At 42.7% G+C, this 288,358-nt stretch overlaps 3 protein-coding genes and 6 long non-coding RNA genes across 24 annotated transcripts; 2 read left to right on the top strand and 7 right to left on the bottom strand.

Annotated features, from left to right (window-relative positions):
• Positions 1 to 115,716: 115,716 nt before the first annotated feature.
• On the bottom strand, positions 115,717 to 118,612 carry LOC127050699 (uncharacterized). Its single transcript, XR_007774266.1, has 2 exons — positions 117,992 to 118,612; positions 115,717 to 116,552 (listed from the first exon to the last, which is right to left on the bottom strand). It is a non-coding gene; the product is annotated as an uncharacterized LOC127050699 (long non-coding RNA).
• A 610-nt stretch (positions 118,613 to 119,222) lies between these two features.
• On the bottom strand, positions 119,223 to 120,781 carry LOC127050620 (uncharacterized). The gene is made up of 2 exons (XR_007774259.1): positions 120,183 to 120,781; positions 119,223 to 119,875 (listed from the first exon to the last, which is right to left on the bottom strand). It is a non-coding gene; the product is annotated as an uncharacterized LOC127050620 (long non-coding RNA).
• Positions 120,782 to 121,159: 378 nt separating this feature from the next.
• LOC127050499 (uncharacterized) lies at positions 121,160 to 272,508 on the top strand. Of its 11 annotated transcripts, XR_007774244.1 has the most exons (10): positions 121,160 to 121,258; positions 155,359 to 155,403; positions 170,927 to 171,000; positions 178,533 to 178,625; positions 216,950 to 217,052; positions 218,011 to 218,099; positions 218,384 to 218,503; positions 219,202 to 219,311; positions 223,759 to 223,843; positions 272,401 to 272,508. It is a non-coding gene; the product is annotated as an uncharacterized LOC127050499 (long non-coding RNA). The 11 variants fall into 11 exon arrangements; XR_007774251.1 differs by lacking the exons at positions 216,950 to 217,052; positions 218,011 to 218,099; positions 218,384 to 218,503; ... (1 more) ...; positions 223,759 to 223,843; positions 272,401 to 272,508 and adding exons at positions 150,457 to 150,547; positions 168,318 to 169,047; positions 196,869 to 198,744 and having other exon boundaries at positions 121,167 to 121,258; XR_007774249.1 differs by lacking the exons at positions 216,950 to 217,052; positions 218,011 to 218,099; positions 218,384 to 218,503; ... (1 more) ...; positions 223,759 to 223,843; positions 272,401 to 272,508 and adding exons at positions 168,318 to 168,812; positions 196,869 to 198,744.
• On the bottom strand, positions 125,896 to 151,801 carry LOC127050726 (uncharacterized). Of its 2 annotated transcripts, none has more exons than XR_007774270.1 (4): positions 151,168 to 151,801; positions 129,685 to 129,777; positions 128,546 to 128,633; positions 125,896 to 125,992 (listed from the first exon to the last, which is right to left on the bottom strand). It is a non-coding gene; the product is annotated as an uncharacterized LOC127050726 (long non-coding RNA). The 2 variants fall into 2 exon arrangements; XR_007774269.1 differs by having other exon boundaries at positions 129,696 to 129,777.
• Positions 160,666 to 171,985, bottom strand: LOC127050710 (uncharacterized). Of its 2 annotated transcripts, none has more exons than XR_007774267.1 (3): positions 171,550 to 171,985; positions 161,205 to 163,337; positions 160,666 to 160,891 (listed from the first exon to the last, which is right to left on the bottom strand). It is a non-coding gene; the product is annotated as an uncharacterized LOC127050710 (long non-coding RNA). The 2 variants fall into 2 exon arrangements; XR_007774268.1 differs by having other exon boundaries at positions 160,666 to 161,333; positions 163,215 to 163,337.
• LOC127050653 (uncharacterized) lies at positions 206,069 to 215,296 on the bottom strand. Its single transcript, XR_007774262.1, has 3 exons — positions 215,143 to 215,296; positions 209,693 to 209,772; positions 206,069 to 208,365 (listed from the first exon to the last, which is right to left on the bottom strand). It is a non-coding gene; the product is annotated as an uncharacterized LOC127050653 (long non-coding RNA).
• On the bottom strand, positions 227,088 to 235,391 carry KCNRG (potassium channel regulator). 3 transcript variants are annotated; one of them, XM_050951195.1, is made up of 3 exons: positions 232,928 to 235,391; positions 232,752 to 232,849; positions 227,088 to 227,877 (listed from the first exon to the last, which is right to left on the bottom strand). In XM_050951195.1, the coding sequence occupies exons 1-3, from the start codon at positions 233,330 to 233,332 to the stop codon at positions 227,625 to 227,627; spliced, it is 756 nt and encodes a 251-aa protein (XP_050807152.1). In that variant the 5' UTR covers positions 233,333 to 235,391; the 3' UTR covers positions 227,088 to 227,624. The 3 variants fall into 3 exon arrangements, with proteins under 3 accessions (XP_050807152.1, XP_050807161.1, XP_050807142.1); XM_050951204.1 differs by having other exon boundaries at positions 232,752 to 232,846; XM_050951185.1 differs by having other exon boundaries at positions 232,752 to 235,391.
• On the bottom strand, positions 235,478 to 242,517 carry TRIM13 (tripartite motif containing 13). Its single transcript, XM_050951510.1, has 2 exons — positions 242,406 to 242,517; positions 235,478 to 236,796 (listed from the first exon to the last, which is right to left on the bottom strand). The coding sequence occupies exon 2, from the start codon at positions 236,788 to 236,790 to the stop codon at positions 235,561 to 235,563; it is 1,230 nt and encodes a 409-aa protein (XP_050807467.1). The 5' UTR covers positions 236,791 to 236,796; positions 242,406 to 242,517; the 3' UTR covers positions 235,478 to 235,560.
• Positions 272,509 to 276,966: 4,458 nt separating the features above from the next.
• SPRYD7 (SPRY domain containing 7) lies at positions 276,967 to 287,407 on the top strand. 2 transcript variants are annotated; one of them, XM_050951762.1, is made up of 5 exons: positions 276,967 to 277,115; positions 279,265 to 279,381; positions 280,474 to 280,640; positions 283,131 to 283,233; positions 286,151 to 287,407. In XM_050951762.1, exons 1-5 carry the CDS (start codon positions 277,010 to 277,012, stop codon positions 286,246 to 286,248), a joined length of 591 nt encoding a protein of 196 aa, XP_050807719.1. In that variant the 5' UTR covers positions 276,967 to 277,009; the 3' UTR covers positions 286,249 to 287,407. The 2 variants fall into 2 exon arrangements, with proteins under 2 accessions (XP_050807719.1, XP_050807730.1); XM_050951773.1 differs by lacking the exon at positions 276,967 to 277,115 and adding an exon at positions 277,339 to 277,485.
• The last annotated feature ends 951 nt before the right edge of the window (positions 287,408 to 288,358 follow it).

Here is a 288,358-nt window from a genome sequence, read left to right as displayed (position 1 = left end):
TACCTGTGTCCTGAGGGAAACCCCATGAAGATGTGTGGTGACAAGCTCCAGAGGAGGGGGGAAGGGTGGGATACAGAATGAGAACATACAATGTCTTTCTAAAAATGCAGTATATTCAACAAAGGTTCTACTTTCCACCCACACCATCATCTCTTGCTAACCTAGCCCCAGATTTCATCATCTGATCAGGTTCTCTGCTAGCTAAAAGAATATGCTGCATATGAATGTTTGAGAAAGACAATAGTTTTGTGCAATTAGGAAAGAGAGTACGTCAAAGGATAACAGATTAAAGTGTGGCACCTTCTTACTCAACCGATCTGCTTCTTGTGTGTATTCTGAGTTTTATTAGCTTACCACCATCTTGTGACAAAAGCAGCTCTCCCGGGAACTGCAGCAGGGAAAGGAGCAGAACATGGGGCCACCAGGCAGCCCTACGCCAGCAGCTCCTCTGGCATGGCTGCTGCCCCCAGCTGCACACTGCCCCCTCATTCCTGTCCTCTGGTGGGGCTGCTGTAGAGACCCCAGACAGAACTCAGGGGACACAGCTGCTGTGTGTGGAAGGGTTGGGGGCAGGACCCTCCTGTCCTATGTCTTTCTGGTACACTATACCAGCTATAAATATCTTAGTGGTATGGCCGACCGGACCGGACCTACACCACTGCCTTCAGGATAAATACAGCTAAGATTTATAGGGATTTATACTAGAGAGGAGGTAAAATGCATTACTAAAATATAGTATAAGTAACTCCAACCCAGCTATTTAAAGACCTGTGGGCAGTACGTATTCTGTTATTCATGCAGAATTTACACATTAATTTGCAAAATGAACAGATTTGAAAATGGGAGTCTCCCAGGTCCTGACACATTTTTAGTAGCTTTAGAAATATGAGCATGAGAAGTACTTTTAAGTTCTAATCATTCATTTCAGTGGGGTTTTTTTGTTTTTGTTTTTTGGCATGTAGTATGTTGGAGTGCCAACACGCAACCCACGTTTTTCCAAGAAGTGGATGTTGTCTGGGAGTATTTTCTCAGGAAGTCAAGCACTGTGGACCCAGTACGTGATAGAAATCGCCTGTATTTTAGCACCCCAGTGAAGCATCATGCCTTCCATCCTCTGCTGTTGTTTTTCTTTGTAGTTCCTTATATTTTTTTGCTTTTATCTTATTAGCCAACTTATTCTATCTGCCCACGGAATTCTCAGTTTGATGAAAACCTCCTGCATACTGCTCTTTCTGTTCCCAACGCTTGTCTAGTCTCAGACATGTAGACATAATATGATCTGAGAAGACCAATTTCTTCTTTGAGGTCCAGCCTTATCTCCCAGACTGTGGTTTACACAACCGATTCCCTAGGGAATTTTCTTCTTCACACATGGAGCCATTCCCTCAGCCAAAAGCTAATGAACATGGAATGTCTCCAAAGTGCACCATAAAGGCAGACAAGAAGAGTGCACTGTCTGATTCCTCCTGCCTTGGAAAACCTACTTCAGAAGTGGAAATTTTAATGCTGATCAAGGTTTTTCTCATGAGGATGAAATTCCTTTATATATATACACACACACACACACACACACACACACACACACACACACTCTACAAGGACAATTTTGCCTTATTTATTTATTTATTTTTAAATGTTTCAAAGATGAACTGGCATGTTTTGTATCTTCCCAGACCTGAAGTTCATGGTTCTGTGCTTCTCCTGCAACAGTGAATACTATCTCATTATCACCTAAACCGCTGCACAAGGATTTACACTCCCTATTTTGCTTCCACTGTTTTAGATGCCCTCAATCACAGAGGTGCAAACACAAATCCAGCATTTAGATCTTGGCCTGTAAGGAAACAGAAAGTGATTTTCATGTATTTTATTTTAGAGAGAGAGTGTTTATCTGTAGATTCTGGTTTCTGACTGTATGCGCAAAAGGCACCGTAGTGTGCACACAAACACACTGTTTGGCACATCCACAGCAATAAGAACCCTGACGTTCTGGGGGCTTGGCCAAACTTGCAGCAAGATGCTTGTTACTCCAGTCATTCACTGAAGCTGTTCGCTCTCTGTTGGAGTCATGTGCTTTTGAAGGCTGCAGATGTGCCTGTCAAGTTTCTAGCTGACCACACCCTTTTTTTCAGGAATGAAGCACTTCATAGTCGATATGCTCCATCCGCTGCAAAACTCAAATTCAGATGCAAACTTCTCCAAATTTGGATGGTATTCAGATCAGGGATTGGGGTTTAGGCTCATCTCTTGTCATTAGCCTTTCATATCTGTATCCCAATATCTGTCTAGAGGTGTGCACTGTGCTGTGATATATTTCCACACTCTGCCCAAGGGCTTAGACGAAAACTCTCTTTGCTTACTCTGCACATTTACACCCCCTTGTTAACCACTTTTCCTGCAATACCCTCCCCTTCTGCATGCCAGTGTGTAAGAAATACCCCACCTCTACCTACTTACAACCATTTACTGACAGGTAACTTATACTATTGACCTCACCTCTGAATTTGACCCACATTCCATAAGTGGATACATCCCGATGAATAATTGGTACAATCCTCCAAATACTAAATCAACAAGACAGCTATTTTAATTTCTTTTTCTTCCTTCCTTCCCATACACCCAAAAATGCAACTTCAGATAAACTGTTCTCCACATTCTCCCTCAAATCATTTGTGCTATCCTCCAAGCCAGATGAACTGATTCTCTTTCCCAAGTGTTCACTTGCAAAGACAATCTTCATATCTTTCCTCTAGAGGGACCCTTAGTTATTCCAACTAAAATCAAGGTGATTAACACACATTTTGATGTAGCTAAATCTTAATAAAAAACAAATTGCTATCCCTCCAGTGGTAACTGTGTAATAATAAGCCATACTGTGGGCCCAATGCTGTATTTCTTGGCAACCAAAAACTCCCATTTAAAATCAATGGAAATTCTGAATGTGCAAGGAATGCAAGATTGGGCCCATTACTGTAACGGGTAAGTCATGCACAAAATAAATACACTAATATGTTTGTCCTAAATGTAATTAAATATTTCAGTAGCAAACTAAGTGAAGAGGAAAAACAAATAGCCATTTTTTTTAAATATGGCGACTACATAAAAATTAAATTATAAAAGGCATATGAAGAGGAAAATGCAAATATATGCAGATTTTTTTAATTTCCTCAATTATTCCTAATTCCCCCACAGCCCTACATTCATTCCTACTGACCACAGACAGACTAAACAGTCAAGGCAGGACACTGTTCAATAATACACAGCAGTTTAAATACACAGTTTGTTGCTGGTCCCATGTCACAGTAGACAGGAGTGGAAGTCTCATTTATAGATCAAATTCCTTTACTACAGAATCCTGTATACATGTACCATAGATGAGATGCTCTTTACACCACCCTGAAGCAGAGTTGAAAAGATCCATCCACCCATATCTGTGCTCTAAAGTCTACAGAGGTCTATTTATGCAACTCTCTCCATGGAGGAAAGGTGCTGGGAGAGCAGCCAACAATAAATCGAGTGGGTGTGGGAAAATGAAAAATAAAAAGAGAAGAAATACTACATAAAAGAATTACCATATGGTTTAATACTACACACTGCATACGTTGTAGCTATAAAGTGATATCAGATAACTGATCCAGTGGACTAGGTACATAGGGCCAGAAGTTAAAACAAGAGTTCATTGGTCAGGTTTCAGCGGGTGTGAGCTGTGCCTGTGCTGCAAGCAAACAAATTATTGCTATCTTAAAAGCAGTCATGCTGTTTTCAAGTTTGCCACAGATCTGATTCACCCACCTACAGCCAACTTAATCTAACTAAAAGGAACGTCTGCAATTTCATGAAGATGTAGTGTCAGAGGAGGCAAGAGGCTGTCGCCTAGAAGGAATATATAACATGGCTGGGTACATCAATGTACTTGTCTTCCCCATCTTAAAAGGCCAAATACCATTATCTATATCTAATACATTGGTATTGAGTAGCTAGAAGATATTGCATCTGGATTACAGAAACCCTTCACATTATCAACCCCGTTCTAACCAATATGTACTTAGGGCTCCATCCAGCTGTCAGCAAAGTGGCATTGCAAGTGAATGGAAGGAGAAACTAATTTAGAATCTCTCTTATGTATCCCTAATGTTCCTCTAACTCATGTATCTAACTAATGGCACAACCTAGTACAAAATTTAGGGGATCACTACTGCAGTTCCAAATAGCAATAACAATATATTGTCCTTCTCTAGCATCTAACATATGAGGACCTCAAAGCACTTTGCAGACAATAACTGATAAGCCTCAAAAGTGCTGTGAGGTAAGTCATGGCTACATCAGATCATTCCATCCTCCACTGCAAGGCAGCCTAGGGGTAGAACACAATTCCAAGTTCATGAAAAGTTTGAAATTTTAAAGAAGTCTCTTAACATTTTTCAAACCTGTTTTCAAACAAAATTTTAACAAGCTCACTTCAAAAATTCTCACTATGGCTAAAAATTCTCAGACTTAATTATCAGGTTAAAGATGAAATTTTGAGGTACGTTTAGTAAGATTAATTTTTGGAGATGTTTTAAATAGTGTTCTGAAAAATGTTTAGATGTCTTCATATGCGTCTGACAGTAGATACTTATAATGAAAGCGTATTTTAAGCCCTAACTATAGTAATGTTAAAAGTGACACTATAACCAAAGTGTAAACAAGAATTAGATATTTATAAACGTAGTTATATAGACAAAACTGAATCTCGACTCCTAACTGCACTTGTAAATGTGATAATTCTCTAGAACAGGGGTAGGCAGATTTTCAGTGCCACTCACACTGCCCGGGTCCTGGCCATCGGTCTGGAGGGCTCTGCATTTTAATTTAATTTTAAATTAAGCTTCTTAAACATTTTAAAAACCTTATTTACTTTGCATACAACAATAGTTTAGTTATATATTATAGACTTATAGAAAGAGACCTTCTAAAAACATTAAAATGTATTACTGGCACACGAAACCTTAAATTAGAGTGAATAAATGAAGACTCGGCACACCACTTCTGAAAGGTTGCCGACCCCTGCTCTAGAAAATCTTCCATAAGGGAAAGTCTAGTAATAATTGGAGGTATGAAATAACTCTGATGTTATTGCCTTTCTTAATTCTTGCAACTCTTAAGAGTATTTGTCATACACATTCCATTAATTCCTTGAGTACTGACAGACTTATTAGAAGTAATGTTTTAATGCTTTTTCAGATCTGCAGTGAGAATGAGTATGTCATTAGATTCCTTAGCTACTATGTTTAAAATGGACTGGAAAGGTATGTATTGATCAGTCAGGTTAAGTAGCCTCTCAACTACAGTTGCAATAAACTGACATCGTCAACTGATACCCTGGACATTCACACTTATTTAAACTTTTATTCATTCCAAATAGCTACCATAAGTGTAGGCGGACAATGGTCTATCTGTAACTTCCAGGTTTTCCTGAGCTGTCTACTTCAGCATGACATGAAGTTGCATCACCATGAGGCAACACAGTACCATACTATACATTTAGATAACAGTGTTTCCAATTTATGTTTCCTGGGCCAAACTAATTCTGAAATCAAAGACCAAGGATGTTTATTAGCCTGAGATGTAGTCACTAAGTTAACAAGAAGCATCCTCAAGTTATTATTGTTCTCATGCTTAAATTTCTCTTTTGTTTAGATGTTGAAGTTTTTCTTTTATCTGCCAGTAGAGATGAGAAAGTAAGGAAGACATATTTGTTGTTAGCATACGGATGACAGAAGCCAAAGAGAGTGCAGCTATTTGAATTCTGTATGGCTGCAGGAAACTACACTACATTTGTGACCCAAAAACTCATACATAAAGCAACTCTGCAATCCCGTTGGCTGAGACTATTCTATTTCAATAGAACACAATGTAAATGGAAGACTGGGTGAAACACTGAAAAAATGAGGCCAAGTTAAATAAGCTTAAATGACAGCGTGAATTCTTTATGTTTTTTCCAAGAAATCATACTGTCAAAGGACAGGCTTTCCAGACTAGTTTTTCCCCTTGATTTATTAGGGGTGGGGGGTTCTGCCTTCTGAGAATAAAAACTAACTGAAATTTATTTGATTTTGGGAATAAGAGTAAATTTTTAAATAGCTGCCCCAGAGGGAAAGCTAGGCTAGCTAAGGTTCCTGTATGAGCTGTTTATTTTGAATGGTGTTAAGAGGACTTAAATTCTGCATGTCTAAAATTTATTGTGGGGATTGAATGTAAAAATTAAAAGGGCAAAAACTCCCTTAATGACTGGTCATAGTTATGAGCTGGGAATTTAGACTCCAAACAGCAGGGGAGGAGGTCTGCTGGTGATGTAATGCCCTAAATCCATGAGTGCAATCAGTTACTGACTGTCAGATAAACTTGTATGTGCTAAAAGGGGTGATACATCTTTAAATAAACCCATGGGATGGCTTGACACATACAGCTGTATTTCCTTTCAGGAATTGAGGACATTCGATATTTTGGTGCCAGATAAGGGCTCAAACCTGGAAAGTACTGAAAACGGCTGGGAGGTGCTGAGTACCCTCAACTCTTACTGAAGCCTGGCAAGTCTTTTAAAAGAGGGCATAATTCTAAATTCAATTGTCCTGTGTAACATGATTTCTCTTCAGCTATTTTTCACCAACCTGTTGTGACAGTCTCCTTCATATAGATTGGGGTAGTTATCAAGATCTTTAATCTTATAATGGTACAAGAGAAAAGAAAGACCCATGAGGCAGATGGTGATTGCAGAAACATTTTTGGAATTCCAGTTGTGCTTTAGGACTGTGTTAACATTAGGGGATGACACTTTTTAAAAAAATAAATTTGAAATAGGACTGGATACCCACATGTAAGGAGGCGGTATGGCTTCCCTCCTCCTCAGGGAGGGTAGAGCCCCGCAAGATGCCGGAAGGGGCGGGGCCACAGGGCTCTGGACCCGCCCCTCAGAGGGTCCGGAGGCGACCCGGAAGTATAAAAGCCGACTGGCGGTGCTCAGTTGAGGCGAGCCGCTGTCAGGAGCAGACCTGCCCGAGGGTGCTCGCAACTGGGAGGCTGCTGAGACCCCGGGTGGTTGCCCAGACTGGCCGGAGCTTCCCCGCGCCTGCTATGACGAGGAGTTGCCGGAGCTTCCCCACGCCCGCTACTATGAGGAGGGACCACCGGAGCCACCCCGTCCCTGCTGTTACTCCAAGGAACCCCCCGGAACAGGCCTGGCCGGACTTCCCAGAGGTACTGCCGGATCTACCACCCAGCCCCAGCTGGGAGGGGCCCATGCTACTGGACTTCCCAGAGGCTGACGCCACCGATCAGGTAGGCCCAGAGGGGGAGACTGGAACTGGCCCAGGGGCAGCCGACCTTAGTCGGGCCGCAAGTGTACTGGAACCCATGTCAGTGTGTTTCGGTCAGGATCCCCACTGACCGTCAGCAGTGTTAGCCGCTACTAGGGCCCCGGGCTGGAATGCAGTGGAGTGGGAGGGCCTGCGTTCCCCCCTGCCACCCTCTCAAGGGTGGCAGACTCCCCCTCCCCCTGGCCTGAGGAGGCCACTCTACAACTGTGTGTTTGGTGCCCCGCTCGACCCAAGGGCTGGGCCCCCGTAAATTGTACCCCAAAGGACCTGAGCAGCTTGAACTATTGCTTGCTCAGCCCTGAACCAAGAGGGCCTGAGCCTCTCTACAACTGTGTGTTTGGGGCAGGCGGGGCACCAAAGGCTGGGCCCCCTTTAACTGTACCGCTGCTCGGTCCTGCCCCAAAGGACCTGAGCAGCCTGAACTATTGCTTGCTCAGCCCTGAACCAAGAGGGCCTGAGCCTCTCTACAACTGTGTGTTTGGTGCCCCACCCGACCCAAGGGTGGGCCCCCGTAAACTGTACCACTGCTCGGTCCTGCCCCAAAGGATCTGAGCAGCCTGAACTATTGTTTACTCAGCCCCAAGCTGACTTTCTGTTCACTCCGCTCCATACAGAAGGCCGGAGTCCCCGGGCGACTGGGCAGAGTCGCTTAGCCCTGACGAGAGGGGCAGACTCGGACAGCGTAGCAAGACCGGTGTGGCTCCTCTCCTCCTCAGGGAGGGTCAAGCCCTGGCCGGGCACCTTTACACCACATATCAGAAACTTAAGATGATTGTACCTGTAAATACCTCCAATTTCTCCCTTCCCCTCCTCATTTTATTTGTATTGTCTGGGCAAACCTCCTAGCCATACTTTCCTTTCAGCAACTTCAGCCACTAGTGTCAGATACAGACACCTGACATAGTACACAATGTAAACTTTTGTAACCATTACCCATGTCATGAGATGACCAGGAAATTAAAAATATAGTCTCTTACCAGCACTCCTATGTGACCAACCTTTATTACATCTGCCTTCCAGAACTTTCTAGATTCTGTCAAATCACTCTCAACCACCACCACTTCATAATTCCACCCTTTCCCCTCCCTTAAGTATCCAATGACAGTTGATTCTACCCACTAGCAATGCCCCTCTACTCTATGCAGGCTCTTGCCTTGTGTCCACCCTGTTTCTAGTATTTACAAAAAATCTTTCAAATACAGTAAGCTCATGTAAATACTTCAGAACCTGCAAAGAACAAAATGCACATGCACACACACAAAATGAACTCTGAAAAATCCCTGGGTTTATCACAACTCTGCTTCAATGGGAGTTTTGACAGAACCAGGGACTTTAGTGTTTAATGAAACATTTATTGGCTACAAAAACAAGGTAACTGCTTGATTTCAGTAAATCAGACCGTTTTCGTACCATATTAATAGGAAGTAGGATACATGTCCCTGAAATACCCTTTTCAGCAATATTTTGATATCGGATTAGAAGTCTGTCAATTTGAGACATTCCCAGATGACATGAAGATTGCTCCCGATATCATGCTATTTCCACCAACACTTTAATGAGCGTGCGCTCATTTTGTTTCATAAGACTGGTGTGTGAAAATATCCAACCACAGTTTTCCATTGTTTGGTATTCTCTCTGTGCAGGGGAACTTTTTACTCTTTACAATAACGAGCATTATCTCCTTTCCCTAGACTTGCATTGTCAATGCTGCATCATACATAAAAGCTACATCTTCTCAAAGCATGTCCCTCAGGCAATACCCTAAAGAGAAGATGTCCAGGACTTGCTTTGAGCTAGGCAGACAGGAGAACATTTGAAATATAACCCCAAAGCATAAGACTGTTCACAAGCTGGGGGAAGTTGTTTTTGCTGGGGCACATCTTGGAGTTCATCAGCTTGTGTCACATAGGCTCATGCTAAACCTACACAGTGTCAAGGTGTTTTGGAATGTACTGTGTGATACACTTTTACATCATACCTGGGTAGTACAAGTGTGTGTGTGTGTGTATATATATATTTACACAGCAATTAAATATTAGCTGTCATTTCCTCCACCATTTAATTTTACTGAATAGCAGAGTGAAGCAGAGAAAAGTGCATAGCAAATAACTTCCAAAGCAGCCTTGCAATTAACTTATTACGACACTTTCTGAGCTGCGTGGCAGTTTCCATGTTTATATACCTGCCAGTTATGAGGGTTTCAGAATCATTTTATGGAATATGAAGTAATTCCAGTGTAACAGTGTTGCACTCACCTCTCGCGAGCACCCCCTGGCCGAGCACATGTGCCTGCTCTCTCTCTCTCTACCTGTTTATGGTGGTTCTTCGCTGACTCAGTCCTCTGGCCAAGTCATATACAGTCTGTCTGGGAGATAAAAGCAACGCAAACCCCTTTTAGGATACAAGTTCAACTGGGGGGCCTATTTCAGCACCCTCCGTAGGGTCCTTTGATCTGCTGCCCTATCCTGGGGCTCACTTTCAGTTTGTTCTGGCTCCAGAATAAAGCAGGGCCCTAAGGCTCCTTCCCTGGAGGCAATGTCTTCTACATCTCAGGGTCTTTCTGGCCCCAGCTCTTCAACTGGGTCACTACAGTTGAGTCCCCATCCCAGGGTGCCTCAAAGTCCAGGCCACTTTTCCCATGGCTGGTGAGGAGGGGGCCCAAGCCCAGGCCTGCCCTCTGCTCCAGGTCCCAACCTAAGGACCCTATAAATAAGCATCATCTGCAAACATCCCTTTAAGAAAACTGCATTGCTGCTGTAATTTCCTCAGCCACTTCCCCATGGCTCCCATACATTCTTCACCCTTATCTCAGGGCCTTGTCCTCATGGAGTCCCAGCAGCCAGCCTGGAACATCACCCACTGCTCTCCAGCTCTAGCAAGGAACTGACCTGACTCTGGCCCTGCAACTCTTCTTATACTAGCTGCTGGGCCCCGATTGGCAGCTTCTCACACAGCCGCTCTAGGGAGCTCAGAGGACCTCTCTACTGCCCTTTTCTGGGGCGGGGTATGGCAATGCCACAAGTCCTCCAGCAGGGAGCCTCCAGACCAAGTCCACCCATCACATCCAAGTTAACCAGGAAAATAGATTTGTAAGAGGCTGAGTTACCAAGAATTTATAAAGTAATCTGCTAAGGACAGCCAAAGACAAATCCTGAAATCCTTACTCAGTTGTTACTCAGTCAAAATTTATTGCAGTAAAAAATGAAAAGAGGCTTCATGATGTGATCCTGGGATTGCAAGTTCTTAGAACTACACAGCCTACAACATGGGCCTGATCCTGCAGTTCTTACTCAACTAAAAGTCTCCCTGACATCAATTACAGCTTGCACAAATGCCTATAAATCAGGGCTTAGGGTCAAAGGAAACTGTGGGAGGAGAAGGCACAGAGTTCTTGCTAAAATGAAGCAATTAGATTAATAGACAGTCCTGGGAAAGACTGAATGACAGAAAGATTCCTCTTGTTACATGTTTACCATTTGAATATTGCTACAAGTAAACATTTAATAGCATAGCAAAGGAGCCATTCTACTCCTTAGCTGACTAATAAACTCAGGCTGACTCCTCTCAGTCTCAACAGCGACTTCCTCCTGCTGTGAGGAACTTTCCTCCCACTTTGCTGAAAAAAAACTTTAAATAATCTCAAGTATCAGAGGGGTAGCTGTGTTAGTCTGGATCTGTAAAAGCAGCAAAGAATCCTGTGGCACCTTATAGACTAACAGACGTTTTGGATCATGAGCTTTCGTGGGTGAATACCCACTTCGTCAGATGCGTGTAGTGGAAATTTCCAGGGGCAGATATATATATGCAGGCAAGCTAGAGATAATGAGGTAGTTCAGTCAGGGAGGATGAGGCCCTGTTCTAGCAGTTGAGGTGTGAAAACCAAGGGAGGAGAAACTGGTTTTGTAATTGGCAAGCCATTCACAGTCTTTGTTTAATCCTGAGCTGATGGTGTCAAAATTGCAGATGAACTGAAGCTCAGCCGTTTCTCTTTGAGGTCTGGTCCTGAAGTTTTTTTGCTGCAGGATGGCCACCTTAAGGTCTGCTATAGTGTGGCCAGGGAGGTTGAAGTGTTCTCCTACAGGTTTTTGTATATTGCTATTCCTAATATCTGATTTGCATCCGTTTATCCTTTTCCGTAGCGACTGTCCAGTTTGGCCAATGTACATAGCAGAGGGGTATTGCTGGCATATGATGGTGTGTATTACATTGGTGGACGTGCAGGTGGACGTGCAGGTGAATGAGATTTTGTAGGTGTTGGTCTCTGTCTCTGAAGGACTGTCTGGATATGTTGACTCTCTACTCAGACCCGATGCCACCAGCACTCCCAGCTATCTCCGTGACACCACTGATTTCCTGAGGAAACTACAATGCATTGGTGACCTTCCAGAAAACACCATCCTAGCCACCATGGATGTAGAGGCTCTCTACACGAACATCCCACACACAGATGAAATACAAGCTGTCAGGAACAGTATCCCTGATGATGCCACAGCACAACTGGCTGCTGAGCTCTGTGCCTTTATCCTCACACACAACTATTTCAAATTTGATAACAATATATATCTCCAGATCAATGGCAACGCTATGGGCACCCGCATGGCCCCACAATATGACAATATTTTTATGGCCGACCTGGAACAATGCTTCCTCAGCTCTCGTCCACTCACGCCCCTTCTCTACCTATGCTAGATTGAGGACATCTTCATCATCTGGACCCATGGGAAGGAGACTCTGGAAAAATTCCACCACAATTTCAACAGCTTCCACCTCACCATCAACCTCAGCCTGGATCAATCTACATGGGAGGTCCACTTCCTAGACACCACGGTGCAAATAAGTGATGGTCACATTACCACCACCCTATACCGAAAACCTACCGACCGCTAAGCTTACCTTCATGCCTCCAGCTTCCATCCTGGGCACACCACACGATCCATTGTCTACAGCCAAGCACTGAGGTACAACCGCATCTGCTCTAACCCCTCAGACAGAGACCAATACCTACAAAATCTCCACCAAGCATTCTCAAAACTACAATACCCGCATGAGGAAATATGGAAACAGATCAACAGAGCCAGACGTGTACCCAGAAGCTTCCTACTGCAAGACAAACCCAAGAAAGAAACCAACAGGACTCCACTGGCCATCACATACAGTCCCAAGCTAAAACCTCTCCAACGCATCATCAGGGATCTACAACCCATCCTGGACAATGATCCCACACTTTCACAGGCCTTCGGTGGCAGGCCATTCCTCGCCCACAGGCAACCTGCCAACCTGAAACACATTCTCACCAGTAACTGCACACCGCACCATAGTAACTCTAGCTCAGGAACCAATCCATGCAACAAACCTCGATGCCAACTCTGCCCACATACCTACACCAGCGACACCATCACAGGACCTAACCAGATCAGCCACACCATCACCGGTTCATTCACCTGCACGTCCACCAATGTAATATACGCCATCATATGCCAGCAATGCCCCTCTGCTATGTACATCAGCCAAACTGGACAGTCGCTACAGAAAAGGATAAATGGACACAAATCAGACATTAGGAATGGCAATATACAAAAACCTGTAGGAGAACACTTCAACCTCCCTGGCCACACTATAGCAGACCTTAAGGTGGCCATCCTGCAGCAAAAAAACTTCAGGACCAGACCTCAAAGAGAAACTGCTGAGCTTCAGTTCATCTGCAAATTTGACCCCATCAGCTCAGGATTGAACAAAGACTGTGAATGGCTTGCCAACTACAGAACCAGTTTCTCCTCCCTTGGTTTTCACACCTCAGCTGCTAGAACAGGGCCTCATCCTCCCTGACTGAACTGAACTCGTTATCTCTAGCTTGCCTGCATATATATACCTGCCCCTGGAAATTTCCACTACATGCATCTGACAAATTGGGTATTCACCCAAAGCTCATGCTCCAAAACGTCTGTTAGTCTATAAGGCGCCACAGGATTCTTTGCTGCTTAAATAATCTCAGACAGTAAACTGAGCCACACAATCAACACATCTGTGAGAGAATCACACATCAACTTCCTTATTAGAAACTGAGCCCCATCTTGCAGGCAGAAGTGCTAAGAAATCAATGATGCCACCTCTGAGCTGGACCCGTGTCCTGCCCGAATGACCTAAGCCAGTAGGAAATGCCTGTGGGCTCTTCTGTGACTGACATAGCCAATGGTATCACCTCTCAGAGAGGCTAACACCATGAAACAGGTAATAGCCCTCTTAGACTAAAATCCTTCCTGGATTATTAGGAGGTAGTGGCGAACTGACTTCAAAAGAACCTAACCTCTGTAGATAAACTGGAGCTGTCCAAATCCAGCTTCAAACCAGGATGTGGAATTAAACAGCAGTCGTATCATGGATAAATGACCTCAGGACAATGAAGAGAGGCAGAAGAGAAACTGATCTTGACCCATCAACTGACTTTGACCACAGGGTACTAATATGCCCTGGGAGGATCAGATAGAATCACCTAAAATAGCTTCATTCAGCCTTTTCTAGCAAATCCCAGAAATTCATGGACAACTGCCTGAGCTTGCCTTCACCCTCTAGCTCAGTGGTTTGAGCATTGGCCTGCTAAACCCAGGCTTGTAAGCTCAATTCTTGAGGGGGGCCACCTAGAGATGAGGCAAAATCAGTACTTGGTCCTGCTAGTGAAGGCAGGGGGCTGGACTCAATGACCTTTCAGGGTCCCTTCTAGTTCTAGGAGATAGGTATATCTCCTATTATTATTATATGTAGTCCTCAGAGTCCAATCTGATCATCATTCCTATTTGTCACTTACATTCAGCCCTCAGCAAATACACTCGGGCAGTATGGGATGGGATGTCAACACTATGCTCAAGACACTGTATTTTTTTCACCTAGCACTGACATCACAGTCTCTCAGATCACAGTGTCTGGGGAAGATTTCAGCCTGGAGAAGGACCAAATGTCTGAAATTAAATCCAGGAAAGACTACAGCTATGCTAATTGCAAGAGGAAATTATTTGAGGAACAGCTATGCACCACTACTACTGCCTTAGTAAGAGCATATGATCTCTGGCAGTTAAGAGAGCACACAGATTTGTGGCCCATGATGGCCTTCTCTCTGATCCTGGAGAATCAAATAGGAGAATCAAACAACAGCAAGCCCAGAAATACCTTCAAAAATTTATCTTTAGCTAGCAAGAAGATACTGCCCATTCATCCCAGATGAGCTCCTGGGTCAGGAGCGAAAGAGACTGAGGTGCTGGACTGAGACCAAGGTTAGAGGGGGAGGCTATAATAGGAAGGGAGCCCAGAGTCAGAGGGAAACCCAGACAAGGAGTAGGAAAGGATGGAGGTCTCTGGTGCTAAGGTATGGGACAGAAGGAATGAACGGAACTTCTGTCTTCTGAATGGTAGACTATTAATATTAGGATTCTGATTACATTGGTTTCCCCACATTTTTAATTTAGCTAAGTATTTGTATAAATTATTTGCCCTTTCTTAATTATTGTAAATACTAGGGCAAAATCTTTCATGATTTATTGCTTGAAAATAAAGATAAGTTCAAAGGCCCCAGATTTCCAGGCAGATACTCAGCTGTATAAGCTAGTCAAAATGACCAAGTGCCATGAATGGTACTAGGGCCACTATGGGACCCTCCCCCATGGCTACCTGGCCTCAAGTCTGTGATAGCTTTTCAGATCAATTCAGATGAGCACACTCTGGCTATGTCTACAGTGGCACTTTTATTGTTAAAACTTTTGTCGCTCAGGAGTGTGGAAAAAAAAAAACACACCCCTGAACGACAAGTAGTTTTAATGATGAAAAGCACCAGTGAGGACAGCACTTCATCAGCAGGAGATAAAGCTACCGCCCTTTGTTGGAGGTAGTTTTATTTTGTCATCAGGAGAGCTCTCTCCCAGCGACAAAGAGTGGCTACACTGCATTGTAAGATGTGTAGTGTAGACATAGCCTCTGCTGTTAGTTCAGCTCCTGGACCCAACCACATTTGGGAGCAATTTGAAAATGCTGGGAGAATGGGAAGCAAGGATGTGGTGAATGTCTGGCCTTTATTCTCTAAAAGTTTCCCTTGGTTCTAGTACTAGAGTAGTTCAATTGATAATAACTACCAGAGCACTGTGTAGACAGGACTTAAGGCAGCTGTGACCATTTTAAATACTGGGTCGTTTAACCCTGCTTAGCGGAGGTAGGCCTACAGAGCTCAGTGCCAGCACCCTGTCTGCCTTAGTACTCCCATCACCGCTGCTACTGACAAAGCTGAACTGATGGAGTTGAGCTGGAGCTAGTGTAGACCAGGCCTGTGGGGGAAGGGCCTGTTTGTGGCCTAGTTCAATGCTGTCTAAGCTGGGATCCTATATTCAATTGGAATGAAGAAACAGAAAAGATAGTTCATTGAAATGAGAAAAGAAGTGACTGACAGTAAAATCTCTCCCCATGCAAAGATCACTTGTCACACTTCCCTCCTAACACATATAAGAACACTGGCTCAAGCAATAGCAGCTATTTTTAGAAATGAGGCATCTACAATTTGGTGCCAAGAAGAATTAGAGAATTAAAATCTGGGACTGCCCCAATCATCATGCCCAAGAGTCAAACCAATATTTCCCAGTCTATTTGGTGCAAGCAGTCTCTGCTCATCACTTATAATTCTCATCAGCAAAATATGGATTTTTGCAGGGATCCGAGGTGTAATTGAAACTGTTTTTCAATGGTAAATTGGATTTTCAGCTAAATTAAGTTTTTCGTTAAAAGAATCTGCGTTCCATGGAAAATTTAAACTTTTCATCAAAAACGCAAACATGCAAAATCCAATATGTTTTCACATTTCTGTCTGAAAACTGAAAATTTCAAAATCGAAATGCCACCACAGTGCCTCATGGATGTTGTAGTTCCGGTGCCTCAAGTCCCCATTCTCCTCTATGGGCTTGGCTATCCAGCCGTACTACATCTCCCATGATGCACTGTGGCAAGGGACTCCATAGGCACTGTGACTTCAGCAAGAGGGTAGCCCCATGTCATCATGGGAGATATACTCCGCTGAGGAGCCCAGCCCATGGAGGAGAATGGGTACATGATACACCCAAATGACAATTCCCATGGGGCACTGCAGCAGCATTCTGAATCAAAACTTTCAGTTGCTGGCAGAAAATTTTCAGGTTTTGATTGTTCACTGAAAAGTCAAAACATTTTCTGTGAGAAAAAAAATTGTTTTTCCAGCCAGCTCTAGAGATTATGGTAAAGTCACCATGTAAATGATGAGCTGTTTGCCATTCCCATCTTCCCCATATTTCTGCATTCCTTCAACTCCCCCCTTGCCCTCTGTAGCTCAGTTCAGATTTACATCTCCAGCTGAACCATTCCTGAGATCTCATTATGAGGTTCAGCTTGAAAGTGAAATGAATTGCTTCACAGCCAGCATCTTGCTGCACTGCTAGCTTCTCCTTAGAAACCCTGAGTCAGCAGGCCCAATCCTAGGATTAATTCTAGATCTGGGTCTTACATATTGTAGCACAGTTCTTTGCCTTTCCACCACAGGACTTTGCTTCCTATGCCAATTGTAATGTCACAAATAATCCAATGTAGTTTAACTAGCCTTTTAAGTTTCCCTCAGAGATTATTTAGATTTCATGTGAATTTTAAAGATGTAATAAGCAAAAATCTTTGGTCCGTCTGGTTTTATGTATGTACTGTATATTTTAAAATGAAAATGTCCAGCATGGTTACAGGGTAACAGTATGTAGGCCTGAGGCATCAGATGGTTAGAAAGCCATATTCATGTGTGTACAGTTGTAATTCACTATCACCACACAGCAGTTCAAAGTAGCAGGCTGGTACTAATTACTGTGCTCTTAATGACTTCAACCATCAAACCATAACATGTTCTATAATTATACAGCGCAGCCATATGACAACCAAATGCCAGCCACTATGTCACAGGAGACAGTTACACAGCAAAATTCCCCATTAACTGCAAGCAGAAAACTTATTACTTAGATTCTGTTACTTTCTATAAGACAAAGTGGAGCCAAGACATTTAGTTTTTAAAAAGGGAGTGGACTATTACAGTAACTTTTGCATCTGAAAGTCAGAGGCTTTTTTCACTGAATAATCAACACTTTTTATACTGAGTTGGATGGAGCAGCACTTCAAAATTTGAAAGCCAACATTCAAGCCCCTTCAGAAGAAATATATTGAAGGCCTGATGGGATCTTCATTCTCAGCCAATACATGCAAGCAGTGCTGAGAAGCGCTTTTTCAGTGAGGGCCCCTGTAGGAATTCAGTCTCAGGCAGATCAAATGGCTTCAGCAGCTCTTGGATACACAAGAGGGGCATGATACCTGCACCATTCTGGAAAGAAGAGGGTGCAGCACCTGCTTCCCTCTGCACTCTCAAATTCAGCTTGTGCAGAGCAGGGTGTGGCCCCCGGATCCCCCAAAGCTTTCTGCAACCCCTTGGGAGAGGCCAGTACTTACAGCAGCTCTAATCCTGAGCTGCTCTTTCACTTCTTGAACAACCTGCAGTATTACTTTAAACAACATTTTAAGAGAATCTGGAAAATAGTGGACCCCAACAGCACTGACTTTTAAAACTAGGGATGAGATCTAACACATCAGGAAGCAATGCATGTCCCCAAACAAACAAGCCGTGGGGTTCAGGTTGAGTGGATGTACTACAGCAATCACCTGCAAGAACTGTAGCAAAGTTGGTTGACAGTTCAAGCATTTTTATCAATTAATTACCAGTATATTTTACCAGGAAACTAGTGAAATGTAAGTCACTTGACCAGGATAGCTAACTCTTCCCCCCACACAGACTTCTGATCCAGAGGTGCAGATTATTCTCTTGATTAAGTTTTAAAAGCAACTGTTCAGAAAGGACCAAATCACACACAGTTTTAACTGTGCTAAGTGACTATTTACTTTGGGAAACAACAGGCTTTATTTTCTTTTAGCAAAATTTTAATAGTTTATAATTCTTGTTCCCATGAGCACTTCTTATTTCTTAAGCATTTCAGTAGTCATCTGTCAAAGTAAAATCTGCAATTATTAAACAACAAAAGAAATGGTTACTTATTCCCACTGTAGTTCTTTGAGATGTGATGCAGATGTGTATTTGTGTAGCTGTGTGCGCGCACAGCGCACCAGAGCTGAAGAACTTTGTCTAGCAATACCCGTAGAGGGGCAGTGCTCGTGCGTGGCCCCACCCCGTCTATATAAGGCAGTGCCATCCTAACCTCCCCAGTTCCTTCACACTGAACACCCACAATAGACTTCGATGCAAAAGGAACAGAGGGTGGGTCATGGAATACACGTCTGCATCTCATCTCAAAGAACCACAGTTTCAGTAAATAACCGTTTCTTTTTTGAGTAGACGCAGCTGTGTATTCTACTTAGGTGACTCACAAGCAATACTCCCAGGGGGTGAAGCTCAGAGTCTATTAAGGATTGCAGGACCACCCTACCAAAACCTGCATCCACTCTAGAAGATGCAGTAATGATATAATGGGTCATAAATGTATGTATGAACAACTATGTAGCAGCCCTGCAAATTGTCCAGTACTGAGATGTCACTATTGATGTTGCTTGTGCTCTTGTAGAATGAGCTCGCACCCGCTGAGGTGTAGACAAAGCTATTTCATATGCAGTCTTGATAAAGGATGTTATCCACTGAGAGATCATCTGTGAAGAGACCGCTTGACCTTCATATGATCTGCATATGACACAAACAGAAGAGGCAAAGCATGAAATGGTTTAGTCCTGTCTAAAAGGCTAGACATCACGTGACATTTAATGTATGGAGACGCTGCTCCTGCGGAGACGAATGTGGCTTAGGAAACAACACAGGTAAATGAATGAAACTGAGAAACCACTTCAGAGAAAAATTTGGGGTGTGGTCATAAAGTCACTTTGTATTTGTAGAACTGTGTATAAGGAGATTCTGCCATCAGAGTGTGCAACTCACATGCTTATCACTACCAGGAACTCAGTCTTCCAACACAAAAGCAGAAAGGGACAAGATACGAGGGGCTCAAATGGGTGTCCCAGTAAAGACACTAGGACCATATAAAGGTCCCAAGGAGGAACCAGCTCTCAGACTTGAGGATGGAGACAAAGAAGCCCTTTTAAGAATCTTGCTACCATGGTATTGGAGAAGACTGAACTTCCCTGAATGGGGGCATGAAACGCTGACATTGCTGCCAGTGCACTCTCAATGAGCTAAATGCAAGTCCCAATGACTGAAGGTGCAGCAAATACACCAAGATATCCTGGATAGAAGCCAGCCTCAGCTGAATTCTGTGGGCCAATGACAACACTGAAAGCTGCTTCCATTTAACTGAATTGGCCATTCTGGTAGAAGGCTTTCTACTGTTGAGTCGGACCTGGTGAACAGCCACCGAAGAGTGCTCTTCCTCTTTATTTAGCCATGAAGCAGCCATGCTGTGAGATGCAAGGAACTTAGCATGGTATGCAAGATGCAGCCATGATTCTGAGTGAGTAGGTTAGAATGGAGAGAAAGTGGTATGACAGGCTGAACTGACAGTGTTAGATGGTTGGAGAACCAGAACTGCCTCAGCCATGCTGGGGCAGTGAGAATGAGCATGGTCCAATCTGTCTTCAGCTTAAGGATGACCTGTGGGATGATTGTGGGGAAAACAACCATGCATTTAGTAAAAACCCAAGGGGCAGAAGAGAGGCTGAATAGAAGCACCGTATACTAAAAATGGTGCTCCGCTACAATGAATCAAAGGAATTTTCTATGGTCTGGCAGAATTGCCACAGAAAGTAGGCGTCCTGAAGGTCCAGAGCAGCAAACCAGTCTTTCTGAGACAACATGGGAGGACAGTCGATAGAGTGATGTAGAAGGGTTCAGCCGGAGCTTGTCCCTCTCCGGGGCAGCAGGGAACCACACCACCTTGCTACGTCTGTCTGGTTATTTCGGGGAACTAGTCTGGCTGCGTGGTTTCATGCCATGGCAACAACAGAGGCAAACAAACAGTTCTATTCCGCAGGCCCAGGTCCTGGTTCGGGGGAGGGGGGGAAGGCAAGAGAGAGTCAGTGGCTCAGGCCCTCAGGCAGGGGCTGGGCAGACAAATAAGTTTAGGAGGCCCAGGCCCCGAAGGACCAGGGAGAGCGGGAGACTGCCACCCACACGTTGGGTGACAGGGGGGACGCAGGCCCACCCACTCTACTGCGTCCCAGCCCGGGGCCCTAGCAGCAGCAGACGGCCCGCTGCTGTGTCAGTGGGGATCCTGGCTGCAACACACTGACATCAGCTCTGAGTGTGCTGCAGACAGACTAGGGTGGGCTGCCCCCGGGCTACTTCCTACCTCCCCCTCTAGAGGTACCTGCGTCTGGAGGGCTCTTCCAAGGAATCAAGCAGCATGGGCTCTTTAGGGTACTCAGCAAGTGGTAGGCTTGGCAGCTCCTCTGGGTAACTTGCCACATGCAGGCTTAACAGCTTCTCCAGGGTTTGGTTGGCATCAGGCCTTGGCTGGTCTGGCCAGTCCTCGGGTCGGTCGCAAACTGCAGGAGTCTTTCAATGGGAGCTAGGCCACAAGCATCTGGCTTCTCCGGCGGCTGGGCCTCTAGTGAGCTTTGGGGTTGAGCTTTTGTACTTCCTGTCCTGCGCCTTGACCTCTGGGGGGCGGGTGCAAGCTCCACTGGCTCCGCCCCCTTTGGCATCCAGAGGGGCTCGTCCCTCTCTGGAGCGGCAGGGAACCACACCGCTTCGCTACAAGTGACCATTCATAACCTCATGTATATGATATATTTGCTGAAGCTGTAAAGGTCGAGAATGAGTCTTACACCTCCCTAGGATCTGCGCACCAGAAAGTGCTGAGAATAGAAGCCATGACCAATGGGTTCTGGCAGAACTTCCTCCATTGCTCCCAAAGCTAGTAGAGAGCAAACCTGCTCAAGGAGAAGTATTTCATGAGAAGGATCCCTGAAGAAGGACAGGGAGGGAGGATGGTGGGGAGGGATGGAGTGGAACTGAATGGCATAATGCTTAGGACTCAGCTGTCAGTGGCAATTGAACCCCAAACATTGTAAAAGCAGGCCAACCTGTCCCCAAATGGAGGGGATGGGAAAAAAGTAGGGACAACTGAAACATTATTCTGGACTAAGTTGTCAAAATGGGCACCTGGGAAGGGGGGGGACCAGGGGAAGGCATGTGGACTGGCCAAACCCCAGACCTGACTGCATCCTCCTATGGAATCTATGCCCTTTTCTGGGGTAGGTACAGCTGTCTCAGAGGAGGGAAAGGCTGCCCAAATGTGTGTACAGACAATACTGCTGCTGTCGACCATAGTAGTGGTGCCTCTGCACTGCCAGCGTATACATACCTTAAGGACCATAGAGTAGCTCTAGAATCCTTGAAGGAGTGCAGAGTCTCATCTGTCCTCTCTGAAAACAGCTCTTTGCCAATGAACAGCAAATCCTTGATGGCCTGCTGCACATCTGGAGCAATGCCTGAATTCTGAAGCCAGGAAGCCCTTGTCATGGTCAACGCCAAGACCATTACTCTGACCGAAGTATTCACTGTCAAGGCCAGGTCATGCGCAATCAGACCTCATGGTCAGAGCCAGAGTCCACAGTCAGGAGTCAACTGGGATCAGCTTGGTCAAGATACTGGGAGATCAGAAGCATGAGATCAGTGTGACGGTGCGCTCCATATGACGTTATGAAAATATGCTAATAAGTGTGAATATAATGTAACTGGAATATGCTTCATGCAAAAGTTCTCTTGTAAGGTATCATTACAAAGCTTATAATCTACTGACTGTGTTTATCCTATTTGTATAAAGGTATCATTCTGTATCTGAAACTAGAAATATGAAACATAATTCTGAGGTCCTATTGTAATTATGCAAAGTGTGAGCCATTAATGGTGGCTTGGAATCTTGATGGCTCCCATTAACCAAGACAATTGGCTGTAAATAGCTCTGTTTACCTGAAAGTCTTGCTGTATACCTGTGTGCTGGCAAGCAGGTAATAAAGTCTTATAGTGACATGTGATCATGTCACCTGGTACTGGAATCCATCTTTAACCTGGTGCTTTTCCATTTAGAAGAAGGGGTGGGAACCCAGAGATGGACAAAGGATCCCCGCCTTGTGCAAAAGATATATAAGGGGGTGGAACAGAACAAAGGGAGCTGCAATCATGAGAAATCCCCTAGCTATCACCTGAGTGGAACAAGGACTGTACCAGGGGAAAGGATTGGGCCCAGACTAGAAGGAGGCTAGTCTGTCAAAGAAGCTTATGGGAACATCTCTGAGGGTGAGATTTACCTGCATTTAGTTTCCTACTGTACTAGACTTAGACTTGTGTGTTTTATTTTATTTTGTTTGGTAATTTACTTTGTTCTGTCTGTTATTACTTGGAACCACTTAAATCCTATTTTTTGTATTTAATAAAATCACTTTTTACTTATTAATTAACCCAGAGTATGTATTAATACCTGGGGGGGGCGGAGCAAACAGCTGTGCATCTCTCTATCAGTGTTACAGAGGGCGAACAATTTATGAGTTTACCCTATATAAGCTTTATACAGGGTAAAATGGATTTATTTGGGGTTTGGACCCCATTGGGAGCTGGGTATCTGAGTGCTGGAGACAGGAGCACTTCTTACGCTGTTTTCAGTTAAGCCTGCAGCTTGTGGGGGATGTGGTTCAGACTTGGATCTGTGTTTGCAGCAGGCAAGCGTGTCAGGCTCAAACAAGGCAAGGTACTGGAGTCCCAAGCTGGCAGGGAAAACAGGCTCAGAGGTAGTCCCAGCACATCAGGTGGCAGTCCCAAGGGGGTTTCTGTGACCCAACCCATCACAATTAGAACCACAGGTCAGAGGTCAGGAGCCAAGCCAGGACGCTGTGAAGTCAATCCAGAGAGCAAAAGCAGGAAGCACAGCACACATATTCCAGAGCAGTGTGGAGTTCAGTTGTTCAGACAGCTTCCTGTTTCTGTTGCTGTCTTAAGTAGGGCCAGCGGGCCAATCAGCTGCTCTGACACTCAACCAATAGGAAGTCAGGGGTGAAGCCTCAAACTCGGGCAGGGCTTCATGGGTCCTGGATCAGCAGACTGCCAAGTGGAGAGTTGAAGTGTGGCTGCTCCTGTGGACCCAGATTTGAGGCCCGTGAATCACGACAGTCGCTATGACCAGCACTGGCTACAGCGAAGTCTTAGCCATGAAGCAGCCTGCGGTGACAAATGCCTGAAATTCCTCTCTCAAGGCTTCAGGCAACTGGTCTGCAAACGTAAACATAGCCGTCCAGTTCACATAGTCATACTTGGGCAGCAATGCCTACTGCTTAGTAATATGCATCTGTGAGGAAGAGGTAGTATAAATCTTCCCGCTTACCACATCCATTTGTTGAGAGCCTTTATTCCTGGGAGTATTCTTAAACCTGCCCTGTTGGGCATGTACATTCACCACAGTTACAACCAGGGAATTTGGGGCTGGATGGGAGTATAAACCCTCAAATCCCTGCACTAAAACAAAGTAGTGCTTCTCCATGCACTATGTTGCGGGTGGTACCATAGTCAGTGTGCTCCAGAGGACCTTAGCAGGCTCAAGGAGCACATCATTAATAGGGAAGGCGACTCTCCCAGGGGCAGATGGCTGCAGGATACCTGCTAACTTGTGGATTTTCTTCTGCAAGAACTCCACTTGAATACCATGGGAAGCACCCATGTGCTGCAAAAGGTCCTAGTAAGCCTTGAAATTCTCCAGTATCAAAGGAGAGGAAAAGTCAAGCATCGCAGAATCGTCCAGGAATGAAGAAGCAGTTAATATTGCCAGAGCCACATCCTGCTCCAGGACAGGACAACTGCAGAGGCTCTGCAAGGGGAAGGCTCACTGGTGCCTGGGCCTGTGGCTGATTGACGGTCACCACCACAGACCTGGTCAGTGATCATGCCTTCAAGCGAGACAAGGAGTGGAACATCCACAACTGAGGAGCGTCCCACTGATTCCATGGAGGCCACTAATATGGGTAGGGCATTGGTGGCCAGTAGGTGCCAGGCCAGGGGCCTCCAATCCAACCACTGGATGAGCACCAATCCTGGTACCCACGGCACTCCATGAACAGCCACCAATGCAGGTCAGGTGATGGAAAGTGAGAGGAGAAAGATCCCGACTCAGACACTGAAAAATCCTTGGCTTCAGGGGATAAAAGTGCAGCCATCCCTGAGGGTCTGAGCAATCAATCCAACTTGTCCACAGCCCAGAATGATGAGGGAGCTGGTGCCAACAGTGGAAACAGTACCAATGGCACTATGCACGTCTCTGTTGTTTCCATTGCCAGAAGTAGTGTTGATCCCAAAGTTGGCAGCAGTACAAAGGTAACCGTGGTGAATAGATCTAAGTATGTCAACTTCAGCTACGTTATTCACGTAGCTGAAGTTGCGTAACTTAGCTCGATCCCCCATCTAGTGTAGACAAGGCCTTAGCCAATTTCTAATCCAGCACAGAACTTCACCTCCTCTCACCCTATGGCTACTTAGTTTTCTTAAATAGTCTCTTTTGAAGGATTTTGTCAAAGGGTTAAATTAATTATGTTAGCTGGTCTTATCTACTGTTTTGTTGACATCACAGTATATGTTAAGTTGAGACACAAGGTAAAAAGGAATTTTCTCCTTCGAAAGGAGTCAGGATGGTTGAGTGGACACAAGGAGCTGCACTTTAAGGCTGTAGAGACCTGCTCAGTCACCATAATGTAGGAACACTCTAGGCTTCAAATCTACACAGTGCAGGTGCAGTCTGTTGTATCTACAAGAGCATGGCTACAAGTGATTTTTGCAGGACAGAGAAGGCAGAGGAACCTGACCAGAACATTGTTGTATGACTGCCAGTTTGCTCTTGTCTATTAGCAGGAATAATGCCTAGGTACCCCTTTAGCATGACAAAGATCCGACTTAAAACCATGTTTTCTCAGAAAATGCTCATTCTCTGTTCTCATCCTGCCCCTTTTCATACTCCACATTTAAAAGTCAAAGAGTAAATGCAGAGGGGGGTTGAGACCAACTATATCCTCCGTGCAGAGGCTTCCACTTGGCCCTTAACTTTACTTGACCTATGCATAGCTGGCACTTATTTGCAGCAGCCTTGCATACCCAAATGAACATTGTCCAAGTACTCACAGGATTAAGACCTTCAGCATGAAAGATGACCATCAAGGTCAATCCATATATTAGTAATGGTTTGTACTTTGTATTATGTAATGTTTTTTCTTGTAATTCCTTGTCCCGTTATTTAAAAATGTATTTCATTGCCACTTCTTTTGCCAACCTTGACAACTGGTTTTAGATGTGAATTACCTTCTTTGTAAAAGAATTTCTTCTGAATACCCTCAGAGACCAGTCCTTTCTCAGCTCCTTTTTGTTTGTGCTTTCTTGATGTGGAGCCCCTTCACCTATTGAACAGTTATGTGCCATACACCTTTTGCTCTCAGAATTCTATGTACTTCGTTCACATCCTCTATGAATCTCTTGTTTTCTAATGAATAGTTGCATAGTACCAGCAGAAAAGGAAAACTGTTCAAATAGGGTCCATATAGATAAACAGCCATTACTGCCGTTTATCAGAAATAATAGACTCAAATTACAAGGGTAGCAGGGTTCTGAGTTTTTTTGTGTGGACCAGCCCATATTCACCAACAAAGCCACACGCTGCACTCCTTAGGGCATCTGCCCTTAAACACAGTTTTGCATCTGAGTGTGGGAGGCAAACATATTCAAAGACTAGACAATGGCTTAAAAACAATTGAGACAGAATACGAGAAGGGACAACTGGAAAAAATTACCTCAGCACGGAATCCTGGATGTGTCACATTCTGAGATCACTGTGGCATTTGCCAGGTCCATGTAATCACAGCAGTGTAAGGGTAGTACTCAAAGGCGGGTGGGAGGAAAGCTGGAATGTAAGAGAAAAATGACAAAGTCATTATTATCCACATCACCCTCAAACAGGAGGGAGTGCCCAATGTCTGTAACGGTGGCCACAAAATAGCTACAGTGCCTCAAAAATCTGGATCTCCTTCCCCAGGAGCTCTCTCACTTCCATCTAGCCTCCAGATAAAGTATATTAAAGCAAGCACTCCCAAGCAAGCAAGCTCTTCCCTGTTTTTCAGGAAGAATCTCACAACAGTCAGAGAGAGATACTGCAGTAACACACGGCCCTGATTCTCACTTACACACTCTGGCAGGGGAAAGGGCACTTAAAATGGATTAAAAAGTTATGAACCCCACTTTAAGGCCACTTTATATTGCTAAAAAAACAATGAGGAGTTCGGTGGCATCTTAGAGACTAACAGATTTATTTGGGCATAAGCTTTCATGGGTAAAAAAACCCACTTCTTCAGATGCATAGAGTGAAAATTACAGATGCAGGCATTATTATACATGAAAAGAAGGGGTTCATGTATAATAAGGTCTACATCTGTAATTTTCACTCCATGCATCTGAAGAAGTGGGTTTTTTACCCATGAAAGCTTATGCCCAAATAAATCTGTTAGTCTTTAAGGTGCCACCGGACTCCTTGTTATTTTTGTGGATACAGACTAACACGGCTACCCCCTGATACTTTATATTGCTAGAGTGTGTAAGTGGGCCTTAATGTAAAGGAGAATCAGGCCATACCATTTCCCTATCTTTATAGGATCTTCATCTCACCATTCTGATCTCATTTTAATTGGGAAGGTTGCATGGAAAGATGCAGCATCACAGCTGGGTAGCATGGACTGACAGCACTTTTAAAGACAGACACATATAAAACAGTCACATGTGTGTGTTTTGTATAGTGAATAGGGGCAGGAAAAGCTTGGAGCAGTGCAGCTTTTGCTATACATTTTGCACACTTGCAGCACCAGAACCTGAACCCACCTGCCTTTCTGTGGCCCATCCCAAAGGGGTCCCAGAGCCAAGATCTACTCAGTGGCATATGAGGCAGTGTCAGCCTCACGCTCCTCTGTGCTCCAAGGATAGACTACCAGAATCAGCAATTTTTCAGCCATTTCACTGACTGCCTTTTATAGGATTTTAGCAGACTCCAATGTGCCTGGCTTTGGCAAGTTCTTGTTTCATCCTAACTGGCTTCCTAGGGGGAAATTTCACCCTGTACAGTGGGCTAGTTCAAGGCCCCAAGGGCTTAAGTGGGACTTACCTGGGGCACGGGCCTTGTATTCTTCTGCACAGGAGCAAATTTCATCATGTGAGAGGGGCCGGGCATCTGCAACTGCCACTAAATTAAAAAAAGTTGCAGGTGTTCAGCACATCTTAGGGTCTGACCCATTATAAATAATGTTAAAAGAGATTAAGTAAAACTGACAGCACCAAAAGATTTTGCAGCCTTGCAAGCTCATTTCTTGGAGGTGGCCTGGATCATTCTGTCAGTGACTGAGTGATTGTTTCCTTTGGGGGAGCATGGGGGGAGGGAAATGAGTTTTAAAACACCAGATTCCAGCTTCTTTTTCCTCTCTATCTTTCATTCCCTTATCTACTCTGTCTGCTAGCCTCCTGCTGCCAGTGCCAGGGTTAGTGCATTGTTCATGCCACTCAGTACCATGTTGGACAGAAAACTATGGGATATTGTAGCATCATCATGTGATTTCTTCTGCTTCCAACAACCTTTATCAGATGAACAGCCAAATATACATGGGAAGACTGTGCCATGGAACAATTCATCTTCTATAAAAAGGCTGCTTCACAGTTAGACAATACACAGAATTCATATTTCTTACGTTGAAAAAAAAAATGGAAAAGCATCCAAGGCCATACCTTCTCTAACCCGACAGGTCAAAGAGCAGATGAGACATCAGTGAGGCTAGTAGGAAAGGTTTGTGACCAGGTCTAACATAGCAGAAAATGAAAACATTTTAGAGACAAGTCATGTGAAGCTGGCAGTGATGCTCACAAATTTGAAAGAGGGACAATTTTATCTCCCAGTGTTTAAAAATTGAACATAGTGGTCAGGTAGTGCACTTTAACCAAAGCAGGCCTTCTGCATCAGGATACATATATACCAAGATAAAGATTATTAGACTGCATGTAGCATTACATAGATATCAGGTAGTAAGACTAGACATATTAAAGTCTATATTAATGTCTTGAATAAAACCATAATAATAGTAATAATACCTAGCACTTTTCATCAGTAGATCTCATAGTGTTTTAAAAGAACCCAACTCTCTACAATGATTGCATTCAGCAGGTTTTGAGGTATCATTTTAATTTGTGGCTTATTTAAAATTTTACCAGACAGTTGTGTCAATAAACAATGTGTTGCAACTGAAAAGGATTGGCTATACAATGAACGCACACCCACACACACAATGCTGGGTGGGCTGCCTAAATTAGATCAGTCATCATTCAACTTCCTGCATAACTAACTGAAATGCTAAGTTTATATGGAAGGCAACATGTACTGATATTCATATTCATGTCATGGTAAGCAAAATTCTTGTATTAAACTATGAAATTTTAACAATCCAGGAAGAACATCAAAAGAAGCAACAGGTTTCTAGTCATTAGAAATCTGCATTTAGGAAACTCCTGGGACAGAAGCAACATGTACATAGATCTATAGATAAAGAGATAATAGGCTATACAAGTTTTGCATGAACATCTGTTTATCTATATCTGTTTTACTGAACTTCTTCAGTCATTTTGTGGTCAGTCTTATTAATACACTTTCATCTAAATACTGCTACATATCTCTTGTCCACCTATTTTACTCCATTAACTTACACCCATTCTAAAAGTTAAAGGAGACTAATGCATACCAGAATCCATCAGTGTGGCTCTCAAGCTACCAATGTGCTGGAGAATTATTTAAATGATTAAGAAAAAGAAGCATTGTAAGCCATTGGGCAGATTCACTAGTCAGGGGCCCAGGGTTGCCAACTTTCTAATTGCCAAAAACCAAACACCCTTGCCCAGTACCTAGCCCTGCCCCTGCCCTGAGGCCCCACCCTTTCTCCGAGGCCCCGTCCCCCACTCCCTCCATGCCCCCTCCCTCCATCACCCACCCTCATTCACTTTCACCAGGCTGGGGAAAGGGGTTGGGGTATGGGAGGGGGTGAGGGCTCTGGCTGGGGATGCAGGCTCTGGCTGGGCCATACATGAGGGATTCAGGGTATGGGAGTTCTGGACTGGGGGGTGGGGCTGAGGAGTTCGGTGTGTGGAAGGGGGCTCAAGGCTGAGGCAGGGGGTTGGAGTATGGGAGGAGGTACAAGCTCTGGGCTGAGGGTGCAGGCTCCAGTGCAGGGCCAGAAATCAGGGGTTTGGAGTGTAGGAGGGGGCTCTGAGCTGGAGCAGGGGGTTGGGGTCTGGGTGGGGGCACGAGTTCTGGGAGGGAGTTTGGGTGTGGGAGGGGGGCTCAGGGCTGGGACAGGGGGTTTGGGCACAGAAGGGGAGGCAGGGAGGGATGCCGGCTCTTGGTGGCGCTTACCTTCTGGGAAGTGGCCGGCATGTCCCTCCGGTTCCTAGGCAGAGGTACAACCAGGGGCCTCTGCACAGCATGCACTGCCCCTGCCTACAGGCGCCGCCCCTACAGCTCCCATTTGCTGAAATTCCTGACCAATGTGGGCTGCAGAGCTGCCATTGGGGCAGCACACAGAGCCCCCATGGCCACCTCTACACCTATGAGCCAGAGAGACATGTTGCCACTTCCCAGGACCCACACAGAGCCAGGTAGGGAGCCTGTCTGCACTGCCAACCAGACTTTTAATGGCCCAGTCAGCAGTGCTGACTGGAGCCGCCAGGATCCCTTTTCAACCATGTGTTCTGGTCAAACACCAGACATCTGGCAACCCAAGTCAGAAAGCCCAATACATTTCACCTGCTGAGTCCACAATGCTTAATCAACAGAAGATACAAAGGCTCTAAATAATACAAAACACTTAGGAACTTTCCTACGTTCCACAACTGGGAAGGGGACCCATATAGACTTCCCCTTTCATAGCCCTTCTTGGTTACTGAGCTGGGCCCCACGCTGGGTCTTTCCATGACCTTAGATTTCTCCTATTTTCTCCCTTTGCCTACAAGGCAAAAAGCTTTATATCCATTTTCCAGTGGGTCACATGACCTGTAACTACTGCTCCGAGTTTTTAAAGGCCCAAGGGCCATAACAGGCATATTGGAGAGAAGACAGTAATGGATATACATTAGAAAATAATTCTTTGTGGAGATACAGACCATGGGAAAGAGTATAGTGCAGTGGATAGAGCACCAAACTGAGAATCACAAGTCCTGGACTCCACCTTTAACTTAAAGAGTGATCTTTACAACATAATTAAAACCTTTTTTAAATGCTTTTTTTAATGCTTCAAGATTAAAAGTGATATAAGTGATCATTCTCATTTTTATTTCCAAATCAACCTGTGTCTTTTCTCTGCATGGTCCATTTAAAATTAACACATTCAATAGACAATGTTTTAGTGAGTCACTAGGGAAGTAGGCACATAACCCCACTATATTATAATACTTCAGAAAAAAAGAGGGGATTTTTTTTCTGACTCAGATTCTTTTGAAAGAGCACCAACAGGGACTGGAGGGGAGGGGAACTGAGACAGAAAGTGATCACAGCATGAAAATGTCCTTTTTAATAAAAAGAGAAAGTAGCACGAGGACATTTAGGTAATTCAAAGCTCTCAACAAATGCAAAGTTTGAAGCAACGTAAATAAGAGGGTCAATCTGCTTTAATAATATTAAAATAACTAAGCACAACAGCAAACCTTTTTTCATATTTATTAGCATTGACCTGATGTCATATTAAGAGCCCAGATGGAATTTGTTGCTGATGGATCTTAATTCTGACTCTTTGTGGTTTCCATGCATAGCACCTAAGTGAGATATTGTATATTCTGATTAAAGACTATTGCATGCCAACTGACTTCAGAAATGGCAACTTGGAATCTTTCAAGTTCATTCTCTCTCTTTTTATTCTTCTGCTCTCATCTCCTCCCCTTAGCATATTTCCTGTTTCCTCATCCTGTAATAGTTATGTACACTTGAGTGGTGGATCAAACACCTTCAGAGCTGTTGTTGTCAAGTTTTATTAACATTTCCCACATTGTTTCCTGTTTTCATGCTGATGCCTCAGTCAAAAAATAAAGTCCAAATCAGTGAGCAATCCACCAGCTCAATACTTACTCCAAATTGCTAGGAGATAATTATTTGTACATAGCACTATTCAACCCAAAGGAGCTTAAAGACTGTACAGAAATAATTTAATTGACTAATGGGGGGAGGGATAGCTCAGTGGTTTGAGCATTAGCCTGCAAACCCACCATTATGAGTTCAATCTTCAAGGGGGCCACTTAGGGATCTGGGGCAAAAAATCAGTACTTGGTCCTGCTAGTTAAGGCAAGGGGCTGGCCTCCATGACCTTTCAAGGTCCCTTCCAGTTCTAGGAGATAGGTATATCTCCAATTATTATTATTTTTGAAGTGCAGCTACTACTGAGGTGAGATGCAGCAGATTTTAAAGACAGCAATATTGTGCAAGGGACAGGGAGTGAAGAAGAATGCTTTATCTATTCAAAAATGTAGGGGGAATTTGAGTCAGCAGAATGGAATTGCCTAGGGTGACCAGATGTCACGATTTTATAGGGACAGTCCCGATATTTGGGGCCTTGTCTTACATAGGTGCCAATTACCCCCCACCCTCTGTCCCGATTTTTCACCCTTGCTCTCTGATCACCCTAGAATTACCTGACCTGGAATTTGAACAAAGGGGCAACATCCCTGACTCTTGGAAAAGTGCCACATTATTTCTTATGACCACAGGACCTCCATTTTATATCTCATCCAAAGGACAACAATTCCAGCTGTGGCCCCTCCTGTGCATGGGTTTCAGACACAGAAATGTAAGTTGCTCAGGAGAAGGGTATGGAGAGGCTGACATCAGTGCTGGAAGAGAGACGTCTCCAGGAGCCAACCCAAAGAGGAGGAGGAGATGAGGAGCAAGAAGCAAGATGGAATACAGCCACACTAAGCGGAAGGCGAGAGAAGAGCCAGATGGAATGGTATCTAGAGCAGGAAAACTGCAGGAAGAAGGAATTGTGACAGTTTAGAAGCGAACACTGCCACCACAGCTACAGGGTCAAATGAAAAGAGAGGTCACAACATGAGAGAGCAGTGACAAAAGCTGTACCAGATTGTGAGGGAGACTGCCTGTCAGAGCCTAAATCTAGTGACATTCAGGGCCTACTGCAAAAACTGGTTCATTTTGTTTACCATTTATTAACTGGTTTTGATGTATTTTAATCTGTGTAACAAAAGCACGTTGCTTCCATGACAATAGGCACTAAAGAAACCAGTAAAATGTAACAATTGCAGGAATTGACCCACTATCATGAATAGTCATGATAGAAAAGGTTTATTAATATAATTAGCATTCAGAGTGCCTTACAAAAGGTAGGTAAGTATCCTTAGCCCCAGAATGCCATACGGGAAACTGAGGCAGAGACAGAGTTAAGTGACTAATCCAAGGTCACAGAATTAGTCAGGGGAAGAGCTGGAAATAGAGACCTAGTGTCCTGACTCCCTTTCTACTGGACCACGCTGCTTCCCCCCTTTTATCTCTCTCATTAAAATATTTCTTTACTGCAAAATGAATTGTGTGGCAGTGGGAGGGAGAACAAAATGCTTTGAGTCAGCCTGCAGTGTTAGAACCAGATGCACCATTGATACATATTTAGAACATGCCAGTGACTGAAAGCTGTTTCAAGCCCACACTCTCCCACAAAACACCATTGCAGGGACTGAGGGAAAGGAGTAGCTTTTAAATGGTTTGAGACTTAAAAAGAAAAAAGAAAAACACAAGATAATCTGATTTCATTTTAAATGTTTCTATGTCACTACCCAAAAGTCTGTGTAAAAAAGGGAACTGAGAACCTTGTTTTTTACTATTCTGTTATCTTGTGGTGTTTGCTAGCTCCGTTGCTTTACAGGATACAGTATGTTCTGCTGTATTCAATGTCACAATGCTCACAGCAGCATATAAACCACTGTGTGCTGCAACACAGTTCTTGGTGACATGAAACAAATGTTTTCATTTTAAAGATTAGCAGATTAAAGATCGGTATCAGAGAGGTAAGAAAACACTACCTGGCAGATAATCTCACCCTTTTAATAAATTTAAAAAATGTTTGTGAATCCCACCAGTCTCAGGACTGTTGTTTGTTTGTACTTTAAAATACTCCTGCTCCTACTTGGACACAAATTCTTCATGGAGCTGAAAAGCAGTCAGCGGGGCAGCAGTGTTATGAAAGCAAGGACTTTGTTTCCTTTGCTTTCCTGTTCCTGTCCAAAAAATATCATTCGGGCTTCCATTAAGGGCCTCTGATCTCTCAGTGCATAAAATTCTTGTTGATGTTACAGCATTGCCAGAACCAAGCATTAAAAATTCATGGATCAGGCACCAAAAAATCATGAAAATACAAATTAATTGGAGGAGGGGGTATTTACTTCCTGGTTTTTGAGCGTGTAGGGGTCATGTCATCAAGTTCCACTGTTCAACCATGAGGGCTGGAAGCTTGCTGTTTTTCAAAAAATGAAAGATTCCTACGTAATCATTAGCTGGGGCTTTAAGAAAACCTCAAATATCACTAGACGCATGATAAAATTGGGAGAGTTGCCAACACTGATCTGGAATTCTGTGAAGAGCCGTAAGAGCCAAATCTTAACAATGTGACACAAAATTAAGGCTTAGATTGTGAGTGGCTCCTGAGCAGCCCTGCTGGTTCAGAAAAGGTGAGCAAGAATCTTTTTACCCCTTGTGCCATTCACAAGACCTGCCCCTGCATTCCCTACCAGCTGAGACTCCTCATCTCCTCCTCTCCCTCCAGGAAACAGGTCCCTGAAACAGTGGTAGCACAAGATGGAAGAGAAAGAATGTTATGATGACCATCCCTCCTCTCTTCCATACCAGCCTGCTGAGCAGGGTCAGCACACTGGTAGGAGCAAATGACGGAGCAGATTGTGGCCCTTCAATGGGTAGTGAGCAGCAGGGGAGATTGTGTCTCCCTGATTCCAAATCTGTATTGCAGAGAGCTGCTCTCACCAGCTAACCAGAGCCCCAGATCTAACTCCATAAACATGCTGAAAATTCTTCCAGATGGGAAAAATCTTGAAATTTCCAAGAAGGTCAAACTATCATGGTAGTCAATAACACACAAGTCTAAGAGCAGAAGCAGTTATATCGGCTGAACCCTCCCCAACACACTCAGATTTCCAGAAAAGCAATTATTCTAGAAAGATAACACATCACATATGTATTTTTAAAGCAACAGAATCACAACCTAATTCCCTGTTTTCCAACTCCAGTCTACAGAAATATTTTTAAATGAAAACTTTCTTAGGGTCCTGACCCAGTGTGAGTCTAAGAATCACTTGGGAGGTTCTGAGCATCCTTAGCTCACCATGAAACCTATAGGAGTTGGGGTGACTCAGCACTTCTCAGGATCAGGCCCATAGTGCTTTCTCAGTGCAGACTGCCATTCTTTGAGGTCATTTTCAAAGAAGTGGTTAGGCTCAGAATATTTATGCTGCAGTTCGTTGGCTGGATGATTATCCTAAAGGGTGTGTGGCAGTCAGCTCACAATGAGCTCAGCAGGACTTTTGATCCCAAGAACTTGAAACTGATGCACAGTTCACTGCAGGTCTAGACTGTTTTCTACTCAAAATGTTTTGCAAATAACTAGTTGTGCATATCCCGATCTAGCTGTGTGCTCACCGATTTTATGGTCAGTGTTCAAATGTGCTGCCATCTGGTAGATTTCAGGACAAAAATCAATATCAAAATTGCAGTCAAAACAGGCAATCCAAACCAAAATCTCTCTTGCACTTTAGCAAGCCTGTGTTCACCCGCACTACATTTTGAGAGGGGAATTAGAGGTAAACTTTCTAGCATGTGGCATAAACTGTCAGCAAGCTCAAAAACTTAAGAAAAAAAAGTGACAACATGTCTTTTTTTTACACCCACACAGTGATGTAGGTTTTGCTTTTGGGTGCCCCAAAAATTCCCCTGAACACTTTTATCACTACACATCACTTTACAGTTTAGTCAGCCAAACCATAGCTTTTTCCAGAGCATCTTGACAAACTGCACATGCACACACACAAATATCACACAGTCTCAAAACTGAGGCCCTGGTAAAAATCTCTACCTTGCTTTTCTACAGAAATGAGTAAGATTTTCCTATATAGTTAAAAATATTATGTGTGTGCTTGTGTGTAGATATAGAGATAGAAAATATCATTGTAAGGATGAATATTTATAAGAAGACCTTTTGTATTTTTTTCAAACATGGTTTGCTGCATTTTACTTATATTTCTACTTTTGAAGACTTTGCACTAAAAGTACAATACTTAACAACAAAATCATATATAAAATTAGTTATTACTATTATTATTAACTTTGTGCCTCATTTTACAACATTTGCTCACACTGATGAGCACATACTCAGATGAGTAACCCTACTGAGGTCAATAGGACTGCTCATGTGAGTATGTACTACTCCAGTGGTTTCAACCTTTTTTCATTTGCAGACCCCTAAAAAATTTCGAATGACAATGTGGACCCTTTGGAAATTAGCAGCAGAGAATTTGGCCCTGATACTTAGATTGTAAACTCTTTTGAACTGGACTTTGTTTTATATATTTAAGTACCCTTCATGCTGACATTACTATATATGTGTCAGATTCTGCAACCCTTATTCATATTGAATAGTATGGTGGTTTTCAACCTCTGGTCTGTGGCCCGTGGGGGTCCGCAGACTATGTCTAAGATTTCTGATCTCTTGCAATAACAACAGTTTTTAAAGCATCATTAGAAGAGTAAAGATCAGTGGAAAACTGTTCCATCGCTCTACAAACCTTAAACAGATTCAAACAATTACATTCTAACTGAACTCCTTTGAGAGAGTTTTGCACAGGCCTCCCTCCTCTTCCTTCCTCCTTTTAGTAAAACATTCTGCCTCCCTGCTTGAAGTTTTCATATTCAAAATAAGCCTGCTTGAAATTGCAGCTGCAGCTGCAGGCACAGTGACACCTGCTTAGAGCAGCACTAACTCCTAACTTTCTCTGCCTCTGGTGGCCTTCCATGAACCCACGCAACCTATTAATTACTGCAAGTTTAAATCTTCACTCTACACCTACTGTAAGGCATGATAAAATACTGCAATGATTCCCTAAATGTTGCAACTAATATGCTTTAAAACCTAAGCAATTAGATAAACCAAACAGCTGAGTACTATACCAGAGCCTTGTTTCTCATCCTCATCTCTAGCTCGTTAATAATTCATTTAATTCTTCATTAACTCTCGCAGGCATGAAACAATATACGTACAGTATTTATGCAGTACGAGCAGCATGATGCTGTCAGATCTGCACCACAGAGCTCTGAAATTTGCTATGCTCCAATAAGGAGCTTTCCAAAAAGGGCAGATTTTTTTTATGTGGGTGTCTTATGTGTTTGTGTTCAAAGAACTCTGGAAGTGGTGTAGTTAAATATAAAGTGGGTGAAATCCACCCTAAACAATACAATGCCAGAAGCAAAGAGCAAACCTTGGGGGATGTTTCTGAGTACAAATTAATGCTAAAATAATTAGCTAGAATAATTTGCACTCTTCAGTATTGGAAGCTGTGTGGTCAGTAGGGAGTTGTCTGGCTACATGCGTTGGGGTTTTTTCCACATCTGTCAGCTAATTGTGAGATCCCAGTGTAAAATGTAGCACTCATGAACATTCTGTGGCTTCGTGACCCTCCCTGGAAGACATCAGACCGAATGCTGCACTCAGTTACACTGCTGTAAAATCAGAGTAACAATGCTGAACTCAGACTGAACACCACAACAGTACTTGGCCCACTGAGTCTGTCAAGCATATAAAAATAAACAATCATTACGCTATTTTGCAGATCTGTATTTATAAAACACATGGTCAGCGTTTAGCTAATAACTGGGATCATATCTTGGGGCTTGAGCTGAATGTTTATAATTAATCCTCAAAATGTCTCTTGCTGGCTTCACTGCATACAATAGCCTCCCTGGTAATTTTCACTGATCATCTACCTAAAAGGGAATAAAATTATCTGAAGCATATTCATGTTTGTGCTGAAAGAAGAGGGTCCCAATGGATAATCTGAGAGATTGTTTCATAATGAATCTAGCTGTACACAACCAAAATGTCTCATATCACATAAAAGCTCTAACTGAATGTAATGGGAACAGAGTCTATGCCAGCATAATACTGGGGCACCATCACAGCTAGATCCTCAGAGCGCACGCGAGAGAGAGAGAGAGACTGAGATGTATGTTGGTGAAAGGGGATAATCTGGGGAAGGTTCTGTTTTGCTCATAATGCACTGACGTTACCAATATTTTCAATGTATTTATCTTCTGACTGGCTATATCTGGCCTATTATAAATTATGTGCTATAATAGCACTTTCTAGACAGTCAGAATATGCTCATGTCATACAGAAACTAAGTTAAATTAAAATAGTTCAGCCCTACAATGCTTTATTCATCAAAGTTCAGTTTTATACATACTGGGCCAACTGATGAAATCTTTGGTCAGATCTGTCTCAGACAAAAGTTAAATATCCTAATCTGTAGGAGGTCGCTCTGAATAAGAACTAAGGTAGAGCTATGGGATTTGAACCTTTGAACCACTGTGGAGGAAAGAAGCATGATCACAGAACATCATCTACATAGCAGTTTTCATCTGAATTTGTTTTATTGTGTCTCTAATAAGTACACATCAAAACATCTCTTCATGAAATAATGTTAAGTGTTTTAAACACTGCAAGTTGAAATTACTTATGTTCAGGGTGGGTCAACATCCAGGCTGGCATTTTTCATTCCTGTGTGAGATTTTAACAAATCCACCCTAGACCAGTGGAAAATTGGTCTCGCCTCACCTACTCTGTTAGGATCGCTGCATTTGGAATTCTGAGACCATCCTCCCACAAAGTCACATTTAGCATAGCCCAGGAGCACCGCTCACTGCACTTTGACATTAAAAATATTGTTTGATAAAAAATGTGGAAGATCTGCAAGCAACATGAACTGTCACAATGGGTGTGTTATTACTGATTAACTCCTACGTGGGCTAGATCTTAGTCAGCAGACACATGGCTGGGGCCTACACTTAGTTTCATAAACATTTTTAACCCAGGCACTGTGAGACTGAGTATTTCTGTGACAACAAAAGAGTAAGAGGTTTTATCATCTCTCATGATATTGTAACTGCCATGGTTTAGGTAAAGAAAAGGGGTGTGTGTGTGTGTGTGTGGGCTGCATAGGTATAAATGAGGGGAAAAATTGCTCTCTTGTTTTCCATATATGCTACTGAAGCACATTAGAGAGACAAGATGGATGAGGTAATATCTTGTCTTAATGAAAGAGAAAAGCTTTCTAGCTTACACAGAGCTCTTTTTCAGTTCCTCTTCTTTAACTCCTTCTAATTTAAGCCCAGACTTGAAGAAACACTCTGTGTAAAAAGTTTGTCTCTTGGACCAACAGAAGTTGGCTCAATATTACTACACCCACCTTGCCTCTTTAATATCCTGGGAACAACAGGTTGTTGTATATAATCAAGTTACTTGAATACAGTCATTATGTTTAAAAATAGCTTATCTGTTGTATATGTCTACAACATTCTTAAGAAGCTGATCCTGTTAAAATATTAGCTTCTCATACATATCCATACTGCAACTGCTGGGGTTAAGTGAACAATTTTTGTCTGGCATGAACTGGTTTACAGCTTTGAATTGGCTACACTCCACATTTGTTTATATTAGTGGACAGTTAAAGTTCATCAAGTGCTATTCCTTTTGCCATCAGATTTAATATATTCTACCACCTCTTTGTCCCACCCTTCTTCCTCTCAATCTTCTGAGAGCATACTGGCTAAAGAGAACTTAATTTCTTTTAGGGAAAGGGAGAAAATTAACATTTGTAATTCTAGTTTGGATTTCCACTGCCTACGGAAAAAAAGCCCTGTGATATTAAAAGTGCTGTTTACAATGTGATAACAACATTTTTCCAGTGTGAATGGTACTAGTAGTCATAAAAGCAAACACCTTAGGCCATCTCTTTTGAGTACAGTTTACAGTATTGGTCCCCAAGGGATAAAAGTACTTCAGTGCTCAGTGAAGGAACTCTAGTATAACATATCCATTGACCTGTAGTTGAACCTACCACTTGCTGTTTTCCTCTTATAATCTAAATCTGGAAATGTGCTGTCTGGTCAGTAGTGTACTACCAAATCATTCAGCAAAATGCTCTAGATGCCATAGAAGCATGCCTGTGCTTGCAGTACATTAGAAAACTAACTTGTAAAATATAGCCTGCTCAAAGACAGTATTTCAGACAGCTCATATGCTTCTGCTGAGGCACCTTTGTAATGCAGCCAGGCAGCAGCTGTGTGCATTGCAGACATTGTGGGTGTGTGTCTGTGAGCTCAACAGCTGTCCCTGCCACTGGACTGAGTTATTGTCCTGTACAGAGCATACTATTCGGGATAGTAGTCAAAAAAGTACCTACTTTTGTTCAGGACCAAGCAGACAAGGGCTACTTTCAAAGGATTATTTAAAAACTGCATTATTATTTAAACACGCTCTCTTCAGTTGAATTTTATTAGACATACATACTTTCACCAAATCTTGTTAAAGTGAAGAGTGTAGATATAAGAACATGTGTAAGTTCATGTAGGGGTAACTTGACAGGATACCACAGCCAAGTTCTTGAAAAATGACTATAGAGACCAACTATTTTGTGGGAATATTTGTGTTAAAAAATACCAGGCAGTCAATTGCTGTTTTGGAGCTCTGCCTTCTCCCCACCCCACCCCCGACTTAGGTCTCAGTTGTATTCTATATATGTTGATGTAATTTCCATTAAGGCTGCTTGTACGTTTATGCCTTCTGCATTTGTAAATGACACTATTAATCCCTCCATAAACTTTCTTGTAAATGCCATTGAAAGGAAGAAAACCTTTAGACTATATTACAGAAGTTCAAAGAGACAGCTATTAACTTTCAGGTTTATCAAATGCTATTTGTCTGAGGGCTAGTCTACACTACTGCTTAAGTCGATGTAATTTTCATCACTCAGGGGTGTGAAAATGACCCCCCCACCCCAAGCAACGTAAGTTACATTGACCTAAGCACTGTCCACACCAGCACTATGTTGGCTAGAAACGCTCTCCTGCTAACATAGCTTCTGCCTCTCAAGGAGGTGCAGTAATTAAGCCGATGGGAGAGTGCTCTCCCGTCAGCAAAGCACATCTTCACCAGACACACTACAGCAGCGCAGCTGCACTGATGTAGCGCTGTAGTGTACACTTGTCCTGGGAAAACCTTTTAGCGGAATTTATGGACATTAACAATCCTTGATATAGAGGTGCTGGAGTGGACCTGCCCCAACCAATAAGACTACAGTGCTATTGTGCTATTACTGTGGGTCAGAAACACAGCCACTCTCACTATGGTTCAGAAACTGCTGCACCAGCTCTAGTGACAACACTAGTAGGTAGATGTCAAGGAACTTGGCTCTTAGATGCTATGATCAGGGGCTCTCTACAAGGGCCTGATCCAAAATCCATTAAAGTTAAAGGGGGGTTATTGCTGGGGACCAGGACGTAAGCAGTCATGCCTAGTGGTCAGAGTAGGAGTCAGGTCTAGTGGAGGGGCAGGTATCCAGATCAGGGAATGAAGTTGAGAGTCAGCACCAGAGTCAACTGCCAATTACCAGAGCCAGGGATTGAACCAGAATCAAAGCAGAGGGTCAGAGCCAGGGTCAGATAAAAAAAATCAGAACTAAAGGTCAAACCAAAGTGAGAAGTTGGAACCAGGGGTCACAGCCAGGACTGGTAACTGATGATTGGAAATGAGGTGTAAGAGCAGGAACCAGAGGAAAGGCAAGGAGCAGGAACACAGTGGGAGCCAGGAGCAAATGCAGGGGTAAGGCAGGAACCAGGAGCGGAGCAGGAATAAGAAACGGTGCAGGGTGCACTGCAGGTACAAGCAGGGTCCTGCAGCAGGAGCAGGGAATCATCTAGGTGCTCAGACAACTTCCTGTGCCACCTTCAGGCAGAAATAGCATGGTTGGACCAAATCGGTGGAGGGCAATCCTCCAATCAGGGAGCCCATGAGTGGGGCCTTGGCTCAGGCTGTAGTCCTACCAACTCCTCAGCCCAGCAGATTTCAGCAGATACTGGGTGAAGGCCAAGATGCAACGAGTGCCTGGGACCTCACTGGCCTAGGTTTGAGACTTAGGACATCACATCTATTTACTTCAGAGGACTTTGGATCAGTTCCCATCTGAGCACCAGAGAGACTATACATATAGGGTAGGTTAGACAGATACAGTAAACATCTGCAATAGACTAAGGAAGTGCTTTCATCTCCAAGTACTTGTAACTTTCTAGGGAAAAGTTCATAGGCTGAAATAGTCCAAAAGTGAGTTGTGGTTTTTTGTTTAGTAAAATTCTGGTTGGCCATTTTTAAGTGTCCGGGAAGGGGGAAAATGTCTTTTTCATATTCCACATTGGTACTCCGATAGCTTAAAAATTGTGTCTTTTTTAAAGCTGTAACATGGCACGTACAAAGTTCTAAGTGAGGAATACACAGTTTGATAAGTTTGAGAAAATGGTTGAATAAAAAAAGGTTATCCAAATGACTGGAAACAGCATACTTTGCGAGCACTGTAAAGTACAGTACATTGTTTTCCATCGTAATGTAAAAGTCACAACTCTTGCCCTCTTCTCCATGTCTGTGGTGGTTCTCTGGCTGACGGACAACTGCTGTGATTCCAATGGGCAGAGAAAGTGACAGGATTTGGCACATTAAATATAATTTTCAGAAAGAAATGAGGAAAGGTGCTAAACAAAATCCCCAGAACTGGAGAACCCCTAACTTTGCAGGTATTCAAAACTTGAATCGCAATCCAGGTTTTGCAAATGGCCTCATCTCTATAACCAGCAAAAACAAAACCCTGCATCGTACCACCCCAGCGCTTGTTTAAAATCTTGCCTAGAGCTGGGTGGGAAACAGTTTTCCCAGCCTGTTAAATTTTTTGAGATTTCTAAAATTTTCCCATTCCACATCTGGATAAATCTGAGACTGTTCAAAAAAATTTCATGAAAAACCAGAGAGAGCTCAGAATAGCCAAGAGCCCAGGTTCAAGTTCCCACTCTGAATGAGGGTGTTTGTTCATGTTTCTCTCTCTCTCTCCAGAAAGTCCATCTTGAATTTAAGTAACCCTTCCCAACAAGAATTTCATCACAACCAACCCTGTCCCACAGAAGGTTTCACTTTCAATGAATCAATATTTTCTGAGGGAAAAGTCATTTCACTGAAAAATTCCCAGCCAGCTCTCATTCTGATTTAGATTTTCTGACTTGAGCCCATCTTTAGTAGGAACAAATTTCCCTTCCTTCTTGATTCTCCCCAACTCTGGATTGAGCCTCCCACAGTCTTTGTCTAGCAGCGCAAAAGCCTCTGCTCAGGCAGGACAATAAAAATTGATTAAGGTCTAGATTGGAATACCTCAGTTGACTGCACTTAATACACACAACCCAATGCAATATCCTAGGAGCGCTTACTTCCACTCTACATCACTAGGTGAGTTGGTGCACAAATTGCCAACTGTCTGCCTAGCAGTTTCCATCAAGTGATGCAGATTCTCTCTCAGTAATGAAGCTGCCATATGTCATGTAAACGCTTTAAAAGAAAACTGCAAAGCCAAATTGAGTTAGCACATAGATTTCCATGCTGAATGTTCCCACTAAATAAGCTGCTTCAGCAGTTCGGGTGGGATTCCGAGCGGCTTTTTTTTTGTTTGTTTGTTTTTGGTTTTTTTGCGCTTCAGCACATGTTCAAAAAAAATTTATTGATGGGGTGCATGGTCAAAAAAGTTTGGAGACCACTGATTTAAATAATAAAAGCTATCTCTCAGAAAGATCTGCCATCTCCCCAATACTCCTGGCTTGTGTGATGGTGGCCAAAACAATTACTCTCCTGGACCATTAAAGACAGCCAGACATGATAAATGAATCTAGACAGCTTCAATGACTCTTCCCAAATGAGAAGGGATTGCTGACAGACTTTGAAAGGCTCAAAGTGTTGTGCACATGTCCTCTTTTTGGGTCCCACTGTATTTATTTAAATTTATAAAAGCCCTTTCTAGGCACCCAGCCAATGACTTAAGCACTAAAAATACTATATAATAGAAAGGTCTTTCTCATCCCACCCTCTCAGATAAATAAATACTTGCCATCAACTATAGAGCTGATAGAAGCAGAGAGGTGGTCTGGAGTATTTCCAAGCCCAAGATATTAGCTCCAAAGAAGACACCTGAGGACATGAAGTACCCATCTGGCCACCAGATTCACAGACAGCCTGAGGCCTCTGAGCAATGCATTCTTTCCTCAAATCTGCCCCTGAGGGGAAAACAGTGTGAACGAAGGAATCTCAGCAACTTGCAGGATTATGCCCTTTTAAGATCTTCAGTGCAATAGCTCAACCAGACATTAAGCTGCCTAAGAAATAGTGGGTCTGTGGAATGAGTGACTAAAAATCTGCATGAATTAGTAATTTTGTACTACAGATCTATCCGTGGGAGTGAGCTCTCAGTTAAATATTCTGTACATAACAAATGGCAGCATTAAGACAAAGGTTGTGAGGAGCATCAATGCAAGTATGTTTGCAACAAAAACAAACATGGAGCCGATCACCAAATTAAAGTCCATGCAAAGATTCTAGTGTGAAATTCTACAGGAACTTAAGGTTCATTTAAAAGAAAAAACTACACTTCAGACCTACTCTACTTTTCTCTATCAGACACCACCACATCCCCTACTGAAATCATTTCCTGTTTTATTATTTCAAATGTTGCTTTAATAAGCTACTGCATGTACTGAAGGTGGGAAGGAGCTCTCTGTCTAGCACAATGCCAGATTGGATGTGGGACTCAGTTCATCAGCAGGCTGTGTTCTGAAAGGATTGTGGCAGAAAAAAATTAGCAACACTGCGTAGGAGCAATTATCCCACTCTCCTTGGCACAGATGAGACCTCAGCTGGAGTACCATGTACTGTTCTGAGTGCTATACTTCAAGAAAATATGTGGACAAAGTGGAAAGAGTAGAGGAGAGCAACAACATGATAAAAACTTCAGAAAACCTGACCTATGAGGAAAGGTTAAAAATACTGGGCATGTTTAGTCTTGAAAAAAGAAGACTGAGGGGGACCTGATAATCTTCAAATATGTTAAGGGCTGTTATAAAGAAGACAGGGATATATTGTTCTCCATGTCCACTGAAGATAGGACAAGAAGTAATTGGCTTACTATGCAGCAAGGGAGATTTAGGTTACATATTAGGAAAAAACTATAAAGATAGTTAAGGTCTAGAATAGGCCTTGTAGTGGAATCTCTGTCACTGGAGGTTTTTCAGAACAGATTGGACAAACATCTGTCAGAGATGGTCTGATTTAGTTGGTCCTGCCTCAGTGCAAGGGCTGGACTAGATGCTCTCTCAAAGTCCTTTTCAGTCCTTCATTTCTATGCAATGGGCCTTTTAAAAAATAACATGCCAACTTGAGGAAATAAAGGGCCCAGTCCTGCAAGGTATACAGTGCTACTGGTGAGGCAGTAAGGGATTGAATGAATGCAAGGAGATATGGATCAGGCCCAATGTGTCCTCAATCCTCATTGACTTCAAAGGTCATTGAAGAAAACTAAGACTCGCACTGAATCAGACTCTACATGATGGGCCTTCCAGCACTGCTGAACTTCCCTGTAAGCTCTGTGGGGTTTTTACTCTTTTGCAAGATGCCTGGTGCCCTTAGTGCCCATGCACTTCAGGAGAAGTTGAGAGCCCCTCAGCACCTCACAGAAGGTGTTCTCCAGTTTGCAGCATCAGGGATACAAGTCCCTAGGCACAGTGAGTCCTCGTGTATATTGCCACTCTTTGACAGCACTCCAGCTTTTAATTTTTCAAATATGCATTCCAAAGAACAGACATAAACATACCATATCTTCTTTACTTGCATACTAGAGAATTCTTCAAGGTATGATACTAATCCTAAAAGCAGATGAGTTTTGTTTTTAAAATGTATATATTGTCACTATTAACTAAGAAAAGTTTGAACTTTTGTTCTCAATACATAAAAATGCAGTAGGAGTGCAATAAGCAAATTGTATGGGGCTTCTGCTACATTAAAGATAATATATTGTAGTGCAAAATCAGCTGTGGTGGGGCAAATGTGTTTATTCAACATTTAGGGAAGACCACAAAACCCACAAATATGACAGGACCATGCTTGGTGATAGTATCTCACTATAGGTTCTTATTTGCAGAACTGCAACCACAGTAATTGCAAAAAGGATGAAGTCCATAATTACTAATAATGATCATCTGTATTCAGATGTATGCTACACAGAGGACCAAAGAAGCAGAAATCCTGATTTCATTGCTTGATTCAAGGAAGGCAGATTTCCTTGAAAATCTTAGGTCTCTAAATGAGAGGTGTTCAAACTTTGCAACACCAACTTGCTGGGACCAGGGGATCACACCTGATTATATAAAAGTGTACATAAACTGTGTAATAAAATGCACATAACCATAGTATTTGCTTTTACATAACAGATTAATAGAAATTGATTGTAATTTGAAACAACCACTAATAAAAACTTGCTGTTGATCAGCTTGATCCTTGCATATACAGGGAAAGAGCAACTGAAGGCCACATTATATAACTCAGTAACTTACATTTGGATCACATCTCTTCAAACATGGCAGCTAGGGTTTGAGTTTGTAATTACCAATGAAGGCTCAGAGGCCTGATCATCCAAGATGCTGAGAACTCTAAATTCTGAGGTTAAGGCACACACTACCTCACAAGCCACCCCTTGTTAGCCGCTACAACATTTATTCTTTCAAATTCAACTTACCTTGCATCTATATTGGCATATTTTTAATATAGTGCTGTGTGAATGATATAAAGCTATGAATACTACAGTCAATAGCAGATTCCAACTACAACTAAAATTGTCAACATTTATTTCAGAGGTGAAGTAAATGTGAGGAAAAAATAAAGTGCATGATTATTTTAGCATTAAAAGATCCCAATTAGGCTTTGAAGTTCTCCATTTTGGCGGCTCCTATTATTTGTCTGGAGAAAGTGTTCTACAAAACAAGTTTAATAGTGCACCAGTTTACATTGTGACAGCTACATTTTTACATCAGAAAAGAGAAGACTGTATTAAACTTTGAATCAAGGTGTGAAAATGTACTATTTCCTCAGCAATAAAAAAAGTGAGCACTGGGACTAACAGGCAGATACTCACCAGCTAGGGGAGAAGAGAGGACTAGAGAAAGAGAGGTGCAGTCTCTGCAGTCAGTTGCAAAATAGCCTCTTTAGGGTTGCTACTTTTTTTGGCTCTGCCAAATGTAAAGGTTCATGCCTAGACAGGTGTGCAAAATCTACAGACTATTGTAGACTGCACAAAAAATTACAGTGAAACACAGAAATTATGGGATGCACAATTTTTAAAAATATTTGCATCAAGGCTTTGTTTTTTCCTTGATGTATAGACAAAGTTTAGAGGATTTTGCACTGTTTCAGTGAGTCACTTAAAATCTCCCTCATTCTAATTATCCTCTCAACAGCCTGAGCAGCAGTGTCATTCCCGCTTCAGTTCAGCCTCCCTTTACAAGCTAGACTGGAAGAATACACAGTGATGCTATAGAAGGGCAAGGTTTCATTGAACTCTGCTGAAAATCTTAGCAGATGCCCACTGTCCAAGCACTAAAGTGATTTTTCAGTCATTTATAACTCTTGTATTTTTAATGTTAAGCATTCACTAATTTTTAGCTATGGGATCAGCTTTGATGAAGTTGGAGTCAAATCCACAAGTTAAAAATCAATGGGAGTTTTGCTGTTGTCTTCTGCGGAGTCAGGATTTCACTGCTGCCAAACTGCTGGTGCCATACTGCCTCCCCAACCTTCTGGTACCCACATTGCCCTTTAAAGTCTCAAGGCATGAGGAATGAATGAGGTGAAGGGAGAGACTCACGAAGAGAAGAGGCAAAGGGGACAATGAAAAATCTGGAAGGGAAAAGTGGGGGAGAGACAAGTAACACAGAAGAGAAAATGAAGGAGTAGTGGCAAACCTCTTTTTTTGGTCCCTTTTTTTCAAAATCTGCAAAAGCTTTGGGGACCTTGAGTCAGAGGAATGAAAAGTGGGCGGCTTTGGAGAGATGAGTCAAAATGAAATTAACTCACCTACCAAATTCTCAGTCAGACTCCACTTACAACCACTACCAGAAAGTCTGATTAAACAATCTATATTTAAACAACAGAATCAAACTGAAAATACTGTATGGTCTGACTAGCCTGTGTGTAAATTATGAATTTGCTCTTTCATTTTAATAATTAAGGGTGACTTAGCATGACTCATGGAGTAATCATCTTTTATTCATGGAATCAAAGTATATCTTCACTGCCTATATATGTGGAGTATTGCCCCATGATCCACCCAGATAATCACACTATCCTATCAACGCAAAAGAAATTTAATTTCACAAGAGAGTGATACTCATTTCCTGTTTGTTGTTATTCCATATTCCTAGAAAGTGATGTATCAAAATCATTCCATGCATGGAAGAATGTAACTATCCATTTTTTAATCCATTTTTAACTATCCATTGGGCAACATTTGGTAGATTAACCGTGCAGAAAGACTCATAGGCCCAGTTCCCCAAAGGCACTTTAGGGGCCTAGAAAATCACTGTGATCCACAAAGCCTGAGTTAAGTGCCTAGGTTCCCTATACAATGAATAGGGGGAGAGAGGCACCTAAGAATGTGATCTACAAAAGCCAGCATGTTAGAGGAGGAGAGTGCTGCGCCATAAGCCCGGCCTCTCCTGCTGCGGCAGGCACCTAAATGTAGGCTGCAGGGAAGTGCCTGTCTCTATTAGCACTCCACAACCCCTCTCTTGGAGGCAGGCAGATTAGGTAAACTAAGTTATTTCTTGTGAAAATAAGTGAGGCATCTACCTCACTCTACACAAAACAGATGGAAGAGGAGGAGGCACCAGACTTAAAACTTCTAGCCTAGTGATTAGATCACTCACCCAAGTTCAATTCCCCATTCTGCCTAAGAGTGAGAAAAGATTTTGAACAGTGGTCTCCTACATCTCTCAGGAGAGTGTCCTAACTACGGGGCTCTGGAATATTCTGATGTGGGTCTTTCACAATCGCTCCTCTTGAAGCTGTTCCACTTGGATAAATACTTGGTGCAAATCTACACTACAAAATTAAGTCGACCTAAGTTACATCAATGTACAGCCACTGCAGTAATTGAATCGGTTTTACATGTCCACCCTATGTTCCTTGTGTCAGCGATATGCATCCTCACCAGGAGCACTTGCACCAATTTAACTGCCAGTGTGGGGCATCATGGGATGGTTTCTGAAAGGCAGTAACAGTCAATGTAAGCAATGCAGCATCTACACTGACACTGTCAACCTGACTACACTGACTTAAGCGTTATGCCTTTCACAGAGGTGGAGTTACTAAATCGGTATAATGAGCAAGTTACGTCGATGGGAGCTACATTTTAGTGTAGTGTAGATGCTTACAGAGTTAGGGCAATGTAATTTGCCTTATGTTGACCTAACTCTGCAGTGTAGCCCAGGCCTTCAATAGTCATTGAGACAGAACAAGATTGAGAATTACTCTGTAATCTGATGGTTAGAGCACTCATGTGGGAGGCCTAGGGTCCAGTACCCCTGCTCCAACCACTTGCTTATTATTTGTCCAAAATGCAACAGTTTCAGTAGGAGAGATTGCAGGATTCCTCATGTGAGAATATCTCACAGTTCAGTGGTTAGAGCACTCTGAGAGGTGTGGGAGACCCCTATTCAAATCCTGTCTCCCTGTCAGGCAAAGAAAGGAATTGAACCTAGGTCTCCCACATCCCAGGTGAGTGCTCTAAGCACAGCGCTACTCCTCTGGCCAGATTTTGAATGGAGTCAGTAGATGGCCTCCATGCACATCTATTGGATCAAGCCACACAAGTGAGTTAGGCATAGAAACACCTATCTTCCTCCAGTTCACAGATCACACTGGGTTTTAGGTAAGAGATAGGTGTTTGGACACATATAGACAGAAATGTTGTCACCTAGTGAATTTTCACCCTGAAAACTTAGACACTGAGTGAGTTTAGGTACCTACAGGGTTCAACAGCAGCTAAGTAGGAGTTTTATGGATCACAATGCTGCCTAAAACTGGGACTTAGGTGCCTAAGTATCTATGTAGATCTTGGTTTTATTGGTGTCAACATAAGTTGCTGTTTTAGTGCACTACCACTATAGAAATAGGAAGGAAACAGAGCTGAAGAGGATTCTGAGATATGTAACAAACCAATTAGCTTGACAGAAATTGAACAACATGTGAAGTGATATGGAAAGAGGCTGGTTTCCCTAGATATAATATGTATGGAGTGTACTTTAATGGTCCAGTAAACTGAATCATATATAAGGATTATGTTACTGTACTGGGGAAAAAAATACTCTAATATTGGACTGTAATCAAAGGCACATTTTTTCTAAAACACTACTATGATTTTTCACACAAATTACTTAGTGTGTTTTATACAGTCTTAGCAAGTCCAATATCATGTTCAAAATCATTAGCCTGCTCACTTTGTCAAATAAAGAAAAAGGAAATTATTGGTCTCTTTTTCATGTTTCAGAACAAAGATGCTAGCTTTGAAGTTATGTATTTGTGAAAGAAACAGTTGTGGCCTGTCGAAAAAAGCTTTTGGTACTGAAAAGGTTAACTAATCTGGTTTCACAGATAAGTTTATCTATGATCAGAACTGAGTCATATAGAAAATACTCCTACAAGAGTTGACCTTTTACTTGTATCCCACACTGAGATAATATTATACTTAAAATGGAAATCAATAAGAACTTTGTTTTAAAAAGTATATTTAAAATAAATTACTTTTAAATAACAGAAACTGTTTTCAATTAGCCTTGTTAAAGGAAATCAACTAGAAAGTTATGTATGCTTTTTTATTTTCTTTTTATATAAATTATACCCAGGAGTACTATGATAACAACACTACACAAACTGTGCACTACCTTTATATTTATTTCTTATCCAAATAAACTTTACAAATTAGATTTGTTTTTACAGCACTTTATATCCAATAATGACAATGTTATATTGGTCCCAGGATAAAAACAATGAAAGTAGAAGCTGAATGGCATTTTTTATTAAGAGTTAACAAAAATGTCTTATGCAAACATACTCTATGAAGAAAATTAATTCCATAATTCCTTGTAATGAAGGGGTCTGTCTCAATTTTTTTTTCTCACAGTATCAATCTATTTGGAAAGATCATTGGGAGTGGAGGGAAATCCTAAGTTTTAGCATGAGTTATTCAAAGTGATATTGCTGAACTTAAACACTGCTGACTGCTAGGATTTAATATTAGAGGTGGGCCCTTCTTAATGTTTTGAAAACTTAATACTAGAGAAATCTTGTTTGTTACTGGAGTTTTTGGGAGACCAGTAGAAATATAATCTAAAGAATAATAGAGTTAAACATTTAAAAAAAATTTCTTCTTTTTTTCCTCATTTCTCCTGCCCCATTTTCTCTACCTTTAATTGAATCCTCCACCCTAGCATTTTTAGAGATACTTTTTATTAGTGGCAAATTCAAATATCCTTGAAAGATTCAACACAGAACTCAAAAAAAACCTCACTTCTGATCTAACGATGGAAAAAGTGGAAGGAAAAACAGTCTTGAATTTGTTACTAAAAATGAATCCTCCTTCTAAGAAAAAAAATTGTTTAAAACATGTGGTTCACGGCTATTAAATTAGCAACTGAAAAATCTTATTCCTTTTTAAAGTTAATTTTATGTTGTGGTAGGATTGTTCTCTGGGCTGAAGCAGATTTTCTGTTGAACAGTGCCACTAATTCTACCTTAAAGATCTATGTGTGGCAAGTGACTCTTTGCATAACAAATCGCTAGATGTACATTTGAAGTCAAAATGCTGAAAAAATAAATTAAAACAACAGAGAAAGACTTTTCTCCCACCTACGTCCTCTGGCACTAATGACAGGCATTTAACTGCCATCTTCTCAGCTGTTGCTATGTCTAGGAGAGTTTTCCAAGTGAGGCCTTGGATCAAGAATGCTCTTAGAGAAATACAGCATAAGCTTCTGGCTTGCATTGGAATATTCAAAGCCTCTGGGACCTCTGATGAGGGCAAGTTGAGGCTAAGGGCCAACTTCCGATCTCAGTGCTACCCAGACAATTTTATGGAGTAGTACAAGTGTCAGTGAGAGAGAACTGAACCCTATTTTTCACAAATGAATAACAGGTGGATGGATTCAGGGTTCCGAAAATCAGAATGATCAAACACAGGAGAAAGTGAAGGACTTTGAAGTTTTTGACGTCTCTTCCTTTGCAAAAGATTTGGATACATCTAATCTGATTGACTTCAATGAAGCTACAAAGGTTTACACCAACAAAAAAGAGTCTAGACTGGAGGTTCTCAAACTGTGGCCATGGACAATCAGTAGTCCACGAGCTCCATTCAGGTGGTCCGTGGATAGTTCCCTCTAAGGGGTGCACCTGGGTGGCCTCACACCAGAGAATGAAGGGACACCCACTTAATTAGTGGAGCTGTGCAGGTGTGGCTCCACTAATTAGGTGCCTGGACCCTGGAGAAGATGCACATGTAAGATGAAGTGGTGGCCTTGGAGGGAACAGGAGGTAGGTGGGAGGGGCAGTGGGGTGAGAAGAGGGAGTGGGGGAATTTGGGACATGCAGGGCTGCAGCAGCCAGAGAAAGAGGTGACTTTCTGCCAGAGACAGACAGCCCTCCTTCCCAGCCCCAGCTCAGGGGCTGCTGCCGTGGGGGACAGAGGGCACATCCATCGCATTAGAAAGGTAAGACTATTGATATTAAAATACGAGTTGTGTGCTTTTATTTGTAGAACAAAAAAATATTGTTTTTTTTATATGGCACTTTTATCTAAAGTGCTTTACAATAGTTAGCTAACAGTACAAACAACATTTGGAAAGATCATTAAGTTGGTCCGCCAAGACCCTCAGCAATTTTCAAGTGGTCCATGAAAAAAAAAGTTTGGTCTAGACCAGTGGTTCTCAATTCAGGGTGAAAAGTACCCCTGTGCATAGGGCCAGAATAAAGCCTGTGCACTATTTAAATCCTACTTATGCCTTATTACATTGACTTAAGTCTTAAGACTTTGATGGCTCTAAATAAGAGCCCAGCTCACTAATGTTTAGACCATAGGCGCCAACTTCCCCTCTGCCTGGTGGATGCTCAACCCTGCCTGCCTCTGGCCCCGCCCCTGCACCGCCCTTGCTCCACCCCCATCCCCACCCCACCCCTTCTCCAAAGTCCCCACCCCACCTTTTCCCACCCCAGCCCTGCCCCTTTCCCCCTCCCATTCCACCCTCTTTTCCCAAATCCCCACTCCACCTCTTCTCCGCCTCCTCCCCCGGAGCTCACCACGTTCCTGCTCCTTCCCGGAAAGTCCTAAGCGCTGCCAAGCAGCTGTTAGGTGGTGGCAGGGCAGGAAGCACTGGGAGGGGGGAGGAGCACGTATATACCACGCTCGGGGCAGGAGGCGGAGCACGCACAGAGTTGGCGCCTATAGTTTAAACCCATGTAGTATTTGTTTTCCCCAATAAATCATATTATTGAATCTTACTAGCACAAATACTCAGAGTGAAATTCACCCCTGCGCACCATAAGTTCCACTCCAAATATGTCTTATGTAATTCAGACTTAAAGCTGTATTTCAGAGACCCTTAAAACTCCAAGCTCTGCCCTTCCCCTGTACTTTAAGTGCTGTTTCCTCCCTGAATCTATAATGTACCTTTCAGCAATGTCATGAAAGACTAATGTGTACACACATGAGATTGCAGATTACTTGCAATCTAATTTAATATTGAACATTTCTATGGTCTTGTTTAATAAAGTTTCAAAAGTGTTAGAACTATATCTAGAAGCCGAATTAATCAGCTTGAAGGCTCTTTGGGCCTCTCCTTTTCTCCTACCCCCACCAATAATAATTATGGCATTTCAACCTATGAAAATATTTTGGGAATTGGAAAAAGGAAATGGATCAGCTAGTAGGTAAACTGTTAGGAACTGATCAATTATATGGAGATTTGAACCCTGAAGTCCTAAGCACTGAGGAACATTCTGCTAAAATTAATACCTTCTGAGTGTGGTTGATGCGGAGATGAAGAATAATACATCACTTCATAGGGAATAAGGGTTTGATTTTCCACAAATGCTGAGCACATGCAGCTCCCATTGAAGTCACCGGGAGCTCCAGGTGTTCAATACCTCTGAAAATGAGGCCCTTAAAATTAAAATAAAAAGTATGAGACTTCTTGGATGACTTGCTGGAGGGGCTGATTCAAGGAGCTTTGAAAAGGGATGGGAATGTAATTTATACTATTACTAGAGATTTTGGAACTGAGTTCAGAAATGGAGGTCAGCATGGAAATATATCTTTAAGGTTTCAACCAAAATCCCTTGTTTTATAGTTAAGCAAGAGTTAAATGCGGCTAGGCTGGGACAGAGACAATTTCATTGCCTGACAGATGTCTACAGTCTGGTTTCCATTCACACAGAAATCTTATTCTGACTGTGGTTAAACAAGAAAAGAAAGTGATGTTTCAAAGCTACAGCATTTATTCTTTTCCCTGAGGTAGCAAAACTTGCTCATCTTATGACGACTCCCATTTATACAGTTGAAAAGTGAATTTATAGACAGGGGAATTATTACTAGAGCTGAGTGCAACTTGGTGGTTTGAGTTTGCAGGAGTTTTGTGTTAACTTTATGTAGATTTGTTTTGCTTTGAGTTTTAGGTTCAAACAAAGCTCATCTGAACCTAAACCACTGAATTTTGCCTGGTTTCAGGTTTTAATTAGGTAAGAGTCAGTTTCAGAATCCAGGAGTATTTGAATCTAGGATTTTACTTCAGCCCATTTTAGATATGTCCAGCTGCCAAAATCAGGTCCAGACCCAAACTTTCCTGAAACATATCTGGGTTTTCTGTTCAAGCCATCTCTAGTTGAAACTACATGAAGCCAATGAACTTCTTATAATTTCTTCTAGAAAAAAATACATGAAACCCTCCCAGATACCCCAACCTCTGCCAAAGTTAATTAGAAAGTCAGTCAAACGTCACTCAAAAGTTAGCATAACCTCACTTAAAACTCAGCTCAGGTTTGTGGTAAGTCTGGCTCATGTTTGGCCCAAGGTATGCACAGCTCTAGCTATAGGGCCAAATCCATAGGGGAATGTGTAAGGTGGTGTATCTAGCATACCCTCACACTTATCACTAAATATATCTAAAAGAGTCAAGCTATGTGAAAGTAAAGGAGGCTAAAAGTACAACACGCCAAAAAGCAAGGAGACTGTGTAAAAAATTGCAATTTAAATCACTGAGAGTCCCTTCTTTAACTAATACCGTCTGATAGTGATTGTTCCTGTCAGTTGCTTTTCTTGCCTTTCTCACCTCTTGATATCCTAGAATGTAAATGATAGCAACTTAGATTCAGTGAGCCAAATTCGGAGTTGATGTGTAAGAGCAGCCAGTAAATAATAGGCTGGAACTGAATGCAGGTCCAAGGGAATCTAAGTAAATACTGAAGGAGTAATTTACAACATCTTAGATTCCCATAGGTTATCATCAGTTAACTTACGTTAGTTTCTGAATTTGGCCCAGTAAGTCTGTCTATATCTTAACAGTTTTTCTACCAATTGCATTGAAAACACCTGTGCATTATGCAGTTACCATTGGGATTACCTTTCAGGAATAGAATTTGATGATGATTTGTGGTGCATTTTCTTCTTTTTGCAAGATTTTTTTTCTGGCTGAAAAATATAGCTCTGCCATAAATTTTGTAAACAAAAGTCTCTCTCTCTCTCTGTGTATATATATATATATATATATATAAACACACACACACAGAGAGAGAAAGAGAGAGAGAGAGAAAAATTAGAAAGGGATTGGGAAACAGGAATCTAGTATTAATAAATTAAATAAATAGCAGCCTTGCCATTAACTCAGTGACAGGCCTTGGACAAGTCCCACCATCATCATCTTGGTCTTAGTTTCATTATAACTAAGCCAGGGATAATGATATTTACTGACCTCCCAAGATGTTAGTTAATGTTTGTACAGTACTTTGTAGATGTAAAGTGCTATACAAGTATTAATAATATATTATTGACACACATTTTAAAAAAAAACAATTACCTTCTCATAGTTGTTGTTCTTTGAGCTCTGTTCATTACACAAGGTGTGTGCATGCATTTCATGTACTATAGGGCAACGACACCACACCTGCACCCTGGTGTTCCTCATGCTCCAAACTGAGGGTATAAAGAGTGAAGTTGCCTCACCCCTCCTTCAGTTCCTTCATACCAGATTATTAGATTATAGACTCTGATGCATTGTGGAAGGAGAGTGGGTCATGTAATGGATATATACAACACCTCTTGAAGAACAACAGTTATGAGAAGGTAGTAACTGTTCTTTCTTCAAGTGACTGCATATGTCCATTACATCAAGTGATTCCCAAGCAGTTTCCAGTGGAGGTGGGGCTAGGAGTTTCATCAGAAGAGGGGCTGCAGGACTGCTTTCCCCAGATTTGCATCTATTCTTGATACAGTAGTAATCAGATAACGTCAAGCAAAGGTGTGAACTGAAGACCATATAGCTGTTCTGCAGATGTCCATGACAGGAATATTACCCACTAATGCCATATAGTCGGAGAGTGAGCTGGTTGAATTTCCAGATAAAAAAGTAATGCTGGTGAACATCCACACTGAAGAGCTTTTGTTCATCTTTATGAGCATGTTGCTTTTGAAAGAAGATCAGTAAATATATGGATTGGTTGAGGTAGTAATCAGAAACTACCTTTGAAGAGAACCTTAGGGTGTGGCCTATGCTATATCTCATCCTTATTTAAAAAAAAACCACTGTATGGAGGATCCATCACCAGAGTTTGTCTACTTTTTCATGGAGGTGAAGGCTATTAGAAAGACCACTTTCACTAAAAGGCGTTACAATGAATAGGTGCCTAAGGGTTCAAAAGGGGAACCCATAAGTATTGATAAAAAAAGTTCAAATCCCATTGTGGAGGGTCCCAGATAGGTAGGAACAATCTTTCTAGGCCTTTAAGGATCCTGGTAGTCATAGGAGAACAGTGTGACATTCCACTCTGGTGTTATGTGGACCGGTGATCTGCTAGGTCACTCTAATCCTTGACTCTGGGAGCCAGTCTTACCCTGCTCCGCTGTGAGAACCCCCAACTCCTGGGCTGTTCACACACAGCCTCTGGCATGTAAGCTGCTCCTTGGATTGTGCAACACTAGCCAATATCTCCGGTCCCAGACACAATCCTAGGAACCTCTGTATTGCAGTGCCAAGTTATGCCCACTGAACGCTGCAAGCTTATAGAAGTTCATCAATTTAACAAAGAAATTGATATGTACCAGGCTTGTTATCCCAAGAGGAGTCTCTGACACACTTCAAACCAAATGCACTACTTCAGGTAGAACAAATAAATTTATTAACTATAAAAATATGTTTTGACTTACAATCACTTAAAATCTAACAAGTCAGATGTGGTCAAGTGAAATAAAAGCAAAATGTATTCTAAGCTGATCTTAACACTTTCAATGCCCTTACAAACTTAGATACTTCTCACCACAGGCTGGCTGGTTGCTCTTCAGCCAGGCTCTCCCCTTTGATCAGTGCTTCAGTTACTTGGTGTGGTGTCTGTAGATGTAGGTGGACGAGAAGGAAGAACATGGCAAACGTCTCTCCCTTTTATCATGTTCTTTCTTCCCTCTTGACTTTGCCTTTCCCCCCCTTCCGAGTCAGGTGAGCATTACCTCATCACAGCCCCAAACTGATCAAAGGAAAGGAAGTGACTCCCTTGAGAGTCTTTTGTTGCTGCCTAGGCCAGCATCCTTTGTTCCTGAGAGGCTAGGCTGGGTTTGTCTCATACCTGCCCTGATAAGGTATAAACTCTCTGCTCTTGGAGAGTTTTGTCTAGGCTTATTTTAAGCCATGAGGATACATTTTTAGCCTCATAACTATATACATGAAATTATAACCTAAAGCCTTACTATAACATTACTGTAACAATTACCATAACATCACTATAACAACCATGCTCAGTGTATCATGAGCCTTCCAAGGACACCTGACATGACAAACTTTGTACTGGATAACATACAATCATTTTATAAAGATGAACATAGGGATGTAGGGTCTTTTCACAAGGTACAGAGTGTCACAGACAGTGCTACCCATAATACAAGTGTGAAACACCTAAATTGCAGCCAGGTGCACTTTGATGGAGCTGATTGCAAAACCTGACTCCTTTAACTGTAACAAGTAATCCAAAACCTTTTGAATCATAGAGTTCAGAGGACCTGCCCAGATAGTAAGTGGAAGCATTTCTCTAAGGCAAGCAGACCTTGTGGATGGTCTCCTACTCTTCAGTAAGACTTCCTGGACTGCTTCCAAACAATAAGCTTCCCCTGGGTTTAGTCACTTAGTAATCCATCTAAGTAGTAACAACTGACGGTTACAGTGCAATACCTGCCCTTGATTCTGGGATATCAGGTCCTTAACTAAAGACAAGGGTAAGGAATCCCTGACAGACAACCTGCACAGGTCCGAGAACCATGGCTGCCTTGCCCAGGCTGGCACAATGAACATCATTTTGCTTCACTCTTGCTTCAGCTTACAAATGCACTTGAGAATCTATGGCACTGGATGGTAGGCACAGAGCAGGCCTTTGTCCCAGGGAAGGAGAAACATATTCAGAAAGGACCCAGGGCTGTGGCCTGCCCTTGGACATAAAAGGGAGAATATGCTGTTCTGATGGATTGTAAATAAGTCCATTGATCAGAAGACTCCTATTTGAAATATTGATCTTAAAGTGGACATGTTGCAACACAGGGGAGTGATAGCTCAGTAGTTTGAGCACTGGCCTGCTAAACACAGGGTTGTGAGTTCAATCCCTGAGGGGGCCACTTAGGGATCTGGGGCAAAAATCAGTACTTGATCCTGCTAGTGAAGGCAGGGGGCTGGACTCAATGACCTTTCAAAGTCCCTTCCAGTTTTAGGAGGTAGGTATATCTCCATAATTATTTATTTATAATTCATTGTTTGAGCTGAACAACCTGCTCATTTGGTCCACTAAGCCCTTCTGAACCCCCGGTAAGTGTGATGCTATAAAAGTCAGTGAATTCCACATTTAAAAGTTCCAGAGTCCAACTGCCTCCTGATAGGTTGTTTGATAGGACATCACTGTGATGTTGTTGGTGAGAACTTGGATCGTTCTGTCCCTTGTATGAGACAGAAACCAGTGGCAGGTTCTGGCAATTGCCTGTAACTTTAAAATGTTTACATGAGGCCTAGTCACCTGGGTGGACCACAAGCCTTGAGCTTACAGGTTTCCCCAGCTACACTCCGCACCCCATGGCTGAAGTATCCATTACCAGAGCCATCGAGGGAAAAGATGGGGAGTATGGGATCTCCCTGCAAATTTTGTCTTGGCTCATACACCAATCCAGGGACGATAGGACCTTGTCTGGGATGCACATAAGTGTGTCCACGTGATGAACACAGAGTGGTAGACGGACTTGAGCCATGTCTATAAACTTCTGAGATGCCACTTGGCATGGCAGGGGAAAGGGAGTCACGTAAGTACATGCTGCCATATGCCCCAGGAGCCTGAGGCAATTCCTCACTGAGGTTCAGGGATAAACCTTGAAGGATGCGCTGAGATTCCATAAAACTAGAAACCTCAGCTCTGGCTAGGGTTGAGTCCAGAACTGTCCTGATAAATTCTATTCTCTGGAGGATGTGAAGATCAATTTCTCTTAGGTCTGGAAGTGAACAAAGCATGAAAATAGGTGGAGCTTAGCGAACAGGAGCTGCTAACAGGGAGTTTTGCAAGGGAGTTTGGAAGGGGAGTAGGAAGGGAGTGGGGGTCCCTTGTCGGTCTCCTCTGTGACCCATTGGTCCCCTGAACCTATAAACTGAGCCACATCCAAAACCTTTCTGTTTACAGCAGAGCAGAGCGGACAGGGAGCTGCAGACAGGAATTTGAGAGAGTTCGACAGAGGGAGGCTTACAATGGTGAGGAGGACCCGCAACACCTGTGCCAGCACTGCTTCTGTCTCCTCCACCTGCGCCTGTAGCCAGACAGAGCACCAAAGCATGGATGCTTTTACCCAGATTCTGGTGTGGGCTTGCAAAGACTGTAATTTGCAATTTCCAGTTACTGATATCCAGGCTGGGGGTGGCATCCAATGTGAAAGGTGCCTACTGGTGGAATCTCTCAGGCAGCAGGTGGGAGAGCTACAGGAGGAGCTGGTTAGGCTGAGGAACATCCATATCCATGAGCAATTCCTGGACAGTATCCATGTGGAGACAGCTGACATAGCTGTCCCAGTTCACAGGATTACCGACACACCAGTGGAGGAGGAGATGCCTCAGGGTGTATCTGACACACCAGCGGAGGAGGAGGCTCAGGGTGGACACAGCCAGCTGGTTACTTCTAGCAGCAGGCAGTGCTCCACCCCTGCTGCGAACCCTCCTGCTGTGGTAAAAAATAACTGTTATGCTCTTCTTGATACAGGAGAGAAGGAATCACCCCCAACAGTTAAAGAGGTGAAGCCTCGTACCCCTAAGGCTGGGAGGTCTGCTGCCACCACTGATAAGAAACGTAGGGTAGCGGTGGTTGGAGACTCTCTGCTGAGGGGGACGGAGACACCCATCTGTCACCCTGACCGTTCATCCCGGGAGGTATGCTGCCTGCCAGGGGCCCGTATCCAAGATGTTACAGAGGCATTGTCGAGGATTATCCGGCCTTCTGACTACTACCCCATGCTACTCATCCATGTGGGCACAAATGATACTGCGAGGTGTGACACTGAGCAGATCAAGAGTGACTACAGGGCTCTGGGAGTACGGGTTAAGGAGTTTGGAGCGCAGGTGGTATTCTCTTCGATTCTTCCTGTTGAAGGTAGGGGTCCGGGCAGAGACAGATGCATCGTGGAGGTGAATGCCTGGCTGCGAAGATGGTGTCGCCAGGAGGGCTTTGGCTTCCTCGACCACGGGATGCTATTCGAGGAAGGACTGCTAGGCACAGATGGCGTTCACCTTTCGAAGAGGGGAAAGGCCTTATTTGCGCACAGACTGGCTAACCTAGTAAGGAGGGCTTTAAACTAGGTTCGACGGGGACAGGTGAGCAAACCCCACAGGTAAGTGGGGAACAAGACCTGGGAGATGGGTTGGAAACAGGAGGGAGCACGGGCTATAATGGCAGAGAGGAAGGAGGGTCAGGGCAAAGCTGGGAGGCAAGATCAAACCAGTATCTTAGATGCCTATATACAAATGCAAGAAGTATGGGTAATAAGCAGGAAGAACTGGAAGTGCTAATAAATAAATACAACTATGACATTGTTGGCATTACTGAAACTTGGTGGGATAATACACATGACTGGAATGTTGGTGTGGATGGGTATAGTTTGCTCAGGAAGGATAGACAGGGGAAAAAGGGAGGAGGTATTGCCTTATATATTAAAAATGTACACACTTGGACTGAGGTGGAGATGGACATAGGAGACAGAAGTGTTGAGAGTCTCTGGGTTAGGCTAAAAGGGGTAAAAAACACGGGTGATGTCATGCTGGGAGTCTACTACAGGCCACCTAATCAGGTGGAAGAGGTGGATGAGGCTTTTTTCAAACAACTAACAAAATCATCCAAAGCCCAAGACTTGGTGGTGATGGGGGACTTCAACTATCCAGATATATGTTGGGGAAATAACACCGCGGGGCACAGGCTATCCAATAAGTTCCTGGACTGCATTGCAGACAACTTTTTATTTCAGAAAGTTGAAAAAGCTACTGGGGGGAAGCTGTTCTAGACTTGATTTTAACAAATAGGGAGGAACTTGTTGAGAATTTGAAAGTAGAAGGAAGCTTGGGTGAAAGTGATCATGAAATCATAGAATTTGCAATTCTAAGGAAGGGTAGAAGGGAGTACAGCAAAATAGAGACAATGGATTTCAGGAAAGCAGATTTTGGTAAGCTCAGAGAGCTGATAGGTAAGGTCCCACGGGAATCAAGACTGAGGGGAAAAACAACTGAGGAAAGTTGGCAGTTTTTCAAAGGGACACTATTAAGGGCCCAAAAGCAAGTTATTCCGATGGTTAGGAAAGATAGAAAATGTGGCAAAAGACCACCTTGGCTTAACCACGAGATCTTGTGTGACCTACAAAATAAAAAGGCGTCATATAAAAAATGGAAACTAGGTCAGATTACAAAGGATGAATATAGGCAAATAACACAGGAATGCAGAGGCAAGATTAGAAAGGCAAAGGCACAAAATGAACTCAAACTAGCTATGGGAATAAAGGGAAACAAGAAGACTTTTTATCAATACATTAGAAGCAAGAGGAAGACCAAGGACAGGGTAGGCCCACTGCTCAGTGAGGAGGGGGAAACAGTAATGGGAGACTTGGAAATGGCAGAGATGCTTAATGACTTCTTTGTTTCGGTCTTCACTGAGAAGTCTGAAGGAATGTCTAGTATAGTGAATGCTTACGGGAAGAGGGTAGGTTTAGAAGAGAAAATAAAAAAAGAGCAAGTAAAAAATCACTTAGAAAAGTTAGATGCCTGCAAGTCACCAGGGCCTGATGAAATGCATCCTAGAATATTCAAGGAGTTAATAGAGGAGGTATCTGAGCCTCTAGCTATTATCTTTGGGAAATCATGGGAGACGGGGGAGATTCCAGAAGACTGGAAGGGGGCAAATATAGTGCCCATCTATAAAAAGGAAAATAAAAACAACCCAGGAAACTACAGACCAGTTAGTTTAACTTCTGTGCCAGGGAAGATAATGGAGCAGGTAATTAAAGAAATCATCTGCAAACACTTGGAAGGTGGTAAGGTGATAGGGAATAGCCAGCATGGATTTGTAAAGAACAAATCGTGTCAAACTAATCTGATAGCGTTCTTTGATAGGATAACGAGCCTTGTGGATAAGGGAGAAGCGGTGGATGTGATATACCTAGACTTTAGTAAGGCATTTGATACAGTCTCGCATGATATTCTTATAGATAAACTAGGAAAGTACAATTTAGATGGGGCTACTATAAGGTGGGTGCATAACTGGCTGGATAACCGTACTCAGATAATAGTTGTTAATGGCTCCCAATCCTGCTGGAAAGGTATAACAAGTGGGGTTCCGCAGGGGTCTGTTTTGGGACCGGTTCTGTTCAATATCTTCATCAACGATTTAGATGTTGGCATAGAAAGTACGCTTATTAAGTTTGCAGACGATACCAAACTGGGAGGGATTGCAACTGCTTTGGAGGACAGGGTCAAAATTCAAAATGATCTGGACAAATTGGAGATATGGTCTGAGGTAAACAGGATGAAGTTCAATAAAGATAAATGCAAAGTGCTCCACTTAGGAAGGAACAATCAGTTTCACACATACAGAATGGGAAGAGACTGTCTAGGAAGGAGTATGGCAGAAAGAGATCTAGGGGTCATAGTAGACCACAAGCTTAATATGAGTCAACAGTGTGATACTGTTGCAAAAAAAGCAAACATGATTCTGGGATGCATTAACAGGTGTGGTGTAAACAAGACACGAGAAGTCTTTCTTCCGCTTTACTCTGCGCTGGTCAGGCCTCAGCTGGAGTATTGTGTCCAGTTCTGGGCACCGCATTTCAAGAAAGATGTGGAGAAATTGGAGAGGGTCCAGAGAAGAGCAACAAGGATGATTAAAGGTCTTGAGAACATGACCTATGAAGGAAGGCTGAAGGACTTGGGTTTGTTTAGTTTGGAAAAGAGAAGTCTGAGAGGGGACATGATAGCAGCTTTCAGGTATCTAAAAGGGTGTCATAAGGAGGAGGGAGAAAACTTGTTCACCTTAGCCTCCAATGATAGAACAAGAAGCAATGGGCTTAAACTGCAGCAAGGGAGATTTAGGTTGGACATTAGGAAAAAGTTCCTAACTGTCAGGGTAGTTAAACACTGGAATAGATTGCCTAGGGAAGTTGTGGAATCTCCATCTCTGGAGATATTTAAGAGTAGGTTAGATAAATGTCTATTAGGGATGGTCTAGACAATATTTGGTCCTGCCATGAGGGCAGGGGACTGGACTCGATGACCTCTCGAGGTCCCTTCCGGTCCTGGAGTCTATGAGTCTGAGTCTATGGAACATTTGAGGGACACTTCTATCTATAGGCTGATGCGAGCAACCCCACACCAGCCAGTTGGGTGTACGGATGTATCTGGACATCCCAATGGCAGAAAGAGGCTGTTACCATTGCCATGCCTTTGGTGAAAACCCTCAGCACAGATGACAGGCTGAAGGGAAGAACTGCAACCTGGAAGCGGTTTCCTATCACTGCGGACCTCGGAAACTGCTATGGCCAAAGTGGATTTTCAGATGGTAAGATGCATCCCTGAAGTTGAAGGCAGCATACCAATCTCCCAGATCTAGCGAAAGGATAATAGTTGCAAGGGAAAGCAAATGGAACTGTAACTTCTTGATGTATTTGTTCAAGCTCTGAAGGTCCAAAATGGGCCTGAGATCCCCCTCTTACTTTGGGTATCAGGAAGAAGCAGGAGTGGAACCCCAATCCAAAACTGAAGGGGCACTTTTTACACCCAAAGAATGTAGTCTGCACTTCTTGCTTTAGTACAGACTCGTCAGAGGGGTCTCTGAAGGGGGACAGGAAAGGTGGATGAGAGGAGTGCTGGGAGAAAACAGGAACTGCAGAATATATCCTGTTTCCACCATGCTTAGCATCCACTGAGGGCGAAACTTTGTTCTTTTGGGGGCTGTTTACACAGAGCCGGGTATTTCAGCACACCCCTTGAATATTTCAGTGTATGCAGAGCTTCATCTGTCATAGAGGAAAATAAGGAACAACCCTCCAAGGGGATATCTGCAGTGGTCTGTGATACTTCTACAAGAATCCCCAACATCTGGATCCATGATGAGCAGAACATGGTTACTACTGTTGCCAGGACCCTGGCAGCTGTATCTGCTGCATCCAAGGAAACCTATAGAGCAGACATTGCAACCTGCCGACCTTCCACCAGGAGAAACTAGAACTCGCTCTTGGAGTTGTCTGGCAGTTTGTTCATTAATTTGGCCAACTCATCCCAATTAGAATAATCATAATGGGCCAAAAGGGCCTGATGATTTATTATGTGTAGTTGTAACCCTGCAGTTGGAATAAATTTTTCTGCCAAAAAGGTCCAATTTTTTGCATCTTTGTCTTTGAGAGTCACATTGTTCTACCTTGGCAGTGTCTTTCCCTCACTGCCACCATTTCCAGGGAGCCTGGTGTGACGTGCTGGTAAAACTTGGTACTTGCATTCCATATGCTTTGCCACTGACCTGAGGGATGACAGGGTTTGCCATAAAATTTATATAGGCTACATAACTGCTTTGTTAATAGGAAGAGCAACTTACCCTGATGTAGCCAGGTGTAAAGTTTCCCAGTACAAACTTCAGATCATCTTTCAGTAGTTGGCAGGGGGACTTCCCTTCTCGGGGACCAATTAGTGCAGCAGAGACAAGGATCTAAACTGCAGAGCTATCCCCAATGGTACGTAGTAGGGCCAATGATGGGGCTGGTATGATCCTGGAGGCCAGTTGGGTTTAAGCCAGGCACTCTGGTCTCTCGATCTAGTCTTGTCAGGATGACTCCTATGAGAGGAGCAGGGCCAGCTCCAGGCACCAGCAGAGAAAGCATGTGCCTGGGGTGGCACATGCTAAGGGGCGGCATTCCATCCATTCTTGGGGCGACACAGTCCGGGTGGCTTTTTTTTTTTTTTTGCACTTCAGCACTTCGGGTGGCAGTCTTGGCGGGGTTTTGTTTTTTTTTTCTCTTGGGGCAGCAAAAATGGTAGAACCAGCCCTGGAGGGGAGTCCCTGGGTTCTCTGAAGTGGAATATATAGGAACCCATTTCAACCTCTTTGGAGGAGTACGAGTATTCCAAAGGCCAGTGTGGAGTGGTACCAGGTGGCATTACTGGAGATCAGGACAGAGATCTACAATGAGCCTATGGTATCAGGAGCTTCCTGTCTGTCAGTACCATGCACTGCAGCAGAGCAATTACCATTGGTCTCAGAGCTGGCATCAAACCAGTTGGAAGCAGTACCAGACCTGAAGTCACTGGCACTGTAGCAAGTCCTGCCATAGCAACCAACATTGGCACTCTGGGTAACAAGCCTGGCAAGGCACTGTCGGCCTGCATAATCAGTGAGAGTGGCAGCAAGAGGCTCAGCAGATCCCATCCATCAGCATATGCCTCTTAGATGGTGGGTACCAAAATGAGCTTTTGCCCAGCTATGAACAGAGGTAATGGCTCCAGCGTCTGCACCACAAAAGTAGCCAGCCTCAATGATCCCAGCATGGAAACCAGTGTCAAGGGTTCTGGCCTGTTCAAGCCACTCGGATGAGGGTACTAAAGAGTGACAGGCTGAAGGGCATGGCTCTAGCTTTGGTACCAGAGTAGCAGGGGTGGCTCTATGTTTTTTGCTGCCCCAAGCACAGCAGTCAGGCAGCCTTCAGCGGCATTTCTGCAGGAGGTCCACCGGTCACATGGATTCGGCGGCATTTCTGCGGGTGATCTGCTGGCCCCGCACCTTAAGTGTACTTGCTGCTGAATTGCCGCCGAAATCGCGGGACCAGTGGACCTTCTGCAGAAATGCCACCGAAGGCGGCCTGACTGCCACGCCCAGAGCGACCGGCAGGCCGCCCCCCACAGCTAGCCGCCCCAGGCACGCGCTTGCTGCGCTGGTGCCTGGAGCTGCCCCTTTGATTTAGAAATCCTCATCTTTGGTTTGGAGGCCAAGAGTGGTCCAAGCGCTTGTTCTTCTTTGAGGACCAGCCTGGTGAAAGAACTCTCCTTCTGTCTCTATCCCCAGGTAAGACCAGGAGAGCACTCCTGGATGGAGAAGAGCTCCATCTAGCTGACCAAGGTGATATCGATGCCTGACCAAGAACAGCCTCCATGAGGATGTTCTTAGATGTTCTTCTCTCTGCTTCTTAATTCTTGTCTTGAAGCCCAGACAAATTGGACACCTGTCCCTGGCATGAGCCTCATCCAAGCACTTCAGGCAGTGAGTTGCTCACAGGCATCAGTTTATGACACCCGGAACAGGGTTTGAAGCCAAAGGACTTTGGCATCAGTTCCCCTGGTACTGGACAGAGCCTGAAGTTAACTGACTACTAACGGTGGACAGTCAAAAAACAAAGGAAAGAGATGTTAATCCAAGTACCACTAGCTAACTAATAACAAGAACTAGATCAGAATATTCACTGAAGGAAGGAACAGACAGCATGCTTCAACCACTGATCATGGACAATAAAAAGGAACTGAAGGATAGGCAAGTGGTTCCACCCCTTTAAAGAACACCACAGCAGAGCGTGGCTGTCCCTACAGGTACAGCTAGGTAAGACTCTCCAGTACCAGGGCACAAGTCATGCATGCACACAATGTAATGGACATACACAATTACCTGAAGGACAACCATATACACATATGCATTACAATATGTTAAGAGACCATTACAGTTACAAAGTTAAATATTCAAAAGTCATGAAATGCCTAAGTTAAGTCTCCACAAACAACCATGACTCTGCCTCCTTCTGTATTAGCATATAGTTTTTGGTTACATGCTATTATTTCCATAGGGTCTGACCTCATGCAGTGTGCATGGATGATGATGTGCAGTTCATGAGGATAGGGGACGCAACATTCATACTAACTTTTTAAAAGTGAAGTGAAGAAAATGGCTGCACATAGTACCACTGCATTTTTAGTGTACTCTATATTATTTCATTTGAATTAAGTTTAAAGTGTCAAGTTAATTTTAGTTTTAATGAATTTCTGGTCTCCTTGAAGCCAAATTTAGGTCCCTGTCCTGCTGTGCTCACTCACACGCAAACTCCCATTTGACTTCAGTGAGAGATTTGCCTGAGAAAGTGAGTCCTCTATTATTGTAGTAAATGTATCCTTTTCTTGTCACCCAGCAGTAACCTTTCTTGCATGATTAACAGAAAACAAAACAACTTTTAGATATTATAAAGGCTGCAACTAATCACATGCACTTTGAGGGGCTAAATATTTTTACATATACCATATATATGTGCACCATAATAGCTATTAGAAGGATTATATGATTTTGAACACTCCTGTTCTTGCTACACAGTCCATTTCTGAGAACATAAGGCTAAATCCTGTTTTCAGTTACATTGGAGTAAGTCCCTTGTAATCCTGTTGATTTCAGTTTTTTCAGTGAAGCTACTTCAGATTTACACTGGTGTAACTGAGATCAGAATTTATCCCACTGACTCCATGGGATTATCTACTTGGGGACATCCACAAAAATTAATCCAAAATTAACTAAAGGTATGTATCTAAAGTTGATTAGTTAAACCGCATCAAAGGCCTGTGTGAACATCCTAATTCAGAATTAAAGTGCCCTTAATTCAGTTTAGTTTAATTCACTTTCAAAGTGAATTAAAGTAAACCAAATTAAGGCCACTTTAATTCAGAACAGCATCCACACAAGGATTTAATACAGTTTAACTAATCTATTTCAAATTCACACTGTTAGTTAATTATGATTAACCTGGATGTCCCCATGTAGACAAGCCCTATATATTATTTAAGAGAACTAAAGCACTAAACCTTTAATAAAGATTGACAGAGGTCACCATTTTTATCATTTTAAATAGAATAGGTATGAGTGTAAATGGGGAAGGTAAAATAGTTTTTAAAACAAAAAACAAAAAACACATGAGGGAGACAGCTTTAACCAGGAGGTTTGGTTTGCTTCTTTGATCTACACCCTCTCAACTGTGTGGAATTATTCCACAGACTATATAATGATTCTTAGAAATTATTCCACCCTGAGATGTCGTTTATTTAATACAGGCCAACTTATCCTAGCTATATGTTAAGCAAACATTTCATTCTTCTTTGTCACAGCCAAATGCTTCAGTTCTGGGATTTACAATATTTTCCTTTTTCCAGAATGACACCTGCTGGTGGGAGAAGCATGAATGAACTGCAGAGATTTTACAGGGTCAACTATAGCTAACCAAGAATATTCTCTTGCCGGTAAAAGACAGCAAATCTCCTGTGCTCCAGCAGGTAAAGTACTGCTGACAATAAACATTCAGAAACTGTGCATTTTACAGCAAAAAGAAATTGCTGTATACATATTATACTCTAATCTGATTTACCACCCACCCTATAACTACCAGCCTATTAACACAGACAGCGTTCCAAAAATGCCAGAAGGCTAGAGATGAGCAATATTAGGGGCCAAACTATAGCCACTCCAGCATGAATGTGCCAGATTGAAGTGTTATGGTCACAGCATATACATGGAGCTAGAAACAAAACAAACTCTGTTCCTGAAAGGTTACAATGTGACATTACTTTATTTCTTAGAATCCAGAAATCTAACACAACAACCAAAAAGTGAGGGACACATCAGGGTGCTTCCTAAGGCAGAGAGGCACAACTCAGCCTACCTTATTCCTGACTGGTTCTTTTGCAGACTGTTAAGGAGTTAGAACCAAGATCACATGCTTCCCTCAAAACCCCCTAGTCTGCAAGCATGACCAGGAAACCTCTTAAGATTTAATGTGATAGTTTGTAATTTTATATATATATTTTTCAATACACAACAAAAAAAAGAGAGCAGAAACCACCCTTTTTACCTATGTACCTACACAGAAAGCAGCCAAGCTGCTTGGACTCCTGCTAGTGCTGCTACCATCAGGGCTCAACACCCAAGTGGATGTGTGTTTGGGCAGAGATGTAAGTCCATGGTCCTGACCCTCTGTGTGCCAGCATGCAGTGGTGGGAGTGCAAGTTATGCCTTTTCCAACTATGTAGAAAGTACCGCTAGTGAGAGTTCTACAACTAACTGTGTTGCAGAACTACTAACTGTGGTTTGAAACCTATCATTTAAATCAACTTCTGTATCAAATGACTGGAGGATAGCTAATGTGACGCCAATCTACTAGAATTCTTAGAGGAGGTCAACAAGCATGTTAACAAGGTGTATCCAGTGGATATAGTGTACTTAGATTTTCAGAAAGCCTTTGACAAAGTCCCTCACCAAAGGCTCTTAAGCAAAGAAGACTGTCATGGGATAAGAGGGGAGGTCCTCTTATGGATTGGCAACTGGTTAAAAGATAGGAAACAAAGGGTAGGAATAAATGGTCAGTTTTTCAGAATGGAGAGCGGTAAATAGTGGTGTCTCCCAGGGATCTGTATTGAGACCTGTCCTATTCAACATTTTCATGATGGGCGATCACTTGTTACTGAGTATGATCATCTTCCATGGGAACTATGGGTCCTCAAGTGGCTAATAAGGCCAATCCTTGAACCACAAATTCTAGTACAATGAGGGCAGATGTTTTCAGGCTCAGCAGGAGGCTGTTGACCATTACTGGAAGCCAGTCTCTCCTTCCTCCTGCGCCTCTTGTCCTCTTCAGCTTGTCAGTGAGCAAGTTCAAAATGCAGGGGACCATCACTTTGGACTTCACTCCATTTTAAGCGATCCTGGGCAAGTGTCTCCCAAGTGTCAATATTACACTTTTATAGCTTGTCCTTCAGCAAGTCCTTGAAACACTTCCATTGTCCACCCGTGTTACAGTGCCCTTCTTTCAGCTGAGAGATCATTTAGGGATGAGCTCAGAGACCCTTCCAATTTGTATGAGGTACATGATGCCACCAAGCAGATGAACAACAAGGCAGCAGGTCTAGATGGGATCCCAGCTGAAATCTTTAAAGACAGTGGACCAGAGGTAATTTGGCAGCTTTACCTGCTTATCCTTAAAATCTTGATAAAGGAGGTGATACCCAGTGAAATAAGAGATGCCCTGATTGTCACCCTCTTCAAGAAAGGGGATAAAGTGGATTGTGGAAATTATTTTGGTGTCTCCCTCCTAGCCAATGCAGGCAAAGTGTTGGCATGGATCCTTTCAACCCACCTTCTGCCCCTGTTCGAAGAAATTTTACTGGAGTCACAGAGTGGTTTCCGACCATGTCATGGAACATATTCATAAATGATCTGAAAAAATGGGTAAACAGTGAGGTGGCAAGCTTTGCAGATGATGCAAAACTACTTAAGATATTTAAGTCCAAAGCAGACTGTGAAGAACTATAAAGACATCTCACCAAACTGGGTGAGTGGGCAACAAAATGGCAGATGAAATGTAATGTTGATAAATGCAAAGTAATGAACATCAGAAAACATAATCCCAACTATGCATATAAAATGAAAGGGTCTAAATTAGTTGTTACCACTCAAGAAAGATCTTGGAGTAATTGTGGATAGTTCTCTGAAAACATCCACTCAATGTGTAGCAGCAGTCAAAAAAAAGCAAACAAAATGTTGGGAATTATCATGAAAGGGATAGAAAATAAAGACAGAAAATATCATATTGCCTCTATACAAATCTATGGTATGCCTACATCTTGAATAGTGTGTGTAGATGTGGTCGCCCCATCTCAAAAAAGGTCTTTTAGAATTGGAAAAGGTTCAGAAAAGGGCAACAAAAATTATTAGGAGTACAGAACAGCTTCCATAGGAGGAGAGATTAAGAAGACAGGGACTTTTCAGTTTGGAAAAGAGATGACTAAGGCGGGGATAGGAGAAAGGTCTATAAAATCATGACTGGTATGATGTTCTCATAACACAAGAACTAGGGGTCACCAAATGAAATAGGTAGCTGGTTTAAAACAAACAAAAGGAAGTATTTCTTCACACAATGCACAGTCAACCTGTGGAACTCTTTGCCAGAGGATGTTGTGAAGGCCAAGACTACAACAGGGTTAAAAAAAAAACTAGATAAGTTCATGGAGGACTGGTCCATCAATGGCTATTAGCCAGGGTGGGCAGGGATGGTGTCCCTAGCCTCTGTTTGCCAGAAGCTGGGAATGGGCGATAGGGGATGGATCACTTTATGATTACCTGTTCTGTTCATCCCTTCTGGGGCACTTAGCATTTGCCATTGTCGGAAGACAGGATACTGTGCTAGATGGACCTTTGGCCTGATCCAGTATGGCCGTTCTTATGTTCTCTCTAAAGCACACCAGGAACCATCATGCTTGTCCCTGGCCTCCATATACAGATTGCATACTTAGAGGTGCGATTTCCATTGACTCAGTTTTGGACTTGGTTAGACAAAAGTAAACTACAAGAAAACTGGTATATTTCCATACGCTATAAGGGGAGCACAACTTATACCATGTTCTGTATGTTTTGGCAGATACAGGCTTGTGTGTGGATCTGGCTCTAAAAAGCATTTCCTTATTCATACTTCTGGCAAACATGGTCAGTGTTTAAAATCACACCTATGGCCATGTATGTGTTTCTGCTTACAAGTTTTCTGCCCACCATCTGGTTAGCTATGGCAGTTCAATTCAAAAAGCACATGCTTAAGTGCCTTGCTGAATCAGGGCTTATATAAAAGATGGATCTTCGCTTTCCAGCCTGGAGTTTCAGCCAACATGTACCCAATCCTGTTAGATGCTGAGCACCACCTGGAAGGTGCTGAGTGCCCTCAGCACCACACAGGATCAGGCCCCTTGTCAACTGTGCATAGTGTTCTCACTGAAACTCAGAACTACACAAAGATGCTTGGTTCCAATAACAAACTTGAAATACAGAGCATCTTCCTCATGATGTTTGCTAAAGTTCACAGACCTTTTGAACAAACATGGACTGGTTTCTGGCTCTTCAGATGATCATGCAGAATTATCAGTATTGTATTGTTTCAACATGATACCAGGTGATACTTGGCAATTTCAGCAGTGTTTTGTGTTGAGATTTTGGATTTGTTTGACAACTTGGTGATCTCAAAACCAGAGGGAAAAAAAACATTCAGATCGTCTCCTGGAAAGGGAAACCACCAACTTTTATACCATTCTAGTCAACACATATGAGACCAGAAAGAGAATATAAGGTACCCTATGCAGCATTATTTGGGCACTCAAACCTCCTGCTGAAGTCAATGTGCTGAAGCCAGTAGAAATCTGGGATATTCAGGGAATTCAGTATCAGGCCAGATAGTTGTTGTCTTTATCACATTCTATCTGTATTGCAATCACTGTTTGCATGTAACCAAAAAATACCATATGTCAGTCCAATATGTACAGCAATATTTTGCAGTTAGTGTTACAGTATTTTGTATAAAGTAGCATCTCTTGCCTGATTGGAAATCAGTGGAGCTAAGCTGATGTACACCAGCTGAGAATCTGGACCTGTGTGTTTATTATTTCAGTACATGTACTTAGACATGTTAACAGGGGTGCATTTTACAAATATAAAATTAATATCAGTATATTAGTAATTAATATCAGAGGGGTAGCCGTGTTAGTCTGGATCTGTAAAAAATGACAGATCCTGTGGCACCTTATAGACTAAGGGAAGTAGTGGAGCATAAGCATAATTCACGCACAAAAGCTTATGCTCTAATACTTCCCTTAGTCTATAAGGTGCCACAGGACTCTTTGTCAGTAATTAATATGCTGTTTGACTGCTCTGGGTAGTTTATTTAATTTAATCTGGAGTTACTGTCAGAGATGGAGGTGCCAAATGTCCTCCCTTCTTTGGTAGAGTATTATCCATGCAGAGGAACCTTGCCTGTGTTGCCTGGGTCTTCTACTGAAAGACATTTTTACTGCTGGCCTTCAGAAGGACAAGATTCCAGCTGCCTTTAAAGAAGCAGTGATTAGGCCCCTGCTCAAGAAAAATCTCTTACCATTAGCCTTTTTGTGAATTATCACCCTTCCCTTTTTAGGGTAGGTTGCCAAGAAGGTGGTGATGAAGCAGATCCAGTCACATCTGGAATCGATACATTTTCTTGATCCTTTTCCGTCAGGTTTTTGATCTGTTTATGGCCTAGAGATAATCCTGATATCATCTGATGACGATCTGCTCCTGATGACAGATGCTGAAAAGGTGTCTTTGCTGATTTTATTATACCTCTTGGCAGCCTTTGATACACAGAGCCAAGGGTCAAGACAGAGTCAGAATCAGGAATCAGAACCAGATTACCTGAAATCAAGGAAGGCAGGAGCAGGGCTGGATCCCAGGCAGGAGTAAGGCTGGGACAGGACTGGAACAAGACTGTGTGCAGGACAGGGTCTAAACAGGAGCAGGGATTGGAATGAAACCAGCACAAGCAGGCAAAGAATCCATAACCATATGCAGCTGCTGGGCTTAAGAACAAGCCACCTGCCTTCCTTAGTCAACCAGGTGGTTCTGCTCTGGCCCACCTGTGCTTATTGACTGCCTGATGAGTGGGCAGGCACAGCTGCAGGCCCTCATGCCTGACGGGGTCTTCCTTTCCCACTCTCTGTGGTCCTTCCCACCCTCTCTCCTCCTGTGCTTCCTCTCTCTCCTTATTCTTTCCCTAGTGGGCTGAAGCTGCTGCAGTATTGCCACTCTCAAAGGTTCAAAAATAATCTGTTGGTCCCCCAAGACCATGAGAGAGGCCCAAAAATCATGAGTGATTTTTTTAAAAGGTTATACTGGGATTTTTGATCGGTCTTTTGATTTTTGAACTCCCTCTGCCCACTCAGTGTGTGCGTGTATATCTATTAGTGAGGGAGGGGTCTCTGTCTAGTAGTAGTGCGTGTGTCTCTCTCTCTATCTAATAGTGGTGGGTGGGTAGGTGTGTCTCTCTCTATCTAGTAGTAGGGTGTGTGTGTGTGTCCCTCTGTCTTTCTCTAGTAGTGGGGTGTGTGTCTATTAGTGTTGCCAGCTCTTCCAAATTTTTTGGGTAAGGTGATTTTGGCCTCTACTGTAGGAGCTTTCACCCCCCACTTCAGCCCATCCCTGTAATTCTGCCCCTGAACACCCAAATCAATCCTGTCCGCCACTCTCCTGTCTGTCCCCATATCCTACATTTGTTCTGTCACATACAGCCAGCCTCATCTATGCTCCTCTCTAGCTTCAGAAGTTTTTCACTCCTCTCTCCCGCTGCTCAGACAGGCATTTCAGGGAGAGGAGGAGAGAAGGAGCAGAAGAACCTCCCACCCCCTGCCCCTTGCTCAGAGGAAGGGTGGGAGGAGGAGTGAGCAGAACTGCACTGACCTGCTGGACTCTTCAGCTCTCTCCTGTGAGAAAAGTATTGGCTCCTGAGGGAAGGAAGTGAGAGCTCTGAATGCTTCCTGCAGCAGCCCTGATTGACTGCTCTTCCCTATGAGGTGTAATGAGTCATCTTTGAGCCTGCTTACCAAGGTTCAGCCACCCCACAGGCACAGGTCTAACCAAGTGACCCCAAGGCCAGGGGATGTACATTCCCAATGAGCAGCTACTCCAGTCTGCTCAACATTGCTACCCTTCCAGGAGTATCCCCCAACACTTGGTGGTTTTGACAGATTGTTCCTACTCCTCATCCAGCCCCAGACTGTGCTTGCTCCTGCTTCAGCTTTGCTTCAACCTCACTCTTGGTTCCCGGTGCCTGCTCTGACCCCGGCCCAACCACTAGGCCTGACTGCACTGTTCCAAGCACAAACCAGATCATCCACTTCAGTTTCTGACTATTTGAGCAGACTCCTCCTTTTGAACCAGGTTCCAGCAGCTGAGATGGAGCCCCCTGAAACATCCATTACTGATTTGACAGAGTTGGTCCAGAGCCTTCTGGTTCAAGTTACCAGTTGCATCTGGAGAATGCCTCTCTGTGCTCATAGATCCCAATAGCTCTAGCAGGGCCGGTGCAACCATTTAGGTGACCTAGGCAGTCGCCTAGGGCGCTAGGATTTGGGGGGGCGCCATTTTCTTCAGCAGCGACCAGAGTGGCCAGATCTTCAGCCGCCCCGGTCGCTGTCGGCATTTAAGCGGAGGGAGCTGGGGCAGGGGAGCGTGGGGAGGGTCGCCTGCAGCAAGTAGGGAGGGGGCAGCACGCAGGGGAACTCCTCGCCTCCTCCCCGAGCACGCCGTGGCTGCTTCACTTCTCCTGCCTCCCAGGCTTGCGGCGCCTAAGCTGATTGGCGCCACAAGCCTGGGAGGCAGGAGAAGTGAAGCAGCGACGGCATGTTCAGGGTGGAGGCAGAGCAGGGGTGACCTGGGGCGGGGGGAGTGCCTCAGGGTGGAGGGTGAGGAGCTGCCGCAGGGGGAGCGCCTTAGGGCGGGGGGGGGAGCTGCCATGGGGCAGGGGGCGCCTCAGGGTGGGGGGCTTGGGGACGGGGGAGGGCACAAGGTGGAAGTTTTGCCTAGGGTGCGAAACATCCTTTCACCGGCCCTGAGCTCTAGTAACCTCAGTGCAGCCAGCCATGGTGCCTTTAGAACTCAGACTGAAGATTCCACTGCGAGAAAGATTTCATAAGAAAACCATGGAACTTCTGGGTGGTTCCTAATTAGTGCCACCTTTTGTTCCTGATAAGTCCTGTGATGTATCCCAATAATGAACCAAGGTGGACCTTATTATCAGTTTATGGACTAGTGAAGCTCTGGACTGCATCTCGCCGCTCATGGAACAGGCCAGCCCAATTCTTGATAACTTTGATGAGTTCATGCACACCTTCTCTGTAATGTTTGATGATCCAAATCACAACTATACTGCCAAAGCCACCTTGCAGTTTTTCCAGCAAGGCCATTGGCCCATCTCAGCCTATGCTGCCCATTTTCAGCATCTGGTTGCTGATACAGAGTGGAATGAGGCGGCACAGATTTACCATTTCTGCCAAGGTCTGAATGACCATGTGAAGGATGAGTTGGCAAGGGTTGAACCTCCCACTAGTTTGTATATGAAAATGTGTCTCCAGATTGACAGTTGTTTGTTCAAATGATACCAAGAAGAGATCTTACCCACAATTCCAGTCTCATCCTGATTTGTTTCGGCCATCCCCTCAAGCTGCCCCAGAGCCAGAGCCTCTTATGCAACACAAAGAGGTTTCATGGAGCAGGAGAAGAGGTATCAGCGACAGAATGGTCTTTGCCTGTACTATGAGTGGGCAGGGCCACATTGCCACTGAGCACCCACTGAAATCCAGACCTTTGGTGGAGCCATCACATCCAAACAATGGAAACAATCACATCCAACTCTATTAGAGGGGTTTTGGCTGGACAATCTCAGAGTCAGCTCCTCCAACCAGATGCCCTCTTCTGCCCACATGTATCCTAGCAGCCTCAAACTATCATCCTCCACACCTGCAAGTCTTGCTCCATTTCTGGGTCCTGACAACACCTGAGGTGAATTGCACCCAGTTTGTGAAAGCAGATTCTGGTGCCTCTAGTAATTTCATGGATTCTGGATTGACTGAGACTCATCAACTTCCAGTGCAAAGGAAGCCCACCCTAGATATAATAGAAATGCTTGACAGTAGCATGCTGTCCTCTGGTCCAGTTACCCATAAAACCATGTCCCTCCTCCAGGCTGAAATCTGAAATCACCTAAAGACTCTGCAGTTTAACTTAATTTATTTGCCACACTTCCCAGTAGTGCTCAGTATTCCCTGGCTCTCAATGCATGATCAACACATCTCATGAAAGACGCTCGAAGTATGATTCCAGCTGAGCTACTAACGACAATTGTGTCTAGCTGAGTCAAAGGCCAAGGAAACAAGAACCAGTGCTAAGAATCCCACTGCCTTCCATGTCCAGCAGATTCAAAGAGCTAATGGCTCATTAATCCCTGAAAAATATAAAGTTTGATGATATATTTGATAAAAGGAATGCTGTTATTTTACCCTGTCACAGACCCTACAATTGCCCCATCAATCTCTAGCCAGGGACTAAAATTCCATTGGGATGGATTTACTCCTTATCACAGGGGTGGGCAAACTATGGCCCATGAGCTGGATCCGGCTAGCCAGCTGTTTTAAGTCAGCCCTGGAGTTCCCACTGGGAGCAGCCAGCCGGGGAGCAGGGTTGGGGGCCGCTCCACATGGCTCCCAGAAGAATCCGTATGGCCCCCCTTCGGCTCCTACATGCTCCAATGGCCCCCTCCGGCACTCCAATGGGAGCAGCAGGGGCAGTGCCTGCGGACAGGGCAATGTGCAGAACCGCCTGGCCATGCCTCCACATAGGAGCCAGAGAAGGGACAAGCCGCTGCTTGCGGGAGCCACTTGAGGTAAGTGCCACCCAGAGGCTGCACCTCTGAGCCTCTCCCCATGTCCCAACCCCCTGCCCCAACCCTGATCTCCCTTCTGCTCTCTGAACCCCTCGATCCCAGCCCACAGCACCCTCCTACATCCCAAATTCCTCATCTTCAGCCCCACCCCAGAGCTCACACCCCCCGGTTGGAGCCCTCATCCCCATCCCCCACACACCCAACTCCCTCACCCGAGCCTGGAGCCCGCTCCTGCACCCAGAACTTCTCATTTCTGGCCCTACCCTGGAACCCGCACCCCCAACCAGAGCCCTCAACCCTCCTGCACCCAACCCCAATTTTCTGAGCATTCATGGTCTGCCATACAATTTCTATTCCCAGATATGGCCCTTGGGCCAAAAAGTTTGTCCACCCTTGCCTTATCAAAACAGAACTCAGGGCCATACAAGAATACCTTGATGAGAATCTTGCAAAGAAATTCATCCGTCCATCCACGTCTCCCAATGGAGCCCCAATTTTGTTGGGAGGGGGGAAGGATGTCTCTTTGCACCTTTGTGTGAACTATTGTGCTTGAATAAAATCATCATCAAGAACAAGTCTCTTTTGCTTTTGTTCAACAAGCTGTTGGAAATTATTGGTTCTGCCAAGGTATTTTTCAAGCTCATTTTTCATGGCATTTACAACTTAGTCCATATCTGGAAGGGCAATGAATGGAAATCAACATTTTGCACCCAGTATGGCCATTATGAATACCTGGTTATGCCTTTCAATTTCTCTAATGCCCCTGTGACAGGGTGCTGGGCAAAGGGTTGCAGATTCAGCCTTCTGTCACATCCACTCCTGGGTTAGGGGAACAAATTAGAGTGGGCTGGCCCTAACTGGGGAGGCGGAGACAGCTGCTACCTAATTAGCCTGGGACTGCATAAAAGCCTCAGGGGAAGGAAACCAGGGGAGAGCAGGAGAAAAGGAAAAAGGCAGGGAATGGAAGCAGGGAGGTAACTCTCCCCTCCCTCTCTCCCTCCCTCCTGTCTGCAGACGGTGAAGGGTTACTTGTACATGGTGAAATGATGGGCGGGAACAAGCCTGAGAATGAAGTGCACCAGTAGTTACTAAATCCAGGGTCTCTGAGTGACTTTGTGAACCTAGCAGAGGCAGAAGCCAATGGGGCCCTGCCACTCTCTGCTACAGCCCCCAACACATGCCAGCACTTTGTCAATGACATTTTACATAAGAACGGCCATAGTGGGTCAGACCAAAGGTCCATCAAGCCCAGCATCCTGTCCTCCGACAGTGGCCAATGGCAGGTGCCCCAAAGGGAATGAACAGACAGGTTATCATCAAGTGATCCATGCCCTGTCACCCAATTCCAGCTTCTGGTAAACAGAGGCTAGAGACACCATTACTGCCCATTCTGGCTAATAGTCATTGATGGACCTATCTTCCATTAATCTATCTAGCTCCCTTTTGAACCCTGTTATAGTATTGGCCTTCACAACACCCTCTGGCAAGGAGTTCCAGAGTTTGACAGTGTGTTGAGTGAAAAAATACTTTCTTGTGTTTGTTTTAAACCTGCTACCTATTAATTTAATTTGGTGGCCACTTGTTCTTGTATTATGAGAAGGAGTAAATAATTCTTCCTTATTTACTTTCTCCACGCCAGTCATGACTTTATAGACCTCTATCATATCCCCCCTTAGTCACCTCTTTTCCAAACTGAAAAGTCCCAGTCTTATTAAACTCTCCTCATACGGAAGCCATTCTATACCCCTAATCATTTTTTTGCCCTTTTCTGAACCTTTTCCAATTCCAATATAACTTTTTTGAGATGGAGTGACCACATCTGTACACAGTATTCAAGGTGTTTTCAGGGTGTTTTAGTTTGTGGTGATCTACCTAGATGACATCTTCATTTCAGAAAGATCAAATCTTTTCCATCTGGTACTTGAGCAACTCAGAGCAAATGGCCTCTACAGAAAACCCAAGGAGTGTGAGTTCAACCACCCTCCTGTGGACTTCTTAGTCTACATCATTGCCCCGATGGAACAGGTATGGATCCCTAGAAAGTATGCACATTTGTAGATTGGGAAGCCCCAAGTGCTTCCTGGGGTTTCCCAAATTTTGCTGAAGATTCATCAAGTACTTTTCAAAGATGGTGACCCCAATTACCCAACTGCTCCAGAAGAGCACCACATTTACTTAGACACAGGAAGCCCAATGCACCTTTCACCTGTTACAGGAAGCATTTACATTAGCACCCATCTTGGTACAGCTGGACCTGGCAAACCCATCATTCCTGAACCAGACACTACCGATTATGTGATCAGAGCAGTACTGTCCCAGCAACAGGGGCCCCAAAATGTGCTCCACCCTTGTATACTTTATTTCTGAAACTGATGCCTGTGGAACAAAACTATGAAATCTGTGACAAAGAACTACTCACCATCAAGGCTGCTTTTGAAAAATGGTATCATCACCTGAAAGGTGCATGCTTCCCATCCAGGTATATATAGACCTCAAGAAACTGAAGTACCTGCAAACTGCAATGGCTCTCAACCACCATCAGGTCCAACAGTCCCTTTTTATCTCCAGGTCTGATTTGACCGGTGATGTAGTCCTGATTTTTTTCAGTGCAGGTATCCCACACTCCCACCAGCATGACCCACCTCCCAGCACATTTCAATATAAAATGGTTTCCTCCATGCAGCGTGATCTTGCACATACAGTGTGTGTGAGGTCAAAAGCGCACAAAAGTGCAGGAATACCATGCCCACCAGTTCTTGAACCGTTACTTTACTGGCTTCCACCCTGATTTATTGCCCAGGTACCTGGAACAGCAAATCCAATGTGCTGTCCTACAAGGATGTTAACTGCACAAGAAAAATATGGCTCTTAAACCTGTCACAGTCCTGAAACTCTGCCATTTCACAATGTGATGTGAACAATTACTTGCTTTCTCTCATGAAGCCCCTCCTATCCCCTCATCCATTTGCAGTAAACCTTATGTCAACTAGTACGAACTTAGCTCCTGACTCAAAATTCTCTGTTAAGAATGGGATTCTCATATTTAAGAACTGGACCTATGTCCCTAATGATGAACCATGTCTGACTATGCCATGGTTAGCCCCTGGCTGGCTGTTCAGAACATTGGAAAACATTGAAGCTGGTCTCTCAATATTTTTGGTGGCCAAAATGACATTTGTCCATTGAGTCCTACATCAACTCCTTTGATGTCTTCTCAAATGAAGACCCTCAACACCAAACCCCTTGATGCTCTGATACTACTGCCAACTCTATCTCAGCTTTGGTCATTCATCTCCATGGACTTTACTGCTAACCTTCCTGATTCTCAGGGTCACTTGGCAGTGCTATCAACCTACTTTAAAAAATGTCTCATTTCCATGTCAAGCCTTAAAATTCCTACCATGGAGGTAACATCCAACCATTTTTCAACTCTGTCTTCAAACTCCATGGCCTACCATCTACTATTACATTTGTTTGAGGATCAGTTCATTTTGCACTTCTGGCAGGAGTTGTTCAAGGTCCTGGATGTTGAACTACATGCTTCCTCAGTTTATCACCCCCAGACTGATGGATAGACTGAATAAATGAACCAAATTCTGAAGCAAAACTCTATTGCTTTATTACCTATCATCAGCATCATTGGACTGCCCTCCTTCCCTTAGCCGAATTCACATACAATAATGCTGACCACTGATCAACCCACCAGAGTTCTTTTCATGCGAACTACAGCTGCCACCCTTAGTTTCATCCATGCATGCCACAAGCCTCATATGTATCTGCAACCTCTGACCCATTCAAACATCTTCACCTTATCCAAGAAGAACTGAAAACCCATGTACAGACAGCCAAAAGAGATTACAAGCATTACACTGATCTTTGTTGGCAGGCAACCTCTCGAATCACAGTTGGAGTTAAAATATAGCTTTCAATATAACACCTTGACTCTACCCAGCCTTCAAGGAAGTTGGATTACCAATATCTTGGCTCATTCCAGGTCATCCATCAGATCAGCCCTGTAGCTTTCAAACTCCAACTGCCTTGGGTGATGCAAATACACCCAGAATTCAAACATCTCCTTGCTGGAAAAGCACACCACCAAGTACAACTGCCACTTCCATCCCTCATGGTCCAGGGGCATGAGGAATACCTGATGAAGCAGCTCTTAGACTCCAAAATTCTCAGAGGAAAGCTCATGTACCTTGATGATTGGGAGGGTTATGGTCCAGCTGATCATTCATGGGAGCCAGCTGAAAACATGCACTGACCTGACCTACTTGGAGAATTCCAATGGTCACACTCAATAAAACTGTTCCAAAGACACCTGGTAGGTATCTTTTGTAGGGGGGAAGTAATGTAATGAGTCATCTCTGACCTTAATTACCTAAGGACTCCATGTCAATCAACTAGGATTCAGCCAACCCACAGGCTAAGGTCTAACCAGGTGACCCTAAGGCCAGGGATATAGGCTCCAATGAGAGCAGCCAGTCCAGTCTGCTCAACATGGTTACCTCATCAGGCATGTTCTCCATTGCTTGGCAGTTCTGACAGACTGCTCCTGCTCCTTCACTAGCCGCAGCCTTTGCCTGCTCCTGCTCCCATTCCTGCTTCTGTTCAAGTCCCAGCCTGTGCCTGCTCCTGTTCCAGCCTTGTTACAACCCCGCTCTTGGTTCTAGATTCCTGCTCTGATCTCTGGCTCTGGTCCCTAGCCCAAACCACTAGGCTTGACCACCGCTGCTCCAACCACTAAGGCTAACCACAGCTGGTTCCACTATCCCCTTCTCAGTTTCTGACAGGAGGTGAGCAAGTGGGGCAGGCAGGCAATCATCAAGGGTTTTCCCCCAGGCAGGGCTGCAACTCACAAGAGGGGACTGGAGCTCCAACCCAACCAGAAATCCTGTGACTCATGAAAAGAATTGCTGGAGTTGACAGCTGTTGCTGCCAGCAGGTAGGGCCAGCAGATGTATGAGCAGGTGAGGTGGCTGCACAGAGGCTGCTTCCTGCCCTTCTTAGGGCTGCTCCTTTCCCTCTCCATTCTTGCTCTCTGCCTGCCTGCTCTACTTCACTGAGACAGCCCAAACAGGAAGTGACAGGAAGAAACAAGGAGAGGCAGCCACTACAAGTGCAACAGCTTCAGGATGTTTAGACCCCTAGTGGTGAGGCCCAGTACTGCAGCTAATATTGATATATTTCATTTCCTTCTGCCTAGGGACAGTAGGAGGACCTGGAAACACAGATCAGAATCTCTGGGCTGTCCCACCCAACTGAGGCTATGGCCATGTATTGCCTCAGAGATTTCAGTCACCAGCATGCCACACACACAGTGCCCGTCCAGAACTTTACAGTCATAAACTGGGATAGAACTTGAGTCATTATCTCAGAGCTAGTCAAGGGGACTAGGGGGAGATTGCAGAAGTGTCTGTGAAAAAACTTTCTTTCTGATGAAAAGTTGTTTTGACAGAAATTTTCTGGCCAGGTTCTTTCTTCTGCAAAAAGCGCAGGCCCCTTCCACTTAAGCTCAAGTAAGCACTTCTCTAACTATGTATTATTATTTATTTCTATTGCAGTGGTTCTGATAGGCCACAATAAGGAATCGGAGCCCCATTATGCTAGGTGCTGTACTAACACAACAAAAAGACAGTCCCTGCCCCAAAGTAATCGCACTGCCTCTGTTCTCATGCTTCTTTTGGAGGTCAGTTTTAGTTTTGAGCTTAGGCTGCTGCTGGCCCTTAAACACAAAGACTAGTCTCCATACTAATGCTATACATGTAGGTTGAAATTCACCCATGTGAAGATCAGCAGAACGCCTGTGCAGCATTTATGTCTCTCTGGGGATATAAATGGCCCTCTGCACAAGGATGAAGAGCTCAAATCTCATCCAAGTTGTTTTATTTTCTCTTCTTTTTACCTAATATTTGTTGTATGGAATAATTATGTAATATTTTATTGTATATTTCCATGCCCCTTCTTATTATTGCTGCCAATATGTTTTTAACTATAGCCTTTAAAAGCAGTCGCTGCTGAGATGTGAGAATGATTGTTGTGTGGTACACTACAATAATGATATTTTTAAAATTTATAGGCCCTAAATTTTTTTTATTAGTTTTCCTGCACATTGCAGAGTTTAGAAATATTTCATTTTTATATGATTTACAGAGATTGACATCACTGTTATTAATTAATTTGGCCTCAGATTTATTCTCCTGCTGAAAAATCAAAACAAGATTGTTAATATAAAATTGGAGTTGAGAACAAAAACTTCTATGGGCCACATCCTCAGGTGATATCAGTCAGAATAGTTCCATTTACTTCAACAGAGCTAGGCTGATTTGCACCAGTTGAACGTCTGTCCCCCTTACTACAATATTATATTTTATTATTTAAATACTAAAAACTCAGGAAACTCTCCGTAAGGGTTCCAACTCTAATGTTATCACTGCTGCTGTATCCCTGCCAACCTTCCCTATATAGTACGAGACACAAATCTTTACTCCTGTTGCCAGTTGAATAGTGTGAAATAAAAGAAGTTTTTAAACGGATTCTGTGAGCGTTATGCAGTGGTCTGAAGAAAGTAGAAGCCAATACATTTCCACATAAATGAAGCATTTGTTCAACTTGCAGAAAGTCTTGATAAAATTTTAGGGGGAGGACCTAAGGAATGATAGACAGCAGATAAACTATTATTTATTAGATTTTTGAGACAGAGAGATATATATATGGACAGAACATGGTTTTAAGGGACAGGTCTGTGTTGGGGGCAGTGTGGAACCACACATCTCCAGGAACATTACAGGACAATGCCTCCCAGAGCTCCCCACCCTGCAGGGGCGGAATACATATGTTGTACAACACCTTTGGAAGGTTCAGCATACTCTCCACTGCATGTTTAGCCAACTCCACAGGCCACTGTGCAGAAGAGCCACACCCAAACACTGGGAAATTTCAGAGCTCAGCCTGAACTCTGTGGGTTAGTAATCTGGATATGAATTTTGTAGTATTGTTAGCCAGAAAAGGCAATTCCCGCCTATGAAAAATTTTGAATTTTGAAAAAAATATTTCTAAATTGAGATGAAAGGACAACAAATTTTCCCAGGAGAAAAGTTATGAAAGAAATTCTCTTTTAGAAGAGCTGGGATGGATTTTTTTTAAGCTTGCTTCTTAGGTAGCTCCTCAGTTCCTTAGAGCACCTGCCTCTCCAGGCTACCCAACACCCCAATAGCCAGATCCCCAGGATGCCCAGGATCTGGCTCCATGGCAGTCCACCAGGTGGGAAACTGGTGATCCTGAAGAGCCTGGGAGCCCAGTAGCCCACCAAGAGGGCAACCAGAAAGCCTGGACCCCATCCATCCATCAGCTTTTTGGCAGGGAGGTGGGTTGACAGGAAACCAGACTGGCCAGCCAGCCTGCCTCCCTGCTTGGTTTCTGTGAAAAGTTCAAATGGAACTGACACAGTCACCTGGAATGCTTTGGTTCTGCTGAATCCACATTTTCCAACTAAACATTGTTCCATCAGAAAATTTTTGACTAGCTCTGCTTTGTAGCGTAGTACCATCTCTAGTTTCTGAGCAGAAGAAGACAAAAGAATTCATGCAAGACACACACCAGCATAACTGACAGCTAATATCCAATATTTTTTTAACAAACTTTGGTAGATTCAGGCAACACATGGATGAGAATATTTTGTTTGTTATTTTTTACAGCTTATGAATTGTTTACAAATCTCAGACTCTTTGGGCTGGTATGCTTCGAAAATGAACATTTAAAATGCTTAATTCTAGGAGTTATTTTTTTCTTGTGGTGGATTGTCATTCGCTTTCACTAATGCAATATGAAAATGATGTATGGGATTACAATAGTTTGGTGGCAAATTTCTAGTACAATTCAGTGATTCTTAAATGAAAACATGTATAGTATCTGCTTTAGTTATGATGTGTATTTCCAGGAAGCCTGTCAAAACTGATCACATGAAACACAAGAGAAATGGAGAGAAAACTGCTTCACCAAACCCTTCCATTACTCATACCACTCAGAGAGGTGTAAAATCAAAACAAGAGCTACATTACTTTTAAAGGCAGCAAAGAGTCCTGTGGCACCTTACAGACTAACTTTACTTTTAAAGCCTTTTTTTAAAATTGGCCTTGAACTATCAACTTGCCATATTTATGAGTTGTGTATGATAATGAATGGCCCAGGCCTTCATTCTGTTATCCAGCAAAACTACTATTGGCTATAGTACAGAGGTAGCCTGCTGCAGAATTAGGCCCAAAATACAATGGTACAGCATTGTTTAAAAGAGGGCGGGTTTGGAATGGATATGAGCAACACATCTTGAAGAACAACAGTTACAAAGGTGAGTAATCATCTTTTCTTCTTCGAGTGCTTGCTCATATCGATTCCAATTAGGTGACTCCCAAGCCTTACCTAGGTGGTGGGGTCGGAGTGGGATGTCGCAGAATGTAAGACTGCTGAGCCAAACGCCGCATCATCCCTGGACTGTTGCACCAATGCAACCGATGACCAGGTAGCTGCACGACATATCTCCTGGTGGGGCTTCAGGAAGAAGACTGGAAGGAAGATGTCTTGATTGACATGAAAGGCCGACACCACCTTCAGGAGGAAGGCAGGGTGTGGTCGCAGCTGTACCTTGTCCTTATGAAACACCATATAGGGGGGTCCGCTGTGAGGACCCGAAGCTCGGACACTCGCCTCGCCAATGTAATGGCGATGAGGAAGGCTGTCTTCCAGGAGAGGTACAACAGCGAGCAGGTGGCTAGCGGTTCGAAGGGAGCACCCATAAGCTTGGCTAGAACGAGATTGAGGTCCCAGGTCGGGGCCGAACATTGAACCTGCGGGTACAAACGTTCCAAGCCCTTAAGGAACCTTGAAACCATAGGGTGAGAGAAGACTGAGCATCCGTTCTCCCCTGGGTGGAAGGCAGAGATGGCCGCCAGATGCACTTTTATAGATGAAACCGCTAGACCGTGTTGTTTCAAGGACCAGAGGTAGTCCAGGACCGTAGGGACTGGTATCTGCATGGGGACAGCGTTACATTGAGCGCACCAGCAGGAGAAACGCTTTCACTTGGCCAGGTATGCCAACCTATTGGAAGGTTTCCTACTGCCTAAGAGTACCTGTTGCACCGAGGCAGAGCAGCGTAACTCGGACTGACTTAACCACGCAACAACCGTGCTATGAGGTGAAGAGACTGTATGTCTGGATGGTGAAGTCTGCCATAGTCCTGAGTTATGAGATCTGGCCAAAGTGGTAGGGGAATTGGGTTGGTCACCGACAGGTCAAACAACATGTTGTACCAGTGCTGCCTCGGCCACGCTGGGGTGATCATGATCAGGTGGGCCCTGTCTCTGCGGAGCTTGAGCAGGACCCTGTGGACCAGCAGGAATGGTGGAAAGGCATGGAACAGATGGTTCGTCCACGGTATCAGGAATGCATCTGAGAGGGAGCCCGGGGAGCGACCCTGGAAGGAGCAGAACACGTGGCATTTCTGATTCTCACGAGAGGCGAAGAGGTCTATGCGGGGAAAGCCCCACTTCCGGAAAACAGAATGGATGATGTCCGGACAATCAACCACTTGTGGGTTAGGAAGGATCTGCTGAGGCGATCTGCCAGGATGTTCTTTAGTTCTGGGAGAAAGGACACTACCAGGTCGATTGAGTGGGCTATGCAAAACTCCCAGAGCTGAATGGCTTCCTGACAAAGAGGGGTGGAGCGAGCTCCGCCCTGCCTGTTTATATAAAACATGGCTGTTGTGTTGTCCATAAACACTGATGCACAACGACCTTGGAGTTGATGACAAAACACCTGGCACGCTAGGTGAACCACCCTCAGCTCCCGCACATCCATGTGTAAGGTTAGCTCTTGAGCCGACCAAAGGCCTTGGGTACGGAGACCCTCTAGGTGGGCACCCCAACCCAGAGATGACGCGTCCGTGGTTAGGGCCATCGAAGGTTGCGGTGGGTGGAATGGTATTCCTGCACAGACCAGGATGGGGTGCAGCCACCAGGTCAGGGATGATAAAATGTTCGAGGGAACTGTGATTATCGTATCCAGGCTGTCTCGGCCCAGTCGGTACACTGCGGCGAGCCAGGTTTGAAGTGGACGGAGGAGCAGTCTGGCGTGTTTGGTCACGAAAGTGCAGGCGGCCATGTGGCCTAGGAGACTGAGACAAGTGCGAATCGACGTTGTTGGGAAGGTTTGGAGGCCTTGAGCAATTGTTGTCATTGCCTGGAAACGAGGTTGCAGCAGGCAAGCTCTGGCAAGACTGGAGTCCAGAATCGCCCTGATTAAGTCTATTCTCTGCATGGGTACCAGATTCGACTTCTCGGTGTTGATCATCAGGCCTAGTCTCCTGAAGAGATCTTTGACAATGCAGAGCTGACTTCTCACTTGTGACTCGGATGCCCCTCGAATGAGCCAGTCGTCAAGATACAGGTAGACGTGCACCTGACAATGGTGAAGGGAGGCAGCAACTACTGCCATGCATTTTGAGAATACTCGCGGGGCCGTAGAAAGGCCGAATGGAAGGACCGTGAATTGAAAATGTTGATGGTTGACCATGAAACGGAGGTACCATCTGTGTGGTGGGTAAATTGCGATGTGGAAATATGCGTCCTTCATATCGAGGGCGGCACACCAGTGTCCGGGATCCAAGGACGGGATGATGGTCCCCAGGGATACCATGCAGAACTTCAACTTTATCATGAACTTGTTGAGTCCTTGCAGGTCTAGGATCGGTCTTAGACCTCCCTTTGCCTTGGGGATTAGGAAGTAGCGAGAATAAAACCCCTTGCCCCTCAGGTCTTTTGATATCTCCTCTATAGCTCCAATGGATAGGAGCGTCTGGACCTCCCGTAAGAGGAATTGCTCGTGAGAGGGGTCCCTGAAGAGGGATGGGGGGTGGGAAAGAGGGGGTAAAACAAACTGAAGGTGGTTTCTCAACTCCACTGTGCGCAGGACCCAACGATCCGATGTTAGCTGGGACCATGCAGGGAGGAAATGGGAGAGGCAGTTGTAAAAGGGTGGAGAAGGATCTGGGAAAACAACTGGTGCGCCATCCTCAGGCGTCTTTTCAAAAGTTCTGTTTGGGCCCCTCAGGTGGTTTAGGGGGGCCCTGATTTTGACCGCCTTGGGGTCCAGACTGCCTTCTACGATTCCCCTGGCCACGCCTTCTGCTGAAATCCTGTCGTGGCCTAGGAGGGGGGTAAGTGCGGTGAGGCTGGGGGCGGAAGGACCGGCACTGGGTCACTGGGATGTGCATCCCCAGCGAGTGCATGATTACTCTGCTGTTTTTTAGACTTTGCAGCCTAGGGTCGGTCTTTTCTGAGAATAGCCCCTGGTCTTCAAAGGGCAAGTCCTGTATAGTCTGCTGTAATTCAGGTGGAAGGCCTGACACCTGGAGCCAGGAGATGCGTCTCATCGCCTCTTCAGAAGCTAGAGTCCTGGCAGCAGAGTCTGCTGCGTCCAGAGAAGCTTGGAGGGAGGTTCTTGCTACCTTTTTTCCCTCTTCCAACAAGGCCGCAAATTCTTGGCGGGACTTCTGGAGAACAAGCTCCGTGAACTTCCCCAAGGATGTCCATGTATAATAGTTGTATCTACTTAGGAGGGCTTGCTGGTTTGCCACCCTAAGCTGGAGGCCCCCTGCCGAATATATTTTGTGGCCTAGCAAGTCCATGCGCCTTGCCTCTTTGGACTTGGGAGCAGGAGCTTGCTGGCCATGACATTCCCGCTTGTTGACCGATTGCACTACTAGGGAGCAAGGAGGAGGGTGCATGTACAGATATTCGTAGCCCTTGGAGGGCACCATGTACTTCCGCTCTACTCCCCTCGCAGTGGGGGGAATAGAGGCTGGGGATTGCCAGATGGTATCAGCGTTTGCCTGTATAGTGCGAATAAAGGGCAGGGCCACTCTTGTAGGGGTGTCTGCTGATAAGATGTCTACCACTGGCTCCTCTATTTCAGGGACCTTCTACACCTGCAGATTCATATTCTGCGCCACCCGTCTCAAAAGGTTTGATGGGCCCTTAGGTCAATTGGGGGAGGGCCGGAGGACGATGTCCCTGCCACCGCCTCATCTGGTGAAGAGGAAGAGGAGAGGCCAGGGACAAGAGGGTCCTGTGGGGGCTCTTGTTCCTGAGGGGCGGCGTCAGGCTCAGGTGGGGCCTGGGTGTCTGCCGGTGGTACCGAAGCCTCATCCATACCCATGGGGGGGAGGGCGGCTTATGGTTGCCTCTGGCACCCGGTGTTCCGATGGGGCAGACCGTGGTGTAGCTGGTGGAGCACCTTGGGCTTGGTGGTACACCCAAGGTGTCCAGAAAGACCACTGATGGGCCCCTTGCTCATAGCCTTGGCTCTCCAAAAATGTATGGCTGGGCACGTCCGAGTCACGGTCCTGTGCACAGGAAGCACTACTAGCATGAGATGACACCGAGGTGTATCTCGATGGCCAAGGCGGTGCTGAGGGACCCTGAAAAGGAGCCCTATCTCTGGCTGTTCATTCCTGGGGATTCTGGACAGCTTTCGGGCACCCGACTCAATGGCCCTTGCAGGATCGGAATTGACGGTGTCACAGTCGTCAGTGCTGCGGCAGATGTCGGTGCCGGGCAATCCGTCTTAGACTGCGAGCGGCGTCAGGACCGGGATCGGTGGTGTGATCGAGATCGGCAGCAGGACTGAGATCTTGAACTATGTCTCTCGGCGGCTCCCGCGGAGGGCGGCCTCAGCAAGGCAGGCTTGCGAATAAGTGGATGATCTGCACCGGCAGTGCCGGGGGTTGAGGCAGCACAGTCTCCATCATCGCGATCAACTCCCGTGCCGTGGAGAAGGTCTCCAGCGTGGATGAGAGAGCGAGCTTGACCACGGCGTGAGCCAGGGAGCTTTCGGGCAAGGGCCCTTGCAGGATCGGATTCGACAGTGTCGCAGTCGGCAGTGCTGCGGCAGATGTTGGTGCTGGGCAATCCGTCTTAGACATGTGCTCCTTCTGCAGTGCAGATGATACCAAGGCCGCTGGAGCCTTGTGTTGCTTCCTGGACCGCGGGGACAGGGAGCGGTGCCGAGCCGACGTCGGTGCCGGGGAGGGTTGGTGCCGGGGCTCCTTCACGGCACCGAAGCAGTCCGGAGCCGAAGGACCGCTCCTTACAGATGTGGATTGTTCAGCGCTCGGTACCAACATTGCTGGGCTAAGTGCCGCCTCCATGAGGAGCTGTTTCAGATGAAAGTCCTGCTCCTTCTTCGTCCTCAGCTTAAAGGCTTTACAGATGCAGCACTTGTCAGGAAAGTGGGATTCCCCAAGGCATTTGGGGCAGGAGTCGTGGGGATCCCCTGTTGGCATCGGCTTTTGGCACACCGAGCACGGTTTGAATCCCGTTGACCTGGGCAAGAGCCCCAGTACCGGGGGGAGGGAAGGGGCTAATCCCCAGTCCCCCCCTCAACTATATACACTAACTGTATATACAAACAACTAAGACTAACTATAACTGTAAAAACTCGAACTATATACAGAACTATCAGCAAAGAATGACGAGTAAGCTAGGGAAGCGGAGATCAGCTAAGCCACGCTCCACAATTCCAGCGACCGTCACGGGCGGTAAGAAGGAACTGAGGGGCCATTGGGTCGGCAAGGGTATATATCCAGTGCCATGATGGCGCCACTCCAGGGGGCGACCCAGTCGACCCACCGGGAGTTGCTAGGGTAAAAATCTTCTGACAAACGTGCACACAGCACATGCACACCTAATTGAAATCGATATGAGCAAGCACTCGAAGAATATCATTTTTATCTATGCAGATAGATAGATAGCCAGACAGGGCCGGCTCTACAGTTTTTGCCGCCCCAAGCAGCGCACCGGGGACAGCGGGGAAAGTCCCTGTGCCCTTAGGGCAGCAGGCATGTTTCCGCGGCAGCGGCAATTTGGCAGCAGCTTCTATGTTTAGCTGTCAGCGATGGCTTCAGCTAAACATAGAAACTGCTGCTGAATTGCCACCACTGCAGAAATGCGCCTGCCGCCCTAAGGGCACACGACCTGCCCCCACTGTCCCTGGCGGCAATTCGGCACATTGCTTGGGGGTAAAACAACAGGGACTGCCGCCCCTTGCAGATTGCTGCCCCAAGCACCAGCTTGGAATGCTGGTGCTTGGAGCCGGCCCTGGAGCCAGATAGATAGATGTTGATTTACAGGAGGCAGAAATGCTACCCTAAGGAGCTAACTTTTTCTTCTGTAGGAAGAAATTGGGCATTGGGCATAATTTCAGATCCTGCAGAATTTCCATGTGCAAGACTCCCATTGACTTCAGTGAGAATGAACTGACTGCAGAATCTAATTAAGCCTCCTGAGGTTTGGGGGAAAAAAATCATATGATGCCTGAAAAAGTATGTGAATTTTAGGGATCTGCAAGATAGTTTGCCTAATTCACAGCCAATTATACTACAATTATTCTGAATTTATAGATATGAAGAGAAGAATAAGAACATCATAGGTACAGATTATGAAGTAATAGTGCGGTTACTGTGTACATACCCAAAATTCATTTCAGGATGGCATTTATTAAGTGGAATTTTATATATGACAGTAACAGGTGAAAAATGGTAGCTAATGAAATCTGCATTATGGACCTGATCCAAAGACCACTGAAGTCATGGAAAGATTTCCACTGATTTCCAAGAACTTTGGAACTCAGGCCTTACTGTAAAAATTCCCTCAAATCTGCATTCTATCGCTTCAGCTCCTATTCAGGAAATCACTTACAACATTGTCACAACCCTGGTAAAGCTCCCCCTGCTGGATGCTCACCAAGCTGCTGTGTTTGGGTCTCAAGGTGCTGGACCCCATATGCTTTACATTTCCCCTGGATTTCAGCAGATTCCAGTCACTGTCTCTGACTCCAGCCTCTCTAGCACACTTCCTGGGCAGAGATTCTGTGTTTCTGTCTGCTAGCCCTTCACAGAAGTGGGACCTCATGGTCTGGCTACCTTAGGCCACCAGGACCAGTGCTGACTCTCCCCACCCCCGCCCAAGATACCCCAGCAGCTTAAGCACACCTTTTCCCAGAGCACCAACCTTGTGAGCACTTTGGTTTACAGCCTACTTCTCAAAGGTCACATGATAAGGGAAGTACAAAACACAGAGGCTTTATAAAAGGAATTATAAAACAATTCCTCTTTACTTTAGACAGCTTAAGAAATATATAGATCTAGACAAAACAACAAAATACCTGTATGCCTTTCCCAGCCTCAGTTTCCTCAGCACTCTTCAGTGTTCTTTGGGCTTAGGTCAGAGTATTTTAAGAAGTCCAGGATCTTTCCTCTTCCCCTTCCCTCTTGCACATGGCTTCTCCTCAGAAGCAGAGAGCATCTTCTCACTCCTGCAACCAACTTTTTGCTTCTGCTCCAGATCACTTCTCCCGCCTCCTCTAAAATAGCCAGTGGGAGACCCTTTTTTTAAATCTCCATTCTTGTCAGGTGACCTCCTGATCAGCTTCCCTGATCAAAGATGAGGTGATCTGTTGCTTAGTTACCAGCCTACGAGGCAGACTGGTTTTCTTGGTCTCGCTACCATCTTTGTCAAAATATGCTTGTATTTGAATAGAAAACTAGCAAGGTTTAACAATCCACCATTAATACCACCCCTTGGAATTTCAGTCCAAAATGGAAATAAAAAGACAACAGAGAACGCGGACAAGCCCCACCTCCAAAATGGAATCTGCAGACTGACATAGATACATGTGGAGAGTCTCCAATATCAAATTAAGTTCATAAGCTGTAAATAGACAGGTCTCCCCAAATTATCACATCTGTGCTTAAAGTTAAGCACATCCCTACAGGCTTTCCTCAATAGTGATACTTTCTTGTCTCAGGACTTTCAGACAAAAGTATCTTCAATGGGAGTTAAGCATGTATTTAAAGTTAAGCACATGCCAAAGTGCTCTGTTGAACTGGGATGAGATTACTCCTGTGCTGTCATAAACAGATAGCTAAGGGTTAATGTTATTTTACCTGTAAAGGGGTAACACCAGTAACCTGAAACACCTGACCAGAGGACCAATCAGGAAACAAGACTTTTTCAAATCTGGGTGGAGGGAAGTTTTGGGTGTGAGTTCTTTGTTCTTTGTCTTGTGTCTGACCCTCTCGGCTATGAGAGTGATTTTTCTATCTCCTGGCTTTCTAATCTTCTGTTTCCCAGTTGTAAGTACAAAGAGATAAGACAGTAGGTTTATATTGTTTGTTTTTTGTATTTACATGTGTGTAGTTGCTGGAATGTGTTAAATTGTATTCTTCGTGGATAAGGCTGCTTATTCATATTTCTTTTAAGCAATTGACCCTGTATTTGTCACCTTAATACAGAGAGACCATTTTTATGTATTTTTCTTTCTTCTTATAAAGCTTTCTTTTTTAGACCTGTTGGAGTTTTTCTTTAGTGGGAATTCCAGGGAATTAAGTCTGCAACTCACCAGGGAATTGGTGGGAGGAAGAAGTCAGGGGGAAAATCTCTTTGTGTTAGATTTACTAAGCCTGACTTTGCATACCCTCTGGGTGAAGAGGGAAGTACTTGTGTTTCCAGGACTGGAAACGGGGAGGGTGGAGTCCCTCTGTTTAGATTCACGGAGCTTGCTTCTGTGTATCTCTCCAGGAACCCAGGGAGGGAACACCTGAAAGGGAGAAGGGGGGGGAAATAGTTTATTCCCCTTTGTTGTAAGACTCAAGGAATTTGGGTCTTTGGGGTCCCCAGGGAAGGTTTTTGGGGGAACCAGAGTGCCCCAAAACACTAATTTTTTGGGTGGTGGCAGCTTTACCAGGTCCAAGCTGGTAACTAAGCTTGGAGGTTTTCATGCTAACACCCATATTTTGAACGCTAAGGTCTAAATCTGGGAAAAATGTTACGACATGGTGGCAGAAGTGGGATAGATAGAAGAATCCAGAAGCCAGTAGAAATATTATTTTCCTTTTCTCTGCTAGGGGCTTTTAAGCAGAGAGGGTTTGGGTTTAAAAGGAACCAGAGAGAATTTTTTTTTCTGTTCTCTCCCGGCAGTAGCTTGCATATTAAGCAAGGAACCATTAAGCTGTGACAAACAGGTCTTTTGTCAGACAATAGCACTCCGATTGTGAGTCAAGTATCCAGCAACTACACACATGTAAATACAAAAAACAAACAATATAAACCTACTGTCTTATCTCTTTGTACTTACAACTGGGAAACAGAAGATTAGAAAGCCAGGAGATAGAAAAATCACTCTCATAGCCGAGAGGGTCAGACACAAGACAAAGAACAAAGAACTCACACCCAAAACATCCCTCCACCCAGATTTGAAAAAGTCTTGTTTCCTGATTGGTCCTCTGGTCAGGTGTTTCAGGTTACTGGTGTTACCCCTTTACAGGTAAAAGAACATTAACCCTTAGCTATCTGTTTATGACATGTGCTTAAATATAAACTAGTGCTTAACTGAATCAGGGCCTTAACCATTGTTCCAGCTCCTTGTATTCTGATTTTCAGAAGAGACATAAAACCAAGTTCTGACCACCTTTCCATTACTCGTTCAGTCCAGCCCTGCCTACAATATAGTTTGTAAAGCACTTTGGAACCTTTAGAGATGAGAGACCTATATAAACTGAAGATACTAGATTGCATTTCTCTGCCTCCCTCCACCCTAAATAAATTCTGAGTACACTGTTTTAACCTTGTGCTATTAATTATTATTATTATTACTATAAGGTGCACTGGCTAATATGAGCACCAGTCAAGAAGCATGTTTTCTTCTTGAACTAAACTCAAGAATGAAAAAAACTCTGAACGTTACATTGCCATCAGGAATAAATATGCATTTTACAGTTGCTTACCAGAGAAAATGCTGGTACATTGAAACCATATTATTGAACACGGAGGGGAGTACTAGAGGATCACAGAATTCTGCAAATACAGCTGCAGTTCCATGAAGTAAGATCAAGCAGATCCTTGCCCACAAAGATGAGGTAAGTAAGGGATGAAGTACAATAGCCCACAGAACACAAATGTATAATGCAGCTGTAACTGTCTCGCTGTACTGCAGAAGTGGGCCAGCTAAGCCTCTGAGGCCTAAAAACTAATAACAATTAAACATATCATACATATGGCTTTTATACAACTTGGATTTTATTTGTGTTGAAAACCTATTCCTTTGACAGTTTATAGTACTGACTCTTTTTTTATCTGAATTTATTTTCTTTACTGGTATTATGGTGTTTTCCTGAGCTGCCAATCTGCTCCATTACCAGGTGGTTAGGAGCCATGGGTGAAATCTTAACCCCACTGTAGTCAACAGGAATTTTGCCATTGGATTCCATCAGGCCAGGATTTCACCCATATGAATATCATGGTATGTGCTAAAAAATAGTCATTTCATCCAATTAAATAGTGAAAGCTGACACAGGTTTCCAATGTACATCAACAGCACTGTCTCAGTCCACAGGTATTTCCTTTCTGTAGGGATAAATGCAGTCAACAGGATGTTTAACATAAAGTGTGAAAAAGGCGCTGCAACACAGAGTGAAACAAGGAGGCCAAGACTATGAATTCCTTCCATCTACAGGGTAATCTGTGTATATTAAAGGCCAATATTGAGCAAGCAATGAAAACAGAAACAATAACCACATCACATCATTCACTTGCCAGAAACATTCATACTAATTTCCACCATCAAACGTATGGTATGATTACTTAAAGGTTTTATTTTAAAACCAGTCTTACTTATAAAAACAAAATTCTCAAGATGGTATAACTTCACATCTTCATATTTTGTAATGTGTATCTATTTCAAACTGTCAACATTCTGTTCTGTTGTACAGGCCTCTTTCAAGGCTATTAACACAAAATCAACTCTTTCCCAGTTTTTATGATAAAAATTGAAAATGAACCTTGTAGTCATTCTGGACCAGCAAAACAGAGCAGACAAAGCAACTACTGTAGTCTGATATCTTTTATTAGACCAACTTAGAGTTCAAAAATATGCAAGCCTCCTTGACCACACAGAAGTGTGTGTATGTAGACTTCTAGGTTGGATCCATAAAATGTATCAAACTACTTGCTTTGTCACTATTTATATATTTTTTTAAAAGATTTCAAAATAAACCACTCATTGATGTAAAAATTTTTAGAAAAACAAAACTGAAGCAGCATGTGACCTGGCTATATATAAGAGGATTTAATAAATAAAACTTAGCAGTGTACAAATAAAGTTTTGCTTCCGCTTTCTAATTTGAGATGTTTCCTTTATAAAAATAAAAATCTCATGATAACTAACAATATTGGGGACCACAATATTTTCTGATTGCTCCAACTACTTTATAATAAGAATAAGAATACTTTGCACTGATGTTGCAGAGTTTTTCATCTATGGATCTCAAAGTCTTTATAAAGATGGTTAAATAATAATTAGCATTTTATATTTGTTTTATATGTTCAAAGTACTGAACCAACATTAACTAATTAATCAGTCTTCACAACACCCCTGGAAATTGGTGCGTAAATACTATTATTCCCATTTTACAGCTGTTGATACTGAAAGGTTACAAGTCTGTGGCAGAACCAGGATTAGCATTCCTGATTCCCAGTGTTGTGCTCATTCCTCAAGACTACACAGCCTTATAGGATCTTTTTAACCTATTTTTGAGACAAGTAAAATTCCCATTTATAAAGCCACATTTTTAAAAAGTAGGTGACCACCTGAATATGCTAAAAACATGTATTTTATTGCATGTCTACACTGTTGCTGCTACTGCCACTATACTTACAAATAGGGCAATTAATTGGTCATTTGCATGTGTAATCTCTGAATTTGTACATGCAGTCATAGCAATTGCACATGCAAATGTGGGTGCAAAATTGCATACACATTTTGTGTGCACAAATCTTATGTGTCGCTTTTTTATCACTTATAAAGTCTATGAGACATAAGCAACAAAAAAAATTGCTGAAGGAGAAAGAATACAACGGTTTCATTTGTCTTGTGCCATGTGAATAAAGGTCACTTTCATCTTCTTTAATTACTTTTCTGCAGAATGATGTCAGAAGTACACTTAAAAACATGGCTTTACACTTTGACCTTTACAAAATAGATTAGGAGGAGAAAATCACTGTGACAGAAACTGCAGCAGCATGATATTATTGAGACAACAGTTATGTTCTCGGTACATTTCACAGCTATTTGTACTGAATTAATTCAATTTTTTGTAATTGTTTCAACAACCCTGTTCGCAATAACCAAAACTACTTTGAAATGTATATTTAATTTCTTCTTTGAGATGGCCTCAGCATTTTCCCACTTGTAGAATGAGGCCCTCTTGTGCCCCTGAGCTTTAGAACCTACTAGAAAGCAGTGCCTGTTGGGACAATATGAGTGCCTTCCTCATGGCAAGGAACATTTGGAACCAAGGTTATAAGAAGCTGTGTGGACTCCAACTGCCTTGTTCCTTCCATTCTGCAGCAAGATACAGGTGGAGAGACCTTCCCTTCAAGCCAAGAAACTTGGGAGAGTGTGAATTTAAAAGACTTTCCTAATTCATTAATACTAGTTTTTAAATTTTTTATTTAGTTTTAGATTCCCAGCCCAACTCCAGCTCAATTCCAGGACATCATGTCCTATCTGGACCCCAAAGGTTTGGAAAAATATCTGGTTTAAAAGGTGTATCTCATACTCTCCGTCTTCCCAGACTTGTGTGCACATACCTGTTGTCTAATGTGCCTTGGGAAAGTCCTCCCCCGCCAACTGTTGTTTGGCCTGCTGTGCTTTCACATATCAGGCCTGAAAGGGCAGGCAGGCCTGGACCAGGCTTTCCTGATGTTAGAGACATTATGAACTAGATTACTGGATCTAATTCAGGTCAGAGCACAGTTCCCCTGCCAATTTCAGCCTTTACGCCCCCTCAAACTGGAAAGTAGAAGCCATCATTTTCAGGTCAGGTACCATTATCCAGAACCAAATCAATGGAACACTGTTTGTTGTCTGGGTCTGTTGGTGCGAAGGTACACTCAGTGTCAAGCAGTTTCTCAGCCGGGACCTGCTACCAGTGCATCTGTCTCAGAAATAGCGATTATGTCAGCACTAGGAAGACCTCTGTCTAAACCTCACCCTGTTGTTGTCAAGCTTTCTCAGATTCAAGGTCATACTTGGGCAGGGCATTCCAATTGCGGAGACCTCTGGTCCACTTTCCATAAGGATTAGTGGAGCTCAAAAGGAGTTCTTCATGCAGCTGACACAGATAAGGTGGTATTGAGGGCTTGCCTCCACAATGTTTCTTTCCATCATAGAAATCTGTAGGGCTGGCTAGTACCTGGAATATTGTTCGCACATTTACTCAGCACCACTTTCTTGATTTAGCATCAAGATCTGATGTATGATTTGGAAAACAGTTCTACAGTAGTTGTTTAATTAAAACTCCTCAGTCTATTCTCCTAGGTGTTGTACTGCTTAGTAGACTCCCACAAGTGGAAAAACATAGAGACCACCTCACAGAAGAAACTACTATATGGAAATGGTGACAGATATTTGTTGGCGGATCATGACAAAAAAAGACAGGTAACTGGTCTAAAGAAGTACTTCTGTGTTGTACTCTATCAAGCATTGCAATGGGACAGTTCCATTATGGGCTCAGACTTGCTGCTACTGAAGTCGCTTGCAACACTTCCACCCATCTGTAGTAATATGACTTGTCAAAATGCCCTTCTTTGTGATTTTTTAAATTGTTGCACTGTCCAAAATGTAAGAAAGCAAACCTGACATTTGGAGAGCAGCAAGTGAGTTATACAAACCTATATGGCTTTTCTTCTGCCCTCTTGGAGCCTGGAAAATCCCCGTTTTCATTCCACCACTTCTCGGATCTCAAGTTGAACTTTTTTTCCTTGTAGCTGAGGAAAGCAATGTGGGACTGGCTTTGGAACTCATCAGCACCATTCTTAAGAATGACACTTTGTTCCTGATCTCAGAAGCTAAACATTCTATTTCTGCACTGCACTCATCCCCTGTCAGCCCTGAGACTGAACTCAGCTCTCTAGCATGGCAATGCACAACACTAACCCTGAGTAGATCCTATTTAGTAATTGGATGGTCTCGTACACTACTTTGATTGCAAGTGCATTTAAGTATGAGGTATTGTTTGAGGGTACCTTTTCAAGTAAATGTACATTTACATTTGCAATCAGAGGTCTTTCGGAAAAGATCTTCAAAATGAAGGTCCAATCTGCTTTGCCTGAACATTGAATATTCCATGGCTCTTTTGTAAGAGTAAGAGTTTGATCTGATGACTTGACTAAGCTTCACACACACACACACTTCTGTGTAATGTGCTGGGCACTGTCCACTGACCTCCACAACAGAGGTGGCTGCATTCTGCGGTGTGTTAAATTTGTAAGGCAAGATCCTGCTCATGCTGCTTTCATTGACAGCAGAATTAAGCACTATTATGTAAAGCACTTCAGGACACTTGGAAATGAACTGCACTATAAATTATAATTGTTTAACCTGCTCCTCGGGCCAGAAAAACCAGGCCAGAACTCGCACTAGTGTTTTCTCATGACGCAGGTGGCCAGACACTGAAATGTCATGGGCGAGTCGCAAGACCGCACATCAGTGGCATCAGGGTACCACAAGCCAAGCTCTAATATCATGTGTCCAAGGATCATGGTCGATCCAGTAAAGGTGGTCACCAGTCAATTCTAAGTGGGGGTACATTGTTGTCCAATGGGGCTCTGTCACAGTCCAATTGATGAAAGCCAGCTGTTCAGAGGCCCAACTGAGCATGGGATCCTCCCTTTGGTCCAGGCTGAAGTCTGCCCCCTTAACTCAGCCTCTTTCCAAGTGGGTTCCCTAGGGTGAACCCCCTCTTCATCTGTGGGGGTTGCGGTCAGAATCTCTGGTTGCTTGGCCATTCGGGTCGGGGTTCTTGAGTGCCTCGTCTGCTTCCTCAAACAACTATCCCTCAAAGGCTACTTCAGGCTGTTGGGACCCCAGGTTCACAGCATGCAGGACCTCTGCGAATCCCCTCCAGTCATGGCCTAAGATGACAGGATAAGCTAGCCTCGGTGCCAGACCTACCACCATGGCCCGCATCTCCCCCTTCACTATCACGGTGACCCGAGCCTTGGGGCAGGGCTTCACATCTCTATCCTAGAGAGTAAAGTGTGAGTAATTTGTCATTGCATTAGCACTGCTGGATACAAACATACATATTGACAAGCAATCTATTATGGAACCTTTTGTGGTCCAACCCTATTTGCCGCTATTCACATGCTTGTCATCAAAAATTGGACCAACCTATACGTTTGAGAGGCTGGCAGTAGCCTCTGCGCCAGACCATTGTTCCTCCAAGATATTGCTGTCATCTAGATAATGAATCAAGCCAGATACTCAGGTTGACCACATCAGAGCTCAAAGATCTCCAGAGTGGGGAGGGATCTGACTAAAAGTGAGAGGCTGTAGCCAAACAGGTACTATCCTGAGCCACACAATGGAGTTTTACTTGTCCAGAGGATCTGTTCCCATGTATTCATTTTCTCCTTTAGACCAACCTTCCTGTGATTTCCATATTGAAAGGCAACACCCAGATCCATCCATGGAGAGACAAACTTCTGCTATCTCCCCCCACATCTGCTCTTGTACCCTCCATAGAGACTGCCCAAATACATTCTTTATTTCCTCTACCATTATGAAACTCAGCCTCATTTTAAGTAAACTAATGTAACTGTAAAATAGTTTATGATGTGAATAATATTATTTTCATTCTATGTTCCATTTCCAACCTTCAAAGTATGAAAACTGTACTAGTATTTTAATTTATTTTTATAGAAAGACTATTTTTTGAAATGGTGGAAAGTCCCTGATCTGTCATGATATATATATAGCTCTGCTGTAAGCACAACCACAGATATGGAAAGCCTGCTTACAGCCAGCTCAGCAATGAACACAGATTCATGAAACTCAGAAGGAAGGCTTTGGTAAAAATTCTGCTTCCTAGGTTCCATGAAGAGAGCAACTGAAATATTCATATTACATGGGCTTTGCTTTTTGTTTTCCTTCAGAAAGAATGATTTTTAAATATTTTAAATATTTAGATGCATGATTTTAAGAATTAATGAATGGTTCAGGTAACTAGTACAGGGATATAGGACTCCATCTTGCTCCCACTGAAATAAATGGCAAAATTAATTGACTTCAGTGATACAGGATTGGGCCAAAAGACCCACTACTGCACCTCTAATGTCACTGGTTCAAATCCAGAGAAGGTCCATAATATCCAGAATAGAGCAAATGGTGAGAGGAATAATTCATGAATATTTTTTTAAATTCTGAATCAATTTCAATTATATTATGTCCACACCCTATTTATTTGCTTTCCACAAACACTCATGTGAACCGTTTTTTGTTCACACAAATTGTTCACTGTGAATAGCATCCAGCCATAGTTTATCAGGCTATATTTGGATTGTTTATAGTACCTATCACCATAATATCTGAGCAGTGATCAGAAGTCATTACTATCTGAGGGCTGTTTGATGGTCAACATCAAATGAGCTGTTAGCCTCAAACACTGTCCTGGTAAACTAAATGTTCACATCTCACACACACAGCAGTTGGCACCACAGTTGACTGTCCCAGCAGAAAGCACAAGACTGAATGAGCAAAAGATTAAATTACCTGTATGTAGTTTTTCCAGGGCAGGGCCAATGAACAGGATAATGCTGAAAAGCCTGCAATCCTACAGCATGGATGAAGAGAAGACCTGAGTTTCCAGTGCAGTCAACTCATCAACTTTCACCAATGCTATGAAAAGATAAATTGTTATTTTTAGGAACACTGTACCAATCATAAAAATAAATATGACATCATAAATATGCAGACATATCCAACCTTCAAAAATATATATGACACAACACAGTGTTACCCAGGTAAAAAATGTACAAGGAATCAGAGCTTTAATAAAAGAACCCTGGAAAACACAAAGAGCTGGATAAAGCCAGGTACAGTTCAGTTCAAATTAAATGAATAGTTTCAGCTGAGTAAAAATGAGGAATTTTTTTTACAAAAGTCTAAATAACATTCAAAACATTTTGTTCAACCCAAAAGAATTTTTCAGTTTTTTGTTTCAGCAAATGAAAAAAAAATCAGTTCAAAACTAACCAATTTTTTAATTTTTTTTTTCATTTCAGTCACCAAACCACAAGTCAACTTGCTCAGCTCTAGTTAGAAACCCTGATCTGGGGAAGAGATTTTGTTACATTTGTGATGTTTTAACTATTGCTCTGTGACTAATATATAAAGTTCTCTCTGTAAAAACAGACCTGTCTGTCTACTGTATGAAGTAATAACTGATCCATTGTAACATGGAAAAAGAAAGCCTAAAGTGGTTGGTGATGCAGCAGCAATAGCAGCGGCTCTAGAAGCAGCATGATCACCAACATCATCAAGAAGCCCAGAAAAGATTCATGTTGCAGGTAATGGAATGAATAAGATGAACTTCTCTGGATTGAATGAGGGTAATGCCACATCTCCTCCCACATCTATGGAAGGAGGATTCCTAACTAAAATGGCAACTAAGGATGACATAGAGGTGCATACAAAGATCTCTGAATGTCTGGTGATTGCACATTTGTGGTTCCATGACCATTGGGTACTCAGGCTGGCCCTATGCCTGACTAGGAAGCCTCAAGCAGTATGATGATGCTGGGTGATGGATCATACCTCTGAAAGTTATTATGAATTACACAAAGCAGCCATTTTGGATGGACCGGGGCTTATGAAGGAAGAAAATCACAGGCAATTCTGAGCAGAAAAGTTTTCCCCAGCTCTCACCCTTGATCACTGATTCTGGGATCTCTTCAACTGATGGCTAAAGCTAGAAACATGTTACAGTGAGGAGATAGTGTGGTTAGTTGTCCTGGAACAATTCTATATAGCGCAGCTGACAGACCCAAAGGAATGAATTTTATACCATCAGGCAAATACCTCAAATGTGATGGTATGCATAGAGGAGATATTAGTGGGGGCCAGTCTGGACTGCAGGACTAGAACTAAGCCTGGGAAGATAGGTGTCAGGATGCCTATCATGTCTGACAAACTCTGTCTCTGTTTTGAAGGGAATTACACATACCACGTGGAAGATTCTTTGTGGGCTGGAGGGTTTCCCACTCAGAGTTTCCATGGAGTTTTGTGTGGTTCAGCTAGGAATAAACTAAGGTGAAGACTTATGCCCCCAGAGCATGTCCTGATGATGAGCAAAAGGATAACTGCTAATAATGGAACTAGAATCACTCCAGGGGCAAGAAGCTCCCTCCTTTTTGTTTTGTTTTTGTGGGCCACAGGATTTCTCTGTTGTACCTGAGAGGTGTGAGATTCCAATACTAATAGAGACTGAAGTTCAAGAGCTAGGTAGACTTAGGCACCAATCAGATGTGCTTGCAGAAAAAGCCTGTGATCTCTGATGTACAGTGATCTGACAGGACATTGCAAATTGGTTGTATCTAAGGAGATATCTGGTTACCCCATCACCATTTATGGTATCAGTGAATGGCCACACCTCAGAGATGATTGTGGCTATTGCCCAACAGTTGTTTTCAGGGCCGATGCAACCACTAGGAAAACTAGGCGGCCGCCTAGGGTGCCAAGATTTGAGGGCACCAAAAAGCAGTGCCCAAAATGTCTGGGATGCTCACCTGGCGCCGGCTAAACATGTAACCCTTTTCCTGCCGCTGTGCAAGGGGGCTCTGCGGCTTTGATCAGCTCCAGCCCGCCAGGAAGTGATGACATTCCTCCTCCGGTCACCGGGGGCGCTGTACTGCTCCCTGTTGCTCTGGCTCTGCCCCAGGCCCCCACCTCTGCTCAGACCCGCCCCAACTCCCTGAACTCTGCAGCAGGGCCAGGCCTGCACTCACTGGTGGGGGGAAGTGTAGAGAGCTGGCCCCAGCCATGCCACCGGTGAGTGCTGGGGGGTGGTTCTCCTTGCCCTCCAAGCCAGCTCTGCCCCCCTGAGGAGGCCTTGGCCCCCCCCTTTCCACTCCCCCCACAGAGGCCTGGGGCACCACCACCACAACCCCGCCTGGGGGCTGCGTAGGGCCCCAGAATATCTAGGGATGGCCCTGGTACCCGACACCCTGCCTGCAGCCAGCCTCTGCTGCACCTCCTGCCCTGCCCGCAGCCAGCCCCACACCCCATTTCCAACCAGTTCCACATCCCCTGTCTCCAGCCAGCCCCACACTCCCTTCCCGTAACCAGCCCCACACCTTATCTCCAGCCAACCCCTGCCACACACCCCTGCCCAAAGCCAGCCAGCCCCACACCCCATTTCCAGCCAGTTCCACATCCCCTGTCTCCAGCCAGCCCCACACTCCCTTCCCGTAACCAGCCCCACACCCTATCTCCAGCCAACCCCTGCCACACACCCCTGCCCAAAGCCAGCCAGCCCCACACCCCATTTCCAGCCAGTTCCACATCCCCTGTCTCCAGCCAGCCCCACACTCCCTTCCTGTAACCAGCCCCACACCCCACTCCAGCCAACCCCTGCCACACACCCCTGCCCAAAGCCAGCCAGCCCCACACTCCCCTGTCTGCAGCCAGCCCCTGCTGTACCTCCTGCCCAGCCTCCAGCCAGCCCCACGCCCTCTGTCTCCAGCCAACCCCACACCCCATCTCCAACCAGCTCCGCATCCCCTGCCCTGCCCGAAGCCAGCTAGCCCCACACCCCGTCTTCAGCCAGCCCTTGCCACACCCCCCACCCAAAGCCAGCTAGCCCCACACCCTCTGTCTCCAGCCAACCCCTGCTGCACCCCCCTGCCCAAAGCCAGCTAGCCCCGCACTCCACTGTCTCCAGCCAGCCCCTGCCACACCCCACTGCCCGAAGCCAGCTACCCCACACCCCATCTCCATCCAATCCCTGCCACACCCCCTGCCTGAAGCCAGCTAGCCCCACACCCCCTGTCTACATCCAACCCCTGCCGCACCCCCGTGCCCAAAGCCAGCCAGTCGGGTTATTCATTTAGTTTCATTAAATATGTAGATTAAATAATGAAATTAATAAATTTTCAAGCCGAATGTATATTAATTCTAATGAACAATGCCACATTATGCAGTATTCATTTTTGAAAGTTTATAATAATCAATGCTCTGGGCAGAGGGGTGGGGGAGGCGCAAGGTGGAAGTTTTGCCTAGGGCGTAAAATATCCTTGCACCGGCCCTGGTTGTTTTACTCTGTGGTGCTAGGCTGCAACTGGGTCCAGTTGACTGACTTTTGAACGAACCATCCCAGGAGCCATGGATCTAAACTCCACCATGTCTGGTAATGGACAATTTGAGGAGGTTCTCCCCTGAGCTTTTTGTCTCACCTCCAGCACATAACAGAGGTGACAGAAATGTCACCTGATCATGAAAGGACCCCTGGTGACCCACAAAGAACCAAATAAAAGAATTCTTAAAGCCAAGATGATTCAGTGTGATTTGAGCTCAACGGAGTGACCCATGGAAGGGATTAGATCCCATGTTCTCCTGCTACTGAACATTCAGATTATTACTAGCTCCACTAATTTCATACAAGAACAACAGAATTTTTTTTAGGTGCCTACATGGGTGATTGGTTTGGGTTACTGGAATTGGTGTATCCCAACTCAAGCTCCCACTAGTGTCCTGCAGGGAAATGCCATAAAAGCACTAGCTCCAAGAACAGGAAACAAGACCACCCAGTACCAGCCAGCGCCTCATCCAGTGACAACGAGGAAGAAGCTCCAAATAACAGCAGCAGTTTCCTGTCATTGACACCCAAGGGATCCCATGACTCTCAGGGTTCCTGTGCAGGAGCAGACATGGACAGTGCCATGCTTGGTGCTGGGGCTGTCGGCCCCAAAGGCGGTGCCGGTGTCAGCATCAGCGGCACTGCTGCTGGCGCTATTTGGTGCCAGAGCTGCCGTTGGTGCCACTGTCGGTGCTGAAGTCACTATCGGTGCCACTGGTGGCGCCAGAGCCACTGAGGAAGCCAGTGCTGATGTCGGCACCAAAGCCACAGCTCGTGCTGAAGCTGGTCCCAAAGCCGGTGCTGGTGCCACAGCTGATGGTGTCAACATCAGTGCTGTTGGTTCAGTGGCTGGTTGCTCAGCCAGTGGGATAAAGGTGGCCGAAGCCATCAAAGTTGCCATCGAGCAGGACCCTTGGCTCCTTCTCTGGCTCTGGTGAAAAGCTCATGGGGTTCAGAAGGGCTGCTGAGAGGGGTTCTGCCACTGCGGTGGCCAGGCACCATGTAAGCCCATCTCTCCCACCACAGCATGGACCTCCTGTTCTTATCAGAGTGGTTGGAGTCTGACTCCGATTTCGAGGTCTCAGAATACGAAGACCATGGAGGAGCCATGCTTCGGGGCACTGAGCATCAGGAGTTCAGGGACCAACTAGGTTCTCTCTCCGGAGGTGTCAGTGCTGGAGGATGCCATGGAGAAGGGGAGTGCTGGGACATCATTTCTGGTTTCCCTCTTGATTGCACCTGGGGTCGCAGTGGTGCAGACGGGGCTGGAGCCAACTCTGTACTAGGGAGTGAGAATGGCGCCATGAGACACCATAAGTCTTGAGCCACCTCTAAAGCCTCCAGTGTCAAGGGGAGCGGTAGTTGCTGGCCAGTAGGATCCAGCGATCATGTTGGGCCAGGACTCAACTGCCTCGCCTGGGCAGGAGTCGACACGGCCCTGCCCGGGGACCTGGTGCTGTGGCCCAACTGGGGTCTCACAGCTTAGACTTAGCTGGGGGAGAACACTCCCTCTCTGGCTTCTTCTTCGTCTGAGGCACCAGTGACTGAGACCAGTGCCTAGCCGATTGGCCACAGGAGGAGCCGTGCCGGTGCCAAGCATCTTGGGAAGAGTCCTTTTTCGGCACCGGTTCCCAGGATGACAGTGCCAGGGCATTCCACACCGACAAGGACATGCTAGGTGCAGAGTCCCCCAACTGGGGTCTGAGTGGGGGCGAAGAGCTGCCTTAAGCCGCCGTTCCCTTTCTTTAATAGATCTGGGACAGAACTTGCAGCAGATCCTACATTGGTCCTTTTGGTGACCTTCCTCTAGGCACCTTAGACAAGAAGCATGGAGGTCACTCTTTGGCATGCACTTAGCACAGATCTCACAGGTTTTGAAACTCGGGGACTGCAGCATACCCTGGTTCCGGGAAGTTGAAAGTGGGGGGAACCCCCAACTAACTCCAACTAACTACTGTGCACTAACTACAGAAAACTATATACAAAAAATGGAGATAAAGGCACTTGCTAAGCAAGGGTTATGGGACGTTCCAGCTAACCATCATTGGCGGTAAGAAGGAACTGAGGGGCTGGCGGGTCGGCAGGGCTCTATATTGAGAGCCATGAAGGCACGACTCCAGGGGGCGCCCAGGCCGACCTGACAGAGGGAAAAATATTCCGGCTACTGTGCACCTGTGCATGCACATACCGTGGTTGGAATGGACATGAACAAGCACTCGAAGAAGAAACAGTAGCTCCAGGAACAGGAAACAAGACCACGTGGAAGAAGTCTAGCCTCTAAACTCACAACTTGGGTCTAGGTGAGAAATCCTGAGCTATGAACACTTTTGTTGCATTTCTGATGTTTTGTGGACTGTTGCTCTGCGGCTGAGATACAAAGTTCTTCCTGCAAAAAGGAATATGACTGACTGACTCTGTGTTGTTTGTGCTAAATAGCTCCACCAACCTACCGTACCAAATCCTGCAAACTACTGAGTGACAAAAATTTGCAAACCATTTTGGTGTCATCAAATCTGCATTTTTTGCTGGAAAAAAGTTTCAGTTGAAAAATTTCACCCAGCTGTACTCAGCACCTTAAAAGATTGGGCCTTTTATTATCAGTTCCCCTTGAGTGATCTGACTTCAGTAGAAAATGAGAGCACACAAAAAGTCTCTCTGAAGACACTTTGTACCTTGCAGGCTGAAATTAATCCTAAAGGCCCTGGAGATAGCTGAACCCTTCAGAAAAACAGTTTTCAGGTAAGCAGAGAAGCAGCACATGAATACGAGGGAGGGAATGGGAGAAGGCCCTGGAATTGTAAGCTTTAACTGAGAGTGAAGGTCAGTTAATTATACTGCAGAAAAGCAGGGCCGGTGCAAGGGTGTTTCGCCCCCTAGGTAAAACTTCCACCTTGGCCCCCGACCCCCGCGAGCAACTCTCCCACTCCACCCTGAGGCACCCCACCTGCGGCAGCTCCCCACCCTCTGCCCTGAGGCACACACCCTCCCTACCCCAGCTCACCCCTGCCCTGCCTCCACCCCGAGCACGCCTTCGCGGCTTCACTTCTCCCGCCTCCCAGGCTTGCGGCACCTAAGCTGATTGGCGCTGCAAGCCTGGGAGGCGAGAGAAGTGAAGTAGCCACGGTGTGCTCGGGGAGGAGGTGGGACAGGGGTGAGCTGGGGCGGGGAGTTCCCCTGCGTGCCGCCCCCCCACTTACTTGCTGCAGGCGGCCCTCCACGCACTCCTCTGCCCCAGCTCCCTCCGCCTAAATGCCGACAGCGACCGGGGTGGCCAAAGATCTGGCCGCTGCGGTCACTGTCGAAGAAACTGCCGCCCTCCAAATCCCAGTGCCCTAGGTGACCACCTATGTTGCCTAAATGGTTGCACCGGCCCTGCAGAAAAGCTATACACAAACACATAGGTATGCACATACTGGTGAGAAACTCAGCAGTTATATTATACTCCATCATAGAAACAAGGTATCTTAGAGTTTAGAGATGAAACCCTCTTATTTGTCCTTCTAGTTCAACTCTGTCAGTACAGAACTGTTCCATATAGCACTTTTAAGTAATAATACTTAGCTGTTATTCAGCTACATTTTCTAGAGTATTGGTAAGTCTGGTTTTAAAAGACCCAAGTAATGAGGTGTCCTCACTTTTCTAGGGAGACTATGTCACAGACTAAGACATTTGTGTAAAGAAGTTTTTCCTAATATTCAGTCTAACCTGTCTTTTTATTACTTCCATTTCTTTACTCCTAGTTATATGTCTATGTATCACACTGAATAATTCCTCTCACCCCCCTTGGTGTTTATACCTTACAAATATCTGTAGACTGTTTTCAGGTTCATTGCCTCTTCAGAGACACAAACTCTTCATCTTCATTTACCCAACCTATATAGCTCCCCTTACAGTTTCTTCATAAATCAATCCCTTCAACCCACTCATCATTTTGGTTGCTCTTCCCTGAACTCCTGCCAGTTCATCAATTAATTTATGGTAACATGCCATTTCTGCGCCAGAGAATGGGTACAAATTAGTCTTTTAATCAAATGGGGAAATATTAACTCTGATATACACAGAGAAACACAGTGGGCTATATTCACTGCTGAGTTGCATTCCAGGTGATCCTACTGAGCCAAGTCCATCCCTAGTGTAACTCTGCTAAACTCAATACAATTTCATCATGGATTAATTTTGTCCATGGGATTGTATAGGGGTATATGTCATTGCTAAATTTGATCCATTTAATTCATATGGCTGAGGCTAAATGAAATTCAGTGTCTCTAAGAAAAATGTGCTAATGGAAAGAAAACATTTTTCTGAATTAGTGATCATTTCTGAGTAAGCTTTACTTTTGGTTTAAATAACTGAATATTGATATGCTTTATAATTCCAATTATCAAATTAAACACAAAATTATAGGAGGTTGAACTGTGCTACTAGAACCATTGTCACAAAATTCCACTCTAGTGGCCACATTTTCATAGGTTCTGAGTAGAGCTGAGCAGTTTGCAATGTTTGCGTGGAGGCTGAAACCACTCAGCTCACCAGACTGTGATCTGACTCAGATCTGCATACAAATCTATAAAATTAAAAACCACATATCAGGTTAAATATTCAAAACCTTTTAAGATATGCTTTGTTTTTCCTATGTATATCTTAGGTCCTTCTATTTCCAGATTATAGTGGCTGAGGTATCACATGCAACAAATGGAATTGTGGTGGCTATGCCATGGCAAAATTAGGCCAATGGTATCTGTACAACAGGTTTTCATTGAACTGTAAAGGAAATTGCTCATGTAAGGTACTAGTGAAAGGGTTTCACCCCGGCTGACTTGTATTCTGATCTGATTCAGCTAACAACCTGGTGAGATGAGTGGTTTCAACCTTTATATAATGTCAACTGCTGAAGAGGGTTCCAAGACCCAATCTGCTGCCAAAAATAGTCTTTAGCTAAGAGATTATGGGAGTGGTGGCTTGACATTTTTATAACAGAGGGATGGGTTAAACAAACGACCAGGGAGGAAACCACACAGTTTATCCAGAGCAGTTGAGGAATAACCAGAATGGTTGATGCTATCATTTTATCTCTGGGTTCTTTAAAACGCTCAACATTTCACATCATGCTCCAAGCAAAAATTGATTATCTGGTCAAATAAAAATATCTCTGTGATATATAAACAAGCTTGATCTTAAATACTGCAGCACAACAGTTTTATAATATTATATAGTATTATATCTTAGATATGAGAGATAAAGAGCTACTAATTCTAATTAATGAGCCACTGTGGAATGTTTGTAAATTTCAATGTCATGTTGATCCTAAAGGGAAAACAAACTCCACTCTAGAGTTTACTTCTAGCAGAGAATCTTTCCTGGAGGTTTTCTACACTCTTTCCAGTCAGCTTTGTTATATGTAAAGAGCTTCCTGTTGCTACATGAAAACTATATTTCAGTCTGGATTTCTGAAACCAGGGTAGGGATGGAGCTGATGATCATGTTTATTTGCATTTGCACAACTCCATCAGAGACATAAGGCAGCCAAAATAACCAAGAGTCAGATCTACTCAGTTTGGGCAATACCTGGCACAACCAAAATGTCAGACCTAATCCATGGAATGGTGCTTTTAAAATAAATCACACAAATCTTTGAAGTATATATATTGGTGTCACTGGGAGAAGGCGTTGTTTGGAGTGATATACTATGGGACAGAGAACTTGTACCCATAAATCTTTGGAGCATAAAGCAGAGAGGGACTGATGGCAAGACCTGTTCCTTTCTATTCATTCACATGCCAGAAAATCAAAACATTCACCGTAGTGTTTAAAAGGGAAGGAGAGAGCTTTATTGATAGCATTCAGAATGGTTCCACCTCCTTTTACATCAGCTGCTAAGTGAATGTCATATATTATTTTCATTTCCCCCCTTCTCGGATTCTGCTCAATGACATCTGTTAAGTCCGGACATCCACAGACTTCACTGAAAGTCCTCAGAATTAAGAGTCTGATCCAAAACCCTTTGAAGTCAGTAGAAAAACTACCTCTGACCCCAGTGCACTTTGAATCAAGCCCTTACATTGGTGTCACTGAGAACAGAATCTGACTTTCAGACTGTAGGAACCTCTCCAGATCTTGGTGCTCTTTAGTGTTTCCTGGTTGTTGTGCAAGGCCCAACCCCTCAAAAAATATAAGCGACATGCCCTGATTTTTTTCATCAGTTTATTGGCCGCGTACAGGCGTCTAGAGTAGACCAAGGGAACATAGTTAAGGCACCGACATCCCAACACTCACACTATCACCAGATCCCCCTTTCCGTCACAAGTTAAAGGACGCTGCAAGAGCAGTACTTTTCCTAAAATGTTCATTGTATTCTTGAATAGATCCCAGATGCAAGGCTGCGAGAGAATAAGTGCTTGCATGTGCCTTCCGCATATCCCAGTTATCGGGCGGCCGTATAACGAGCGCTCCTAAGGAGTGAGTAGAATTAGGAGTTTAGACCTTTTGAACACAGTGATTCTCTCCAGCTGTCACTTCAAAACTATTCTCTCTTGCTCTTGTCTTCCTCACAGCTGCTTGGATCGCTTCGGATTTCCAGACGCAGAAGTGTGTCAAACGCGAGTCTCTCCTGTGTGGTTTTTCTGTGATAGGTTGTCAGCACTTCTGAGGCTGCTTCACACAAACGCTTGCCCACCTTTCAGATCTTACTGATTGCCTCAGTGCAGTATAGCCACAAAACACAACTCTTCTTTCTGTCTTCCGCAGTCAGATCGGTTCTTTCAAATGCATACTGAGGACTTTCTGTGGTAAAGAATCCATCCCTACCCTCCTAATGTTAGCCAAACAAACAAAATATAGTGACATGTTTCAGCAGCTTTGAATTGCAATGCAGCTGCAACCGAAAGGGCTAATTAAGTAATCCTGCCACTGAAAAGAGCACGGCCAGTGTGACACTAACATTATAAATCAGATGCCCTTTCAATCAAAATTTTAAATAAACAAACAAATAAATGTTAAATAAATAAATAAATAAAGTACAAAATTGCAGGGTCTGCTGAATTTTACCCCCAAATTATTTTTCATCATTTTGCAATCCAAATATATTGTTTATTGTTTTATAATTGATAGGGAAATTTCAGTTTACCTCCCCAGCCCTCAAAAAAGTTAAATATTAGCTCGAATAGTGTTCTCGGTGTAACGTCTGATCAAATGGCTAAACACCAAATGACTTCTCTATTTTCTTCATACTTTCCGTATGAAGGCTGGAGATAAAAGACCTTCTTTGGAGGGTGCATTATTGTAAACACTGGCCACCAGCAGCTGCAGAAGTTAAATTTAAGAATCACCAAAAGATCAGCCTTTTAACTGCAACATTCTGAAGAGAAGGAAACGGGGAAAGGAAGGTCTCAAAGCAGGCGCTGCCTGCTGCACGCCCACTGGTTTCACTGGTTAGAGTATCTGCGGGACAGAGATAAGCCGTGGGTGCAAAAACAAAGCTAACATTAATTATTTTGAGAGAAGTATTTGCCACTTTGCAAAAGTGATAATGCTATCTGTGGGGCTGGGCTGTTCGAAGGACAGGGCTGGCAATGTAAATGTGGCATGACTTTCAGTTATGGTTATTCTTCACTTCATATGCCATAACAAGTAAGATATAGGCAGAGCAGTATTCAGTGCAAAATATGAGCTTCGGATAAGCGCTTCATTTTTAGAACTCCTCTAACTTATTCCTCATTAAAAAAAACCTAAATAAACAAAAATCTACGTAATGGGCCCCAAAAATGTTGTAGAACAAAGACATCCTATGATTTTCTATCTCAACTGGGTATCTCAGGCAAGAATTGAAGAAATGTACTTTGTGTGCACTGCAAACCAGTTTTCTGTGTATAAACAAAACTACCTACAGACGATTAAAATAAACTCAGTTGCACCGTCGATATAATTTCATGCTTTAAGAGAAATTTAAATGACAGATCTCTGGCTCTCGATGAATGATCTATCAAAAATGAAACTTTGAGATGTCAAAAACACACATTTCGGTTTTAGCGTCACAAGAGGAAAAACTAACTCAATTATTTCAATTAGCTACTAGATCTTGAAAGTTTCACTTATTTTTCAGCGAGTTACAAGTTAATTTCCGGGTTGGGGTCATCATAATTTCTGTCTTTTGGAATGTCCAATGACCCAGAAAGATGATGATATTCTCTACATGTGAAGTTTTAGCATTTTTGACAATAATTGCCCATTTTCTGGAAGCCAAAATCTAAATAGGAAACATCTTTGAACACATTATTTGCCCAAAGTTCTTGAGTCTATGCCATTTGCTGAAGTATTTTTAGTGTAAAAATACTTCATTTTCACTGTACCGTCTTGCTGGAGTTACAGCGTTTACGTCACTAGGAAGTCAAATAGTCAAGCATTTGATATCCTGTTTATACAGAGTCATCACACCGTCAAGCGTGTCGGTGTCTCTACATCTATTTCAAAATTTCTATTTATTCTTTAAGACGCTTTTAAAAAACAATGATGCCCTTTTTTCTGATCCTTTGGAAATTTTAAAAATTGTAGTGTTTGACGTGTGTTAAAATGTGAGGTAATTCTGTACCTTATATTAAATGTTGAGTAACCGTTTATGTGCCAGGGAAAAAATAAGAGTACAGGAAGACAGCCAGTATTCTGAACATTTGGAAAGAGGAAATGTTTACCATATGGGGCCATAATATGCATTCTCCGTGCACCCCAAGATCCACTGGAAGAATGTGACTTTGAGCCCCTAAATCCTAATCCAAGACTCAGTTAGTGACTCTCTTTTTGAACCAAAATGAACATCTAATCCGTTATTCAATGCAGAGGGCACTGGAAACCGCAGTCATTCTGCAAAGCGGTACTTGTGCTGACCTCTGTGTTGATAAACAATTTAATTCTTTAGTAGTTAGAAAGAATCTTAATATAATTATGCCACTATAGAAACATAACATAAACCTACCTAACCAAAAATGAGTCAGCATAAAGAGCCACGTGAATTCTACATGCAAATCTAAGTAAGATGTAATATGTTAGGAACAGGAAACCGATTACTTCACGACTCTCAGAAAAAAAATACAACCAAAACTATAGCTTCCATGACATTTCAAAGTAAAAGTTCCTCAGGAAATAGAATGCTAAGAAAGCGACATCAGTAGGATGATTTTCATGTTTACCTTCTGTCAAACAAGTTGTCCATCAGATATTTAAGTTGTTCCCAGCAGTCAAATATTTTGACAGATAGAACCAAAAGAGAATTCAAACAATATTTCCGTCTGGAAATAAGCATTAAACAAATTGTATTACTAGTTCTTTAATGCACATACTCCTGGAGGTACAAAGAAGTATTCCAGGGGATACATCAACTTATCTACATATTTGCCTACTTTTACAACAGGCTATGTAAAATGGACGAGTGAAGTCAGTACAAACTAAAATGTCATGCAATGACTTGTTTATACTGCTCTATATACTATGCACTGAAATATAAGTACAGTATTTATATTCCAGTTGATTTATTTTATAATTATATGGTAAAGGTGAGAAAGTAAGCTTTTTTTTCCTGTAACAGTGTGCTGTGACACATTTGTATGTTTATGTCTGATTTTGTGAGCAAGTAGTTTATAAGTGAGGTGTAACTTGGGAGTATGCCAGACAAATATGACTCTTGAAAGGGGTACAGGTTGAAAGCCACTGCTTCAGTGAATGGTTCCCCTCCACGCACACGTGGTCCATTATTAAAACAATATATTCCAAAAAAATCACATCCCTGGTTGAATGTTGTGGCGAATGTACCAAAATAAGAAACGGGGTAAGGTTTATAGATACCCCACCAACAATAAGAGAGATGCTGACCAAATCCAGATTATTTTATTTCATTACTTAGAGCAATATATGCTTAATTCAATATATAGTGACACGCACATTTTCAAACACCCGTTAATTTACTTAAGCAAATCATACAGACCACATTTGGTAATGACATGGGTCTTTTTCTCTGTTTTTTTAAAGCGATTTTGCTCTAGGACAGTCTAGTTCCTTGCACTTAACGTCTCCGAAACTTTATTTTACGTCGTGTGCTGAAACGTAATAAAAGGTTTACTTCATTATATTCTACATTTTCGTTCCTACAATGTCACAATAAAGGACAAACTTTAGATTCTTAACATTTACAGATGCACATTGCTGATAACAGAACTATTATCAAACATGCGAGTGAAACAAAAGCTTTCAGAGATCCGATTTGATGCACATAAATCATCCAATCCTTAAAAACCTGGTCGAGCGTGCTTGATTTGTGTGGTGGTAAAAAAATACATATGAAACTATGCACCCTATGAACAGGAGAAGTCCACGGACAGAATCATCTGGGGTTGAATTGTGTTAACTGGAAGCTGCTGATTCCTTCAGCTTCACCGTGAGGACTGAGCCCTGAAGCGCAGACTGTGTCCATTTCCTCTGCAGGTTTCCCCAAACCACATTTTGCAAGGCTTCTTTTTTCTTTTTTTTTTTTTTGGTACTGACTAAACGGATGTCTTGGAAGCGATTCGGTTTTTCCAATTGCCCTTGTGCGAGCCCCGTTCAGGACTCCTTAACCCTTTCGCCGCTTTGGACTCGAGAAATAGGTGCAAGGCTTTATTTCCTGGGGCTGCCCCAGGTCCCCGCTTCGTGGAGCTTTAAGGGACTGAAATAACAGAGAAAAACTTCAGGACTCCCGGAAAACTCCAATCCGTATTAAATAAAACTCTCAGGGATTGATTCAGATCTTCTAGGGTTATCTATTTCGGTTTAGACACAGCCACGGGGTGTCGGATTATGCTGGCAGACATAACGAAAACACCTACCTATTACCCACCCTCTCCCCTTTAAATATATCTGATCCTCTTCCAAGAACGAACCGTACTCACAAAACTTTCTCAGCTGTATTTGACAGTTAGAAAGAAAAGGAGAGGTTTTTAATTGAGGTTTCTAACACTCTCTCTCCGTGTCAGGGAATTTCTTTTTCTTTTTAAGAGTTTACAGAGATTAAATTTGCTTTGTTTAGTGAGTGTCACTAAACTAGCATTAACTAGATATGGAGGTGTAATAGTGACGAATTTTCCTACTTTAGGCTGTAGTCTCACAAAGCCTGAGCTAAGAAACACTGCTTGGATACATGCCATTTCACTGCAAAAAAAAAAAAATTTCTCCCCTCCCTTCCCCCTCCGAAATGAGAACTGACGTTTTCTGTTCTCGATTCAGTTATAGGTGAATAGGAGGTGGATTTCACTCGTTATACAGAAGCCTGGCTGATTTCATACTAAGAAGCGAGACTGAAATGTAACCACTTCAGGAAACAACGATCTATTAAGTTATTAGTAAACAGTGTTGAATCAAATAAACATCGTTGTTCTAAAAGTTATGTTTTAAGGAAAGAAAGGTCCCGAATCTCAATAGAAGGAAACTGGAGTTGATGTCCTTGACTGATTCTGAAGTCTGATACTTTACTGAATGTGTTTGGGTTTTTTGGGGGGCGGGGTGTTTTGTTTTTGTTTGCCAAGAAAATTATGAGAGTTTGCGAAAAGATGTAAAGAAAGGAACACTACAAATTGGTGATCAGCCATAGTAAATCTCTTGTTTAGAATCCATAAATTTAAGACTATAAATGTTGGCGTTTCTGTTTACTCGTGCTAACGACATGATTAAAAAAAATAAACAAAAACACAGAAAGAGTTTCTTTCAAAAAGGCGAAGTTTCGGAGGGTATTTCATTTGAACTCTTTTTGTCATTTGAATATAAATGGACGCGGAGTCTGACTGATTTCCTTAGACACGAGTGGGGGTTTAGTGTTATATGTACTGATCACTGATCAAACTGCTAACGTGCGTCTTCTCGCTTCTTCAGTGTTCAACCGTGTGTTTAACATGCAGCCTCTTCAACTATGTCCAACTTCACTTCAAACAAAATAAACTATAATCCTTAATTAACGACATCGACCTTTGGTATATAGCCCTTGCACAGCTTGTATTAAAGTGCATTAAACAAGGGATACGGAAAACAATATGGCAAGAACTTTTTGTTGAAGTTGAACTCTCTACGGTGTTAAGAAAGAAAAAACGGTATGTATCATGCAATACCTCTTACCTACGTAACATCTCTGATCTGCACAGCTAAGTGATCCGAAGCCCTTCTGAAAATGCAGTGTCATTCTTCTAATTACCTCCTTTCTAAACTTGGAGAAACTTATATTTGCTTAAATAAGCTTTTTACTAACAAATAAGCTATTAAAATAATCTTAAATTGCATCTATTCTGACTGTACAGTACTGAAAACCGCAAGTAGGGAGGCAGTTTTGACAAAGCTAGATATGAGACGAGAAACGGACTCCACGTAACTTTGTATGCAGTGTTACAGCCCTGCTGGGTCCCAGGATATTACCAATAAAAGATATTACCTCACCCACCTTGTCTCTCCATCTAACTTTATTTATTTGTAAACATGGGACTAGCAACCACCAAATAAAGTGCTTACAGAAACTGTGGAAAAGAGCTCCACCCAAAAGATCCGTTGCTGAGGGTAAGAATTGGAGTGTGTACAAGTTTGCAAGCTGGCTGTTCAGTGCTGACTCAGACCAGCAATGTAGGTCACAACGAGTTTCCTAGTTATCTAAATTCGAACAATTAAGCTTTTCTTTAGAGACTTCTAAAGCGCTGTTGTTACATTTCTAAACGCAGTGCTTTTTACCGAAGTTCAACCTGCCTCTGGGCAGTTATACTGAGTTTGTAAGCCAATGTTTGGAGTCCGCAAGCTTGCTTTTTGCTATTCAATCGTTTAACCTTTTGCTTTTATTCTCTGTCCATTCCCATCACAATAATCCATTTCATTTGTCCTAAAAGCGTATTTTTAAAAGTTGTTCCAGTGACTCACAATCCTTTTTTCATTAATTTTAAGAAAAGTATTAAGTGATATCCTAACTACTGTTTATTCAATTCTGGACTCTTACCAAGAATGTTTATTCATCGTTTACTTATTAGTTTGACCCTTTATTACCGTCATTAAGTGTTCGTAGAATTAATCGTACACATTATTTAAAGAGCTATTAAAAACCTGCACCTTCTGAAACGGCTTTTACTCCACACACTGAAGGAACTCAGTCTTCTGACTGACACCGAACATTGTTTATTTTCAGACTGGTTTATTTAAATTCTCTTGTTGTTTACCACAGCACGGCAGAGAAAAACACTCATAGTGCTAGGCAGGATGAGCAAACTGTCGGATGTTGCCGAAACAGCAGCAGCAGCAGCTGCAGCAGCGATGAGATATTATTCCCGAGCGCAAAGTTGTAAAGAAGATAAACCAGGATCAGGATACAAGATAAGAAAATAACTACAATATATGTATTTATTTCACTATTTGTCGTTCAGAGTTTTCTATTATCATAAAACTGAGCCACAGGATCAGAGCCCCTCCGCCACTTTGCAGTAAGATGAGTGTGTGCGCGGGGGTGGGGGGGTGTGTGTTCAAAGTGACTATTGTATTTTTTGTCAATAAAATAATAATAGGAAAAGAATCCGTTGTAACGTAACATAAACAACAGAAAATCATCCGGCTAGATGCTTCACGACACGAAAGAAAAAAACCTGGAAATCTCACCTGGTCCACAGTTTCTGTTCAAACGCAGTATATCACCCTGCATGTCCATTGCAATTTTTTTTAGAACAATCACATCACTCGGTTCATTAGCACAAAATCGTTTAGCCTCACTTCTCTTCTTCAAATCCTTTCTAATGTGCATCAGTATAAATATAGCCCTGGTGCTAGCAGAAAGGAGTTCTCCTCCTAAACACAGAAGGTTCTCAATCCTGCAGAAGTTTCATGAATTTTTCGTAGAGGCAGCACCAACTTCTTGCGGACTCAAGAGAGCGCTTAGCAGGTTCAAACAACTCCGGCGCTCGGCCTCCCTTTCCACCGTTTACGCACAGACTCTCACGCAGAGGGTACCACTGGAACCATCCCATCCAATGGCTCCTAAGAGACGGGTGACAAGAATCCCCCTAAAAGCACATATTCTTTCAGGTTGTTAACAACATAGTTAAGCTCACGGAAAGCTCCTACGTCCCATGCGACTTCACCCGCGTCAGGTTATCTTGAGTCGGTCACTCCGCTCACTGGGTCTGCTTAACTAAACTATTTAGTCCAAAAGTGGAAAAACTAAATATGTAGCAGAAAGAGAGGGCAGAGCGATTGGAAATTGAGTCCAAAAGTGGAAAAATTAAATGTGTAGCAGAAAGAGAGGGCAGAGAGATTGGAAATTGAGAATGTAAACAACACTTACGACCAAGCCAATTTAATTTCGTTTCACTGGAAGGCCCTCTTGCAATATTCCTTGTTTACATTCAGTTCAGAGACGCTGGCTTTAGGCCAGAAAAGTGCAGTTTCATTTCTTGGATGGCGAAGGAGTCTTATAACTTCAAGATCAGCTTTAAATGGAAGATGTAAATATTCTCTCAGCAAACACATTGCCATTAACCCTTCAGGAATCTCCCCGACATACTCTCCTCCCCTCCTATATGGTAGGAATGAAAAGGGAATTGTCACATATTCTCGGTGCACCTGCGGAGAGGAGAGCGAGTGAGTGTTCTATGGGTCTTAGCAATGCTGCTTCCCCTTTCCTGCGTACTAATCTCCTGCGAATTTGCAATGGTAGGGTTGTAACAAATTCACTTTAGAATTCTGTTGTAGTAAAACAGACGAGTATATTCAAATATATAAACATGAGAGGCAATGGAGAACACAGATGTGGCAGCAGTGGGCACTGTGGCATGCACTTGTAATAGCTTAGTGGGTGACACGCAGGGAAATCCATTCCTCTGCACATATAAAGCGTAACCTGGATGCGAGCTCCAGAGTCCCTGCGAGTGGGGAGAGCAGCTTCTCTCTGCTACTGCTGTGCATGGCAAGGCAGCAATAAGCAGGCACTGGGCAGGCTGGTGCTCTCCTCAGACACGTGATTGAATCTGATCTCTGGCGCTGCTCAGTGGGGTGGTGGAGGAGGAGGAGAGGAGGAGGTCGCAGTGTTGTGTACTTAAGGTCGCGTGTGTGCAGGGTTTTTCTCCCTCTCTCTCGGAGGAGTAAGTGCCACTGCTCCGCCTTCTCCTTTTCGCAATGTTGACGCAATCTATAAATAGTGGAACAAAAGGACCAACTTCCTCGCAGCTCTGCTGAAACTGCACAAAAAAGGCAACGGGGGGGTTGTTATTTTTATTTTTTTTTTCTGGTTAAACACCCGAATCTAGGGGTAATCTCGCTATTGGAAGATTTTTCTTCGCTTTCTCATCATACTGGCAGCGTCCTGCAATTGGCTATTTTGCTTTACAGTGAGAAGGGTGTTTTTTCTCCTCTGACAGATCAGTAAGTGCAATTCAGATATTTCCTTTTGGGGGGGAAGGGAGGACTCCTGCTCTTCTATCTGCTACATTGCAAAGGCAGAGGGATACAGAGGAAATAAAGAGGGACTGGGATTTCAGACCGAGAGCTAAGCCATAGTGATCTGTTGTCACTGAACTGGAGGGGCATGCGAGTATACGTGGGTCTCTTACTGTAGGGGTGTGTGTGTAGTGAGGAGCTGGGTTAGTCGGGATATCAACTGCCACATATTACAATAGGTTATAAAAATAGTTACTGCCGCTTACAGAACAAAAGCTGACGCACTAACCAATATTAAACTGGCTTTTGTTAGAAGGGAAATGTGTGTGCGTGCGTGTGTTAGGAGGAGCTGCCTGAAGCAAGTTGCTGTGTTAGAAAGCCTCGTAGGAGATTTGTTTACCGCCAGAGCTCATCGGCGTGTTTACTGCACACACGCCGTACTGGGCTAGCCTCTACCCAATCTGCTGCCGGAACTGGAGACAGAGAGGATCTTCCAGCTTTTCACAATCACTCAGGATTAAAAGGGAGTGCATTTGTGCTCGCTTGGGGGATCAGCCTCCCCCAATCTGCACGGCATGTTGGGGGCAGCTAATACTGTGCTGATATACCCCCTCCCCAGTAACTAGGGGATTGGTGCAAGCGTAGGCAGCTACTGGCCAGGGAGAGAATTACATCATGCCCCTCCAATTATGTTACCTTTGGAGCTTTATACCGTGAGAGATCATGGAGGCAATGACATTGCTCTCACAGAAAGCGGAGGGGAAGGGAACAGTGTGCTTGCGAGGGTCCCTGGCACACAGAGGGAGATAAGCAGCCCAGGCGCGCGCGCCCTCACACATAGAGCTATAATGACCAGAACCTACTGTTTACAGTGCTCACACAAGCGTATTGTGACGTCATGTGATTGACAGCCAGTCCCTCCAGCCCAGCTCTGTCCAGAGCCTGACAACCGACTCTATATTAAGAAAAGAATGAAGTCACTGCCACCCTGACAACAGCAGGCGGCGGGCCCTTCCGCTGGCTCCCTCCCACCTTTCTCTCTCCCCTGGATCTTGGAGGAAGCCGCTCTGCAGTATGAAGGGACGATTGAGGGCTCAGGCTTCCATAGCACCCCAAAAGGAAAGTGCCCAGTGATCCCCACCTCCTTCCAGAGAGCCAGCAGGAGGGTGGGCGAGCGAAAAAGGGAGGAGACATTGACCAGCCCTGTTGAGAAGGAGCCTCCTCCCATTGTGCAATAACATTCAGGAGTTACAAGCGGTTTTGTTTAGCTAGGGAGGGGACAGACACCAGAGCCAGTCTTGCACAAGCAAGACAAGGGACAGAGCTTGTAGCCTGGCAGTAGCCTCTGGAACTCATGGGCCAATTTCTCTCATCCTATATCACTTCCACCTTCCATGTGTCTCCATTACATGGCTCCCAACACCCAGAAACTGAGCGGCAACAGCTTGGCAGAAGGAATAGTTAATAGGTCGGACAATACAGCCACGAAGGGACTTGTTACCCATAAAACCTGCATCGGTTATTAAATAGCAGCTATCAGCATAAAGAAAGAATTCTAGTGTGCTACAGTATAGTCCAAACCACTAAACCTACCGCTGTTTGGGGTCATTCCTGTACAATACTGGAGGTTGGTTTGTTTGTTTGTTTTTCAGTAAGGGTGGGGCTCTGCTCTCAAATCGATAAGCAAACTTTTGAGAGTACACAGAAGCTCTTCTGTATTTGGAGAAATGGGGGATGGGTTCTAACTGGTCCCTGTTTTTCTGAGTCTCGATCATGATTTTAAAATGATCAGTCGTTTCAAAAAAGCGAAATCTATGATAAGTGGAGCTTTTCATTACATGCTAGTTCTGTTTGTTTAGCCTACCTCTGTTATAACAAGAAAAAGAAATCTGGTCACTCAGGCTTTGCACAAATCTTCATAACTGAGAGAGATTCTGATAGCTCCCAACATGTCTGTCTTTTGGTAATATGTTAAAGGAAATGTGAATCACAGGTGGTGCATTCTAAAGGCTCCAGGTGTACTAATACCCTTCAGGATTTAATAAAATCCATTGTTTTGCCTTTAGATTTAAAAGTATTGCTTACTGTAAAGTAGCTCTGTTGTAAAACTAGATTTCTAACATTTGAAATGTTTACCTTAGTATCACAGTTAATATCATGTTTGGGTGCTTTACCTAATGGTGATTAATTTACACTGGACATTTTAAACAAATACTGTATGTTCAGGAAGCAATTTGTCATAAGAGATTTAAGTTTTATTTCTGGATACAGAACAGTTAAACTGCTGTCTCAAATATTTTATATGAACAAGGTAGAACACACAGGAAACCATCCTAGTGTTGTGAAATTCCTAGGAATATACTTTTGATATTGTATTACTTACTATACAAATTATAGGAACAATGACATTTACTGGCTAGTCATAGTAGGTATGTGACAGGACAATAAATGGTACACCTTAGTTCAAAATCTCTGCACAAAATAAACATTTAAAAATAATAGAAAAGCATGTTTGAATACAGACTCCAAAAATTAATCCTCATATCCTATATTATTTTTTCCTGTTTTATCACTTTAACATTATAAGATTACCAAAATATTGCACTGTATACTTGAGACATCAAAGGCAATTTTTCATTTCTTAAATTTGTCAAAATAGTGAAGTAGTACTTACCCACTGCAAAGTCAATAAATCCATATCACACTAAAAACAACAAAAAGTGTTTTACAGACAGTGATATTTGGTGAAAAAAACTTTTTCCCCCTCTAGTACAGTAACCTAAAAATACAACTAAATAATAAACATTTACCCAGTGGAAACTGTAAGAATCATAGACTTCAATTTAGTGGTACATACAGTTTTTAACTTGATGGTTTTGGTTTCTTCAAAGTAGTCTGTTACTTTTTGAAGTTTGTGTGTTCCTATTTGTGCAGAAAATAGACAGAAAAGCTTTGAGTTCCCTACTGTTACAAAAGTGAAAAAGAAGTTAAGTTTGGCAGTCTGGAATGAGTCAATGGTATCTCCTTTGTCCTGCTAGCTTTCTCCGTTACATTGTATCTTTGCTCTATTTCCTCTACACAAGAAAGCAAGCATTTCACATTTAGGATTTCAAATTGTAGATATTTTTAATAAGGTTACATTTTTATAAGCCTAGTTATTTTCCAAATGTTTTATTGCACAAGATTGGAGTACATACACCTTTTCAGTTTATGGTATATTAATAACAGTAACTCGCTATCAATGACACTACACTAACTTTCATTAACCAAGTAGATAACTTTGTACATGTTTCAGCATATACGTAATTAGATAAATTATTGTTGTTTTCTTGTTAATATACCTTCATAAGAAATCTAATGTGCTGTTTTCCAAGCATTTCATAATTTCTGATTTGATAAAAAAACAGTTGAGAATTGGGACAAAAAAATGAAAACTGCCCTTTATCTCACTTGCTGAGGATTCCCTTGATGTTGGTAAGTCCCAGCAGGCAAAGAGCCATCGTAGGTTACTTTTGCAACACCATCCTAGGAAATATGCCTAAAGATCACTGCACTACAGCTATCTTCAGCTGGTGGACAGTCAATTAGGAATCAATGTCAGTTTAGGTAAATTAGAGCTGCCCCTATGGTGCTCAAACTTGTACCAGAGACAGGGCTGGGCAGAGATCAGAGAGCTATAACCAGCTACTGGATGGCTACCGAATTCTGCTACATTTACCAGAGCTTTGGTGCATCGGAAAATCTGGGCCTAGAACAGTTCATTCTGTCCTTGTAAGTAGTCTGAATGGTAGCAGTGTAAAATAAATTCCAAAGTTGTCAGTGTCTGGAAACAAGAAGTGGTTTAATGACTTAGCTGGTGGGGAGGTCTTTAAAAGCTGAAGCAGGAAGTGTGGGGCCATCACTGTCACTATGGGATCAGTTTCTATTTACCTGAAATCCAGTCTGCTCTGAAACTCTGGTCTTTGGATTGGTATTATGTTGTGCTGCAGATCTGTCATTCTCCCAGAGAAAATAAACAAATGTCAACAAAAAATAGGTTGTGTGAAGGCACTAGTGTTCAGTAAATAAAATATGCATACTTTCTGTATTACACATATATATCCTTACTCTCATAAATAGTCTCATTTGTTTTAAATGTAAAAAATACACTGGAATTTAGAATCCACCCTGTAGCATACACATTAAAGAAAGCTAAATTGTATTAATTTATTATGAGGATCAAACCTGTATTTCCATATGTACAGTGTGTAATTATTAATTACTTTTATGTTAAAATACAAAATGTTCAGATTTCATACAAGATAATACTCCGGGGGGTTTCTAAAAAATACAAACTTTATTTTTTAAAAGAGTTACTTTTTTTCTTGTGATTACCTCAGCTAAATATGCATAAGTGGGACATTCAGCACATGACTAATTTCAAATTAACCTCCCCTTCCAATTCCCTTTTTAGACTTCTAAAATTTGTGTCAGTGGACCATTGATCTGCTGCAACATCACAGCTACTGTGATTCTGGTCAAGAGTTGTGCCAGTAAGTGGCAGGAATTATTATTATTTAACAGTATGGTTTTGCAAAAAAAAAAAAATTTACAAACCCATGACATATAATGGAAGTCATATACTTTAGCCCTTATGCATCAGCTCCAGGCTCTAGCAGGGTTCAGTGATAGCCATGACTTTACTGTGGTTGGCATTAAGTCCGTGCAATTTCAGAGTACCTGAAATAGGGGAGAAAATATTTATTTGTTACATTTAATTATTTGTTAAATGCCCCTCCACTCCTTACTATTTGGGGCATCTGACACATAAAAACACATGTAGCACTTTAAAAAACTCTAGTTCTCCTTTAATTTTAGTTATTAGGTAGCAAATATTGTGGGTCATATTTTTCTCATCAATGAGATTTTTGTATTTGAAACAGGACAGAATATACCTCTAAATTTTAAAACAAAAGCTAAATCAGGTTATTTCTATATCTCACTTTTATTTACTGAAATAATACATTTAGTCTATTATGTGTTATTAATGCAGGACTTGGAAAATCTATTTACCAATTTCCAAATGAGAATAAAAAAAATTCTCTGGTGAGCATAGGCGCTTAAGCCATTAATATCTGCAGCTTTCATTTAAAAAATAAAGTACACTTCTGTTCTCTAGGTTGTGAATATTACTATAGTTCACATTTGGTGGGTTAATGATGCAGTGTTGTCCTTCTGGGTCTGCAGGCAGACAGTTCCAATGCCTCTGCTGCTGCTCATCACTTTGTCAAGTAGTAGCAAAGTGAAATTAACAATGCTCTGCAGAGATGAACATCTGTAGTTCAGAGTCTTATGACTAACTGTGAAATTGTCAATAATGTCAATATCATATTGGTGTCCCTGTCTGGCAAAACTATTAACATCAGAATGAGGTACTACAGTTATTCAGAGGGGTAGGGGAATAGCGGATAGAAAACAGATACAAGAAATGGATGCTGAGGGAGAAGTTAAGTAGCACAGACTCAACCACCCTCTCATAGAAGCCACAATGCTCTTGAAAAGTGGAGAAGGGATAGAAACCTCCCTTTTCTCTTCCAGAAGCTAGAAAGGGGTGGAACTTATGATTCCTATTGACTGGCAACTATAAGCAACATCTTTATAGAAATCTCTGTACACCCTCTCATTTCTAGTACCTGGTTATGGCAGGGAGCCCCATCTTTCATCCATTCTTCCCTGTCCCCCTCTTTTGTATCTATTTCTGGTTTGTGGATTTAGTTCTCTGATTGGTACCAGTAAGTATCTAGTATAATTTTCAAGTCTTGCATTAATGCTCGATAACAGAGTCATATACTTAGTATTTTGAGAATAAAAGCAAGTAAAGCTGGCAAGATATTAATTTTTAAAGATAACTACTACACATGTATAATTACTTTTGATAAGGTTTTCTATTATATATGTATAGTAGTTCTTAATACTGTATATGATATTACTGTACAGTATTGAATATCACTGTACATGTAATACTGTACATGACATTAGCAATTGCAGGGTATTAAATAATGCACTTTTTAAAAAAAATGTATAAGCATGCACTTAACACAGGCTATAAATATACACATAATACAGATCACAAAGTAGCCGTTCTAACATGGCAGGTATAAAAGATAAATGCAAATTAGGAAAATTCAAAAAGTCTATCAGGTGAATAATATACATTTTTAACCTTACATAAAAGATTATGAAAAAGAAATATAAATGCAGAAAACTTAAAAAAAAACTACGCTTTTAAGACAAACTGGCAAAAACCGAATATTTAATATTCAGTATTTAAACTACTGTTTTACATGTTTTAACTTTTTATTTGCCTGTTACTGATTGAATGTTACATACATGTGAACAACCTTTGCTTAATAAAATCACCAATTTCACCCAAAAAATCCATTATGTGATACTGTTTGATTGCCTGTTACAATCTTCATGTACTATTGACTAAATACGAATTTTTGGCAACCTTTCCATGTAAAATCTATTAATTGTTACAGGGTCTCATCCTGTAAATGCTTCTCACACAAGAAGTCCCATTAAAGTCAAAGGGACTATTTGCATGAGTAAGGGCTACCTGTCAGTTTGGACTTTACTTCAACTCAGTTTTGTAATGCTGATCTGTAGGACAAATACTGCTGAAGAGACAAAAAGAAAAAAGCTAAATAATTAATACAATTATTTGCATTTTGTAACTCCTACAGATTTTTGTCACATACAGGCATTAGAACAACGACTTAAATGCCAATGAGGGAATATGGAAAAGAAGGGGAAGCTCATAAAAATACTGTAAGTGTATATAGTTCCTAGTAATATAGTAATAGAAGCTAGATTGAGCCCAGCCTTGCCTGTCTGCAAGAAGACTAAAGGGGCTGTGAAGGGTGGCGCACAAGAGTCCTTCCTCAGAAGGTGCAGACAGAACTGTAGTTTCTGAATTCAGGGGAGTGAACCAGCTCCAGAATGAGAAGGAGGAGGTGGGGCTATGTCCCCCGCTGGCCAGCTGCAGAGAAGGGAGCATACTCCACTATGTTAAGAACTAGTGGAGCATGCACAGTCTCCCTGTGAACTGGGGAGCTCGGGGAGAGATTTTCTCCCCGAGCTCCCCCTGAGAAGTTGCTGTGCTCTGCAGCACCCCTTACTCAAGACTGCCTTAAAGACAGAATTGAGCCTTCAGTTAGATACTGAGTATTTCTCTGTACATGTGCAATATTTTTTAGGGAGAGATACCAAAAAGAATGTTAATTAACTTACCTTAGACATAGAGTTTGTATGCTTCATGCTTATGAGAGCCATAAAACATTACATTAGGATATGTATCAGCATTGTAGACAAAGGTGATCTGCAAATATAAAATTCAAGAATCAACAGCTTTAATATGATTTGCTGAATATCCTCAAATAAGCAGGGTTAACTGATGCATTAGGAATGTAAACCTTGTTCCCTTCACCTCCACTCCCTTAGCTCCTCAGAAGTTGCAGATTACTGGCTACAGCTCTGCCTGACACTTCAAACTGAACTATACTTGTGATGTTACATCAACATCAAGATGGAGGAAGGGTGGTCTAGTGGCCAAGACACAGGTTTGAGAGCTGAGATTGGGATTATATGCCTGGCTCTTTCCCAGACTTCCATGTGTGGCTTTTGGCAAGACACTTAGCCACTCTGCACCTCAGTTTCCCAAATTATAAGATGAAGTTGATTAACACTTTTGTACCTCACAAGGGTATTGTGAGGATAAATTCATAAATATTGAAAGATGTTCAGATACTACAGTGACAAGGGCCATAGAAAGTGTAATACACCACCAAATTTAAAATAATTAGGAACATTTTGTTTAACTATATATTTGACATAAAACTCATTGGGCGGGAAGCAGATTGTTGAGTTAACCATGGCCATTAAAGATCACAGAGCTAGGTCGTCTGGAAAGGATCTGGATTCAAAGCTCCCCCTGAGAAGGGAGCTCATAGTGTGTCACATCTCCAGAAAGACATTTTCAAAGTTACAATGGGTGACACCCTATGCTCTGGCCCTTTATGCTGGGTAAAAGGGTCAGAAAAGTGTATAGAGGCTCTAAAAGGATCAGAAAAGTGTACAGAGGCTCTTATTTGGCCAGGGTAGAATACCTCTGGCACAGGAACTGAGGAAGACCATCATAAGGCTGCCTTCTGAGGACCCCCTCCAAAGCCCTGGAGCAGGATGGCATGACTGGAGGTGGGAGGATATGTCAGAGGTTGAGATTAAACATTGCAGAGATTCTGTGCAGCACTGTGGCTCAGAGGGCTGCTCAAGGAGACTGTCATAATTTAGGCCTCTGAGACTGTCTGCATTATGCCAGGGGCTGTGGAGCAGCCCAGGATTGAGAGGGCACAAAAGTGGTTTAAAGCTACCTCAGACCCACCTGGGTTGTGAACACTGTGCTGTGTCTCTTAGAGGAGCAGTGCAGAATCTCACCCAAAATGTCTAAAAGAGCTTTGAGACAGCTATGGATGAAAAGAGCTCTGTAAGGGCTAGGTATCATTATTATTAAAAGATAATTATAACAAACAAATTGCAAAGTGGCAAACATTTTAACTGAAAGGAAGGATCATCTGTACTGATAGATTCTGTGCTACGAGAAGACAAATTAGCAGGTAATAGCAAAATTGTTCTTTTATTCATACATAAAAATCTATCAATCTGGAGGGAGAGGTTGTTGGGAATTAGCAAGCAAAATGGGATGAAGAGAGGGAAAGAAAAGGAAGGAAATAAGATTTCATAGCAGACTGCTGAACTTGTTGACTAAAGGCCCAATTAAACAAGGAAACAATATCCACCTTGTAATTCATTGTAAATGAATGGATCAATGCCCAGGTCATTGCTCTTCAAATTTTGTCACACTCTATTTCTCTCTTCCCATTGATCTTTTGAGGGGGGTCAACAACCACGTGGACAAGAGTGATCCAGTGGATATTGTGTATTTGGACTTTCAGGAAGCCTTTGACAAGGTCCCTCACCAAAGGCTCTTAAGCAATCAGTCACGGGATAAGAGGGAAGGTCCTCTCATGGATCAGTAACTGGTTAAAATATAGAAAACAAAGGGTAAGAATACATTATCAGTTTTCACAATGGAGAGAGGTAAATAGCGGTGTCCCCCAGAGTGCTGAACTGGGACTGTTTTTGTTCAAAATATTGATAAATGATCTGGAAAAAGGAGTAAACAGTGAAATGGCAAAATTTGCAAAGGAGAGAAAATTATTCAAGGTAGTTAAGTCAAAAGCAGACTGTGAAGAGTTACAAAGAGATCTCACAAAACCAGGTTACTTGTCAACAAAATGGCAGATTCAATGTTGATAAATGCAAATAATGCACATTGGAAAACATAACCCCAACAACACATACAAAATGATGTTGCTTAAATTATCTATTACCACTGAAGAAAGAGGCCTTGCAATCATTGTGGATAGTTCTCTGAAAACATCTGCTTAATGTACAGCGGCAGTCAAAAAAGCTAACAGAATGTTAGGAACCATTAGGAAAGGGATAGATAAGACAGAAAATACCATAATGCCACTATATAAATCCATGGTATGCCAACACCTTGAATATTGCTTGCAGTTCTGGTCACCCCATCTAAAAATGTATATATTAGAATTGGAAAAGATACTGAGAAGTGCAACAAAAATGATTAGGGGATGGAACAGCTTCCAGATGAGGAGAGATTAAAAAATCTGGGACTGTTCATCTTGGAAAAGAGACAACTAAAGAGGGATATGATAGAGGTCTATAAAATCCTAAATGGTGTGGAGAAAGTTAATAAGGAAATGTTATTTACCCCTTCACATAATAGAAAAACCAGGGGCCACCCAATGAAATTAATAGGCAGCAGGCTTAAAAGAAACAAAAGGAAATACTACTTCACACAATGCGCAGTCAAACTGTGGAACTCATTGTCAGGGGATGCTGTGAAGGCCAAAATTATAACTGGATTCAGAAAAGAATTAGGGAAGTTCATGGAGATAGGTCCATCAATGGCTATTAGCCAAGATGGTCAGAGATGCAACCCCATATTCTGTGTGTCCTAAGTCTCTTGACTGCCAGAAGCTGAGAGTGGACAACCGGGTATGGATCACTCAATAAACTGCTATGTTATGTTCATTCTCGTCAAAGCATTTGGGATTGGTCCCTCTTGGAAGACAGGATATTGGACTAGATGGACCACAGATCTGACCTAGTATGGCCATTCTTATGTTCTTATCCTTATCTGCTTTTCTTTAACAATAAGCTGCTCTAACCAATTTGGATATGGTTGCTTTACATACTCTGTTGCCTTATTTTTTTTTTAACCAGTATACACCAGAAAAAAAGTATCTTATTTTCAAAAGGCTTCCATCATTTCTAGATTATATTTTATGGCCCTTCTCACATCCAGAAAGTGAAACTTCAATGTCCTTAGGATGAGAAAGGCTTAGGTGAATAATGGGATAATTAGTGAATAGTGAATAATATGAAAAGAAAAGATTATTTTAGGGAGAAACTATGAGGCTATGAAGAAGACTATCTTATTAAGAAAATAAAGAAATCGTTCCTGAATTGAAATTGTTTCTGGAATTCGTAGTCTCTCTGAAAATGTGACTTTCACTGAAAGGGGAAAAAACCCAGCAACTTTAGACAGCAGTTCAAATGGAAGCTCCATCAATGTAGGGAGAAGCAAATTTAAATTCCAATAAGCCATAAGGTATTTAATTGATGGCTGAAACTTTGCAATGGCCTTGATACATCTTGAGCTGTGAGGGTGAATTGCTACACTGTCTGCATCTAGCAAGTTTGAGAGCCCCAGATGCTGAAGTCTGTGCATAGAGATAGTTGATTGTAGATTCTGGACATAAATTAATACCTTGATTTGATCCATGAGTCAAAAAGAATTGCTGAACTGAAGAAGGTTCAGGCCTTAAAGTTCCACATTGCTAATTTTAATTTCTCTGGGTTGAGACAGATCAGTAGATCCCTTGGAGCTGGAAGCATACATGGCAAATGAAGAAACATCTCTATGATGTGATGGACCAGACATATGAGAATACCTCTACAGTAACTCCTCACTTACCATTGTAGTTACGTTCGTGAAAAATGCAACTTTAAGCAAAACAATGTTAAGTGAATCCAATTTCCCCATAAGAATTAATGTAAATGGGGGAGGGGACTTAGCTTCCAGGGAAATTTTTTACAGCAATGATGATTGTGAAGCTTAGTTGAGGTGGTGAAGTCAGAGGGTGGAAGAGGGTGGGATATTTTCCAGGGAATGCTTCACTGCTAAATGATGAACTAGAACAGCTGAGCCCTCAAGGGTTAACACATTGTTAATCTAGCCTCATACTCTGCAAGGCAGCACAAATGGAGGGAGGGGAGACAGCATGGCAGACAGAGATACACACCCTGTCCGTGAGAGAGAGAGAGAGAGAGAGAGAGAGAGATGCGCACTGCCCCTTTAAGTATGCTGATCGCACTCTAAGTACGTTGCCTTTTTAAGTAGATAAGCAAGTTCAGACAGCCCCTGTTGCCAGCAAGCTCCCTCTGTCCTGAGCTCTGTCATGTCTCCCCCCTGCTCTATGGAGATGGGGAAAGCGGGAGGTAGGAGTGGGGGGGAGGGACACCCTGACATTAGCTCTTCTCTTCCCTTCCACCCCATACAGCAAGCAGGAGGCTCCCGGGAGCAGCTCCAAGGCAGAGGGCAGGACGACTTTAAGTGAAGAGTTACTGAATTTTCCATGATTAGAGCAGAAGAGCTTTAATTTCCTGTTGTTGCTCAAGGCAATCTGGTTGATGGTGAGCATCCCCCAGTTCACTACGATCTCATTCAACATAATCTGATTTAGCCCAATTTTCTAACTTGACCTTTAAAACCTCCAATGATGGGGATTCCACAGCCTGCCTTGAAAGCCTATTCCAATGCTAAACTATCCTTATAGTTAGAAAGTTTTTCCTAATAACTAATCTAATTCTCCGCTTCTGAAAATTAAGCCAATTGCATGTTGTCTTACTTTCAGTGGACATGGAGAACTGTTGATCACAGTCCTCTTTGTAAAGACTGTTACCAGGTCCTCCCTCAGTCTTCTTCTTGCAAGACTAAACATGCCCAGTTTTTTAACTGTTCCTCATAGATCTGGTTTTCTAAATCTTCGATCATTTTTGTTGCTCTCCTCTGGACTCTCTCCAGTTTGTCCACCTCTTTCTTAAAGTGTGGCACCCAGAACCGGACACAGTACTCCAGCTGAGGCCTCACCAGTGCTAAGTAACTCAGAACAATTACCTCTTAAATCTTACATATAATGCCGCTGTTAATATACCCCAGAATATTAGGCTTTTTTGCATCTGTATCACATTGTTGACTCACATTCAATGTGAACCACTATAACCCCCAGATTCTTTTCTACAGTATTACTGCCTAGCCAGTTATTCCTCATTTTATAGTTTTGCATTGATTTTCCTTCCTAAGTGTAGTACTTTCCACTTGTCTTATTTAATTTAATCTTATTAATTTCAGACAAAATATCCAATGTATCAAGGTCCTTTTGAATTCTAATCTTGTCCTCCAAAGTGCTTGCAACTCCTCCCATCTTGGTGTCATCCACAACTTTTGTAAGCATACGTTCCACTCCATTATCCAAATAATGAAAATATTGAATAGTACTGGACACAGAACAGATGCCTGTGCAACTCCACTAGACATATCATCTCAGTTTGAAAGCAAATCACTAACAACTACTCTTTGAGTACAGTCTTTCCACCAGTTGTGGACCCACTTTATAGTAATTTGAGCTAGACCGCTGGCTCTCAACATTTCCAGATTATTGTATCCCTTTCGGGAGTCTGATTTGTCTTGCATACCCACAAGTTTCACCTCACTTAAAAACTACTTGCTTACAAAATCAGACATAAAAATACAACAGTGTCATAGCACACTATTACTGAAAAATTGCTTACTTTCTCATGTTTACCATATAATTATAAAATAAATCAACTGGAATATAAATATTGTACTTATATTTCAGTGTATAGTATATAGAGCAGTATAAACAAGTCGTATGAAATTTTAGTTTGTACTAACTTCACTAGTGCATTTTATGTAGACTGTTGTAAAACTAGGCAAATATCTAGATGAGTTGATGTATCCTGTGGAAGACGTCTGCATAACCCCAGGGTTATATGTACCCCTGGTTAAGAACCACTGATCTAGACCACATTTCTCTAATTTGCTTATGAGATGTCATGTGGGACTGTCAAAAGCTTTACTAAACTCAAGATGTATCACATCTACTGTGTCACTCCATTTTCACTAGGCCAGTAATCCTGTCAAAGAAGGATATTAGGTTCGTTTGGCATGATTTGTTCTCGACAATTCCATGTTGTACATTACTTATCACCCTATTATCCCTCTAGGTACTTACAAACTGATTCATAATTTGTTCCAGTGTTTTTCCAAGTATCAAAGTTAGGCCGACTGTATATATACCCCAGGTCCTCTCTGTTCCTCTTTTTAAAGATAGGTACTATGTACTTCTCCATTCTCCATGAGTTTTCAAAGATAATTGCTAATGGCTCTGAGATCAAGGGCAGCAGAGCCTGCCCAAAAGTGAGGGAGCTAGGACCCCCTACCCCTTCTACCCAGCAAGCCAGAAGCTGGAGCAAGCTGGGAGCCGTGGACCCTCCACCTGCCCAGAGTGGGGGGGAGGGGGATTGAGCGCAGCCCCCAGCCTGTGTTCCCATTCCTCAGGCTCCCCACAGCTGCCTGCAGGCGGCTCTTACCTGGACCTGGCTCCAGCTATGAGGCCGCAGCCAGTGGTGAGCTGGAGCCAGCTCGCACCAGTTCGCAAGAACCGATTGTTAAATTTAGAAGTCGGCGTAGAACCAGTTATTAAAGGGGCTGGCGGGTCGGCAAATTCCAGTCTGCGGGCCACATCCGGCGAGCTCCCAGCTGGGGAGGCTCCCTCGGCCCCTCCCTCCTCGCAGAACCCCAGCGCCGCCAGCACTCTGGGCAGCTCTGCAGCTCCTGCCGCTTTGAGCAGCATGGTAAGGGGGCCAGGCTGGGGCTGGGAGGAGGGGTTGGATAAGGTGCAGGGAGCGGTTGGACGGGGCGGAGGTTCTGGGGGGGGCGGTCAGGGGACAGAGGGGTTTGGGTAGGCATGGGAGTTCTGGGGGTCTGTCGGGGTGATGGTGGATGAGGTTTGGGCAGTCAGGGGACTGGGAGTGGGGCGAGTTGGATAGTGGGTGGCATCCTGGGGGGCAGTTAGGGTGGGGGTCTCAGGAGGGGGTTGTCAGGGGACAAGGAGAGGGGGGGTTGATGGTTTCTAAGGAGGGCAGTCGGGGGCAGGATGTGGGTTGGGGTCGGATGGAGGGGGGAGACAGGCACGTGGGGCTTATACTCACTGCACGGTTCCCTACCAGGTCTTCGGCAGCACTTCGGCGTGGTGTGTGTGTGTGTGTGTGTGTGTGTGTGTGTGTGTGTGTGTGTGTGTGTGTGTGTGTGTGTGTGTGTGTGTGTGTGTGTGTGTGTGTGTGTGTGTGTGTGTGTGTTCACTCGCTGCAGGTGAAGAACCCCGTCACCGAAATGCCGCTGAAAATCCAGAGCGAGTGAAGACCCCCCCCCCCGCCCACACTGAAGTGCTGCCTAGGACCCGGTAGGGAACCGGTTATTAGGATTTTGGGTGCTCATCACTGGCTGCAGCCCAACCATGGTAAGAGCCTCGTGAGCAGCTATAGGGAGCCACGCTGAGGACTCTCTACCTGCCTGAGGTGAGAGGGTCAAGAATGGCCCTTGGCCTGTGTCCCTGCCCTGCAGGTCCCCCGCCCAGGGCAGGTGGAGGGTCCACAGTGCATCTCTCCATAACTGCCCATGTGGCTCTTACCATGGTCGGGCTGCAGCCCCCTAGCCGGAGCCAGATCCATGTAAGAGCCGCACGTGGCACGCAGGCACTCTGGGGAGCCATGGACCCTCCTGCTCTGGGCGGGTGGGGTCAGGGACATATGCCAGCAGCTGCTCTTGACCCCCACCCCACCCTAGGCAGGTGGAGGGTCCACAGCATGGTGCACTACAGCTGCCCAGCTCCCCAGCCAAGCTTCAGCTGCTGGCCTGGTTGGGGGGGCATGGCCTCAGGGGTAGAGGAGGTGTGGGTCAAAAAGTGGATAGGCCAGGCTGGGCCCTCCCACTTTTTGAAAGAGGACATGGCCCCCTGACCCTCCTCCTCCATTCTGGTGCCAATGTCTGAGATTGCTCCTGCTAGTTTCCTACGTACCTTAGATGAATTTCATCAGGCTTTGCTGAGTTGAATGCAACTAACTTATCTAAATATTCTTTAACCTGTTCTGGCTTGTGTTCTTTCCCCCTTGTTGTTAATATTAATTGTATGAAGCATCTGGTCACAATTAACCTTTTCAGAGAAGACTGAAGGAAAACAGGTATTAAACACCTCACTCTTCTTGGTATCATCTGTTATTAATTCTTCTTCCTTGCTACATCGTGGACCTACAGTTTCCTTCGCCTTTCTCTTGCTCCTAATGTACTTACAGAACCTCTTTTTATGACTTCTATGTCCCTTGGTAGGTGTAACTCACTTTGTGCCTTAGGAATTCTGATTTTGTCCCTATGTGCTTGTGTCAGTTTTCTGCACTCTTCCTTAGTACTTTTTTCCATGTTTCCTCTTTTTCTAGGATTCTTGTACGATTTTCAGGTCATTAAAGGGCTCCTGATGGAGCCATATTGGCCTTACTACTCTTCCTATCTTTCCTTCACGTTAGTATAGTTTGCTGTTGTACCTTTAATATTATCTCTTTAAGCAACTGCCAGCTCTCCTGAACTACTTTTTATCTTAGATTTTCTTGCCAGGGGACCTTATCTACTATCTCTCTGTTAAGGTATGCTCTATCAAAGTCCACTGTCCTTTTTCTGCTGCTCTCACTCCTTCTTTTACTCAGAATCTTGGAGCCTATAATTTCATGATCACTTTTAGCCAAGTTGCCTTCCACCTTCAGATTCATAACCAATTCCACGCTGTTAATCAGACTCAAATCTAAAATGGCTGTCCCCCTAGTTACTTCCACCACCATCTGTGATGTCCCCAACACATTCCAAAAACTTACAGGACATTTTGTGTTTTTCCATCTTACTTTTCCAAGAATCATCTTAATTTTCCTCATTGCTACCAAGTCTTGTTTTTTGGATATTCCTATTATTTGTTATAGAAATGCCTCATCTACCTCCTCCTTCTGATGTGATGGTATATAGTAGATCCTTCTCGTGACATCATCCTATTTCCCCCCCTTTTATCTTCACCCCGAACCTTTGAACTGGTCTGCCTCTCACCTCTTTCTGACCCCAGAAAAAGTGTATACATTCTTGAAATACAATGCAACAAACACCCTCTCCCTTTTTTCCCTAGCCTGTCCTTCCAGAACAAGTTATACCCCTCTATATCAATAGTCCAATCATGAGTTTTATCCCACCAAGACTCTGTACTACCAATAAAGTCATACTTTAGCTTGTGTACTCAGATTTCCAGTTCATTCTATTTATTCCCCATTTTCCTTACATTGGTGTATAGAGATCTAAGAAGTTGAGCAGATTCCCTCACTGTTTTTCCTCTTCTTACTTGTACTACGGTAACGCAATTTTCTATTTCCCTTCCCCTCGCCCCCCTCTGACTTCCCGCCCTCTGTCAAAGTCACCCTTTTAATACTTACTTCTGAGCTTTTGTCACCTGCCCCTTTTGAACCTAGCTTAAAGCCCTCGTCGCTAGGCTGGCAAGTTGGTGTCCCAAAATGCTCTTCCCCTTCTTTGTCAGGTGGACCCCATCACTTTTATTTTATCTCATGGTTTTGGAAACTGTTGTTTAACATTTTATATTCTTTGAGACACAAATGATTGATAATTTTGCAAACCTTTACATTGTAATAAAATAATTATTTAGGGGCATTGTTTCCCCTAGATCCATATATAGAGGGATCAGACACCCTTTCTGCATGGATGCAGAGACTAATTGCCAACAGTCACAAGTTGCCACACAGTTTTTTGTAAGCAAACACATTTATTCAAAAGGTGAAAGCATTACAGAGAAAATATATTAAAAACAAGGAAAGAACTTGCACGCATGCTAAAAAGCTAACCAGAGTCACCCCAACTCTAACCTCAAGTTCTGGTAGATGTCAGTCCTTCAAAACCCACAAAGGTTTTTTTCCCCAAGGTTACAAAGTTCATAACTGTCTCAGGTTCAGAACTAGAGCAACCATAAATTGTTCAGTCTTTCCTTTATACAACTTGGGCCTTTGATATTGGTCTCATGTAACAGGTGATCAGCAGACAAAGGCCATCTCCTCAGGGCATAGCTTCAAAATGCTGGACTTTTGCATAATCAGAGGTGAGGAATTTGCATTAACCTCTCCTCAGGTATTTCCTAGGAAATCCACTTCACATGTATTGTCCCACAAGTCCATTCTTGTCTGCCACTTTGTTCGGTATAGTCCTTCGATTATCCAGGCCTTACATCATATCTCCCGCTAGAGAGGTTACATACAATCCTGGATCACAATAATACACAAACTTTGCATTTAGTACAATGGACCCCAAAGATACCTAAACTTAATTCAACCAAGTTTTTCAAGGACACTGCTGGAAACTGTCATATCTGTCACACAGAACGTCTAACGGTTTTTCTGGTATCCTGGAACTAGGTCTACTTTTGGGAATCCCTGTGTTCAAAAGATCTTCTGTAGGACTGAGCCTTTGAGAGACCACTTGTGGTTGTCAGAGAATTACCTGCTGAATTGATCTATCATGATATTCTGAAGGGTAGGAACATGCAGACACGCCAGTCTCATAGACTTTAAGGTCAGAAGGGATCATTATGATCATCTAGTCTGACCTCCTGCACAATGCAGGCCACAGAATCTCACCCATCCACTTCAATAACAAACCCCTAACCTATGTCTGAGTTATTGAAGTCCTCAAATTGTGGTTTGAAGACCTCAAGTCTGATTTGGTTCAGAATGCATAAATTCCATAGTTGTATGGTTTCCTGATAGTGTGGGGATGATCTTGCCCCCCACCCCCCGACTGTTGACATAATGTATAGCTTTGGTGTCATCTGCTAGCATTTGGACTGTGGGACCCTGACAAAGAGGCAGGAATGTCTTGCATTTGAGGTAGATATCCCTGAGCTCTAGAATGTTTCTGTGGAAAACAAGCTTCCTGACTGGACCATAAGCTCTGAATTTGAAGGCAATGTAGGTTAGCCCCTCTCCCCCACATATCTCTGGGCGGTGCAGTCTGTCACCAGAGTTTTGGTAGGTAGAGGTGTGGAGAAGAGTCCTCTGCTGCATACCTAAAGAACGCCTTTCCACCAGTGTAATGAGAAGAGGACTTCTTGTGGGCCTGTGACTACGTCCATGCAGTGTCCGCTGGGTAGATAGTGATTTCAAACACCTTTCCAGGGAACTTAGGTGAAGGCTGTCATGCTGTGTGATATTAAGTGCATGAGGCCATGTATCCGAAACGTTTGAAACATGTTTTCATTGATGTGCTTGAAGTTGATTGATGAGGCTTGTTATTGTGGGAGGTAAGCTTTGGCTGGTATGAAATCTAACAGTGCTCCTATGAACCTTGTGAGCTGAGTTGGAGTCAGTATGGATTCTGTCTGTTCACTTTGAGCTCTAGTGAGCAAAGAACTTTAGAATTACCTGAACTGAGTCAATAAACTGTTGGGGTGATCCTCCTCAAATCAGCCAGTCATTAAAGTAAGGACAGACCTGGATCCCTTGTCTCCTTAGGAGAGCTGCCACTAGTTCTAGACCCTTGGTGAATACCCTCAAGGCCACAGAAAGATCAAAGGGCCCTGATCAAAAGACTCTAGTAAAGGGATGTTTCTGCCAGGAATCTGAGGTATTTCCTGTCAGTTGGGAGGACTAATATATGGAAATAGGCATTTTGCAGGTTGAGACCCACGAACCAGTCCTGAGAATCTAATGAGAGGATTCTGGAGGGCAGAGTCACCATCCTGAATTTGAAAGGACATTGAAGGTCAAGGGTGGGCTGTCAACCCCCTTGCTTATTTGGGATAAGAAAGTAATACAAATAAAAGCCTCTGCCCCACGACTCCGAGGGCACTTCCTTCACTGATTTCCATTGTAGAAGGGAATCTGCTTCTTGGATCCCTGGAAAGGAAAGCGGAAAGAGAAGTGGGGGAAGAAAGGATTGAAACTGAATTGGATACCCCTTGTTTACAATCTCTAGGATCCACCAGTCCAGAGTAATCCCAGCCCAATCTTCTCAAAAATAACAAAAAGACAGTTGCCAAATGTGTGTGTGTGTATAAACTAAAAAGATCTTCCACTGGTCCTATCAGGCACTCAACATTGGTGGCAAGCCTGCTGGAAGCCGCGGACTGTTGGGCACCAGAGAAGGCAGAGGGTCATCTACTGGGGGATCTCTTTCTCTTCCTTGGTGACACTGAGGTTCTCTGTGGTGCACTGTAAAACTAGGTGGAGAATAACTTCCTAAAGGATTACCACTGGTGTAACTGCTTCCTCCTTAGGCTTGGGATGTACAGCCCTCAAAAGTGCAGGTGTTGTTAAATTCTTTAGGAAGTGGGGGGATTCACCTGTCCCATTGCTGAAAAATTCATTAACTTCAAATGGGAGGTCCTTGATTGTTGTTTGGACTTCCCTGGGATCCTTAAGAACTGAAGCCATGGTGATCTCCTCATGATTCTTGCAGTGACCGTGGTGTCAGACATATCCAGAGCAGCCTATAGAGAAGTACAGGCAGGCAGTTGTCCATCTTCTATTCTGGATTTCAACTCCTCATGGTGCTCCTTGGGAAGTTTGTCTACGAAATGAAAAAATCTGTCTCAGTTTTAAAATCATATTTTTGGAAGGCATGCCTGATAGTTAGCAACCCTCATCTGGAAGATTGCTGATTAATACACCTTGCAACTGAAGAGGTCCAATTTTTTGGTGCTTTTCTCTCAGTATGGATTCAGAGGCCCCTGCTGCTTTGACCTCTGCTGTACTGCTGCCACTACAAGAGAACTTGGTGCTGAATACAAACAGAAATACTCAAATATTTAGCAGGGACCTAGTACTTCCTGTCTGCTTTTTGACAGGATGGATGCAGGTGTGTGCCAGGTGGTTCTTGCAGGCTCCAGCAGACCTTCATTAATGGGCATGGTGAGTATCCCTGTTGTAGAAGGATGCAGAATGTCCAAGAGTTGTGTTGCTGAACCACTTCCAGGGATATGTCTAAGGTTTCCACCATGCATTTCATCAGGTCTCTGAATATCTAAAACCTCACCAGCTGAAGCCAATGTGGGTGAGGGAGTCTCATCAGGGGAGTATGAGGATAATGCAGCAGGAATCAAATGCTCTTCTCCTGGTAGCTGATGTTCCACTTCACTCTGCCTCTCAAGAAACTGTGGGTGAACCAACTGGCTCAACTGATTTACCTCCCTGGGAACAGCAATCTAACCCAGAGAAAACAGACGAAGCAGGCTTCCTGGAGTATGTCTGTACACCCCAGAGGGTCCAGTAAGGCCATGGCTGTGTAGGTAGAAGTACTGTGGTGGAGTGCACATAGGGATGGGTAACAGGTAGAGTGATCTCTATGAAGCCCAGACCCCTTTCTACTACAGGTCATGACTCTTCCTAGAATCCCTCCCTGACAACCAAAGGAGGGAATGGTGGATGCATGACAGACAATTCTCTGGTGTGCTCATCTTTGGATCATTGTTTCCTTGGTCCCTTCTTCCCTGTCTATATATATATTTGCCAATGGGCATAAAAAGACAAACTACACCTACCACACTACATTAACAACACTAACTATATAAACCACACTAATATGTATAATCACACAATAAGGAAAAACTGGTTATAACGTGCATTCAATTACTGATAAAATAGACTTCCAAAATCAAATATATCAAATTGAATAATTTTTTTTCAATACAGATATCGGTAATAGACATTTAAAAATCTTCAGTAAGCCATTCCCAGAGACACTTTTTTCTATATAAGGTCTCAACAAGATGAATAAAATTCCTCTAATTAAAAACCAAATAAACTTAGATTACACATTGCCTTGTCAAAATGGATACCAAGATTTGAGTTGGTCCTTGGGTTTTTACACATCGAGTTGGCAGGACAGAGAGCTTCCCTGAGGTGAACTGCAACTACTAATTGATTTAGAATATTAGTCTTCTTCTCTGACATTGACAGTAAGTAAAAGGCCTTTGATTCTTCCTCATATTACTCAAATTTCTGAAACGTGCCTCAAAAAAAAAAAGAAAAAAAACCTTTTAGAAAATTTTCTAACAAGAGGTAGAAGTAGTGGGCACAAGGGAAAGTCCATATTTGAATAGTCACAGCCTCTGCTACCGTAAGAACATAAGAATGGTCATACTAGATCAGATCAAATGTCCATCTAGTCCAGTATCCTGTCTTCCAACAGTGGCCAATGCCAGTTGCCCCAGAGGAAATGAACAGAAAAGGTAATCATCAAATGATCCATCCCCTGTCGCCCATTCCCAGCTTCTGGCAAACAGAGGCTAGCCACACCATCCCTGCCCATCCTGGCTAATAGCCATTGATGGACCCATCCTCCATGATCTTATCTAGTTCTTTTCTGATCTAGGTCTGTTATAGCCTTGGCCTTCACAACATCCTCTGGCAAGGAGTTCCACAGGTTGACTGTGCGTTGTGTGAAAAAAAATACTTCATTTTGTTTGTTTTAAACCTGCTGCCTATTAATTTCATTTGGTGACCCCTAGTTCTTGTGTTATGAGAAGGAGTAAATAACACTTTCTTATTTACTTTCTCCACACCAGTCATGATTTTGTAGACCTCTATCATATCCCCCCTTAGTCATCTCTTTTCCAAGCTGAAAAGTCCCAGTTTTATTAATCTCTCCTCATAAGGAAGCCGTTACATTCGCCTAATCATTTTTGTTGCCCTTTCCTGAACCTTTTCCAATTCCAATATATCTTTTTAGAGATGGGGAGACCACATCTGCACACAGTATTCAAGATGTGGATGTACCATGAATTCATAGACGCAATCTGATATTTTCTGTTTTATTGTCTATCCCTTTCTTAATGATTCCCAACATTCTGTTTGCTTTTTTGATTCCCACTGCACATTGAGTGGATGTTTTCCGAGAACTATCCACAATGACGCCAAGATTTCTTTTTTGAGTGGTAACAGCTAATTTAGATCCCATCATTTTATATGATAATTGGGATTATGTTTTCCAATGAGAATTACTTTGCATTTATCAACATTGAATTTCATCTGCCATTTTGTTGCCCGGTCACCCAGTTTTGTGAGATTCTTTTGTAGCTCTTTGCAGTCTGTTGGAATTTAACTATCTTAAGTAGGAAAAGCATAAGAACAAATACCTTAGAAGATTTTTTTTATTTAAAACACCCACTTTAATGATTGACTTTGTCCTTAATGTATAAGACTTGAAGTAGCTAACAGGTTTATGTTGTTACTGTTTCTCACAGGAATAATAATAACTGACTCTCATACAGCACTTTTCATCAGTGAATATCAAGGTGCTTTACAAATGAGGAACGTATCATTACCCCCAATTTACAGATGGGGAAATTGCAGAACAGAGAGGTGAAGTAACCCAGCAGGCTACTGACAGAGCTAGAAATAAATCCAGATCCCCCCGGTCCCACTTTAGTATCCTGTGTATGAGGCCACACTGCTCTACACAGTAGTAAATCATTGGACAACTCTCTCATGTTCTCTAACTTCAAAATGAATTTTATACATAACAATGAATAAAAAAAAAGTGTGTTAATCAATACTTTGAATAGAAAATTTATGCAAATTATTCTCATTTCTTCAATATCCCTGTTCTTATATTCTTCTGTCACATACTTTAGGCTCCAGCTCAAGTATAAGAGTGATTCTGGTAAAAACACATCATGGGCATGGATGCTGATAAAATGCACTACACATATTTTTGAATATTGTTTGTGTGTGCTGCAAAATTAAAAACCTTGAAGTTTAGAACAGAAATATGAACTACACTTTTTTTTTAGTACTATTAACCAATTATATTTGATGATTAATTTATCATAGGACCAGATGCATAGATACTTTTACTGTAGGTTTTGTTTGTATTACTAACTACCTTTATTTACCATGAAAAAAACAAAACACATAGGTTGTTAATCTTTAACCACAAACTAAAAATAATCATAGGCCAGCAGTAGTTTTGTTTAGGGATCACAGACTTTTTCAGTCTATCAATCTGGGGGAGTGGTGGGCAACCTGTGGCCTGTCAGGGTAATCTGCTGGCAGGCTTCCAGACAGTTTACATTTGCATGGCTGCTCACAGCTTGCAGTGGCTGCGGTTCGCCATTCCCAGCTAATGGGAGCTGCGAGATGTGGCGCAGGCCGCAGGGACAAACTGTCTGGCGGCCTGCCAGCAGATTACCCTGACAGGCCATGTGTGGCCCACAGCCCGCAGGTTGCCCACCACTGATCTGGAGTGTGCATTGATCTTTAGTGTGCAACATGCTTATAACTTGCTTTTTGCTGATTCAACATGGCTTTGGAACTGTCTATCAATAAAAGTTTATATATTAGATATTAGAATGAGTAAAGAGATACAACAAAATGTAAGAAAAGATCAGAATACACTCCAGAGTCTTGTCTGACAATTATATTTTATTTAACCACAAACTAATAACTATGTACCAAATTGAACATACTTTTCAATAGTTTTGTCAGAGTAAGGGCTGCAGTATTCCACACTATATACAAAGCTATGAACAAAGGAGGCCAAAATATTGCACCAAATGTTCCAGTGGCAGTCTTTCTTGACATTTTATTTCCAGACTCCTGTCTTCACAGAAGTCTCTTTTATTCTTACATGTTCTCTTACCCAAAGATAGTTTCTCTCAAGAATCTCTGAATTATTTACTGCAAAAATTTTAAAAACCTCAAATAAACATAAGCAAATGTGGCTTTGACATTCATTTATCTTAAGTATCTGGTCAAGTCATTTGAGGCTTCCATTGCTCAGTCCACTAAAACATAAATCAGGATAGCAAACACATGAACCTTGCCTGAGTTTCCAGTCTCTGCATTTTACCCACCTTGCTGGGCACGGGCTTATGACCACATCTAGCTTAGATTTTTTGCTTCTTTGCCATACTTCATTTGCATAGACCAACAAGCCATACCCACAATCACATATGGAAATGTTTTCTAAGATGTGGTTTCTGCAGTTAGGTTTTGCTTTTTAATATTCATAAATACAGGTTATGCACAGGTTAGTTTAATAATGTATTCCTAAAAGTAAGTAGTTCTTCTAGTTAATCTATTCTATTTATCTATAAAGCACCCAAACTCATGGTACCTCAGTGCAATCTTCTCCTTCATACTGTGTTGTGTTTCTAAAATACAAGCTATACTGTCAGAAGACTGATAAACAAGAGAGACCTGTCTTTCTTATTAACTTATACAGGGCCTGATCCAGTGCCTATTAAGTCAACAGAAATCTTTCTACAGACTTCAGTGAGCACTGGATCAGGCACATAGTTCTGTTTTTTTCCAGAATTAAACTTTTCCATTGATGGCTGCCTACTGCCTCAAGCAGTTTAACTTTTCTTTATTCCTATATACAAGAGAAGATATATTCCTTAGAAGATGGTTAGAAGATGCAGAAATACAATTTCCAGATTGAAATCTTCACCAATCTGATTTGCTGGGGATGTAGTTTTAGAGTTTTCTAGGATGAAGGATTTTCTAATACAAAGTTCTCCTTCTTATACTAGCAACTAGTTTTAAGTATTTACATGATCTTCCATAGCTCCTCACATTTTTTTCAGGATCTCTTTCCCTGTAGTTCTAAATCTGACTGGTTTTCCTGAAAACAGGAACTACACAGTACAAACATTTTCAAGCAGGTTTAGATTAATCAGACCAGTATTCTGAGAGAGAAGCAAAAAACATACATACTCTTTAGTTAACTGTCTTATTTTCTGAATCTATGTTTATGAGAGGTCATAATATCAGAATTTTATCATGAATACCCACTTAAATACCCATCAAATAAAATGTATTTATTTTAATACTCTTCAGCTAAATAAGTAATATTACAGTCATTGACAAGAATACCGCTTTTTTCTCTTAATTTATTTATATGCATAAAATTCTAATTTCTTGTACCACTGATATAATCCTACATTTTTTGATGCATTTTATAATTGCTATTGTGTGTAGTGACATACATCTTCGGATGCTAGAACTAATCAAAGTCAGATCATCATAGCACCATACTGTAGTACTGTTTTGTTCCCCATTGAGTTGCATATATGGTAGATGGCAAGATACAGCCCAGAAAAGGCTACTTAGCTCATCCAGTCAGAGCCCTGGCATTTTTGCAGAACTACTCACACCTACCTCTTATTCTCCTTAATGACTTATCTTCCTTATTCTTGAATATCTGCCATGATGGTGGCTTTACCACTTCCAACTATGCAGTTGTTTTTACTATTGAGAACTGCCTCCTAATATCTGGCCTTGACTTTTCCTTCCTTGACTTCAGGCTACTTCTTGATCTATAATATTCTAAAGTTGTGAATAACTTCTTTCCTTCCTTTATATATATTTATACTGAATCTGAAGAATAATCATGTTCATCCTAATTCATCTCTTTTGTAGATGAGATAGATTTAGCAACTTTTCAGGGACGCTATTTCAACATTTTTTTGATGTTGCATTTTCTCTTTTTTTAAAAACTATCTGTTTATCACTCACTGTGGGAACTAAAGGTGTATACACTATTCTAGCTCCAGTTACACCAAAATGATGTACAGTAACACCATTAACTCATTGACTCCCTAGTTTTATGTTTTCCTATATATAGTGTAGGAATGGCTTCTCTCCTCAGACACACTATGATATATTTAGTTTGCTATGTGTTATTACTCCAGTATCTTTCTTGACCTCGCTTCTCTCTACATAGCTATCTAGGGGTTGATTTTGCCAGGTGCTGATGTTAATGGGACTTGAGGTCTTCAGGAGTCACCACAGGAACTAAACACTTAAAATACTTCTTTTAATTATTTTGAAATTTTCACAGACTTAGTATCAGATCCATAAGTAATACTTTTTTCCTAATCTCAGATTAAGTAGCATATTACATGCCTACATCCTAAATCCCTCATAGTTTATGCATCCTTCATTTTGACCTGTGAAAGTGTTATTTCTTTATATGCCACCTATGTGAATTTCAGTACTTGTGTATATTTGTTTTTACAAATTACTTTGCTCTCAGCTGAGCTTCCTTATCTAGAAATGTATCCTTTTATAATTATATTGTAGTAATGTCTTGTCCAACTATGTCTCTAATGCAATAAAAGATCATCCAATGGGAATTGGGGCTGCTCAGCATTTCCCAGGATCAGACCCTAAAACAAAACTGTTTATGAATAGAAACCTCTATTGTTTCTTGATTATTTCCCATAGGTTGTTCCAGCTTTTAGGGACAGTGTATTCTCACAGTCATCTCAGTGTACCTATGTAATATTCATTTAACTTAATTTTTTCTTTTGCAAATTTCCCCTCCTCCCCATGTTTACATTCATCCATTAGTTGATGATGAATCATTCCTGGTTTGTTAAATATTTTCCAACTATACTCCCCACCCCCTCTTCTTTTCCTCATTCAGACTCCCTATTTAATAATTTTATTGCAAATATAACCATTCATAATATAGTGGTCAAATGAAGTCAGATAAGACAACTGTACTTAAGTAAATGTAAAATGCACATTATTTTAAATCTGCAAATGCTTTTTTAATTTTTGAGATTAAAGAGTTTTTATTATAGGTCAAAATCATAAATTATATTTTAAATATGTTCATTACTCGGTTGTATTATACTGCCTGTAAACCAAGGCTTCTTTACATACATTAATTCATTTAATTATTTTTCTCTACTTGCTTACTATTCTGTAAAAATTAGAGGAGAGATTCTGCTACCCTATTCATACTGACTAGTATCTTAGTGAGTAATTCCACTGAAATGTCAATGGGACTACTCATCAGGTAAGGCACTACTCAGCATCAATATGGGTGACAGAATCTTGTCCTGTATAAATAAGAAAAAACTTAGGGCCAAATCTTTAGCTGGTGACTTCACTGGAATTGTGTCAATTTAAACTTGTTGAAGATATTGTCCATATAGTCCTAACAAAAGATGCAGTCTTTCAACCCTATATTTCTCTCCCTTTAGATAATTTCCATATGTGTTGTTAACCATGGTGGAATGGATCAACTGTGGCTAATTTTAATGAAGAATTACAAGAAATTGCCACACTAGTTGCTGATTTAAAGAGATATTCTAAGGCTCTGTTGCTTCCCATTTCTCAAGAGTAATGCTATTTTCTTAGTCAGAGTGTCAAAGCAACTGCTTTTTTAATGGGTATCAGTACCATATTATTACAGTGCTATTATTACAGTGTTAATAATTTGCAACCAGCATAAATGAAATTCTCAGCCATACCTCCAATTTTCTAAGAAGTCAATATTACATTCTGTTACTTTAGACATGAGAAGGCCATCCTTAATGGCAAAACTTTTCATATCCAAAATGTGTATGTATAACAGAAAAGTTCTGAACTTTACTTGTGCAAATTTTTCTTAGATTTTTAAGATGCCTGTCACTGTGATAGGACACCACCAAATAAATCAAATTGTCTAAAGAATGTTGGGGATGGGTAACAAGATATAAAATATCCACTTCAGAAAATCTGATCAAAAAGTTCTTTTACTATCATTTCTAGAATGAAAACTAATACTATATCACATATTTTGTTACATCTAAAGTACTATGACATTTTTAATGGATTTTGTATTCTCTTCACATTAGGTTTTATAATTCTATAAAAGCTTCTGAATTACAAGCTGGTTAGGAAAGCAATGCATTATACTTCTGTGCAGAAGAATTAAGTCTCTTAATCTTCTTAGCATATGCGCAATGTGCCTCTGGTGGCATGTGACCAGGATTCATCACCAAATTTGGTCAGCTGGTTGGATCATTAGCTTTCCCGGCTTGCACAGGGTACTGACTGGGAGTGTAATGTGAATGCTGATCCATGTCCCCCAGTCTCTTTGTGATTCAATGGACATAAAATTCATTAGAGTATCACATTCTGCTCTGTCTCTTCAAAAGAGTAGTTCTCACAGAAAATACTGATATCAACATCAAAGAAAAAGATCTTCCACCTTCCAAATCAGAAATTATGCCTCTCAAGCTGGGAGGAGAGGCAGACATGTAACCCGTCAAGTATGCTAAAGATAGGCTTCAAGGAAGAGGATAGCTAAAGCTCTGAGAAAAGGGGAAAGCAGAAAAACATGATGAAAAAAATTCAGAAAAGAACAGAGGTGAAACAGAGAAAATAAATAGAAAATAGAGACAGTGGCAAATATGCCAGGGCACCTAATAATCACTGCAAGAAAAATGCTAACAAACTACAGACAGTAATTCTTGAGTACAGGAAAGAGAGCTCTAGTCTAAAACCTAATATCATGCTAAATGCTGTTTCAGAACAGAGGTTTCATGATTTTAGTGGTTGTGTTTGTGCCATTATAATTAAGATTGTTTTATTCTTTCTACAATACAACACCTCAATACTCCCTTCCCCATTACTTTTAAAATATTATTTTAACTTTGTTGTGAATATTTCCCTTAGGCTGAAATTTGTACAAAACATTACCCTAGAATTTAATTGACTGTTGAAAAAAATTAAGAAAATCTATGTGACTATTTTGGAGTGCTAAAACTGTAGTAAAAAAAACCCCTAAAATTTGTTTCTCAGACACTTACGTTTCACAAAACTCAAAGTCACATTTTCTAAAAGGTTTTTGAGCCTGATCATCTCAAATTAGAACTAGCAGACTGCTGGCATATTTTATTTTTAAAAGTGAAATTAAAATGTTTCATTTAAATAAATGAGATATTGCGCAAGTGGATATTTTTGAGTATATAAAGTCTTTGAGTTTTAAGCACAAACTCAGCATGCATGTGTGCCACTAGTATTTGAGTATTCTAAATTGCACTTTAGTCCTTCAAGGAAATGTTGATCTTGGTATATATATTTTGGTGGTTGGATAGATGTTTTCTCCTGAGGCAAAAAAAAAAAAAAGAGGCGGAAGAGCCTGTCCTGGATGCCTGACGGAGGAATAAATGTAGAGCTTAAGAAAAAGTAAGTTAAACTAGTTATTATCCCTTGAGTGTGTTATAATAATTTCTCTTCTAAATTGCAAGTTTTTAATTATCTATATTTATTCTCAACAATAAGGCAGTAAATGAATACATTGGGTACTCCACAAAATGAAAGTGAAGGGGTAATTGTTCTGTCATGATGCTTCCATAGCTGTACTATGGAAAAGTAAGCCTCACAAGGTCATATCACTAACTGAATAATTTTTAATCTAAATGTAATGAATTACTTGCAGTTCAGTAGGTATTTGCTGATCAACATCAAAATGTTTGACTTAAAAAAAATAATTTGAAGAATAGCATATTTGTAGCTATTTTATTCTGAGCAGAGAAAATGTACTGCATTGATTTGCATCTGATTCTATGCAGTTTGTATTATTGTACATTACTTGTGTTAACTATGCTAAAGTACCCAGGAGTGTTCAGTGAGCCAAAACAAGTTTATCCTAGTCAGTGGAAAGGTACTAAATAGTAAGAAACCAGTAAGTCTGAAATGATGAATTATTTGTTGCATAATATTGAATATATTTACAGCAAGACAAACCTAAGCTTCTCATTGTTGGGTTTCTGTATTCTGTAATATTAAAAGAGAGTTTATTTTACCTCTGTATTTGGCACTGGTGAGAACACTGCTGGAATAGTGTGTCTAGTTCTGGTGTCCACAATTCAAGAAGGATGTTGATAAACTGGAGAGGGTTCAGAGAAGAAGCACAAGAATGATTAAAAGATTAGAAAACATGCCTTATAGCAGTAGACACAAGGAGCTCTATTTATTTAGCTTAATCAAAGACGATTAAAGGGTGACCTCATTACAATCCGTAAGAGCCTACAAGGGGAACAAATATTTGATAATGGGCTCTTCCAGTCTTTTAAAGAAAGGTATAATATGATCCAATGGCTAGAAGCTGAAGCTAGACAAACTCAGACTGGAAATAAAGCATAATTTTTTTAACAGTGAGGCTCATTAACCATTGAAACAATTTACCAAGGGTTGTGGCAGATTCTCCATCACTGGCAATTTTTTCATCAAGATTAGAAGTTTTTCTAAAAGACATGTATCAGAGGGGTAGCCGTGTTAGTCTGGATCTGTACAAGCAGCAAAGAATCCTGTGGCACCTTATAGACTAACAAATGTTTTGGAGCATGAGCTTTCGTGGGTGAATATCCACTTCATCAGATGCATGTAGTGGAAATTTCCAGGGGCAGGTATATATATGCAAGCAAGCTAGAGATAATGAGGTTAGTTCAATCAGGGAGGATGAGGCCCTGTTCTAGCAGTTGAGATGTGAAAACCAAGGGAGGAGAAACTGGTTTTGTAGTTGGCAAGCCATTCACCGTCTTTGTTTAATCCTGAGCTGATGGTGTCAAATTTGCAGATGAACTGAAGCTCAGCAGTTTCTCTTTGAAGTCTGGTCCTGAAGTTTTTTTGCTGCAGTATGGCCACCTTAAGGTCTGCTATAGTGTGGCCAGGGAGGTTGAAGTGTTCTCCTACAGGTTTTTGTATATTGCCATTCGTAATACCTAATTTGTGTCCATTTATCCTTTTCCGTAGAGACTGTCCAGTTTGGCCGATGTACATAGCAGAGGGGCATTGCTGGCATATGATGGCATATATTACATTGGTGGACGTGCAGGTGAATGAACTTGTAATGGTGTGGCTGATCTGGTTAGGTCCTGTGATGGTGTCGCTGGTGTAACAAACCTCGATGCCAACTCTGCCCACATATCTACACCAGCGACACCATCACAGGACCTAACCAGATCAGCCACACCATCACCGGTTCATTCACCTGCACGTCCACCAATGTAATATACGCCATCATATGCCAGCAATGCCCCTCTGCTATGTACATCGGCCAAACTGGACAGTCTCTACGGAAAAGGATAAATGGACACAAATTAGGTATTAGGAATGGCAATATACAAAAACCTGTAGGAGAACACTTCAACCTCCCTGGCCACACTATAGCAGACCTTAAGGTGGCCATTCTGCAGCAAAAAAACTTCAGGATCAGACTTCAAAGAGAAACTGCTGAGCTTCAGTTCATCTGCAACTTTGAAACCATCAGCTCAGGATTAAACAAAGACTGTGAATGGCTTGCCAACTACAAAACCAGTTTCTCCTCCCTTGGTTTTCACACCTCAACTGCTAGAACAGGGCCTCATCCTCCCTGATTGAACTAACCTCATTATCTCTAGCTTGCTTGCATATATATATCTGCCCCTGGAAATTTCCACTACATGCATCTGATGAAGTGGGTATTCACCCACGAAAGCTCATGCTCCAAAACGTCTGTTAGTCTATAAGGTGCCACAGGATTCTTTGCTGCAAAAACAGCAAAGAGTCCTGAGGCACCTTATAGACTAACAGACGTTTTGGAGTATGAGCTTTCGTGGGTGAATATCCACTTCGTCAGATGCATCCGACGAAGTGGGTATTCACCCACGAAAATTCATGCTCCAATACGTCTGTTAGTCTATAAGGTGCCACAGGACTCTTTTTGCTGCTTCAAAAAGACATGTTCTATTAATTATTTTAGGGAAGTTCTATGGCCTGTGTTAAACAGAAATCAGATTAGATGATCACAATAGTCCGTTCTGGCCTTGGAAAGTATAAATCTATGAAAATATGTTCTCCTTTTTTTAAAGCACTTAATTAGCCCCAGCCCAGTCAGCTCCAATCAGGCAGGGTAAGCAGATTGGGGCTGACGGAAAAGGCCTGATGCTGGCCTGAGGATTGGCAACATCTGCTGGCCTGACAAGCCAAGGGCTATAAAGGCTCGGAGGGAGCCAGAAGGCAGGAGGGCAGCCAGAGAGGGAACTGGAGGGCTCCTAGCAGAAGTCTGGCTCTGCCAGCAAAGGAGGAGAGTAATCCTGTAAAACTTGTACATAGATGTACACTGGTGGTGGGATGAAGTTAAGTACATAAAGACATGGGTGTTGCACAACCCTGAAGCCTCTCTGAGCCTGACTGGGGGCAGTAAGTGGGCCCGGACCCTGTTACAGAGCCATACACCAAGAGTTCATGAATTCTTATTATATACAATAGATTAAAAATATTGTAGAAAAATACAAAAATAAATATGCTCTCTGAGAATCTTTGAATTAAATATTGTTGGACACTTGTAAATTAAATATAATGAAACTCAGGAATTTTTTCCCCTGGGGTTTTAAAAGGGCCAGATTGTGTATATCCCCAGTATGGGTTCAGAGAGTGGAGGGCAAATGTGCAAGGAAGCTCCTCTCTCCATCCTAGCAACTCCTCCACAAGGGCCAGACACAAAAGCAGACACTGCACTTGGAGTAAAAGGGGTTGAAGATACTAGCAACCCTTGCAGTGCAAATCACCCAAAGGGGGATGGGAAGGAAGCAAGGCAATAGTCCCACCATCTAGCACAGGCTGGCACTCTATGGCGCTGTCAGAGCTACCATATGTCAGCCAAGGAAATCCGGGAGGCACTATGCCTCCTGAGGCACAATCCCTGAGAGGCCTGGTCTACACCTAAAACTGAGGTCAACCTAGCTACATTACTCAAGGATGTGAAAAGTTAATTCAGACGACCTAAGCCACAATGTACATACCTTCAGGATGACAGAAGAACTCTGCCCCATCCCAAAGGCAGACCAATGTGTCATACATACACAATGGTCCTTACTGAGATAAAAGTATGTTCAATCAGCCTGGTTTACATATCGAATTAAAACAGGACAATCCTGTCAGTTCCAATGTATTTTAAAAGATATATTCAAAACCTAAATATTGGACTACCTGGACAATGGTTTTACACTGAAGACTTTACATAACCTTAAGAATTACAGCCTTATAAAAACAGGAGAAAAAAAGAGCAAGTGTGTAACTTTCTAATGCGACAAGAAGAGTAAAACAACATGCACTATTTATAAGAAATCATATGCAAACTCTGTCTAATAAGAATCACTGTGAGTCACGTCTCCTTTGATTTCATTTCTCATATGATATGAACTATTAGATGGGGAAAACATATGTACCTGTATCCCTAGGGTCAAGTCCTTCAATATAACACAAGGAGAATGGTCAGGTCAATTTTTAGGACTACTAGCTTTGACTGTGTATCTTTACGGATTGCTGCCCAGACTCTCCTGTCCACTGAATCTGCTCAGTGCTGGGGAAGTGGACTGTCAAACAGCAAATTACACCTTCTTGGTTCTTATAGTGCATCTGCACCAGCTCTGCCCCTTCAGCATATATTAACACAGCTTAGGGATTGCTCTACTTTACGCCAACTGGCTATGGCCTTGAGAAAACAATAAGCCAATTGTGAACTGGCATAATGATGATGTGCTCTATCCCACCCATTTGCATCCCTATGTCAGTGTGTGTTGGGGGTAGTTAGGAATTAAATACTCCATTTTACGTCACCTGGGGGCTCCTGAGCTACACCAGAAAAATTCTGAGTTGACCAGTTAGAACCAGATTCCTGAACAGTGCAGTGGATGAAACAGAAGAAAAGAATCTGGGCCTGTATTTCTAGGTTTAAAAATAAGCAAGTTTAAGCACTTTAGCTTATAAGGAAAAAGAACATTGTTCTATTTGCAGTTTCCACAGAAAGATCTGTTTGTTGCATAAATTAAAAAGAGTATGTAGTTTACCCTGAATATTTAATTTGTTACTTATCATCAAATCCATTAAAATTATATATTGTTTGTAATTGAACCAAGCATGTAAACTAGAAGGGTCACAGATTGAGTTTTTTTTACTATCTTTATGTTTTATCCTTTTTAATTCTCCCCCCGCTTTTTTTTTTTTTTTTACAGTTTGTTGATGAAATTTGCACAAAGTTGTTTTTCCAGTATTGAAAGGTAAGTTAACTCTAATTATATCCTTCTACAGTTATATTTGGTTATGTATAGTCCAGCTAGGATTCGTAATCAGACCTGGGATATTTCATACTGTATTTTGTTGCAAGAAGAAAGCATCTTTACAGAGTCCTCTTTTTTACACGTTACTCAAAGACCACTGAATTATTATTTTTTAATGTTAATATTCTCTTATTCCTGGACAAATTCATGCATCTGACGAAGCTGGTATTCACCCACGAAAGCTCATGCTCCAATACATCTGTTAGTCTATAAGGTGCCAAAAGACTCTTTGCTGCTTTTAAGGTTAACATGACATCTGACAAGCAATAACAGTAGATTCAATTTTTAGAGACTAATGCTGGATATACAACTTACAGCTTTAAGTTATTCCAGAAAAGGAATGGCAGAAACAGTTGCCCACAAAAGTTTACAGACTGTAAGCAGAAAATGGAAAATGTACTGCTGTGTTTTATTAAAGAAGTCATGTAATTGGGTATCTGACTTTAGTCATCCATATAAGTTTACAAACATAAAGAAAAAAGAAAAAAGATAAATGATATATAACACAAGCCTCCAATCCTACAAAGGGATCCATGTAAGACGATTATTCTACTTGTGTGGATTCTCTAAAGGATGGGAGCCTTAAAAAGATACCCTTTGTCTATTTAATAAGGCAACCAGAGCACAAAGTACAACAGACTTTATCACAAAGAAAACAAATTATCACATACTTTAAGGTATGCTGTATAATATGTAAAATGAGAAAAAATAATATGTCATCCTAGGCAAGAAGAGCTCAGCTCTAATGTAAGAAACAAAATAATATCTTATTTTCAAGAAAAGCATGTTTGGAAAAAAATAACCCAAAAGTTTTGAGTTGCTAAATGCCTATCTGCCAACGTCCGACATACATAAATATAGCTATATGAGGAGAAAAATGAGGATACACCTTTTAGCTCCAGGAAATATGCTGGACTAGAAGATTTTTTTGATGGAAGAATAGAAAAATGATAAATATTTACTAAAAATAAATAAATAAAGGATTAACCCTATTAAGGCTCAATTTCAGGAAAGGACATAACATGCTGAACATACATGTTCAACTTTGACATCAATGGGACTTAAGCATGTGCTTAAAATTAAGCACATTCTTAAATGTTTTGTTGAATTACATCCTAAATAGAAAAGGTTAGCATGTAGGAGGAATATGGAAATGACATAAAACCACGAGGCTTTCTGTTGCTAAAGAATAGAGGTAGGAAACCTGTCACTGTAAGAGAGAAAATGAAAAAAGTTATATTGAAAAATCTGAAGAAAAATCTGAAGCGCACAGCTTGGAAAACTGCAAAAGAGCAGATAACAGATTTTTCAACACAAAAACAATATTTTTCAATATGAAAACATGTACAAATGTTCATTTTCCCCTTATGTGCATAAAAATACACAAATAAGAAATACAAAACAAGAATGTTTAGAGAGAAAGGGAATGCGCTAACTTCCCAATTTTTTTTAACCTTATTTAAAATTGCCATTGTTGACATTTTATCAAACTTTGTTTTCAGGAATTTGTTTAAACTCCATATAATGTGCTAGACTCTAATCTAAGATTCCAAGAAAAGAGATTTTTGTAAAGGTAAACAACAATTAATATCACTTATAATAACATCCATAATACAGTAATCATTCCTTAATATATCTGATAACACGAATAACTCGAATTACTACTAACACATAGATGTGTGATACCTTGTTTTGGAAAAGGAAGATTTCCCAACGTTAATGGCATGTAGAAATAAAGTACTGGAAATCTTTTCCACAGAAAAAATTACAGAAAGCCTTACATCAGCATCAAATAGTTTTTAATGCATGATTACCATTTGTGGAATCTGAACAAAATAAATGTACAGATAATGATAAGAGGACAACCAAACACAAATTGGTCTTTTAAAGGTAACAGATGCCGGTTATTATTAAGATCTGTTAGTACTTGTATAGACAATTCATGTATGTTAATAATGACAACATTAAATATTTTTTAATATATCATTTATTTAAAATCTATTGTGTGGCAACATGAACTCTAATATACATTCACAAGCCTGATAAATGATTTCAGCAAGTGGAGCTGAGATGTTTTATCTCTTGACTCCTTGGTGGTCAGAGCTAGAAAAACCTACCAGACACCTGACGGTCAGAAAACTAAACCTACGAGTCAAGAGGTAGATATGAAAGATAAGAGTGTTGGGACTCCACCCTTGAAGTTTAGGGGCAATGTCCTGGTAAGAATGCCAGCTCCTCTGCCATCAGCTGCGAGGAAAACAAGGTACTGAGATTTCTACTGGAATGCTGTTCCTGGACTATGTTTGGAGACTCTTTATCTTTTATACTAGTAGCTTGTTAGTAGGCATCTTATAAGTGTGAAGGTCCAACCCCACGTAACTGCTGAAAAGGATAAAAAACATTCTATCTCCTCTCTTACCCTCTAGAACATTCTGGCTGCTACCAGGGTATTTAGGTCTCCACTACTCTATCCCTCCCCAAGTCATCTGGTTGCTGTGAAAGGTTGAGGGAAGAGATCCCCATTCCCAGCCTCCATTTTCAGGTCCTCTTCCCCTGTAAATAACTTCAATGCCTGCTTCTGCTGCTGCTCACAATGTTCCAAGACAGCAGCAGCAAACTGACATTTCTGGCAGTTTCACCATTGCCTACAGATTTCTGAATAGGAATGTGAAACTGATTAGACTTTCACTAATACTGCTACTGTTTGACAAATCTACAAGCAGAAGCAGAGGCTCTAAAACTGTCTGCAGACTCAGGAAGGTGACTTCACATTTAGTTCATGTTGGAAAGGTTATCTTTGTAACAATAAGGGCTATAAACTTAATTTATTTTTAAATGAAAATTTTGATTCTGCAGAAATTAGTGGTGTAGATGCCCTCACTTGCTCAGTAAGCCTGCCATTTGCCTAGGGCAAGTTGATTTTCCAAACTCTGTATATGACTATCTTTTATGCATCTAACACAGCACTGCCCAAAGTGGTGTGGAGTGGGTAACTTTGTGCATCCTGTTAGTAACAACTGTGTCTGCCACCTTAAGGAGCACCCAATGGTACATCACATCAGTGCCCAACTGCAACATGTGACTATGGTGGCACTGTAAGGTAGTGCCCGCTACTAGTAACTAAGAGATAATTTATCCTTTCTGGTGATTGTACCACCTGTTTTTCTTTCTTTTACCAATATTTCTACTTTTACTTTCTTCTGGTTCTCTTGATTTCTTCCTTTTTCTCTGGCTCCCTTTCTTCAACTCACTCTCACTTCCCCATTACTGCTCCTGTCACATACCTATTCCCTGCTTCTCTGTTCTTTGTGGGGGGAGAACTCGTGTTGCTTTCACATACACTTTCTTTAGACCTTCCCCCCCTTCTTTGCCATCATTCACAAATAATACAGAACCTTCTTGTACTAGGGCAGCCAACTCCTGATTGCCCCCTTGTGGCCAGCAGAGGCTCTGCCATGGCCTGCTTCTGGTTTCCCTCTTCATGGCCCCTTAAGATTTCTACACAGTCTTTCTCACGGGTAACACCTCCTTCCTATCTGGGGTTGGTTAAATAATAGAGACAGTTCAAAACAGTCCTCAAGGTCCTCAAAATAAAATCCATTACCACAACCCAAAAGTTCACACTTAGCTCAGACTCTTCTACCACACACAGAGTTCTTCTCCTTCCCCAGTCTGCTCCTCACAAAGCTGCCACTCCTGGCCCACTCTAGTGGAAGCTCAGCCTTCTGGATTTGGCTTTCTTCTCCTGTCAGCATTTCCCCAGTTCCTACGGAGAAAGCAGCACATATACTGCTCTCCTTCAGAGAGCTCCTCGGGATTGGGAAAGAGGGGACCCTGCTCCATCCTACACAACAGAGTTCCTGCTCCTGGGCCCTTAAAGGGACAGTGTCCTGGGTTTCTCACCCCCATCCAACTACTAATTCCCCAGAAGCACTTCCTCTCTTCCAGCTTCTGCTATTTCCTGAGACTTTGTTTATTCCAGTGTTTCTGGAATAGGGTTTTCTGGCCTTCCTCTAAGCTTAAAGGGCCAGTATACTCCATTACACTTCTGATTCCCATACTCTGTCACTTTCTATCCCTTCGCTGATTGAATGGGACCTCTTTCAAAACATTCTGCTGGCTGTCTGATAGCAGAAGGGAAATAAAGAATATCAGCATAGATGTACAATGTTACAATATCACCACAGCTGCACATGGAGAACACCCACAGAAAGTTTCTGCCCATTTAAACATAAAAGCAGGAGTCTTGGTAGTGATTGTACCCACAATTGCAGGGAGAGCACTTCCTCCGCAATCCAGGTAAAGGCATTTGTAATCACTCTATGTGAACGCAGTGGCATATGACATTGTAAGTATTATTATTATTTAAGCACTAAGAGTGTGATGGACACAATAAAAGATACAATTCCTGCTCCAAGGACTTTACAGTTTAATCAGCATATCTGATGGAATTCAATCAGAATTCCAGATTAGTTTAGTTTACTTAAACCAACTTTCACAAAGATACATAGTGCAAGTGCACATTTATTAACATCCATGTATGCAAACCATCAGAAAATAAGTACATTATAAATTTTGATACTGTAGCTACACAAATACTAGTGTAATCAGTTTTTACAGAATTTTCTCTAAATTTCAGAAAGATTGAGAAAGATAGTGTGTGTGTGTCTAGAAGGAGAAACAGATTTAAAATTTATGAAAAGTGAAAAGAGAACTAAATTCACATTTCCATTTCTAGAAGCAATACTACTGTATCCCACATTTAGATGATCAAATTATCCAGAGACTAATGAGACCCCTTGGTAGATATGCTGTATGTTTTCTAACCCTAAGCTAAATAAGGATTTCTTGGATACTTAACTCAAATTTCTCAATTCACATTTTTACCCATAGTCCTTTTTTAATATTGACATATCAATAACTACTGGAAAATTCAACAATTTCAGTGTACTTAGAGTAAAATTTTCTGATCTTGTGACTCAATATCCACAAAATCTTAGTGCCATTGAGAAGGACATGTGTTGACAAAAGTAATATATAATTTACCTAAAGTACTGCAAAGAAAACATAATAAGAAAGGTATGTATAAATGTAATTAACCCCAAAGTCACACCTTTTTTTAGCACAATGTTAAAACTACTACAAGCAAAATATTTTAATTTTTAGTACTCTTATTTCATACCCTTTGGCACATAAAAGAAAACAAATCTGGGGGGAAAAAACAGGACTTACATTATCTGGTAAGCAGGCTCCGGAACGCACCCTGAGGCGTCAAACTAGGATCCCGACCATGCAACTGATTTTTCACAAGTAGAACCCATCCCCAGTGTGGAGTCTCATTGACTTCAATAGAGTGCCACCCACACAGAGTCAACTGCAGGATCTGGGCTTATGTAGAAATTACAATAATGAAAGCTCCTTCACACACCTGCAAAAATAGGTAGGGAGATAAAAATTAATTATTAATGTGCTCTTGTGTCTTCTCACAGCCTGATTAAGTGTAGTATTTATGATTTTTTTTCATTTGCATATCAGTTTTAGTATTTGTTTTTTATTTATTTCTCTTTTTTTTAAATGTGGGTTTGAATAAAATCTTAAGGATATGTACATTAACTGATATAATATTCATTAACATCCAGGAAGCTTTCACTGTTATATGGTACAAATATATATTTTGACACATTTTAACACATTTTTTAATCATTAACGACCCTTGTTTCTTTGGATTATTGTGCAAATACCTATTTAGATTCTGAGCCTGGAAGCTGAACTATGCAGGCAGATCCCTGAGCCAGTCCGGAGTCCCAAAGAAGTCAATGGGCTGCATGCTGGCGCAGGGGACAGTATCAAGCAGCTTCCAAGATCAGGGCCTTAGAAAATATGTAATAAAAAATTGTCATGAAAATCAGTTTAGGACCAGCCACTTTTTAAAGTTAAATTTGTTGGCCTTTTAAACAAAAATTCTTATGAAAACAAAGTATTGTTGATTATTTGCTAAAATTAAGCTTTTAAATCAAAGATGTTTAAGATACAAGAAGTGCAAAAAGTCATTTTAAACAAATAAACATATCTCATTCCCTGTTCACACAGAACTTACATTCAGGGTTTTTTTTTAAAGAACACTTCTAGGTTGAGTCCATGCAGGGAAACATCAACAGTGATCATGTTCATATATATATAAACTACAACCTCTTTAAAAACAGGTTTGTAATGGACAAGGGACACTGTCAATAGCCATCATGAGTCTAGCCTTCAAATTTGACACTCCTAGAAACTTGCAGAGGGAAAGGTGTCTCCTCTTTTTAAACATGCACACAGATACAGAAGTAACTAGTAATAGAGAACTAGTTCTCAAAAACAAAAGCTACAAGACTTAAGAAACCAGTTCATAAACTAGAAGCAAATATAAATACATTCATAATATAAACACAATTCTGTTGGAATCACAGATACCATACTATCTATCTGTTCGTCTGCTGGCTCTATTCTTGTGAGCAGACAAAAAAATTAAACTGACAAGAATCCTATGTTCTACAGAGATCAGAGTCCAAAGTTATCCAAGTTTTCTATCCCCTGCCATCTCTCCTGTGAGTGAGCAATGAAGCAGATAAAATGTGTGCCCACTTTCACAATCCCAACAAATCCAGAGTCCTGGGTTTAAAGCAGTTTGGCTCCTATAAATTTGAGACCAATCACTGTGATAGTGAGGAGTATTTTTTTAATTCAGTAACATGTTATATGCAGAGCCCTGAGCATTCTGTGATACCATGGCTGAGGAATTCACCCCTTTCCACAGAATTGTGCTGCAGAATCTAAACTTCCATTTAAAAAAAACTATGGGTGAAATCTTGGCCTTATTTCTAATTGTTATGGTTGTAGAGACAGCTTCCAAAACATCAAATGAATGTAAACTGATGCAATGTTTCCTGCCTGAATCTGCAAAGAACCTGAAACAATAGCTCTGAGAGGTGTGATGTGCCCTATTCCTTGCAGTCAGGGCCCCTTGGATTCTATGATTCTGCACCCACAGACTTTGGCATTTTACCAAGATGGCATGGAATTTGGTCTATTGCTGGAGACAGCCACCCAAAATTTTGTGGTCCGTCTCATTGCCCTGCTGCTTTCAGTTACCTTTTGCTCTCCATCTTTCCCTAAAAAAGGCGATTAAGTGGATTATTGTGCATGCTTCCTACACTGTTCCATGGAGCTAGGCAGCAGAGTGTGTCTAAGAGCTGAAGTCCAGTTTGCAGTTCAGAGAGTGGAGAGAGCCAAAAGTATAGCTTGGTGAGCTTGTTAGAGTAGAGAACAGCACAGCAGCCAAGGCCTAGGGAACCAGGTAAATGAGACACTGAAGCCAGCCACAAACCCTTCTTCTCTGACAGAGATGGAAAGAAGGTGGTTCTAAACCAGGCTGCTAAGAAAATATCATGGGAATCAATGCCTAGGATTGGAGCTGGGCCATCTGAAAACCCTAGCAAAAAAAATCCATTCTCAAAAATAATTGCAAAAAAATAATCATCAATTAATTTTACGTCAATTAGCGTTTTCAGTGATGAGCCACCCATGTGTGTGTTTGTAGTATGACAGGGGGATTAGAATGAAAGGTATTCCATACTTATGGAATACATTCATCCAGAGCCTTCAGGATTGTTTCCATAGAATTTGGTCCTTCTGTGCCGCAGAGTATACAGGGCCCTAATTATATGTCCCTTCATGAAGGTGCAAAATAAAAGAAGTGCAGTTCAGATTACCTTTTTTTGATATTCACCAAGACTGCAGTTAACAGGCAACAGGCCTATAGAATGCACTGCACTTCACCACTTTCTCTGTAACTTCCTGCTTCTCTTCCACTTCCACTTAGCCTCTCCCCAGACCTAAAAAAAGGTTCAGTGATACACATTCATTCAATGAAATATTTTCAATGTGCACTAACTTTTTAAGAAGACAATGGATATTAAACAACCACCAGAAATTCCTGTTACTGCATAGAACTAGCATTTAATTCTGTTATGTGAAATAACTTTTTATATCTTTTATGTCCTGCTTTGCCCTCTTACAAACTACACATGCATTGATATTTTTTTCCTCACTATTCTGCTGTAGCTGAACATTTTTGGCTTGTATTTCTTCAGCAGAAGAGGCAGAGTTGAAATCAAAAGGTTCTATGGCAGTTAGATTCAGGCAACCAGTGAAAAAGGCACTAACTGAAAAAAGTGTAGTGACAGCCACAAAGGGAAGAAAGGCAGGGGAGAGTCAGTGAGGAAAGGTTAATAGGAAGCTGAGCGAAAGAGGAAAGGTTAGTAGGAAACAGGGTGTGTGAGAAGTGTCAGAGAAGTGAAAGTGAGTTAAAGAGAGAAAAAGGGATGGAACAAAAAAAGAAACAAAGGCCTTAATTCAGCAAAGCATTTGAGGCAGAATTTTCAACAGCACTCAGTACTGACCTAACTCTGCTCCCATTGAAGTGAAAGAGAGAGGTCAATTCTGAGAGCTTTTGAAAATCCCACCCTTAAGCATGTGCTTAACTTTAAGCTCATAAATAATTCCACCCCTGTGCTTAAGTCCCACTGAAGCCAATGTGACTTGACCACAGGCTTAAGTGCTTTGCTGAAGCAGGATGTGATTACTTATGTACTTAAAATTATGCACATATTTAAGAGTTTTGCTGAATCTGGTTTCATGAAAACCAGAGAAAAAGTTACTGAGAAATAAAAAACAAACAAACTGTGAAATCCACATTAAAAAATAAATGAGTTCCTGGTTATTTCTTTATGCTCTGAGCATAAAGGTTGGATTACTGCCTGGTCTCTCTTTGGTTTAAATATAAAAATAAAAACTTCTTTTTAATACAATGAATATATTGTAACACAGCAATTACCTCTGGCGAACGATAATTAATTCAGTGAGTGATACCATTAATACTAAAGTAATTATTGACACAGGGTTCCAGCCTAAACTGTTAAGGGGACTCACAGTCCTCTATGCCTACTTGCACTTGCACTTCCAAAACAGATTGTGTAATTAGCTGGGAGAGGGTTAATCTTTCCAATATTACTATCTCTATGGTAACAGGACCACAGAGATAGAAGGAGCTGTGGAAATCATGAAAGCAGCCAAGAAGGCGGTGCTCTCCATTACTCCTCACTCTATGATACTGCTACCATAGAGAAAGAGAAGACACAGAGACACCCTCTCATAAGTATACCCAAAATCATCTGGAACACTGTCAGTATGCCACAGATTACTTGTTATCTCCGTCCATCACCTGGAGCCTACCGACTACATTTTGCATACCACTGTTTAAAACTATTCTCTACCAACAAGACAAGGAAAAAAGAACATCTTTATGTAATCATTGAATTATACTCCAAAAAATCCTGAAATTTATCACACTGCTCCTTATTTTTCAACCTCTGGTCATCATATTCACACCTTTCCTAATTAATTTAAAACTGTGGAGTAGTATCAAGGTTACTGCTGGAAGCATGTTGTTCTGGAGCAATGCAAACTAATGGATGAAATATTCTGAAACATATCCAGAGAACTGAAAAAATAGGCTTTATATTAATTTGCAAAATAAATAAATAAATACTGTAAATAAATATTCTTAAAATAAATGCAAAAATACAAAAACCTTACATTTAAATCTCAATATTTTATAAAGAAGATTAATGAGGAGAGTGAAGGATTAACTCTCAAATTATATTCCTACTCTGCCCCTTTCTGATGATCTTGGGCAATTCACTTAATCTTTCTATGCTTTGTTTTACCCATCAGTAAAATAGGTATAATAAAGCAATACTTTGCACTTCACAGAGATATTGTGCGGCTCAATAAAAGTTGATGCATATTGTGAGGGCCTACAGGCTGCACACCAGAAATGAGAAATTGGAGAAGCAACTGAACAACCTAAATTAAGCCAGGCTTGGGGGAAACAGATAGGTAGCAAAAAAGCAAATAAGTAAATGCTAGACAAAGAGTTTACGTTAGAGGTGCCAAATCCTGCATTAATTTCAGTGGCATTCCATTCAGATGCAGGGATTCACCCCCACAGAATTCAAGGCTCCAGTGCTTTGAACATTTTAACTTATGTTCAACTTTATTCATGTGAGTCAGTCTATTGATGAGACTACTCATGGGGAAAGTTAAGCACATGCATAAATGTCAACAGGATCAGGGCCCAAAGTTGGTATTATATTTAAAGAAGTTATTGTGTCACTGACAATTAGTTTTGCAAAGCCATGGACAACTGAGGAAGTAATAAAAGACTGAGAAAAACAATTATGATATCTATTTTCAAAAAAGGAAAGAAGACTGGTCCTGGTGATTACCATTCTCTACATCTGTGGTGCCTAAACTTTTCCTGTTGTGTCCCCTCTTATCAGTAATGGAATGAGTCTGTGCTCCCTCTCCATTACTGCACAGTTGGCTCAACAGAAGAGCATGGGCTGAAGGCGGAGCTGGGGGCAGAACTGGGGATGGGGAAGGAGCTGGAGCTAGAGGCAGAGCTGGCATGGGGATGGAGAAGGAATGAGGGCAGAGCTAGGCTGGAGCCAGAACCGGGCTGGGGGTAGAGTGGGGCTGTGGCTGGGCCAGAGCTGGGCAGGGGGCAGAGTGGAACTGGGTTGCACTCCCTCCTTGCCCCCTGTGGTGGCTGACCTGGGCCCTGCCATGCACCCCCCAAATGTTTGGGGGCATGCCCCACAGTTTGAAGACCACTGCAGGGGTGCCAGAACAGTGGAGGGCCAGGAGGCCCATCACTTCTAAAAGTGGGAGGGCTATGCCCTCCCACTATTTACCAGCCATAAGGGTGAGTAATGAGATGGGGCAGAGAGGAGTGAGCGAGGGGGGCAGGGTTTTGAGAAGAAGAGGTGACACAGGAGTGGGGCCTCGCGGGACAGGGTTGGCACAGAGGCTGGACCACTGCTATACATCTAAGTTCTATCACTGCTAAAATAAAACATCCAGTGAAAGAACTGAATAGTCATGAAGAGTAAACTACTTTCTCACCATTAAATGTTTTCTCTTCAGTTCAGGGTTGAAGCTCATTGGCATGGCACTGTGGAGAAGTCTGCTGTGCCACTGCCCCCTGAAACTAATCTATGGATAAATATAGGGCTTCAGTTTCAACAAATGCCAAACTGGCACCTTTCAGGAGTGCTAAATTAACAACAAAAAAACCACAAAATTAAAACAGTAAGTGTATTGATATTTAAAAACTACCAACATTTGGACAGGTTTATCGATATGCTACTGTGGAATCAAAGCTCAGTAACATCTCATTTCTTTACTTAGCCCCAACAAAGGATGTGCTTCATTACTCTTTGGGGGCCCGGTAGCTATTTCAGGATCAATATCAGGGGCTTAGAATGAAATATAGTATATCCCAGCCTTTCTTGCCCATTATCAGAGGGGTAGCCCGTGTTAGTCTGGATCTGTAAAAGCAGCAAAGAATCCTGTGGCACCTTATAGACTAACAGACGTTTTGGAGCATGAGCTTTCGTGGGTGAATACCCACTTCGTCAGATGCATGTAGTGGAAATTTCCAGGGGCAGGTATATATACAAGCAAGCTAGAGATAATGAGGTTAGTTCAATCAGGGAGGATGAGGCCCATAAGGCTCGTTCTTATCTTAAAGAGAATCATGACAGCAGGAAGACTAAAAAGTGAAATTGAGGGTTGGCTATTCAGAGTTCAGAGGCGAGGCATGGTAAAAATGTGCTACAATTTTTTAAACAAAATATTTGTAAGAAGGTCTACAAAACAGATGTACTTCTCAGTCCTGCAAACACTTTTTATTTGGTGTACTGTGTATTATCATGAGAAGTTCCATTGATTATGTCTACACTGGTGAATTTAGGACCTTTAATTCAATAACATTGCAACACTACCAGTAAACAAGGGTAGATGTGGTATAACAAAGTCTTATCTACACTACAGCCTCTATCACTGCTATCACAAGTGAAGCTGCAACTGTGATGAGTTATGGGTCCTAAATTTGCCAAAGTAAGCTGAAGACTGGCTGGCTATGGTAGGAAGTAGAGGATGGGTGGTAAGAGGACCCCTGCCAAGCCTCACGCATACATCCAGAAACCCCCTAGCCCTCCATACCCAAACCCCACCCCACTGAACCTCAAACCCTGCATCTGGAGCCCCCCCTGCACCCATAACCCCTGCCTCCGGCCCCCCATCCCTGCACCCAGACCACCTCCCCACTGAGCTCTCTGCACTCAAACCCCCACCTTGATGCCCCACCCCCTGCACCACCCTGAGCTCCCACATTCAGACCCCCATGCCACTGACCCCTAACTAGCTGCACCCAGATCCCCACCCCACCAAGACCCACTCCCCCAGCACCCAGATCCCCACACCCAGTCCCCTCTGCTAAGTCCCAACCACCTTCACCTGGAAGCCCCTGCAGAGTCCCATTGCGTCTGCACCTGGAACCCGCACCGCAACGAGCCTCTGTGCATCCAGATCCCCACACACACACATAGACTCCCCTACTGAGCTGCCTGCACTCAGATTGTTCCACACAGAATCCTCTCACCCCACACTTGGATTTCTCCACACTTGGATCCTGCCTGATAGAGCATGCCTTCCCCACACCTGGTATGCCTAGCGCAGTGGGGCAGAGCCTAGGGTGTTTCTAGGGCAGGCCCAGACCTTGTTCTGTGTCAGGGTTGGGTGCAGCCTCACCACTGAGTCAATGTCCCAGGTATGAGGGGGCAGGGTGATCTCCCACTTTCATGCAGCCAGTCGCTTGTGGTCCCCACTGTCACGCTGGAGCCTCTGCATTTATTTATTGACAAATAAAACTTGCATAACTTTGCATAATTTTTAATTTTTTGGCACAGATTGACATCAAGAGTAGATGAGATACAGAGACAAGTTGGGCAAGGCTGGGCTCAAATTGGACGGGGGGGAATCCCCCAAGATCCAACCACAACCCAAGTTCTGCCCATTTGGGATACCAAAATGAGATGCCACTCACAACAGATTGTGCAGGTGTTCAAATCTGATCATACATGTTCTGCTGGGCTCCTCAGGCTTGGCACCCCTCTGGATTTGGATACACCCACTGCATTATTAAGATGCAGGAACTACAGACAAGTGTCTAAGGCCCTGGCTCCAAGTATTACTTGATAATGACAGAATCTCAATGTTCATTACAAATAAAAGCGTCTAAAAACATGAACCACGGATAACTGATGCAATAATGTGCATCCGAGTCTGCAGACAGCATCCAGCAAAGGCAGCTGTTATAGCCAGAGAGGAAGCTGCCTGGCCTGAAATTCATCGTCGATACAGACCAAGCCCCTGCTGATCTGAGGGGACCTGGCCTGGTCAAGGTAAAGTTTTGAGGATTGGCTGTCCCTTGGCAGCTCAGAGACCCCCCTAGGCTCTGTTCTTCCCTCTAACCTTTAGCTTCACTGGTCAAATTGAGGAGGGGGGCTAGGGGGAAGTGGTAATACTCTCCCAAATGCCTCCCAATTGTGACACCAGAATGGACATCACTCACTGTAAATTGCACACATCTTCATAATATGATCATCCCTTTCCTTTCTCATATGCTGTGATCAGCAGGTAAGTAGTTAATAATTTTGATATTTAAATAAGTGTAATTGTACAATATTTGACTCAATACCCCATTGAGATCAATGGAAGTAGTTAAGAAATCAAGACATCTTCCACTGGTTTCTATTTGTGCAGATCTGTTCAGTTATAAGTAATAACGAGAATAACTTTTTTTAAATTACGTTTCACTAGTTATCTTAGATTTGAGATATAGCAAGATAGTAGTGAATGACTGTATTTCTAAGTGTCTTGGAGATCTAATGCTTGTTAGAGAGAGCCAAAAAAAGCCAAAGAGAGCAAAATTTCAGGAAGTGTTTATTTTCTTAAAGTTTCAAATGAAAGTTTCTGCCTTTACATGAAATAATCTAGACAATTCAAGTAGGATGTTAGTTTATGGCCCTGATCTTGCAAAAACTTATATAGGAAGTATATGATTATTAAAGTCAGTGGGACTACTCACAGTCCATAAAGTTAGCTATGTGCCTAAAATCTTTACAGGATAGGGGCCTAAGCATGTTAAGTAAGGAGTCTAAATGTGAGGGCAATGATTAGACATTAGGGGATACAAAATCTCATTTTAGCTACAATCTTGGTGAAACCTTAACTATGAAGTTATGATTGACAACACCATAATTCACACTACAGACCAGAGCAATTACAACCTGTTGTGTAGGCTGTCAGATCTCCATGGTACACCTTTCCCTTATACACTGTTTTTGCATTATAGTTAAAAATGGTTATTCATAGAAAAATTATGTCTAGAATGTTGACTATGAATCAGTGTGTATAAACTAAACACATACAAATGGTATAGACAGTACTATAGTTTTTCTTTCACTGAAACTGAAATTTTTGATACTTTATCAGTTCAAAGGTCATTTTTTTGAAAGTTTGATTTTCACTAATCTTTTAGTAAATTAAGGGTGAAAATATGTATTATCTTTACTGCTATAAAGTGATTAATTATTTTAACACAATTTAAAATAGCTAAACTTTACAAGCTGAAGTTTTTCAGGTGGCTAGTGCTGATTATGAACTTGTTTCATAGATAATTAGAGGGAAAGGATATACAAATTTAAAAATCACTTTTGCAATGTACTATATAATATTTCCACTAAGTTTGAAGGACAGTGTAATAAATTAAACACAGAATATCAATATATGCAATGTTGTTGTAGTCATGTTGGTCCCAGGATATCAGAGAGACAACATAGGTGAGGTAATATCTTTTATTGGGCCAACTTCTGTTGGTGAAAGAGACAAGCTTTGGAGCTTACACAGAGCTCTTCTTCAGGTCTCTCTACATAATGGTAATGTTAGTTATGTAATTATTTGTGTTATTTTTGCATTGCCGTTTCACTGTGAAGTTCCAGAACTGCATACTTTTGATCATACAGCTCTAGAAGTGTGTAGTGAAATCAGTAGAAATATTAGGCCCTCAGCTTACAAACCTTTATACTTGTGAATAGTTTTGCTGAGCTTAATGGACTCACTCACATACATGAAGGGAAAGATTTTCAAAGATTATAAAAGTCAATGGGAGTACAGCACCTAACTCTCATTTGTGCCTTTGAAAATCTGCCCCAAAGTTAGGTATGTAAACAAGTGTTTGCAAGATCAGGGCCTTGTTTGTTTAATCTTTTTATTAAGGAAAGGAAAAGAAGTTACATGAAATATCTTACAATAATTTTACATTAAGGTTAAAATTTTAGGCCCAGCCCCTGACCCTGCAAGCTACTCTGCACTGGTGCAATGGATAGGTTCTGTACAAGCACAAGGGTCCCTCACAGGAGCAGGTCCTTAAACAGTTAAAAGCCAAGTGTAGTCTAGTAGTTTGAACAGGGGACTAAAAGTCAAGCAGACCTGACTTCTTATCCTTCCTCCACAGCCCTGAGCAAGTCACAACCTCCATCTCAGCTTCCCCATCTGTAAAATGGGGATAGTGATACACCAAACTAGCAGGTGGGATACCATGTTTAGTCAATGTTTATGAAGTGGCTGGATGATGAAAGAGTCTATAGACATTGCTGAGCCTTGTTAAATGCCAAAGCTAACACTTTCAAAGGAAATCTTAATTTGCCTACATTGAAGGTAGGCAGTCTGTCCAGTGGCTAGTTATACACTCTGGGCCCAAGGGTGCCCTCAGATGGGCCCACACAGCTGCAGCCCACTTCAGGCAGAACTGCCTAGCTGTGTCTGAGGGCAGAATTAGGCCAAATACAGCGCTGATGTAAACTGACTTGTGGGAGCTGCTGTGGCCAAGACAGAATCGGGCCCCACAGGCTACAGCTGTGCCATGGGGGCGAGTAACTCTGAGCGCCTCAAACTTCTGCGTGGCCTGGCTCGGGGGGAAGGGGGTGTCGGGCTGTAACGCGAGCGCTGCACTGGCAATGGGCTTGGGGATGGACTGGTTTATTATCGGGTGCGCTTAAGTTTCTCGATGTTGCCCCCCTCTTTTTTTTCCCCTCTCTCTGAGTCTCCCTCCCCCGCCCCCTCTCGCCCCCCCTTTACCTTGACAAGTCCATAGGGCTGATGGTGAATGACTGTCTCTCTCCCCAGGGTCTGGGGCTCTGGGTGACATTCCCCCCTCCCTTCTCCTCCCCCCCGTGAGTGGCGGTTGGGTTGCTAGTGCGGGAGCGCGCGCTAGCGGGGAGGGGGTGGAGCGCGCGCCAGTGGGGAGGGGGAGGGGTGCTATTGACAGCAGCGCCTCCGTAGCGCTGCCTCAGCGCGAGCAGCTCTCCCCCTCGCTCCCCCCCCATTCCCGGCATGCCCCAGGGCAGCGGGGCTGGCTCTAACGAATTTGAATGAAGAGCCCTGCGCTTTCGGCGCCATTTTCGAGTGATGCCCGATCGCATCGCTGCCGCGGGGGAGCCGGAGCTGGCGGGGCCGCTGGGCTGGGCGCAGACCGCCGCCAAAAATACCCGCGGCCCGAGGAGGCGCCCGCACAGGCGGTAAGAGCCGGAGGGAGCGGCCGCGGGGGGAGGGTGTTGTCCGGTTAACGGGGTCGACCCGTGTCCCGCCTCCGGGAAAAATCCACCCGAAACCCTGTCGGTGGGGATCCCGGCCCCGGAGGCAGCAGTGGGGTGAGCAGGGCGGCGGTAGCGGCGGCTCCTCAGCGTATCTGTCACTGTCAGTCTCCAGCCTGGGAGGATCGGGGCCCGGAGCGCCCGCCTCTCTCAGGTAACCCCCGCCCCAGGGCGGCTGAAGGGAGCATCTCCCGGGCAGAGACCCTGTCTGCGATCGTGCCCCTCTCCCCTCCCCCCCCCTTCGCGAGCGGCTCAGCCCCAAGCAGAGATGGGCAGGGAAGTTAGAGGCAGGGTGGGGACCCGGAACACCCCGAGCGGAGGGCGCCTTCCCAGCTCCCAGTGGGCGCCCCGCTGCCCTGACGTGACGTGACAGGCTGTGTTCCCCGTGGCCGTGGGCATGGCGGGGCAGACCGGAGATGCTCGGGATACAGCGATTGCTGGTTCCACTGGTCTGCAGCAGTCAGCAGGGCTCCCCTCTCTCAGCCTCCCGCCCCCCCCCGGGTTTGTAACCCGGATTAGGGCCCCCCGAATAGCCCCTCTTTCCCCCCGCCCCTTTTCCGTGAAGGCAGGTTAACTCCTCTGTCTCGGAGCTCTCTCAGCCTCGCACTTTTTAAGATCGTAATTTCCCGTCTCACGGTCTCGAAGCCGCCTTTAGCAGAGACCTGGGTGACGGTTGTGCAGCCGCACGCTATCGCACTTATCATCTCCGTCCCTTTGGCTAATAACGAAGGACCGACGCGCTTTTAATCGTATATTACCCAGGACTAATTGTTTTTAACATTAACACGCGAGTTGACTTCCCGAGCTCAAAGGGAAAACGTAATTTGGGACCATTTGAATCGTACCAGTCGTTTGTAGGTGCTTTTCGCCTTCTCTTCCTCCATCCCCCCAAAATGAGTAAATATCGTTCCCACAGGCAGCGTAGCCTAATACTGTGATTAGAAGTGGCCATTCACCATCTCTTCTCCGCCTACTAAATTCTCCGTCTCTGTCACCCGGGTCGCTATTTGTCATTGGCTTAGCTGTTTTTTTGGTGGCTGTTTCTATGTCAGTTCTCGGTGGGCAGCAGTTCTCGGTCTCCCCTAGGTTATGAGTATTTGTGCTAATGGTGATATGTAATGGGTTCATTCGCGCAGTGTATGTGATGAGCGACTACCCCGTTGCATACACATAATATGTGACACTGTGTCTTTTCCTCCACGACGCTATTTAACCCTCTCGGGACTGGATTTGGCGTGGGCGCTCACGCTTCATAGTTGCGCACACACAAGAAAGACATCTTTTTGTTGCAGCAGTTACTTGGTGGGAGTGAGTGGGGGATAATAATGTACAGGGGGCAGGCAGATAAGCTAAACGTACAGCGCTGCAAACTCAGAAACAGGCAGACCATCTGGCTCCTTCCCAGATACAATTTCTAGCGCTACTTTTATTCCTCTGCCTACTTCCCTATTCGCTTTCGGCCGCCAGAACCTTTCTCAGATGCAGGAAGACGTATGAATATTTCCCCGAATCCTGCTAGATCTCAGGGCACTAGTCTACTTTCCTTGAGCACCCAGTAGCCCCACTGAATACCGGGGAGCGCTGGGTGCTCCGTGTATTCAGGATCGGGCCCTCATTTATGTGCCACTTCAGAAAATACTGGACCGAGTATACGGTCCCCCTGATTGGCTGCATGAACGCATTACTGGGGCTTGAAGGTTGGACTGGTTCATAGGATTTCTCCGCTTCTCTCGCTGTGCACCCCCCCCCCCGCCAGCCCACCCCCCGTGCGCGCATCTATCCACTCTGGTTAGTGCCAAGAGTTTGTGCGTTTTACTTAGCACCCTCTGCACCGAAAATAATGAGTTAATAGAGTAACGTAGGAGGAGGGACGTACAGAAGAGTTGGGGTGCAGAAGTGTTGTACAAAGGATTTCTATGTACATGGTTGAAGGCTTGTAGCCTTAAAGTGAAATACAAAACGTAGCATGTTAGCTGGATTCAAGGTATTTTCTGTGTAAGGCAGAAATACAATAGTTTAAGAACACATTCTTATTGTGAACCCTGGGTTTTTCTCAGTTTTTAAATCCAGTATACAAATCAGACTATTCAGTCTATCTATTCAGGTACAGTTACTCTTAGTTTGTCTCTAGCTTATCCTTAAATCCTCATAGCTAGAAATTTAAGTTTAATCTGTTAAATTGTGATGCTAATAATACCTTATGACATTTTAGCATTTATTTCTTTGGAGGTACATGATTACTACTTAACTGTTTTAAGAAACATTTTTAATACTTTGTGCCAGAATGTGCACAAAGCTGTTTCTTTGTAGCTGAGTGTATACTTTTTAAAATATCAGTATTTGAACAGATTTACACTATTCAGCAATGGAAGTAAACTTATAAACACTGACTTTCACTTTCAAGGAAATAACTGTCCTGACTCTCATAGTTAATTTATAAAACAGAACAGGTAAGTATTGTACAGGTGCGTATGCTTTATTTCATTCTCTGACATTAAGTACCTAGCATACATATTATTATGCTTTATTATAGTCTTCTATAATTAAAATATTTGTATTTACTAGATATTTAACTACATCAGTGATTTCTTTTTAGCTTCATTTTTATTTCAGAACTTTGCTATTTCCATTTTTTATAATGATATAAAAGTGGGTGTGGCTAAAAAGAAAGCAACAAGCAATCTGATATCATTATACAGTGCACATTTATGTAATTTATATAGGTTTCCTGATACTTGATTTACTCATTTAATGTATTTGAGAAATTTACTTAGTTTAAATTGAACCTCATAAGACTGCTTGCATTTTTCACCTCAGTTAAAATGTCAAACATTAACTGAGGTTTACTTGGCCTTAGAAAAGATTAATTTGATATTTTCTCTAAATATATTTTTAGCTCTAATAAACATGTATTTACACTAGACCCATAAATGAAAGTTATAGTTATTCATTTGTGATCAGATTATTGCTTATAATTTTGTCATGAAACATAATCAGTATCCTCTTCATAAATTTGTTTCTATTAAGCCTGTTCAGTTATTTTGGCTCTCAGAAAAACTTTTCAAGTAGGCTACAGTTGTCCTGTTAAAAGCTAATGTTGCACTGAAACTTCCCAAGAGGTACAGGGTGTTTTTGTTTTTGTTTTTTGCAAGTGTAAATCTACTGGAGATTGAAGAAACTTTTTTTTAATAAATAAAAAGGACTATTTCCTAGTAATTTGGAATTACGTGGGTAGCTTTTACTGATATTGTGTTGTATTGTATTGGAAATGTATTGTAGCAACATTTTAAGATAGAATAGTTTAGTTAGCTAGATATTAAAGTTAGACTGTACCATCTGCCCTCTTTGTTTTTTGTTTTGTTCTTTTTTAAGCTTAATAGAATCGAGACTTCTTACTGTTCCATGTGAAATACAAAGCTATAGAAGAAAACTTATTTCTAAACTTAATAGTTTTAATTTCCTTAAGTTAATTGTTGTTTTCTATATTAGGATACATTAGAATTTGTAGTTACATATTGCTTGAACTGCATACACGCTACCTGCCTATATGTACACTCCTCAAGGAAAATTTGTTACCCATATTGGATGTCATAAGGCTGTTCTAACAGGTGTATCAAAAACAAATCTGGAATGTTTTGTGTAATATATACACACACTTCCTATTTTTATGTACAGAATAGTAATGTAACGGTCTGTTTTTGTAATTTTTTTTAATATTTGAGATAGGAAATATTAAACTATATTTAAAAGGAACTGGGAAACTTAAAATTATAGTCTCTGCATATGCTGGAGGTATTTGCTTTCTTACATACAGGTTTTTTTTCCAAAGCCAATTACTAATCATTTCAGTAATTACATTCATTGCTTATTTCATCACAAATTGTCAAAGGTAGAGCATCTTAGACTTATTTTGGCTATCTGTGGAAGCTATAGGGAATAAAATTCAGGCTTTTGTGTCCAAATTGAAATGAATATTTGATAGCAAAAATTTTAAAAAACAGAAAATCGTTTTTTTTAAAGTATATAAATATATTTTGGATATATTCTCTATGCATCTATTTGCAAGTTCTAAATAGCTAATAATAATAATAATCTTGCACTAGAACCAGTGGTCAGAAAAAAATACTACCTTTCCTATTTAATAATATTATTTTTTTGTTTGGATCAAGCTGTACAAAATCACTTTATTTTTATACACAGTATATTACATTTCTGTGACTCTTTACACACTACTTTTGTTTAGAAGTAAGTTATTTAATTTTTGACTCAGCTAGTAATGCATTTTTAAGATAGAAATAATCGTAAGTATTTATAAATATTGAGGGAAAGGTGAGACTAATAATAGGGATATGAAAGTTGTCTAAATTTAAACCTAAATGAAAAAGTCGGTTTGCAGTTTTATTTATTTTGTGAATTATTGGCACTTGCTCTATAGAATTGCTGAGTAGTCACTGTCTTAGTACCTATCAAACTTGAACTTCTTTTCTTTTTAACTCTATATTATCATGAAAATATTTTCATAATTGTGTGTGGTACACTATGTTTCTGAGATGGTAAGGATTGGCTTAGTTTAAACCTTCTGTTTTGTTTAATATAACTTAAATCAATGCCTGTGTTGATTTGTTTAACCCTTTATTGTAATTTTTTTTAAGTCTAATTCTGCTAAAAGAAACATTTGGATAGGTCTATACCTTAGAGATTTAATGAGTCTATAATTCTGAGAAATAATTTAGTTCTCAGCTTCATTTATTTTTGTATGACAACTTCCATCAGTCTTGCATGAAGATTGGAGGTGGATAATGTAACTTCATTTCTAATTCAGTTATGTTGTAAGTTTGACTATTTTTAATTGACTAATATTTGTGTCTAATTGGAGTTCACTGTAGTTGTACTTTTGAAAGCTAGTTTCTATTTGTGGAAAGTAGTAGACTTCAAAATCTTCCTTTAATCCTGAACAGTTTTTAAAATTTTAGCAGTTTAGAATAACTAGAGTACAAGTATGTCCCCATTTATTATTGTGTATACACAGAAATGGTATATAAATACAAATATATAGATTTTACTAAATATGAAAGCATTTCCAAAGAAGACTTATTCAAAATCAAGATATAATCTTGAAACTGAAAAAAATAGCAATGACTCTCTGTGGTCTTTGTTAATGTCTGAAGGAAACCGCTACTGAAAGTGGCAAAAATATATATATTTTTAGCTATTTAATTTCTAAAGGCTGGTAAGTGTATCCATTGTAAATATAGATTATTATTAACTTTGAGAATTGAATAAAAAATCCACTGATTTGTTTATCTAGTAAGAAATGTCCAATTGGGTTAAGATTTGGGCTTAGGAAAATATCTTGATCGTGATTTTAAATTTCTTTTGTGATAACAGGAGTATGTTTAGCTTCAAACTTAACATTTAACATACTAAACGATTATATTTCTATAATTTTGTTTAGGAAAAAAAATCAACAAAAGAAATATATTATTGTCTGGATATTTTTTCCAAATTATTTGTGCTTAAAAGGGTGGAAATAGTGAAGGTGTATTGGGGAAGAGAAATAAAGGTAAAGAAAAATGCATTTTTACAATAAAAGTAAGTTAACCTTATTCAAGATATTATTGATGTCTTTAATAAAACTTGAAAATACAGTTAAGGAGTAAAGAGCCAATATATTGAAAATATTTGTAACCAGGTGACCAGATCTAATCATCTGCTGCTTATTTATTAGACATAGTCAGGATGTATCTTGTCATAGCACCTATAGTCCAAAAGCTAAATAAATCTGAGAATTTGGCTATATTAATTCATTGTTTCTTCCTGTAAATATTTTGAAGTGACCATCTTTATCAGGTTTTTGCCTTGTTTTTATCCAATAAATTCCATGGTCACATTTCTCCCCCCTCACCCCCCGCTTTCAAATGTGTGTGACTGCAATACTATACAATTCCATTAGATGCTATAGAGTAATTTATTGTGTTTATACAATTCCTCCTTGTTAAAAATGTTGATTGTACTGCTGGTGTCTTGAAAAAAGTGGGCTAAAAACTGTTTTAAAGAAAGCACTACATGCTAAACACTTCTTGATAAAAGTCAGTAGCGGATTTCAGGAAGTATCACAGCGCACACGTTAATTGTTAAATGTTTATAGTTAACTGTTTAATTCTTTTTCTCCCCTCCCACTCTTTCTCCCCCTTACTTCCCACAAGAATACATTATAGGGAGAATGAAAGCAGAAACATACTAATCTGATTTGTTTCAGGAGGCTACTGATAATAAAGAAGCATATCACAGGTGTTTCTAATCAAGTCAGTTTGAGGGGGTTTTTTTTGTGTGTGTTTTTAAAATTAGGGTTTTCCTTAACATAGACAAAGTGAGGGTCAACTTGATGACCTACATCTATGTTTGGGGATCAACCATGAAACTGTGGGTGTCGGAAATATGTTATAATACATGACATTTTTATTGCAGGTTTTGACCTTTCAATAGAGAGCTGATTCTGGAGAACAACTTACTTCTGTGATTGAAAAATTCTCTCTGGAAAGCTGATGGAGCATGAGAATGGTATATATCATATTAACATTTCACATATTTCAGATGCTCTTTATTTTAAAAAATGCATGTAGTAATAGGACTTCTTTGGTTTATGCATAGTGAGACTGTTATACCGAGTTAAAGATTTTCTGTTTGCTGAAGTTATTCTTCTTCACATTCGCTCTGTTAAGTTTTAAGACTAAATAAAAAAACAGTCTCCATTTCCCTCTGAAGACAGTCTGTGTGTTAAGTGGCCAAAATATGTACAAAAAGCTGAGCTTGCAACAGTCTTGCTTATTGGAGTTACATAAATTCTCCATATAGTGTTGTTCTCATATTCTTGTACTGGGAATTACTACTGCTAATGCAAAATAATAATAGTAATGGATGATACAATAGTTATTTTTAAGTAATTTTATTCTGTTGTCAATAGTGTGTGTGAAAGAAGAATGGAGAACTAGCTGAGTGCATTTAAATGTACTGTACAAAATTATTTTTGAAAGTTATTAATAACTAGCCACTTCACCATTAAAGCAGTATAGAATTTGCAAAAAATTTTTCAAACCCCACCTATATAAAGAGTTATCAGAAATTTTAATTTATCTTGGAACCTATCAATAAATATTTAGGTATTATACAGTAAAACAATGAATTATTTAACAATAATAAACATAGAATATACCGTACTCATCTTGCAAGTCTTGCTTTGCACTAAGTGGTAATTTGGTTGAAACTGAGAAATCCACTCAAAGTAATCAAGACCTTTCTACTTGTATATGAATAATCTCAGCTAACCATTAAAACAAACAACTGAAATTTAAAAAGTCATTACACTAAGATCAAACAAATTTATGTTTAAACACTAAACAGAGCACTAGAAATTAAAAGACTTTATCTCTCATAAAATGCATTGTGGCAAAAACTAATTTTATGAACATATTGTGTGTGACATTCGCAATTTGAGTATTCAGCTGGTCTAGAGCTATTAGCCTTAATCAAATCTTACTGCCTTTTTTTAAATGTATATATCTTTGCAGAAAATAATTGTACCAAAATGTAAGATATAAACTTTTCTTTTAAAAGCTGCAATATGCCCATACAATTGCTGACTGTACCTGAAAAAGCTCCAGCAAATCCATAGATGTGTAAAATGTATCTATCCTTTATTCGGTAGCTAATTTCAAATCAGGTTGAAGGATTGCAAGTGGTCAGCAATAATACACCTTTTATTGTAACAATATTTTAGGAAATTTTTTTTCTTAAAAATATTTGGGAAATATTCTATATAGTATGACCATTTTGTAGATACTGAAAGCCTTCTACATAAAATTAACATCTGAAAACCAAAACCTTGAGTGCACAAAATATAAAATGTAAATAAATTTGGACTAGAGCATAACTTTTATATGTTGATAAACCCACCATCTTGCCTTTATTTTATTGCAAATAGATAGTGAATTTTTTAAAATCTCTATTAGAATAAACAAACCCCCCAAAATTACTATTTTATTGGGATTATTATTAATACTCCTGTTTTGGAATAATTTGCATAACATGCAAAGTTTTTTTTTAAACTTTAGAAGCTGTTCAGAACCTCTGTTTTTGATTCAATGGATATTATTCAGTTACGAATAATTTGAGTTTCCAGTTCTCTAAGAATATAAGGACTTTGCATTCATTTTAATAATTTTGTTCTAATTTTTCTGTGCAAAAGCTATTACAGTCCTGTTAATGAAAATTGGAATTATATTGGTAGGCAAATCTATCTAAAATTCCCTTGTTACAAATTTAAAAGGTGAAAATTTGATAAGGTGTTCCTCAGTCTGACTAATATTGAGGGTATTTCTAATGTAATATTTTGAAGGACAGTATGCTGTCTAGATTTTAACTATAAATCTAAAGGATTATTGTAAATTTAGGGCCTAATGCTGCAAACTCTTAGACACAGATACTGTTAAAGGCTGCTATGAGTAAAAATTTGCAGGATCATGGCCTTAATATTTGCAATCCTTTGGTTTTTAATATTTGTTCAAAATACTTGATTGCCTTAAATGGATAGTTTTGGAATATAGTAGTATTTTGGGGCAGTTGCCTCAAAATGTGGAATTAAAATGTGTACCAACACACTTACTCAGAAGGCTTACTAACTTACAAGCTCAAATATCACACAGGACTGCTACTTTAAATAAAGTCAATTTTCATTATAAAATCCACTTTTCAGCTCTTGATTTGTTATAGAAATTTTCCATACTGAAACTTGGTCTGTATTATTCACAGCCCAAAAGAGAGTATAGTGACTGTCTAGAGGGATGTAAGGTGTGTTTTTTCTCACACTTAAGTTTGACTGCTGCAATCCTTACTTAGGCAAAACTCTTGTTGACTGCATTGGGAGTTTTGCCTGAATAAGGACTGCAATGAGGGGCCCTTAAAAATAATTGGTGTGGGCATTTAAACATTACTATTTTTATATTTAACTTTTTTAATTAGTCTTAATTATCTAATAGTAATTGAAGATGAAAGGGATAAAAGTGCACAAGATTTACTTTTTTACAAACCTGCATATGTGTAACATTTTGTGACCATTTTTATTATTCCTACTTTAGGTGTGTACACAAAACTATAGACATGTTGGCTAAATAATAGTTTTGAGAGCTGACAACACATGCTCGTATAATAGATCATAACTCTCTAAAAAAGCTGTTGCAGATTACTGTGTCAATTTTCCTATGCTTTCTTTATAGTCTTCTCTTGCTTTTCTAAGTCAATTGAAATGGATAGCTGCATATCTACTTCATGAAAATTATTTAACTTGTGCCTAGTTATTACAACACATGTAAAATCACCCATTGTTTAAAAACTATGATATCTTAGGCAAGGCAGTTTAAAGTTTTGGAATCCTTCATAACTGCATTTCCTGGTTTTTGTTGATTTAAACTAAATCCAGCGTTAACATTTTAATGTAGGCTTTTGTATGTTATCAGATTTAAATAAGCATTTCAGTTTTATTCTGCCAGTCATTTAGTAAGACATTTGTGTAACAAGGATTTGAGGCTGGTCCACTTAATTTTTTCCTTGCCTATGAATAAACATTGTTTTCATGAGACTTACTTTTTAAGAAGCCACGAACTACGTGCAGATCCTCTTTAGCAATAATAATTAAAACTAAATGATTTTTAAATATCTGTTCTTTTACCCAAAAACTTATGTCTAGATGTGGATGGGGGGATTGCCTCATCTTGATTTTTTTTTTTAAACCAAAAAGTTTGGTAGAAGTGCCTCCAAATCAATACATTAAAACCGCATTTGAGGTTTTCTAGAATCAGAATTCACTTACTTTACTGTTCACCGTACTGCACTAATATTTTTTTTAATCTACCTTGTTTTGAGTTGTCTATCTTGTCAAGTGTTCATATAATTTGGAGGGGAAGCAGTGTGTTGGGAGATGTGGTTGCTGATTGACTGGTCTATTTAATGTCTGAGTAATCCTTTATTACCAAACATGCTAATTTCTGAGTTTATTTGAAATAATAGTTGGATATTCACTGCAAGCATTTTCTGAAGTGAAAAATCTGAATAATTTACATATTCTCTGGGGGGAACCCCAGTCTGGTGTAAAGTTTTTATGGCAATATTTAGTGAGAAAATTATTTCACAACTACTAAAGTATTGTAGGAGGGGAATGTCTTATTCTGTCAGGTACACTATTTTTAAATAATAAGAAACTCAGCTTCTCTGTGAAATGCAATTTAACATTTAGTTATATGTAAAATATTTACACCATTGCATTAATACTTTAACCTTTGAATTTGCCCTTATTTCTTTATGGTAGTAAATAGTTTGTTTTAAAATCTTCAGAACAAAGTCTTCTTATTTCACCCTGCTACTCACACCAACTCCCCTTTTGTATTAAAGATGGTTTTGCTTAGGGGGAAATGACTGGGTCTAAATAGTGACAATTAACATTAATTTAAAGAGATTTTCTGTGAAAATAGTGTTATAATCAGCATTTTATGGTCTTTACAACTTTTCAATTGGCTTTATATTCTATTTTTAAAAATGCATGGAGCTTGCATTTAATATTTCATAATATATCTAAAATGAGTTAAATTATCCCCTATATGGGGGAAATTTGCAGTAGGACTGGGAAATCCTAGGTTATGACTTGGAACTTGTGCTGGTAACCTCCTGGGGCAAAGTTGGCCCTTAGTAGATTGGGCTGGGGGTGTGATCTCCAGGCTGTTAGCACAGAAAGAGTAGCACAGCACTCCCAAGCACCCATAAATGTAAGCTACCCAAAACATCTGTCAGGAGTGGGGGATTAGAAGGAGGCCTGCCATCTCTCCTGGCACCATTTCTTCCTGATAGGAACCCTCACCTGTAATTGGCTCAAAACACACATGTAGAGAATTCACATTGTAAAAGAGGATTCTTTGCAACATAATGTTTACTCTGTTAGCATTATCTTGTACAGGCAAAACACTGGTGAACAGAAGGGTTCTCTTTTTCATGCCTCCAAACATGCAGAGGATCTTCTACTGGCTTCAGAAGAAGGGAGAATGATGCTTCTCCACCAGCTCCTATTTTTCACCAGTATCTGTGCAGATCCTCTCCATGAGCCCATCCTAACAGATGTTTTGGCCCAAAGGTGGGAAGAATATTAATTAGGAGACATCATCTTGGGTCACACAGCTGCTTTTTAAACAAAGGGCCAGTTTCTGATCTTCATTATGTATGCATATATCTCAATTTAATGTGTATTGTATGCAAGGATTATTAAATATATGTTGTCCCTACTTCAATTAGTAAAGCTGTAGATTTGATCCAAAAATGGAATTAAATCTTTGCTCACTTCAATAGTGCATACAAATATAATTTGAAATATGACCATAGGGAAATGCCTATTCTTTCTCAATATCACAGTAAGGTTTAAAATCTGGGCCTTAGTTTGCAAGAGTGCTTGTTTTGCATCCAGTTTATAAATTGGAGAATTTTGAACTATTAGTTAGAGAATAATTTCTTCTAGAGCATTAGGTTCTGAAAGATAGTTCTGTATGTCTTTAAAGCAGTAACTTTCCCTAGATTTGTAATTAAGGTCTTGGTGTCAACTATAACCTTGCAGTCATAGTGACTTGGCTATCAGTATTTTATATCTAAAACTGATACCTTTGCTAACTTGCCATAAGAAATGTATACCAATGTTCAATACTTGATTTAACAAGTACAAGAACCTTCACAAAAAATATTTTCCTTGAAAAAATTCCTGTTTAGAAAACAGATTCATCCTTTGTATTTTTCATGTGTAGAATTCAGTTTGTCGATCCTACTGAGGTTTCTCTGATGAAAATGTGACAACTCAACATTATGAATATTTTTCATGTCTACATTTTTAGACTACAAAATAACTTCGCTTTAACCTATGTGGGTGACCCATTTTCTGTTCTGTAGGAAACTGTATCGAACTAGTCAGTAAGGCCTTGATTCAGCACACTCTCTCCCTATTTAGCAAAACACTTCAGCACATGTTTGAGTGTTTTGCTGAATAGAGATGGAGTTAAGAAAGTTCTTATGCTTTGTTAAATTGGAGTTCACCCACCATGATAAACACACCGTGTTCTCAGTGTGCTTTTTTGGTTTTGTTTTGTTTTTTGTCCCTGCACTCTGCACAATACCCTTCAAATAGCTTCATAAAGACACAGATTTTGAGATGGCAAGGTGCCACCACAGAAAGACTTAAATTTAATGCTTTTTTTTTTCTTTTGAGGAAAACAGAGCATGAGGAGAATAAGCATATTTTGAATGAACAAAAATCCATCAGTAGCCTAGAATCAACTGTTTGCCTCATTCTAACTTATTTTGAGTAGTTACACTTAGTAGGAGACTCCTTGCAAAATATCAAATTATGTCAATTAGCAGGTACAGTCAAATAGCTATAAAAATCAAGGATAACACATCATAAGATGTATTTTGTATATATTCATAATGATAACTTACCACAAAAATAAGGTAGTACTGATGTGCTTGAAAATATAACTACATCGATTATGTAAAAATGAAGTCATAGTAATATGAGCCTTCACTACTGTTGTTTGATATCGAATCTTTGAGAAATGGAGAGGCCACTAGTTTACTTTTTTGTATGTATGTTTTACTATTTTATTACATAATCAGCTGTTCCATAATTTGCTTAGAGGATGGTGTAGTTTCTGTTGTAGTTATAATGTTCATTATAGAATATCCTTACATGCTTTACAATTCTTTTAAATATTTTCATTTATGCATTCTGTATGTAGTTTAATAAATATCTCTAAAATATATTCCCTTTTAAGTACCATTTGATTTAAAGGTCATCTGTAAATGTAATAATTCTTCTAAAAATCATATCAATGACCCAAATAGAGTGGAATATATTTGATATGTTGTTATGGTAAAATTTATGTCTGTCTTCTGCACCAGTGCTGGAGCCTTCAGAATAGAGATTGAATTGTCACTTAGAATAAAATCCACAACATCGAACCTTCATGAACCTGCAAAAGAAGAAAACAAAAATTTGACTTGTTAATGTGCAAACTGTCCTGGTTACATTTTTTTTCTTTGGCGTTTAGCCCCTGCTAAAGTGGTTAGGTTTTCTGTTTCCAGGTGTTATCTCTCATATCATATAATGTCCATACTGGTCTGATTTATTTTCCATCAGTGTCAACTGACAGGTTAGGCCCTAATCTTGCAAACACTTGCAATCTTAACTTTAAGCATGTGAGTATTCCCACTGAAGCCAGTTAGACTATTCATATGCTTAAAGTTAAGCATGTGAGTAAGTGTTTGCAGTATCAGATCCATTTTGTTTCTTTTACAGATAGGCAGGCAAGAAGCCTAGAATGGAAAGAACAAGTATTTTCATACCACCTGGTTCAGACTGGCTCCTCCCCTTCCTTTTGCAACCAATTTGATTCCGACCTCTGAATCAAGCAGTCAGACATAGGAAGTTTGATCAAAAGTTCTTAAGCTTTTTTTTTTTTACGGTTTTATTTGTTGTATATTATCTTAGGAAATATTTAAGATCTAAAAACACAGAACAAAACAAGGAAAACAAGTGTGCAATAATACTCTGCAGATGTAGGGTACAGGGATTGTTCTGTCTCTGAACAGGTGGCTTCATGTGGCACACAGAAGGAGAGATTCTCTTGGCAGTGTCTTCCCAGCCTCTGACAAAAAATATGACACCTCTGACTCAGAATTAGAAGGGGAAATCTGCCAGTTAGCATACGCTCCTTAATTTATGGATGTTCCTTAACGTGTGGGTTACTCTTCACCAGTAAGGATCTGGTATATCTATGCCAGTAATTCTTGGAAGATAGTGAAGAACAGTCATCTCGTTATGAAAGAATTTGAGGTGCCTTACAATTTATTATTCATATTACAAGAAAGGCCCATATAATATAAAATTCTTACCACTTCATTTAAATCTAGGAAGAAAGGATAATTTGAATTGTCTTAAATACTGAATCTAAAGTTTAAAACAGGGAGCAGCTTTCTAAACAGTTTGATGCAGAATAGGCTCAACAGAATCTATTTCCATTTGAAAGCACTAGAAATCTGTTTTGAAAGCTTTGGAGATATACAGTGCTTTTAAGAGTTACACTGTTGTAAGATAAGTTCTATGATTGTATCTAACATCTGAATCTTAGTTCCAGGGCCTTTAAGTTAAGTTATCATTTCAGTCCTATAGTAACTGAAAGTCGACTTCTTTTAGGTAATTTAAAAAGGCAGAGTACATTTATTTCTGGAATTTTGTTTTTGAACATTTTTTATTAAATAATGACTTTTTGAATGGTTAAAGTAAATTGCAAATATTTGGTTTAGTGCTACAATTCCCTTGAAGTAGATAAGTGCTAGCCTCATCTTTCATTTGTGAAAAAGTGACCCCCTTCTCCCCTTACCCTTCTGGATTAAGAAAGATAATCCAGAATTTAATGATGACTCCAAAAATGACTCCGCATCCTCAGGGGAAAATGCCTCCGAAGGAGAAGACTGCCATTTACTTAAATGAATGAGTCTCATGTGCTGTTAAATACTTTTATTTAAAAAAAAAAAAAAAAAGCTGTTAATTGTCAAGAAGAAGATTCATGACCATTCAGATGTTCAGGATTGTGGATATTTACTAAATCAGGGGTCGGCAACCTTTCAGCAGTGGTGTGCCGAGTCTTCATGTACACACTCTAATTTAAGGCTTCGTGTGCTGGTAATACAATTTAATGTTTTTTAGAAGGTCTCTCTATAAGTCTATAATATATAACCAAACTACTCTTACATGTAAAGTAAACAAGGTTTTCAAAATGTTTCAGAAGCTTTATTTAAAATTAAATTAAAATGCAGATCTTATTAGTTTAGTGTGATCCTTGCCCTTGCTTTTCCTTGCTGAGTTTTCCAATGACTGGTGACACGTATTTGGATACTTTAAGCTGCACACAGGCTTCTGAGTGGTCAGTTGTTAACCAGCTGGAACCCCAGATCGGCAGCTGAGGTGAGTGGAGCTGGTGGGTTGTAGGACTGAGCAGGGCCAGAACCCTGGACCCTGTCTGGCAGGGGGCCTGCACTGGAACTCCAACCGGAAGCAAGTTGAGGGGGGCTGCAGCGAGGACCCCGGCTGGCAAGGGCCAGCAGCCAGAATGCCAGAGCAGTGGCAGGCTGAGCAGGTCAGCCCGCTCAGCTCTGGCGTTTTGGGGGTGGGCTAAGCGTCTCTGTCCACCCCTGCTCTGGGGTTTCAGCCGCTGGCTCCTGCCAGCCGGGGTCTCGGCCCACTGCCAGCCTGGGGTTCCTTCCCCCAGGCCAGCAGTGGGCGCTGAGTGGAACCGGTGGCGGGACCCCAGCTGGCAAGGGGCCAGCAGCGGGAACCCCAGAGCGGCGGTGGGCTGAGTGGCTCAGCCCACCCTGCTCTGGGGTTTTGGCCACTGGCTCCTGCCAGCTGGGGTCTCAGCCTGCTGCCAGCCTGGGGTTTCTTCACTCAGGCCAGCAGCAGGGGCTGAATGGGACCAGTGTGGGACCCTGGCTGGGAAGGGGCCAGCAGTGGGAACCCAGAGCGGTGGCAGGGTGAGCGGCTCAGCCCGCCCTATGTACCATCAAAAATCGGATCGCGTGCCACCTTTGGCACACATGCCATAGGTTGCCAACCCCTGTACTAGACAATGTTTGGTAGAGCTGGGAGTAGAACTTGGATCCTCCTGACATCTAGTCCTGTGCTTTAGCTATTAGATCATACTTCTTCTGCTTAATTTTTTTGATATTCAGATTAATTGTTGGAGATTTCACTTATAGTACTGAATATTGAGCCTAATCCAGAGCAACAAGATACACTTAGCATTCTTGTGCTCTGCAGAGTAAAAGGAGTGATGAAGTTCCTTTAATTTGGTAAATCTACTAAGAAAATTGTGGACTTTTTGCCCAGATGATTCTAGCTTCAAAAGTGACCTTCACTAATTACAATAGCAATCAATACTGTCTGCCTCAGAATACAGGAGTAATAGGTAACTGTTCTGAGAACTGAGCTTATGGCTGTTTCATGAACAAATGGTTATATATATATATATATATATGTTGTTATGATATATATATATATATATACACACACATTTTAGAAAGTAATCTTTCCCATACACATTCAACTGCAAAATAAAAGGGTCTGGAATCAGAAGTAGTTCAGATAGGGTTATTTCTGGATCTCCACAGCCAGCATTGAATGGATTACAGAAATCCAAAATGGATTAAGAGTCTGCCTCCCATGGAATATCTGAAACTTCTGTCTAAGTGTCAAATTAAGGGTACTGTAATAATGCAGTAATGTTATGTCAAAGTGACCAGCAAATATTAGGGGTTCCTCTGCTTTTGACTAGCAGGCTTCCTTGTCTGTGCATTGGATCAGTGATCCTTTAGATGCAAATAATTTCCTTTCAAGCCTTTTGGCCTCCTGAATGCTTATGAAAATTGTGACAGTAGTGACATCAGGTCATAGCAGAAAAGATAGCACATTATCTCTGTTCTGGATGGCTGGCGCATAAAGACTACCTTCTTTCAGGACACACAAAGAGAAATACGTAGGGTAAAAACATTGTTCCAGGAACTGGGAGTTAACAAGAGGCCAACTAGTCCTTTTGTGCTTTCTGGTTCTCACTTCATGGCATTTTCTCTAATTCTAGAATCCTTGGAAGACACACCCAGCTGTGAGGACCAAGTTTGCTGGGGTTCATTGTTCTGTGCTAAGGTCCAGTTTTTGGCTTTTCACCCAATTGTATATCAGACCTATGCAGCAGTATACTATAGAATGACAACTTGAAGAAGCTTATGCTTCCATACAGTATAAGCTTGTATCTAATATAGTGGTTGAAAAAGTAGCATACCCTGAAAGATTACTTACTGCAAGATTTTGACTTGATTCAGACAACATACCAATCTGACTAGATGGAGTGCTTGCAAATCAGTGGAAATGCCCAAGAACAAAGCAAATTAGAAGGGCAGTCTGATTAATCTTGGTTATCTTACTTCCCAGCTTCCAGACAGTGCTGTGGTGTATGCATTTAGTACCACGGGGCCTACAAAGTAGGGTGTTACACAAGCTATGAGTTTTTCTTTGGGACAAAAAGCCTCTACTCAGGGTTTTGCATATCAGGGATAGGGAGTGCAAAGGCATATTGACAGAACAGTCATTGCACATCGGTAGAAGGAACCTCCGCAAATAATACTTTGAGTAATAAACTACTTCCAAGGACTATGCCCAAGCTTGCAATCTTTGTCTGGACAAAAAAGCCAATACTCTGGATGTTTTCTTGATATCATTTGATCTGGTGTATACTACCTGACATTTGGTGGGTGGGAGAGGCAAACAAACTTCCAGAATCTGCAGTTTGACTTAGGCAGCTATGGTTTTCAGATGTGAAGTAAATTAGAGGCTTACTCCCAACCCTGCTCACTTTAGTGTCTGGTCCACATATAAGAATATACTAAAAGGCTTGTGGATGTCCAGCAAAGTACTAGCTATGTTACTAGCTTCTAAAGAGAAACCACAGGATTTGGAACATATCAATTACTCTAGGTGAAAGTATCAAACAAGTCTTCTCTACTATGCATTCTTGAATTTTTGTACAATGAATTTGACCCAGAGCAGGATGTTGTTCCCATCTCATACCAGACTTAAATTGTAGCCCTAAGGGCTTTTTACACTAATATGGATCGGATCCTTCACGTTCATCTCCTCTGGAAAAAAAATCTAAAAGTTCAATCTGTGGTTCTTCCTTGGAAGAGAATAAAGTGCATTTGCTTAGATTCCTCCTACTCCTTTCTGTGAACTGAAAAAGAGGTAGAGTGTGTGTTGAATTTTGGCCCTAGCAAACTTGATTGATTTTATTTAGCTACAAGTATTAAGAAAAGTCACAATGTGAACATTGTAGAACAGTTCAGAAGGGATGTTAAAGTAATTATTTACTGTATTTAATCTTTGTGTCTGGTTTTAAATTGACAAAGTGAATGAGGTAATATCTTTTATTGGACCACTTCTGTTGGTGAGAGAGACAACCTTTCAAGCTCACACAGAGAAGAGTTCTTCCCTTGACCTAGCTGTTGCTTCTGGGAGAGTTGGACTTATTACAGTGGCACAGCTGCAGTGCTGTAGCATTTCTAGAGTGGACATACCCCAACAGTTTAACTTCCACTGGCTTGCCCCCCCTAAATTGGAAAACAAACCACCTCTTTAAATGAGTGGCTTCAAGGGCATCTCTGGCAACATGATTTTATTAGTCCTACCTCCAAAGGATGGGGTTGGCAGAGTTATGGGCCTCTGTGTGGATATCCCTGACTTCCAGCAGATTTCAGAGACTTGAAGATTCTGGGGCCTAAGCCTCCCGGTGGTTCTTGCAGAGTGTGATGCACTCTTCTACCTCAACTCTCCCCACCCAAAAAAAAATTCCAAGGAAACATCGTAAGTAGAAAAATGGAAGCTTCCTGTCCCTTCACAGTTGATGATGTCACCCTATGTTGAAAAGATTTTTAACTTACCAGTTCTCATCCTAAAAATTGCTTTTAGAAAACGTCATATAGAAAGGTTCTGCCAAGACTTTGTTATGAAGAGAGTAGTGTGACTTTAGAGTTGAGTAAATATCTAACATAGTAAAAACATTCAAAAGTCTAAGAACAAGGCAATTAAGTTGAATTTGGCCAGTATGTGATCATTAATAAGAAATGTGTTTTCAAAGGAATTAAATGTTGGCAGTATTTAGCTATTTTGCATGTTTCTTTTGATCTTTTAAATAAATTGGTCGCCAATGGGCATGAGTTTATTTGGTTTAGTGGAGAACCCCTTTGCCACCTTTGGCCAGGTAGGTTTAAGTAAATTTATTTTGTGAGTGGTCTGTTCCCTGATCTGCATCAACACTGTAACTCCTGGGGTGAAGGCTTTCTATTTCCCCTCCCTTCCCTTCCTCAGTGTACGATTAGCCCAGTCTCTTCCAGTAGAAATTTACTGCCATGGCACGGTATTGTAGTTAGGTGCATTTTGGTTTTATTTTCAGAGAGAGACTATATATGTAGTCAGATCTCCTGTATAATCCAGCATTAGTCGCTGTAACAGGATAACTGAGTAGATGCACCATTGGTCTTTGTCAGGGTGACAAGTTTTAAGACACCATTCTTAAACACCAGAAAATAATGGAAACTGATTCTAAGGCCTGTCACTATCTACCATTAGGAGTGCTTTGCTGGTTTATACCAGGTAAACTGACAAAACCTTCCTAGTAAAGATGCAGTTATATCTTGTGCCAGTTTCCTGATCAGTATAAGCACTTTTATATAGATGTGTGCCTATACTAGAGCTTTTACCAGTATAACCACGTTGGCTAAAAAAAAGAAAAATCACACTCCTAACTAACATAGCTATGCCAGCAAAGCTTTCTACTGTAGACCTGCCCTGATGCTTCTAGGAGGCAAGGGTAAGGGAGAATGACATGCACACAAATATTTTCTGTTCAAAAAAAAAATAGAAAAATTTGTCTTCACTATGTCTCCTTTGCCAGTGATTCTGTTCCATGTGAGACATTGTGTTCTTGCTTTTTCCTCCCTCCCAGCGCTCAATTTGAAGTCATGGACCATTCCATCTCAAACTACTAAAGGCCAGGTCTACATCAGAAACTTTCACTAGTATAGTAACATCAATTAGGAATGTGTGGTATTTGACACTTCTATACCAGCAAAAGCCCTAGTATAGACATAACGTGCTATTGCCAGTATAGCTTATTTTATTTGGGAAACTGGTATTAACATACCAGTGAAAATACTTTTGCCAGTCTAAGCAGTGTCTAGAGACTCTCGAATAGGAGAGTTTTTTCTACACCTTGTCTAGTGTAGAGTAGGTCTGAGTGAGAGCCAGCACTCCTATTAACTTGTGGGTTTTTCCTAAAGGTATTGGGGTGCTTAAACTACCACCTCTCCCTGTGCCCAAGAGTATCTCTTGTAAATGCTAAGCTGCTATCCCTTTTGAGATATGACCTACAGTTTCTTGCTCACCTCTTGAAACTGACAGTTATACTTAACCTAGATTTTTACTTCTGGTATTGTTAAAGGTGACATTGAAATTATAGCAATATCAAAAAGATTTCCATTCAGGGGAAAGAAGAAACATATGTTTCAGGAATTTTTAAAATTTTCTTTTAATGTCAAGATGAACTGAAGTTTGCACATTAGAGACATCAAACTTAACTTCTAATCAGAGGAGAACTATTCACAGCATTTAATTAGTTTGATAAGGATCTGAAATTTGGACTAGAAAATTACTGTGTGCTAACTTGACAGGAACAAAGTCTAAAGCTGACTTTAATTGTATGTGGAATATTGGTCCACTACTAAAAGTAGATGTTAATGAAGGATTTGTAATGTATTAAAATAGCTAATGTCAATACTGTAAAATTAATGTTAAAGTTAAACAAGAAAATGTGGGGTTTGACTTACAACTTATGCTTTCATTCCTTTGACGTTTTGTAAACACCTTGGGCTAACGTAGCAGCACATAATGGTTTGTGGGTATTGAAAAGGTGCAGGCCATATTGTGCTGCCTCAAAAATACAAGGATTTCATCCTCCTGAAGAGAAATATCACTTATCAATTAACTTGATCCTGATGTCAGCAGTACATTAGCAGCACGTAAATATTGGCGTTAACTCTGTAAATATCTCCAGTATTAACTGTGCTGCTGAAGTAAAGTTGGCCATTCTCTGCAAATGATCCTAAGGAAGTACGTTGATGTCATCCGACTTACCTCTTGAGTGTGTTAATTCACGTTGTTTAAAAAAAAAAAAGTTAATAAATCATATTGTTTTTGTTCTATATTTTGATCAGTCCAGTACAGGTTTTTAGAACCACATAGAATCTGGCAGTAAATCTAGAACATTTCCTTGAACACTTAATTTATTATAGGAACTGTCTCAGCTATAGCCTTCTTCATAAACATTTATGAACATTTTGTCCACGATTATTATACAAACTTAAAACATGAAGAAATTTAAACTAATTTAATAAAGCTAATGAGATTAGAATTTTGTTTTATTTGCACAGCACTTCCTATACCATTACAAATTTAAAATATATTTTGTCAATTGTTCTGCAAGTTCATCAGCTACAGCTAGAATGACCTCAGAAACTCTTTTGAACAAAAGTGGCAGTGAAATATTAATTATTCTGATATTATTTCTCACATTTATAGTAGCTGTAAATATGAAAATAGTTTTAAAAGTATATTCTCTACTGTTGATTGCAAGATAACCAAGGTTCTCATCATCTACTAAAATCTTTCTTCTTCAGAGGAGTATTGCATTGAGACAACTGAATCTGCCGCAGTAAGGATGGAAATTATATGGGTTTCTTTCCTTTTCTTACATACAGCTTCTAACTGTGTGGTGAGTCAAATGTAGACGACTTTGGTTATGTAAATGTGTCACTAATTTTAGATACAGTCAAGATCTGAAAGTGTTTCCTTTATGATCCTTTCTTCACTATCATGACTCAGTATCACTTGCTAGATCTAATTGTATTAGCCCTATTACATTATACCATTATAAATCATACTTGTCCTCAAACCATACTGGCTTACATTTTAACTTATCTCCACTGGAGACTTGCCCCAATTCAGGCCTCAGTGGCCAGCCACCAGTGTGGCTGAACAGATGCAAATCTCTAATATAGCTTAACAGCTTTGCCCATCTACAACTTTTTTTCACCGTGTACAATTTCAAAGTAGGGTCTGCTGTACTGGTACAAATCACAACTTTGCTTGTCTATAGTATGGGCTTGCACTGGTGGACCTTACTACAGTGCTGTTCACCTGTGGCTGAAATTTTCCGTTTAGGTGACACTGGACAGTCTTTGGGAATTATCTTTCACTATCAGGAAATGCTCAATATGGGTTGCCTATTAAACACTTCAGTGTAAGTAGTTAGTGTATCAAGTTTACAGGAATAAAAGAAATGGTTAGCTAATTGGTGTAACCCCATTTGAAACTAACTTTAAAAAGTATCAGGGGGTAGCCGTGTTAATCTGGATCTGTAAAAGCAGCAAAGAATCCTGTGGCACCTTATAGACTAACAGATGTTTTGGAGCATGAGCTTTTGTGGGTGAATACCCACTTCCTCAGCATCTGACGAAGTGGGTATTCACCCACGAAAGCTCATGCTCCAAAACGTCTGTTAATCTGTAAGGTGCCACAGGATTCTTTGCTGCTAACTCAAAAAAATTCACTCTAACCAAACCTTTGAGTGTGGAGGTGTCTGTCTTGTGTCCCATCTGAGGACATTTTGCCAAAGTGAGGCTCGCTATCTGGTGTATGTTAGGTACCTGATTTAGAACTAGACAGTTTTCCTACTGGGGCTTCTTCTATCAGCAGTGTGCTGTGACATTTACCATAGGAGACTTTACACATGCATTCCAACAGTCAGAATCAACGTTTAACTTTTATATGAATCCATGCCTAAGAAGGTCATTCTCTAGCAGGAGGCTTGTCTTCTTGAAACTCTCCTTTCTGCAAAAGTCACAGATATAGCGAATATGCTGCAGCCCAGGCTGTCAAGATAGTTGATCTTGTAGGCCCAGTGTCTTAATATTTCTGGCCTCTGCTGGAGGACCATTATGAGAGCTGATGTGAACCCATAAAGCTGGTCACAGGTATTGCATGTGGCAGCTTCTCTAAGTGCATTTGCATAGCTTTGACATCGAAACTCGAGAATTTAAAGAGATTGTACTAGTGAGCTGAATCTGGATGGGAATCTAAGGAGACCAATACCCAATTGGATGGAAACAAACTGCACATACAATTCTCTTTCTGCTGAACCAAGAAACTATGAAAAACACCTGCCAGTTTGCAGTGTTTTTTACCCTAGTCTTCATCCTCTGCATAATCATAGGCTCTGTAATAGAAATGTCACTGACACTTCCCTTTATAATCAGTTGCTTATAACTTTGCCAAACTTTAACCATTTGGGTTGCAATTTTCCACTCAGGGTCTCTGCCACATGTGGATTTTATTTTTCCCTCCCAGCTGTGTCAGAGAACACTAGGGAAAAATACATTGTTTGGCCTATGTTTAAAAAAAAAATGCTGGCAACCTTTTCCTTGAAAAAATCTCTAGGGCCCTGTGCTTTGGAGCAAGGACTCCAAATTTGAATGTGCAATGGTCTTTGTGTCAGGGATGTGTCTTTTTGAAAAATCCACACACATCTGGCCAAGTTATAAGTCTGTGAAAAACTGTACTTTGCACATGCTTAAGTAAACGTCTTAGATTTTAGCTGCTAACTTCCCCAAAGATTTTGTGTCCACTGGAGATGCTCTGGCCCATAGGTGAGCAGGGCTTTCTGTGACAGTTTAGCTCTCGGGCAGCTGTAATGAGTGTAGGGAGCCTGTCACTCTTGTGCTTTCAAAGACAACCCCCTTGCTTGGCTGAGGCAAGTTGGAGGAAGAAGCTGCCTGATTCAGATGCAGAAGGGATGAGAGCCTACCCTACAGGGGGAGTAGATGGGAACATGGGGGTGTGGGTAACAGACTGGGACAAGGGAGAGAAATAGTGGAGGGACTGAGACATAGCAGCTGGGATTGGGTGGGCAAGGAGCTAGGGGGAGGAATGAGGAGGGGAGGAGGGATTTTGAAAAGGTGAGACTAGGATGGGGCGGGCAAACTATGGCCCACGGGCTGGATACGGAGCCTGCTGGAGCACGGAGCCCACTGCCTTCCCCTCCCACAGGGGCTGCAGGGACATGGTACTAGCTGCTTCCAGGAGCAGCGTGGGGCCAGGGCAGGCAGGGAGCTTGCCCTGGCCCTGGTGTGCGCCACTGCCACCCTGGAGCCACTCCAGGTAAGCAGCACTGGCCCAGAGCCTGTACTCTGAACCCCTCCTGCACCCCAACCCCCACTGCACACCAAACTGCTCCTGCAGCTCTGCCCTGAGCCCCCTCGTACACCCCACACCCCTCCTGCACCCCAACCCCTTGCCGAGCCCCTTCCTGCATACTCCACCCCTCCCACACTCCAACCACCTGCCCCAGCCCTACATTCATGGCCCTGCATGCAAATTCCCCACCCAGATGTGGCCCTTGGGCCAAAAAGTTTGCCCAGCCCAGACTAGGATTTGCTGATCTCAAAGAACAATGAGCCTGTGGAGTTCGAACTGGGACAGCATGTAGTAAAGAGGATCCAAGACAGGGACAGATTGGAGGAGATGGGCAGAAGGAGGCAGACTGTGGGGATGGCAGAAGAGTCTGTGCCTACTAGAGAACACTCCCCTCCAGAGCCTGGAATGGAACCCAAGACTCTTGAAATCTCATCAGTTCTCTGCTGTAAGCAAATATCTGTGTAACCTACTTGCGAAGTAGCCCATCCACTCCTTGTGCGGGTCCACATAGATGATGACAAATTACTAGTGCTGTCAGTTACTCCATTAGCTCAAGTGGCGGAGGATCTTTGCATTGAAACTAAAGTTTCCAACTCTGCTGATGCCCTGTCTGGGCATCCCTATGATGTCACCTGATGGAATTTCTATTTTGTTAAAAAACCTAGTATTCCATGTGTAATTTCCTATGTTAAAAGAACATAATTAAAGTTAGTCAAGCACTCAAAAATTGGAAGATGGCAGTGTTAATTGTGCCTGTGCCCATTTATAGCAGAAGTTGAGAGGTGTGTAATATTTGTAGTACTAAACAGACAGAGCTAGGTTTGCCCATAACTAAAGCTCTTTCCCTTCCCCCACCCCAATTATAGGGGAAGGAACCACTAAGTCCAGGCTACAATTGATTGCTGGGGACAACAAAGGAGAAAAGAGGAACAGGAGTGAGGTTAAAGACTGAAAATCTATGGAAACAGAGCAGAGAATCCCAGAAAGCACCCACCACTTTTCAAAGGCATCCAAGGAAACAGTAGACTCTGCCCAGAGGAACTCCGCCTGGAGATGTGAGCAGACAAGGGACAATAAAAAGGCCCCACAATTGCAGAGTACCCCCCCTCATCCAGCTTCCTCCTCTTGGAGTGATAGATGGCTATCTTGGCCAGTGTCCAGAGGAGGTTGACAAGAAGGTCCCATTACTTTGTGGGGCCATGGATGAACTGTACATAAAGCAGGAGGGGGGGGGGGAAGGGGCAGCCAGAACCTCAGGAGGAGGTTCTGGATGATCCACAAGAGGGGCTGCAACCTGCTGCACTCTACATAGATCTCAGGGGTTGCTGTAGAAGGAACATGTATCAGAAGAGTTTGTGAACCATGCCAGTACATGCCTGTCCTTACAGCTCCACGTAGGAACTGCCAGTTAACATTTCTGGTGGGCCATGGAATTACAGTGGAGTACAGACAGGCCAACCAGGGTTCCTCACCCTCCACTGGTGGCAATAGGTTCCTCCACTTGGTGTTGGATGGGACACAAGGGTGAGGAAGTGAATGGTATGAAGAATGAATGCTTACAGATATTCTCTGGGCACAGCTTGGAGGCAGACCTAGGTGGCAAGTTGGAGGCAGCCGGGGGCAGGGCTCGTAGAGCAGGGACCCAATAATGAGTTCTGGAGGGCCAGAGATGAGGGGGTGGACACAAAGCACACTCATGCAGGACCCACTCAAGGAAAGTCAGAATCAGGAGCCAAGGCTGCCCTCACTTCCCAGAGCACACAACATTGGAGATGCAGGCTGGGCAGCCTCATGCACTGGCCGAGCACCACAGGGTCCACCCAGTGTCTCAGATCAATTCTGATGGCACCAGCCAGGACTATCCTCTGGAACACCAAGGGTGACACCACCACCTGAACACAGAGATGGGAGCTGTGTGTAGCAGGAGTTCTGCAGCACACCGTGGAACTTTTATTGCATGGAGGCCAGTTATTGTGTGGCAGGATAGTGTGCTGTATATTTACATCCCAGTTTACTGTGCACTGCCAGTGTAGACATGCCCTCACTCCCTGTGTGATTCATCTCCTGGGTGTGGAACACAGCATAGCAGTTACCTGACTTAGAGGTATAGGAAAGACCCTGCATTAACTTGTTTAGCTGTTTGCTAATTTGAGGAGTCCCCAGTGAAAATGCTGATCAAAACCCCCACACAACAATTGAATGGGTCTTTTGGTCCTGTCCCACACTCCAGCATATATCCTATGTTGCTAGTTACTCATTCTTTATTATGTAGTTATCAAATAAAACTTTGTAATATGTGTTTTGCATAAATTAGTTAAATATATTGTAAAACAATATACCAAAGAGAAGCTGAAACATGAACATTGCCTTTATGTTGTAAAAAGTTTAACACTGTGTGGCAGGTGTTCTTCATACTGTAATGCAGTTTTGTTTGTAGAACATGACAAATGGAATGGGCAAGATAAACTGAAATGTTACTATTTATTTCTTATGTATAACATTATTGTAACAATGTTTTCAAAAGTGCAAGATTAATTCCATACATGTGTTCAGGGTGTAGCAGACTGTTGGGAACCAAGTGTTTCCTCTTTTTATACTCCCTTATAATGGCTGCACTATATATTTGAGTTTTTACAATACTTTCCTCATTGCCAGATAGTTTGGGGTTCAAAAATAAAATCACAAAACTTCTGTTAAATGTGTTTTTGTTTTGGTTCTTTAAATAAAAAAAAATTCTTAGTATTCTGTATTTCAGATTTTTACTAGGCAAGAATATTTTCATACCTGATATTTATAGTAGATGACCTTGAAAATGTTTAAACTTCTCCCTTGATTTGCTCTACATGCTGAGTATCCTCCAAAATAAGGAAATGATGAAGTCTCTCCATCTGATTCATAGATTTTAGGACTGGAAGGGACCTCAAGAGGTCATCAAGTCCAATCCTCTGCCCTCATGGCAGGACCAAATACTGTCTAGAGTCTAGACCATCCCGGATAGACATTTATCTAGCCTACTCTTAAATATCTCCAGAGATGGAGATTCCACAACCTCCCTAGGCAATTTATTCCAGTGTTTAACTACCCTGACAGTTAGGAACTTTTTCCTAATGTCCAACCTAAACTTCCCTTGCTGCAGTTTAAGCCCATTGCTGCTGCTTCTATCCTTAGAAGCTAAGGTGAACAAGTTTTCTCCCTCCTCCTTATGACACCCTTTTAGATACCTGAAAACTGCTATCATGTCGCCTCTCAGTCTTCTCTTTTCCAAACTAAACAAACCCAATTCTTTCAGCCTTCCTTCATAGGTCATGTTTTCAAGACCTTTAATCATTCTTGTTGCTCTTCTCTGGACCCTCTCCAATTTCTCCACATCTTTCTTGAAATGCGGTGCCCAGAACTGGACACAATACTCCAGTTGAGGCCTAACCAGCGCAGAGTAGAGCAGAAGAATGACTTCTCGTGTCTTGCTCACTACACACCTGTTAATGCATCCCAGAATCACGTTTGCTTTTTTTGCAACAGCATCACACTGTTGACTCATATTTAGCTTGTGGTCCACTATAACCCGTAGATCCTTTTCTGCCGTACTCCTTCCTTGACAGTCTCTTCCCATTCTGTATGTGTGAAACTGACTGTTCCTTCCTAAGTGGAGCACTTTGCATTTGTCTTTGTTAAACTTCATCCTGTTTACCTCAGACCATTTCTCCAATTTGACCAGATCATTTTGAATTATGACCCTTATCCTCCAAAGCAGTTGCAATCCCTCCCAGTTTGGTATCATCTGCAAACTTAATAAGCGTACTTTCTATGCCAATATCTGAGTTGTCGATGAAGATATTGAACAGAGCCGGTCCCAAAACAGACCCCTGAGGAACCCCACTTGTTATACCTTTCCAGCAGGATCGGGAACCATTAATAACTACTCTCTGAGTACGGTTATCCAGCCAGTTATGCACCCATCTTATAGTAGCCCCATCTAAGTTGTATTTGCGTAGTTTATTGATAAGAATATCATGCGAGACCGTATCAAATGCATTACTAAAGTCCAGATATACCACACCCACTGCTTCTCCCTTATCCACAAGACTCATTATCCTATCAAAGAAAGCTATCAGATGTGTTCGATATGATTTCTTCTTTACAAATCCATGCTGGCTATTCCCTATCACCTTACCACCTTCCAAGTGTTTTGCAGATGATTTCCTTAATTACTTGCTCCATTATCTTCCCTGGTACAGAAGTTAAACTAACTGGTCTGTAGTTTCCTGGGTTGTTTTTATTTCCTTTTTTATAGATGGGCACTATATTTGCCCTTTTCTAGTCTTCTGGAATCTCTCCCGTCTCCCATGATTTTCCAAATATAATAGCTAGAGGCTCAGACACCTCCTCTGTTAGCTCCTAGAGTATTCTAGGATGCATTTCATCAGGCCCTGATGACTTGCAGGCATCTAACTTTTCTAAGTGATTTTTAACTTGTTCTTATTTTATCTTCTAACCTACCCCCTTCCCATTAGCATTCACTATGTTAGGCATTCCTTCAGACTTCTCCATGAAGACTGAAACAAAGAAGTCATTAAGCATCTCTGCCATTTCCAAGTTTCCTGTTACTGTTTCTCCCGCCTCACTGAGCAGTGGGCCTACCCTGTCCTTGGTCTTCCTCTTGCTTCTAATGTATTGATAAAAAGTCTTCTTGTTTCCCTTTATTCCTGTAGCTAGTTTGAGCTCATTTTGTGCCTTTGCCTTTCTAATCTTGCCCCTGCATTCCTGTAGTGTTTGCCTATATTCATCCATTTCCAGCTGTTGGAGGAGACTTAAAGTGTCTTGACTCCTCTCACGTTCTTTGATGTCACCACCTTTATCTTCTAGCTACATAGGAGTCACAGCAGATCATTGATGTCAATATCTGAAATGGTGAGTAGTTGCCAGCTGCTGCTTTCCCACAGTTTAACTGGAGGTAAAACAAAGATCCTTTGCAGAAAGGTTTGAAATCTACCTGCATACTTAAGGCCAAATCCCTCCTCTCCAAGTTGCAGTGGGGTTCTTTATGCGTATCTAAAGGAAACGTTTGGCCTATAAGTAGAAACAAGAATGAACTATGGCGGGGGCGGGGGACATTGGAGCATAGGTGCCATTGTTACCACTATTTTGAAGGGAGGGGGAAAGATTTCTCTGTCTACTAGTTTTTCAGTTGGAAGTTTATTGGGTAGTTATACAAAATATCAACGTTTATTAGGTAATTTTGAATTCTGATAGCTTTATATTAGTAAAAATCAATGAGAAATGTTTATAGTATTGACTCCCTCTCTTAATATACACTTTGGAGAATTATTTTGTAAACTCTGAAAAGAGTGAAATTGGTAGTACAATAGAACCTCAGAGTTACAAACACTTCGAGAATAGAGGTTTGTAACTCTGAAATGTTTGTAACAAAATATTGTTCTTTCAAAAGTTTACAACTGAACATTGACAATACAGCTTTGAAACTTTACTATGCAGAAGGAAAATTTTGCTTTTAACCATCTTAATTTAAATGAAACAAGCACAGAAACAGTTTTCTTACCTTGTCAAGTTGTTTTTTTAAACTTTTCCTTTATATTTTTAGCAGTTTACATTTAACACTGTACAGTAATTTTTTTTCAGAGCCTTTTTTTGTCTTTGCTGTCTGATTGTGTACTTCTGGTTCCAAATGAGGTGTGTGGTTGACCGGTCAGTTTGTAACCCTGTTGTTCATAACTGTGAGGGTCTACTGTATTGGCAGTCCTGTTGACAGCTTAAATGGAATGTGTATATAGTTTCATTAAATGTGACATTTCTTCCTCACTTAAATCCTTCTGGAAGATAAGGAACAAGTTTATATCCTTAATCTTTTATTCTGCTAAAGGGTTTCTAGCCATTGGTGACATACATATAAAGAACACTTCAGAGCCTCTTAAAAGTTCTTGGTTTTGAGGGGAGAGGCTGAGCTTGTTTTGGTGGTGGCATTTCAGTAGGGATAGGAACCTTTAATTTCTTTTTTCCATATTTCTAACTTTCTATTGTAATAAACAGGAAGTTTCTGGACTTCTAAAAAAAAGTATCAGAAACTTTCAGTAATATAAAAAACAAGATAAATTTTCATACAATACAAAGTGAAGATTGTGATTACATCTTCCAAGTACTGTACAACTGTCTCCAGAAGAATAACACCATCAAAGGTATATGAAATCAAACATCTGATTAGGTTAGTTGTACTGGGGTAAACTTCAAACATTATTGGGCCAGCTTAAATTGAACAATATCAGCCTAACACACACTCAGATAGAATCTTTTTATTTAGACATACAAGGTGAGTGAGGTAATATATATTATTGGACCAAGTTCTGTTGGTGAAAGAGACAACATTTTGAGCTTACACAAAGCTCTGGTCCAGATTTGGGAAAGGGTCCCTCAGAGTGTCACAGCTAAATTCAAGGTAGGACAGATTGTTGAGCATAAGGAATTAACACATTACAAGCGACCATTCAAGGGGAAGTAGGCAGTAACACCTGGGCCAGTTGCATTGGCTGCTGCTGGGAAAGTTTGGGTGTGAAAGATGGCTGGGGGTTGGGGTGTGGTGCAGTGCGGTGCTTACCTGAGGGGGGGCGCTCCTCAGAAACAGATGGCATGTTCCTGCAGCTCATAGGCAGAGGGTCCAGGGATATCTGCGTGCTGCCGCTGCCTGGAGGCACCGCCCCTGCAGTTCCTAGCCAATGGGAGCTGTGCAGCTGGAGCTCATGGCAAGGGCAGCACGTGGAGCCTCCCTGGCCTTCCCTCCCACTAGGAGCTGCAGGAAGATGCTGGCCACTTCTAGGGAGCTGCATGGAGCCCAGTAGGGAGCCTGCCAGCCCTACCAACCCTCCCCCCCACCAGCAGCACCAGAGGAGGTCCCAGACTGCACGCCACAGCCCAGACCTGCCCCTCCCCAGCACCAGTGGGGATCCCAGGCCATGTACCACCACCCACTTTCCCGACCAGCACCAGCAGGAGTGCCGGGCTATGCCCCCGCCCAGCACCTGCAGTGCCCCCCGACCATCCCCTCAGAGCATTCACAGCCTGCTGGCCCAAGTTTTAGTTAGGAGTATATAATACAAGTCATGGATAGGTCACGGGCCATGAATTTTTGTTTATTGCCCATGACTTTTACTAAAAATACCCATGACTAAAACATAGCCTTAGTTATGATCTCTCCCAGAGGCCCAAAGGTGCTGATGCCCATGGACAATGTGTCATGTAGGTTGAGGAAGGCTGTGCCTCCCCGCCTCCCCAAACGGCCTGGCGTGGCCCTGCCCACACTCCTTCCCGAAGCCCCCTCCTGCTTGCCCTTTGTCCCAGGCCAGGTAGACTATAACTCTTCAGGGAAGCAGGCTGTGGCTAGGGCGAGGGTGGCTGGGACTTGGGGTGGCTTGGACTGCCCAGCTCTGGGGGCCCCCAAGCGCTGGGGCCATGCCACCCAGGACTGAGGGTGGGTTGGCACTGGGGCTGCCCACCCATCATTACGGGGGTTTGGGAGCAGGGCTGGCTCCAGGCACCAGTGAAGGAAGCAGGTGTTTGGAGTGGCCAATGGAAAAGGGTGGCATGTCCGGGTCTTCGGTGGTAGGTCCCTCAGTCCCTCTCTTCCTCTTTGAGCTGCCGCTGAAGTGCCTCCAAAGAGGAAGAGAGGGAGTGAAGGACCTGCTGCTGAATTGCAGCAGAAGAATGAAGCAGCGCGATTGAGCTGCTGCGAAAGTGCCGCCGATCAGGAGTGCTTGGGGTGGCAAACAAGCTGGAGCAGCCCTGGTTGGGAGCACTGGGGAGCTTCCTGCCCTGTGCTTGTGGGGCTCCAGGGCACTGGGGGGAGCGCCTGACCATCCTACGCTCAGGGGTCAGGAGGGCTGTTTACTGCCCACCCGCTCTGCATTCAAGGGCTTGGGAGGGCCACCTGTCACCCCTCCACCCTGCACTCAGGGGCTGGGGGGGGGGGGCGGCGCACACCCACCCTGTGCTTAAGGAGTGGTGCATCGCCCGCATGCCCTACACTTGGGAGCCAGGAGGCCACACGCTATCCACCCACTGTGTGCTCAGGTGGCTGCCCACTTGCCCACCCTGCACTTGGGGGCCACACACTGCCTAACTGCCCTGTGCTTGAGGACCAGGGGGGCTATGAGCTGCCTGCCCACTCTGTGCTCAAGGGGCAACGTGCTGCATACACGCACACCCTGCCCTTGAGGGCCAGGGCGCTGCATGCCAGCTGCCTGCTCAGAGGCCAGAGGGCCCATGTGCCACTGGCCCACCTGCCCAGTGCTCCAGGGCTGAGGCAGGAGGGGCTGGCGGCCGTGGGATTGGAGGGCTCCAGCAATGGAAGGGGGTAGGTCCTCAGGCAGAGCCAGCAGGGGGCTAGCCTCCCTCAACTGGCAGTTCACCCACTGCCCAGGCTAGAGCCTTTGTCTTCTGAGGTCAAAGAGATAATTTGAGGCTTCTGTCACTTTCTTTTATAGACCAGTGAGCCTTTGAAGTGGATTCTTCTGAAGGTTACCCTTAAAGTAAAGTTTATTGAAGCAGTGAAGATGGCAACATGGATTCTAGTGATGAAGGGAGCTGTATGCTCTTTCTTACCCCACTTGTGTTTGCTGAAATGCAAATTATTCTGTTTCCTACCATCTCCTTCCCCTATTGTCTTGAAGATCCTGTTTACTACTTGTACGTAAATTGAGGTAAACACACATTCCTTTGTTTAGGATAGACCTGCTTAACACCTTTATCAGGCAGGGTTTTGAAACTGTGTTGATAACCTCATATGGATGAATTAATTACTTTAAATATAATGTTGCTGCATACATTTCACCATTATATTATTGACCAGTGAGTTATTAGTTTTTAAATGATACCTCACAAGTCATATTTTATACAAAGATTATTACAATAGTATATAGGTTGTGAATACAGTCACACCCAAACTCCCAGAATCCTCCTACATCAGCATCAATTTCCTGGACACCAACCTCACTTTCAACCATGAAACCGTACTATATACAAGAAACCCATGGACCATGCTTTCCTTCACAGATGCAGTAACCACCCCAAACACACCAAGAAACCTGAACAGCCAGGTACTCAGATACCACAGAATATGCTCTGTGGAGAAAGTTTGGGATACACACTTAAAACTGCCTTCACCAAACAAGGACATTCTACCAGAGAAGTAGATCACATCATGGAATGGACCACCCAAATACCCTGAGAGAACCTGCTTCAATATGGGGGAAAAAAAAAAAAAAAAGCTCTGATCACACCCCTAGTTGTCACCTACCACCCCAGGAACCAATATTGGGTATCATTAAACAATTATAACCCATACACGAGGAGGACTACATCCTGAAATAAATCCTTCCGGAACTCCTTCTGCTGACCTTCAAATAACCCCCAAACCTTGGCAAGTTCATATGAAGCAAGCTCCCCACAGCTCAGGATTCACTAACTCAAAAAGGTACTAGATATTCCCATAAATATTGCCATAATAGATACAAAACCTCCAGGCATATCTCTATTGCTATGATGATCCGTACCCCTTACAACACACCTTTCAATATCCATGGGTCCTACACAAGCGTATCACAACATGTGATGTACCTCATCCAGCGCACTAAATACCCCAATGACAACTGTGTGGGTGAAATGAGACAATCACTAGTCTCCCAGATGAACTCTCAGAAAAATGATAAAAGACAAAAACACAAGAACATCCATGGGCAAACACTTTTAAATTAACAATCACTCCACATTTGACCTTTCAATCCTTGTCCTCAAAGGAAACCTGCACAACAACTTCAAAAGATAAGCCTGGAAACTTAAGTTTATGAAAGTGCTAGACTTTAAAAATCAAAGACTCAGTAAAGACATTAGATTTATGGCTCATTACAACAATCAGTAACCTACAAACACTCCTGTTGTCTTATGACTTCAGAGGTGTTAACTGCCCACTTTACCTTAAATGTCTTTGCAACATGAGTTAACTCCTTATGCTTAACAATCTGTTGCACCTTGTATTTGGATCTGACACTCTCTAAGTAACTTTCCCAGAGCTGGAGAACTCTTCTGTGTAAGCTTGAAAACGTGTCTCTTTCACCACTAGAATTTGGTCCAGTAAGAGATTTAAAGATTTTTATTAAGATGATGTTTAAAAAAAAAAGTGAACGGTACAGAGTTTAAGCATAGAAGTTTCTGGTTATCAGGGAATAACATACAGATTATCGAAGGGTGCGAAGTTCAGTTTAAGAGCGAGTGGCATAAGGAATACGTAATCTGCAATATCCCCAATTAGGGGTAAAATGTTGATGGGTAAAAGTATGGACATTTTGATATACATGAGGGTATGAAGTTCATATAATGGGTATGTTCGGGTGTGGAGTATAATGATTGGATATGATGATGAGGATGGATTTACCCTCATTTGGTGAGATTTAATGTTCAGGGAGTTTATGGTTCCAGTTCATATGATCCAACGGATCATGGTCTGTTGGTCCCTTTCTCATAGTCAAAGAAAGATGTCACGCCGGCTCATGCCTCTGGTACTGTCAGTGGCCAGTGATGTGTTCAATGTAGATGTCCCTGGACCATCAGATGGTGCTTGAGACCATGAGGCGCCTCATGAGCCGTGTGTAGCGTCGACGGATCCCGCAGGTCTGTAGCACATGCTTGTTGCAGGGGTCCCAGGCGCCCAGGGCTCCGATGACCAGGGCATCCATATACACCTTGTAGCTCTTCGGTCTCAGGGTGTCGGCCAGGGGGGTGTACTTTTCCAGCTTACGAGCTCGGGCTTCATGAAACGCCGGGGTCCTGTTCTCAAAGGAGACCAGGACATCAACGAGGATGATCTTTTTCTGGGCCTCATCGGTGATGACGATGTCAGGTCGTAGCTGGCTGTTAGTACCGGGGATGGCTCAGTTCATGGAGATCTTTCATCAGGCGGTTCTGGATGACATTGTGGTGCAGCTGCCAGGCTTACTCACCTTGTCTCTCTAATGTTCTGTGACCAACACGGCTATAGCTACTCTTCTTATACTTAGCTTCTTACTCCCTCTTATCTGCCATTTTTACAACTGTAGGCTCAGCCTATCTAACCTTAACTTTTTCATGTTGCCTAGAATTCAAGGAGGTTATACTGTTATCTTTGCCCCTTCAATCTTGGTATTTTTTCCCATTTTTGTTTACCCTCCATTGTTACACTTTAAATGAAATACTTCACATCCAGCCCAAGAGATGAGCGTGTGGTTCTAACCTCTCTAACATCTCAAAATCACAATAGGTACAGTACATAAGTCAATTTACTAATCATTCAATGATTAGTGTACATAATCAATGCTAACAAATATATACAATGTGCCTGATTTTTTTTCTTAGAGAGAACTACATCTTTTTGCTGCCAAATGTCACTCTCTTCAAACCTGTACAGCTACTTGAATGTTGGCTGAAGGATTTAAGTCACATTCACTGGCAAAAAGATGACTTTGGTAGCAGAAAGATGGTTCATATAACTAGGCTTTTGTAATTGATATTGATAAAATTAGGGTTCTACTGTAAATGTTTTCTGAAAAGAGCTGGACTACAGAGAGAGCTCTGCATTACTATATATGCATCAATTCTCAGTTGCATTAGCTGGGCTAGGAGTAGTGCAGAGGCAAATGTGTTCCTCCTCTGCTGGTGAGGGAATGTCTTATCAATCAAAAATTGTTTTTGTGAATACATAGCATTGATTAAAATCCAAAAGGAACATAGCCAGGTAATTTGGAAGGATAGAGACTAACACAAGTCCTGAGCACTGTGCTTTCTGTCAACCTAATTCCATCACAGCTAGAACCAGTTTGCCAGGTCTAAATACTTTGTAAAAGTTGTTCTTCAAGTGGTTGCAGACATATATTCCACTCATGTGTATGCACAAAGCACATCAAAGTCAATGCCTTTAGCACCCACAGCAAGGTGTACCTATAAGAGGTATCATATCCCCATGCAAGGTTTTGAGTGTTTCTCTTACATCCAGCTCCTAATTCTCTTGTTCTGATGACAGCAAATAAGAAGTTACCTCAGGGGAGATATAAATCCACAAATAAAGACAAAGAGTCTAAGAGGTTAGACTTGATGGGGATAATAGTTTATTCAATCTCTTCATTACAAATGGCCATTGCAAACCAACAAGTGCTATTATCTAAGTATAACTTTGTGAACTGGGATGCTATGTCCAAGTTTACAAATAAATTGCCAGAATCCTACAGGAAAAAGTTTCAGGCATTCATTGCAGAAGGCAGTTTGATGGCCAAGACATCTTTGCAGTCAGCACTGGACATGGCAGATGCTTCATCCAGACTTATGCCTCACCTGCAACAATGAGAAGAGTCTCATGGTTACAGAACTCCAGCACAGTTCCTGAGGTCCAACAGAAATAGATGACTTACCTCTTGCGGGACGCTTTTTGTTTTCTGAGAAAAATGATGAGACATTGCATTCTTTTAGTCAATACTACTTTGCTGTCATGGGGGTGGGGGGCGGTCTATGCCCAGGCCACAAAAATATATAATTATGGAAGTCAGTAACAACACCAGCAATATCATCCGGAGCAATGCTTCTGACTGTCATCCTACCCTGCTAGGGAGCAAGACTTCACCAGAAAGGAGCATACATCGCAGACAAGACGACCTTCTGGGTCCAGCTGTAATCAACCAGCCCAACCTCCTCCACCTTTGGGCAGGCAATCTACTTGACTTTCATACTGAGAGCAGCATACCAATTGTGAACTAATCAACCACGCCTCCACAGTTTGGGATAGGCTAGCTCACTTCTGCAATACTTGAGAAACAATAACTATGGAAAAATTGATTCTAAGCTCTGTGGGATCATGTTATGCCATCCAATTTCTGTCCATTCCCCCCTCTCATACCCCTTCCCCATCCCTTTTTAGGACCCCCAAATCTGTTAGACCTCCCAAACCTCTTTCCCTCCTCCCAGGCCTTCTGACACAACACCACAGTCAGATTCAGGTTGGCTTTGGTGCCCCCTTGAGTGCTGCACCCATGTGTCAGTATATTAGGCGCCACTGGCCCTATGCTCTCTCAATTCCTTCTTACCGCCCATGGTGGTTAGTTGCAGTGCCTTTCCCTTGCCTCACAAGGCTAGCGGTTCTTCTACTTCAGTCTTCTCTGCAGGCGATCCAAAACTATCTTCTGCACCTCAAGCTCCAGGGGTTGTCCCTGTCATCAATCAAAGTCCACTTGGCCACTATTTCAGCCTTCCACCCTTTGCTCCAGGGCAGGTCAGTCTTCGCTCATGATTTGACGGTCCGGTTTTTGAAAGGTCTGGAGTGTCTCTATCCCCGTCAGGGATCTTGTCCCTCCCTGTGTTGGGTTATGTCCATTTTGTATGTTTTGTATAATTTCAGGAACCCATATTGGTTCCCAAAATGGAGTTTGTGACCATGTGACCCAGCTGATCACAGTTTTCCTGCCTTTTACTTCTCCTCAGAAGTGGTAAATAACTTCTGGATAACACTGGCTCTTACCACCTTTTCCACGGGGTTTCCCAGAAGGGGGTTTTCTGCTCCTTCTATGGGGTTTCCTGGGCAAGGTTAGATAAGTCTGTCCTGAACACTGCTCGGGACTGTCCATCCAAGTGACAGCAAGGGACTGTCATGGGTCTGACTTGGACTTACCTACCCATCCTAGTAGTAGAGGGGGGCTAGGGTTTTCTTTTCACAGCTCCACCTCCACTTGGACATGCATTTGCCATCACCTGCAAGGAGAAGAGAAGGACAGATAGTCACATCCCACTTATCATCATCCATCTTAAGCTGCTGTTCCCTGACGTACCGTGTACTCTTCTTCAGACCCACAGGAACATCAAAGGACTCCCTGGAGCTCCTCCCCGATGGCTTTCAACTAGCCAGATGTTTGAGGTCCAGGCAACAATCAAAGCTTAATCTATAGAAGAAGGTTTCTATTGAGGGGTTTATTTACCTGTTTATAGGGTTTATTTTGGGGAATCACTGTATTGCATAATTGTACTGTTTACTCCCTCCTGTTTTTTGCCCTATTCATTGTTCACCAATTCTTCAATACACTTTATTTGTTTTTTACCTTATCCCAACTGATTCCTCGTTATTTGAGGTGCGAGGGACCCTCTACGGGAAAATCAAACCTACCAGTTGACAGATGCTGGACAGGGAGGGTCGAAACTAAAGATACAGGAAGCACAGCCTTACATGTATTTCTTTGTCTTTCTGTCCTTTCCTCTAACACCTGGGGCCTGAATCTCATGCTGTCACAGCTCCTGGATCCTCCCGTCGAGCCTCTAGCTTCCTGCTCTCTTCTCCTCCTTTCCTGGAAAGTTTATTTCCTGGTCACAATAATGTCCACATGAAGGTCTCTGAGATCAGGGAGCTTACTTCAGAGCCACCCTATACAATGTTCTACAAGGACAAGGTCCAACTGTGGCCACTTCCAGCATTCCTGCCCAAGGTAGTTTCATAGTTTCATACTGGCCAAGACATATACTTACCTGTCTTATTTCTGAAGGCTCATAAATCGGAAGAGGAGCACAAATAGCACATCCTGGACATCAGGAGGACATTTGGCTTCTACATCGACAGGGCCAAGCCGTTTCATAAGTCAACACAGTTTGTTGCGGTGGCAGATAGGATGAAAGGTCGCCCAGTGTCTGCACAGAGGATTTCATCCTGGATCACGGCCTGCATCTATTACTGCTATGATCTGGCAAAGGTGCCTCCACTGGAGACCGTGACTGCCCACTCAACTAGGGTGCAGGCTTTGTCGGCAGCCTTCTTAGCCAAGGTGCTGATTCAGGATATCTGCAGGACCACTACCTGGTCATCTGTCCACATATTTACATCTCATTATGCACTCACACAGCAAGCCTGAGACAATGCTGGCTTTGGCAGAGCAGTGTTGCAAGCTGCATGACAAAGCCCACCACCAGGGATACTGCTTGTGAGTTACCTAAAATGGAATCATCAAGAGCAAGCACTTCAAGAAGAAATGATTACCTACCTTTATAAGTGTTGTTCTTCAAGATGTGTTGCTCATGTCTATTGCATTACTTGCTCTCCTGCCCCTCTGTCGGAGTTGCTGGCAAGAAGGAACTAAGAGGGCATAGGGCCGACGGAGCCTAATATACCGACACATGAGCATGGCACTCCAGGTGCCAAGGCAAAAATCTCCAACAGCCACGCAAATGGGCGAGCGCTCACACCTAGAATGGAATCGATATGAGCAACACATCCTGAAGAACAACAGTTACGAAAGGTAGATAACCTTTTTTTCTTACGGGTCTCATACCAATCCCTCACTGTCAGATAGTAGCTTAGTGTGTCCAAGGGAAATACTAATAGTTAAAGCCCCAATTTTGCATATTTTGTACGGGTAGACTCCTGCTCCTACACGGAGCCCATTAAAGTTAACAGCAGTCTTTGCAAGAACCATTGCCCTGAATGGAGCAGTTTGCAAGATTGGAAAGTACGATTTCTGGAGCTTAAAATTTTTCTCTTTTAGATTTCCCCCCCCATGTAAAAATTTAAAATTAATTAAAATAAACAATGTGAACCAGTCTTCTGCTGCTCAGCCTCAAGCCCTAAACTCCCAACATTTGGCATCATGAGGGAGACACTTCCTTTGGGCTGCACAAGGGCCTGTTGGACATAGTGATGATTTTTGGTACAGGTGTCTTACAAAATGGTTGCTATGCCCTTGAGATAAACCACTAGATGCTTTTCACTTACTATAATGTAATGTGAATTTCACTGGCATTTTTCTCCAAATAATTTGAAAGTAATATATAACACTGGGGAAAATCTCTAGAGGTATGTAAAAAAAAACAAACAAAGCTGTGTGTGTGGAGGAGGGGTGGTGCTCAGGGGATTAGAATAGTTGTGTATTATATTCTTCAAGAGAAGAATAAGGGCTTGTCTACACTTGAAATGCTACAGTAGCACAGCTTCACCACTGCAGCCGTGCCACTGTAGCATGTCAGTGTAGATGCTGCCTATGTCAATAGGAGTTCTCCTGTCAGCATAGGTAATCCACCTCCCTAAGAGGGGCCTAGTGCACTGGGGGTTATGTTGACTTAACAATGTCACTCAGGGGTTTAGATTTGTCATACCCCTAAGCGATGTCGCTGGACTGACCTAACTTTTGGTGTAGGCCAGGCCTCACTTATACATACAATCTTAACACAATAGAACTGATATAGACATAACTTTGGCACACTCCCAAATAATTGTGACATGTCTCTCACATCATTAATAAGAGTACATCTATCCTGCAGCTGGGAGTAGGCTTCGCAGCTCAGGTAGACAGGGACATGCTAGCTCTGCTTGAGCTAGAACACTAAAAATACCCAGTAGTCAGGTTCCATAGGCAGCTGCTCAGGTTAGCTGCCTGAGTACAAATGCTTGAGGTCTAGGCAGGCTGTACTCAGGTGGCTAGCCCAAGCAGCTGCCAATGCTACCACTGGCTACACTGGTATTTTTAGTGCACTACCTCAAGCAGAGTTAGCACATATATGTCTACCCAAGCTGGGAAGCATGCTGCCAGCTTCAGTGTAGATGTAGAGGAATGATATGAAATAACACAAACTTTTCTCACTTCTTGAATAAGCCATTTTTGTTCTGTCTTCTGACATAGGGTGTTCAGAGACAAGTAATATACATAAGGTGTTATCAGGCAAAGATGGTAAAGAACTGCATTTATGGGACTGTTATCTGTTAATTGACTTCTGGAACTACCAATTACTTGGCAAGTGTCTGAAACCCATATTGTGCCTGAGTGATATGTTGTACATTTGGATCACTTATTTAGCTAAAAGACACATGAAATCATGTACCCAGACAGCCCCCTGTTGGCTGCAGTGTCATGGAGGCTCCAGAAAATAATTCTAGTTTAATTCAGCATTCGCTTGACTTCCCTAAGCTGCTTTTAGATTCACCTGTCTCAGATGGTCACAAATAAAAAAACCAAAACATTTTGTTTGTTATACCATCTACCAATTTAGGCACAAACTTTGCCCCTTTTGTCTCTAAGATGTAGAAAGTTGAGAGTTAAGACACAAAGCCTTCTGTCAGTACCTAGAAGGCTTAACTGAAGCTCAGTTCTAAAAGTCCACAGTGAAGACTTGAATGTTTGGTCCTTCTGGTACAAATTAAGACCACCTGATTAAAATATTAGACATGTATTCTATGATGGTGTACATTAGTCAGACATAATTTTGGGGAAGTATTAACACCCCCAAAATCCCAGGAAAACAAAAAGCATAAAGAGTGGGAGGAGAATGTTTGAGAGTTCAAATTCGTCAAATGCAAGCCTCAGCCTTATTTTCAGATTATTCTGATTAGGCCACAGGTATCTCTACAGCAGCTTCCGCTCTACATCTACACTGAAGCTGGCAGCATGCTTCCCAGTCTGACACCTTCAGAAGTTCGGAATACATATATCATCAGCTCTCGATTTAATAAGATACAACACTACCAAGGAGACCCATTTGTTTCTGTGTTGCTTTTTACCTTTTCTAAACTTCTTCCTTCTCTTTTGTGCAGGTTAGTTAAGCTTTTAAAACAGCTGTTCTTCTGAGCTGGGTGTTGTCCATTTGGATGCAAGTTATCAAACAGGTCTAGGCCTAAACTTTCAAAAAGGGCCAGTGATTTGGTAACCAAGTTGAGACATCTTTAAAGAGGCTTAATTTTTTGGGGAAGCAAATGTTCACTTTCTGAAAAGCAGATTGCTTATGGGTTTCTCAAGCTGAGTACCTCAATACTGAGGCACACACAATCACTAGTCACAAATATTTAGACTTCAGTTCTTCTGTAAAGGGCTGTCTTGTAACTAGTATATCCATTTGATACCCAAGGTGTGGCAAACACTATATCAGGGGTCGGCAACCTTTCAGACGTAGTGTGCCAAGTCTTCATTTATTCATTCTAATTTAAGGTTTTGCGTGCCGGTAATACATTTGAATGTTTTTAGAAGGTCTCTCTCTATGTCTATAAACTATTGTTGTATATAAAGTTTTTTTAAAAAGTTTAAGAAGCTTAATATAAAATTAAATTAAAATGCAGATCTTATCAGTTTAGTCCAGTGGTTCTTAAACTGGGGTGCAGGCACCCACTGGGGCAGGGCCAGTGCAAGGATATTTTGCGCTCTAGGCAAAACTTCCACCTTGCGCGCCCCCCCCCCCCACACCTCTTGCACATTGGTTCATTGAGGGGCAAATCCCAATGAGTCTTTATAGAACCCAGGGGCCAGCCGTGCCCAGGGGCTGCTCCCTAGACCAGGTTGCCCTCTCCCTGCCCCCTGAACTCTCCTAGAGGGTGCACAGCCCCCCTCCACGAGCCCTCCCCACCCCACCCCAAGTCCACTCACTGGCTTTGCCACGCTTGGGCCACTGCAGCAGCTTGGCAGGGAGGAGCCGCCTTCTGGAGGCACCGGAGAGCCAGAGCATCCTGCTTGTGGCAGCAGCGAGCCTCAGCCATGGAGGAGCTGGCGTAGTGCAGGGGGGCAGCACCCTTGCCAAGGCAGCGGCGCTGCTAGCGGGAAGCAGGCACGCCCGCCCGCCCCTCCTGCCCAGGTTGCGGCCCAGCAGCCCCCGGGGGCTCCTGCAGGCTGCAGTGGATGTCTGCGGGCACCAGCACCCATGCGCCCCCCAGATCCTCCCTCGTCTAGGGTTACCGTATTTCAACAATCAAAACAGAGGGGAGACCCCTGCCCTAGCCCCACCCCCATCCACTCCCTCCCACTTTCCACCCCTACTGCCCTCGTCAGAACCCCCAATCCCCACCTGCTCCTTGTCCCCTGACTACCCCCTCCTGGGACCCCTGCCCCTAACTGACCCCTAGAACTCCACCCCCTACCTAAGCCTCCCTGCTCCTTGACCGCCCCCTCCTGAGACCCCCCCCACCCTAACTGCCCCCCTAGGACTCTACCCCTACCTGTCCTCTGACTGCCCCAACCCTTATCCATATCCCCGCCCCCAGACAGACCCCCGGGACTCCCACGCCCCATCCAACCACTCCCTGCCCCCTGACAGGACCCCTAGAACTCCCAACCCATCCAACCCTCCCCCTGCTCCCTGACTGCCCTCGAGGACTCCCCTTACCATGCCCATGCCGGTCAGACGCTGGCTCCACGTGGAGGCAAAACACACTGCCGGGCTGCCGCGCACACAGCCCCTCCCCCGCAGAGTGCTGAGGCAGAGGCAGGGGGGAAGTTGCGGGAGGGGCAGCAGCGGTGGCAGCAGCTCACACTTCCGGGAGCCGCAGAACCCGAGCGCGGTGAGGGGGGCGTGCCGCCTGCTCCGGCTGCGGCTCCTGCAGCGGCTGCGTGCAGGCAGGAGTCCCTGTGTGCCCCTCAGCTTCCCCCTCGCCGCGCTCGGGCTCTGTGGCTCCCGGGAGTGTGAGCCGCCACCCCTCCCGCAGCAGGCTCAGAGCCCCGCGCTCCAGCGGCTCACACTCCTGGGAGCCACAGAACCCGCGCGTGGGGAGGGGGGAGCCGGGGGGGCACGCCTGCCATCAGTCTGGGGTCCCGGCCGCTGGCCGCGCTCAGCCTCCTGCCAGCCTGATGTTCCGTTCACTCAGCCGGCCGCGTGCTGAGTGGGGCCGGCGGCCGGGACCCCGGCTGGCAGCCGTGCCAGGCAAAATCGGCTTGCGTGCCGCCTTTGGCACACGTGCCGTAGATTGCTGACCCCTGCACTATACACACAACAGTCCTGCCCAGAAGGTTTAGTCGCAAAGCTCTCTTGTGCCTAACAGGCACAGTCTAAGTTGGGGCACTGTGGAAGTCCAACACCCCAAAGGAAGTTCCAGGAGGCCTCCTACTTCCAGGGAGACAAAGCCTCATGATCCATGACTTGGGAATGTCATCTTTTTACTTCAGATGTGTTATAGGTTTTAAAAACGGTCATTGACTTCAATGGATGCAGTTAGGCCAATGCTGAGCACTTGAAAATCCCACCCATAAGCGAAGCAGCAAATTCTGTGTCCTCACCTAATAAAATTAAGTAGGCACAATAGGGAACAGACCCCCCCTAAAGAGAGAGACTGGCGTGATTGAGACATAGATCCATAGATCAGGAGACATGGTTTCAATTCCTAGTTGTGCCACAGATCTTACAGGTATATAGGTGCCTAACTCCAGGAGTCAGTTGTCTAAATACTTTTGAAAAATCTGATTCTTAACCGCTCTGTGCCTTAGTTTGCCATCTATAAAGTGGGACAGTCCTTCCCTATATCACAAAGGTTTTGTGAAGATAAATTCAGTAATGTTTTTAGACACAGACACTACAATGACAAGCACCACAGAAAACCCTATTCAGAAGTAATAATTGACTCTGTCATAATCTTGAATTTCAGTTATCCAAAATTGGCAACGTGTCCTTACATCAGATCCAAAAACCTGATTTATTTTTTTAGTTGCTTCCAGTGGAAACTTTCACTCATAATTGCTTGTGGGAACAAGGACTAATATTTGGATATCTATCTACCTGATTGCAACTGCAGATCACTTAGTTAAGCATCGATGTACCATATTTCTACCTGCAATTCTGTATTGTGGTTCAAAATTAGAGGCTTAATTTGGGGCCTCTTTAAAACTTTCTCCCAAACTGCCTTTGCTAATTTTCCAGAATCACGGCAGAGTCATGAAACAACAGCAAAGTTTTAAAGTATTTGTTGCAAGGGGACATATTTCTAATCTGTTGCATTGTTTTCATTGTAGTCTAATAACAGTGCCAACCAAGGAGTTAGGGTCTCTTTGCCAGCTCACAGATAGTGTAGAATCTTGTGGGGAGAGAGGGCAGAGGAAGCTGAATGATAGCCCTGTAAAGGAGCTTGCTGGTTTCAGAGCCTCAGTTGAGATTTCAAAGAGTAGTGATATTATTATTTTAATGTTTTGTCTTATTGATCCAGTTCTAGAGTCAAAGATCCATGTTTTCCCCTAAGATAATAGAATCATAGGACCAGAAGGGACCTTGAGAGGTTTTCTAGTCCAGTCCCCGCACTCAAGGCAGGAGTAAGTATTACCTATACATTTACTGAAATCAGAAAAAGACAAAGTAAAAATAGCTTTTGAGATACATATAATTGACATGCAATCATTAAAACAAGTTATAGTTATACCTTCCCACTGCTTATAATTGAAGATTGAGGTAGCTAAAACATATTTACAAATCAGGGCCCAGAATCTCATTGTGCCAAGTTCTGCTTGACATAGCAGAAAAGAATGGAGGCAAAGGTGGTTTTAAATCTCTCACTATCCCTGGATCTGCTGAAGGAAAGACCAGTCTCCGGAAAAATTTAGAGTAGCCTTCTGGCTGCTCTAAAGTTTGCCCTACGACAGTGACTCCCAATAGTCTGTTCTGCAGCCAGAGGTCACTGGGGTGCAACATATTCTGGCCATATCCCCTTCCTCCTTCCTCATGCTCCTAGCTTGCTCTCTGTGCCAGTGGGGACTTGCAATCTTCCTCCCCGAATAGTGCTGCAGGATTGACAGGGGCTATTTTGGGCAAAGGAAATGACAAACAACCTAGTTTGGGCAAGGATTACAACTTCTTTCTACCCTGAGGAGTGCCTAGTTACTCTGATTCTTTATTTCCTAATCCATGATTAGACTGCTCCATAACGTGTGGTTATTTGTTTTCCTTAATATTGTCATGGAAAATCTAAGTAATCTGTGTTCCTTTCAAATATTTTTAAGAAGTTAGAAAGCACAGTTTAATCTGGAAGCTGTGATGCTATTACCCCATCCATTTATACTTATCCTGCTATTATCCTATTGTTGAAAATATTCACAATCAATTTCCTCAGAAACTGGTGTGACTTTGGTCTATAGTGAAGGTGACCTTTACGTCCCCTTCTGAGGATGGTTAACTATGAGCAATTGTCCAATCTTGAGGAATATTTGGTGTTCTTGGGGATAATTGACAAATCCTTATCATGGTCTCCTCGTTTTCACATTTTATTTCTTTCAGAGTTCTTGGATAAATAGCATGAACTCCTGGAGATTTACTGCACTTGAGTTTCTCAAGCTGCCCATAACCTCTTCCTTAGAGACCTCCAGGTCTGTTAAAGCTATACTCTAATTTCCCATAAAATATGCCCTTGGGATATTAATTTCTTTATTGCCTTCTATATTAAAAACAAATGAATTATTTGCATTAAAACTCTTTATAACTTTTCCATTCTCTTTCATTTCCCCTTTGATACTATATAGGGCCTAAAGATAGACAAAAAGCTTTCTTGAATTAAATGTCTTTAAAGAATCTATTATTTTCCTTAATATCTTTGGTTATTTGTTTTTCATATTGTGTATTTGTCCTTTTAATTGCTGGGTCCAATTTCTAGGTTTGACTAAGGCAAAATGAAACATTTCTTCACTTCCACATGAGAATGAAGCGTGATGTGGATGAAAATTATTCATATAGCGCCTGTTATTAAATGTTGAATGGGTACCTCTGAATAAAGGTAAGGTTGCCCAAAACTTTCCATTATAAGATGGCCCTTATTTCAGTTGTTTGTAACATTGTTAAACTTTAACCAGTTGGGCTGAAGTTTCCTATGCTGGGTGTCTGCCTCTGACTGACTTTTTATTTCAAAGTTTCTGCAAAATAGTTCAGCCATTTCCAATTATAAGATTAAAGGAAAATATTTTGTTTTGCATGCCACAGTTAGCGGGATAACTGCACCTCTGATGCCTCATGGTCTCTTTGAGTGCACCCACTCTCAGGGAACAGGCCTCACATCATCACCTTTTTTGGGACAGAATCATGCAATTCTCCCACTCTCAGATTGAGTCCTGGCCGCAATCCCCTGTCATTACGTCAGGAGGCCTAACAGGCTCAGACCCTTCAGTTCTGTTCACTCCAGGAGCATGACAGTAGTAACCAGTGACCAGGCAGCCTTTTTAAAGCAGAGTATTGTTTATTAGAACAAAAGTATTTCAAATAAAATACATTTTATAAACAATAAACTAGTCTATACACATGCCTGATTTTCCATTTGGCTTACTGTTCCCTGGATCTGGGAAAGCCCAGCTTCTTCAGACTCCCTCCACAGAGACTCTGCTTGTGTCAGACTGACTCCCTGGTCAGTCTTGGACAATTGACCACTGTTCTTCCCCTGAGAAGGGCTTTTTAACTGTTTGGTGTTCTTTTGACCTCCAGGAACCCAGCTTTGGTAAAAACATGGCTTGCAACTTGACAAGATCCAGGATCCTTGAAGCTAACAGGTTATCCCACTGTCTTTCAAGTGTATGCCTGGATGCTTTTATCTGGTAAGCCATTGTGTTGCCTTCATGCACAGACCCCATGGAATTAAAGTATTATGGGCATATAATAAACATTCCACTACCCCCCAAAATAAGTTAGAGCAATACAGTCATACACAAAATTTTAATATCCTACCATAGTTACACAGTAACTTTACCTCACTGATCATCTCACATACACTGTTCATAACACTCTTACATCTCAGGGATGCGCCTTGTTATGTTCCTGTGAAAATGTGGCCAAGTTATAAACCACTGAAAAATCTCAATGTGCACATGCTCAGTAGAGACCATTTAGAGTTTAGTGGCTAAATTATCTGGATTCCATCCTCACTGAGCATGCTCCTTCCCCTCAAGGTTCCTTGACCTAAATGCTGAACAGGCTGTGCATGCACCATTCCCACAGAGTGACTGAGCATGTTCCATCCTGGGCCTATGGGGGCTCAACTAGATTTTCCTTGCAATTCCTCCTCCTGGCTGCCAAGGGCCACTGTGGTAACAGAACCTGTATCATAATCTGGGACTTGAGTGATCAGACCTCATGGTCAGAGCAGTTGTGGTCAGAAACCAGAGGTCAGAGACAGGAGTCATGAGTCAAGCCAAGAATCAGAGCCAGTCAGGAATCAAGCCAAGAGTCAGAGCTGGAATCAGGGTCTGGAATCAAGCCAAGGGTAGAGTTGGAATCAGTAACCAGAGGTGGAGCATAGAAGTGGGAATCTGGAACAAGGCAGGAGGACAGGCACCAGGAACAGGACAGGAAGGCAGAAATCAGGAATGAGGCAGGGCTCAGGAGTCAGGTGAGAAGAAAGGGTCAAATGTAGCAGCCAGCCAGAGATTTATTTGGTTGGTTAGATGACTGTCTGTGCCTTTTTCTGGCTTAAATAGTGAGTCTGAGCCAATTGGAGAGGTTGGACATCTCTTCTAGTTGGAGCTTTGTGGCCAGTGCCCAGGGTGATCTTGAGTCCATCATCTCATACTCCCTGCCCAGTACCAGTAAGCTCCTAGGTGGTGACTGTGGTCTGAGTACTGTTTGAGTACCCTGGGTTTGAGACCTGCAGTCCTTCAATGTTCACATACTGTAATGGAGATCAAAGAGACTGGCTCTCATGTGCTCTCAATTCTCCCCCCGCTGGCTCCCAGGCAGCAGAGAAGGAAGCAATCTGACTAAAATGGAGGGAGATTGCAGGAGCCAAGGGGTAGGGAATAGAGGAGAGGAACAGAAGTTGGTGGAGAGTGCATGGGAGGAGGAGGAGGAGCTGGGACCATATATAAGCACAGAAGGAGAGTAAGGCAGTTAGAGAGAGATGGGGTTGGAGGGAGGAGGGATGCAGGAGCACCTAGTTCAACGTTGTTAGGTCCATTATAATATTATTCTCTATTTACACTCTTTACATAGACTCTGACCTCTTTTCTAGTTTTAGCCTTTGCCTGTTTACCTCAAGTTATATTAATTTTTAGGCAGATTCTCCATGAATATGGAGAAGAACAGTGTGCATATCCCTGTTTACACAGCACTCCCGTCCCACAGGCTGACTTATGGACTCTCCCCGCATGAGAACAGTGGCACTACAGAAGCAGCTGCCATCCACATTGTCCCCAATAAAAGAGTGAGATTGCTTCCCAGGCTGATCCCTGTGATCCTTCAAATATAGCCTCTCTTACCCTTCCATCAATAGGGGTGGAGTGGGTTTCAGGTGTAAGGAGATAGCCCAAGGAAAGGTGCAAATATGAGAAGACCAAGAATCAACAAGGCTTTGCCACTAAATATAACATCATGAAATTAATGTCCCAGGGTGGATGGTCTATTTTTATTACATATTTATTTTTGCTACCACTGGCTGTAAAATATACAAATTTTTGTAAGTTGTGGTTTTCAAAGGAGCTACAGGGAAGTAGGCTTCAGACTCCTGTTGAATTTCAGTGGGAATTAGGTGCCTATCTCCCTTTTGAAAATCCCACCCCTAGTGTTTTTAATCTCTTGTATTTTGTCACAGTTGTGATGCAATAGGTAGCGTTGCAGTGCTTAATCCTTCAGCAGTTTAGGCAGACAGTTAGCCAGCACTTGACTTACCTCATTGTGTGATAACCAGCTATTTGGTGAGGTGAAGATGCAGATGAGTTCTCTGTAATAAGCTTACAAATTGCGGTTTCCAGCATTTCTCAGGCTTTACTTTAGGAATGAGATCTATCTTGTTCCACTCGAAGGAAGGTACCTACTGAGTGAACCATCCCATTACAGCTGTAGCAATGGAAGAGCAAGGGGAACTCTTAGAAGAACTGTATACACAAGACTAGTCTTATAGCAAATAATTTGAGGGTTATACTGCAGCTGAAATGTCATCACATTCGAGAAAAGTGACATTTGGTTTTTTTAGACAGAAGTCAGGTTTAGTCTATATTTCATGTGAGGACTGATTATTCATATCCCACACACTCATTTGAAAATATACATGGCTCTAGGCCTTTCTGCAATCAGTGCCAATCTACTCTAGTTAATGTTGGTGGATCCATTTACCAGGCCAGGGGTCGGCAACCTCTGGCACGCGGCTCGCCAGGGTAAGCACGCTTGTGGGCCAGGCTAGTTTATCTGCCACATCAGCAGGTTCAGCCGACCGCGGCTCCCACTGGCCACGGTTCGCCGTCCCAGGCCAACAGGGGAGGCGGGAAGCGGCGCGGGCGAGGGATGTGCTGGCCGCGGTTTCCCGCCTCCCCCATTGGCCTGGGGGTCACAGTGCAATGAAGTTTGAGAGCCACTGTTTTATATGCTTAGCTTCAGCAGCATCTAGTGGGAACAGATCAATAGTAACATTTGGTGGAGAATTGGATTTCCTTGTGATGGACTGAAATTTTATTGCAGATGTTCATCTTCATTGTTAGGGAGGAAAAAATCAATAAACATAAAGCTGTGCAGCTGCACTAGGTCAGCACAAACTAGGAACAAAGAATAAGAGGCATTGAGAAAATGGCTTGTTGATGGTTGAGAGTCTGCTACCCAATTAACATTCAATACCACTTTCCAGCAATTGGGTGTAAATCTCCTTGACAATTTTACAAAACTATACAGGCATTACTATGATCTAAGACTAGAGCTTAACTCACAGCTCACCCTTACATCTAAAAGCAAAATCCATACTGGATCAGAACAGTACTTCTTAGCTAGCCTATACAACATACACCACAGTTGTGTCCATTTCAAGGACAGATCAAGCCCTGCTCACCCCTGCTATGATTAGATAAATTCCTTTTCAGCACTTTAGATTGAAATTAAGCAGAAAGGGAAAGTCTATTGCACAAGAAAGCTTCCTTCAACTCTAGTACCTAGAAACATGATGTTCCAATCTCTCTTTGCATGTGTGCAAGAGAGGGGATAGGAAGCAATCATCATTGTATCATTCTTTCATCTAGCATGTGTTAGTCACATACCAGAACATGGACTGGTATTCTTCATTGTTTTCTTATGCAGTTCAAGTATGCTGGAAAGTGAAAACTGTTTCAGAACTGTACAAAGACTGGTAGTTTTCCATTGGCATGGCAAATAAACCAGCTGAATGATTTGCCTTTTCTTTCTCCTGACTCATGCAAAATCTTTATTTAAAAATCCATTTTAACTAATTAATCAGTAGCACATGCACAGAGCACAGGATATTCAAGACTGCAATTTTCTTAATTCCTGAAGGGCTTTCATTCTTTATGCTAGTGTTTCTCAAATTGGGGTCACCACTTGTGTAGGGAAAACCCCTGGCGGGCCGGGCTGGTTTGTTTACCCGCCCCATCCGATCACAGCTCCCACTGGCCATGGTTTGCCGCTCCAGGCCAATGGGGGCTGCTGGAAGCAGCAGCCAGTGAGTCCCTTGGCCCGCACCGCTTCCAGCGGCTCCCATTGGCTTGGAGCAGCGAACCACGGCCAGTGGGAGCCGCACTCTGACAGACCTGTGGATGGGGCAGGTAAACAAACCGGCCCAGCCTGCCAGGGGCTTTCCCTACACAAGCAGTGACCCCAGTTTGAGAAACACTGCTTTATACAGTATCTACAAAGCTATCGCTAGAGATACAAAATACTTTATAGTGCAGACTCTCCCCGTTAGCATCAGCAGCTTATTGTATATAAAAGTTGGAAATAGACCACCCCATCTCAGAAGATATTAAAAAAAAATCTTTAAAAGACTCCCCAGAACCGTAAAGGAGTTCTACAAATTTTTTAAAAGAATAAGCATGTATGAGTAAAAATCCACCCTTGTAAAATGGGATACTACTACTCTATTTGACAAGGGCATCAAAAGTTTAATTATTGATAAAGCCCTTTGAGAGCCTTGCATAAAAAGTGCTAGACAAGTTCAATTATAAAGAAAAGACAGAAGCAGTGATTTTAAAAAGGGAAGAAGATATCTATGTGATGTGTTCCTTATGCGTTTGCTTTTTGCACATCTAACAGCCAATCATTTCTGCTCTTCAGAGGGATCTACTATTTCTCTAATGAAACCTCAGAAGAATATGGAGGGCGGATTACACTAAGAATGGGAGGCAGTCTCATGTTACGGGTCTGGTTTCCTTTATACCCAGTGATCCCTTATTTAAAAAAGGAGCAGAGCCAAGATGACTACTTCAACATTCAGGGCTGGTCTACACTACCCGCCAGATCGGCGGGCAGAGATCGATCATGTCTAATGTAGACACAATCAACTGAGCGCTCTCCCGTCAAACTCCGGTACTTCACCAGAACAAGAAGCACAAGTGGAGTTGACGGGAGAGCATCAGCTGTCAACTTACCGCACTGAAGACACCATGGTAAGTAGGATCCAAGTATGTTGACTTCAGCTACGCTATTCACGTAGCTGAAGTTGTGTATCTTAGATTGACCCCACATGGTAGTGTAGACAAGCTCTCAGACATGACTTCAGGGCCACCTCAGGTCTGCAGACACACCAGAATTGTTACTGAATACCAAAATTTAGGGCAGTCTACAACTCATTTGCTATATTTAGAGGAGAACTGGAGGGGGCGTGGGAGAAGAAGTGTCAGTAACTTAAACCAAACCCCTTCTATGCAGCATGATGCTTATCTCAAGACAACTTATTGACATTACTATGAAGGGGAGAAATCTTATTTGCTGTGACCAGAAGATCAGTTTCAATATAGACCATCTCCTAGGACTGGACAGGGAAGAAGAGTAGATGAAGCCAGTGGTTACAAACTCCAGTTTTAAAGAACAAAATGGAGCAGCTCAAATATGTCAAAATCTATTTGCATTTACTTAAAAAGAGACCAAGGAGATGGGACTGCTGCAACTCAGATCAGAGTTCTATCTCTAGTTCTGATGCACATGACAGGTTGGCCAACTCACACTGTGGTTCTACTTGGAAAAGTGACAGTAGGAATTCTATTATGTTGTGCCATTGTTTATTGTCGCCAAAATTTCTGTAAGGAAGAACTCAGTTTACAAATAAGCATGTTTTTTCTGGCTAGCAGGTTTACCGAGTCACCCTAGTCTCAGTCAAACAGGCTTCTTCCCTTTCCACACACCAGCACCCTTCACAAAGGTTCTGCAGGCCCGATTAGACCTACACTTATACCTGTGCAATCATAATCTATAGGACTGCCTAGATGTAACCAAGTAGAACCGTGTAAACAATTCTGCTGACATTGCACCAGAAAAAAAACCCGTAACTCGGGCCATGGCTACACTGGCGCTTTACAGCGTTGCAACTTTCGCGCTCAGGGGTGTGAAAAAACACCCTCCTGAGCGCTGCAAGATACAGCGCTGTAAAGCCTCAGTGTAATCAGTGCCGCAGCGCTGCAAGCACGGCTCCCAGCGCTGCAAGCCACACCCGTAAGGGATGTGGTTTACGTGCAGCGCTGGGAGACCTCTCTCCCAGCGCTGGCGCTCTGACCACATTCACACTTCAAAGCGCTGCCGCGGCAGCGCTTTGAAATGTCAAGTGTAGCCATACCCTCAGCTTCACTCTCTGCAGCAGCATCGGTTTGGCACTGAAAGGAGTAGAACCGTAAAAATTTCACTAACATAAGAAGACTGAAAACACTGTGTGATTCACCATTACCCTGTAATCTCATTCACACTTGCACACTGGGTGCAGAAAATCATCATTCTGAATTGGTAGCACCCACTTTGCACTGGTGTAACAGACCACACAAGTTGCAAGGCAATGGTAATTTACATCAACAGGGAGCTGTTGTAGTAAGAAGGTGCCATTTTATAGTAACTTGTCAGTGAAGAAGTGCACTTTCTCCTCTGCCTCAAGTTACTACGGACATTTAGTCACAACCTCAAGCTGGCCCCTTGTTAAAATATTTTTAGCCTGACCACTTTCACTATCACTTTTTGTACAGATGCTTTCCATTGAAGTAACCATCTTAGTGCAAAATGGTCTTCAAAAGCTAAGGTCATCTACCTCTAAATACTTAAAGGATAGAAAACTGGCTTAGACACTTTTTGGCTAAAAGACTTGTGTTTCAAATATGCATCTCACACAAACACAGGTTTTTAGCATCCATCAGTAAGAACCCTGTATAACAAAATTTGATGTATGGGTCATCACCTAAATAGTCACAGGACCCAGAAACATTGAGAATTATTAGCCCAGCAGGAATTGCACTAGTAAAAGTTTTGTTAAAATACTTTAAAATGATCAAGTGGGTCAAGGCAACAGATAATCCACTAGAAGGGAGAAAGTACTTTAAAAAAAAGAAAGTTTCATCTCTTGATTTATATATATTTTTTTAATTTTATTTGTCAACATGACTAAGAATGAAAATAAAACATTCTTATCAGGATTTCTGCAGTATGTGAATCAGCACAATATTTTCCATTACAAGAGGTTATTAAAAGTTAGTCTTAGTCTACACTTCATTGTTGTTTATCAGGTATTGTTTTGGTTCTAGAGCTTGGTTACAGTCTTAAGTCCATTTTCTTTCTTTGCCCATTAAAGGGGTTGTCGTGTACATCTGCATTTCTTACTGTCACCGATTGTCCTCTTGACTGGAGATATTCATGGTAACTTTTATGAAAATTCAATACTAGAAAGCCACATAGATACAAACATCCAAAATGGTCTTTGATGTCTTGGCACATCAGTAATGTCTCCTTAATAGTAGTGATCTATTGGGCCAGATCCTGTCCCAACAACTTTCGGATAGTACAAAGGAAGTTATTAATAGGCCTAACCAGAGTAGGGGAAATCCTTAATTAGCAAAGAGTCCACCACTATACCGTCCTTTCCTGGCATAGTCACACACCTCAAGGAGGAAGGGATGGATCCCGAATCTGCTACATTCCCACATTCCTAGAACTACTACGAACCAGAGTAATCTGAGAGCAGTTGAGAGGCTACTCTAATTTCTGATGCAGGCCAGTCTGGCAGTGCAGTGTGACCATGTCTTAAAGTCACCATTGCCAGCCCTTCACCCTAAGCTGTTCTTTGCATTTGGCAAGTGCTGAAAAGTTCTTTAAACTATTTTAGTTAAGAATTCCAGCCTATTTGTTTCTTCTGAAGAGCAATTCAGTCTTTTCTAATTAACTGACCTTTCATTACTGCCTGCCATGCATTGCACAGCAGACCCTTTTTAATATTACATTTATCAAGTTCAGAGCATTGAAGGACAGTTGAATAGGTTCTTTTCTTGGGGGACTCTGCAAGAAGAGAGGGTGGTTTCATAGATAATACATTTATTAGTTTAAAGAGTGGGACAGGGCATGATCTGTGGTATTTTCACAATATTGCTTTCACCTAATTGAAAGATTGTCTCTGTAGTTTTTGCTCAATTGTCTCTGTAGTTTTGCTTGCAGAAATAGTATGTAATCATTCAAATTTAGATTTCTCCAGTCATCTATAAAACCTTCTAAAGGAAGGAGAAGAGAGGCTCTGTAGGCCCTGTTTGTTACTACTTCACTTGCTGTTGTCATATTTCAAGCTGCCTTTGCGGTATCCTGCAATGAGTGCAAGAACCTTTATTCAGGGACTCCCTTTATTCCCAGTATGGTTCATTTTTTCCATTATGCCCATCTCCGTTTTAAACATGCGCAAGACAATTTCTAACTGCTTGATTCTGGACTACGTATTCAATATTGCATCAGTATTCTCCCATGCTCCAGAAAAGGGTTAATAGGGAAAAGAAGAACTTGGCTTCTCTATGAAATGACTGCAGGAAAAGGAGGGAAAAAACTGATTTTTGAAGAAATATATAAAATTTGACAGTTGTTACCACCTTCAATAGTTGCAATTTCAAATAAAAAGAAATAGTAGGGTTAGTCGTGTCTACATGTGTCTCTTAGATTCAGAAGGGTAGGTAGTAATGAAACCGGTTTCATTTCTGCTTGTGCATTGGAGTTAATTTCGTCTGTGCTCCACCAGTGCTTTCCGGGCTTTGGTTGGCAGTGAGAAAAAGAGCTTCTGGCCTCTTCATCCTTTCAAAAATGTAGCATTCAACTTTTTCTTCGGTGGAGACTGTTCTGGTGCTTACAAGGTGAAATCCTTCTTTAAGTAAAGTGTCAACTAGTAGGCCTAGTACGTTAGTTCCATTAATCAGCTTTCTATCATCAGGTTTTATAGAGACATACCTAGAGAAAGAGAAGAAAGTGTGATTATGAGTTAACATCCTTCTTGGAGGATGGAACCATGTTTTTAAACAGGCCAAATTCTCAGCTGATGTAAGTCAGCATGACTCCATCGCCTGCAACAGAGCTGCACTGATTTACACTAGCCAAGAATCTAGATTAGTTTTAGGGCTGTCATGTGATTTAAAAAATTAATCACAATTAATCACACTGTTAAACAATAATAGAACAACATTTCAATATTTTTGGATGTTGTTTTCAAATACCATATTTACTTATGTTTTTAACAAATGCCATCAGCATGGAAGCATGTCCTCTGGAATGGTGGCAGAAGCACGAAGGGGCATACAAATGTTTATCATATCTGGCACATAAATACTTTGCAATGCCGGCTACACAAGCGCCATGCAAATGCCTGTTCTCACTTTCTGGTGACATTGTAAATAAGAAGAGGGCAGCATTATCTCCTGTAAATGTAAACAAAACTTGTCTGTCTTAGTGATTGGCTGAACAAGAAGTAGGACAGAGTGGACTTGTAGGTCTGAAGTTTTACATTGTTTTGTTTTCAAGTGCAGTTATGTAACAAAAAAAACTACATTTATAAGTTGCACTTTCACGACAGATTGCACTACAGTACTTTTAGGCGATGAAATGAAAAATAATATTTCTTTTATCATTTTTACAGTGCAAATATTTAAAATAAATATACACTTTGATTTCAATTACAAACACAGAATGCAATATATATGAAAATGTAGAAAAACATCCAAAAATATTTATTAAATTTCAATTGGTAGTTTATTAACTGTGCAATTAAAACTGCAATTAATCGCAATTTTGAGTTAATCATGTGATTTAACTGATTAATCAACAGCCCTAGTTAGTTTTCTAAATGTCTTAATTCTTTACCTCATTAAAAGCACAGCTATTTCTTGCAGTTTGACCAGTTATTATTTTTTTTTTTTTTTACAGAATAGACACTTTGTTTTTCCACTATGAAGTTCACTTTTTCCTTACAAGTGATTGTAACAACTCTTAAAATTGTGTTTAATTCAATGGAGGGGAATTGATGTACATTATGCATAATGTACAGCAGTTTCTTAGATAAGAATAGTCAAACTGTGGCCAGGGCAGCAAAACTGGGTTCATTTAAATAGCAGCACTCTACATTACAAAGCACCTCTCCCTACTAACAGTGAAATTTATTGCTCAATTGCCTTGCACAGCAACTTTTTTTGTAACAATTATGAAAATTATTTACAACTAAAGTAAACTGATTTTACTTGGAATAAAGTACAGGGGGGTTAAAAATTTATCCAGACACCTCAAGGAACAAAAGTCATGTAAAAATACTGTTAAAAAGTAGCATAAATTGGCAGGCAGAATTGCTCCATAGTTCATGAAAAAAGTACAAAGGTCCACAAGAAGCACTAAAAGCTAAAGATTCCATACAACCACAAATGATTGATTAGAGATAAATTAACCACATAATCAAAAACTGATTAGTTTGTAAGATTTTTCCTCTGCAGTTCAACAGACAAGTGTAGCTTGATTAATCAAAGTCAGAAAAGAAGTTATAACAGACTACATCTCAGTTTTTAAGTTGCCATAACCTACACTGATACACAGTTAGTCCAATAAGCTATAAAGTTATATACCATTTAAGTGCCATCTCATATGTGCTATGTGAGAGCCTACAATGAGCTGCTTACAATTATTCAGCTAAAGAAAAAGTCAAAACATAAAGATAAACACTACTGAATTTTCTAAACCCAGCATTCTCTTAATCCATATATTTCAAGAGAGAATAACCCTACTGGAACTATTCCAGTGAAGTGTCCATAAAAATCCAGGCATTCTAAGAGCCATGGAAGATAAACTAGGTCATCTTTTCCTGTATGGAGACAAATTCCAACTGTATAATAAAGCCACCCTTTAGAGCTTCTAAAAATCATTATAAACTACACCTCGACCCCGATATAACACGAATTCGGATATAATGCAGTAAAGCAGCGCTTGGGGGAGGGGGGCAGGGCTGCATGCTCCAGTGGATCAAATCAAGTTCAATATAACATAGTTTCACCTATAACACGGTAAGATTTGTTGGCTCCCGAGGACAGCGTTATATCAAGGTAGAGGTGTATGTAACTAGAGCCTGATGTGGCTAGCATAGAGGTCACTGATTTCCCATTGAAAAATCAATGGCAAGAGGATCAAGCTCTTAAGCCCCCTACCCCCTCCAAACTCATGTAGTGTATACAATTTATATTCTTCAAAACAAAACCCCACATCTATAGCTAAGGAACAAGGAAAGTCCATTACCTTAACTCTACCTTTGTTTTCCATCCCCACTTCCATCATTCTGTTCTCCCCTTCTCCAAAATGGAATCTAAGGGATGTGTTTGTAGCCATTTTAATGATCTTCCCCTCCTCCCTTCCCCAGCTTATTCCATATTTATCTTGGATAAAGTTCTTGTGGGCAAGTTTTCCCATTTATTCCTAGTTTTCACAGTTTGTACATTACAAGCATTATGGATGCTTATGAGCACAAGGGAATGGCAAGTGTGACAAACTCATTTTATAATTTTCAAAACTTGTATTAACCCACATTCAGACTTAGCAACCTCACTAATGAGAGAAATCAGCTTCCTTCTTTCCTCAGAAAGAAGTAACCCTGCATCCTCTGAGTTACACATCTCAAAGGAGAGGTGGTTAAGATAAAGTATTTTTCTACCATTAGTAATCAGTTCAGCCAATTAGGAACATCTTCAGTGATTGCCCATTACTACTTCAGACAACTCACAGACTTCGTTTTCAGTTATCAAACATTCTGACTACTACAGGAAAAGCGAACCCATTAGGCTATGTCATTAGGCTGACAGAACACAGAGGCTGTTACATATGGGACAAACAGTAGGATCTAGGCAGAGAATCAAGAGCACAAAATATTACAGCTGGCAAGTGGTTCTCCTATATTTTAATTTTGCATTTTCCAGTGGCTTCTAGGTATGATTCAGCCATCCCATTGGACAGACACATCAGAAATATAGAAAAAGCAAAAAGGTGAGAGGAAAGTCAAATGAATTAGGAGAATAAGATGTTTTTAAAAATCCATTTTAAAAGTTAAGGAAACTTACAAGAAGTTAGATCAGTATAACAGGAGTTACACCAGTCACCTTTTGGCATTGAACCATCAATTGATTATCCCATGATCTCATCATAGTGTAGCAAATTGCATGCATTTTATGAACTAGAGCAGGGGTTGGCAACCTATGGCATGCGTGCCAAAGACAGCACGCGAGCCGATTTTTAATGGCATGCTGCTGCCTGCCAGGCTCCCACTCAGTCCGCTGCCAGGCTGAGTTGGACCCCGGCAGGCAGCAGCGTGCCATTAAAAATGCTGCCCGACCCAGCCCACTCTTCTCCACCCTCCCGCCTATCACTCTCTCTGGCGGGGGCAGAAGCAAGCTTGGTCCTGCTGGCTGCTGCTGTACGGCAGACTCTGCCGGCAGCCAAGTTTCCTCCTCCCCTACCTCTTCCCCCAGCGTGCTGCGTTGAGCCTCGTCTCCTCTCCCTCTCTGCCACTGATGGCCCTTGCGAGGGAAGGGAGAAGAGCAGCCCCAGCACCCTCACTGCTCAGACCGGTAAGGAGGCAGAGAAGGGAGGCAGGAGCGGGGCGTATCCTTCCAGCCCCCTGCCGTAAGCACCCCCCTGATCCCAGCCCACTACCCTCAGCCCTCTTCCCTGCACCCCCCTTGTACCCCAGCCTCCTGCATCCCCCTCACAACTCCATTCCTGACTCCTGCACCCTCCACACCCCCTGCCCTGACTCCTGCACTCCCCACACATACCCAGCCTCTCCACACCCCATGCCCTGACTCTTGCACCCCCACATCCCCACCCTGAGCACCAAAGGGGAACTCCTGCACCTCCCACATTCCCACCTGCATCCCTTGCACCAAATGGAACTGTCCAGGTAAGCGCTCCACACCCAAACCTCCTGCCCCAACCCTGAGCCCCCCCTCATTCTTGCTCCTGGCCAGACCCTGCACCTCAAACCCCAGCCTGCTCTTTCACCTCCAACCCTGTGCTCAGTGCACCCCCCACCCTCAGCTCAGTGCAGAGAGAGAATGGGCCAGAACCAGGGAGAAGGTAGGTACCCACTGTATGTGGGCAGGGCCGGGACCCCAGGCTGGCAGCGGGCTGAGCGGGGCCGGCAGCTGGTACCCCAACTGGCAAGGGGCCAGCAGCCAGAACTCCAGACTGGCAGTGGGCTGAGTGGGGCTGGCAGCCAGGACCCTGGCTAGCAGGAGCCAGCGGACGGAACCCCAGACGGCAGCAGGCTGAGCAGCTCGGCACGTTGCTGGTCTGGGGTGCCAGCCCCACTCAGCTCACCACCGGTCTGAGGTCCTGGCTGCTGGCCCCACTCAGCTCACCACTGGTCTGGGGTTCTGGCTGCCAGCCCCTTGCCAGCTGGGGTCCCAGCCGCCAGCCCCACTCAGCCTGCTGCCAACCTGGGATTCCGGCCACAGGCCTCACTCAGCCCGCTGCCAGAATAGGTGAACGGAACCCCAAGCCGGGAGCGGGCCGAGCAGGCCGGCAGCTTAAGATCTGCATTTTAATTTAATTTTAAATGAAGCTTCTTAAACATTTTGAAAACCTTGTTTACTTTACCTACAACAGTAGTTTAGTTATATTATATATAGACTTATAGAGAGAAACCTAAAAAACAGTAAAATGTATTATCAGCACCGAAACCTTAAATTAAAGTGAATAAATGAAGACTCGGCACACCACATCTGAAAGGTTACTGACCCCTGAACTACATAGAGGTCTTGGAATTATTTCAAGAAAGAAAAGCCACACAAGGTGAATACCTTGTCACCAACTGGTCACCAGCAGAGTAATCAGTGCCACATTGAAAAACCAGGTCATGATGAGAAGGTCTCTCCAAAGGAAGTGGAGTGAGGAGCTTCTGAGAAGGAAAAGGATTATTATTCCAGTTCTGTCTCATGGATTGCTCTGTAAACATAGTGACCCGTCCAGCCAGTACCTCAATAGTGCTGCTGCAAGAGCCAAAGACTCGGAAAAAGGCCTGAGTTTCCTGGAGCAAGAAACGCACCTCCAAGATCTCTGGTCTCGGCTTCAGCAAGTTTTCCTGGCTAACGAGATCAGCCAGGGAGTGGAGTTCATAGAAGTCTGCTTCTCTTTGCAGCCTCTGATAGTCAGAAAAGTCAGTGGGCAGAGAAAGCTGTAGTGTCCTCAAAAAATCCAGGATGTAATTAAACAAAGTTCCATCTCTGTCCACAAAGAATTGTCCATTCACCAGCCTGAATTCGTGGTCATTGCCATTCAACATCCGTGCTAACCTGGACTCTGGGAACCTCCGCAGGGTGGAAACCCATGTTGTAAATTTTGAGCCTCCCACATTCAGAATGGCAACTTCTTGATTGCTCATATTGTCTCTCCACCAACCAAGGTTAACACTGACCTACGTCCTTCTAACCAGACTATTTCTAAACTGCAAATCAACTGGGACTGCAAGCACCATTCAGTAATCTTATTGCATATTTGGGATGAGGTGTGTAGCACCGCTAGGGTTCCCAGGCAACAAGCATAAATACAACTAAAGATAGCTGTTTGCAGGTCCTGGTTGCTTGGAAACTTGGACTCTTGAAACAAAAATAATAAAAAATAAAAAATGAACAGCTTCCAAAGACTGTTGAAAAATGGTTGATTGACTAAGTTTTGAAAAACCCTGATAAAAACCAAGAACTGTCCCCAAAAGCAAGACATTCAGTATAAATATTTGAGTTTTACAGAACCACAAGATGATTTCATTTCTATGCCACTGTGGGTGACCCACTGCTAAAAGAAACATTAAATGTACTTTAAGGCAACTCCACAATCATGCTCTGAAATGAGAACATTTCAGAGAAGTTAGAAGTGTATTTCATTAAATGTTTCTGATCTAAAAGGATTCAATGATTAATATATTTGTATGAAACATCCATACAGAGATATGGTAATGATTTACTATTTCTTTATATATTCAATTATCCTAGAGTTAAGTCATAAAACTCACTAAACTAAATTCGTCCAGGGTGAAGTGCAGCCAATAGAATGACACCGGGGAAGTCTACATTGCAACTGGAGATGCAACTGCCACACAGATTGACATACCCACACTAGCTTTAATTTAGCTAGTAGTGCTGAGAATAGCAGGGAAGTCACAGCACCATAGGTTTCAGTTGAAGCTGTACAAGTCTGCCTGGGGCACTGGATATACATACTTGTATTGCCCATGCTGCCACGTCATCACTGCTATTTTTAGAGATGTGCTAGCTAGATTAAAGGTAGCACATGTATGCCAACCCATGCTCCAACTGCAGAGCAGGGCTAAGGAGCATGACTTATCTCAGGGCTAAGGAGTTTCCTAACACAACAAGACAAAGCCAATGTTAATGGATGTGATTACACAGCAGGTTTACAGACAGCACCCCATCTCTCCAGCTATTGAAGCGATGATTGACTGATGTAGGGAGGCAGAGAAGAGAAGCTCTCCCCCAGCCCCTCCACCAGCCTCACACTGCTGGGAAGATTGTGTTTTAGGGAGGTTTGCTTCCTGGCTGTTGAGCAGGGTGGAACTGTCATTCTTTCATCTTAAAGCAGGCTCTGTTCTTACTTTCTACCACCACCACAGAGGGGAAGGGAATGGAGAAAACTCCCTAGTCCATGCATTGATCATACAAGTACTTTACACTCACTGCTATAATGAGCTGCACTGTGTCCCCAATTGTGAGCAAGTGGGTGCATTTCCCAATAGGGAGCTTAAATTCTTTACATGAGAGGCACTTTTTAGAAAGACAGAGATGCAGGTGGCTTTTAAAAACAAACCATGAATCCAACATGAAGATAACTCAGTCCCTTGGCAGGACTATAGCTGGAAAAGTGTCATTGCACTGCATGTAAGAGCACCTTGCAGCTTGTTCTGCCCCACTCACTTCCACTTGTTTCTCTTTCCTATTGCAATTTGTTCGAGACCACTGCCTTGAAGACTTTTTTTTTTTTTTTTTTTAATAAATAAACCCTGTAATCAATATCCAGTGTGTATAAAGTACTGCGTATACCCAGGATAAGGAATCAGTGAAATTAGACATCTTCAGTTATGAAGAGATTCCAAAGAGTTAAAGTACCACGCTGTATTTTGCAATGTATGGCCAGTCTTAGGCAAACTTTGCAGCCCACCTCCCTTAGCAATCAGAAGTGTCCTTCCTAATTTCAAAGAACCTCTCACAACAAAAAAAATGTTGATGCATTTAGGGATCAGCACTTTTTACTCTAGGACATGTAAAATCATTAATACGGCTATATTAGTATTTGACTATATACATGGTTAGTTTTGCCTTATATTTTGGTTAGACCAAGGAAGTGCATTATTCCCCAAAACATTTTGAAACAAAATCTCAGAAGCAAAAGTATGTTTTCTGAAAGTTCGGTTTCACCTTCCAGCATATCTCAGTGCTTGAACTACACGAACAATAACTCAGTAAACATTCTGAGTATTAAATGCTTCCATCAGAAGCCAAAGGTTTTTTTAAAAAAATGTGCATGCACTGTTAAGTTTTCTGCAACAGCATTCTGTTCACTTCTTGGGCTTCTGAATTTGTGCTTTGGTAGTGGACATTATAACAGCTTATATTTGCACACAAATTGTGCAACATTATCCAATACCACTAGTGTATAATTTTTGCACTTTTCACTTAGAAGTGAAGCTCCATCTGTCATTTGCTCCCAGTAAAACACAGCATGGTCAGCTATCTCCGCAGTGTCTGCCAGATAGGATGAGCCAATTGTAAAGAGTTGAGTTTTCCAGCACTGAAGATTGTCAAAGATAGATTCCACAAAGGTCATTCTGGTGGCTTCAAGGATAAATAAGCAAATCAGAGAAGTCACTATAAATTTGTGTGAAAAGACTGAGGAAATCTTGAAATTAAGCATGCTGTTTTCCTGAGGTAAAGAAAGCTTGTCCACATCTACTAGTTTTATACCATCCCACTGGCTGGTATCGAAGTTCTTTATTGTGGGATTGAGGTCTACACTGGAACAAGGCAGAGGAGTTTCCTTGATCACTTTGATTTTTTCCCTGAACTCCTGCATCTGTTGCAGAAATATAATGGGCTCAGACACATCCTTAAAAGCTTCTGCAATGTTAAAAGCCATTCGTTGCTCTTGTAGAATTGTGTTCAGTTTATTGATTTCTGGGTCATAGGCCTGCATCACTGCAAGCTTCATGGTCTCAAAGTCAGACAGAATCTCATTTCTTTTCTGCTCCAGTGTGTGCTGCAGCTTCTCAAAGAACTCTTTCACTTTGTCCGAGTCCTTTGTCAGAATCTGCAGCGCTTTCCTCTTGCTTGTTTCCAAGGTGTCTAGTCGGGAGAGCGCATCCCCACAACGCCATGTTTCAAAGCCCTGAAACAGGGTTTCAAAAGCACGCTTCTCTTGTGAATAGGCATCTTCAATGGAGCAAAATACGTGATTTGTGTGGTCACCTCGAGTGGCACAGACACCACATATCAGCTGCATATCTGTCTGGCAGAAAATGTTCAGGGGCTGCCCGCTGTGCACCTTACACATAGGCATTTTGGGAGTTACTTTTATTTTGTTATACTTCTCCACAATACCTTTCAGGGAGTAGTTGACTTGTAAATTGTTGATTCCTGTAACAGGAGTTTCCTTCCGGCAGGTAGGACACTTGAAAAGTGGAGGTGGTCTCCAAACCACACTCCGGACATTTCCCTCTAGGATCCCCTCCAAACACTTCTTGCAAAAGTTGTGAGAACAAGGTAAAACCCGAGGATCTTCAAACAAGCCACAACAAATGGGACAGGTGAGATCTTCCTCTAAGAGCTCCATCACATCCTACAGAAAGGAGAGGGAAAAAATATTAGAGGGACTTTATAAGAACTATTTCCATTCCACCATCATTAGTCAAATGGGGAAGAAGTTACAGTAAACCATACCAAGAGTAGCTTCCATTTGAGACAAGCTTAGTATCACTTGCACTGTGACAGGCGGCGTTTTTTGGCCCAAGGAGTTTCAAGGTGGGGTCTCAGCTGGGCTGATAGGCATGTTGCACACACTGCCAGTTGAGCCACAAAACAGAGGACTCCACTAATTGCTTGAGTCTGTTCTAGTACTGGACCATCAGACAAAAGCTGCTCAATGCCAAGACAAAATCAGTTTCCCAGTCTTAGCATAAACACCAAAAAGGAATGTTAGCTAACCTGATAATGATCTTTAATATCTGCTGAAAATAATTTGAGTACTAATTCAAAACTTAAGTCTTATTGCAGCGATGCAATATTCAGAGATCGATTTGATCTGTGTTGTGAAATTTCAATATGGCAGACAATGTTAAAATTGAACCGAAAACTATTACATTTCACTTCCCCAACTCCTACAGAACCTGCTTTAAAACAAAAAAGGTCACTTTTTGGGGGTGGTGGGGGGGAACCAATATGGAAGGTGACTTACAGAGTAAAGCATCAGAATTTCCTCAGTTTTAGTAGAGTTTGTTAAATGCCCCGTCTTCTCAGCCCAAAGGCCAGTCAGCATTTGTTTAACCCTAGTTTAAGAAGTTTGTATGCAAGGAAGAAAAAAATGTGTGAATGCTCTTTTCGTTGCTATTGGAGTATTCAGCACAAAGTTGAAATATTGTAAGAATATAGAGGTAACTCTTAAAAACCACTGCCGTAAAAATAATTTATAATCTACTTTTGATTCCATAATCTGTATTTCCAGCTCCAATGTTTCAATATCTGTTTTAATTATGGCAATTCCTTTTTTGAATGTGGGGGTGTCTAAGAAATTGGAATTTATCAAAAGAAAAATGTGAGACTTATCTTGTATTGCAGTAGCCCCTAAATGCCCCAATCAGGGATCAGGCCCATTATGCTAAGCACTGAATTTATATAACAGAAACCAAATTCTCTGGTGCAAAGATCTTACACTGTTAGCATATGAAATGAGAAAGCAGGTGGATACTTAGAAGGGAAAAAAGTTAGAATTGATATTTGCCAGACCTGCAGATCCGATTAGTTTGGTGATGGAAGTTAAAAATACTTTGTGATAACTAAAGGACAACGATAATTTCCCCATGCTTAGCAGTATATTACCAAAGTGGCTGAACAGTAAGTTCTCCTCAGTTCTCATGGTGATATCACACAAGGTACCGGACCCTTAAGAAAGGCAGGAAACTGGTTAAAAAAAAAAAGATAGCCAGGAACCATTCAGAGGGAGATCAAGGATACCAGTGGATATATGGAAGGCAGAAAAATCAAGACAGACTGCACTGGGAGAAAAGGAAGGTTTGGGATGCAGTTTGGTATAATCAAAAGAAAGCTTTCACCACAAGTAGATAGATACTGGCTGAAACAAAAGAAAGGAAAAAATCTTCAGAGGGTACAATCAACCCCCAAATTCATTTCTCCGATTACTAGAGATGTTTGCATGCATAAGTGGGGCTTGAAAAATTTACTAGACTTCTACTCAGCCAGAAGACTAAGCCTACTAACCAAAAGTCAGTCACCTCAAAGTAGGTTTGCCAGGTGTCCAGTTTTTGACCGGCACACCCAGTCAAAAAGAGACTCTGGGGGCTCCAGTGAGCACCGCCAAATGGGCCATTAAAAGTCTGGTTGGTGGCACAGCAGGGGCCCAGAACTAAGGAAGGCTCCCTACCTGCCTTGGTTCTGCATGGCTCCCAGAAGTGGCCGCCAGGTGCCTGAGGCAGCCAGGGAGGCTCCATGCACTGCCCCCGCCCCGAGGGCCAGCTCCACAGCTCCCACTGGCCAGGAACTGTGACCAATGGGAGCTGTGGGGGCAGCGCCTGCAGGTGTGAGGGCAGAGCACAGAGACTCCCTGGCCGCCCATGCGCCATGGCGCCACCGGGACTTGGCAGCCGCTTCCTGGGAGCCACAGTAAGCGCCGCTGGGACCTTGCACCAGCCCAGAGTCCCCTCCTACACCCCAACTCCCTCCCAGAGTCCACACCCTGCTCACACCCCAACCCCTTGCCCCGGCCCTGAGCAAAACGAATGGTCTAATTCCTCATCCCAAATATTCTCTCAGATGAAAACAGGATAAAGTTAATCTAGTCTGTTTCTAGAATGCAGATGGTGGCTTATCAGATAGTAGCAGAAAACAAGGTAAAGTGAAAGATGAGGCAACGCAGGCTACACTTGATCCAGCCAAGTACAGCATCCAAGTTTCCACTATTTATTTCAAAACCAGATTTCTCTAAACAAGAAAATGTTCATTGATTACTAAATTTGTGGCATGGCAAGTATGAATTTTAACAAAAAAGATGCTTAAGCCTCAGAACAGACATTTTTCAACACCTGAATTCCAGGCACAAAGCTCAGGCAGTTGAAAGATAACTGAACATAAAGTGGCCAAACTTTAAATAAAAAGATTAGTTTATAGCCAAAAATTCCTAATATTTAGCATCAGTCCAAAAGATTAAGCTTTTAGACAGCTATAAGTGCTTAAAACTAAGGATTTATTATGAAGTGCCTTTACAATAATAAGTATACAGCTTTGCTACCACAGCATCATAATCCATAGAACAGACATGACATGGAGACAGCATATTTCCGTATCACTTTCAGTATCTCAGTCTTTACCTGCTTCTGGAATAACAGCATAGCAAGTTACTCTATGCTACTCAAAGAAACCGATGAGGCTAACAGGGGGAGGAAAGCTGCAACTACTTAAAAATTGTTGTTTCCCTCATTGTAACAATGCTGGTTCTGGCAGGACCCAACAGAGTGCCAACTCAGGACAAATTGCTTAAAACAGGGCAGTTACAGCCCAAGGCTGGGGTTTTTCCACCTCTAAGGCAAACCAAACCAGCCAGATAAAGAGAACTTTGGTCTCACCCCACTGGCTAACCACAAGTCACACAAGCAATTCCCTTAGACAATCCAGTTTCCCAGTATCACCAACAGTGCCACTCGTTAGGGCAGGGGTCCCCAACGCGGCGCCCATGGACGCCATGGCACCCGCTGGGGCATCCATGTGCGCTCGCCTACTGGCTGCCAGACAAGCAGCCACCGAAATGCCACTGAGAAGCAGCAACATCAAGAAGCACTACCGCTGAAATCCTGCCGAATTTCAGCAGCGACGCCTCTTGACGATGCCGCTTCACGACGGCATTTCGGCAGCTGCTTGTCCGGCAGCCACCGTCCTCAGCCCCCTGGGAAAGGTTGGGGATCACTGAGTTAGGGGGACAAATGGTTATGAAAACCAATACCCCAGTAAAAGAAAAAAGGGTCTCTTGATCCCAAAGGACCAAGCCCCAGACCCAGGTCAATATACAAATCAGATCTTACCCACAAAACATCTAAAATCTAAAGGTTTATTCATAAAAGGAAAAAGATAGATATGAGAGCTAGAATTGGTTAGATGGAATCAATTACATACAGTAATGGCAAAGTTCTTGGTTCAGGCTTGCAGCAGTGATAGAATAAACTGCAGGTTTAAAACAAGTCTCTGGAGTACATCCCCAGCTGGGATGAGTCATCAGTCCTTTGTGTAGAGCTTCCGTTTGTAGCAAAGTCCCTCCAGAGGTAAGAAGCAGGATTAAAGACAAGATGGAGATGAGGCATCAGCCTTTATAGTCTTTTCCAGGTGTAAGAACACCTCTTTGTCCTTACTGTGGAAAGTTACAGCAAAATGGAGTCTGGAGTCACATGGGCAAGTCCTTGCATACTTTGTTGAGTTACAAGGCAGATATGCCTTCTCTCAATGGGTCAGTTGTATAGCTGATGGTCTTTAATGGGCCATCAAGCAGGCTAGGCAGAGCTGACACCAACTTGTCTGGGGGTGTCACCCAGAAACATAGCAGAAGTTTGAAATACAGACAGTATAGAGCCAATATTCATAACTTCTACTACAAAAATCATACACATAAACAGACAGCATAACCAGCAAACCATAACCTTGTCTTAGACACCCTATCTGATCCCCTTTATACAAGATTTGGTGCCACTACAGGACTTTGGTTGCAACAATGATCTATACGGTCCCAGTTAATGTCAATAACGTCACCCTCATATATTGCTTCCCAAAGTAACCAGTCTTCTCCTGGACTTGCTGAGAGGCTTTAGACAAACTAAAGATTCTAAAGTGTCCAGTACACCTGTTTTTAACTTAAAATAAGCATTTCCCATTCCTCTTTCCTTAGGCAGACAGATCTGAGAAAGGAAGGCCAATTAAGCCAGCAAATCCAGACCTTTGAGGAGTCTGTCCCAAAATTACCATAACTTGGAATCTTTTAACTATTTAGTGCCTTCAACTCCATTTTATTGTTCTAAGGAAACTGAATTGGTGCCACATTTTGGAATGAAGCTATCTATGGTACACCCTCACTATAATGAGACTGTCAGGATCCAAGCCTTTTGTTCATTATAGCAAGGGGTTTGTTATAACGAAAAGACAATCAAAGCAACACAGCAGCAGGGCTCCAAGCTGTAGCTGTGCACACTTGTGCAGTACACCTCCCCCCTCTTTTTTTAAACCACACACAGTATTGTACTGTAGTTGGGATCCAGGTTCGGTATAGACAAAGGTTCATTATAGTTTAGTGTGTTATTGCAAGGGTGTGCTGCATTTCTACAGGTGGACTATTGTTACCCAATAACCTTTTAAGTTTAGGAGTCAAAGCTTCTAACGTCCTGAGAAAATGCCAGTACCTGTATTGTTATAGCAGAATGAAGCACAAAGGGATGCTACATAAAATTATTTCAATCCACAAAGATTATGTTGTACCTCAAGTGAATATTAACCAAGATGAGAGAAATCAATTATTTTTAGTGCACCATGGAAAAAGTAGAGGAACCAATTTGAGCGCATTGAACCAGTTCTAGACATGGGGATGAATCTGAACCCTGGGATCCGGATTCCAACGCAAAATTTGCAAGTGCTCAGATGTTGTATTTTACGCCATCCTATAAAGCCGGTTGTGGTGTATGGATCCAGCTCTCAGCTACCGCAAAGTCTGGGGGCGGGAGCCAGGCCCTTCCACGGCCAGGTGGGGGAACCGGGCGTTAAGCAATTGCTGTTGTTTAGCCCCGCTCACGCAGCACAACACGGCCTGTGTGCAGCAGCCTTCCCGGGGCCCGTCCCTTGCAGGGGGCAGCGCAGCGCGCGGGGACAGGCAGCCCCAGGCCAGCGGCCGCGGGCAGGCCGAGCGCGTCGCCGCTCTTCCCCTGGGAGGTTCCCGGGGTTCCCCACCCCCGCTCGGGAGTGGGGGGCGCAGCCCTCGCTATCGGACCCAGCCCATGCCCCACGCTGGGAGCCCCGCCGCCCGCCCGGGCTCGAGGACCCACCCCCTCCGGGGCAGGCGGGGACCGCCGCCCTCCCAGCCCCGTGCAAGCCCGCGGAGGCCGCGGCGCCCCGGAGCTGGCGGCGAGACGCCGCAGGAGACTCAGGCCCGGCCCAGGCAGAGCCCAGCCCGCCAACGCGCCTCACCTGCAGGTCCACCGCCTGCCGCCGCTTGACTTGGCCGGATACTCCTGCTGCTGAGGCTGGGCCCGTCGCAGGCGGCAGGCGCCTCCCGCCTCCACAAGCAGCGGGAGGGCGGGGCCAGGGCCCGGCTTTGTATCTCCCCGCCGCTGCTGGGGAAGGGGCCGGGCGCGGGTGGCGGAGGGTGGCTGTGCCGCTGCCGGGTACATGTGGCTTGAGCACGTTGCATCAGGTTCAGGGTGGTCGCGGGGCCTGGCCTGGGAAGGCTGGATTGACACAGGCCGAGGCCAGAGATTTAAATGTTCTTCACAGAAAACCCCCCCCCCCCCCCCGATTCAAGAGGCTTCAGGCAAGTCATTTGGCCTTGTGTGCACTGGGGAAAGGTGTAACCCATCTGCCCTTGAGAGGATCAGCCCTGTAGGGTCTGTGTGTACCATGGTGTCCAGTGCGCTGAGAAGTTAGCAAAGCTTTCTCAGTGCTCCCATTGCTCCTAACCACTGTTCAGATGAGCCAGGGGGGATTTTTTTTTAAACTTTCCTCAGTGTAGGCATTTAACCTGGCTGTTTCCTCATCTGTTAAACTGGAGTATTAATAGTGTTGTAAAGCGAAACGTATTACTGAGCAAGTAAGACAAGGTTCTTTAAATACATTCGGAGCAAGAGAAAGACAAAGGCGAATGTAGGTCCTCTACTTGGCAGCCTGGGAGAACCAGTAACTGCTGACATCAAGAAAGCTAACGTGCTTGATGCAGATTTTGCTTTGGGCTGCACTAACAAGGTCAGTAATGACAGTTACTCGAAATAGGGAAAGAACGGGCTAAAGAATATATAGATAAGTAAGTTGTATTCAAGTCAGCAGGGCCGAACAAAATTTATCTTAGGGTACTTAAGGAACTGGCTAAAGCAATCTTGGAGCTGTTAGCAATTTTCTTTGAGAACTCTTGGAGGAAATCAGGAGAGGTCTCAGAAGACTAGAGAAGGGCAAACATAGTACCCATCTTTAAAAGGGGGAGCAAGGAGGACCTGGGGAATGCTAGACCACTCAGCTTAACCTCAATACCTGGAAAGATATTGGAGCAAATTATTAAACAATCAGTTTATAAGCACCTGGAGGATAATAGAGTTATAAGAAATAATCAGCATGGATTTGCCAAGAACAAATCATGATAAGTCATCTTAATTTCCTTCTTTGATAGGATTACTGGCCTAGTGAATAGGGGGAAGAAGCAGATGTGATATAACTTGATTTTGGTAAGGCTTTTGACACACTTCCGCCTGACGTGCTCATAAGCAAACTGGGGAAATGTCGTCTAGATTTACTGTAAGGTGGGTGCACAACTGGTTGAAAGATTCGACTTAAAGAATAGTTATCAATGGTTTGCTGTTCAAATTGGGAGGGAGTATCTAGTTGGGTCCCACAGAGGTTGGTCCTGTGTCTGGTACTATTCAATATTTTCATTAATCACTTGGATAATGCATATAAAATTTGCAAATGACACCACGCGGGGAGGGATTGCAAGCACTTTGTAGGACAGGCTTTAAAATTCAAAATGACTTTGACAAATTACAGAATTGGTCTGAATTCAACAAGATGAAATTCAATAAAGACATGTGCACAGTACTTCTTATAGGAAAGAAAAATAAAATGTACAACTACAAAATGGGGAATAACTGTGTAGGCGCTAGAACTGCTGAAAAGGATCTGGGGATTGTAGTGGACCACAAACTGAATGTGAGCTATCAGTGGGATGCAGCTGCAGCAAAGTTTAATATGATTCTGGAGTTTATCAACAGGACTATTATTGTATGTAACATACAGGAGGTAATTGTCCCGTTCTATTCGGCACTGGTGAGGCCCCAGCTGGAGTACTGTGTCCAATTCTGGATGTCACACTTTAGGAAAGATGTGGACAAAATGGAAAGAATCCAGAGGGGACTAACGCAAATGATAATAGGGTTGGAAAACCTGACTTACGAGGAAAGGTTAAAAAAACTGGGCAAGTCTAGTCTTCAGATAAAAAGACTGATGGGGGAACTGATAACAGTCTTCCAATATTTTAGGAGTTGTTATAAGAGGAAGGTGATCAATTATTCTCCATGTAGAATAAGAAGTAATGGATTTATTCTGCATTAGGGGAGATTTAAATTAGATATTAGGAAAAGCTTTCTAATTATAAGGATAGTTAAGTTCTGGAATAGGTCATGGAATTGAGCAATGGAGCCTTCCTAAAAGTGTGGGAGGGAGCATGAGGCCCTGCCCCTGCCTGTGCTCCTCCTCTTCCCCCTGAGGCCACACCCCCATCCAAGCTGAAAGCTGAAGCCAGGCTGGGGAGCAGGGGCCTCTCCACCTGCCTGGGGTGGAGGGGCCTGAGAGCAGACCCCAGATTGTGTCCCCAGGCCCCCCACCCAGGACAGGTGGAGGGTCCACGGCTTCCCACAGCTGCTCGTGCCTGGCCTTGGGGTAGGGCCTTGGTGGTTGGAGAGCCGCAGCTGGGCGATGGTAAGAACCGCCCAGCCAACTGTGGGGATCCACGGACCCTCCCCTCCACCTGCCCTAGGTGGGGAACTGGGGACAGGAACATGGGCCAGGGGCTGCTCTCGAGTCCCTCAGCCCCAGGCAGGTGGAGGGTCCACAGCTATCTGGGCTCCCCAGGCCGCTCTTACCCAGGCCAGGCTCCAGCTTCCAGCCTGGCCAGGAGGCAGGGCCTCAGGGGGAAGAGGAGGGGCAGGGGCCCAGGCTCATAGTGAAAAGTGGATGGGCTAGTCCCACCACTTTCAAAAGTGGGAGTGCCATGGTCTCTTGGCTCCCGCTGTTCCAGGACCTCTGCCTGGAGTCCTCATAATTTTAAAAAACAAGTTGGACAAACACCTGTCAGGGATGGTCAAGGTTTACTTGATCCTACCTCAGCACAGGAAACTGGACTTTATGACTTCCTGAGGTCCCTTCCAGCCCTACATTTCTATGATAGTGTTTGCAAAGTGCTTTCAGATCCTCCGTTACGATGCTGCCCTTGGGAGCCAGCTGAGGTCACTCAATCAGGTTGAACTACAAACAGAATGGGGCAGACAAACCCCAAACACTAGTGGATATTCCAGTACTTAGATTTACCAAGCCAGCAAAAACCATCTTCTGTATTACTTCACTGGTTACTCAGAAGTCCAAACAACGCAGTTCCCTTAAAGTGCCCAGCCTCAGGCCTCCATCCAGACACACATGTCAGATATGATGATTACTGAAAATCTTATCTCATCATATAAAATAAAAGGTTCTCCTGATCCCAAAAGGCCTAAGCCTCAGACCCAGGTCAAATGATAACTTAGATCAGAGGTCCCCAATGCTGTGCCCACGGATGCCATGGTGCCCGCCAGGGCATCCATGTGTGCCCGCTTACTGGCCGCTGGACAAGCAGCTGCCGAAGTGCCGCCGAGAAGTGGCAATATCAAGAAGCGCTACCGCCGAAATCCTGCCAAATTTAGGCGGGATTTCAGAGGCGACGCCTCTTGATGACGCTCCTTCACAGCGGCATTTCGGCATCTGCTTGTCCGGCGGCCACAGTCCTCAGCGGCTAGTCGTCCAGCGGCCACCCCACAGAAAAGATTGGGGACCACTGACTTAGATCTTACCCAAAATACACCCTTATAGTCAATTCTTATTAACTAAATAAGCTAAAATATATTTAAAAATATAGAGAGAGTGTGGATTAAAAGATCAATATACATACAGACTTGAATTCAATTCTTGAGGTTCAGATACACAGAGATGGGCTTGTAGTTGCCAAAAGTCCTTTTAGAAATAGTCCATAGGTTGTAGTCCAATGTCCATATTCAGGGTGACTCCAGTCAATGACTGGGGAATCTCAATCCTTATGGCTTAAGGTTTCCCCCTCTTGAAACCCAAAGCAGATATGAGATGAAGAAGGATCGTGTACCAAGGTTTTTATACATTTCCAGCAGCCTTTTGGCCTGAAAAAACAATAGACTTAAGCAGGAGTCGGCAACCTCTGGCACGTGGCTCACCAGGGTAAGTACTCTGGTGGGCCAGGCCAGTTTGTTTACCTGTCATGTCGGCAGGTTCAGCCGATCGCGGCTCCCACTGGCTACGGTTCGCCGTCCCAGGCCAATGGGGGCGGTAGGAAGCCGCAGCCAGTACATCCCTTGCCCACGCTGCTTTCTGCCACCCCCATGGCCTGTGACGGCGAACCATGGCCAGTGGGAGCCGCGATCGGCTGAACCTTCCGACGCGGCAGGTAAGCAAACTGGCCTGGCCCGCCAGGATACTTACCCTGGCAAGCCGTGTACCAGAGGTTGCCGACCCCTAGGCTTAACTTTCCTTCTCCCAAACATCATGGCAATTAGCACAGGGTAATTTATCCATTAAACAGTTCAGATACAGGTTACCACAACCTTAAAAGAGACATATAGACAATAATACTATTTTCCTCAAGTGTCTTCCTAAATATGAATACCCCTTTTTTGATCATTGAATCAAAGCTATAGCAACAAAGACTTGTTTGCTTACATCACAAGATCTGAGCAAACAGCTACCCTTCTATCTCTAACAATGCAGACTTGCATTTCAAAGCTCTGTTCATTTACATATCTTCCTAAGCAGTCTCTAAAGTTTGGCCATGGGTCAGGTAAGCCTGTGAGTTAATTAACTCTTTCTGGCTCTGTCACCTTTCAATGAGATATTATATTACACTCGTAACATCACACCCTGGACCAGAAGGTGCTATAGAATGCAAAGCACTATTAATAAACAGCCATAAGAATTGTCAATTACAGGCTCTAGAAGGGCCCTATATCAGATTGGTCATGCATAGTTTTCAGTGTGCCAAGACAAATCTCTCTCTCTCGGGCCTGGTCTACACTACGCGTTTATACCGATTTTAGCAGTGTTAAACTGATTTAACGCTGCACCCATCCACACAACGAGGCACTTTATATCGATATAAAGGGCTCTTTTAACGGGTTTCTGTACTCCTCCCCGACGAGAGGAGTAGCGCTGAAATCAGTATTGCCATATTGGATTAGGGTTAGTGTAGCCACAAATCGACGGTATTGGCCTCCGGGCGGTATCCCACAGTGCACCATTGTGACCGCTCTGGACAGCAATCTGAACTCAGATGCACTGGCCAGGTAGACAGGAAAAGCCCTGCGAACTTTTGAATTTCATTTCCAGCGTGGAGCTCTGATCAGCATGGGTGGTGATGCAGTCCGAAATTCAAAAAGAGCTCCAGCATAGACCGTAAGGGAGATACTGGATCTGATTGCTGTATGGGGAGGCAAATCTATTCTATCAGAGCTCTGTTCCAGAAGATGAAATGCCAATGCATTTGAAAAAAATCTCCAGACAGAGGCCACAGCAGGGACTCAGCATAGTGCTGCGTGACAAGCATAACAGAAAGCCAAAGAATCAAATGGACGCTCATGGAAGGAGAACTGAGGACTCCAGCTATCCCACAGTCCCCGCAGTCTCTGAAAAGTATTTGCATTATTGGCTGAGTTCCAAATGCCTGTAGGGTCAAACACATTGTCCGGGGTGGTTCAGGGTATAGCTCGTCAATTTACCACCCCTTCCCCCCGTGAAAGAAAAGGGAAAAAAAATCGTTTCTTGACTTTTTTATATGTCATCCTATGTCTACTGCATGCTGCTGGTAGACGCGATGCTGTGGCGCTGAACAGCAGCACCCTCTCCCTTCCCCTCCCCGGTGGCAGACGGTACAATATGACTGCTATCCATCGTCATCATCAGCCTGTGAGTGCTCCTGGCTTGCCTCAGGTGAGGTCGGCCGGGGGCGCCTGGGTAAAAATAGAAATGACTCCTGGTCATTCCCAGTAGATAGTACAGAACGGCTGGTAACCATCTTCATCATAGCAACTGGGGGCTGAGCTCCATCAGCCCCCTCCTTTCATGTCTAAAGAAAAGATTCTGTACTGCCTGGACTATCATAGCCTCCCCCTCATTTTATCTCACCAACAAGTCAGTGTTTCTTATTCCTGCATTCTTTATTACTTCATCACACAAATGGGGAGGACACTGCAATGGTAGCCCAGGAGGGTTGGGGGAGCAGGGAAGCAACAGGTGGGGTTGTTGCAGGGGCACCCCCTAGAATGGCATGCAGCTCATCATTTCTGTGGGATCTGACATGGAGCAGCTGTGCTCTCTAGTACACTGGTTCTCTAGCACACTTGCCCCATATTCTAGGCAGGACTGACTCTATTTTTAGATACAACATAAAGGAGGGAATGACCCGGGGGGCCATTCCCATTTTTGTCTTTGCACTCCCGGCCGACCTCAGCCAGGAGCACCCATGACAGCAGCAGATGGTACAGAATGACTGATAACCATCATCTCATTGTCAATTTACAATGGCATGGCAGACAGTACAGAACAACTGATAACCGTCTCTGCTATCTTGCAAAGGCAAATGAATGCTGCTGTGTAGTGCTGCAGTACCGCCTCTGTCAGCGGCATCCAGTACACATACGGTGACAGTGACAAAAGGCAAAACGGGCTCCGTGGTTGCCATGCTATGGCGTTTGCCAGTGCAATCCAGGGAAAAAGGGCGCGAAATGATTGTCTGCTGTTGCTTTCACGGAGGAAGGAATGAGTGACGACATTTACCCAGAATCACTCGCAACACTATTTTTGCACCATCGTGCATTGGGATCTCAACCCAGAATTCCAATGGGTGGGGGAGACTGCGGGAACTATGGGATAGCTATGGGATAGCTACCCACAGTGCAACGCTCCAGAAATCGACGCTAGCCTCAGTATATGAACGCGCACCACCAAATTAATGTGCTTAGTGTGGCCGCGTGCACTCGACTTTATACAATCTGTTTTACAAAACCGATTTATGTAAAATCGGAATAATCCCGTAGTGTAGACGTACCCTCATACACATACCCAAATTTGTAGATGATGTTGGATTAATTTATTTAAAATTGACATCAGACTATTCCTCAGCTTCATGAGTTGACATATCTGATGCCAGTTTTTACATTACTGGAAGAGTATGCCACAAATAATTGTGGGAAGGTGCCAACAAGTCTGAAATTAGTATTATTTCCTATTAAGGGACATTTGAATAAAACAAGGTGGAGGTCCTATGATAATTGGAAAAGTGTCATATGAAAATTTTCTAGACCTGTTTGAGTGAGGAAAATGCACTCAGATGGGCTTCATTTTGAAGACTTAAGAATTTTCCTATGTATGTTTCAATGAGACTTTTAAATTCATAGTCCCAGTGCTGCCATCAGATCCAGGCAGAACCCATTTAATGGGGCTTCTTTTGGACACTAAAGTCCACCCAAATGCGAGATCAAGGCTTAACATATCACTGCTTTTAAATTCTCCTCACTTAAATTGTCACAGCCTGACATAGTTTTCTCAGTACCTACCAGGCTGGATCCAAAGCCCACTGAAATCAGCAGAAACAGTTCCACTGACTGCAATGGGCCTGCAATTCAGATTCAGCTTTAGATTCTGTGGTGACCCCATCAAGACAGGGATTCTTCTAAATGTGGTCTCACTGAGGATAAAATATTGCAAAGGTTTTTCAAGGCATCTTTCTCCAAACTTAGGGTGCCCCTTACCCCTCAGGCTGCACTTGTCCATCATGGGTTGTGAATTAATGTTACTCGGTTACTCTGTGTCCCTTTAACCTTTATTTGGCATTGTCATATACCTAGATATAACAATGTATCTGAAAAAGAAGCAAAATATTTATTCCTAAGGGGTAAATCCACACACCAGCAAGCAGCCCAGATGTCTGAGCTGGATGCTTGGTCCATCCTCAGGGGAAAAGCATACTTCCCCCCAGGGAGGAAAGACAACAAATGACCCATATAGATCTGCGTATCCTCCAGTCCTACTGCCAGCCTGCCTTAACACACCCTCTGCACTGCTTTCTGTTCTATACATGTCTTTATACTGCTCTCATTGCCTTAGAACCTGAGCATCTTCCAGTAGCGCATTAAGTGATATGACTAATATCTATCATGTGTGGTTTGTTGTTTCTCTTATCGCTTCCTCAGGGAAAAGGTTCTCTACCATGGATACTCCTGTGTGCCCTTTCTTCCAAAACCCTGCCCTATGCTGCACTGCAGCCATACTATTTTCATTGTCATGGGGCTCTCCACACTTGCTGAGGTTAGAGCAAGATTTGCTGCTGTATTCAGGTTCATTTTCAACCTGTGGTCTCAAAAAAACCCTATATTTGGTGGTTTCTTTGTAGGGAGCAAGGAAGGAATTCACCGCTGCACTGTGACCATGCTATGCCATATATTCCAGAAAGTCGCCATAAGGCCCTCCCAGGGAATACCCTTTTCAGTGCAGAGGGCATGCTAGATACATTCGGCAACAAGAGCCGGGGAGGTGGGAGGAGAGGAGTCATGGCTGCAGCATTCCTACGCCCCAGCTATTCTCTGGCTGCTGCTTGTCTGCTGCCTGCCAGGTGCTGAAAGGCTATTCCCCTTGTATGTCCAGGCTCAAGCCACTGCTCCTCCATTCCTGCAGCATACTCAGCACTAGCACAGGGATGAATACAGCATATAGTTTCAAACCTTTTGGTCTTGTTTGGTGGCTTTTGTCAAATCTAAGAACTGTCACCAGCACTTGCAGTGATTATGTAGGCTGGGGTTAATTCTTGATGCCCTTTTTCCATCAAGCAGTTTTAGGATCCAGTAGATATTGAACTGGAGGACAGCAGACTAAGCTAGTACTGACTAAGGTTATGGCTACACTACTATCATCTCTGTATGCATATGGTGCAAATAACCAGCCATTTCAGGGAGCATCTCCATTTTTTTGGCAGTTTAAAATCTCCAGCAAAATTTAAGCCTTCGCTAATAGAATGGGGAGCAAGCAGCCAGCTGTTACACCTGAAGTGTCAATGCTCCAGGGTGGGGATTGGGTCACTAGGCAGACACATTCAAGGCCTTATAGTCCACTGCTCCAAAATGACAAAATACAAGCAGTTCTGCATGAGCTAAATCTGAAGCATGAGCCTCCATTTGCCCTTATTTCTTTCCCTCGAGTTTATTTCTGGGCAGCCAGGAGACCCCGTCCATGTTGCTAGATATTGATGAATGTACTGCTTTTCAAAATGTGGTGAGTATAGTTTTTAAGATTTCCTAATCTGGTAATTCAAGTCTGTGGCCCAGAAGCAGAAGTGAGAGAGGCATACATACATTTTATTTGTATCTGAGATATTTATAGAATTCTGATTTCTAATTCTGTTTCTTAATTCTGCTGAATCAGACCTTGAGTATAAGTTATGGGATTTTTGCAGCCCAATAGCTCCTCTGGTGCCACGTAACTAGGGAGGCTCCTCTTGGGCTATGCAGCTGAAGTTGCTCTGTATTACACTCCTACATGGAGACATCTACGTTAAGATAATTTTGGCCAGGTATAGCGATGAGACTCTCAAGAATTATGTTGGTACATCCCCATATGATCTAATGTAATAGGCGTGTTCTCCCCTGGTGGATTATTTGAACTAGGGAACTCAGCCAGGGTTTATTGAACTGAACATTTCCTCCTCCCTCCCTCCCTCCCCCCACACCCAAAAAAACTCACAATCACAGTGGGAAGAGGAGAAGGGAGCACCACTTTTGGTTGAGGGAGGCCACCAACTATATAATTAGGAGAGAGGGGGCTGGAAGGCAACACTACCTAAGAGAATAGTGGTGACCCTTATCCTTTTTTGGAAGGTCCTTCAGTTAATTCTCAGTCCATGTAACAGTACTCAGACCGAAAACAATATGAATTTATTCATGAGTGAGATTTCATGAAACACCGCATCAAAAGCTTTACTAAAATCAGTGTACTCTATTTCCTGCATTCTCTTCATTTCCTCATTCTCTTCATCTTGTCATTTATTTACTGCAGTCACTTCATTTGTTGGACTCATGGGTCTTCACATTAAGGATTACTCACATGAGTAAAGCTTGCTGGATTGGACTCCAAATTTGTAATTATAACAAAAGAAACTATCCAGCTTGTCTGTCATGCTTTGTTCTGGTCTTCTAATTCTACAAGGGTGGGAATTCAAAAGGTCTTAGGCACGACCTAACTCTGCTCCCATCAAGGTTGATGTTATTCACTGGCAGCAGACTAGACCTAGGTGTTCACTGACTTTTCCCTTACTATTTGATTCATTATTTTGAGGAAGAGCGGGCCTGAAGTTAGACTTACCAGATTAATCCTGGTTATGGCAATCTTCTTCTCTTTGTTGTACTTTAGTGCCACATTTGCTTTTCTCTGATTATTTGATGTCTCCCCAGTTCTCCATGGCTTTTAAAAAAATAATTATCAGTGGTTTAGTAAATGTATTAGTCCATTTCCTCAACACCTTAGGTTGCATGTCATCGATACCCACTAATTTGTAAATGTTCACATTTCCCAAGTGTTCTATTGACTGTTCTTATTGATAGCTATTCCTACAAGGTGTTCATAACTTTCTAATTCACCAAATCTCCTATCTTTATTTTTTATGTTAAAGACAGATTTTAACAGCAACTCTTTGACATTTCAGTCATCATTGATTTAATCAATCATAAATGAACATCAAGTATCAGAGAGGTAGCCATGTTAGTCTGTATCCACAAAAACAACGAGGAGTCCGGTGGCACCTTAAAGATTAACAGATTTATTCGAGCATATGCATCTGAAGAAGTGGGGTTTTTTAACCATGAATACTTATGCCCAAATAAATCTGTTGTTATAAATGAACATCCTTCTTGTCTAGAATTTTTCTCAAAATATTTATAAAAGCCCTTTTATAGACCTCTTCACTCCTTTGGCTGGCATTCATTTTGGCTTTCTGCTGCCCTCAGTCTGGATCCACTTACACAAGCAGAAAGGATTCTACATGGGCAGAACTTTCTTGATGGCATAGAAGGCCATGTCTACATCTAAAATTTTGCAGCGCTGGTTGTTACAGCTGTATTAGTACAGCTGTATAGGGCCAGCGCTGCAGAGTGGCCACACTTACAGCAACCAGCGCTGCAAGTGGTGTTAGATGTGGCCACACTGCAGCGCTGTTGGGCGGCTTCAAGGGAGGTTCGGGGAACGCGAGAGCAAACCACAGGGAAGCTGGTCTCCTTTCCCGGTTTGCTCTCTCGTTCCCCGAACCCCCGAGCAAGCAGGTCTCCTTCCCTGCGGTTTGCAGGGTGGTTCGGCGAACGCGAGAGCAAACCGGGAAAGGAGACCAGCTTCGCCGCGGTTTGCTCTCGCGTTCCCCGAACAAGCAGGACTCCTTCCCTGCGGTTTGCAGGGTGGTTCGGGGAACGCGAGAGCAAACCGCGGCGAAGCTGGTCTCCTTCCCCGGTTTGCTCTCGCGTTCGCCGAACCACCCAGCAAACCGCAGGGAAGGAGACCTGCTTGCTCGGGGGTTCGGGGAACGCGAGAGCAAACCGGGAAAGGAGACCAGCTTTGCCGCGGTTTGCTCTCGCGTTCCCGGAACCCCCCTGCAAACCGCAGGGAAGGAGACCTGCTTGTTCGGGGAACGTGAGAGCAAACCGGGGAAGGAGACCAGCTTCGCCGCGGTTTGCTCTCGCGTTCCCGGAACCACCCAGCAAACCTCAGGGAAGGAGACCTGCTTGCTCGGGGTTCGGGGAACGCGAGAGCAAACCGGGGAAGGAGACCAGCTTGATTACCAGAGGCTTCCTCAGGTATGCTGGGATACCTGCTTATTCCACGGAGGTCAAGAAAAGCGCTGGTAAGTGTCTATACTTGATTACCAGCGCTGGATCACCAGCGCTGGATCCTCTACACCCGAGACAAAACGGGAGTACGGCCAGCGCTGCAAACAGGGAGTTGCAGCGCTGGTGGTGCCCTGCAGATGTGTACACCTCCTAAGTTGCAGCGCTGTAACTCCCTCACCAGCGCTGCAACTTTCTGATGTAGACAAGCCCGAAGTGGGGATTGGCTTCCGACAGCAACATCTTGTCTTCATTAGGACCTTATGAAATTTCTCTGTGGTTTCTTCACAAGGTCTTCCCTCTGCAAAGTTTTAGGGCTGGGAGGGACCTATGGTCAGGGATTGAGACAGAGGATGAGACACAATATCGTTTCCTGATCAGTCCCAGGATTTCAACGGGGAAATCCATTAGGAAATCAATGGTGCTCAAAGCATTATATCCTGTGGGACTAACAGGAAGGCTGAGCTAATGGCAGCATGATTCCTGCTAGAGCCATTCTCTCAGATGAGAAGGTGGCCAGCAGAGCAGAATGGAGGACCATCCATCTAAGCAGTGTTGTAGCCCCCATGGAGTCACACAACTGAGAGGTCTTGAACCCTGCTCATTCTCCAGTCCCACAAGCCCTTCTCACGAGAAGTGATTCTGTTCTGAGACTGCTGTGAAGCCTCATACTCTCTGGTCCTTTCCTGCAAACTCTCACATGGGAGGAGCTAACCTGACGCTGTGGCTTTCCTCCTCAAACATTAACTAAGTCTATATATTTTTGTTGCCTTCCTTTTATATTTTCAGTACAGTTTGTTTGTTCAATAATCCTGCAACACCATACACATGTATAAACCTTACATACATACATATCTTGTATCTGATAATGGACATCTGAACTTTGTTTCCCCCCATGGAAAAGGCCATGGGGCTCACTCTTAAAACCTGGCAAATCCACAGAGATATGCAGGAAGCCAGAACCAACCACTCAGAGGCCCTACACCTCCTCACAGGCTCTGGCAGCCCCATCTCTGAGTCCCCAACAGTAAAGCTTCCTAGGAGTCATGCTACCAGAGACTCATTTCTCACAGCTGTCCCCAGGACTCCTGGGAGAAAACTCCGAGGCAGGAGTAGTCAATAGGCAGACTGTGAGCCAAATCAAGACCACCAAATTCTTTTGAATGGACTGCAAAATCTGTTTTTTTATTATCATCATCATCATCATCATTGTTATTTTTGTCTTGTTTTCTCTGGAGTCTGGATCTTGATTATACCTTGACCAAAAAATTTGGACCTTGACAAAAAATAATTGATTACCTCTGCTCCAAGGAAAAGAGAATGCAGCCTAGGGCTATACATTTTACCTGGAAACTCTCCAGTTGGCAAGGTACATCATCCCCTGTCCTCAGTTTGCCTTTTTCTTCTACCTTCTTAGTGCACCCCAACTTGTAGAGAATCTCATATGGGGCCCAGATGAGCAAAGAGGGGAATGATTCAGTGAACACAGCTGTGTCTACCCTTCTGTGCAGAAGGGTAGAGAACTATATGCAGACAGTCCCCTCCATGCGCTGATTGGGGGGATGATCTAATCTGAGCCATGCTATTTGCCTATGGAGTCCTAAATATAAAAGTAAATCCCAAACAGATGCAGTGCTGATTGCACCACAGTAGCACCAAGATTACAAGACAACCATGTTTAGAAAAAAGATTCACAATGAATAACTCAATCTATCTGTAACACCACACACATGTATAAACCTTACATACATACATACATATCTTGTATTTGACAGTGGACCTTTTTTAGGCACATCTGAACTTTGTTAGTACCCCCGAAACAGCTGATTTATGGAAGAGGAAGCATACAGAAAGCAATTTCTCACAATCATTTGATGAAAGCTACTTTTAACATGCATTGTGGGAATACCAGCAATTAAAGATGGAAACATTAATCATCAATGATTCAAGTGACTGTCAGTGAGTGGCCTGCTCTCAGGCATCCCTGTAAGAAGCTCTTCACCTCAATTTCCCCCTATGAAGGGGCTTCTTAAATAAACTCCCCACAAGCTGTCATAGAATCATAGAGTATCAGGGTTGGAAGGGACCTCAGGAGGTCATCTAGTCCAACCCCCAACTCAAAACAGGACAAATCCCCAGACAGATTTTTGCCCCAAATAGCCCCTTCAAGGACTAAACTCACTACCCTAGGTTTAGCAGGCCAATGCTCAAACCACTGAGCTATCCCTCCCCCTAATGACAACAGGCTTCCTCCTCCTGGTCTGATTTTATTGATATGTTCACAAATCAACACAAAAGTCCTTCACCCCAGTCTTAAACAGGTAGCAACCCCTCCTCCCCAACAGCTAGCTAGCTTGCTCTCTGCCTATCCCCCAGCAGCTTTCTGTTGCCCTTTTTTTTTTTTTTTAAATAGTCATCCCTGCTCAGGTGTACCTCCTAAGTAACAGGGGTAGGCTTGCCCCAGACTTCTAACCCTTAAGGGACAAACCACCCTGTTAAAGTGACCAACTGCAGTTTTCCAGATCACAAATTCTGAGAATGAAACAACATTTGTTAGGCCTTTGTGTAGTATTTTAGTAGTGGTATGATCTGTAGTTTTACATACTGTTGCCCCTTGGCCCAAGCAGTTAACCCAGTATTTGGGACCTTGACAGGTTGTTTCTATTAGAAGGAGAAACTGATCATATGATTTATGATCATATATATTTCTTTATATATAAACAGGATTGCACCAAAGAGCATACACCAAGTCCTATGTCCCTGAACACAGTATGAACAGACAACAGCAGACACTTTTCTTGTTCAGAAATCCAAGTCTGCCTTTCTAGCAAGTACTGTTTGCAAAAGAAGCTCTGTCACTTAGGGCTTGTCTACACTGGCAATTTACAGCACTGCAACACGCCCTTGAGTGCAGCAAGTTTCAGTGCTGTAAAGCGCCAGTGTAGACAGTGCACCAGCACTGGGAGCTGTGCCCCTCATGGAGGTGGGTTTTTTAGAGTGCTGGGAGAGCTCTCTCCCTGCGCTGTGCCACGACCACACAAAGCACGTTAAATCGCTGTCACGACAGTGCTTTAGCATTGCTAGTGTAGACTAGCCCTTAGCTTCTTCCCAGGCCATCCCCAGTCCTGCTTCCCCTGCTGCTGTCTGCTATGGCTTTCTGGTTCTTTTCTGTTTCTGACACCCCCACACACATAGCTACAACCAATCAATGTCCTAGCCCCTGCCTTTGCAATCAGTTCCCAGAGAAGGCACTTCTCCCTAAGGCCTTGGCTACACTGGTGCTTTATAGCGCTGCAACTTTCTCGCTCAGGGATGTGAAAAAACGCACCCCTGAGCGCAGCAAGTTACAGCGCTGTAAAGTGCCAGTGTAAACAGTGCCCCAGCGCTGGGAGCTAAGCTAATCTCCACGGGGAGAGCTCTCTCCCAGCGCTGGCGCCATGACCACACTCGCACTTCAAAGCATTGCCATGGGAGCGCTCCCGCGGCAGCGCTTTGAAATTTCAAGTGTAGCCATACCCTGAGTTAGTTCTTGCTCAGACCTTCCCATGTGGCCCCGTGCTTTACGCAGTGACTTCTATTGTTTCAGCTACCTTACTCCATAAAAGAATTTGATTGCTTCTTCCATTTAACCTGAAGAAAAGGTGATTGGGATGCCCATCAGCTTTAATGAGGTCTGTGATTGCCTAGCGATCAAATGCAAGCTTGTGGACAGACATTAACACTTTTCAGCATAACAGTATCTATAGGTCTGATTGTACTCCCATTGTACTCCCAAAATCCTGGGGCAGGATTGAACCCACTCAATAGATAGAGGAGCTCAATCGCTGCTGCCAGACATTTTATAACAGCTATGGGCCTGTCACTTGTAGGCAAAAGTTGGGCCCTATTGGTTTTTCCTACATCAAGCCAGCCAGAAGTGACTTCTACACTAAACACCACAACCAAGAACAAAATTAATTTTCATATAAAATTGCACAAATGTCAAATTATCAATATAAAATACAAGACAGGTTATAGAAAGCTAATCCTCACAAGGGCACAGTAAGATTCAGATTCCTAAAATAACTCCGCCTCACCTTTCATCAGAGACCCTGCCTACACATTCATGATGCAACCTGGCTTTCATCAGGGACACTGCCTATGCAACCTGCAGAACCATGGGCCTAATCCAACATCCATTGAAGTCAGTGGAAGGACTTTCATTTCAGCACACGTACCCTGATTTTTTCCACTGTCTTGTACCTTGTGTAGTCATTTACACCTGTGCAAAGTGGTTGTAAAATGTTACTAAATTAAATTAACAGCACTTTATAGCCACCTTTCACTGACTATGCACAGCTGTAAATGCTGGCACAAGGCTCAAGGCAGGGGTAAATTGGGCACACATACAGTTGTTGCTAGCAGGGTTCTAGCGCAATCTACAAGAGCAGTGTAAGCAGGAATTATTTTTCCTTATAACTGAATTATTAGTCATGCTATGTGACAGACTCTCTCCCCACCAGGTGATATATGGTTCCATCTATACTATGAATTCAGCAATATCAGGAGACCTCATTAAACACATCAGTCCCCTCCAAGGTTCCATTATGCAATGATGATGAGACCCAGCTGTGCTTTAAGAATTATGCTCTTTCCTACAGAATGGAACAAGTCAGTGGACAACTATCTTTTAAGTGGGACCCCCCCAACACTGCTATATTTGTAGCATTATTTTATCCTATAGTTCCAACGTGGTTCTCAGACAAAACATCCCTGTTGACATTACTCAGGAAAATAATTTTAAAACTCTGTTAGCAAAAACCATGTTTATAAACATGAGCATAGTTCTGCTTTCAGTGCAGGCACAGCCTAAATACTTGGCCTCCCCCACTGAAGAGAAATGCACACTCCTGACCTACACCAGGAAAAACAGCTGAATTAACCCTCTCATTGTCAAACACCTACAATTAAACCAGTACATTTAGGGCCGCAGAAGTTTATATTCTGAGTATGGTTTGTGACCTTGTGCAACCTCAGTGCCTGAATGTCAACTGTATACAAACGAAATATATGGTGATATTGGCAATTACATTTACGAATATGTTACTCGGTCATTGGGATTTCTTCCCTTGCCCTTCAAGAGAGGCACATAAATAAGCTGTTTTTTCCTTACCGGCTTCTGCTTCCACTTGACCAGCATTTTATTTTGTTATTTCTCAGATACTGGAGTCTGAAGGACTTAGACACATGGTTGCATATTTACCTGAGCATTTCCATTGTGACATCAAGATTTTGGCAGGATGTCACTATGCTCATAGGTCAACACTGCTGTTTCCCCAATGGGATCTGTGATGCCTTAATTTGCAAGACACAATGTGTTGGTGAGAGAGACACAGGGAGAGGTGTGCACACAGGTTTTGCACTGGTCTAGCTCCAGGGGCATTCTGTCTGGGGACATAGACACTGGAATGAGTGTGCTGGAAAGCATTACTGGCCATTTTTTTCAAGCTGAAGCATGTGCTTCACTGCACAGCTGCTGTAGTTGGGGGAGGGATAGCTCAGTGGTTTGAGCGTTAGCCTCCTAAACCCAGGGTTGTGATGTCCTTGAGGGGGCCATCTGGGGCAAAAATCTGTCCAGGGGTTGGACTAGATAACCTCCTGAGATCCTCTCTAACCCTGATATTCTATGGTTTAGCCTGTGCAGAAGAGGAGTAAGGCCAGGGCACTCAAACTAACAGCCCTGTAGCTTAAACAACAGGACACTGGCCACAAGGCATTCTCAGTAAGTGGTCCATGAATTAGAACTTGTTTCCTTCTTTAGTCCACCAGAGTCCAGATTTGGTGGCCCTCTTGGTATGCAGCAAGATTCAACTATTTCCCCCCAAAAAAATGTTGGAGATGGGAAGGTGGTTTGGGGAATAGAGAGATGTTCAGGCCTGGATTAGCCAATCTGCACTCAGTTTACTTGCACTGGACCACTGATCGCAAGGAGGCCCTGACCAGCTTTGGGCCTAGGGTTGCCACCTGGTCTGTTTTTAAAGGGCCTGGACAGTTTTTCTCCTTCATTGTTGGTTGCAATGTTTCTTTTTTCCCTACTTGTAATTTACAAGTTATTTGTAAGTTATAAATCAGTAACTTCTCCCTCCCCATTGCAACCAGCAACAGCTGCTGTGCATACCAGGGACACCAGCAGCTGCTTTCACTATGACATGCAGGTCACGTGACCACTGGGAGCCCCCTGTAATGGCGTGCTAAATTGTATTATACTTTTCAGCCATGTGTAATACACCTTAACAAGCTCACAACATTGGCAGTACATTAAAGGATCTTATTGTGAACAGAACTGAGAGGGAAGCTCTGTGACCACTCTATATCTGGCACAGAAACCTGATCTGTTAGTAGTAGCCCTGCAATCTACTGTTTATAAAGTGTACATGACATGGAGTCAGAAGCAAACTAGTGCCAGAGAGAACAGAAACAGAAGGAACAAAGCAACAAAGGTTGCAGACAGAAGGAGGAGGGAGAAAAGCAACAGATTTTGCAAGATTTCATCAATATCCTATCATTCAATGCCCCAGAGAACTTCAGCTGTGATAAACCTTTCAAGTGGTGAGACTGCAAACAGTATTTTGCAAGATTTCACATTACAACCAAAGTCTAAAAGGAAACTAGAGATATTCAGGTATGCTCTTTAATTTATACTATGTGGAAGCAAGCAGAGCATATCTTTAAATCTTTTACCTTTACTGAAGATAGTCACAAAGATGACTATGAAAGGATTATGGCTGTGTTTGATGCATGCTTTTCATAAGCCACATTTATCTGAGATATTAGAGCATGTTTTACACCAGAGAATTCAAGAATCAGGAGAAAATGTTGAATCTTTCATAAGCACTCCTGATTTATTGGTTGGTAATTTGTGATTTCTGGACAGCAAAATATGAAAATATCAGTGAGAGGCTATTTATTGGGTTAACAGATAGAAATCTTTCACCGCAGCTACAACTGAAGAGAGACTTTACCCTATATACACAGATATTCAAATAGCAAGGCAGTCTGAGCTAGGCAAACAGCAAAATCTAGAGCAATTTGCCCAACCTGGAAAAGCTGAAACTAGCTTAGAAGTTGTATTCTCCAAGCTGACTGCATCAAGCAGATTCTGGGCAATTCTCTTAGCCAAAGAGACTTCAAAACTGACTACATTTATCACTCTTTGGAGATTTTGCTTTCAAAGACTACTTTTTGGGATTACTAGTGCACCTGAAATTTACAAAGAGAGATGGCAGAACTGTTAGTGAAAAATGGAGTTATGGTTTTCATGGACAATATTTTGATAAATAGGTCTTTAATGGAAGAACACAACAAACCCCTCCATGAAGTTCTAAGTCTCTAATATGTCTGTTCAGACTGAAGCTAAACAAATAAAAGTGCATTTTTCACCTTCCCCAAATGAGTTTTTGGGACAGACAATAAACAAAGATGAAATAAGTCCTAGGCCTGAGAAAGTAAAAGCAATTTGAAACTTGAGTGCACCAATGAATGTGCCAGAACGGAGATACATCCTGGGAATGGTAAATTACCATGGCTGATACCTTGAAAACTTTCCTTCAGTGATTTTATCGCTGAATGAACTATTAAAGTCCAACATATTGTGGTTATAGGGCCAAATGAAGAAAATGCCTTAAAAAAGATTAAAAAAAATTATCTCAACAGCTCCAATTCTCAAGTACTATGATGTGAACAGCCCACAATAGCCAGCAAGGATGCAAGCAGCTACGGCCTAGGTGGTGTATTTTGTTCCCTCGGCACAAGAGGCCATCAAAGGCCATGCATCAGCTGAGCAGACGCGCACACAGGTGTGTATGGAGGATGTGTAGGGTGGGTGGGGGCAGTCGGAGGTGGTGATGGGGGTTTGGGGAGCTTGGGGCATGCAGGGTTTTTGGGGAGGGGAGAGAAGCCTTGCCCCAGGGCTATGGCGGGGAGATGGTTCCCTCAGCAGCACTGTACATAATTTATTAAACATTGCAATTTATATTGAAATCTGATCTTGGAACTTACATCATTTATCAGCTTTGAAAACTGCTACTGCTCCCACAACCAGACAATAGAAAACGACACATTATTTTTCTTACTCCAGTATAATTGAGTTGAAATGTAAAATAGCTATTTTTAAAAGCTAACACATTTAAAGAAATACATTGTTTCTTTGATTGAGAAAAATTACCTGACCTCTATGTTCTTACACTGTGCACTTGGGGACCAGACTACTTTGTCATAAAGCTACTATTAGAGAAATAATAATATTAGTACAATTTTTCCATTTGTAGAAAGGAGATGAAATATTTACCAGCTTCCAAATAGTTATTGTGTGGCTAAATCAAATGTATAAACTTATCTGATGGCCTCAGAAGGAACAAGTGCAAACTATTAGTAGTTTTTTTTCCCCCCGTCAGTTGACTGTATATTTTGGTGTATCTTATCCTCCCTCTTTTTCTTGTTTTCCCACTCACTTCTCCCTCAAACCTGCACAACTGCTCACACTCACTTCCCCACACACCTGTTCACGCACACTGTCCCTCAGGCCTATAAAAGGTACCTACTCACACTTTCAGGGATGTCTTTCCAAACCTAGGGGGAAGAGAATATGTCTTGTCTCTATGAGAGAAAGGGCTGTGGTAGAAAGGTCCTTTTCTTTTCTCCTTGAGGAGAAAGGCATTGAGCTAGATCTTTAGGCTTAGGGCACTGGTCTGCACTCAGTTTACGGTGCTTAGTTTAGTCTTAGACCAGGCAGTGAGCTGAGTTGCAATCAGCCACTCATCATGGGTTTTGCTGGAGATGGGGACAAAAGGGAGGGAGCTGCAGTTGGAAACAGGGGAAAGGGAGGAGCAGGATTGGTCAGTAGTTCCTCTGAGGTCAGGAACTGGAAGGAGAGGGCACTAGAACCCTTGGAAGGACAGAGGGAGGGAGCATTAGAAAGGAAAGCAATTGTCTGTATTTGTCTCCCACCTGCCATAGGTAGCAGCAGGGTCTCTCCATAGAGCATTGCTTGCTTAGGTGATGGGGGGTATTTTTTATTCATATAAACAAATAATCTTTTTATGAATGCTTATAAACTCTTGTGTACAGTTCTCTATTAGCAGTGAGTTCCACAAGTCAGTTATTCATGATAATATTTTTTCCTTTTATCAATTTTAGATGTGTTGCTCTTCATTTTGATTGAAATGCCACCCTGTTCTTGTATTGAGAGGGTAAATAGGAGCTCCCAATTAACTCATTCATTATTTTTTGCAACTCTATTATATCCTTTCTCACGTATGCACTCTTTAATCTAAATAGTACTAAACTTTCCTCATTTGGAAGTTTTCCCATGACTTTCTCACATAAGCCAATGAAGTCAAATGGCTCCTAGATCTCTGCATTATCTCGATATTGATGCTGCACATAAAATTAATTCTGCACATAGATGGAAAAAATTAGAGGGAACATCGGTGGTGTATTGTTGCAATAACATTGATTTGAGTTAGAGCCAAAAGTACTGATTTTTGCCACAGATCTCTAAGTGGCCCCCTCAAGGATTGAGCTCACAACCCTGGGTTTAGCAGGTCAATGCTCAAATCACTGAGCTATTCCCCCCTCATAGCACAATGGACACCTGAGAACTTTTTTACATGTATCAATATGGATTAGACTCTTATACATTGATAACAGACCATATACTGCTTAAACCCTCATCAATGGAAAAGTCCTGAATCAAACACCACTGAGACACCAATGTCTTTTGATAAGGTTAATGTGATTTAACCCATTTGCTAAATATGTTGCTGGAAAAAACCTGGTGGTAGCAGACACTGTTATGGAGCCCAGAATCTCATTCAACTACCTGTGAACTAGAAGATGATGTAAAGCGTACATGGATGCTGTGGACACATACTAGACCATGGTCAGAAAAGAGACCGTACCAGCTACAACAAGCAACCTTGACACACACACAACTTTTAAGAAGTTCTAAGTTACATTAGGCTGACCCAAGTATCTAAAGGATACTAAGGAAACAACAAGAGACTACTTTGTGGTATGTGAACAATTAAGCTGTTCAAATGGACTCCTAATTAAAAGTGACTGCATCATAATTCCAAATGAAATGAGAGGAGAAATCCTAAATCTTTATATCCTTCATGGATCGGGGCTAACTAGATGTCATGAATGGGCTAATCAGTCAGTGTGGAGGCTGGGCATCAACAAAGACATAAAGTATCTGCATGTGAACATTGCAGAACTAACAGACAACACAATGCAAACAATCTTTGATAACAGCACCAGACTGACCATGGAAGATACTAGCTGCAGATTTACACAAATTCAGAGGATATCATTACTTGGTAATAGTGAACTGTTTTTTTTTTTCAGGCATAGATAGAAATAACATACTTGAAAGACATAACCTGTTGCTGTGTTATTGAGAAACTGAAGTGCACTTTTGCTCACTTCAGTATTCCAGAACTAGTAACAAACAATGGACCACAATTCACTGCAGCAGGATTTGTCATTCCGAACAAAATATGATTTTGATCATATTACTAGCAGCCCACATTACCCACAAGAAAATGGAGAAGCTGAGAGAGTTGTACAGCCAGCCAAGAAACTCCTACAGCAGGAAGATCCATTTCTTGCTCTTCTGAGCTATAGATCAATGCCAATAGTACTTACTGGATACAGTCCAGCACAATTCTTGGGGGGAGGACAACTCAGGTTCTTTTCCAAAGTTGGAACAGTACTTCTATCTCCAAAGTAGCAAGACATGAAGAGAGCTGCCAAATTAGATTAAAAGGTAAAAAGAGCTTACAAATGCTTTGGCATTAGATGTCACTCAGAGAAATGCCAAGTCTAGAACCTGGTGACAACGTTTGTGTTAAACGAGATGGAGAAAAAGGATGGAGAACTTCAGCTATTGGGGAGAAGGGGAGGGAAGAACTGACTGCCCAGGTCACTGGTCATCTTGATCACCAGTGAAGAATTCAACAGAAATCTTTGACATCTACAGTTTGTTCCTTAGTAAGAACAATCAACAGAGAAAACTCTACAGATGCTGGATGCAGAACAAGAAGAAGACTCAAAGATTCCAAACCAACCAGAGACAGTCTTTGCAACTAATAGACAGCCAGATGACCAAGTTGTTACACATTTGGGTCATCTCATTAGAAAACCAGCATTATTCAGAGACACTTAACAGACCTGATCTGTACTGAACTTTAAGATAGTATGATATTGTAAATGGTAGAAATGTCATACAATAGAACCTCAGAGTTACAAACACCTCAGGAATGGAGGTTGCTGGTAAATCTGAAATGTAACATTGACTTAATACAGCTTTGAAACTTTACTATGCAAAAGAAAAATGCTGCTTTTAACTCTTTCTTAATTTAAACGAAATAAGCACAGAAACAGTTTCCTTACCTTGTCAATTTTTTTTAACTTTTCCTTTTTTTAAATAATTTACATTTAACATGGTACAGTATTTGCTATTGTTTTGTCTCTGCTGCCTGATTGCGTGCTTCCAGTTCCAAATGAGGTGTGTGTGACTGACCAGTCAGTTCATAACTCAAAGGCTCATAACTTTGAGGTTCTACAGTACTTAAAGGGGAAGATGTAATGGAATGCTAACTTGTATTATGCTGCTCAGCCACTAGGTGGTACCATGTTTAACAGACCTTACCATAAGCCAGGAGGTGGCAACCTTTCAGAAGTGGTGTGCTGAGTCTTCGTTTTTTGACTGTAATTTAAAGTTTTGCATGCCAGTACAGGTCTGTCGCATCTTACGCTGAGGTTACGTTCCACAGTCAGCGCGTAAAGCGAAAATTGCGTCTAGTCAAAATTACATTGAGTGTAATGGCAGGCAAATCGCCCGCACTACAGGTACAGTATTAAAATTATTTTTCTTGTTTTTTGCCAACCACGTAAAGCTGAAATCGAGCATGTTAAATGCGCGTAAGATGCGACAGATCTGTTGTACATTTTAACTTTTTTAGAAGGGCTCTTTCTATGTCTATAATATTTAACTAAACCATTGTTGCATGTAATTTAAGAAGCTTCATATTAAATTAAAATGCAGATTTCCCCGACCCCTCCCCCCCCCCGGACCGGTGACCAGGACCCGGGCAGCATGAGTGCCACTGACAATCAGCTTGTGTGCCGCCTTCGGCACACATGCCATAGATTGCCTACCCCTGCCATAAGCTCACAACAGCCATTCCTGGCTGTGTGTTAAAGGATCTTATAGTGAACACAGCTGGTATGTCTCTCTGAAAAGGAAGCTCTGTGGCCAGGCCATATCTGGTACAGAAGCCTGACCCAGTACTAGCAGCCCTGCAACCTACTGTATACAAGGTGCAAATGACAGATCCAAGGCTTGCCAGCAGGGTGGAGTAAAGAGTGGGCATCAGGGTCAGGGAGGCAGGGGCTTCTAGGAGAAGATGGGAGGGGGAGCTCCCTGGATTGAGGCTCCTGGGAGGGGGCAGGTGTAAAGACTAATGGCCTGGGGGTGTCAGGATTGTGAGGGCACCTGAGAGGGAAAGAGGAGGGTCAGGCTGTTGCGAGGGGCAATGGATGATTTTTTTTTTCTGCCTCTCAGAGGTGGGAACCCTATTTTAGTCTTGGCCAGGTTTGGCCCAGCTGCCACCTATCATGACATATGACTGGTTGGGCAGGCCAAACTTCAGTGAGTAGCATTGCGACCTGGTGCATGGGTCTGCAGTACACTGAGGTTTGGTGCCCTAAGCAGAAGCACAGGTAGGTTTGGCACCCTAGGCAATTGAGGCTCTTCTCAGCACTCTTCCAGATGTTCATGGTGAACAGAGTCATCTAAAAGTAGGGGGGCTTCCGGGAGGGGTCCAGTTTCTCAGGTCTCTTTTCAGGGTTTCGCTCATCTTTGATTTGTTCTGTCTCCTTGTTGGCATTGGTGTCACAAGCCACCAGAGTCACGGTGTCCTTTTCAGGATCGTGGTAGATGGCCATCCTAGTACCCAAGTTCACCCTTCTTCCCAGGCAGAAAAGAACCAGCTTTCCTGCTTACTCAGCTGCTGAGGTCCAATCCCACAATCAGCTTTTCAGAGCCAGTCACTTATTTGTATTCAATCAGCTCACACTTGTGTCCAGAGCCAGCTGAGACTCAGTGCCTCTTTCCCTGAGGAGCTGGCAAAGTTTCTCTGAGCCTTGCTGGCTTTTGAAAAGCCAGCAAAGTGTCTCTGGCTCTGGAGGCTCAGATATCCAATGCACTAACTTACTTGCTCTTTTGAGCCAGTTCTTCTTTGAGCAGGAAGGCTTTCCCCTATCGCTGTGGAGCCAACTGGGCACCATCAAGTTCATTTATAAGTCACATTTCATAAATACAAGAGATTAGCCTACTTAGCAAATGTTTCCCAGAGCAAAAGAAGGAGTTAGATTTAGATTTGGATATTTTGGGAAAGATCTGGTGGACAGATCTGATCTCTCAGTGAAAGGTGGATGAGTTATTATTCCTGATATCCAGTTAAATGGATAAAAACAAATCTAAATCCTGTGGTGACCTGAGGTTCTGAAGGCTACCTGATTTGTCAACAGTAAAAGGAAGCAACTAAATCTCATTGCAAACCTACCATGTTTTTTGGGTGTGGCTGGCACTCATTCAGGTACAGGCATTCATTTTAAAACTGAACTCAACCCTGTGTGTGCATGTTCAGTGAGCTGCAGACATCCACTTCCAATGGAACCAAAACCCTGGTCCTACACTGAAATGAACAGATAAAGGAGGGAAAGGATTGTGATACAGGATGCTCTCTCCCCAATTCTCAAATCTGTCTATATCTCTCTGTATATACATATTTGCATTTATAATTGCGAGAGTCTTGGCAAACTAACTGATTACATATTATGCAGTTACACACAATAAATGGAGATATTATCATATTTACAGACTGTATATCACATGCTCTGTTTAGTTTAAGGAAGGTGGGGAGGACCCCAATTTCCATAGCTTGAGGGAGCACAAAATTCTTTAACTTAGCCCTGGTGATGTTCCCCTTCTCGACTTAAGTGGATAGTCAGCATTTGAGGTTCTGTGGGTGATCCAGTTAGGAGCAGAAACTAGTGATAGTCAAGTCTTTCTTTGAAGCAGTATTGTTTATTTACAAAGAATGCACAAAGTCCTGTTTCTCTGAATGCAGAAGGAATCAAATAGCAGGAAACAGATTCTTTTGCTCATAGCAGCAAGAGCGCTCTTTTCAGCCTACACCCTGACCCAAAACAACTCTCCCCAGTTTTCTTCCAGAGTCTTCCACTACACTGGGCTTTCTGGTGCTCAGATGGTCTCTCTCACTCAGGCCTGGTCTACACTAGGAAATTAGGACAATATAACTATGTTGCTCAGGGGTGTGAAAAATCCACACCCGAGTGATGCAGTTAAACCGACCTAGCCCCCAGTATGGACAGCACTAGGTCAAAGGGAGAATTCTCCCCTCGACCTAGCTACCACCTCCTGGGGAGGTGGATTACCTATGTTGATAGGGGAGAACTCCTGCCATCAGCATAGATAGCATCTTCACTGAAGGGCTACAGCAGCACATCTGCAGCATTTTAAGTGTAAACAAGTCCTCAGTCTGTTCTTATCTAACCTCAGGGCTTGTCTACACTTAAAACGCTGCAGTGGCATAGCTGCACTGCTGCAGCTCCACCACTGTAGCGCTTCAGTGAAGACACTACCTATGCTGATGAAAAGGGGTTCTGTGATTGGCGTAGGTAATCCATCTTCCTGAGGGGGTAGCTAGGCTGACAGGAGAATTCTGCCATTGGCCTAGCGCTGTCTACAGGGGGGGGTTAGGTTGGTTTAACTGCGTCGCTCAGGGGAGTGGATTTTTCAAATCCACAAATAAATGCTGGACATATCAGCATAATCTGTAAGAGTTTAGGATCAGGGGACTCACTGCCTTAAAATATAACTATTGTGAGATATATTAAAGTTTCTCTTAAACTCCAGTTGTTTTAGGCATACTTTTGAGCAAGATCACATTTCACTTCATATTTTAACTGAGGAGCTGGGTGTGGCTGGCATATCTGGTCAGGACACATCAGCTAATTTGTGCAATGCGTATTTTCTTTATCAACATTGTTTTAATACTCACTTTAAAAAAAGTTGATATGTAACATTGTGATGCACTGCATGAGTTACATAAGTTGCATCACATGATGCGGTGCAATAAAATGTCAAAGACGCTTTCAAGGTGAAAAGCCATGAGATGACTCATCAACTGAAAATCATGAAAAGCCACAATTTCCCCCAAATTGTGGTTTAGAGCTAAATATAGCATTTAAAGAAAAATATTTTTTTAAATAACCAGCAGTCTGCACAACACTGTAGATCAGTTGTTCACTACAATAACCTTTTATTTTTATTGGAGATAATGCCGTGGATGTTAAAAATATCGTCACTATCTGCAGATCATTGGTATAACCATATTGTTGTTTTTTATTTATTTATTGCTTTTTTGTATTGTGATCATACTAGGAACCCTGGTTAGGGACCAAAATCCCACTGTGCTAGGAGCTGCCTGTTCTAAAGCTCTAGATTTTTTGCTACACGACTTAAGTATGGGCCTGATCCAAAGTCCATTGAAGTCAACTGTCTTCTTTCCATTGACTTCAGTGGGCTTCAGTCAGGTCCTCTGTCTCTTGAAATATTTCCAAAAAAGCCTAAGATAGAACCAGATGTAAGTTTAGAATGTCTACTGTAGTTTAGATTACACTAAAGATGCATCCTCCGCACCCAGTCATTCCAGCTACAATGGACCTAATCCAGCTACCACAGATTAATGGGAGTTTTACCACTTCCTTAAATGCAACTGGCCCCAAAATGTGGTAATCTATGTCTGAATAAAGTAACAGGTATAATAGACAATTCCTTTTCACAAGCTACATGCAGTGATCTATACTGTCTATTAATTTGAGCAGTCCTGATTCTCTTTTCAGTTAGACTTGTGTAAATCAAGAGAAACCCCACTGAAGTCAATAGAGTTAGGCAGTGAAAAAATGATGCAAGAAGAGACTGAGGCCTAAAGTTCCTAGCACTAAAATTGACTGTGGAAGACAAGCTCTGGGGGATGCATTCACAAAAACTGGAATAAATTACTAAATCCAATGAATCGGGCACCCATTGTTTGGTTTAAGAAACAGTTAATCTTTTTATTTTAAGGAACCATTCTTGCCTATATAAAATAATGTGGCGTAGGTGCTGTACTCTGCTAAGATCCTTTTATGTGCCCTCACGGAGTGGAATAGCAAATATCCCAGAGCAGTTGTGGCACGGGGTGCTCTAAACTGCTTTCTTGCATGCACAGAGACAAGGGAGGTGAGATAATATCTTTTGTTGGACCAACTTCTGTTGCTAAGAGGGACAAGCTTCTTCATGCATGCAGTTGGGAGTGGCTGGATTGGAATGGAGAGTGGCTGGAACACACCAGTTATTCTGAGCTATCGAAGAGCTATCCTAACTTACATCAGGAGGCCAAATTGGCACCTATAGCAGCTCAAAATATTGCAAGTGCAAAAGTACAGCATAGAATCTGGTCCTATGTCTTCTTAATGTTATAGTCATCTGCTATTTTAGACTGAGTGCCCTGCATTATATTGTTTCCACTGTAGTGAAATATGTACAGCTGAGAGGTTCGATCTACTTATGACCATCATGAAGCTGGATCTGCTGTGACATTCCCTTCCCCCTAGTAGAATGGCTTTCTGACACTAGAGCCCACACTGGGGCCCAGCTAAATCAAGCCCTCAGTATTCATATGTTAGGGTACACAGAGGACAGAACACTCTGCTCTGAAAATGCTGGTCTAGTGACCACCTTCGGCCAGATTGAGGACATTGACTAAAACATGGTTCGATCCTGTTCAATCTACAGTATGAGATTGATCCATTTTTTTTAACAATGTTTTGTGCTACTGTTTTGTAACTCTTCCCCAGCAACTCTCTGTAGTGTAGATGGGCCTAAACTGCTAATGTGGGGAAAGAGAGAAACCAGTAGAAAAAAGCAAACTCACAGGGAACACAGAAACAGATGTAAGGCCCCAGCAGATTGAAAGCATGCCCACTGCCTGACTAGATCCTAGAACACTTTCTGTGTGGAGGAGTCTTTTCTGATCAAAAAAGAGCAGTGAATAACTGACCAGTGAATTTCTAAGTAGGATTCCATTTTCACATCACCCAATACAATGTTGTGAAAAGTTAATTGACATGATGTCTACCATCTGCCAAAAATATATATAAAAAATAGTAGAGAGGATACTGAACATGATTTTAAAATGTGAAACACATGCTGTACATTGTTGTCCTATCAGCGATCAAGTTCCTGGCATGTATCATGAAGTTATTAGACTTGTGGGGGATTTTTTTAAGTAGTCATTCACTGTGATTATGTTTGACTTGAAGAGTGTAGTGTTACAAGAAGTGAACAAGAAACGTAGACATTATTTTTCAATTATTAGGGAAAGGGGTACATTTGTAATAGATTATTCAGATGGTTTAAAATTTTTCCTTCCCCCAAAAAGAGAAATAATTTCTGAAAGGAATATTTCTTACACTGTCTTTAATTTCATGACAGCCTAGCAACTTAGAAAGCAAAAAATATTTCTAGTGTCCAAGCATGTAGAATGCACATTGCAGGACAAAGAGAAAGACAATGGCTCAGCTTCAAAGAAATTACAATCTAATTTTAGATGTGGCATGATGGCAAAGAAGGTAACGAGAAGTAGGGAAAGAATTGGTGAGGTAGGACAAGGGTTATGCTAATAAGATTGTGTGGTTATGTATATTGCTAGAGGATTCAATTCAAAGTTTTTATTTTTGTTTAAGTAATTATGATTCTTGAGTCACTTCTTGTGGGCATCGCAGAAGTGAGTCATAAGGAGAGAGATGAATAAGCGCATAGTGACTTGGAATACCAGAAGTGGGAGATCAGCTCATATGAAAGAGTCACAGTGGAGAAAGACAAGGAGAAGGTTGAGCGAGAAGCAAACAGATGAGGCATTGTTGGCAACTTTAGATTTCTGAAGTTTTTAACTACCACTGGTGTTCCTGGTCAGCAAAAGTACATAGGATATTACCTAGATATTGCCATGCTAGATCAGACCTTTCTGCAGCAGAGGCCAATTCCTTAGAAGGGTGAAAAATATCTCATCGGCCAATGGTGCAATTCTATACATTTGCAGAGACGTTAATTCCTTCTTGACCTCTGCTGCTCTGAAGCATGAGATTTTATTAGCCCATTTTAATATGTATCATAGGATTGGCTGCAAGACCTGGCCTCCACCACAGGGCCCTTGCTATGGGGACCGACCCCCACCCCAAATGGGCAGGCTCCGCGTCAGCTCCTCCCAGCGTGGCTCTGCAGGCAGCAGGTGAGTCCTTGGAGAGGGGGGAATTGGCAAGGGGGAGAGCAAGCAAGTGGGAGGAGAGGAGTAAGCAGAGGATGGGGCCTTGGGGAAAGAGACAGGACGGGGCGGGGCAAGGATGTTCAGTTTTCAGCAATTAGAAAGGTGGCAACCCTAACATACCACTATAGTTCTTATTATTAGTCATAAAATTACCCATCCCTTGCAGAAATCCTGAGGTGCAATTGACCTGTTTGGCAGAACACAGGCCAGGCCCTCAGTACCAGCTACGTAGTAGGATGAACATTACCCTACAACTCTGTGGTGTCATTGGGAAGATCCTGCAACGAGTCCTGTGCCAAGGGCGCCCGGGGTGGTCAGAGTACTCAGAACAGTACTTCACACAGGAGTGAAATCAGGAAGGCCAAATCACACTTGGAGTTGCAGCCAGCAAGAGATGTTAAGAGTAACAAGAAGGATTTCTTCAGGTATGTTAGCAACAAGAAGAAAGTCAAGGAAAGTGTGGGCCCCTTACTGAATGAGGGAGGCAACCTAGTGACAGAGAATGTGGAAAAAGCTAATGTACTCAATGATTTTTTTGCCTCTGTCTTCACAAACAAGGTCAGCTCCCAGACTGCTGCACTGGGCAGCACAGTATGGGGAGAAGGTGACCAGCCCTCTGTGGAGAAAGAAGTGGTTCGGGACTATTTAGAAAAACTGGATGAGCACAAGTCCATGGGGCCAGATGCGCTGCATCTGAGGGTGCTAAAGGAGTTGGCAGATGTGATAGCAGAGCCAGTGGCCATTATCTTTGAAAACTCATGGTGAACGAGGGAGGTCCCGGATGACTGGAAAAAGGCTACTGTAGTGCCCATCTTTAAAAAAGGGAAGGAGGAGGATCCAGGGAACTGCAGGCCAGTCAGCATCACCTCAGTTCCTGGAAAAATCATGGAGCAGGTCCTCAAGGAATCAATTCTGAAGCACTTCGAGGAGAGGAAAGTGATCAGGAACAGTCCGTATGGATTCACCAAGGACAAGTCATGCCTGACTAACCTAATTGCCTTCTATGAGGAGATAACTGGGTCTGTGGATGAGGGGAAAGCAGTGGATGTGTTATTCCTTGACTTTAGCAGAGCTTTTGATACGGTCTCCCACAGTATTCTTGCCAGCAAGTTAAAGTAGTATGGGCTGGATGAATGGACAATAAGGTGGATAGAAAGCTGGCTAGATCGTCGGGCTCAACAGGTAGTGATCAACAGCTCCATGTCTAGTTGGCAGCCGGTTTCAAGTGGAGCACCCCAAGGGTCGGTCCTGGGGCCGGTTTTGTTCAATATCTTCATTAATGATCTGGAGGATGGTGTGGACTGCACTCTCAGCAAGTTTGCAGACGACACTAAACTGGGAGGAGTGGTAGATACGCTAGAGGGTAGGAATAGGATACAGAAGGACCTAGACAAATTAGAAGACTGGGCCAAAAGAAACCTGATGAGATTCAACAAGGACAAGTGCAGAGTCTTGCACTTAGGACAGAAGAATCCCATTCACTGTTACAGACTAGGGACCGAATGGCTAGGAAGCAGTTCTGCAGAAAAGGACCTAGGGGTTCCAGTGGACGAGAAGCTGGATATGAGTCAACAGTGTGTCCTTGCTGCCAAGAAGGCTAATGGCATTTTGGGCTGTATAAGTAGGAGCATTGCCAGCAGATCAAGGGACATGATCATTCCCCTCTATTCGACATTGGTGAGGCCTCATCTGGAGTACTGTGTCCAGTTTTGGGCCCCACACTAAAAGAAGAATGTGGAAAAATTGGAAAGAGTCCAGCAGAGGGCAACAAAAATGATTAGGGGGCTGGAGCACATGACTTATAAGGAGAGGCTGAAGGAACTGGGATTGTTCATTCTGCAGAAGAGGAGAATGAGGGGGGATTTGATAGCTGATTTCAACTACCTGAAAGGGGGTTCCAAAGAGGATGGATCTAGATTGTTCTCAGTGGTACCAGATGACAGAACAAGGACTAATGGTCTCAAGTTGCAGTGGGGAAGGTTTAGGTTGGATATTTTTTTCACTCAGAGTGGTGAAGCACTGGAATGGGTTACCTAGGGAGGTGGTGGAATCTCCTTCCTTAGAGGTTTTTAAGGTCAGGCTTGACAAAGCCCTGGCTGGGAGGATGTAGTTGGGAATTGGTCCTGGTTTGAGCAGGGGGTTGGACTAGACAACCTCCTGAGGTCCCTTCCAACCCTGATATTCTATGATTCACCCTACATCACTGGGTCAAATGCTTGTTACTGTGAAGAACTGAGCTGGCTTGCGACTGAGTGTGTAGAAAACACCAGCCAGGCCCACGCAGGGCCGGCTTTAGGAAGTGCGAGGCCCAATTTGAACATTTTCGGTGGGGCCCTGGCAGGGATGACTTAAAAAAAAAAAGTGGAAAAAAAAAAGCCTTTCATTTCTTTCATGTATTATTTACTTTCCATAACTATATAAATAATAAAATTATAAATTATGTACATTGCATCATATATGCTGTTGATTGGTTATTAATGACTGCTGTTTCACATGTGTGGCTCCCAGCTGCTCCCTGCCCACCTCACTGAAGCAGGTGTGCAGGGTTACTGTCCTGGAACTGCAGGGCAGCAGTGGACATGGGGCTGGCTGGAGGCAGGGCAAGGGGTGCGGGGTTGGTTGGAGATAGGAGGTGTGTGGGGCGCGCTGGCTTCAGGCAGGGCCGCGGGGGGATGCAGCAGGGGTTGGCAGGGCTGGAGACAGAGGCAGAGACTGCCTGGCTTCAGGCGGGGGGTGCAGCAGGGGTTGGCTGGAGACAGGGCAGGGTGTACAGGGCTGGTGTGGGCAGCAGTGTGTGTGGGGCTGGCTGGCTTTGGGCAGGGCCACGGGTGTGTGGCAGGGGTTGACTGGAGACACGGCAGGGGGTTTGACAGGGCTGTGGGCACGGGGTGCAGAGCTGGCTGCAGGCAGGGGGAGCGGGGCTGGTGTGGGCAAGGCAGAGGGTGCAGCAGAGGCAGCTGGAGCCCCAGCCCTTTAAATAGTCCCCAAGCTCCCTGTTATCCCAGGGCTTTGGGGGCTATTTAAAGGGCCCGGGGCTCCCCAGCTCCTACCCTTCCCTGCACCTTTTAAATAGCCGTGGGAGCCTGGGGGAATGCATGGGGGTGGTGGGGCTCTGGCGGTTATTTAAAGGACTGGGATGGCAGAGGCAGGCAGCTGGAGCCCTGACCCTTTAAATAGTCCCCTGAGCCTGTCACTACCCCAGGGCTCTGGAGGCTATTTAAAGGCCCGGAGCTCCAGCCGGGAGACCAGGGCCTCGGGGCTTGCCACGCTCCGGCCGGGGCTCAAGGGAGTGGGACCATGGAAGACCCCTGAGCAGATCGCAGCCAGGGACCCAGGGTAAGTTTAAAAAAAAAAATGTCTAAGGCGCGGGGCCCGATTCCTGGGAATCGGGCGAATCGGCCTAAAGCCGGGCCTGGGCCCATGGGCAGGGAATTGTATGGGTTCATGGTAATCATGCTCCAGGAATATTCAGGGCCTGGGGGCCCCAGCTCCACCAATGTTCGGGGCGTGGGTCTCTTCCCCCGCCCTGCCTGTTGCCCCTGCGCCCCTCCTCCAGAGCATCTCCCGGGCACCGGCACCGGGGCTAAGGTGGCTTCCTGCCCACCTTTGCTCTGTGCCACTACCAGAAGTGGCTGGTGTGTCCCTCCAGCCCCGAGGGGGGAGGGGAAGTGGTTGTCTCCATGCACTGCCCCCACCCCGAGCGCCGACTCCACAGCTCCCATTGGCTGGGAACGGAACCTGGAGGGGGGAGTGCCTGCAGGCAGTGGTGCCAGAGACACCCCCCCCCTCGCCTAGGAACCACTGCCAGAGTGATGTGTTGCTCACTTTTGCGAGCTGCCTGAGGTAAGCGCCTCACTTTCTCCCCAACCCCCTACCCAGAGCCTGACCCCTCCCTCCACTCCCTCCCAGAGCCTGCACCCCAACCCCCTGCCCCAGCCCAGAGCCTGCACCCCAACTCCCTCCCAGAGCCTTACGCAGGTGGGGCAGCGGGTAGGACTTGGACCTGTCTGGGTTCCACCTGCAGCCCCTCCAGCACACCCTCACTTCAGGCTCCCTCCCTGCTCCTAGGGTGAGGTGGCCTCAGCCCCGCAGCTGGGATTTGGGGGCCAAACGCTCCGGGGGCAGGTGGGAGCCTTTCCAGTCCTGCACTGAGCATGCGCCCAGCTGGGCAGTGGCGCTGGGTCTGAGCTCCCGGGGGCTAGCTCCGCTCAGGGTGGGTCCCTGGGGGGCCTCGCCTGCCTCCCTCCGTGCGCGTGCCCGGGCTGCAGGCTGACAGGGCCCCGCAGCTCCCTTCGCCGCCGGCCGAGCCTCGCGTGCGCCGAGTCCTCCCAGCCTGCAGGGGGCGCGGCCGAGTCCTCCCAGCCTGCGCCCGGTGCGCTCCGCTCTCCGGCCGCCTCCTCGCTGCGCGCGAGCCGCCCGGCCCGGCCCAGCCCAGCCCGCGGCTCGGCCCTAGGGAGCGATGGCGGCCTCGGTGTTCTGCTGCCTGCGCTGGTGCGGGGACGGCGGCGCCGGGCACATGCCGCTGAAGGAGATGCCCGCGGTGCAGCTGGACACGCAGCACATGGGTAAGGGGGCGCGCCCCGCCCCGCCCCGCCTCTGGCAGGGACCCCGCAGCACGGGCCGGGGGCGCTGGGTCCGGTCCCTCCAGAGCCGGGGGTGCTGGGTCCCGTCCCGGTGAGAGCCGGGCCGGTCCCCCCGCCCCCGTGTTCGATCCTGCTCCAGTTGCCGGGCTGTTTCCCAGAGCTCGGGCTTGGCCCGTCTCCCCAGCTCCGGGGCGGGCTTGGACTTAGCCCTCGCGCCATTCTCGCCAGGCTGCCCTCGCCCCTCTGCCTCGCACCGCAGGGTCAGCGAGCACCAAGTGTCACCGCCTGCTGCAGTTTGACACAACAGCAGCTTTAGCCGGGGTTTCTTTGTGGTGTGAGATGGGGGTGAATGGTGAGTGTTTATGTAGCACTCTAGATCCACGATTATAATTATTATTAATTGTAGGGGTGTGGTGCTTTCCTGTCAAATAAAAGACAAGGTGCCCGTGCTTTGAATCTTACTATTTGTCTTGTTTATTTTTTCAGTTACTGTATTGTGCCTATCCGATGTCTTTAGTTCCATGAGCATGACAACATTTTAAAAACATATATGTCATGATGATTGTTAACAGGGCTAGACAATGATATTTAGAAGAATTCATCCAAACTCTGAGGGCTATCCCCACTCAGATGACCCCATTAAAGAAGAAGCCTGACTGAATAGTTAGGTTTTACAGTATTCCACAAAGGTGAGCAAATCAGGGTCTGTCAGATCAACAAGGCAGCAAATTCCAGGTGATTTGCTTTCACTGAGAGTGCCCTGTCCCCAGGTGTGCCCGATCTGGAGACATTCAGCTTGAGTATTTATTATTATTGTACATTTATATTGCAGTAGCACCTAAAGGTCACAGCCAGGTTGGGCCCAATTATGCTAGGCACTATACAACTATATGACAAATGACAGTCCCTCCCCAAAGAGCTTACTGTTCAAAGTGATCTTAGTTATATAATTGTGAGGTTATGGCACAAAAAGAAATGATCTCTAAGGCACACAGACCCCAATAAAAGACTAAGTCAAAAACTACACCTTGTGTTTCATTTGATAGTCTCTGAAGTACTTGTGTAATATGATCCCAGCATGAAAATGTTGCTAAATAACCAGGCCAGCAGTATTCTGCTCTAGGTTTAGTTCTAAAGCTTGGACCATAAACTTCTGGTCTACTAGTATGATTATGTTGGTTGGAAAGTGGTGTATGTATGTATTTATTTATTTACTGATATTGGTAATGGTACCTTAAATTACCCTTCCCATATGGAAATAATACCAGTATAAGCCCTTTTTTACTTTTATAACTGTGTCCATGCAAGGGTGTGTTTGCTACGTTAACTATACTAGTATAGTTAAAGCAGTACAACTTTTGTGTGAAGACAAGGGTGGAGTGGTCTTCTGGTGTAGTCCTATGTAAAGGGCATTGCAACAAACCAATTTAGAAAGGCTTACTCCTTGCCAAACAAATATTTTAAAAAATCCTGTTGGCTACAAAACGTCCAGGCATCCTCAGAAATTATTGGACTGGCTTTTGAGGACTCTGTCTTGGCTGTGCCTATGCTGACAAATGCTTATTAGAGCTTTTTAAAATCTTCCACAGGAGAGTGTAGTATTTAGCAGTTCAATGTTATGTTGTGTGTGCTGGCAGGTACCTTTTTAAAGGAACCTCGCAATCAAACCCTTAAAAGGAATCTTACTATTGATTAATTCTTGGTGACTACAATTTATGGAAAGTATTCTGTGCCTATCCTTCAGTTCCAGACCAAGAAAAGGAGGTGGTTTAGAGAAAGGCCTGAGCCCTGCATCCCCTTTCTCATAGTGAGTGTCTTTCTAATTAAATGATTGTAAGCTATTGTGCTGGGATATTTGAGGAAATGTTGTACTCAACATGCTGCCTTAAAGCCTGAGAGGATAAATTTAAAGAATATAGATTTTAAATAGATGAACTTTAGCTGAAAGATGAAATAGCCTATAAACATATCCATTCTTTACTTGAAAGCACTGCACAATCTAATTCTGATAGACTAATGAAGCTCTTACTTGGTTGAAGGAGAAAATGTTGTTCTTGGGGTTTTAATGGATGTCTCCAAACTTAAAAAAACAACATTTTTTGAAGTTTGTGTATTTTATTTGCGTATGCAGGAACAGATGTCGTCATTGTCAAAAATGGCAGAAGAATATGTGGCACGGGGGGTTGCCTAGCCAATGCACCTTTGCATCAGAACAAGAGCTATTTTGAGTTTAAAATCCAATCTACAGGTTAGTTAGCAAAAATATTTTCTACTTTAGATTGGTATTTGAGATTTGAGTAGAAGCATGCAAAGCATCTGCATCTTTGATAATTAAGTGCACTGCATCTTTGGATACTACAATGAGAAATAACACACTTTACAAGTATCAAACTTTTGTAAGAAACTAAATTGGCATCTTGTAAGAAAGATTTGTCATTTTTCTATTTTGCTGCTTTGATTTATTAAAAACAAAGGCAAGTGAAATTACTAGAGTTGCCAATATTAAACACTACCATGTTTGAACACTCTTGTATATATGTTTTTTCAATAAACATAATTTAGAGCTACTTTCTGCTAAGTTCATATTTATACCGTGTTATGAGCATGTAAAATACTTGTGTATATAGCTCTTGTACTTTTTCTCCAATAATATTTGCTGTCTACATTTATTTGCTATTTTAGCATGTATCCAGATTCTTCTCTTTTAGCTTCTTGTGGGCCATTGTGGAAATGATTCTGTGTTTATAAGTGCAGCAGAGAACTCGCAGCTTCGGGGTAAGGGGCTTAATGTGGTTTTAAGCCACCTTTGTGTCCTCCCAGTTCTGGGCTGCTTCCAGGACTAAAGCACCCCCAGCATAATTTAGACAGCCCGAGGCTGCTGTATGAGCTGCTGTATTGTCTGAAATCACTGACATGTATATTCTTTGGCCCTGCCCCCGACATGGCCCCTATGCCAAGACTTGCAACTGAGTCCTCAGAGACATCGTTTTGGTTATCTTCTGCAGTTCCTTTGCCCCAGGAATCCTCCCCCGGTGAGAACTGCTGCTCTAGTCATTTTGGGTAATAACCTGGGTCAGAGTGAGGGCTAAGACTTTTACCCCTTAATTTTTATATTGATGGCTAATAAAAGAAAAACACTAAGGTACAGCATGTTTTGAAAGGATATTTTAAAGTCTGTCTCAGCCTAGTGAATGTAATTGCTAATGATTTTCAAATTAAAATTCACTTGTGATATTGCTGTCATTGGGGCACACACTTGGAATATATCCCTTACTCTCAGTCTGAGATTTCAAAAGAAACAAACAACAGTATTCACAAAATATCATCATCATATTTTCAGGGGTTTGGGGTATTGGAGTTGCAACCCAGAAAGCAAATTTGAATCAAATTCCACTTGGTCGAGATGTGCATAGTTTAGTGCTGAGAAATGATGGAGCTCTCTACCACAACAACGAGGAGAAGAACAGGCTGCCAGCAAACAGCCTTCCACAAGAGGGTGACATTGTGGTGAGTTTCCTTAGTTCTTGTTAATATAAATTTGTTGCTGTGTTGGAATAGTTCAGCACTAGATGTTTCTGGGATTTTCCAAGCACATTTTGCTGTCAGCACTGATGCAAGGCAAAAGAGAATACAGTGAACCCTTGTTAATATCTAGCTTTCCATGCAAACAAGCAAATTAAACACAGAATTTTATTGAAGCCCTGAAAAGTCAATATCTGATAAAAGGATTAAACCTATTAAATTAATATGCTTACAGTGCATCAGAAGGTAATATTCAGGAGATATTGACTTGTAAAAAATGTAGGCTTACTAAATGAGTATTTCTAGTATTTCATACTGAAAAACATTATAGAACAATGCAACCCTTCAGAATTGTAATCATTTTAGTAAAACACAGTTATGTATTTATCTTGATGTCTTGTGCTAATAATGCACCCTAAGTTAGGCATGTTCCTTCCTCACTGTCTTTTCTAATCCACATCACTAGCAGGGGCATAGTTGGAACAAAATTTGTTTCCAGTACTTTTGGGGAGTAATGGGTAGAAGAATGGTCAAATATTCCTTACTTCTCTTCTCCCCAACTATCTCTCCCTTTCATATATTTTCCACCCCCACACACCTTTTCTGGAGAAGTGAGATAGACCTGAAAGGGCTCATACCCTCTTGCCTGCCCTCTTGTTCATCAGAAGTACACTGGCCCTTTAAATGTTTGCTCTAGCCTTTCAGTTCAGCTCCCACTATCCTCAGATCCTTATGCTGTCTTCTTCCTGGCCGTGGCAGCAGGCCCTTAGAGAGTCTAGTCTTCCTTATGGTGTGCAGGAGGAAGGATACCTATTTAGGCTGTCAGGTTTTCCTCTGCAGTCTTATCTCAGTCCTAAACAGGGTTTCTAGTTCTTATCCTTCAGTGGCTTCCTGCCAGTTTGCTGCTGATACAAGATAGTCCTGTGCCTGGATTGCTTATGTCAAGTGTTGCAGGTCAATTAGCCACACCTGGGGAAGTAGCTATTCTGTCCCTTTACCCCTCAGTGACTGTGACAGAATAGGTTTTATATACCCCATCATAGTAGTGCTTCATTGCTACCCACTGCTACTAGAGTTGATGAATTTGCTTATAAACCTGACAGGGGGCCATCACTGTAGAGATCCCAAGCTCTTTGTGGCTGGGCTTCCCTGTTCAAAGATGTCCCAGAATGCACTGGAGAGCGAGATGAGGTTGTACCCAGGGAGCATAAGAGCTCTTCGCTGGTGTGTGCTTGGTTAGCAGGCAGAGAGAGTGGCCCTAGCAACCTTGGAGGAAGACTTGTAGCAAAGGTATTGGGATAAAGGAGTTTTATTTTTAGCCAAGCTGGGATACAATTTAGAAAAGGGAGAGGAAATTAGACTGGGGATAGGGAGAGAAAAAATTGTTGGAAAGACAATTGAATGAGAGGAACTTGGGAATCTGTATGAATCATGCTCCCTCTCTCTCCTCAACACTCCTAAAATATATTTAAAATTACCCTGTATATTTAAAGTGGTCTACTGTATTACTAGTTTTTTAACATTATTAGAATTTTTTTAAAATACACAGAAGTGATCAGATTAACACTGTTTCTAATGCCAACTTTTTCAATATCTTATTTTAATTGCCGGTGTTTGCGAGTTTATTGCCAGGTGTCTGAAGTTTAAAAAAAAAATAAAAATCCCCTGCTGAGATGGTTTGCTTGAAATAGAATCTTGCTGTGTTGCAGTCTCTTTAAAGGCTCACTCAATCTATTTAGTCTGCAAAGCTGAAGTTAAAACACTTGAAGGATAATAAGTAACAAATGCATTACTTTGCTAACTGCCTGAGCGCTGTAAATTCACAATTTGAACTATGTTAGTTAGCTTCTGTTCGTCAAATAAGTCGATTGCTATTGCTACCGTCCCCTGATTGGCTAAGCCTGCAAGCACTTTTGGTGCTTGCAAGTTCAAATATAATTAAATATTCTTAATTATTGACCTTTTAAGTGTCCGGAAAAATGGTCTAGTGCAGGGCAACCTCTGGCACGCGGCTCGTCAGGGTAAGCACCCTGGTGGGCCAGGCCAGTTTGTTTACCTGCCACGTTGGCAGGTTCGACCGACCGTGGCTCCCACTGGCCACGGTTTGCCATCCCAGGTCAGTGGGGGCTGCGGGAAGCGGCGTGGGCTGAGGGATGTGCTGGCTGTGGCTTCCTGCCACCCCCATTGGCCTGGGAGCTGCAAACCGTGGCCAGTGGGAGCCGCGATTGGCCGAACCTGCCAACATGGCAGGTAAACAAATTGGCCTACCCAACAGGGTGCTTACCCTGGCAAGCTGCGTGCCAGAGGTTGCCAACCCCTGGTCTAGTGAGTTCTTTTAGGAGACTGTGTTTTATGCCATTTTATTAGAAATTGCCCATTGTGTTCAGCTAGACTAGCTGTAAAAAGAAATAGTAAACATTCTCACATGTATCAGCTTGATGATCTTATGCTAACATTTCGTGCTTTGCCTTATAGGGTATTACATATGACCATGTAGAATTAAATGTATATTTAAATGGAAAGAATATGCATTGTCCAGCTTCAGGAATCAGAGGGACTGTCTATCCTGTAGTATATGGTAAGTTGGGTTCTGAAACTTATTCAATGTGGTCAATCTTAATAGCAATATTCTCTCAAACCACCTATCCTACTCCTCATCATGTGGCCCACCTGTCCTCCTAGTCACAATCGAACAGTATCCTTTGGCAACTACAGCAACTGGTTATGGAAAAGTAATATTAGGAGAGCATCAGTGTATATTTTGCTTCTTTCAGTGCAGTTTAGTAGCTGGAAATGAGTACCACCATCTAGCAGTGAATCACCAGTAATGGCTCCACAGATGACAGCTAGGGAATTACTGCAGTTAAAACAAGTCATGTAAACATACTGTCAAATCATCAGGTATCGATAAAGCCGCACAAGGGTTTTGCTGACTCACCTGCAGATAAATGGGTTCATAAAATTTCTCTGTGAAGTTTGTATTTATGCCCCCTCTTGCTCATGCAATAATGTAGTGCATTTCAATTTTTAAGTCAGATTTGGATAGGATGTACATTTTTATTATTTTTCATTTTTTATAGAAATATAAACTTTAATGTGGTAGCATCTTCCATCTCAAAATACTTCACAACTGTAACAAATTGATACCAAATGTTATGTAGAAATCATTTCACCTCTGAAAATGCAGCCGTCTCTACAGTGAATCATGGCAACTGCATTGACAGAATACATTAGCACAACAGTTTTAAACAGGAAACAAATATCATATCCAGTCTGCTTAGGCAGCTTAAGAGAGATTGTATTAACTTTGTGAGTTGGAATTTGGCCACAACGTGAATTAACCCTACCTTACCAAAATTCCAAGGTACTCTTTGCAAATCCTACATACATAGGAATTCTGATTGTCTCATCTGAAACGCTGCACCTGCGCTTGCACAGTGCCTCATCCCACCCTGCTGAGGGATTGGCTCAGTACTAGGAGGGAAGACTACCACTCATTGAATCCCCAATATTACTATTTGTTACCTTTTTGTAAATCTCTCATCCAAGTACTGACCTATCCCAAACTTGCGTAGCTTGTGAGATGTGACAGGACCATAGTACCAAGTGGTATGTCTGCTTGTTATTTCATTTCATATTTCATAATGAACTGTTGGCACATTTCTGTATCTGTCTAGACACTTTCTTAATGCTACACATTCTGAACGAAACAATCTAAATTTGCTTTGGAAGCTCTGAATGTTACAAATTCAAGTGCCAATTTATCCCCTTTAAAACTGTTACAGTGAAGATTATTTCATATTGTCATTTTGTGTTTTATTTACCACATGGTGGCATTATTACAAATAGTTGCGCAAACAGGAATAAAATACTTGCCACAGTTTTATTCCTGTGAACATTATATTATTGAGATTCTGGCTGCCAGACACCACCTTGGTGAGAATGGGAGAACAGACTTTTGTTAGGTAGCTAACACGTCATCTTCACTTTGCTTTGGAAATGGAGTTACAGTGGAGAGAATTTAGACCTCGGGAGTAGGTAGCTTTCATAAACAGTCTACTTGCTGCAGCGGGAACTTGGGCTCCCTGGTCTTCTGTACCTTTTTTAAACTTCCTCCTCCTTTCTCCATGCCTAATGCCACACCACTGAAGTTTTAGGCTTGGTTGTGAGGTGACTTTTTTTATTGCCAGACTCCTTCTCCTGTCATCATCCTTCAAGAGCTGGCATAAATTCCCAAGAATTTCCATGTTTCGCAATGGATTAGTTTATTGCTATAACACCCGATGATTTTCAAATTACATTCAGGTGACACCTCCATGTTATAAGTTACAAGTAATAAAACCTTTAATTTAATGATATGTATTTATAGGCATATGAAAGGAGAAATTACTCTCAACCATTTAATTTATCGATGTTTCAAACAGAATCTTAGAGATTTTTAAAATTACTCAGTACAGAAGGTAAATGATGTCATGTTTGGGAACTTAAAACACAAGTCAAATTCAAAGTTGCTTCCTTCAGCAGCTGTACCCCAGGCACATCTGCACAAATATTAAAGTGTAAAGTCAACATCACATATAACAATACAAGATAGTACTTGTGAGCTCAGTTAAGGCTGTTGTGGGAGAAAACGAATGTCTTGACTTCAGGATATCTAAATTATTGACCAAAATATTGTATTTGGGTTTGGGGGGGGGGGTTGTTTTTATTTGGGGGGGATTGGCATTGATATACTGCTCTCACATGAGCTGTGGCTTAGAGGAATGTTTCTTTTTAAAGACTTATTAACTAAATGGATCTGATTTTTCTGAAGAGCAGTGCTACACTATGTATTATACTTCAGTAAAGCTGCACGTGAAGTATTGTAGCCGTTAATGATCTGTCAGAATTTCCATTTTAATCTTCGACTTAGAATTAGGCAGAAAGTCTCATGGCAGTATTATTGTTTCGAAAAATACTGATTTATTTTTAAAATTCAGGTGTCTAAAAATAAGTCAAGCAGGGTTCCAATGTGATAACCTAAGCAGATGGCTTGACACCAAGCAGGGGAATGGGAAGCATGCCATAGAGATGCATCCTCTTTCATGTCTCCTCATAACCACGCTTGGCCTGTGGGCTTTCAAAGTAGTGGAGGGGAAAATGAGGGCCCTAGAAGTTGAGGAGAGTTGCTTTAAGGCTTATTAGCACGCTCAGTAAAATAAATAGCAATATTTTCACTGATTTCAGCAGAGTCCTTTGCAAATTAAAGTATTCTATAGGAAATAAACATGTTTTGGCCTGCTTGATTGTATTCTAGGATCTTTTCTACAGATTAACCAAGAAGATCTTATTTATCTCTACTGCATGGATGTTACTGATATTTTGGAGAATATCCTTTGTGTTTCAGTCATTGTGGACACACAATGTATTGATGTATAATCTAATTTGGTGTAATGTATAGTCAAAATAAATGCTGTTCTCCTTTAATTATTTTTCTCTTTGCTTCTGTCCTGCAGTTGATGACAGTGCCATCTTGGATTGTCAGTTCAGCGAATTTTATCACACTCCTCCAACAGGGTTTGAAAAAATACTCTTTGAGCAGCAAATCTTCTGAACGTCTTCATACTGAAAACTTGCACCCCTACACTGTTACAAAGCCTTTGCCATCTTAAATAAAGCTTCACATTTACCTATAGGAAACACGTGTATTTTTTAGTAAAGTACTTGTGACTGTTGTCTGAAGAACCAAAATGTTAACTGCAACACCAGAAAATTGTGTTACAAATGGTAGATTTTGACAACCATTTTGTGATGTGAAAATCAGTGTTTTGGGGCAGTTTTTTCTGATTTGTATTTGATGTAAATGGAAACTAAAGGGTATAATTGCCACAGTATTAAATGAACTTTTGTTTTCAATTTGAGCTTTATAAAGGAAATAGTTCATATACGTGATAGTATGTTTCCGTAAAGTTACAGGGGTAGATAGTTCTCATTGTGATTTTTCCTATTCCTTCCCACTCAGAAGTTATGTACCTTATAAAAAGAGAGCACTGTGCTAATAGTCTGTTTGGATTGCAGTGTCGTTGTTCTGCACAATGACTAATGATACGATTGGCAGCTAAATTTTGTTTTTTCTTTTGAAACATGTACCCTACCAATTTCTAGTTGTTAAACAGCTAATATTCCTATTGAGTTTATATAAATCTCATAGCTTTTCATTTGCTTTAAGTGTGACAGAATACTTGTTAGTAACAGTCAAAGTATTATTTTGTTGTATGTAAAAAAAGCAAACCCAAACACCAGATGTATTTATAAAGCTCATTAAGCTGTGTTACTCTGGTGGCAGAATAGGTACAGATTGTTTAACTGTGATGTACACAATGGCAGGGAAGGTATGTTGGATATTACGATGAATCTTTATGTCTAAACTGTAAATCAGATTGTTCTTTATGGAATATTTTATTTAAATGTTTTTTTCTGGATCCAGTAATAAAATGAATAATGATTAACATGCTATTCTGAAATGTGATTCCGATAACTATAAAAGATCAGGTGATTCTTTTCTTGTCATGTATGCAGTCTGCTTTCTAGTCATATTTTTTTGCAAAGAAAACCTTTTTGTATAACCTGATGTGTTTTTAAGAACTTTTAGTAAGATTTTTTTTGGCTGTCCATGGACTAACGCATTTATATGATGAGTGACTGCTGTGATGCCTTTAAATTTTTGAGGTTCTTTTATTCTGAACTTTTCAAATACAGTTGATTTTCTCTGAGCCTTTCACTTCCTAATTTTCTGTATTTGTTTAAAGACGTCTTCTTGGCCTCATAGGCCTAGCTTTTTCTTTACCATGCTGCAGTCTCCCAATGCTGAAATTGACACAGCAGCAGATGATGCCATAATGCAGAGCTCCTATCTGGAGCATGATGCTATTCTATAGTATAGTATAAGATTAGGAATATTTGGGAAGTGGGATGAGAATGGAGAGGGTTAATTCTCCTCCCCGAAGCTTGCAATATTAGCCACTGTTGGAGGCAAGTTCAGGCTATGTGGAACGTTCTTTTGGGGCATGACTATGTCCTTGTGCCATATACGAGCTGAGACAAATCATGATGATTTTGTAATCAAATTTGTGAACTCTTGAAATTAGAAATAAATCTGGGGAGGGGAATGTGTCCAATTTCCCCTCTTGTTGCTTCTTGAGTAATGTCTCCGTGGTCCTTTGTGCCATGTGAAAGAATAGGAAGATGAAATAAAAGCATTTTATATGGAATTAAACTTGCTGGTATTCTCGGGGGAAGGGAGAAGTATTTAAAGAAATTATAACCACTGTATCTAACTTCAAAGAACAAACAACAAAAATTTTGTTTTTAATTTATTAAAGAATACTTAACATACAGGAAGCTGCCATTCTGACTCTGATGTAGAGTAAGACGGAGAATCCAGGTCCTGTTTGAAGGCACAGAGAAGGCGGTGGTCTTCAAAATTGTGACTTCTACTTTTAAAATGTTTTGATAAATGTGTTTAAATCAGCTGTTAATTTTTTTTGGACAATTTAAGAGTTTACTCTTACATCTTAGAAAGTTGCTGATTTCTCATTATTTTAAATGGGATGCAAATTTTCTGTCCTGTTGTACAATATGTCTTTCCTCCTCTTATAAAATAACAGCTCATATCATTGTAGACAGACATATTGAATCTCACGCAAATACCATATGAAGTAATG

The sequence above is a fragment of the Gopherus flavomarginatus genome, chromosome 1, assembly GCF_025201925.1.
Source record: "Gopherus flavomarginatus isolate rGopFla2 chromosome 1, rGopFla2.mat.asm, whole genome shotgun sequence".
In the NCBI taxonomy this organism is placed as follows: domain Eukaryota; kingdom Metazoa; phylum Chordata; order Testudines; family Testudinidae; genus Gopherus; species Gopherus flavomarginatus.
The sequence above is the reverse complement of the archived record's forward strand: the minus strand, read 5'-3'. Positions and strand labels throughout refer to the sequence as shown.

Bases quoted from the DNA above. Each gene is read 5' to 3' on its own strand.
- SPRYD7 (XM_050951762.1), top strand. From the start codon at position 277,010: ATGGCGGCCTCGGTGTTCTGCTGCCTGCGCTGGTGCGGGGACGGCGGC. The intron at 280,641-283,130 runs GTGAGTTTCCTT...TTTGCCTTATAG, and splicing joins CACAAGAGGGTGACATTGTG to GGTATTACATATGACCATGT. The intron at 283,234-286,150 runs GTAAGTTGGGTT...TCTGTCCTGCAG, and splicing joins TGTCTATCCTGTAGTATATG to TTGATGACAGTGCCATCTTG.
- KCNRG (XM_050951185.1), bottom strand. From the start codon at position 233,332: ATGAGCAATCAAGAAGTTGCCATTCTGAATGTGGGAGGCTCAAAATTT. The intron at 227,878-232,751 runs GTATTCACCTTG...CTCTTTCTCTAG, and splicing joins GGTGACCAGTTGGTGACAAG to GTATGTCTCTATAAAACCTG.
- TRIM13 (XM_050951510.1), bottom strand. From the start codon at position 236,790: ATGGAGCTCTTAGAGGAAGATCTCACCTGTCCCATTTGTTGTGGCTTG.